This window comes from Clinocottus analis, unplaced genomic scaffold (assembly GCF_023055335.1).
Source record: "Clinocottus analis isolate CAN_PGR_092001 unplaced genomic scaffold, fCliAna1.0.p SCAF_23, whole genome shotgun sequence".
In the NCBI taxonomy this organism is placed as follows: domain Eukaryota; kingdom Metazoa; phylum Chordata; class Actinopteri; order Perciformes; family Cottidae; genus Clinocottus; species Clinocottus analis.
The window spans coordinates 8,477,541-8,707,500 of NW_027175965.1; the positions used below are offsets into that span (position 1 = coordinate 8,477,541).

General features: G+C 41.5%; 20 protein-coding genes across 26 annotated transcripts; 6 read left to right on the plus strand and 14 right to left on the minus strand.

The window, feature by feature from the left end:
* The first annotated feature begins 4,035 nt into the window (after positions 1-4,035).
* On the plus strand, positions 4,036-8,449 carry gamt (guanidinoacetate N-methyltransferase). Its single transcript, XM_068590014.1, has 6 exons — positions 4,036-4,375; positions 6,044-6,189; positions 6,315-6,378; positions 6,786-6,853; positions 7,001-7,111; positions 8,172-8,449. Exons 1-6 carry the CDS (start codon positions 4,198-4,200, stop codon positions 8,310-8,312), a joined length of 708 nt encoding a protein of 235 aa, XP_068446115.1. The 5' UTR covers positions 4,036-4,197; the 3' UTR covers positions 8,313-8,449.
* A 4,243-nt stretch (positions 8,450-12,692) lies between these two features.
* On the minus strand, positions 12,693-16,780 carry ndufs7 (NADH:ubiquinone oxidoreductase core subunit S7). Its single transcript, XM_068589817.1, has 8 exons — positions 16,735-16,780; positions 15,470-15,503; positions 15,195-15,266; positions 14,971-15,091; positions 14,205-14,384; positions 13,808-13,854; positions 13,343-13,431; positions 12,693-12,913 (listed from the first exon to the last, which is right to left on the minus strand). The coding sequence occupies exons 1-8, from the start codon at positions 16,748-16,750 to the stop codon at positions 12,816-12,818; spliced, it is 657 nt and encodes a 218-aa protein (XP_068445918.1). The 5' UTR covers positions 16,751-16,780; the 3' UTR covers positions 12,693-12,815.
* Positions 16,781-17,815: 1,035 nt separating this feature from the next.
* Positions 17,816-23,337, minus strand: LOC137793699 (transmembrane protein 79-like). The gene is made up of 5 exons (XM_068590003.1): positions 23,253-23,337; positions 21,135-21,417; positions 19,995-20,555; positions 19,206-19,419; positions 17,816-18,467 (listed from the first exon to the last, which is right to left on the minus strand). The coding sequence occupies exons 2-5, from the start codon at positions 21,406-21,408 to the stop codon at positions 18,227-18,229; spliced, it is 1,290 nt and encodes a 429-aa protein (XP_068446104.1). The 5' UTR covers positions 21,409-21,417; positions 23,253-23,337; the 3' UTR covers positions 17,816-18,226.
* A 1,293-nt stretch (positions 23,338-24,630) lies between these two features.
* Positions 24,631-31,518, minus strand: ctdspl3 (CTD (carboxy-terminal domain, RNA polymerase II, polypeptide A) small phosphatase like 3). The gene is made up of 11 exons (XM_068589869.1): positions 31,259-31,518; positions 29,624-29,747; positions 29,392-29,529; positions 28,853-28,961; positions 28,655-28,766; positions 27,499-27,585; positions 27,052-27,114; positions 26,647-26,726; positions 25,803-25,929; positions 25,555-25,650; positions 24,631-25,118 (listed from the first exon to the last, which is right to left on the minus strand). The coding sequence occupies exons 1-11, from the start codon at positions 31,358-31,360 to the stop codon at positions 25,053-25,055; spliced, it is 1,104 nt and encodes a 367-aa protein (XP_068445970.1). The 5' UTR covers positions 31,361-31,518; the 3' UTR covers positions 24,631-25,052.
* Positions 31,519-32,262: 744 nt separating this feature from the next.
* On the minus strand, positions 32,263-58,404 carry arid3a (AT-rich interactive domain 3A). The gene is made up of 8 exons (XM_068589990.1): positions 58,024-58,404; positions 57,623-57,905; positions 42,382-42,454; positions 40,903-41,086; positions 39,999-40,246; positions 39,363-39,647; positions 38,084-38,173; positions 32,263-37,947 (listed from the first exon to the last, which is right to left on the minus strand). Exons 1-8 carry the CDS (start codon positions 58,377-58,379, stop codon positions 37,787-37,789), a joined length of 1,680 nt encoding a protein of 559 aa, XP_068446091.1. The 5' UTR covers positions 58,380-58,404; the 3' UTR covers positions 32,263-37,786.
* A 15,642-nt stretch (positions 58,405-74,046) lies between these two features.
* On the minus strand, positions 74,047-80,396 carry r3hdm4 (R3H domain containing 4). Its single transcript, XM_068590004.1, has 8 exons — positions 80,219-80,396; positions 78,880-79,037; positions 78,548-78,669; positions 78,116-78,230; positions 77,938-78,023; positions 77,417-77,502; positions 76,750-76,805; positions 74,047-76,199 (listed from the first exon to the last, which is right to left on the minus strand). The coding sequence occupies exons 1-8, from the start codon at positions 80,254-80,256 to the stop codon at positions 76,096-76,098; spliced, it is 765 nt and encodes a 254-aa protein (XP_068446105.1). The 5' UTR covers positions 80,257-80,396; the 3' UTR covers positions 74,047-76,095.
* Positions 80,397-81,358: 962 nt separating this feature from the next.
* On the plus strand, positions 81,359-83,929 carry LOC137793731 (uncharacterized). Of its 2 annotated transcripts, none has more exons than XM_068590057.1 (3): positions 81,359-82,012; positions 83,024-83,205; positions 83,741-83,929. In XM_068590057.1, exons 1-3 carry the CDS (start codon positions 81,923-81,925, stop codon positions 83,868-83,870), a joined length of 402 nt encoding a protein of 133 aa, XP_068446158.1. In that variant the 5' UTR covers positions 81,359-81,922; the 3' UTR covers positions 83,871-83,929. The 2 variants fall into 2 exon arrangements, with proteins under 2 accessions (XP_068446158.1, XP_068446157.1); XM_068590056.1 differs by having other exon boundaries at positions 81,359-82,061; positions 83,741-83,904.
* On the minus strand, positions 83,796-109,922 carry abca7 (ATP-binding cassette, sub-family A (ABC1), member 7). Its single transcript, XM_068590058.1, has 50 exons — positions 109,834-109,922; positions 108,298-108,396; positions 108,005-108,098; positions 107,039-107,180; positions 105,867-105,991; positions 104,356-104,474; positions 103,991-104,188; positions 103,778-103,870; positions 103,171-103,408; positions 102,763-102,902; positions 102,512-102,628; positions 102,168-102,365; positions 101,732-101,937; positions 101,410-101,586; positions 100,999-101,221; positions 100,514-100,735; positions 100,110-100,314; positions 99,873-99,986; positions 99,122-99,293; positions 98,649-98,780; positions 98,245-98,384; positions 98,000-98,137; positions 97,333-97,574; positions 97,035-97,092; positions 96,718-96,920; positions 95,632-95,743; positions 95,490-95,513; positions 94,893-95,038; positions 94,676-94,800; positions 94,390-94,497; positions 93,484-93,676; positions 93,147-93,241; positions 92,530-92,562; positions 92,295-92,400; positions 92,139-92,213; positions 91,869-92,038; positions 91,576-91,753; positions 90,980-91,095; positions 90,534-90,678; positions 90,313-90,436; positions 89,892-90,021; positions 89,640-89,766; positions 89,314-89,376; positions 88,978-89,084; positions 88,109-88,250; positions 87,847-87,981; positions 87,449-87,552; positions 87,107-87,199; positions 86,211-86,460; positions 83,796-85,865 (listed from the first exon to the last, which is right to left on the minus strand). Exons 2-50 carry the CDS (start codon positions 108,361-108,363, stop codon positions 85,404-85,406), a joined length of 7,125 nt encoding a protein of 2,374 aa, XP_068446159.1. The 5' UTR covers positions 108,364-108,396; positions 109,834-109,922; the 3' UTR covers positions 83,796-85,403.
* Positions 109,923-110,369: 447 nt separating this feature from the next.
* si:ch73-40i7.5 (amyloid-beta A4 precursor protein-binding family A member 3) lies at positions 110,370-117,785 on the minus strand. Its single transcript, XM_068589706.1, has 11 exons — positions 117,520-117,785; positions 115,506-116,505; positions 115,087-115,114; positions 114,838-114,983; positions 114,642-114,728; positions 113,504-113,686; positions 112,556-112,735; positions 112,066-112,278; positions 111,489-111,608; positions 111,209-111,349; positions 110,370-111,085 (listed from the first exon to the last, which is right to left on the minus strand). Exons 2-11 carry the CDS (start codon positions 116,490-116,492, stop codon positions 111,014-111,016), a joined length of 2,157 nt encoding a protein of 718 aa, XP_068445807.1. The 5' UTR covers positions 116,493-116,505; positions 117,520-117,785; the 3' UTR covers positions 110,370-111,013.
* A 1,011-nt stretch (positions 117,786-118,796) lies between these two features.
* Positions 118,797-121,791, minus strand: pex11g (peroxisomal biogenesis factor 11 gamma). The gene is made up of 5 exons (XM_068589963.1): positions 121,643-121,791; positions 120,412-120,609; positions 119,903-120,081; positions 119,398-119,466; positions 118,797-119,262 (listed from the first exon to the last, which is right to left on the minus strand). The coding sequence occupies exons 1-5, from the start codon at positions 121,703-121,705 to the stop codon at positions 119,049-119,051; spliced, it is 723 nt and encodes a 240-aa protein (XP_068446064.1). The 5' UTR covers positions 121,706-121,791; the 3' UTR covers positions 118,797-119,048.
* Positions 121,792-122,723: 932 nt separating this feature from the next.
* Positions 122,724-139,692, minus strand: si:ch73-40i7.2 (FYN-binding protein 1). The gene is made up of 24 exons (XM_068590146.1): positions 139,611-139,692; positions 137,126-137,262; positions 136,339-136,437; positions 135,445-135,576; positions 135,250-135,336; positions 135,101-135,148; positions 134,865-134,972; positions 134,438-134,528; positions 132,903-133,528; positions 128,142-128,793; positions 127,714-127,828; positions 127,395-127,450; positions 127,190-127,227; positions 126,945-126,973; positions 126,178-126,310; positions 125,892-126,054; positions 125,017-125,167; positions 124,827-124,843; positions 124,585-124,648; positions 124,326-124,368; positions 123,926-124,088; positions 123,561-123,594; positions 123,184-123,221; positions 122,724-123,069 (listed from the first exon to the last, which is right to left on the minus strand). Exons 1-24 carry the CDS (start codon positions 139,690-139,692, stop codon positions 123,050-123,052), a joined length of 3,126 nt encoding a protein of 1,041 aa, XP_068446247.1. The 3' UTR covers positions 122,724-123,049.
* Positions 139,693-145,269: 5,577 nt separating this feature from the next.
* On the plus strand, positions 145,270-147,011 carry LOC137793791 (prostaglandin E2 receptor EP4 subtype-like). The gene is made up of 2 exons (XM_068590148.1): positions 145,270-146,067; positions 146,652-147,011. Exons 1-2 carry the CDS (start codon positions 145,270-145,272, stop codon positions 147,009-147,011), a joined length of 1,158 nt encoding a protein of 385 aa, XP_068446249.1.
* A 1,599-nt stretch (positions 147,012-148,610) lies between these two features.
* Positions 148,611-158,694, minus strand: slc35e1 (solute carrier family 35 member E1). The gene is made up of 6 exons (XM_068589761.1): positions 158,354-158,694; positions 156,432-156,502; positions 154,002-154,139; positions 153,411-153,536; positions 153,042-153,287; positions 148,611-152,700 (listed from the first exon to the last, which is right to left on the minus strand). Exons 1-6 carry the CDS (start codon positions 158,679-158,681, stop codon positions 152,479-152,481), a joined length of 1,131 nt encoding a protein of 376 aa, XP_068445862.1. The 5' UTR covers positions 158,682-158,694; the 3' UTR covers positions 148,611-152,478.
* Positions 158,695-159,514: 820 nt separating this feature from the next.
* LOC137793763 (mediator of RNA polymerase II transcription subunit 26-like) lies at positions 159,515-164,086 on the minus strand. 2 transcript variants are annotated; one of them, XM_068590119.1, is made up of 3 exons: positions 163,749-164,086; positions 162,413-162,487; positions 159,515-162,309 (listed from the first exon to the last, which is right to left on the minus strand). In XM_068590119.1, the coding sequence occupies exons 1-3, from the start codon at positions 163,818-163,820 to the stop codon at positions 160,732-160,734; spliced, it is 1,725 nt and encodes a 574-aa protein (XP_068446220.1). In that variant the 5' UTR covers positions 163,821-164,086; the 3' UTR covers positions 159,515-160,731. The 2 variants fall into 2 exon arrangements, with proteins under 2 accessions (XP_068446220.1, XP_068446219.1); XM_068590118.1 differs by having other exon boundaries at positions 162,413-162,490.
* Positions 164,087-164,853: 767 nt separating this feature from the next.
* Positions 164,854-166,641, minus strand: smim7 (small integral membrane protein 7). The gene is made up of 5 exons (XM_068589762.1): positions 166,531-166,641; positions 166,266-166,307; positions 166,109-166,161; positions 165,911-166,001; positions 164,854-165,482 (listed from the first exon to the last, which is right to left on the minus strand). Exons 1-5 carry the CDS (start codon positions 166,554-166,556, stop codon positions 165,467-165,469), a joined length of 228 nt encoding a protein of 75 aa, XP_068445863.1. The 5' UTR covers positions 166,557-166,641; the 3' UTR covers positions 164,854-165,466.
* Positions 166,642-167,437: 796 nt separating this feature from the next.
* tmem38a (transmembrane protein 38A) lies at positions 167,438-174,550 on the plus strand. The gene is made up of 6 exons (XM_068589598.1): positions 167,438-167,935; positions 171,555-171,711; positions 172,369-172,553; positions 172,771-172,858; positions 173,606-173,723; positions 173,842-174,550. Exons 1-6 carry the CDS (start codon positions 167,812-167,814, stop codon positions 174,046-174,048), a joined length of 879 nt encoding a protein of 292 aa, XP_068445699.1. The 5' UTR covers positions 167,438-167,811; the 3' UTR covers positions 174,049-174,550.
* A 2,068-nt stretch (positions 174,551-176,618) lies between these two features.
* comp (cartilage oligomeric matrix protein) lies at positions 176,619-185,716 on the plus strand. Its single transcript, XM_068589596.1, has 19 exons — positions 176,619-176,682; positions 177,771-177,844; positions 178,261-178,312; positions 178,582-178,730; positions 179,353-179,490; positions 180,130-180,207; positions 180,587-180,739; positions 181,112-181,216; positions 181,471-181,578; positions 181,814-181,973; positions 182,247-182,365; positions 182,472-182,524; positions 182,640-182,833; positions 182,910-183,088; positions 183,197-183,245; positions 183,777-183,973; positions 184,121-184,293; positions 184,992-185,131; positions 185,366-185,716. The coding sequence occupies exons 1-19, from the start codon at positions 176,619-176,621 to the stop codon at positions 185,416-185,418; spliced, it is 2,238 nt and encodes a 745-aa protein (XP_068445697.1). The 3' UTR covers positions 185,419-185,716.
* Positions 185,717-186,074: 358 nt separating this feature from the next.
* crtc1b (CREB regulated transcription coactivator 1b) lies at positions 186,075-202,454 on the minus strand. 5 transcript variants are annotated; one of them, XM_068589808.1, is made up of 14 exons: positions 202,316-202,454; positions 200,485-200,601; positions 199,862-199,989; positions 198,936-198,995; positions 198,685-198,779; positions 198,081-198,151; positions 197,928-197,971; positions 197,549-197,772; positions 196,799-196,950; positions 195,917-196,156; positions 195,141-195,227; positions 192,870-192,956; positions 192,600-192,774; positions 186,075-191,727 (listed from the first exon to the last, which is right to left on the minus strand). In XM_068589808.1, the coding sequence occupies exons 1-14, from the start codon at positions 202,439-202,441 to the stop codon at positions 191,516-191,518; spliced, it is 1,818 nt and encodes a 605-aa protein (XP_068445909.1). In that variant the 5' UTR covers positions 202,442-202,454; the 3' UTR covers positions 186,075-191,515. The 5 variants fall into 5 exon arrangements, with proteins under 5 accessions (XP_068445909.1, XP_068445907.1, XP_068445908.1 ...); XM_068589806.1 differs by having other exon boundaries at positions 192,561-192,774; XM_068589807.1 differs by having other exon boundaries at positions 198,081-198,166.
* An 863-nt stretch (positions 202,455-203,317) lies between these two features.
* Positions 203,318-209,314, minus strand: klhl26 (kelch-like family member 26). The gene is made up of 3 exons (XM_068590021.1): positions 209,044-209,314; positions 206,615-206,797; positions 203,318-206,132 (listed from the first exon to the last, which is right to left on the minus strand). Exons 1-3 carry the CDS (start codon positions 209,091-209,093, stop codon positions 204,551-204,553), a joined length of 1,815 nt encoding a protein of 604 aa, XP_068446122.1. The 5' UTR covers positions 209,094-209,314; the 3' UTR covers positions 203,318-204,550.
* A 1,559-nt stretch (positions 209,315-210,873) lies between these two features.
* On the plus strand, positions 210,874-218,697 carry il12rb1 (interleukin 12 receptor subunit beta 1). The gene is made up of 15 exons (XM_068590149.1): positions 210,874-210,949; positions 211,498-211,621; positions 212,624-212,775; positions 212,921-213,063; positions 213,157-213,193; positions 213,608-213,730; positions 213,993-214,069; positions 214,611-214,845; positions 214,930-215,076; positions 215,485-215,586; positions 216,151-216,306; positions 216,501-216,656; positions 216,739-216,811; positions 217,112-217,187; positions 218,283-218,697. Exons 1-15 carry the CDS (start codon positions 210,874-210,876, stop codon positions 218,595-218,597), a joined length of 1,992 nt encoding a protein of 663 aa, XP_068446250.1. The 3' UTR covers positions 218,598-218,697.
* The last annotated feature ends 11,263 nt before the right edge of the window (positions 218,698-229,960 follow it).

The window sequence follows — 229,960 nt, forward strand, 5'->3', positions numbered from 1 at the left end:
TCCTTAAATGCTGATAATGTGTTGAATGCATACATCAAATATAATCGAAGTTTTTTTCTATATACATTTACTAAAGTACTGCACTTAAATACAATGTGGAGTTACTTGTTACTTTTACTATTTTACATTTCCAGAGGATAATATTGCACTTTTCTATTCCACAACATCAAGTTAGTTTACAGATTGAGATAAAATCCAAGATCAGATGATATAATATAATACATTGTGCTGGAGATTCAACTCCACTGTACCTTTTGTAATACTTAATTATAAAGACTGGACCATCACATTCCCCAACACGCTGCCTACGCAAAGTCAGTCAAAAAGCTTGGAACATGCAATAATTGTCTAACTAATGAACAATAAAAATAGAAACAGGTATCCATTTTGGAGTATTCCCCAAGCGTGTGCACAACTCCCAGTTGGTACTGTAATGTCAGAATGAGATTCACCTTCTCAGTCAGTGTCTTGTTTCCCTTTATTTCGTTAATGACTTTTAGAGGACAAAATGAGGTCACGCTTCAGTGAGTCGAGATGTATAACAGCCTTTCTCCACCGGGACTGAGTCCATCGACACAGTTTTTTGTATTTATTGTATGTGGGGGGGAAACAGCTTGATGGTGTTTCTCAGAGGGGATCGGCTACTGTGTTCATCAAGAGTTAATTTGGAGCAGGAGGAGGAGGAGAGGACAATGTCATGACGGCCTCATGTCCTCTGTTTTATGGGCTTTACATTCTGGTTGTTTATTTATTTAATTAGTAAAGAGACACAGGGACAGAATCACAGAAAAACAGGACAAGACACATGGTACGACATTAACACAGCAGAGGATATCTGCATACAAAGCAAAAACAGTAAAATGCAGAGTCAGTGGTTCCAGGGTTGAATAGCTTTTAGTACATTTTTCAATTTGGCTTTTTAAGGCACTGATGGAGTTGCGGGTCTTTATGTCGTCCGGTAGCGAGCCAGTGAAACACGTCGCATGTACAGATACTAGGTTTTCTAATTAGTGGGTCATATTTTTTTTTAAATACAATCTCTTTCACAGTTAGATGATGTGTGACAGTTCAATCCGGATTCAAGGGCATTTAACATACAGGCAACTTTACAGCAGTACAGTGTGTACAGAAAGACCAGGTCAATCTGAAACCATCCACCTGAGACAACATAATGCCATGAAGCCAGCGTTATTGGAATTATACAATTACTCCATTACAAGTAAAAGTCCTTAATTCTGTTAAAAATGTATCCTCAGTACAAAAGTATTGTTCAGTTTTTACAGCAAATACATCTAATAGGAACTTAATGTTGTAGTTTGTCAATGCTAATCGTAAATAGTTTGTTGACTGAATTAGTAATACAGTAGTAGAGCATCATATCATGTTTTTATTTTACATTTTTAAATAAATGTAACTAGCACCTTTATCTGTCAAATATGTGTAGCGGAGTAAAAAATAGAATATTTCTCTCTGAAATGTTGTGAAGTAGAAGAATAAAGTAGTGTAGAAGAGAAATACTCTAGTAAAGTAAAAGTAGTACCTGAGTTACACAATCAACACAACATAAAGGTGCAGATTGGGATTGGCATCAATTAGTCCTCAAGATTTAATTCCATAGGCTTTGAAGATAAAACAGCACCCTCTTGCTGTAGTGAGCTGTAATCCCATGGATCCCAAATCCACAAATATCATATATAACATCATGAATATTGACTGATTTGACAGAGCAATACAAACTAAAATGACAACACATTCAGACGACAGAAGGTATTTTACTTCATCACAGATTTACTATAACTGTAACTTCTCTCAAAACTATTATTTCCTACATTTTCAGAGGACGGCCATAGTTATACGTTCTGAAAGATGTGATCCATACGGCTTGTGAATTGAAAAAATACAAGGATACTCTGAACTGGCTGATAGTCAAATGAGTTGGTTTTATCTAGTTGACCTGCAAATAGTTGTTTCTGCCCTTTGACTCTTGATAGCTGGAAGTCCCTTATAGTTTGAGCCTATTGGAGAAACGCTGAGGGCCGCAGGATGTTATATGTTCGAGGAAAACAGCAAGAGGCGCAGGAGACCTGTGGTGAAGCAGGTCACATGATACGGTGTAATTCTATGGAGCTAAATGTGAGGCAGTCTAACAACAATATGGTATTATAAACTGCATGTGGTTTGTGCTTTTCTGAAGAAAATCTTAGAAGCATAAAGTATATTATTAACCAGTAATATTGGGATACAAGAAGAGATTATGTAAGAAGTTACACTGGCCTTCCACAATGTTCAATTTCTCAATGAGTTCCTCAATGAATGATTAAATAATGGATCAATGAAGCAATGTAAACATCAGGAGTATTTTCATTTCAATCATAGTATGTTGTTTGAATGTCTTTTCAAGCTCTTTTAATAAAAAACTGTAGTTTTGTGTTGTTTTTGATTAATTGTATTTATTCATTCACAAATAAAATCTGTCTTTTGATCTTTTTTATTATTATTATTTGTCTTTACGTCATGTGGTTTTAAGAAAGGCTCTAAAGTACAGAAGGACACGACACCTTCAGGTTTCAGTTGCAGCCAGCAGTCCGAGGGCCATTACAACGGTGTGATGGGTTAGCAACATGCTAATGTTATGCATTGGCATAACTAACTGCTATTTCTTGAAAGTACTGTAACTGAAATTATCCAAAATGATATCAGTTAGGTCTCACTCATCTGCCAAAGTGAAACATTTCCTGGAGCTAAATCTCAGTAAAAGGTTTCTGATGGGCTTTTTGGGAGATCTGTGTCATGACAACATTTGAGAACTGCAAAAAAAAAAAAAAAAAGGTTTATTGTTTTCCGTGTCAGAGTGCTGCAGTTTGCTGCATGAATGTGAGCTTCTGTGGAAACAAGTACTATTCAAAGGCAGTGTGGATGAAGAGCCTCGTGTGAGAGCGGTAGGATGAAAACCAGCGATTTGATGAGGACCCTCACCGAGGAGCCGGCCCCTCTTAGCTTCTCCTAATGGGAGTGAAGGGGATGATGGGTAACCCGGGCAGAGGGGCTGTGAAGATGAGATGATCCTTTTTTTTAAATTTTTTTTTAAAGTCGTTCTGTCTCCTTGTGCAGTGAGTCACACAACACACTGTAAGAGGATACGTGACATTGAAAAGTTGAGTTCAATTATGGTTTGTTAGAAGTTGTCAGAGTTTGCAGGTCTATCATTTTTAAATGAAATGTTTGACACACTAAATACAAAATAAAATATGATCCTAGAATTACAGCGTCGCTGTATTCATCAGAGCATTATGAGAACCTGAAACCCCATTGTAGGACGATATATATTCTATATTTTCAATGGATCAATTAATTATTTTCGAAATAAATCAAGTAATTGTCTACACAAATGTGATTGAGATCCAGTGAACTATAGTTTCCTTCAGCTGTCCATGTACAGAGAGCATGAAAAAAGAGGTCTCACTCTGCTGATGTTCAGTCTATGCTAAACAAGAAAACCACTTAAGGAGTCAGAAGGCCAAATGAAGCGTGATTCAGTTCAGAACAAACCTGGTCTTTCTTTCAAGTTAATAAACAAATATTTTCTTTTTAAAAGGAGTAGTAGACTGTTGTCCAGAAAGTATTACAAATACAATGAACAGCTATGCATTTAACACTGAAGCTACAAACAGTGCAAGTGCAGGTTATAAACACCAGCACCAGTTTCATTCCGACAATAATATACTCATTCAGTACAGTGCAGTAATGTGCCGTTCAAAGTAGACATGTTAAAGTGCAAAAAATAAACAATTGAGGTTTTCGGTTGGGCTATGATTAAGTATATATAAACCATTTTTTGGCATGCGTACGGTATAAAACACTTGTGCAAATCCCCCTAGGGGATTTGGAAACTAACATGTTTGCGCTGCTTCTTGGTTTAACAGGTTCACTGCATGCGGAAGCAGCCAGTTGTTCACCACACAGTGAGTCATCTTCTCGACAGAGGATCTTGGACGCCAACACGGACCCTCCTCGACCTCACTCACACCGGGAATGTGCGCGAGCGTTTGACCCGTAGTGGAAATTACGCGGAGTCAGCACTTCTGAGCCCGATATAAACTGCCTCCTCGTGTCTTTTACTCTTTCGCGAGGAGACACAGTCACAACCCGTTCAGCAGAACCAAACAACCACCACTGCCTCCTCCTTATCAACACAAAATGAGCACCGCGGCGCAGCCCATATTCAGCAAGGGAGAGGACTGCAAGACCTCCTGGCACGACGCGAGCGCCGGCTACGATGAGACCGACACGCACTTGGAGATCATGGGAAAACCCGTGATGGAACGCTGGGAGACCCCGTACATGCATTCCCTGTCAACCGTTGCAGCCTCAAAAGGTAAAAAGTCATCATTTCAGGGAAGGGACTCCTTGTCCATCATCGGACACCGTACTTTTCTGATGAGGGGCTCCTACCACAAAATAGCAGTTTTGCTGAGACATTTAGTTAAACAACAAGTTATTTGTCGTTAAAATTATGTTCATTCGTTTCCTAAATATAAATGTGCATATCAATATCACACTATATCATTTTAAATGTCGCTGACAGGTGAATAATCTGTGTCCTCAATACACAGAAAACCAGTACACTATTCCCCAAAAGCTGTACTTGTTATGCATATTGCGTACTTGAGTAGACAATTTGCTCGAAAATGTTATCTGTCTATCTATTTATTTAGTTGTGCACTCTTCCTGTCCAATTCCCCTCCCTCCAAAGGAAACGTTAAATAATTTCCAAAAAGGTGAATGGCATTACAACTAATGTGAATCTCAGATTTTGACTATCCTCATATACTGACTTAATAAAAAAAAAGAAAGAAAATGTAATCCAAACGTTTTTAATGGAAAGGAAAATAACATGAAAGCATTCATGACTTTCGAAACTATGTTGATACCTAAAAGCAAAGGTGTGATAATGTTTCAGGCTAATTAAAAAATACAAATTTTGAGTATTTTGTGAAATGATCTGGAGGACACGTGAGTGTGAGCAGCGTGGTGCTCGGTGCTGTGTGAGTACTACAGCAGCTGTTCCTCTCCTCATGGGAACAGGCTAAGAAGCCCCTAGGGTGAAACAGCTCATCTGCTCTGAGCTGTGTACCAAAAAACATAGACTGATCCACACACACCCTGTCAGACATATGGGAAGGGACAAGCATGTGCACTAAAAGTGTCTGCACAACACTGTACAACTGTTCTGTATGCTGGTTAACCCAGCACATTCAATGTATTCACAATATAACTGGATTAATACCAAATTGCATATTTAAATTGATTATTTCAGCATTTACTGAGATTTCTTTTGATAAAAGTGACACGCAAACCACATTTGTGAGAGGACTAAATCATTTGAAGCAATAATCAGATTCTAACTTTCACTTAAAATATATTTTTAGTAGTTTTGTCTGACATAACATGCAACACATTGTATGTGATATTAAGGTCTCATTAAGATTAAAATGTATTTTCTGAGGAAAATCGGGCCGAGACCACAGCAGAAAAGTTTCAGAAATAAAAGAGTGACAACTAAAATGTTAACATTACTCTGAGTTGCTAATTAATGCCTGAGTAAATCATCATGAAGGGGGTCAAGCAACAACTAATAGCCTTTACCCCTCATCTATTTATATGCTTCTCTGAAAGAAAATGAAACCCTTTGACTTTTACGGTTGCACCACATGTTACAACCAACTGGCTTTCCCTCCACACCCAACAGAGGCAGAACACTACAACCGCAAACTACACAAATCTTTGGTCTTTAGTCTTGCTTGTCTACGAGACCAAAACTAATGCTGTCGCTATGTGACTGAGCCCCAACGAGACATTAACCCCTTCCTTAGTGTGGGAATTATTCTTTGATATGGGAAATGAATGTCACAGTGTTTCATTGACAATCACCAGTTGGTCACAAAAGTACGGAGATAAACAGTATCGCACCACCGAGCCATCCAAGGACATTTTTTCTCATTTTCTCCTTGCATTGTTTGGTCGTCGGGTTCTTGTCTGGTAGGCGGTCGTGTTCTGGAGATCGGCTTTGGCATGGCCATCGCCGCCACTAAGCTGGAGTCTTACCCCATCGAGGAGCACTGGATCATCGAGTGCAACGACGGTGTCTTTGCCAGACTGGAGAACTGGGCCAAGTCTCAGCCACATAAGGTCAGCAGAGCCAACTGCCAATATTATCTGTGTTGTTTGTTCAGAGCCGTTTGTGTTGTTTTTGCACGTCCATTTCAAAGTTACCAAAGTGAAGATGAGTGACGGTGGCGTTCATGTTGCTGCAGGTCGTCCCTCTGAAGGGCCTTTGGGAGAACGTGGTTCCCACCCTGCCGGACAACCACTTTGACGGTAAGAAATCAAACCACACATTCAGCTCACGGGTTTGCATTACATCTTACTATGTTGTGAAGAAAAGCAGCAGAGCATTGGTGCAAATCAAAGAAATCTGTTTATGAACCAACGGCCACAACACTTCATCAAACTCCGATGAGAGGAGTATCAGTTACGTCATCAGGATGCATAAAACATTACCGCCCCCTCGTTATGCCACTCAGTTTAAGTCATTGATTTGCTGAAAGTCAGTGTGAGGATGCATAATAAGTGTCCTCCACACTTCAGCCGCTGGTGTCTGAGATCACAGGCGAACACGTTTCACAAATTCAAAATATTAAGAAGCGGAAAAACAACACGCGTATAAAACTGAATGAGTTTCTTGTTGTATGCACTCTGCTCACACGGTGTCCTTCCACACTCAGGTATCCTTTATGACACGTACCCTCTGTCAGAGGAGACGTGGCACACTCATCAGTTTGACTTCATCAAGGTAAGCCGTTAAAGTGTATAAAAGATACTGAGTAACAGTACAATAGATGCCTTAATAAACCCAATTATTGACTTAAAGGTTAGGATATTGTGTTGTGCACACGTCTCGATGGGGCTAAAGGGCTGGTGGATTTGTGTGTCTCTGCAGGGTCACGCTCACAGGATGCTGAAGTCTGGCGGCGTCCTCACCTACTGCAACCTGACCTCCTGGGGCGAGCTGCTCAAGACCAAATACGACAACATCGAGAAGATGTTTGAGGTCGGTAACATTCATCACGCCCTCGGGGAAAATGAATTCAACTTCATTCAACTCATCTGAAACTGTACAACCTTTGCGTTACTGCATTGTGCTGTTTTCTTAGTTACAATCCATACTTTTTTTCTTTACGTTTACTTTTTCTATACTTCTTTTCTGTGGAAGTCGCTGCATGTTGGGCGTTAGCGTGGAGACAAAAAGTGGTGTCCTAATTCCAAACTGCATACTTATACAGCATGTACTTTGTACTAGTCCTTCTAGTGTTCAGTTTTTTGCATTTGGCATGAAATAAACTAATATATCACAATAGGAGCACTGTTGGAAGTCAATTAAACTGCACCTTTAGAAGGTTACTGCCAATTAAATGTATTTTACAAAGATTTAATACTTTAATACTAGAAAACTCCAACGTTTGGAATTCATTGAAATGTTACGGAGATGTGAGCAACTCATACATTGTCTTTGTGCAGTGCATTGTGGGAAAATAGTGTCCATTAACAGAAAATAAAAACGATTTCCACTACGAATGGATGAAACATAAAAACCTGCTTTAAAATAGCATGTGGCATAGAATTGGGACCAAGTTAAAGTCGTCAAAGTTATTTCAAACACTTTTTGTCGAGACTATGATCAGAAAAACTCTAAACATTGATCCTCTTACCCACAAAATGTCGTAAGTTTGATTCACTGGAGAGTTTTAGTCAGTCATGTTGGTTCATAAGACAGTGTTTTGGTATTTACTTCAGTATGAGATGGTTGAAGTTACTGAATACTGCAATAATGCACAGCTCTATCAGTACCGTATCATCCTGTGAATCATCAACGTGCCTGTGTCAACAGAGGCATAGTCCTTCGTGGTCTGGGACGTGTCTTTTCCACGGGACCGTTGAGAGTTTGATATTTATGCATGGTGCACAGCGCCGAGTGCACGTCTCCATCAGAGCAGATCTGAGTGAGGCCCGCGTTACAAGCTGCGATAATTTCAAGGTCAACAATAAACGGGATCAGACTCAAGCGCCTGATAAAGTCACAATCGCCAACTCCGTCTGTTAATGATTTCCAGGAGACCCAGGTGCCGCATCTGCTGCAAGCCGGCTTCAAGAAGGAGAAGATTAGCACCACCACCATGGACATTGCCCCGCCCGCCGAATGCAAATACTATTCCTTCAATAAGATGATCACTCCGACCATCGTCAAGGACTAAAGTCCAAAAATGTTGCTGCAACCTTTTCTCTTGGTTTTTTTTACAATAATGTGCCTTCTCACAAGACTCCCCTGACCGCCTCCCTCTGGTTATTTCACTGTTTGCCATATTTTAAATAAACACAACTCCGACTACCAGGTGCTTGTATTTGTTATACATTTATTGCATTCATGTGGTTTCAATTTCAAACTTTACAGACTAACTTCTTTTGATTTGAGTTCTAGTTTTTGTTTGTTTAGTTTTCGTTGTTCAGCTGCAGACTTTTCTGTATCAGTGCGTTGACACATTGTATTCTTCCCAGCAGTAAAGATGCGAGACAACGGCAAACAGAAACCACGTGAAACCACCGAAAATGCATTCACACTCCCACTGAGGCTGATGTCTTTCAGGCTTAAATCACCCAGTATCCTTCTTGTCACGTCTTTACCGATTTTAGACCAAAAAGCAAATAAATCACTAATGCTTAACTGCGTCGTTGACATAAATACCAGAACACAACAGACCAAGGCTTTGTTTTATTGTGATTTTTGTTGCAGATTCTGATTCTTTAGGTCCTAATCTTTCTTAAAAGGTGTCTTATTGACACTCTAGGAGGCATTTTTGGGAAATCTGGCTCATATCACGCTGGATGTTCATAGTTAAGATCAAAATATCTTTTAAAAGTGATTTTTTTTGCAGATATACATTTTTTTTTCCGAAGACTTTGCTGAAGAAATACATACAATAAACACAAGTATTGGAAAAGGAGGTCTGGAGACAAAATTGGTTCCACAGTTTTCAACGGGTTAAGTGAAAGTACGCTTAACAAAGTCTAAAAACACTCCATCACGTGTAAAAGTCTTGAAATATGTAACTTAATTGAAAGTATTTTTGACAAAATGTTCTTTAAGTAAAAAGTACTGAATGTGCAGAATAACTCCTTCATTTTAGAATATTATTCTCACGTAAGAGGCTTTTAGTATTTAGTTTGTCAAAATGCAGATTATTATACTATAAATACATGATATACTATTGGGGTCGATCGGTAGTACTGCATCATATCATGTAAGAATGAGTTTCATATAAATATGGTGGAATAAAAAGTACAATATTTCCCGCCAAGATGTTGTGGAGCGGAAGTATAAAGGAGTATAACATGGAAATACTCAACTAAGATACAAGTATGTAAAAATTGTAAGAACAGTTCACTTTTCCAAACCTAATGTGCAGTTTTTTACAACAAAAAAAAACAATAAACATAAACATTTAAGGAAAATTATATTTTAAATTACCTCCAAAGCTGAGATATTGAGCAGGTCAAAACATCTTCTTTTACTTGATTTACAACACACCTGTAGACTGAGAAAAAGACTATTACACAATAAACATAACACACTGTTGTCATGCGCATTTAATAATAAGAGTTGCATAGTGAAAAGCCTGAATGGAAACAATCTGTCAGCTAGTAAATAGTCCAGTAAAACAGACACAGAGTGCAACACACTGTATGTTTTACTTTATAGCTGCAGATAACGGTCCGTTTTATCTGAACACTGGGAATGAGCGAGCACCTGGTGAGGACACATGAATCATAAGATGGATGCATGATGCAACACCGGCTGCAGTCAGGTGGGAAACTACAGCAGCTGGCGGATCTCAGATCTGATTCATGAGCACATGACTGTTATATTTTAAGAAGTTATGTCAACAGTCTTACAGAGAAATATGAGCAGGCGGAAACCGGTCTCACAGCGAAGAGAGGACGCTGAAACCCAAAGGAGAAAAATATCAAAATATTCTCCGGGTTTCAATTTCTCAAATGTGAAAATGAACTGTTTTTCCTTCCCGATATTTGGTTGTGAACTGAATATGTTTTGTTTCTAAATTGTTGGTCAGATAAAAGAAGGAATGTGAGGATACTTTCAAAGAGATGGGAAACTAAACATTTTCATAATTTTCCTTTTATAGGCAACAAAAATGATTGATTGATATTGAAAACAGTTGTTAGTTGCATGCGTAGATATAACAATCCATAAAAGTAGGTTGAGACCCTATTTAGTAATCTGCAGGGATGTGAAAAACAAATGATCTTGTGATAGATTGTGATTTATGATCTCTTGTGATACTCAAGCGGCAATATCTTTAATGCAACTGTGTTTTTTGCTCCTTGACATGATTTATTTTTATAGAAATGTCATCAGCTATATTGGTGTTAGCAAATATGTCATCCGACAAGTGATTGTAGTAAAGAAATACCACAGATTTGTCTGAAGTCATTCAAAAGTTTGTTTTTTCAGAGTCCTGCTGAGCGCACACACATATTGGACCAACTTTCTTTTCAAATTAAAAGATTGAACAAAGCCCTTAATTGCATATCAGACTTTTATTTCCTGTAAAATGGCCTCACACGCGGCGCTGCACGGCGGTGCAGTGGAGGTTATGGGCTCGAGCCCCCGGCCCTCCTGTGTGTCAGCGTGGCTTCCCTCTGGGGTTTTCCCGCTTCCTCCCACAGTCCAAAGACATGCAGCTCAGGTTACGTGGAAACTCTAAATTGCCCGGAGGTGTGAATGTGAGCCTGAATGGTTTGTCTGTCTCTGTATGCGCCCTCAGATAAAATGGCGACCCGTCCAGGGTGAACCCTGCATGCCTTCACCCGGACCGGCTCCATGCGACCCTGATTGGTTGCGGTTTGGAGAGGGGAATGGGATGGGCCTCAAACATGTGACTGCTGCCTCGTGGATGTGTGTTAACCTTTTGGAAACCCCGCGTGAAAACCCTCCCGCGCCCATTTTAAGTCCCAGCATGCCCCATTCAGACAATCTTTTGGCATAAAATACGTAATTTTTCCATTTTTGAACCAAACGACACAGTTTTTTGACTGAAACTCCTTCGTAACAGAACAAGACTTTGTTTTATTAAGATTTTTGTTGCAGATTCTGATTCTGTAGGTCCTAATCTTTCCAAAAAGGTGTCTCATTAACCGCTCCAGGAGGTATTTTTTTCAGGAATCTGGCTCATATCATGCTGGATGTTCATAGTTACGATCAAAATATCTTTTAAAAGTGTTTTTTTTTTTTTTTTGCAGATATACATTTTTTCCCCAAGACTTTGCTGAATAAATACATACAATAAACACAAGTATTGGAATCAATTTGGGGTTCCTACAACGACTCAAACACAGGGAAAAACACTCAAACAGGGAAAAAAGAGGTCTGGAGCCAAAATGGAGCCAAAGCCAGAATCCCAGTAAGCAGCTGTCACATTATGGAGATGCAGTTTTAAACCACATGTCAATCAATCTTTAACCAGTACGATAATCGTAAACTACAAGAGGTCGACGAGGATGTTGTAGCGGCTGCTGGCAGCACAACCACGGTTCACACAGGGACGCCAGTGTGAACGTGTACATGTGATATATTTGAATAAACTTAACTTTATTGAAGACAGTTCAATAAATAAATGATAAGCATGATAAGGGTATTTAGTTATACATTGACATTAACACATTAGACTGAAGACTTGAACTGTGGCTTGACCAAAAGCATGCTGTGACTCACTATAAAAAGCCATATCTAATCATTTGAGGACCACTTTGCTGAAAATATCCGTCTGCATGTGATTAACTTCTGATATCAGTCGATTAACCAGCCGTCTGCTTTTTTCCTTCTCCAAACTATTGTAATTTTATTGGCCTTTAAAGCCCCTCTATCAGTCAACCTCTACTTTAATGTTGTTGCTGCTGCACAGCCACACAACGTCATCCAGAGCAACTTAAAACAAAAGGGTCAGAAGGAATTAAGCGTCTCGTTGAAGAACCCTTCAACAGCACCGAGGGCAGAACCTGCGAGTCTGTTGCTTCACACTGAAGATGCTTAAAAGCAACTCTGTGTTCGCCCTCTCTACATATACATAATTGGAGCAGATGGCTTCCAGTTCTAGCTGAAAACACTAAATACTGCAGCTCAAAGAAATCCACCTTTGACCTGGTGTTCTGGTGTTTCACTCTGTGGGTTTTGATCGTGTTTTAGCAGACGGCGACTTCAAGAACAGCAAACTTCATTAAAAATGTGTTTTTCTTTTAGCCGCTTAAGTGTTACCGCAGAACAGTGAAGGTCAGTTTGGGATCCCAGGAGCCACCTAGTGGCGTCCACACGGCTTGAGCGGAAAGAAGGACGCCAGATGTTAAAATCATTTATTTTCACGTGAGCCCAGTTTATTCCAAACAATATTTAAGACAATCAAGGATGTTTGCATCTCTCTTTTAGGGCCATGACAAATTATCAAAAATAAAATGTAGTTACTTGAATTAGAATTTAAACGGTGGGTTAAACGTCTTCAGACGAACGGAAGTGAGCGGCCGCTGCTGTGCTGGGTTGAAAATAAGCGGCAGTGCACTGTGGGTAAATTACAACGATGCTTTATTGATGTTAAATTCTGCAGCTTTACATGGAGGAGGAGCGGCGCTCCAAAAGAAACCTAAAATACAACATTTACAAACCAGATACAAGCGCACACATAACATAATCACTTCCGATACCAGATCCTCATCTTCTTCTCACGTTTGATTTTCTTCTGAAGCTGTAAAGTCCCGTAGAGCAGAGCCTCGGCAGTGGGGGGGCAACCTGAGGACAGGTGGGAAAATAAAATGAGAAACTTATTGTTTCAGGGATATTTCCACTGAACAGAGCCGTGATGGCACAGAGTTATCCCATCTGATAATGGCTTGATATAATTGGCTACTGATGACGCACATTGATCTGCATGTCAGCAAGACATTGAATAATGACAGTACTCGCCTATCGTTATGAATGTATTTACATACATACTGACAGAAGACAAGTACTGCCGGCACTGCAAATATTACCAGTATTTATTAATAATCCCAGTACAGCTATGACCAATAATCAAATGTAATAAAATGCTATTGCATTAGTATTAATCCAAAGATGCCACATACTTTTGGCAAAAAAAGTGTATGTTTGATATTTTTCAATGCTGTTTATAAGGAATTTGTAGATTTCATAATTTCGATATTTGGCGGTAAATATTACCTGGAACATAAATGTCCACCGGTATGATTCGGTCGCAGCCTCTGACGACAGCGTAGGAGTAGTGGTAGTAGCCTCCTCCGTTAGCACAGCTGGAAGAGAAGACACATGATTTATTTAAATCAGGCAGTCTAATTGAGATTAAGACATGAAATATGAAACATTTACAAAAACACAATCAGCGAAACAGAAACAATGAATTAAAAACAGCTTTATATATTAGGAGGGCACTGTTGTCAAGATGCTGATCGAAAAGGTCTCGAGTAGAGTAGGAATCAGAAAGTACGAAAGCAGAAACAAGAACAGTGGACAAAATCAGGTGTAAACCAAATCACAGCTGCGCTGAACATTCAGAGTTTATGTTAAATCCGATCAGCTGATACATAAAGGACTACAGATGACTGGCAGGTGTTGGTGCATTCAAAACAATAAGCTGAGGAAGAGGAGGGCGCAGTGCTGTTAGCTTACCTTCCCATGGAAATGACGTATCTGGGCTCGGGCATCTGATCGTACACCTGTTGGCAAGACGCAGCGGTTCCGTCACTCTTATATAATGTCTGACTAAGAACTAATCTGTTATCTCAGCTGGAGGAGAGCTTCATGCCAGTTTACCGATCCAGCGACAGGCTGGTCATAATCCAGCCGGCATTAAAATAGCTTTACTGTTCTCAGCACTAACATCCTGCAGACAGAACAGGCTGAGAGAGAAACTGACTGTGTATTTGAGCATGACAAAGAAACGCTATGTCTAATCATTGTTTTTTTTCTCCATTTCCTTGCATTAAACCAGCGACCGCGTTTGGGGTGTTATTGCGCAATAAGTTTAATTACACTTTATATGTAAGATGCTGCTGCTCTCCCTCACCTTTCGCAGAGCCGGAGCCATCTTATTGGTCAACGTTCCCGCCACAATCATGACATCGGATTGTCTGGGACTTGCTCTGAACACCACACCGAATCGGTCCATGTCGTAACGAGGCGCCGCCATGTGCATCATCTCCACGGCGCAACATGCCAGGCCGAAGGTCATCGGCCACAGAGAGCTCTGAGAGGGTAGCAGAGCAGCAAGGAGTCACCAAAACATTTACAGAGCAGCAACTCCATCCAGGTGCACGTGGTTCTGACCCAAAATCCTAACTTAAAAAGCACTGTTCAATTACTTCAAAACCATCGTGGGTTGCTCCATCACATAGTTGAGCTGCGTTAGTCAGTAACAACTCTCTGGCTTGTCAGCAACTCTTTTATTTGCCTTTCGCGTCAGACCTCTGACACATTACATTTACTTTAATTTAGCTGACGCTGTTATCCAAAGCGACTTACAACAAATGCATTCAACCATGAGATTATAAACTCAGAACAAGAATCAAGAAAGCACAATTTCTTCAAGTGAGCCAAACTATACAAAGTGCTATACAGGTAAGTATACAGGTAAGTACAGGTAAGTGCTCTACAGGTAAGTGCTATTTAAACGCCAACATACTGTTCATTAGTATTCAACTCAGACACTTCACGATCTCAGAAAGATGAAATTCAGATGACAAAAAGCTGTCAATTTTATACGAGTGACGAAGAGATCACAACACTTCTCACATGTGGGTGTTAACATCGCCGACAGCCTCTCATCTACTCACCCTGCGTGCCCAGTTAACCAAGTCGTCCAGCTTGGTGATGGCATACTCCCCCTTGCTGCTGGCTACAGCTGCCGGCTTGGCTGCTGCCACTGCTGTGCTCCTCGCTCTGACTGGAACCACACTGCGACAGAAGGATGGAGGGGATCTTCACCATGTGCAGAGTGTTTACCGAGGGTCTGCGCTTCATTTGCATATTTACACCAGAGTATATTCGATAAACTCACCTTGTGGTGGTATTCTCGCTTTTTGCACTGTTGTGCAGACTCCTCTGATAAACAGCAAACACTGAAGTAGGCCTGTGAAAAAAAACATTGAATGACTTAAGACGAAATGGATAAAGTTGATGTGTACATATCTTACTCATAGCATGCATTCCAACAAATTAAATACATGTGTTTGAATGGATATGAAAGACCAACTCCATCCTGTAAAAGGTATAACACGAAAGCAGCTGTCGGATCAGCGGGATGGATTTGATAAAGGATGAGAAGGTTCTTACCTTGAAAAGGAGCCAAACAGGGCCAGGCGTGGCGCTGGAAAAACAAAAGCATTTCACAAACTGAAGAAATTGTTTAATAACAGTGATACATTCTAACTAATTAAGATGCATTATAACAGCTGTGCATTCTGGTGTGACATAACTCGTTACATAGCTATGAAGCAGCAACAACAACAGTGGTACCACATAAAAATGTAACCTGTTAAGCCTGTACATAGATCAAGATTAAAGACTTTTTGCTTTACTGTTGCCTTTAATTAAACCAGATTTAAGGATATTCATCAATTTCTACATCTTACAAAACCAACCTATGTTTAGGCCGCTGCTCGAAAATTGCAAAACCAAACTAAACTGGGTGTATCTCTGCAACCACTAGGGCCATTTCAATAGTTTTGGTCTTATAATAAAACAGTATAATGTGAGATTTTACTCAGATGTGTAAATATCGGTCTATATGTTACTGGTTATGAGTAAATGAAGATTACATTCATACAGTTTTTATAGCAATACCTGCCCTAAACCCAAACTGCACTGCAACTTTCATTACATTGTTTGGTTCTTTCCTGTAAAGGTGTTTAAATCTTGTTTTCTTCTGCATTATGTTTTGATGCTTTTAATGGTTTTATGTGTGGCACACAAATAAACTTCCTTTGTCTTATATTTTAGCTACATGTTAAAAGTCAATTCATGTTGTACTGGAAGCTACATTAAAATAGTTTAACTATAGACTAATACTTGGTGCTGCTTGGTGTGTGTAATGCCGAATAGAAAAGTAGCGTCTCTCGCGGTATCCAGAAGCTCTTGAGTAATAATTCACAAACATATTGTTTGCAAATACAGGCGTGAACCCCAAAATGACCGCTTTTCAAGGCTAGTTTGGTAAGACGACCGAACACTTTGCGGATGACACGCACTGATTCTAAGGACATATTTAGTATGGCACACCCACTGATGACAACTTACAGAAATAACACACACCGTGGTCCGTTTCAAGAGGACATGTGTATTTAAATGTGACATATAAAGCTTTAGACAGTAGCTGGAGTGCCCGTCAGTGCTCAACGGGTCCGCCGCCATGCTAACGCAGACAGCGCAAGGTCAGTGCGCGGATTCACTAAAAGTGAAAAATCTGAACTCCGATACAGTCAAACCACTAGTGAATGCACATTTAAGGGCTTTGTCTGTCAAACACGGCAAGAAACAAAAGTCTGAAAACACTCTAATGTGGATTAAAAGTGTGTACGTTTAATCAAAACACCACTCACCTACTAACGCCGCCATCTTTGGGGTTCTGGTGACGTAAGTCTGCTTCCGTGCGTGCACGCGCTCGAGCCATTAGGGGCGCTGCTGTGACGTTTATCACCAGTTTATCACCAGTTCATCTAAAGTTAAACCACAGCAGATCGACTTGTTACAGGTCTTTCCTCAGAATTGAAGAGGTTGTTTAATCACGTGTGAGACATTGGTCTGTTCGTTTGTTTTCTAGTTTAGTCGGAAAAAAAAACAGAAATACTGGAAGAAATGTTCTATGTAATGAGTGTGTTTACCATTTCTACCGGTAGATGGCAGTGTAAGTGTATTCAAACCATACATTTAGTTAGTTATCTGTGTTTCTGATCTTGGTTATTGATACAGACTGTATTTAATGTTCATGTTTAATTTGTAACTTATTTATGACAGAACATAATGCTGCTGTCGTTTTTGAACCAGCATGTGTTGACCACAAGGCAATTTGACCAAAAAATAAAGAGACAGTTGGTTTATTCTTACCTGTGCTTCCCTTTTTACTATAACATCACGGTTACTGTCCTACTCAGTCAACGTCATTGTTTTACTTTATCTATTTTCTGCACTGTTACCTTTTTTTCTTTTTTTAAATAATACATGTTTAAAATGTTTTATACATGAAATTGAACAAAAAAAGAGTTTATTAGAGACACAACGTTTCGATGGCGGACTTTCACTGGCACCTAGCATTGGAGGATGATGAACGTCCACTGAATTGTCTTTAATTAAAGTCATTTGGAAAGTTCTTTGATCTCCCGTGATTAATGGTTAAAAGAAGTAAGTTCAGCCATCTTCAGCATCCTGTTTTAGCCTCATTCTGCGCCACAAACGCAGTGAGCAGCATCAGCAGTGAGGACTCCAGCAGGGTGGAGATGTAAAGCGACCAGAGAACATGGAGAGCATGTTAACACATAATGACAGTCTGACAACACACACTGCAGTTACTCCCAGAATAGCTGCTCAGTCAAACTGGTCAAAAGTCAGCAAAGGAACGGAAAACTAGCTGGAAAAGATCTTTTTAAAAATGACTTTTATTCTTCATCATGTACAAACGTTTTGGAAAAGTTAAAATAATCATAAAGTCTCACAACTGCAATTGCTTTGCTTGTGGTTTTTTAGGTCAAACCAAAATTAGCCAGATATAGAGCAGAGCTTTTTTTTTTTTTTTTTGTTCAAAACATTAAATATAGACGCTGCAATAGCTCAACGGACAAATGTTTTAAGACTACAGCATTGTTCAAAGGCGCCCTCCGCCACTAGCAGGGAAAGAGCGCTTGCATTTCAGATAATAAGCATGTATCCACATAAAAAAAAGTAATGTATAGGAGGAGAAAAAATACAAGTTAAGCTGTCACAGACTTGGAAGTTATAGTGGCAGCGTGTGTTGCTGTGCTGAACGGCAAACCACAGGAATGGCCTATTTTGGGAAAAGATCTCCTCCTCTGGAAGAAGAAAGCGCAGCTCGCCTCCTCACTGAGCGACCAGGATGTCTGGTTTGCCACTCGGGCTCTGTGATGTCTCCCCCGACCAGGAAGAGGGGGTGACCTGATTATAGAGGACGTCCTGAGAGACAAAAATGGGCTCTTTGAGATTCAGGGTGTACATGAGGAACAGATTGAGAGCCACCGTGGCGAGGAGCGGGAAGACGGTCAGGCCGGAGCCGAAGCCTCGCCAGGAGCTGCACGCGTTCAGGCTGATCCAGTAAACAAGCCTGTGGAGAATTTAACATGGAACAGGAAAGCAGATCAAATTTCACCGATAAGCACTCCCAACCGACGGTGTTTTATAGAGCAAGAAATGAAGTTAAACTCCCACAAGAGGGGAAAGAGGTATTCAGAAAGCTTTTTTAAAAGTACCAATACAAGGATATAGAATTAGTTGATTTTAAGTCAAACTAACATGCCGTTTTGAAATAATCATCTCAAAGATGAACTACTGATTCATCCCTGTGTGTGAAGGAGAGATACCGCTAATCCTTCCTTCCTGCTGCTGTCAGGCTGCACAACCAGCTGAGCTCCCAATAGACCATAAAAACACTTAGTAACACTTCAATCACTTGAATTACTTCAACTTGTGCAATATAAATACATGTGTATTCAGTTTGTATATATATATAATACTGCTATTGTAGATTCTTTACTGTTTTATTACTGTTTTACTGTAATTTAGTCCCAATGCGGGACTAATAAAGGATTATCTTATCTTATCTTAGATGATTAGATGATATGGTTTAGACATCCTTTTCAGTATTGATCCGCCAACTGTTCTCATCTTTGGTTAATGAACAAAATAAAGTAACTGACGTTCCCATCAGCCTCATCTCTGTTTACTGCGAATTAAAACATGTTAACATGCCAAAACTAAGAAGTGGTCAGTTGTGTCTTTATTGTAAAATTGATCTGTGTTTTGTGTCTCATGTCTGCGGGTCAAAGTCGTGAAGGACCCTCACCTTCCGAAGATGAACATGGCGACCAGTATCGGCACCAACTTCAGCTGGTCTTGAGGCAGCAAAGCGGCCAAGACGACGAGGTTGAGGACGTAGAGGAGCAACTGTTCCGAGGACGCCGCGACGAACCGCTGATGGACCGCCCGCCTCTTGGGAGACGAGTCCCGCAGACTGAAGGATGCTGTGCAGAACTGGCACGCCGCTCCCACGAGCATCGCTGCGAGGGATGAAAGAGCGACAAGTCAGTAAGCGTCTTGAATCGTGGCCGTCCACGCTGGCCTTCATCTGGTCTGACTGAATGCTTTGTCATTATAAAATCTTCAATTGAACACAGGAAAACCGCCGGCCGACAGAAGAGCCCGCGTGCAGATACTCCTCACTGTCATCAGCTTGACAAGTGGGTGAGAGGTAAATGATCTGGAAAGATCTTTTGCCACCTGCCATCTTGTTTCTGGTCGCCCGGGATGGAAAGTGATTAAAATATTCTGAAAAATTAGGCCACAGCCTGGGAAATGAGAGACGCGGCCAACCCCCTTATTGTAGTTTCCATTTATAAAGCTCTGTGCAGCAGGAGAAGGAAATTATGCTTCTCTCCAGAGGCCCGAGGAGACGTCTGCTGCACTGAGGTCGAAAGCACATGAAATTAAAGGGGAGACAAGAGACTTTGAAACATTCCGCGACGAGGCGGCCAGACAAAACCAAATCCTCTCTTAATCTTTATCTCTCTCCGTTTCGCGGGGCTCACACACGGCTCGCTTTTTCAATGTCGGCGTGCAGGTTTGTGCGGCGTACCGAGCAGGACGGGGACGCCCGCCACCACGCAGCAGCAGAGGGCGAACACCATGCGGCTGGCCGCGTCGGGGCAGTCGGGGGGTCTGATGGGGACGTAGAAATAGAGTGCATAGAGGATCCCGGCAGCGCACAGGAGGGAGGCCAGGACTGAGAAGAAAGCAGGAACTCGGCCGCTCTGACAGCATTTGCACCGGCAGCAGCATTGTCCCCGATCCGAGGCCTCCTCTGTGGCCTCGCGAGTCTCTCCCCGCCCCTCTGGGCTCCACACCGTCAGCTCCACGCTCTCCGGCGGGGGGCCAATCAGAGGTCGGCCCTCGTCCGCGCCGCAGTCCGGATTGGTGGACTCCGGGCTCCATCTCGGTGTGTCCGTGCCGTTGGGGAGGTCGGCCTGAGAGGCGGGAGTCGTCGGAAAGCTGATGCGGTTTTCCGTGGCGTCGTCCAAATCGAGCGCCGCGACGGTCGGACTGGAAGGAGTCGGATCCCGCTCCCCCTCCTCCGGCTGATCTACTCGCGGCTCCTCCGGGAGGTCGACGTCGGGCTGATGGCTGCAGGGAGCAGGGCCTGTTCCAACGAGAGCACATTTTAATATGCAACCCCAAAACCAGAGACGCTCAGCAAACTCACTCTCATCAATCATTCACTTACTGCAGTCAGGGTCTCTCACATCGTGGAGAGGTGGACAGATGGCTGTATTAACCTGTTAGGATGTCAAACGCTGTTGGGCCCCTCTGGATCTCACCCTACCACCCACTGTGGGGTTCCCTGTTACCTCCTCCTCCCTCTCCTCCATGTTCAGTTAATGGCGTACACAGAGACACAGAAACCACCCAGCATATATTCCATCCAGAAGAACTACAGGACATTTTACTCAGTAAAAGTCTTCAATCTCACCTACAATAATAATAAAACAAAGCTCTTTATATCCAGGGTAAAGAAGACAATAATCCTGTCTCATATTTATGTAACTGAATGCAACTTGGTGCACATGCTTATTAACTGCTGCTGCGCTGTAATCAGCCCGGACTCGGTCTCGACTCTTTCTGGATCCAGTCTGGACTCAAACTTCAGCCTTTGTTCCTTCGCTCCCCTCAAATCCTGCAGCTCCGTCGGACAGACAGTAAAACAACAGCAATAACTCACTCTTTGGCTGATTGGTCGCTGGTGGCGGTTCCAGCGAGCGCTGGGAGCCGCAGACGGAGTGGGAGGACGAGTGCAGCTCCTCCACCGAGGACTCGGGGCTGTCTGACACCGGCGCCAAGGAGATCTGAGTGTCCAGGTCCAGGAACGGGGAGAAGGAGAGCCTGGTCGGGTCGATGTCCTGGAGCTGGTTGATGATGTCGCTGATGGACTCCTTCATGCTGTCCAGCTCCTTCACATTCGGCTGGTTCGTGGCCTGAAGCCCCGAGGTGCTCATAGTCGCAGCCTGAGTGCAGCAGGAAGAGGTCCAGAACAAAAAAACAGTTTAAAAAAACAGTTCAAAACACCTCCAGTCTCCTCCTAGTGTCAGAGAAATAAGTCTTTAAAAAGCATCCACAAGTGGAGTTATTATTTACTTTCTTTCAAGCGTCTGGGGCAGAAAGACAACACGTCATCATAAACCCAGACGGAAGATTGAAAAGCATTGAAAAGCTGTCAAATCCAAATAAGTTTAGACGAGTTGAGAGTTATTTTTAGATATTGTCTTCTCTGCTTGTTACTCCCCTTTATTAGTCTGTTTTAAAAACCATTGAGTTTACTGGATGTTTAATGAGCAAAGGCAGCGTTCGCCCTGCAGAAGGCACGCACACATCCTGCACACCCAAACTGGACTCCATGTGGAGGAACGTCAGACTGGTCATGTGAGGAAAAGGGCTTCTTGGGGAATAAAGGAAATCAGTGTTGATGTGTCCGTGGTCGTACAATCATCATCAGCACAGACAGGAAGTCAGAGTTTATCTTCCTCTGCCGGCAGGTTGGAACTGTTATCATTTAAGATTTTAGTTTCCAGGAAACCTTTCCTCATCCAACAATATACACTGAATAATCATATGAAACAAGGCAAATTAACAGCTCCAAATAAGAACAGACACAGTCAGAAATACATATTTACATTCCTGTTTTTAAAAGATACTCCACACCGGACTGAAATATTAAATCATGCAGCCGGGACGTTGAGGTCAAGTCCTTATTCCTCCTGTAATATTACTTATATCATTTGATTACCAGTAATGTAAAGTATTTAAGTGCATTTACTTACAAGTTTTTGTTCAACTTTTTAGATAATACACATGTGATCAATGTATAAAATGTGATGCTTTGTTATCACAGTATGAAACAGCTTTAAAGCTTCAAACCAACAAACATAAACGTAAAATAACTCAACAACACAACACTGACAGTTGACACCCTGCATAATGAGTACTTTAACTTGTTATGCTAGTACATTTTGTTGGAATATAAATGTACATTTAGTACAACTTGAATGCAGGACTTGTACTTGCTTTGGAGTATTTTATATATGCTTTTACTAAAGTACATGCAAATACTTATTTTACCTCTAATTACTTTTAGGCTCCAATATAACAACAATACACTTCTAGTAAAGCCAGTTCTTCTTCTGCGTCTCATAACTCTGCCCTGCGCCATTTGGTCTGTCGTTATTGGAACTGCATGATGAATTTCAGAGCCTTTCATGAACATCTGCAGATTGAGTTTGGAGCATTTTCTTCTGGAGGTTTTTTTGGCGCTCTTTCAACTGTGGCGCAGAATCGGCACGCAAATCTGCGGCGGGGATGTTTCTCCAAACAAATGTGGACTTTGCCATGCAAAGCGCGCACTTTAGGATTGGTTTTGGGCTTTTAGGTCGGAGGGAATAAATCTAAGAGGAGCTTCTCGTGGATGTGGAAACGCGCGTAGGGGGCAATGTGCTCCTACTCCCTGCTGGAAAAGGACTTTTCTCCCGATGCTGATCAATCATTTATTTTTTGTACAATTCCTCTTCCATCAAGCAAAGTGTGGTCTCGTGTGGTTTAGTTCAGCGGCTGCAGGAAATACCCAATTTGGTGATAAATAACTCAAACGCGCCCCCGTGAACGTGCGCGTAAAGGACACACAAGTCTTTTCTCAAATAGCAGCGCTGAAACCTTATATTATGAGGCCATTCAGCGGCAATTACAGCAGTGAACGATCAGGTTTCAGACACAGATGTGCATTAATTTAAGGCAATGCAGGTCCAACGCTTTATTCAAGCAGAAACATGCCGTGTGTAAATGGACTTACTTTAGTCGGAGGTTACAGGGTAATTTGGTGAGTTTACTCTTCTCGCAGTAAAAAAAAAAACCCTCTCCGTCCTTCTCTGCCTTTCTTCCCTCCCCCTCCGTTTGCTTTTTGTCTTCCAGGATCCTGAACTTCTGAATCAGATTTCAGGACGGACAAAATACTAGGATTTTCCTCCGCCCACAAACCAGTTTTTTTTCTTTCCTGGGTACCATGTCCAGCACCATATGGAGCAAATAAAGCAGCGGAGGAAGAGGAGGAGGCTCTTCGTCTCAGTTTACCTCCACAGGCAGCTTTAACAATCACATTCATCACGACTTGAACTAAACAGTAAACATTTACACTCAAACTAAACCTCGTACTTGTGTAATATTCACACAGCGTGATAACGTGTACTACTTACTTACTGTAGTACTTTTATTTTATTAGAATGAACTACAAGACGTCCACAGAAAGATTTAACTACTGTGAAATATGTTATTATTTACATAGACATTTGTATTATTTATGAATGGCTGGTTACATAATACTATTATTTAGGTTATATAGTACATTCTATAATCAACAATTCCAAAAATAGTGCATTAAAAACAGACTATATATTTGCTTCATTTCTTTAATATTAGTGTAATTATTTGGTTCTAGTGATGGAGCTCATTAATATGGAAGACCATTTCTGACACTAAAAAAATAAGTCATAATTATGACAAAACAAACAAATGATGATTTTTTTCTGGCTGAAATGAGCTTCCATACTTTAATCAGCAACTCATCTATAATGATTGAATATAGCTTTTTATTGGAATTCTTGTATTGTATTTCTAAAACTTAGATTTATTGCTCCGATATGATTTTTTTTTCCCCTTGACGAACCTTTTTGTCTGAAGCCGATGTACCAGAGCTCCCAGTCTGCAGAGGACAGTTTAATACGTGAACTGGAAGCCTTCAACACATCTTTTCTGTTCGCTCTTCTGAACCGCGACACACTGGTGGCTCCTTCCTGCTGCACAGGAAGTGGTTTTATTTGTTCAGCAGGAACAGCCTTTAAAAAAATAAACAAACAAAACAAGTGCAGCACAGAAACACTACTTAAAACCCAAAGAACACGCCCAAAAGATCAAAAATGCCGGACTTTGATGAAACACCTTGTGGAGAATGTATTACATCATTTAAACAGTGACAGGATGACACAACAATGTGCTTTTTATTGTGCTGCAACACCGACTTATGAGATCCACAGCTGTGCACTTACCCATCTTCCTCCTCCTCTCCCTCACTCTGATGGAGCTTTCATGCTCACATGATGCGAAACATATATAGTATTAAACCAAATACAACTGAAACAGATCATATGCAAAAGAAAGACTATAGAACTGACAGAAGTGTTTTATTCTTCAGATTTATTTTCGGTGATTTCATTGCATACAAAAAAAGCATTTTTAAAATATACAGATAACAGCAGTTGAGCAATATAATCAATAAATTAATGAAAAATTGTGACTATAAACATCATATTTCAAGTTTGTCTCGTAAATATAAACAAAGCTACAGGCAGCAGTTTGCTGCCCGGTGGAATGAGTCCGGGAGAAACAGAGTTTTTGGTGATGAGCGACCAGCAGCTTGTTGGAAATACCGACGCGCCATCTTTTGAACTTAAGAGGGAGAAGAAAGGAGGGAGAGCAGGTCCGCCACAAAAGGTTAGCTAGCTCCTACTGGACTGGCCGAAGAATAAAGAAAGCAAACATGAGCAGTAGTTAAAGTGAGAGGAGGAGGAGGAGGAGGAGGAAGAGGAGGAGAGTCCTGTTAGTCCTCTGACAGCAGCCTGTGGAAGTGATCCTTCCTCTTCTTCAGCACCTCCCGAAAATCCTCCTGAAAAAGCAGAACAGGAGACGTTAGAACTGAACGAAGGAACCGGAGGAAAGACGGCCGAGAAGCCGCCGAACAGAACGCACCGAGGACCACCGCAGAGTAAAAGTGACATGCGAAAACCATTTGGTTCACACTTTGAAACTACAGTCCAACATTACAAGAAGGCACGTTGTCCACATATTAATGGTTCAATTATTCAAAATGTTTATGTTCCAATGTGGATGCAAAGTAGGATGTTTTCTAATTAGCATATCAGATGAGTCAATCCCTACATTTTTAGCTTGTAATAATTAAATAACTTTACTGAAATCCCAAAATGTCTAACCTTGGCGTCTCCAAATCTCATAAAATAAATGAATGGAATAAAGACAACAGAAATCTACAATCTAATACTTCCACGTAGTGATCTTAGAAGCTGATAAAGGGACAGACGTACCGCTGCAGACAGCTTCTCCATGTAGGGGACGAGCTTCTGGAGTTCTCGGTCCTCCGACGCTCCGGACCAGCTCTTTACGGGAATGGTGTTCATCAGCTGCAAGACACACAGAAGACTTAAATGAATACAAACGGCATTGTGATTCCCCTCAAGTGTGGTTGAACTGCAAGACGACACCATTGTCTGACAAAAGAAAACAAACTGAACATCAATGACGTCTTTGATGTTATTAAAAGCGCGGCGCTTACATGGTACGGGTACGTGTGGGGGGCGTTGTCCAGAATAACCGTCTTGGCGGGATCCCGCCCCAGAATGCCGAGATCTTTGATGTAGTGGCCGAGGACGCAGGCGCAGTCGTCCTGATACAGGCGATGTCTGAGAGACGCGACAACGTGTTAAACAGCGTTCACTCGTTTCCGAAGGAAATATTTCACGAGACAGGCAGCACAAATCCATCAGTGAGGGGAAGTTGCACACACGGACAGATATTTGAATGTTGAATTTGATCAATTTACTGTTCATTTACATTCATACAGATTTTGACCAATAAATTTCCATGACTTTAAACCATATTTTCACGAGCAAACATTGTGTAAAATGTGTGTGTAAACAGTAAAAAGTGATAAAATGTAGTATTTAAACTAACAATGAGGATTCAAAGCATACAGTAAACCTTAAATGACACAAATTTATGCGAGACAATAGTTTGATTAACAGAATAATCATTTATATAGATGCCTGTATGTATGCTGCTTATATTTTAAGCCTCTTTCTTTTAAAAGCAGATTCATTATTTCAAACTCAGCGTAAATGAACGTCATGAACACATGAATATAAAACATTTACAAGACTTTTCCTAAATCTTTTGGGATTTTATTTTTTTAAAAAGGACTTTTCCAGCCTGGAAATAGCCATTTTAAAACGTTTAATGCATACATCCTCGTCTATGTGACAGTGCGCTGCTCACAGACGGGTCAGCGGCGGGCCAACGCTCGCTGGCCGGGTCCGATAAACCTGAGGAGAGTGTGCGTCTCTGCGGTCGAGCAAAGAGTTTATGAAACACAAGTGGAAGCAGATCTTATGGAGACATACCGAAACAGCTTCCTCTGGGGGTCCAGGATGTTCAGTATCTTCTCAGCATATTCCTTCTTTGCACATGTGTAAACAAACAGCTGGAACAGAACAAAAACAGCAGCTGGAACCGATTGCACACAACTCTACAAAAAACACACACATTTAGTTTTTATGTAATAAGAATAAGGTTGATGTATATTGGATCAGGTGAAAATAAATTAAAGGGTAAATAGCGCACGGCAATGTGGCCTAAAAATTCACCTCACATCTGTTTTACGAGTGTCATCTATTCTATTTTTTAGATAAATAAATATGGAGGTGAGTCAACAAACAAACAAACTGCAGACAGAACTGGCCTGGAGCCAAATGCATCGTTAAAAGACTAGAAAATGTCACTTTATACCAGATAAACTCAAACTTTACCTCATAGATTTTTGCCATGGACTGCAGAAACTCTTTGACGTGTGGCCGCAGGATCATGTAGACCTGTTGAGGGGAGGAGAAAAGTTAACAGAATAGAGTAACATATTTATACATATTCAGTGTCTACTTAATTATCTAAAACGCTCAACTAGTTCACTGAATCTGGATTAAGAAAATAAAGATTTTCTTGCAATCCACTGCAGCACTGAAACATAAACAGCTGGATGTTAATGCTGAACCACATTTAAATCACTGGATGACATGAGACAACATGGTGGCGAGTGTGTTATTGTCTGTTCTGGTATTTCCTCATGCCTCCTGCCAGCCGTCACTGAAGAGGACTAACGCACTAAAGGAACTGGTCAATCATCCTTTCACTCTCTTTTTTCCACCCGAGATCGTCTGCTCAGTGTGCTTGAGATTCAGAAAGGTGCAGCGAGGGGTCACCTTGTACTGATGGTCCTGGAAAGCCGTGTGGAAAGTGTACTCCGCGTCCTCGATCACATTCAGAGAGCTGAACATCAGGGTCTCCTCCTGAAAGAAAGACGTGGATCAATGTGACTCAGTTTATTTCCGTATTAAAACACAAGACTAGACATGAACAACCAAACCAAGTGTGAAAACTTGGCAGCTGCATCTGGACCTAAATTATGAAACACCAGATTATTGTTAAACCCTGTTATTATTGGTCTTTATGTTGGTTGGGGCTGAGCTCCTCCCATTATATAGATAAAAATCATCTGGTGTGAAAACGCTATGAGACATCAGAGCCTGCGGTAAACTAGGAAAGCCATTATTTGGCTACATAATCACAATATATGTGATTGTTTTCTCGCCGGAAAAATTATCCAAAATGTACCAAAGTGACATAATAGCAGCTGCAGAAATCAGCACCGAAAGTCTGTGATAAAACCTCCTGACATTTGGACTGCACTCGGCCTGATGTGGACTTTCAAGTGGAGCAGCACTGCGACGGGGCCGTGTGACTGATGAGCGTTCACAAAACTCAAGTACAGACAAGAAGCTGCTGTTTCTGTTGGCTCCTTGCTGTTCCACATTCACATCCCTGCAGCTGTGTTCACGGTGTCTTAATACATGTCGGCTCTTTGTTCACATTCACACCAGCGTTTCAATAATTGCATCACGCCAATACAATCTACCAACCCAAAGACACCGTTCACAATAATCGTCCATACCGTCTGAAGTTTAGAAAAAAAAAAGATAATGTGTGGACTTTGAGTTGAGATTATTTTGTCAAAGTTCAAGTGTTGGCTCTTGATGTACAATCAGAGACATAAGTAGTCGCATAAGTGGTCCACATGCAGAGTTCAGCTAGGAACCGCTATCAAATGCAAATATATGTACATTTTAAATCAACTCGAGATATTGTATTGTGTCATGAAACCGTCTGACAATTGTTCAATTACTTTTGCCTCTGAAAAATAGGGGGATTTTATGAAAATGTTTTTAATTGCTTAACGGTTAATGTGATATTTTGTACCCAATAAATTAAAGCTAAAAGTTGCACTAAACTTTAAAATTACTTAATCGGACTCCTTGTGGCCATGTGTGAGAGCAGGATGCTCCAGAGGAATAAACTCACCAGGTCGACCACCAGCGTGGCCTCCGGGGTGCTCCTGGTCTTGGGGGGAATGTCGATGAGTTGGGTTTGTGAATGCTGCGACTGCGACGGTAAGTTCTTGACGAACGTGAAGCTGGAAAAGAAAAATAATGCTCTTAGAAAGAATTACCATCACATCAAGGTAAAGTGATATACGTCTGAAAGAGGTTTGATACTTACGGGTTGAAGATATCCTCCTCCTCTTCTCCAGCCAGTAGGTCAATTGAGCCAAAACCAAACACGCCTTGTTCTGGGCTCATCAACACGTTGTTTCCAGCACGCTTCACATCTGGACAATAAAACAACAACAATGTGTACAAACTGCAAGCAAGACAAGTCTGATCATCTCTGAGAAACCAGGAACACTTATTACTTCCAGCAAATGTTTGCCATATTTGATAAACTACACGTTGTCTAAAATTATAGGGAGTTCTGGAGTACCTTGTTCCTGTCTGTACTGTACTCTGTTGATGAACACCTTATTAATGATGTAAAAACTAAATATTATCAAAGGAATGACCTTTGATCATATTTTTTAAAGTGAATGGCCAACAAAGTATTCACGTGCTCTGGAGAAGACAAGAACATTTCTTTTCTGCCACAAATACAAATATTTGGTGTGACTTTTGGAGGTCTTGCCTTCATGTACATTCAGTCTGATTAAGGCACTACTGTCCCCATGTAGAACAAAGAATTGCAGTGACAATAGCTGTACTCACTCTCTTTGGTGGGTGTGAGGAAGCGCACGATGGGCGAGTAGATGTTTCTGGCTGTGTTGCGAGGAGACGCCGGGTCGATCTCTGACAGTATGCGCTCGTGACGCATGATGGACCTGATTGGTGTTTTGAATGTCACATCTAGACCATAAGAAGACAATCAGTTAGAAAAATAAATAAAGGAGAGCAGTGGAGAGTTTGAGAAATTTATATTTCAGGAAGAAAAAAAACATACCAGTTTCTCTGTCATCCACAGCGATGGCTCTCTTCCTTGCCCGGCCGCGGGGCAGTGGTCGCCTTGTCATGGTGGGAATTTCGTCATCTGAGTGGTGGGACTCATCATCCAAGGTCTCTTTATCCTACAAAGTAAAAAAGATATTTAGGTATTAGTGATGAAAACTAGAAGTATGATAATCAAGACACGTTGAGACCAAAATACCACCCACCACGTCAATAGTTTCCCTAACTAATGCCTAAAGATGTTTTATTGTTTCCTTATATTGGAAAAATTGGTTTGGGAAATGCATCCAACTTATCTGTGGAACTGAAGTGAAAAACATAGTCCTTAAATACCATATTATCAATAAAGAAGCGGGAACATTGTGCATTATACATGAGTATATGAAACCAACATGAATACTAAGTGACAGACACAAAAAGACAAAAGGAACAACACAGATCAGTTTCAGAGTCAAGACGGCTCCAGCTAAGAAAAGCTGCACAAAGTAACCCGAGTTGCCAACAATGCATTATGATGGCATATCAACAATGCACAGCAAACACAATAACCTGTATGCATTGTGTAGCACCAGAAACTGTGCCTCAGTTGTGTACTATATAAATGTGTATTTTTTTTATTTTTATGTGTGACTCATAACAAAATGAACCAAGACAGCAAGCATACGTAGCTGGAGTCCCCTCGTTGTAAACAGTCTGGATGCATGTGTCTGATGACCTACTTTTTTTACCCTTTCACGTGCAACTCGACTGTTTAATCCTTTGCTGCAGCATCAGTTCACTGTCAGACACCACGCCGTGCAGCTGCATCTGGACCTTATGTAACAGCATCAAGTATAGCTTGCACTCTCTGGTGATATCTACATTATATCACCGAACGAGGTATAGCCAAGGGTTGAATACGACTGCTTTACTTTTGTTTACTACATTTTGTAGACATTTACATTGTAAAGTGGAGCCAGATCCGAGATTGGGAGCATTTCGATGGCCTCTCAACGGCTCTCAAGTTAGCCAACAGTGCTAGCGGTGTTCACTTTAGCGGGAACAGGCTGTGCAGGACCAGCTGTGTGATGACGCGCTCATACAGCACGTGTGGCTATGTCTCCAAAGCACAGAGAAGTTTGGATAACATCACACACACAGAGAGGGAGAGTGACTTCCTTCAACGCTCAAGCGGTCTTTTCTCCATTATATCTTCACATAGCAGACGTAAACAGTTTGTCTGATGCTGCATTCACGTCCAGCATGTTAAACGCAGTTGTTTCAGTTTACATATTGATTAAACCGGAGACGGACAGCATTTTAACTGTGATTAGCCACGGCCCTTCTCACTGCAGTTAACCTAACGTAAAGCCAACGTGATGTAGCGTTTGCAGTTTCGAGAGTAAATACACAACTAGTTAGACCAAGAATGAGACAATATGGCAATACGAGTGAACATCAGTGAAGCAGGCAGGAGAACAGCCACCTATTGTCCAGATGATGCTAGCTCAAGTTAGCATCATAGTCGGACGTCCCTGTGTTGTTTCAACGCCCCGGAGCATCGGAACACTACGAGATTTAATTCATGTGTGAGTTATTATTACAAGTCCAACAAATGGTAAACTAATCACAACAGCGGGTGGTTCATTACCTTGGTTTCCTTAGGCGTCGCTTTGTCGCACAGTCGACGGTTGGTCCGCGGCGTCTCCACGCCAGATGCGGCGTTAACGGTTCTTTGAGACCTGAGTCTCATTTTTCTTCTTCAAGTTGGACCCGTGGGACCATCGACACTCCACTGCGATGAGGCCAATTCATCTAAATCTTGTGCTATGCTCCGTTTGTTTTGATCCACTCCGCCAGGCCCGCTTCATTCAGGTGGCCAGTTTATTTAGCTCCGCCCCCCTCACCCTGCGTCTTCTCGAATCTTTTAAACCTTCCAGGGTGCGATAGGTTCATCACCGCCGACACCATTGTTGGGCGGTGCTTCAGAAAGACCCAGCGTCAACGTGAGACGCCAGTCACGTTGCAGGTTATCATCATCGACACGGAAACTTTGTTTTCAAATGTACATTTACTTCAAAATCTCTTTTAATTCAATGTGAATAACTAGATTAATATGTCAGTAAACGCACCAGTGAAAATCTGGGATCAAATTGTATTTAAAAAAATCTTAAAAAACATTATATCCAGTATGTAGACTATTGCAATATAACCTATGGAAGCTCACTTAGTATCGGAAATGGGCTTTCATAATAAACAGATATTTGTACTGCACTATAGTGCGAAGTGTTATATATAAACCAATTGATATATATCTTATATCAACCAATGCTTCTTTTAACAGTGCTAGAAATAGTATTACGATCATTTTGCAATTTTGGTAGAGGTGTAAAGTACATTTACTCACATACTGTTGGCCTACTTAAGTTTACGTTTTAGGTACTTGTAGTATTTCCATTTTCAATTAATATAATGAACACATTTTAAATAAACACTGAGTTTAATCACTAAAAAGGATGAAACATATTTCATATAACCTATCTTACTGATACATAAAAAAAAACATCAGAACTCTGGTAACATTTAAGAAAGGTGATATTTTATTAATTTCAGATTCAAAATAAAAGTATTCACACAAACACATATTGAGTAAATAGACAATAATAGCTCTTCACCCTTCAAAAACAAAAACAAAACAAAAACAATTGTATTTCCTGCCGCCACTTCACTGTTACTGTGGTTACTGGTAGACATCCCATTTATTAAAAAATGTTATTATTTATAGAAAAATGAGGAATAAGCAAACGTAAAAAAAAAAGACTGAAAAGCCACGCATAGCACTAACAGTGGTACTAGATGCAGCACTTGTTGTAGTACTAAGTAGTAGCTGTTGAGCTGGAGGTTCCCTGTTGTTGATGCTCAAATAAACCTGTAACACAGAGAGAGAAACCGAGAGAGAGAGAGAAACCGAGAGAGAGAGAGAAAGAGAGAGAGAGAGAGAGAGAGAGAGACAGAGACAGAGAGAGAGAGAGAGAGAGAGAGAGAGAGAGAGAGAGAGAGAGAGAGAGAGAGAGACCACAGAGTCCAAAATAAACCTCTCCGTCTCTTACCAGGGTGATTAATATGTCCTTTTGAGAATATTTGTATTTGTTTCCAGTCGAGATAATGATATAAATACACCAACATACTTTCAATTCAAGACAAGCTCACATGATTGTAACTAATCTTAAGCCCTAATCAATACTGGTATGTTCATTTCAGACCCTGGAGCCAACTCTAACGCCCTCTTTGTGTGCCCACTAAACTGTAACTTCAACTGGTTTGAATACGTCAAACTGGAGGTAGAGGTAGATTTTCCTGAGAACTTGTAAGAGACAAGAGCCTTGTTTCAGTTCACATGCATCCGTAAAATAATCATCATCATTATCCAAAGTTAATGAATCTGTTCTTAATGTAATCTCTGTTTGCCGGGGTTGCTACAGCATTTTTTTTTTTTTAAAGCAAAGAATGGAGCTAAAAAAAACAATATGAACATTATATAATTCATAGCCCTAAACAGCCATATTTCAGAAATATTCTATTTAATTAATCTTTGTAATACAGGTTAATTCATACAACAATTGTCACAGCAGAAGGCATCTTGTTAATTCTCATTTTCTTTGTCCACAGTCCTTCTGATGGAGGGAAAGTCAGTGGTGAAGTTCAGTCAGAAGTCCCTAAACCCCACGTGCACTGTCACCCGTGAATGGTAAATAATGTCCATGTCAGCGACATGCTAACAGGGGTCGGAGTCAATTTTTTCCAAGAAAGACACTCTGGATCTAGTAAGGTTTCAAGTGGTTCTTTAGCAACGGCTCTGATGGGAGTGAAAGCAGCAATATTCAAGAGAAACATTTTAATGTTATAGCGTAGATCAAGCAGGCCAACCACGAGACACTCTGAGGGGTTTGTGCTGATTGGGACTCGGCCCCTGAAAATCACTACATTTACTTCCTTCCTTGTCAGGAAATCAAACTCCAAGACGAAACAAAATGCATTCAGAACGTGATGAAAATGAGAAATTGTTTTTTTTTTTCGATCTGTACAACAGCACGCACCAAACGAGCATACTTTAGAAATCAACCCCAAGATTTAAAAACTGCATTACCACACAACATTAATGTAACTTTGACAAGAAAAAAAAAAACACCAAGAGATAACTGCAGACACAAAGTCTTGAGCGTCGCCAATCTCGTAATAAAAACAAAGCGGCTACAGACACATGAAAAGCAGCTGGTAGCATTCAGAAAAAAAAAAACCTGTCTGAACCAAAAACCTGGAAACTCTTTTAAAAAACTCAGAACAGCCTCTGGTTTCATACGGAGTTAAGACTAATGCAGTTTTTCACAGCTACCATGGCTGCAACGTTTCCTGAAACATGGAGGAACCTGCCTGACCGCGGCGACAAAGAAACGAGCAAGGCAAGTTTTAATGTGTATTGTTTACTGTTTTTAATAAGTAAATGAATCCTGTCAGTGAATGCTTCTAACAGTTTAAGTCCAGTGGGGGGTTTTAATGTCCCATGATGATCTGAAGAGGAACAAGTCACACACTCTGGAAACACTAAAGGCAAATGAACACTGAAAGTTCATTTGTTTGCAGTAAATGCTCAGATTGAAGGGCACTGAATGTTTGCAGTCTTAGCTCAGACCTGTTTGCATCTCCGTTTAGGGAATCTGAACTGATTGTGCGTCATAACAAACACCTTCCACTAGGGGGAGCTCTTTGTGAAGACGTTGAAGCTTGAACTGACCCCTCAATGATCCCTGGTTCCCTCTTGCATAAACAAATGTGATATCTGATTGTCTGTGGTCATCACAATCTCTTTCATACTTAAAATCTTCATGAACCTGCATCGCCAACATTTTGATGACGTCTTCCCGCTTCAACAGTCCGTCGTAGTTGAAGCAAAGCGATCTGCTTCATCAGTTCTTGAGGTAGAAACAGGCTCAGTTGTGGTTAAAGGGACGTCGTTCAACCACAACGAGTGTTTGGAGGTATACTGTGTTGTCGTAACGTCTCCTAATTGTCGCTACCACGCAATTAAAAACCTTCCCTGAAGAGAGAGCAAGAGAGCTGCAGTACCTCCGCTGTTCAAATGCAAATATCTCACAAAGCCGGTCGATGGATGTATACGATAAACATGGATCCATTGTAGGGGGCAGGTGCTTGAATGTTGCCTCAGGGGCTAAAAGGTCACAGGGTCAACTCTAAAAAAGCAATGTTGATCCTTTAGATCAGTATTGATTTAATTTTGCTTCCTCAAGCAGCCCTCCCCCCAAACTAATGCTTTCAACCACAGCGTTTCTCTATTTGATTGTCAGCCATTACAAGCAACTGTGACATCTGCTACTCATGAAGACATAGTGAGCGAGGGAGAGGGAGAGCGAGAGGGCGAGACTTTCTGCATCTTGTGGAATCTAGGATAAAGATGACCTTAAAATGTAAAATTAACTTTCACCCTAGATCTTTTTGTCCTAGTTGTCGCTTCTAACCCGATACATTAGCGTCCCATACAAACATTGCTGTAAAGACAATTTTCAGAGCAGCATCAGGAGCAGAAGCTGAGTTTTTGACATCACACTATGATTTATAAAGCGTTCAAATGCATATGTTTGGAGGCGATGAAAATGAAGTCAGTGCCCGAACGATAATTCGGGCACTGACTTCATTTTCACTGAAGAAATACGCATCACCTTCCTCGGTAACAAATCGTCACTGAGAACCTGATCAATAACCAAACAGGGTTGTGAGTCTTGAAGTCAGACAACGTATGAAGATCATGTCTCGGCTTCATGTTCAGCCTTTCAAACTTTAAAAAAAATCAAACTAAAGCTCCACTATTCTTCCGCAAAAGGTAATAAAACAAGCGAGGCCGGACAGCCTGCTCACTATTTCTTTGAATGGAAGTGGTCGGCCGTCACGTTTAGAAAGAGTGCTTCTCAGAAGTGACCAGCGTTTGTGGAGCAGCTGTTGCTGATTTCCAACCGAGAGGCAAACACAGAGTCAAAGCCGCGACAAGCATCTGGTGATATTTGACTGGAACAGTAAAAAAACTGATTAGACTGAGGTACTGCTGGCTCTCTGGTCATCCCATGCTGTGTTAAGGCCTCAGAACAGAACCCATACACAAAGCCTGATTTATTTCCTAACGTCAGTAGGAATGAGGCCGCTTTGCGTTGGGGTGGGGTCGAGGGTCGGGGGGGCAGAGCAACAATCCTTAACAGTCCAGAGAGGTAACACAGGTTAACGTTCAAAAAGCTGAATGATTGATCTACCTCAAAATGCAGAAACACAACTACATGTTATTGATATGGTATCTCCACTGGGACTGACTTCACTTTTTTTTTAAAACATCTAACTCTAGCGAGTGTCCGTACAAGCACGAAGACACAGGCGAGCGCTCAGCCGCAGCTACGATTACATCTGAGATCACATTGTCAAAAGCCCAGATTAAGCAACATCTAAAACAGTCGAAAAAGATCACAAGACATTCTCTGTTGTGTCCCTGACGGCCGGCCTCGAGGTGACCCGGTCCTAGTCACAGCATAGGATAAGAAGCACTTGGATCAGAAGAAGCACTAAAATCATGCAAAAACAAAAAAATAAAAGCATCTGTAATCTATAGTACAAAAGAACCACGACAACAAAACGTTGAATGAACTGAAAAAGAACTGTCAAGTTTAGAAAGTGTCTCTTGACACCTGATAACCCATGTGAGAGTCAGGAAATCAAAGTTTTCCTGACTCTCTCCTGATGGCGGAAGGGATTGATCTACAAATACAGGCATGCATCTGACTCGAAGACAATCACTTCACGAGAAGGCCGACTTAGAAAGAAAAAAAAAGGAGGAAAATTGATCTTTCCGCGGAGAAGGATGTTAAAAAGCATTCGCTCTGTCAAAATATTCGACTGGTGAGCAGACGGACACCTGAGAACAATTGAAAACGTGTATTATTATTCACATACAATCTGAACCTCGAACAGCAACAGTCAGTGTGGACGCTGCCGAGGCTCAGAAAGAGGCAGCGAGGAGGGGAAAAAATCTCCTAAGAAAGGTTTCAGTTCATTTTCCCATCTGCACAACTGAGATTCCTCTTACAAAACGGCCATTTTTTTTAACATAAGCTCGACAAACAACCCGCAAGATTGGCACAGATATACATTGAACTGGCCTCATGTCAACACGCAGGTGAGGATTGTGCCAGCTGTCTCCGGAAGAAGAACCACAACAACCGCTCAACTCGCCGCTACGTAGCATTCAAGCTAACTCTATTGCCGAGACTCTGGCAGCGATAAATAATGAAATCACATGTATGAAAAAGTGAACCAATATTCTTGCAGATTGGGATCCAGTTGTGTTACATTTCACTGGGGAATCTGTGGCACTGATGTGATGTTTTATGTTGGTACACAACAGGAGCGCGGACCTGCACCGGGCCCCTCCAAAAGTAGATCCAAAATGGCTGCCATGTGAATAAGGGTTACACAGAATGAGGTCACAACGGTACATTGTTATATGCCCTGACGAAACAACATATACCTTTAAAGCTATTCTGATTAAAAATAGAGGAAATTCATATTTTCTTTTTTTTCTTTTTATAGAATTCTAAATATATATATTTTTCCTGCAGTGAGAGGATTATTAAAGATTTAAATGATAAAACACAGTAAAGAGAATAACAATAATAACAATGAAAAGGTAAAATAAAACAAAAAAAAATAAAAAATCTCTCCCCTGGAGGATAAAACATTGCTGTCAATCAGTAGCTGTGTTTGTGAGTGTAAACAGTGCATTGCCTTTCCTAGTAATTAACTTCTCTTTTGTTCTGTACATTTATGCATAAATAAATAATTCACAGGTTGTGCATACATATTTGTTTAGCATATACTGGCTCTCAGTTGAGATATTATTGTATTTTTTTTTTCCGAAATAATTTTGGCTATGAAGAACAAAAGAGGTGAGTTGGTGAGAGGAAACCTGAGATAGTGTAACTGAGTTTTAGTTTGTGTCATTCTGTACAGTGTATGGTTCTTCTCTTTTTGGCATAGATTATGTAGAAAATGAGGTTGATTTTTGGCTTTACTTAGCGTGGAAATAAACAACAAACAAAAAGAAAAGGGAAAGGCTGTTGGTTTGTTAAGACAACTGGTTGCTGGAGGTTGAGGTAGGTGTGTGCTGCTGCTGCTGCTGCTGCTGCTGATGCGGAGCGACACGACTGCTGACCGTCTTGTTGGAGACGGACGATCCGACGGCACCGGACAGAGCCGACCCTGCGGACGCCTGAGCGAAAAGAACGCCTGGACAGGAAAGAAACGAGATGCACGCAAATGAAGGTGAGAATACAAAGGAAACGATGGGGGCAATAAAACAGGATGTTTCCTCGTCGTGAAGTGAATCATCTCCTTGATCTACTGTATCTATTGTATGACTCACCGGTGTACACCACTCCGTTGAGCTCCACCGACATGCTGATGCTGCTCGTGCCGTTGGTGGTGAGGTTCAGGGCCGAGTCCTGCCGGTTGTCTATAAGGAAGACGCAGAGCTGTGTTAACAAAACTGTAGTTTTCTGTTTTGTAAAAAAAAACTACAAGATGTCTTTGTATCATCAATCCAGAGTTTACTTCTGTCTGATATTTCTATGAACGAAAGGAGCCATTTAAAAATACAAGATTCTCTCTCACAGCCGAAACGTTGCGTGTAAATTTGCAAAAAAAAAACGTTCATCATTTCTCCGAAGTCCTCCGTATATTCAGTACTGAGAAACAGTTGAATCAGATACACAGCAGCCAAGACACTCTTCTATAAGATCAAAGCGTCTGCTGGCAGAAGGGAATCTCCGCTCAGACACACACATGTAGTGTGTGTATGTATGCATGCTGTTTCTATACGCTAAACGGGTCAACATATAGGTTGCTTCCTCACTGTTGGGAGCTGTGGTTTGTGGTGAGAAGACAAGAATGTCTTGAGATACAAACTGTCAGCAAGAAGGAGTGTGTGTGAACTCCAGCTGGTGTAAATCCTGCTTTAAACATTTAAATGTAATATTCTCAGTGATGCCCACACAGCAGATGTGATGTGATAATATATGTATATGCATTTGGTTCAATTATTGCAGATTCTTATAATTCTGTCTTTGGAAGTAGATCGTAATTGGTGCGGATTGATTATTGTAATTATGAATACACGAGTATGGATTTAAAAATACCTCAAAGCAGCGCCCTGAAGACTCTTCTACTATCCATGCACATGTTGCCTTGAGGGCATGTCATTAATCACATGGGTTTTAAAATAGTATTATTTTGAGATTGATTTGCATATTGACGTCTGTGGAATCAAATAATCGAGTTTCTATCTGCTGCAAACTGTCGCTCTGATAGAAATACAGGGCCAAGATAACAGAAAATATATCACACTGTCAAACCAAAGAGGAAGTCTACATTCATTAACACATAAGTTATAGATAATGCCTTTTGAAATTACTGTTTAATTTCACATCTACCTGTCTAAGAAACCTCAATAAAGTTCGACCTCATGAGATTCGGCAGATGTAAAAATCTGGTTCACACTTCTATCTTGCGTTGATTAGATGGTGGAATAATATGCACAAGGGGTCACAGTCTTCTTCACCTGATGTGAAAAAAAAGCATGTTTCCTTGTCTAACTTGTTTTGTTTTAGCTGCATGAATCAGGAACTCCGCTGTGCGCTCAGTACCTTGGTTGTTGATGCGGATGTTCATGGGTATCTGCGCGGTCATAGCCAGCAGGTTGTGTTGCAGCGCTCTCTGCAGCAGTCGGTGGTGCTCCTCGGCCGGCAGCGCCATCTTCTTCTCCGGCGGCTCGCCGGCCTCCAGTTTGTCCCTCAGCTGCTCCAGAGCGGCCATCTGAGCCGTCATCGCCGCCTGAGCCGCCGCCGCCGCCTGCACGGAGGCCATGGAGTGACCCGCCAGCGCCCCCGAGGACAGACGAGCCACACTGACCCCCGGCTGGCCTCCGTCCTCTTTTGGCCCGGACGCCACAGAGAGGGACACGAGAGGGAGTTTAATTAAAATACAACCGTGTAATAGAGACAGAACATCCATTCCTTATAGGTGAAGATTTGAGTTTCCTCCTTAAAAATGACTTCTGCTTTTCAGATATACTGAAAGAGGAACTATCTCCAGTCATGTAAAGTATTGCTCTATTCATTTAAAAAAAAAAAAAAAAAATGGTACAGGCGAGTTGCAATAATTCCAAACTAAAAATTAGGACAAATCCAAAAACTAAATATTCAGATTCTCCATCCGAGTTTTCAAAGATTGACTCCAACAATGAATGCCATGGGAGGTGTAATCTAATCTGTGAGCCTCACCTTTCTTGATCCTGTGGATGGGGGTCAGCGAGGCCCCGTTGGTGCCCATCATCAGGCCCACGCTGGACGAGGGCAGCTTTGGCGAGGAGAGCATGGTGGGCGTCCCGTTGGGCGAGTAGGTGAAGAGGGAGCTGCCGAAGCTCTGTCGCCGGCCCTCCCGCCGATTACTGTCGATGGCCGCCTGGAGCTCGTTGGGGTTGCTCAGACTCCTCTTGTCACATTCGTACGGGTACAGGTACTTCATGTATCTGAAGGGATGACATTGAATTGATGTTTTCGAAGCTTTAAAACTATTTTGATTGCGCTGAACCACATTAGTCAATTTAAATGGGATGTGTTTGGCTGAATGCACCTGTTGCATTCTAATAAACTAAATACATGTGATGTCACAGATGTCATTATAATTGTCTCAGATTGGGCTTGAAGATGATTTTAAAGGAATGAACGATAGAAGAATCAACTAAATGATGACACAAGAGTCTTAAAAGTGTCTCGTCTCGAGGCTCTGCGGTGCAGCCAATGAACAGCGAGAAAGTACTGCATTTAGAGCCGACTGCAGGAAATGAGTTTAAACACATGGAGCTGATTGGTAAAACAAAATGGCCGCTGACATGTGACAGCCAGCTCTACCCCGAGTAAGATCACAGTAAACAAAACAACCCAATAAAAATGTCTGCTTGTGAGTTTTGTTTACAGTCCCGTGTGGCTCGTCTTACAGTGTGAATCCAAACACACACACACACACACACACACACACACACACACACACACACACACACACACACACACACACACACACGTAACCGAGTTACATTGCAGCTACAACTGGAGGTGTGATCCCATCGTCTGTGTGTGTGTGTGTGTGTGTGTGTGTGTGTGTGTGTGTGTGTGTGTGTGTACTGACTGTGTGCGTAGGGTGAAGGCTGCACTGGTGATTGAGGTAGGCAGGTTGAGTCCTTTGGTGATTTCCCGCCACAGTTTCTTGTTGATGACCTCCACCAGGCCGCCCTTCTCCGTCACCAGCCTGTAGAGCATGTACAGATCCAGGACCTGCTTGGCCATGATGGGAATACGGTTCACTGGGGTTCCTGTAATATCACACACACACACACACACACACACACACACACACACACACACACACACACACAGAAACGCATACACGGGAAAAGTCAGTATAAAACAAATAGAATTAAAAAACACTGAATATCTTTTGGGGTTTGACGCGTTTGAAAAGAGCTTTAACCTTTTTTTTTTTATTGAAACTTTCTGAAAAATGGAGCGAGGTGTACTGGAGATGAGTGTTTTAATTTATTTTGATAAATCTTTAGATTTTTATCATTTGATTTTCCGTTTAAAAAACATTACTCAACCTGACGAAGCTGTTTTTTTGTATTCAGATTAAAGATGAAACGTTAATAACAAACCAAGTATGAGAGAAAAATGTCTCGAGGAAAAGACCTAATCAATATTTCCAATACTATTCATCTTTGACAAATGTCCCTTTCCCATCAAGAACAATGAAAGCCTTTGTTATTCATTTCATCGAGACACATTTAAACAGAGACTGGAGCTAAACACAATCTTCAGGCGCATGTTTGTCATGAAATATGATCAATCCTAGATTTGCATACTAAGGAGCGACGCCTCAGTTACCGTTGCGACCTGCAGATGGCGCTCTCAGATTCTTAGAACGGCCTTTGTAGATCCGCCAAATGCTGTTGGCTCTGACATTGTAAACATTTCAGGATGTTTTTCTTCAGTTTTGAGCACATCTGATGTCTTAATGGCAACCGTTGCCAGCTGCTCTGATTATTTCATCCATAAATTAAACTTGTGAAATTAACAAGGCCGCTTGGTATTTATGAGAGAAGGAAGATCAAAATTACACGATACGTTTCTGAAACTCGACAATGAGTTGTCGAACTGAGACAGTTCTGATGTTTTGTGTGCAGATCCTACATGGTGATTGAGTCAGTGTGTGTGTGTGTGTGTGTGTGTGTGTGTACAGATGGAAAGGTACATCAAACTATTTCTAGGCATTGATACGCCGTGTCCCTTCTGGTTATAGCCTGGGAACGACGAGCGGCCGCATGCGACCATAAAGCAATCGTCTCCGAAAGAGGAATAAAGACCCCACCCATGCGAGTGAAAGATGAGCAGCGGGTGCTGTGTCCTATGTCAGGAGGAGGAGGGGGGGGGTGGAGGAGGAGGGGTGGAGGCGTCATCGCTCCAACTATTAAGAGTCAATGTACGACACTGACTGTAGATAAAGCCTGGAGGGAAACGACACTGAATGGATGTGTAGGTGTGCTTTAAGGAGTGAAGAGCACATGCACTGATGCAGTGTGTATTTAACACACAGACACACACAGTTACATACCTCTCTTTTGCATGAAGCTGAAGAGATCATCCAGAAACTCTTTTCTCTTCGGGTCCCTGTCCAGTTCATACAACTGTGGGGAGGAAGAGGAGGGAGACAGATGAAGCCACAAAGTATGTTTTTTCTAAAAAAAAAAAACGCGACAAAGCATTGATGTCTGACATGAGAACACCAAAGCAAAGCAACACATTGTCACACAATCAGTACGAAGAAGTCATTGCGCATCGAATAGCTCACGATCTCGCCCTCTTCTGAAGCACTTTCATCCTTAAAGAGCTGTCACGAGAAACCAAACAGTTTCCCTCCGATCATAAAAAGAGACGATAGAGACTTAAAGAAATGTTGTGGTCCCGTCGGGCTTGATGAGGACCTGATGTGGGTCCAGCTGCTGGCGGGGCCCCGGGGCTCTGGAAGCGTTCGGTGAAAGTTAGCAGTTAAAGTGGGGCGCCGGCTCAAAGGGGAGGGGGGGGGGAGTACAGTGAGGCCATTGAAGCCTGTGGTCGTTTTCCCCCGGACCAGTTTGCCAGTGCGATAGTGAAAAATCTCTGTCTTTCTATTTATGTGTCACACATGAAGTTCCTCTATTCTCGGTGGGAAAGCAGAGGAGCAGCTTCGGTACTGTGCTCGAGGCGTTATCTTCGTATCACACAGTATCTTTATGAGATCATTGAGTTTCGCAATCGGTTATTGATTGTGTTAAGTTGTGAAACACAGGCCGCACATTGTTACTACGCAGACACAACAGCTAGCAGGCAGCGTCACAACTAACCAGTGCAGAGCATTACATGTTACAACCTCACAGCACGAAACTGACACCAAGAACCATCACGATCTGAAGCTGAAGCAACAGAAAACTAATCAGCAACGGTTTCCATAATTGATGAAGGCCACATATTTTCTGGTCTCGGCTTCTCAACGTTGTGAAGGTTTGATGCAAAAATGATGTCTGTGTTTAAAAAAATGTCCACTTATGCTTTAGGAGAGAGGATGAGATGGACGGTCTTCACATTTCTGAAGCTTTATCGAGCCAACAAGAGTCCTGTGTGATTAAACTGAACTGAAAAACGATTTAAACGTGCAGCTCGGCAAACAAAAAAGACAATTTGACGATTTGCTCAAAACAGCAAGTCAGCTAATCATTTCCTCGATTAATCGATTAGTGTTTGAAAAAAAGTTTCTCAGAGAAGAAGGTGATCAAAAAAAGCTTGAAACAAATAAGGAGTTCACGCTGGAGGCTCTGGAAACACAAAACATTTGACATGTTTGCTTAAAAACACCCCCCCCCGCACAAAAAAAACAAATCAGTGAATTGATCGATCGGCTTATTGTTGCAGCTCTATTCAAAATTGTAGGAATTTCCTGTCACGTGCATTGGCTGATGGAAGAAAAAGCATGCTCATTTAAATGCATTTCAGACGCGCTAAATCTACTCTGCCACCACGTCGACAAGCGAGGGCGAGTTAAAAAAAACAAAAAAACAACCTGCAGTCAGTTACTAAAATATTTCTGCATTAGCTTTAAATCACCCGGCCAGAGGAAATGAGAAGGAAAGGCTCGTCAAGCTGAAGTCTGGTACGATTAGTGACAGTAGAGGCCTCTCACCACTAACAGACTGCCCCTCATTGTGGCATTCAGCCCTCATTAGTGACACCAAGTTGCCATGAGATCTTATAGTCTTGTGGGTGTAGGGTGGGGGTGAGGGTGGAGGGGGTGTAGGGAAGGCTTGAGGTGGGGGATGCCGCCTAATGCACAGGCCTGCTTGCAAAGAGAGGAGGGGGAGGAGGGGGGCTGTAATTACAGGATGCATGCATTTTGTGAAGTGCTGCACCATAAATCTTTGAAATGACTCCCTAAACTCCCATCCCCCCATGTTGCTTTATTTGCTCTCCACCCCCCTTCTCTCTCTCTCTCTCTCTGTCCTGATCACACAAACAAATATTTCCCTGGTGGCGTGGTGGGAGCACTGTCACATAAACACACACACACACACACACACGGGGGGATTAATGTTGTGTCCCCGTCGCTGCAGATGTGTAAAATGCCACGAACAAAAAAAAAGGTTTATGAACAAAAACAAGACGCAGTTCAACCATTTCTTTCTCCACGGACAGCAATTAGTGAGAGCAACGCTGCAACACATTAACTATCGGAGCCGGTAGGTTGACACGGTCTTCCTTCGGAGCAATTTTCGGGAAGTGTAGCGGCGGCGCAGCAGTGTTGACATGGCAGTGTGTTGATTAGCTCCACTGTTTCCCTGCCAACTGAAGGAGCTGTCACACTTCAGAGTCTACGGTGAAGTGTGAACTGTGTTAACGCGCTCACAGGGTCCCTCTCACTGATGCATATCCAGTTTCACGTCTCCTTCAGTATTTTGCCGTTCACATGGACACGGACACGGTATCCCGCTTCCTATCGACGAACATGTGACTAGAATCTAAAATCTCGCAGTCATTAGCTTCTGTTTCTGTCTTCTGCCGCGTTTCTAACATGTTTTACTTCGAAAAACTGGGATAATGAGCAGTATTGGGAATACTTCCTGATACATCTCACATCAGCATATGGGAGATTATTATTTTTCCAGGTTTCTGTCATGTGATTTAAGTCGATGCAGCCTCATATAATCAAATAACTGAAAGATCAACATGTTTAAACAAATTAGTAATTCAAATAGGAAAGTTCCTTTCCTTCCAAACGCCATTTTCTAATGACCTTACCTTCTCTAAGTTTACATACGACATACAAAGCTCTAAACAGGATTTGTCCGGCGGCTGCTAATGTACACAACACTCGTCACACACTGGATTCAGCTTAAAACATGTCAACCTGCGTCTCGCACAGCAGCTGGTAATGGACCAGATACATTATGGAGAGCAACAGCTGTTATGGGTCTGGGGGATGGAGGCCGCAAAGATGACATCATCACTATGAGACACCTGGTTGACTGAAAGCAGCCAATCAGGATCCCGTCCAACCGGCACCACCACTGCCACCCCTCATTATACGTTTCCTTTTTATTTTCTGTCTTTCTATCTCTCCTCAATGTCTTTTTCTCCTGGCAGCTTCCCTCTCATTCGGATTCAGCTCCATGTATATTATATAAATACCCAGCTGCTGCACACGCACACTTTATCATGATGATGTTGTGTACTTACAGTATGTGCAAAGGGCAGGGGCCCCTCCAGGATTAAAGCTATGCTATTAAAATAAACAAGAAAACGAGATAAACCACTAGAAACTGGGCTAACTGGTAAAGCTGGGAGTCAGTGAACGCCCCTTCACCGAATTCCCCGCAACAGAAAAAAAAGTAAAACTACAGAGCTGACTGGAAGACTTCTAATTTCCTGATTCAGGGTTTCCAGGACTTCACTTTTTCAAAACTCTTTCAAACAACGGAGCCACTCGATCACAGACGAGAGATATTTCGTTAGAATTGGCGTCAAAGACAGAGTTTTGTTCTGGTGACAAATGGTGACGGAGAGGAAAGTGAAGCGAATGCCGTCTGGTTGGCCGCCAGAGGAACGAGACGTCCGGCTTCACAAGCCGCACACACACGAACGCGTCCTCAGCGCTGGACGGTCGTTTGGTAATTTCCCAACTCGACGGCGCTTAAAGGTCAGGTGCAGCTCGTCTGGAGATGAATTATAAACAGGCCGGGAAGCAAAGTGGTTTTATACTGCAAAGAATCAGTAACCAAAAAGCAGCCTGTTGCCATCAAGCAACAGGGAGAAGGGGAGGGGAGGGGGGGGGGGGGGGGGACTCCTTCACCATTAATGCAAATGGAGTTAGCGAGCCAGGGGCACAAGTGTCACATAGCACATATAGAGGCTTTGCAACTGAAAACCAAAACTGAGAGGAGACCGGGGTATCGTCTGCACGCTCCTTTACACCTGCCAATCACCTTGAGGCTGACACACACACACACACACACACACACACACACACACACACACACGGTCAAAGTTTAAAAAGCAAAGGTTAGCGCAGTGATTCATTTTACGTTAGGTTTCAACAATCACCTTTCAGGTAAGATGACTTCACAATAGTTTATTCTTTTAAACGTTTGACTAAAATCACGTCGCATTGAATGTTTTCCTTCTACTTAAAGAAGCTGCTGACGCGAATACACAACGTGACGTTCAAATACACCCGGTGGCCACTTTATTAGGTCTACATTCACAAGCTAGAAAAATAATACTGTTCTCCATTAAAGACAAAGTTAAGAGGCGTTTATAATATTCTGACCCAAATTAATACAAATAGGAGCAAACCATAAAGCTGCCGACTACACTGTTTATTCTGGCTAATGCCATTATAGTATATAATAATATATGAGCTTGATATCTTTTTTATTCATTCCTTTAAGTCAATTGAATATGGTTGCCAGTGTGGAAGTCAGACATAACAATTCCTTCTTTATAATAGTCGTAGTTGTTAAACAGCTTTTTTTTATTAGCCACAGAACAAACACAAAGTCTTTGAATGAGTAAGACGACATATGGAACATATATGTTCGTACTAATCTCCTTCATGAGAAGGAACAACCTTTAAGGGTGCGGAGAGATAAGGTGTGGGTAATCCTTTGCATACTATTTGTATTATTTAATGGAGGTCTTTGTATTTCGCAGAGGAAATCAGGTTTACAGCGAGACCGTTAAATCCCCTTTCATCCAAAGCTGGAGGACCAGTTTCACAACTTTATATTAACCTTGAGTCGTTCCTCCTCATGAAAGAGATTAGCATGAACATATACGTTCCATATGTGGTCGTACCTGATTTTAAAGGTTAGCAATTGTCTCACGCACACACGGTTCCTTTGTGTTAAACATGTTGCGTCTTAAAAAGAGACAATGACGGAATGATAAGTGTGGTGGAGTCTCACGGAGCCAATTTGTAATCATAAAGAGAGGGGGAAGGGAATGTATGGCGAGCAGGGAGAGGGATTGAGGGTCTTTATTCAGCTCTTGAACACATGATCAGCCATATTCAAACACAGCATTGTTCCAGGCCAAAGCCCTTTTATGAGTGTCATTATTGCACCAGAGCAAACACAAGCAGCAGCATTGGCACGGCCTTCAAAGTCGTATCATATACGAACATCCCACAGTGTAATCCTCCACCTCTGTAAAAGTAAAGCGTACGGCGAGGAGGTGGATATGGTGGGTGGACACCAGAAGTCAAAGCTAAAATTCGGGTTTGTGTGTCATCAGCTTTTGGGTTCAGTAAAACAAAAAAAAGGCATTTTATTTGATTGCAATAACAGATTTACAGGTTTTGATGAGCATGATACACCTAACTGAAATCACAAATGACACAAACAGACTACTTTTTTAGAAAATAAATCAAAAAGCTGTGCGACGGGTCTGGATGTTCCTCTCCAGTGATCCCGACGCCCTTAACTTGAATGAGACTGGCTGGAAAACGAAATATACAACAACGATAACAACAACAAAAAGGGATTTATTGATTCTTTAATCTGTCTATTCTGCTCGACAGCTAAACAAAACAAAATCAGATCCTTGACGTGTTTTTCTTTCTCTTTTGTTCCTCGGGTTTCTGTTTTGCTGCCGTTTGAACAAAACTTTCCAGAGATCAAATGTTAATCAAACAATGTGAGCGGAGCGCTGTGACGCATGTGAAAAGAGTGTTTTATCTTTGCCTTATCACTGCTCATCACGACATAATGAGTGTTAATGCTTAAAACACACACAGAAAGCATCAGCAGCTCAGAGTCAAACTGTGTGTTTACACGGTCGCTCATCAGAGGAACCCGTTCACGAGGTAATCAATGAGAAATGAACGACTTTTAGCACTAAGGCGCCATCAGGTAGAGGGAGAAATCTACTGTAGAATATAAAGAAAGAAGGAGATCCATCCCTAAAGACAACGGACGTGAATGTCATGCAGCGACAAGACAGACACACACACACATTAAACAGTATCAAACGTATGTCTGCTGAACTGTTGAATTACAGCGGACATTAGCCACCGCTTCTTTTGTCAGTAAGCCAATTAAATTGCTTCCTTGTGCTTCTAATTTTCACTTGAAATGAACTTAATCCCGTCAGTCAGCCGAGCTGATGGCAAAGTGGCAGAAACTATGACGACTGTCTCCCCAAACTCCCCCTCCACGAGCACACAATCAACAGCAACAATAGAGCGGTGCGATTGCAGACACACACACACATCGGTGTTTTATTGATCGAGGCAGGATCAAACACATCATAATCCTAATTGACCAGATGACCTCGTAAAATGCACTCTATCGACTGAGGATGAGGAGCCAACAGCCTGCGGAGACAAACAACCACAATGTGACTTCTTCCTCTTATCTGCCGCGGTCACATTTCCCCCTGAAAATGAGAGAAAGCGCGATAAGCGAGCGAGAAAGACAGAGAGAAGGATGGAGGCAAAGCTGCTGAATAAATACAAATAAATAACGTGTCAACTGTGGAACAACACAAGATGAGCACGATCTGCCAGAATGACTCGATCCTGGTTTGTGGATGAAGATTCCCCATCTGGTTTCCACTCCCATTGGACGGAGAAGATTAACTTTTAAAACATGTGACACCACGACTTTCCTTTAACCAGAATACACTTCTGGGAAATTCAATGATGTGCCAGAAACTCAATGATCTCCGAGTGCGTGGTTTCCTTGTGGTGTGAAAAGTTGCGAGCGAGGCCTCCGCAGGGCTTCACCAAAGCGTTTGTACGCCTTGGCTTCTGTCCCATGTAATTGGCAGATATACAGTATCCCCTGTTGACGGGAGAAAGGGTGCAAACCAGTCGACGACGACAGGACATGCGACCAGAACGAGCGCTATCCCACGCTAACATGCCGCCCTCCATTCCTGCCCGCTGCCCCTCAGCTGCCTCGGCTTGTAGATTTGGATAAGAATCAGAAATAGCAGCCGGCTTTCCCAGGGCTCTCGAGAGTTTGATGTATGTAGCTGTGAGCAATCTGTTGTAACCGCAATGCTAATGAGTAGTGTGGCGATGATGGATGCCCAAACTGGGCAGGGCAGGGCTGAGCAGACCGAACGAGGGGAAGTGGGTGTAACAGCAATTTAAGATCATAAATCAGTGCGTTGAAAGAAAGCAAGCAAATAACTGATACCGCACTCGGCGTCTGTTTGGTGCTTGTGTTGTGTCCCTCTCGAATATCTTTAAATAAGATGTCTATCTCCAAACGAGCCCTGCCCTAAAAAAAAAAAAATGGAAGAAAATCTTGACCTAGATAATCATCTAATGTGCGTCGGCGTGAAAGCTGAAGGTATTTATTCAGCGCCAGAGCAGATGCAGCGATAACGTTTGTGTCTGAGAGCAGAAAGATGGAGACACAGATGTCTGAGGGTTCAGCGGGAGGTCTGTCGCAGCGCTTGTGTACAAACAGGAAGAAGACATGCAAGAGATACTGAAACTGGATGAAAGGAAGGCTAAAAAAAATGCTCTTCAGTATAGACACGTGGTCGGGGGCTTGCTCCGTCGATCAAAAAAAGGGGATGGATGAACAGGGCGAGGAGTTTGATGGTTGACGGAGGCCCTTAAAAAACATATCTGGCACCACCCAGCCCCACGCGGGGGCAGATATCTGCCCACGTGGCTCACCAGAAGCTGAGATAACACGGCCACGTGGCAAAGCCCGCCCAGATCAATAGGTGGATGGGCTGCAGTTTGACCTCGGGCTCGTCGCGTACACACACACCCTCACAGAGCTTTCTCCTGAACCTTCAGCTTCTCAATCTGTTCTTTTTGCCTTTCGTTGGTGCATGACTGCATTCCTTGCCACCAACTAACTGTCAATCACTGAAATAGCGTAAAAAAATCAGCAGGAAACGGGACTGTGTGTCATATGAAATGCATGCATGTGCGTCACCGTGCATGTTCAAGAGGAACAGCACTAACGAAATGGAGCATTATTAATTAAGAAATGGCCCAAACCCTTTGTGTTATCTTTAAATATCCAAGAGAAGAGTTTTAAAAAATCAAACTAGCAATTCACCTGAAAGTCGTCTCTGTCTTTCTCTTTTTTTTAAGTATACATTTTGACTCACAAGTTAAATGTGGCCAAAGTATTGTTAAAGAGTCAGCATGCACACACCAGGGCCCTGAAACTGCCATACATCTCAATAGTACACAGTCATTCTCATCGTGATGAAGTTTCGCCCGTGGCTTTCTGGCTACGACACGTCGCAAGTGGAAAAGGTCTGCTAGCGGTTCACGTTGGTGTGAAATGGAGGTAAAGAATCCCTTTTTGTGTCTGCGGCGTGAACGCAGCCGTGCCCACGCGACTAAAGAACGTCGGCTATTGTCAAACACAGACAAGACGGGACGGCTCGCGTTGTCACCGGGGGTCAAATCTGATTATCGAGGCAGAAAGAGAAAAGTGAGAACATGTGCCCCGCTCTGCATAACACAATTGATTGCGCAGACCTTGAGAACGTGCAGCAGAGTATCTCTCTGTGTGTGTTTGACCTACATCTTAATTGATTCTTTCAGGAATGAGACGCTTTCAGCACACGCTACCTTTTCAGAAGTATCTAAAAGGCAACGGGCCACATGCACTGCTTTTGTTCAAATGAATGCCTCCTGCGTGAAAAGATGTCACTGAGGAATTTTGATTGTTTGACAACTGCAACCTTTCAGTGCCGATCTATTTTCTGAGCTCATACATACATACAAGGCTACAGGACAGAGCTAATTATGCAGGAGCAAGAGTGGGAAAGAAAGAACTCACATAGTTCCTTTAGAAAGGAGACGCAGGTCAACACACACACACACACACAGACACACACACATGGCAAAGTTGATGAAGGTTGTGTGCTAGTCTCCCTGCCTCAGAATAATAATTTCTTCTTCTACATGATCACATTAAAGTAAGCAGGAAGCTAAAGGGAGAACTCACACGAGTAATCCAGGAGCGTGTTGACTCACAACATCTACACAACAGCCGAAGAAAAGGCGAGCGCGGAGGAGCGAGCCTCGGCCTATACGCAATCTTTGTTTACATTCTTGCTTCAAATCCCCCCCCCTCCTCCCTCTTCTCCTCCGTATTGAGCGCTTGCCAATTTGCTACGATCCCAGTGGCTGGACGGTTTTCTGACATCAGCGATGTTGCTGCACGATGGACACGATCGCAACGCTCTGCGGGGCTTTACAGTCAGAACGAGCGTGTGCTACACACACTGCTTGGCAGCAGTTCAGAGCCCAATGCTCCCTCGGTCACACCCACTCTTCCTCCCCCTCCTCCTCCTCCTCCTCCTGTGCTGTTGCTCCTCTGCTCAACAGGAAGACTTTCAGGAGTCTTCTCATGCTGCCTCGGCCTTTTGTTTCCAGCCCTTTGTTCTGGTGACGTGAACAGGGCCCATTAAGCGTGTTTTCTTTGTGTTAAACGCAGGATCAGTGCGCACGGAGACGGATCCAGGCCCAACATGATTAATGAAATGAAAACTCCCCTGTGATGATGAATTAAACCCCTGGAGATTCCAGTTCAGAGAACCGGTTCCACACAAACAAATAGTTTGTGGCTCTGGAGTTGAGATGTACTCTGACATACTGGATGACAATAAGTTAATGCACTGGAGAAAAAGGTTGTGGAACACGTTAGTGCACAGCTTTTTTTTCATTAATTGACAGCCAAAAGGACACATAACTGTCAAATAAACAGAAAACAATTCATCTCCTGTTGTGATTTTATTTTCAATATTTTTCTACTGTTCATTATTAATTTTGCTTTATTACCGTTCTACTGTTTATTTATATTACTTGATTTTTAATCTGTATTTACTTGTGAGCAGTGCTGCTGTAATCCTGTAATTTCCTGTTTGAGGGACTAATACAGGATTATCTTGTTTTATTTCATCTTCTTCATTTTGTCACCGCAGTAAGGGACGTAAGGAAAGTTCATATTCTAGAAGTCAAAGCAGCAGAAGATGTGTGTTTTGACTCTGCATTGAAGGCAATATACGGCTGTGAAAATGCACGAGTTCATATAAAAATGCAAACACAACATGGTTCATGGTTTATACACAACAATCAAAAGGCCCGAACCAAACGACAGAGGAATATAAACCTGACGAGCACTTATCAGACAGCTGTATCAGCAGAAACCTGACGGGCAATCCCAATAAGTGTCGCTCCCAATTGGCTCTCATTCAAGCTCCACTTCCTGTTGTCACTAACAGCCCCTTCCCCCTACGCCCATTGAGTGTGTGTGTGTGTGTGTGAGCAATTTAATGTTTAATGCCAACTCCCCTCCATTCGGCCTGATCATGGTGAGTGCCATGAATTTTTAAAGACATCCCTACTTTACTGTCCATCTGGGCTCCATCTGCCCAGCTGTTGGTGTTTAAAGCAGACGGAGACACAGAGAGGAGACTTCAAAGGCTTTGGACAAATTCTGGCCTGAGGACGATATTGTTTATAAAAAAAGGGGGTAGGAGAGTGGGGGAAGTTATATGAATGTATATCATAGCATTCACTGCGTTAAGATTGTAATTGCACATCCACACATCATTTGTGGGGACGCTCAGGAGCCAAAGAACAGAAAAAAATTTATTTAAAATAATGTATCAAGACTTTCCTCATTCCTTCATCTTTCACGTTTATACTGTTGGGAGGAATGGATTAGTTATCAATTAGTTATACACGTCGTGGCTCACTGGCTAATCTACCTCACGTATCTGACATATAGCGAAGACAATATATATTATAGCGCTGCTTAATAGTGCTGCGTTACAGTGTGTATGGAAAGAGTTTGGGTCTTTCTTTCTGCTGCTCCGATGCGATGGATGTCAATTTCTCTTTATAATTTGGGTAAACTGATCCTTCACTGAGTGTCCTGGTGGGTTGAAATAATTTGTTAAACATAAATATTAGATGTGTGTATTGTGAGACACGAGAGACGCTGGAAACTCTTGAGCAATCAATCGTATCCAGCCGTCCCTTCTGCTCAGTGTTTATTTTTCAGCTGAGCTAAAAAGGGCTCTGTCGTACCACAGATATCTTGTACATCAGTTTCTATTTATTGCATTCATTTTGTCTTTTCAAAATCAACCATAATCGTAGGTTTACATTGTTTTTAGGTTTACTTAAGCAACACTACTTAGTTAGGCTTATGAGATAAAAACAAATCTGTTGGTTCCACATGGGACATGAACAGAGGGTTCCTGGGTGAAAGTGAGTTTAACCTTTTGGAAACCGCACGCGAAAATACTCCCACGCCCATTTTAAGTCCCAGCATGCCCCATTCAGACAATCTTTCGGCTTAACATATGTAATTTTTCCTTTTTTGAACCAAACGACACAGTTTTTTTGACTGAAACTCCTTCCTAATAGGACAAGGCTTTGTTTTATTATGATTTTTGTCGCAGATTTTGATTATTTAGGTCCTAATCTTTGCAAAAAGGTGTCTTATTGACGCTCCAGGAGGCATTTTTGGGGAATCTGGCTCATACCATGCTGGATGTTCATAGTTACGATCAAAATATCTTTTAAAAGTCTTGTTTTTTTTAGCAGATATACATTTTTTTCCCAAGACTTTGCTAAACAAATACACACAATAAACACAAGTACTGTAATTATTGGGGTTCCTACAACGACTCAAACACAGGGAAAATGAGGTCTGGAGAGCCACATTGGTTCCACAGTTTCCAACGGGTTAAAGGTCGCAGCGGCATCACTGAAATAACTCTGCTGAGGTTGAAATGCCATTTCACCAGCAGCACAAACTAGTTTCAATTACAAAAATAATCCAGCGATGCCGGCATAATGTGATATCTGCATTAATCCGTGTCCTTTAATCAATTACTCTGCACGCTGCCGCAGCCAGATATGACACCGCTGGCTTGATTTAGTCTGACCTTTCAGCCGAGCGCGGAGAGAGAGGAAGGTGTAGCTGGCTGATCCACCAGGAATGCAGCTCGGGCCTCGGCTGATATATTTCAGCCACACACATACAGCTTGAGGCCAAACCTCACCTAAAAATGGGGTGAGGGTGCTTCCTCACACACGGCACCTTGGATCTAGATAGGTGTGCAAAAGAAGGCGTATTCAAGGATATTGAAACTATTTCTGACTGATTTTCTTGAATTAGATGCCTCTTACAATAGTTAAATGCCCGTTCCATTACAATTCAGTTGCTGTATTGTGTGTTTCTTTGGGAATGCACGTAGACAATACTGCGTGACGCGATGTCGGGATTTAAACACAAACGAAAAAAGGGCCGTTCTTCGTTTGGAAGAGCTCCAACTGCTGCCAACTGATAGAGGCACGCAGGGTCTGTGCTGAGGATCTGGGGTTCCCACTGGCCACATTATCACCCTCCCTCAGGCACATTCCAGCAGCCTCCACCCACCTGCCCAAAATAAACTGTACAGCCTTAACCCCTTCCTACCCACCCGGTGCAGTTTAGCCCCAGAACACATAAAGCTAAGGTACTTATGGAGGCCCGCAAAGCTGGAGATCAGGACTTTCTTCCATTATTCCTGGAGAAAAGTGAAAAAACAGTTCTATTACAATGCCTTTTTGTCATGTAGACGGCAAACAATAGACTGATTAAAAGGGCACACTTATTATAAAAGAGCCGGCTCATATGAAACTGCATGGAACGCTGCATTTAAGAAGCAACGACAACTATTTTCTGCTCTTTAAAATACTGAAAAACTAAGAAAATATGTGTCTTTGTGTGTGAATTTAAAAAGCAAAATACACAATGATGACTGAAATAGAAAAGCGCACCGAGGCCTCAAACACGAGGCTCTATCCTGGTGACGTGAAATCAGTCGGTAATCACAGAGTTTTCTGATCTCTGCCCCGACACGCAGCTGCTGGATGCTCAACATCAACGCGCAACAGCAATGAAGGCAACAATGAAGCAATGAAGGCAACACAACATGTTAAACAAGTCACAGGTCTACGAGCTCGTCTGGTATCGCCAAGAACTGAAGCGCACAATTATGATTGTTTGGAGTGATGAGAGATTTGGGGTGAAGTTTCCTTCGCTTTGATAGAGGCATCATATCGACATCTTTGGGGATGTTTTGAAGGCAGCTGCACATCTGCTTGCGTGCCGCCCCGAGTAAGTTATGACAGTTTGCTTTAGGCTTTAATGACTCATCACTGTTACATATATTACAATATAAATGTCAAGTTTACACTGAACATGCATTAAGAAACTCTGTAGATTTAGTCTTCTTTTCTGCGGCGAGAAGAAACCACCGATAGCGGTTTTAGATTTAAAAAAAAAGAAGAAGCAGATGAAAAATAGCACCCAGTAAATATAATTAAAGATGAAATCCCTGATATTGATTTGCACGGGGTTTGAATGATCGGGCAGACTGTGTTCGTCATAACAGATCCACCATTTGTGCTTTCCACATCACACTGGAGGCGCATTATAAATCACTAACGCTGCAATTATTACTAATCCCCGTAATCATCCGAGAGGCAAATGAGTCCTGTCTGGATAACCTGCATGACTAAAATGCTGCGCTCACCGCATCGTAAACTACAAGCAGCACTGAGGTTGAGACAAACAGGCCGTTGTCGCTTTGTTCCCTTTATATATGTCACAATACAGGTTTTAAATGACATTAAATGTCACCCCGTCTGCTTGGAGTTGCACATTGTGTGGGCGTGCCATCGTTTTTAAATCCACTTTGGATTGGGTAACGCTATCTTAACAGACAATATTCTGGCAGACTCGATTATGTAACCGTCAGCCGCTGGCTGACATGTCATGATAAAAATGTTCCCACCTGACGTATGAAAACCACCAACTGTTGAGAGCATCAACGCAAGTTATTCCCACATGGCTTTACAGGGGGAAGGGGTGGATTATTTAGAGAAGCAGAGTGGAGGTTTTACAGGAGTTATATTCCATATGCCGTGTAATTAAAAAAAAAACAGGTCTGAAATTACAGAATAAATGGTTAGGTTTAAAAATGAAGCACATGGTTGAGTTTAAGGACCCACAGAACAGCGTCACGCGTCCTTTAGATGTTCTGGAAAGTTTCCTATACAGCTTTATCCTGGATTTTTAACTCATGAAGTCCCAAAGCGACGCCCGCTGGACGTCTCGGTGGGTCATGTGACACGTCATGTGACTTTGTGTTCCCATAACAACATTTCCAAGATGTCCGCTCCAGGTTGAGACCGACATGAAGGAAGTAGCAACAATTAAAAAAAGCTTGTTTTTTTCGTTATTAAAAGGTGAGATTCACCCATTTAATAATTATATTGCTTACGTAACATGTTCTTTAACATATTGAACCTGCTGTGAGCACATTTATTAAACAAACTGATATAAACTAAACTGTTGTGACACACAAACGTCACAATCCGAAAAATAATCATGATCTGCTCAGTAAGTTTGACTGATTTAATGACATTTAGCTAATATACTGTTCAATTCAAAGTATATTAAAACAAATGTAAACAAAACATTTTTGTCGTAATAAGTAAATTATTAATATTTTTTTTTACCATTAATGCCCAAAGTGGCATATATGTAAATGTATATTTCAGGTATTTCACCCTATTTTGAGAACAATGTCAGAAATGTGGTCCATTTAATCACTTTAAATAGCATTTACATCTATTTTTCTACTGTAGCACGGATGGCAATATATTCCTTTTATAAATAAGATGACTATGAACTATGACATGGCAAATATGGCAGAAAATCTAAAAAAATAAAATATATATATATATATCATACACGTTTTTGATTTATGGTCCGTGGTGAACAGTGACTTGATTATGCTCCGTTCCTCCGTCCCCTTGTCTCTCGGTCTTTATTAAATCAGCAGCAGCACTCTATCTGAACTTGTTGACAGCCTTAAATCTCCTCATGTAAACAGCGCGTCTTATTCCACCGGGGCCTCCCTCATAATATCCAGCCCACGAGCGTGTTTACAGTAAACGGCGGCATGGTAAATCTGTTAAAATGCACCCTTCCCCCCATCCTCCCTCTCGCTGCTCTCAACTCCTCTGCCTCCGCTTGCACTCGTTTCACTCTCAGGCCACGACAGTGATCAGTGAACGTTGAGTCTGACCACACACTAAGCGGCTCCGCCAGGGGAAAAAATAATAGTTTAAGACCAGGAACCTTTCACAGATGCACCGAGCCAGACTGTCAGGTGGCAGAAGACAAACTTACTGAATCTCCAGTTGCATTTACGTGCAAATTAAAATAAATCAAAAGGGCAGGAGTAAAAACAAAATATGAAGACATCCATACTTGTCTGAACTGCTCTTCGTAGGTCCAGTCTCCGTGGTCCTGCCCGCCCAGGTGGCTGTGAGTGGCGTGCGGCGGCAGGGCGGCCGAGCGAGGCTCCTGGTCCACGCTGGGTCGGGCTTTCAGCAGCTGCGAGTGCGGGTGCAGCTGCCGATGGGGCAGCAGGAGGATGCCCTTCCCGGGGGCCACCGCGCCGTGGCCCGTCGGCAGATTGTCCTCCGCCAGGTCGTCGTCGAAATCTTCCTCCATTTCGCCTTCGAAGTCTTCCTCGTCCCATTTCTGTTTGCTGTGTGTGTGTGTGTGTTGAAAGCAGAACGATGTTCAAAACGAGAAAGAGAAGGGCAGCGATTGGCACTTGGTGACATGTTTCTCGGGCAAATTAGTCAAATAAACGGCGTACTCACATTTGCTCCTCCTCATCGGACCCCATCATGTCCTTGTAATGCTCCTCCCCGTCTTCGTTGTCCTCATCGTCCTCGCCTTCGTCCTCGCCGCCGCTGCTGCGATCGGACATGGGGCTGTCCGACACCCTCTGCAGACCGGCCGCCGCGGCGCGCATGGCCGCCAGCGCCGCCATCTGGGCCTGCTCCGCCTCGGGGACGGGGCTCCCCATCGGCTCGTCCCCTCCTCCTCCTCCTCCGCCCACGATGGTGCGGACCTGAGTGTGTTGGGCGGCGACTTGCTGCTGCAGCTGCTGCTCCATCAGCAGCTTGGCCCTCTGCTGCCTGTGCAGGTTCTCCATGACAGCCTGCAGCTTCATCTCCGGGGGGAAAGTGGCGCAAAATTCAGCCGCCTTCCTTCCCCTCCCCTCCCCTCTCCTCCCTCCCTCCCTCTCTCCCCCCTGCCGAAGAGCAGCACCAGTCCGGGGACGTCGAGGTCACTCCTTCTGCACAGGAAGAGCGATTTGTCCAGCCGAGTCTGTGGTGAAGCAGCTGGAGGTGTGGACGTGATGGTTTTGAAGGGGAAGGAGGTGGAAGAGGAGATCGGGCGGTCGGTCTGAGCGCTGAGAACGGTCGGCGCTCGTTCTGGAGACAGAGGACCTTCTTTTGTGTCAATGTTTTTTTCCTGCAGTAAACCAAAGCAAAGCCCACAGGAGAGCTGAGTCGCTCAGCGCTCAGCGAGGCACAAGGAGAGGAAGTGAAGGGAGGAGGACGAGAGTATGCTGACAGACGACGAAGACCTGGGGGAGAGAAAGAACAACAGAGCGTCAGACTGCTGCTTCCACCCGTCTGTCAGCTTCAGTTGAAGGACAACCGCTTTTTTCATCATCAAAAATGTCTTCTTTTTTTTTTACTTTCCATTCATTAGCCGATTCCTAAAGTGGACACCTGCTCTTGATAGATAGATAGATAGATAGATAGATAGATAGATAGATAGATAGATAGATAGATAGATAGATAGATAGATATGCAATATATTACAAATAACTGTGCTGTGTGAAACTATCAGTGTGAAAAAGTGAAAATATCATATATACTATATATAGTATATAGTATACTATCAGTGTGTAACTATCGCATTGGTTCTATTTTAACACATTAAATGAAGAGATATACAATGATACGGGATGATACGGCAGGAGGAACCTTTAGATTTATGACTATCAATATTAAACTTTATGACTGCAAAAGAGCAGTAAAGTACCACGATGACGACAGAGTCAACTTAAATCCTGATTTGAAAGCAAATAAAAAATCCAATTCTAAAATCAGTTTGCAACCTGTGTGAACACGGCGCCCCCGAGGTAGCGGTTGTGCAACATGTGCAGGATTACTCGCACAAAAACAACAAACCAGACAAGCCTTCACGTGGTTGGATCAAAGCCAAGATGAATTACAGGCAGCCAGTCAACGCCGTCTCATCCACGGTGTGTCCACATTGTGTTAAAACTCTGCTCAGGTGTGACTTGTGTGTTTCCCCCCTCATTAAAATGTTTTACTGAAGGTGTAGAGACGCAGCTCGGAGATTTTCTGCAACATCTGTGGGCAGTAATGACTCCTCGACACACCTGTTCCCAAAACGTGCTCGGGTATGCAAATCGGCGTCTGCTATACGCGATGGGCGTCGAGAGACTGGCCTCAACGATGGCGGTTGCCTTCAGTCAACTATCGAGTCGTGGGTGACGTGAAGTGAGAGTCACACTCTGCCCACAGAGCGTGGTGCACATGTTGAGGAGCCCGACGCTCAGATCAGTCAGGCAGAGATAAGATTGCGCAACACCAAGTCAACGACATGTGGGGAAATTCATGTTAAGTGCAGGTGCTGGACATGCTGGAGACCTGACACTCTTCTCATCGACGCTGACTCATAATAGGTGAACAGACAGAGCTCGGCGGCCACCGCCTGCCCTGATCTTGTACTTTCAAAAGCTTCTGGTTTTGCATTGCACTTCTGCACCCAGTGCACTCTGAATCAAAGTGTGAATGAGACAGTTGAGCTTGAATAACTAATTACTTTGGTTTTTATGTGGTTGGAAGACAAACCTTTGTCCCAATATTCAGAAAAATCGAAAAGGTTTATCGTCAGAAGACTCTACTTTCTGCTTGCATTTCCTCGATCAGATGTCTTTTATGTGTCATTAGTTTAGCAAAAACTTCCTCCAACCAGCTCTGGGACACCACGTACAACTACATACATCCAGCCATGCTCACCTGTGTATAGCACCACAGCAGTCCCCGCCCACATTGCACCTGATCATCTCACTGCAATGAGGATATAACCATGGAGGATGATGTTTCTTGTAAAGGCTACAGGGGGAAAGAGGCTTGTTTTCCTCCTGCATGCCGCTCATGCTGCTCACTGGATTTACACAGGAAATGACACGCGCATGTCACGGCTATGGGAGAGTAATTACCATGTTGGCATGTTCTGAACTCAAGAGGAGGATAAACATCACGTCAGGTCTCTTCAGAGGCTGATTAATGTCACTTAGCGCCGTTTCTATTAACAGGGAAAACAGACCGTTTTTCATATCTCATATTTACATAGTCATGAATACATGATGAGACGAGAGACAACGCCCACAAACATCCTGGTTATCAACGTGACACTGCGAGCTGACGCTTCAGTCGAGACGTTTTGTTTCTGAGTCAGACTGTGCGGCGACATGTGATCCACAGGTCTGACTCATTTGGGAGATCAACTAATCTTTACATAACAATCAGTAATCACCGATTGCGTAATGCATTGTGCGTCAGATATGATAATGCACCTTCTCTACCGCGGAAGAAAGCTATTATGTGAGGCATTCGCACTCGGTTGTTGCCTGCAGGCCTCAAAACAATGCATTCGGTTGCAGGAAACATCACACAAAAAAAAGCTGCGTAACCTCTTAAGTTGTGTAACAATGGTCACAGTTTGTGTACATGTGGTCAGGAAGGATCAGTCATGAATGCAGGCCGGCTGGATCACAACCAGCACACTGCTGACAGCCCTGCAGCTCATCTGGTAGAGGCCCGAGCCACACGATGTACTTCCACTACAGCAAAGAGTCTTATGTGGCGTTCAATCAAAATTGGGACGCTAAATCTTATTTCAACCATGAATAATAAAGCCCCGGCGCGCACAGGAAGAATATATTTCCGTCGCCCTCTACTAAACTGTTTCTGGATGTTGGAGAAATGTTGCACAAGGAAACAAGAGCTGTGAAACTGGCGTGAAGGAAGTGACAACTGACGGAGCAGATGCAGCGAAGCGGCCGACAGATACTCAATATTGATTCATTACATTCTGAGAGGCAACAACTGAACGGCCACAGTTGTCGGATGGAGAATAGCACGAGTGTGAACCGGATTAGACCTTCTTACCAGACTGGGACTGGTTCGACGGAGACAACTCGTCTCTGCTCTATTTACATCCGACATTGACACACGACGGAGGGCAAAACAATATCTATCATTTCATTTGCATTAAGGAACATTAACCTGCTTGTATATGCACAAGATATTATACAACTATCATGAATCAACACGTTCGTAGCAACATTTTAAACACTGCATGAATAATACTGCTTCTGCTACCGTCTATCTCTCGCAGTGCGTGTCATATAAATAAATATAAATATATCATTTCAAAGACAGAAGTGATTACAACAAAGCTTTTCATTTGACTTGCCAAATGTGCAGAAGGAAGCAGAAGTGGTCGCTCTGTTTCACGCCACTGTTCATCACAGACGTTTCCAACATGCTAAATGATGAAGATTGCACCATTGTGCATGTAATATCCCCCACAGCCCCCCTCCACCCGCACACTTCCCTAAATGATGGGGGTGGGGGGAGGTTTGATGCTTATAAAAGCTTTTACATATGACATTGATAGAGTCACTACAAAGAAAACAGAACTACTAGATAAACTGTAAAGAAGACTAGACTCATTTACACACAGAGTTAGGGGTGAAAAGATTTCAAAACATTGAAAAAACTCTATATTTAATATCCAAACTACAGTTCAGTGCAAACACAAAGCAGTCTTAGTGGTCCATTGAAGAAACTGCTTTAAATCGAAATCCCCAGTGTACTTTGGGTCATTTCTTTACCGTTTCAACCACTTTATTAACCAGCTATTCTTTGGGAATCTCGCTTTGTTCAAAACCAAAATTATGAGAAAGTTGCTGGTGTGCTAGAAGCAGACAGAAGGGCTTTTACAGCGTTACAGCAACCGGCTTGCTTCATGTTTTTTGCTCCATCACTGTGTGCAACATCAACCATATCGAAGTGGCTGTGGTGAAGGCAATTTAATAGCTGAGGAAATATTCAGTTGACTCATAGTGGGTTTCCTCCACACTATTGGCAGACCTTTATGAAGGCTTTTTCAAATCAATACGGCATCTTGTGTTTACCAAAAACCAAAGGACAAATGTAAATCACGCTGTGAAGGCCGACACATGGTGGTTTTTAAAGGTGGTTTTAGTCAATATGAAGACTGCTCTCCATGCAAAACAATAACACGGATAAAAGCGATGTTTGATTTAAATGGCCCTTGAGCTGAAAGCCGCCGCCCGCTGGTCTGTGTGCTGACATGTTGTCTCTCTCTCGCTCATAATTTCCTTCCCTTGTGCTTGACTTTACGTTCGACAAAAGTCTTGAACTGAGGGAATCAGACTGAAGCATCCACTCTGCTTGCACCTTCTGTCGTTGAGCAACACACTGAAACCCAACCAGCGTTCAGGACTTCTGCTCTGTTTTGCAATAAAAAAACATGTATAAACACTACAGAAAACAGCTGACTAAGACCATGAGGGCTCATTGGCTGAAAGGGAGACCCGGAGCCGACAGGAAAGAAACTTTAACGGTCGGCTGAAACGATGAGAGCTAATGGGTTAATCCTCTTTTTCCCTTAAACCCACATTAGAGAGGTAGAACATTGCAAGGTCTGAGCAAACAGGACAGAGTGATAAGAACGAGAGCTAAGGGTCTAATTCCAACGAGATAAAGAGACCCACAACGCCTCACATACATGCACATGCACACATATTTACATATAGGACCGGTGCTCGCGTAGACGCAGCCTGTCCAACGCTCTGGAGAAAGACCTTCAAAGCTGGCGAACGGCACAATGCTCAGTGCAGTGAATGTGCAGAAATGCACCGATGTGGCCCCATAAGTCACACATGGTGCGTTCATCATGTGTGAGACACACTAGTGCTCATGGAACAACAGACATTAGCACCAGATTTGTGTCCGTGCGGATGTATTTTGTGTTGACAACATTAGGAAAAGTATTTTTTTTATTTACTGAAAGAACAAACCATTCCGATTGAGCTCTGTGGTCACTTTGAGATGTGTTGAGGTGTTTGAATGAACATCTCTGTCCTGCTTGACTGGAAAATAAGAGCGAGACTCTGAAAGCGGTAACCCACATGTTGTTTTGTGTCCACCTCGGGTGCTGTAAGCCCTCCCTTTTCGCTGGCGTTTCCTGCTCTTCGCTCCCTAAAGATCCCATGTAAATCAGCCTGGGTGGTACTATTAATGTCTTCCTTGGAATGTCTGATGATGTACGTGTTGCAGCGCACTTTCTTTCACACATTTCCTTTCATGCTCATGCTACACCTGTTTTGAATAAAAAAAGACTCCGACCCGACTTGCAGTCTGCAGATCATGTCGAACACGACCGGCTTCAGGGGGACAGTGAATGTGTTGAGTCTGTTGGCAGATTTTATCATGATGTCATCGCTCAATACTTGCACCGTTTCGCAGTGTGCACTATACCTGAATATTATGCAAAGTAGAGAAACAGGCTTTTGTACTGATATCGTCAACACATACGCTCCTGGACAAAGACGATACTTCTCTGTTGACTTCTAAGCGTTGAGGTGCCAGAAAGTCTGATATTTCATTTTGTAAATGTTGACGCTGACACCTGCACATAGCCGTGTGACGCGTTACAGTTTACAGCACAACAATCTTTACAATTTACAAATAATGAGCTAAAACTATTAGTCCAAAATCAATTTGACACAATCTCATTTAGAGGGGTTTATCTTTAAAGATGTTCTTCCTTATTTTGTACTTAACTGAACCTCCATGTTGAGTGACGGTATTTTACAAGATATTGAAGCCCTCTGGGGGAAAAAGACATGACCACAGTCTTGCTAATAAATCTAAAAAAAAGTATGAGAATATATGTTAGAAAATAAATTAGTGGCATGTAATGCTAAGTTGTAAACTTGGCCAAAAGATTAGATTCACAAATAGTCTCGATCTCTCTGAGAGGTAAATAGAATTGATTAAAACACCTTTCCATGTCCTATATATTAAGACGTACTGCACTAGATTCTATTTAACTTATATGCACCACTATTTTATATCAACACATATCTTATTGTGCTAATTATTTTAAATGATGTTGCACTTTAATCAAAGTGCCATGTTGGAAGCATTAGCTCTGCACGTAAACACGGGTCAGCATTGGATATGACAGAAGTGGCTGCAGTGAAACAGTAGCCATTCATGATCCTTTCTGTATAAAAAGGGGGGGAAAAGCATAAAAACAAGAAGTTGGTCAGTGGTGCTGGTCTTGATTATGTGTCCCTCTCTCACATTCCTCGCAGTATTACCTCGCAGGGCAATAACACAGGCTCCATTGAGCCTCGCTGCACCAACAACAAGATCATTGAGGAAGTGTCGAACAGGCTCGTCACGCACTTTCCACTGACCTCTTCCAGCGAGCGAAGGCAACACAGCAAAGCCAAATCTGATTAGCCCCAGCTATGCCATGAATTAAATGGGCATATCGCAAAAAAATAATCCAGTGATCCGCTTCTCAGCGGTGAAATCTGTGGCTATCTATCAAGTGACCGGATTCAGCTGGGCGAGCCAGGGAGGCTCATTCACTAATAAGGCATGTATGATAAATACATATCAGTCAGGGTTCAAGTGGCTTCCACTTAGAAGTGAAGCAAATAAAAGACAAATGGCCGCCATGCTGGTAAGAAACCTTGGAGGGAAATTTGAATTGCATGCATGCATTTGTCTGGTGCTCTTCTGCGTAACACTTTACACAGAGTATTAGAAAAAAAGGCACATTTATTCAATCATCTACCTAGCAACATTAATGTTGGTATCTTTGGGGCTTTTCCATTGATGTATTCACTTGTGTGTCCCACAAAAGAACCAGAACACTTTCTTTTTTATTGAATATTGGCTCAAGACATCAAATGGAACAAAACATTTCTATGTGGGCTCAAAAACAAAATATCGGACGTGCAAATAGACAAGTGCTACTTATACGACAGGAAAACGCAAAGGGGAAATGTGCAAAACATTTGAGCGCTGCTGTGTGGAAGGACTTCCTCCAACAGTGGAAAAAGTCATCAGACTTATAGTTAAATGAAAAACAAAAGTCCCTGCTGAGTCAGCTGAAACGTCTGCTGGCGTTTATGTCCACTGCTGGATGTCGACCTCGCCGCGCTGTCGCTTCACAGGGATTGAATGACATCTCTGGCAAAGAAACACAACCTACTCTAAACATCGTCGCTACGAAAGAACAACAGTGATGTCAGTTTGTCTCGTGTCAGACCGTGTACAGTCTTGATAGACACAAGCTGGATGACAATAGAGTCGAGTGCAGGGCTCTTATTATCTATGTACATTTCATATTGTTCTTTTATTACTTCCTATTTTAGCGTTATCGGTTGTGCCAGAGGAAGGACCTGATGATAGTATAGAGTGAACTAATTCACCGCCTTAATGCCTCTGCAATTTACCTAAAAATGTCGTGAAATCTGTGTTTTGTGCTCTCTGGGAGCTGCAGAAACAAACCAGTTGAATTCCTCACGTGAGCAGACTGACGTTGCCATAAAAAGCTGCTCCACACACTGCTATTTTAACTCCAAACTGACCGTGTGGTGGTAGTTCCTCTGGAGGGGTGCAGGGTGGGGTCCCAAACTGGATTATCGTGTCGATTATATGGCGACTGTGCAGTCACGTCATTGCATTGTGATCTTTAACAATAAAGTCTTTTGTCTGCAGAGGGGCGATGCATGAGTGGAAATCTTAGATAAAGGCCTCTGTGCATTGTACATGGAGACATCCAGCACAGCAACTGTCAGGTCTGGAATTAAATGTGGATTATAATTTAATATGCCCTCGTTCTGCCTAATACAAACTCATGAAGGATGCATATAATTTGGCACGGATCTGATTAAATTAGCTTTTGATTGCTTGGGCGAGCTTCCAGTGAAAGCGAATGCTTCGGGGTTTTGATGGACATGCCGGCACGTCGCAGCTGTTTGCCGGTTTCCAGGCAGACAGGGACCAGGATAGATTGCGGTCGACCGCTAACTGAAAACACAAAGTGCACAACTTTACTCTTGGCTCGGTTCAGGAGCTGCAGGGCATCCCACAAAAGCTCCAAACCCCTCTCGTAGTCTGCTCCGACTGCGTCACCGCCGGCCCAGCTGGGATTCCCCTCATGGCTCCGGCCCAAAAGCAGTGGAGTAAATTTTCCTGCCTTTTTTTTTGGCAGGATAACAGAGTTAAACCCCCCGCCCCCCACGTGCCGGACCGGTCCTTCAGAAATGCAGCTTTTTGGCACAGGAGCAGCTGAAAGCCAGCCAAGCTGCTTCCCACTGCTTCAATGGAAGGTTACTGTGTGGTGTGGACTGAATTTCGGCTGATATTCACAGCTGGTGATTACTGAAACATTCAAGTGACACAATAGGCCTTAAGACAACGCCCAAGCTCTGAAAAGATAACACGCAAAAACAACCTTTCCATACCTGTGAAGGATTATAGTTTGATAATAAGACAACAAACAGGCGTCAGACCGGTCGGTCTCGTCTTCGCATGTTTGCTGGTCATTCATTTACAGCCGCTAACCAGTTTAGTGGCTAACTGCTAGCGCGAATGCTATGATGCTCGGAGGCTGCTTAAACACCCCCCGGGCTGAGATGAGGTGTGTGTGGATTTCTCCTTGGGAATATTCGCATCTTGTTGTGTACATTGATCAAACATCAACAGCAAACAGGACACGGGCTCTAAATGGGATGCTAATCGCTAATACACAGACTTTTCTGTAAACATGAGCTTCTTTCAACATGAGACTTGATGAGAGAAAAAGGCCACAAGGACCAAGAGAAGGAACTGTTCCAGTAACAATTTGTTTTAATGATCCATACATTTCGCTTCCAACTTCTACATTTCTGTCCCCAAATTTCAGGGTAATTACTTCTGATTTCTTCAATTAAGAAAGTTGGTAAAATGGGAAAAAGCAGCCAATCCTCACATTGGAAAAGTCAGCGAGTGTTGAGTCTTTTCGTTTGATAAATGATTGATGATCCATTATTAAATATATCTATATTTTAATTAGTTTTATGAGCTAACTGATTCAGCTTTGCATCGGTTTCTATGGATTTGCATAAATGAATAATTCATTTGTATTTAAGCAGATTATTGTTCAGTTACCTTCAGTGATGTGTCATGTGTACAGAAGCCTTTTCTTTCCATGACAAGGACATTTTTCTTGAGGTAAAACTGAGGATATTGCTCTAGTTGTAACTGTCTGGAGTTATCTAAAATGTTTGCAAGGTGACCAAGTCGTGGGCATTTCCATCCACTGAAACTAATAACTTTACAAACCTGCATTACATAATTACAGCTGGCTTTCAGCCTGGAAAGACACAATAATCAAGCTGTAACGTCATAGTTTAACAACTAAAGTTATACATAATAAGTAAAACCACAACATACTGACATATTGCCAGGTATCTGCCACTTCTTCAACTCCTCCCTTTGAAAGGAAATGACAGAGTCTCTACAGAAATACATCTGTCAGATCTTCAGATCAAGAGAAACAACACGGGTCTTCTTGTAAACCAGGTTTCATAACACGGGGTGTTATATATATTATGGACAGCCTGCATTATGCAAAAGCAAGGGGAGGCCTTCTAAGACCTGAACTTGATCGCCGGCCACACGTTTCTAATCCACAACGGGCCAATCACAATGTAAACACCGCCCGCCTCCGCCCGCTTGCTGCAGCAGTATTTCTCTGCGTTTGAAACACTGAGCTGCTGCAGTTGGACTGTGCCGGCCTCCAGGATGCCATATGCCAGATTGGACCAAACAGATTAGTGGGACAATTAATGGGCAAGCCTCTAAAGTGATTGGAGGGGTGCAGGGTGCGAAAAGCCTGGAAATCTATGTTGAGAATGACCATGCTTAATAATCACATTGGAAAGTAGCAGGTGCTGCAATGTGTCATCTCAAACGTTTGTTTTGGGGTTTTTTCAACCACAACTTTGAGGAGTCACAATTTTCCACTGAATAATGAAATCAAACCACAAAAGGAAGGTTTAGTAACATGAGAAATGATGTGCAGCAAAACCTGACCAGTGTTCAAGCATTATGATTGGTGTGAAAATCCTCATTTTCTCCATGAAAATCAAAAAGACAACTTTTCTTCAACTTGCTCCCGTTGACCAGATTTCTAGTGCAGCTTTTCCAAATATCATCTACTCATAAAGGTGACGTCACAGTTCACAGAAAATCTTCCAGAGCTCTGACTTTCATCATGCCATCAAGGACATTTCATTACATCGTCTCAGTTCCATATAGAATAAAACTGACGGGCCAATTTATTGTATTCTTGTAAGGACAGTTGATTTTAAACTACTGGTTTTTAAAACTACTTGATTCCTTCAAGTTGAAACATCACAACAAGGCTCTTAAAACCACATTTAGATCAGACCAGAACAATGAAACTATCCACTGAAACCAGACGTTCCAACTGCTTTCAGAACAGATATGTTTATGGTCATTCAGACAAAGTACTATGCGAAGCTTTAAAGTCAAGCCAGCTTCCTGTGCATGCGCTCCCCCACCCCCACGACTTGGTGAGAAACTATAACACCAATCACACAAAAACAGTCAGTTTTGGTTGTGGCTTAAAGCTTTGTGTGCAACCAGACTGAAATATAAAAAGGTAAGAAGTCTACTTGAACCCCAGCACGCTGCTGAAAGCAGCTCCTTGTGTCCAGATCACGACTCTGACACGCTGGACTTGTCTTGATCAGCCGCTATCGGATGCTGACAGACTCTTCTGTCCACTTCATCCACCTCTGTCGTGCACTTCCACGTAAACAATGTATGAAAAGGATTTCACCTCAGCTCTTGAACAGGCTGACATTTAGGTATACCTCTGCTTTTTGGAGAGAAAAAACACAGCCATGCCAAAACCAACATTACCACAACATTACGACATCATCACCACTCTGCAGAGGTGGAAGAAGTGCTCAGATGTATTATCCAATAACACCAGCAATACTCTGTTAGAAGTCAAAGTCATGCATTCAACATTTAGCTATGGGAGAAGAATCTAAATATATTGAAATAAAAAAGTAAAAGTACTCTTTATGTGGAACAGATGTTTCATAATAATACAAACATTCAATTGGATCACAGTTATCGATGCATTTATATAGAAGCATCACTTAAATGGTGACGGTGGGGGCAAATGTGATAAACTGTATATATCGCTGGGTTTCTTCATCTACAACGATAACTCATAACTCATATATTTATTGTAGTTTTGTCAAACTAACTCCTTAGAATCTGAAACCAGTCGTCCTGTGAGGACAGCTGTCAAATACATGAAGTCGAAAGTCGAATATTTCCACCAGAAATATAGAAGTAAAGTAGCTCACTTCTGTATTTATTGTATTTAATTGATTTGACTATGACTGTGAGGAGTAAAAGTCTAAAACAGCAGCCTCACATCCATTCATAAAGTTTAGTCTGAATCAGGTTATTGTTTCTGCTTTGACCCCCAAACTTTCTTAAAGGCCGGAGTGTAGCTGCTGTCACACACACACACACACACACTGGCGTTTATCCTCAACGTGGAGGGCGATGATGGGATGAACTGAAGGGAAAAGATGTTTCAGGAGGTTGGACAACAAAACAAAACCGGTGGGTTCAAACTCTACAGCACGTACCACAACCATGAGCATTTAAAACATTTTAAAACTATTTAATTAGTCATTGTGTGAACATATTTTCCAAAAGAAAATCCACTCGCAGTGGTTTCATCCGTTGGCCTCTAGATAGCGCACCGGGTAAAAAAAACAAACAACTGTCAATAATCAGCTTATATCCACTCAAGTAGCGAGACAAGTATGCTTTTACATGTGTGACAGTGTTTTGGTGACAGCATGACATCAGGTTTAACACTTTAGTTTGACAGTAACGTTAAATCCGATCAGCAACCTCCTGAAAATACGTATTTATTCTGACTGAATTGGAGAAAAGAAAACTCGAGTGTGAGAAACCAGAAAAACCTTGAAATAAAAACCCAAAACACCATCATGTTGTGTTACAAGAAAGAGCACACGCTCGCTGTGTGACGCACAGGCAGGTGGGTCCATCTTTAACAATCATAATATACACTATTGATCAGCAGATGTGATCATGTCACATCGATTAAAAAGAGCTGCGTCCTGTGTGTGACGAGAGAGAGAAGCAGCAGAAGGAAGGAAGGAAGGAAGGAAGGAAGCAACGCACACGACAAACGGTTCACACGGCTGCACAACAACGCACATGACAAAAAAGATAAAGAGAAATATAAACTTACCGCGTCGGCTTCCGTTCGGTTTTACGCTCGTTGGAACCGGATCAAAAACATTCCCGTTTTTACCGGATTCCCCGCCGCCCCGTCGGTTACGCACAGAGAGGAAAGCACCAGCAAGAGGAAGAGGAAAGGTGGCTCGTGTGTTTTCCAGCGACAAATAAAGTGTTTTCACGTGACTGCATGATACACACGCATTCGGCTTTTGCGCGTAATTGTGTTTTCAGAGTTTTGAGAGTCGGGGTGTGTGTGAGTCGTTCAGTCGGAGAGAGACAGAGAGAGAGAGAGAGAGAGAGAGAGAGAGAGAGAGAGAGAGAGAGAGAGAGAGGCGTGGAGAGGCTCTCCGGGCTGCGCAGTCTGATCATTGGTTGACAAACAATAATCAGATGCAAATTCCTAACCTCTGAATCAGTCGGGGCCAGCCCCCCCATCGACACCCCACACCCCCAGGGGCAGGGGCCGTGGCCAAATGCCAGAGTGCGAGTCAGGAGGCGGAGAGACGAGGTGGAGGCGCACCGCTCCAGGCGCAGCGACCCAACACCTGTTTGTCCGGATTGTCTGCAGAAATGTGGAAAATATGGTGTGTGTGTGTGTGTGTGTGTGTGTGTGTGTGTGTGTGTGTGTCCCCCAACAAATGTGTCACAATGTCATTAAGGCAGGAAGAATGAAAAGGAACAGTTTCACAATTTATCGGAACTGAAATGATTAGTTCATAAGATTTTTTTTTTTTTTAAAAGATATGCAACTATTTCGATATTCATCATCAGTGGGAAAATAATGCTGCTGATGTGTAATGTAGAGAATGTTAATCTGGATTTTGGCTATAGAGATTTGTTTCACTATTTTCCGACTTGTATTAATTAAGCAACAAAATGATCTACACATTTATTGATGAGGAAACTAGGCGATATTTATACTTGTCTATAATGTAAATTATTGTCGTGGAACTGGTGGTATAACTTGTGTATTGTGTTTACATTTTCTCTCAGTGTTGTTTTTTGGTGACGGTCCCTTGGCTGAGAGCCCCTGTTCAGCACAGCAGGGCGACTGGATGATTATTAAAATCAATATTGTTTGGTATGAAAACTGTAGAAGTCTTTGAATTGAAGCACAACTCAAGTTAATTGCATTAAATGAGCATTTAGTGTTTCAGGCCTTTTTTTTGTTTTTTTGTTTTACATAAATAGTGTTGAATTTTCATGAAGCTTCAAAACATATGAAGAACATGTATTCACATTAAAAACTGCTCGAGAACCTACAACCGGAAATACATGTTCAGAACTGTCATACAACATACACTATACAATTTAACTCTCCATGTTCCCTCTTAATCAAGTTAAGTAGGTGTCTCGTAGAACACATAAGTACTAAATATACATTTTATAGTCTAACATCAAAGTAAACGACGGGTCTATTCATAAACCATTTAAAAAAGAAAACCATTAACACAGTGAAATAAACTCACTGTTCACACATTGTTGTCTCTTCTCTCCTCATCAAAACAGCTGTTGACAGCTTCTTAAAGTCACTGGACACGTCATATTTCACAGGCTGGTTTTATTTTTGGTGTTGGTTGATCAAGATATCTGGTTGAAGCTGCTCGCTGGAATAAAGAGGCTGTGATGTTTAAAACAGAGAAACGATCCTCCCTCTGCCTCTTCACATGAAATGCGATCCAAGAGGGTCTGCGGTGACGTCACACTTATGAAAATATCAAATGAATCAAACACTGACTGATAGAAAATACGTTTTATGTGACCAAACAACGTGCAAAACATAAATGAGTAAATATGACATACTGTGTACTACCTGTTGTACAAGTACTAGTACCGTAAGTCTTCGTGTGACAGCTGTATTCTTACTACATGTAAATACTGTCTGACTTTGTTTGGGCTGTGTAGTTAAAGAAGTCATCCTTCTCTTATCTGACACAACACAATGCATTGGATTGTGTTCTTGAAATGATAATATCAAATAAATAAATATAATATATTTGAATGTTTTAGTTCATGAACCAAAATCGAGTCAAATCTCTCTGAATATTTTGAGCCCACAGCTTTAAAAACGTATTTCTAAATCAACACGTCACAATAACAGACTTAACGGAGCGACGTGACGTTTATCTCCAGGTTCATACTTGTATTTGAGTTTTCTACACAAACATGTTTACATGCTTTAATGTTCAAAATCTCTTTATTTGTCTCAGGCTGTCAGTCCGATAACTGCGCGGATCGTGTTGCTAGGCGACAGCTTGGGTCCATGTCTACTTCCGGTCAGCTGACTTAATTCACATTCACTTACAACTGGAAATAAACTGAGACACACTTTTTTTTTATATTTCCGTTTAAAACTATGAAATGGTCTATCTATATTTTGTACATGTGATGTCATAAATCCAGCACTGGCCCTTTAAGAGGCGCTGAGTGGGTTAATTGGTAATTAGCGGCATCAGTCAGCAATAAAAGCTGCACGGATGTTATTTCCATGCTGTTAGTTTCTCTTTGTTACAGCTGCTCCTCTTGACGTAACATAGTAGTTTTATGGCCACTGATGATTTTTTTTAAATCAAATTAAAAACTGTTAAGGCTAACATATATTTTTTTTAAACTATAAATGTGTGTGCAAATATCCAATACTGTGCATTCAGGGATAACATTATTATTTTTACTCCACTACAATCATTTGACAGCTTTTACCCACTTTACAAATTAAGATTTCTACATATACAGAATACATAAATACTTTATGTACTTTTTCATGATTATACTTTTACTTGGGTAACATTTTCAAAGCAGGACTTGTGGTATTAGTACATTTTCTGCAGTAAAGTATTCGAATACTTTACCACCATTGATAAGGTTACATATGTATTTGTACTAGTACGCCATCTAGTGGAAGTCCACTAATATATCGCTCTAAAATAAACCTTTCAGAAACTATATATTTTAATTAGTTTGAGAGAATCACGTTAATATTCACTCAACAGTCATTGTCAAAATAAAGCTCTCTGGTATAATTTCTTATTTTTAGCTTGAATTCCTAAACTATCTTGTGTTACAGTAAGATCCGTTTTTATATTTTGTATTGTGGTTATCACTAGAGTTAAAGATTAATAGTTGTAGATTAATGTATCGTTTATAGTTTAGAAGACAATAGATGCATAAAATACATGGATGACACCGAGTGATAAAAAGTAACGAGTACATTTACACAACATCATTACGATAACATTAATCTGGTAGCAATTTATATTGTAGAATAATAAAAAAACTCTAATATCACATTTTTACTTTTGATACTCCTGTACTTAAAAAATCCGACACAGCTTCTAGCATTTTGAAGTGTAAAGTACACACAAGAGAAGATTTATCTTAAACCCTTTAATAGATGCAGTGATCATTATAAATAGGTATAGTAGCACATACATGTAAGATATCTTGTGTCTAGTGTATAAAGCTTTTAGACTATTTGATGCTTCTTTAAATCCAAATGTTGGCACAGGTCGATCATTCAAGTTAAATATTTCATAAAGCACAACTACGTACATGTATTTAAAAAGCCCGTCTGGAAGAAAGTCTACATACAGTACACAGAAAATGACACCATGTGAGATAAACGACATTCAGAGTGAGAAGTTGCGAGCCTGAGAAATTGGATTTCCACATAAAACAAACACAAACTTTGGTTGTTGACAAAATGTAGCAACAGGTCAAGTTGTGTTACACCGTCGATAGAAAAAGAAAATCTGGGTGAAGGTTTTTTTTTTTGTTTTTGGTTCCCCAAATCCAGTCAAGTAGAAATACATGCACAGAAAATAAACATAGAAACTTGTATTCATAAGGCAGAAGTGCTGTTCCAGGTTGTACACGTTCAAATTGAGATGAAACAAACCTGATCGTTAAAACTTAGCAAGTTTTTACCATCAAAACTCATTATTATTCTACCAAAGCGACACATCTACTGCACATCCAGTATACCTTTAAAACATACATGTTAAAAAAAAAGACACTTTCAATGATGTTGTGTTGTGTGAACTGAGTGAGCACAGTGGTAAGAAATACATGGATCAATGTAAAAGTAGAGCAGTTTTAAAGACAGTTTACTTCCTCATCTTGTATTATTGACCATTACTGAAGCAACCTTCCCACCTCGGCTACACCTGTGCAGACCCTGGATCGGCTGCTGCCGCACAATCATATACTTCAGCTCCTCCAGTGGCTCCTGGATGGATACCGACGGTTCAGTTGGTTGAAATGTATCTTTCAGATGATGCCGATGTAAACGAGGTGGGAAGACAGAGAGAAACAAAAACCCTAGACATTTCAATTTAAAAGAGTTTTCTTCTCACACATATTACAGATATTACTTCCCGAGCACACCAGAAGCACTCGTTTCACACCCCTGAAGACAGAAATTTACTTCTTTATGAGAGGGTGAGATGTGCCTGTGCATATAATGTAGAGATTATTAATATTCATGCTTCACACCTCAACACTTACACAAATCCTACATGCTAGTCTTTCAGGCAGGAATGCATTTTCTGAAGCATTCTTCTGTCTTAGCACCTTAGCGAAATGTCATTCAGCATTAGCAACACAAAGCTGAGCACTAGTTTCAACTACATTTGACATTTTTCCTGGGATAATATTGTCTTTATCATTGTGACTTTGTGCTTTATTGAAATAAATATTAAATATGAGATCGCTATCTAGTTGGGTGGGGATGTTGCAGGAACAGACGTAACGATGTTTTCAGGAATAAATATTGAAGTCATATTTAATGTCTAAACTTAAGGATATGTGAAATCGTATCATATGCACCATAGAAAGGCACAGCGTGGATGAACTGCTTATTAACCGGTTTACACTCTTTACCTTAACTTGTAGCTCATAAATGAATTCCGACAGTGTTTTTGTATGAAAAGGTATTTGTACCGCATGCTCGATGAGGAATTCCACAAATCTGGTTGTGTTATTAATACATTCTCCATTATAGTACAATGTTAATGAGTGAACTCAAAACCTGTTGAAGGGAATTCCTGTAAAACCAAATGCAGGAAGGAAGCAGTATTAGAGCCACACGGCTCTACAATGCTATGTTAGCTAAATGCTATCTGCAGCATACTGACATGCTAACAGACAGCATGCTTACATGCTAATGTTTAACATGTAACATCTAGTCTGTGTCCCTGTTTACATACAGGGGGGGGTCAATGAACTCTGACGTGTTTATGGATAAAATGAATGGAAAATTTCCAACAGAAACCAAGGACCAACCAGAGAAAAAAAAGCAGTTTTCTGAGCTTGGCGGACATTACCTCGATGACACAGACATAATTATCTACATTTCTCAGAGCTCCCGCCTGCAGCAGAGCTGTGTGGAGGAAACCAGGAAACGTGAACGTTGGCCTTATTTCAGCTCATCTGCTCCAAGAAGACCGACAGCAGAAGAGTAGGAGGTAAAAACTCATCTTGTTTGTTCACCACTTCAGTCTGACGTGACCTGTTGCAGTCCGAGCCTGAAGGTCCAACAACAAACACACAGCTTTTTACCCTCGGGTGAGGAAAACGTTACGCTGGCGTTGTCCTTCCAGCTATGTGTGTGTGTGAACAGTATAATAACAGCAGAAAAAGAGCTTTTATTTCTATTAAATACATCCTGTTCAAAAGCTTTTAAACATCCACATACTGTTGATGTGGTTATTGTCTAAAAGCTTTTGATGCTCCATAGAACTTAACTGATGTTTCCGGCTCATGTTTTCCCCTTTAAAAAGGTGCCAAAACGAGAAAAAATAAATAAAATCAAAATAACCCACCACAGATATTCAATGGTAGCAAAATAATATATGGAGAAATAATTCACCAAATCTGTCACTGTAAGAAAAATATGTATTAACGTGAATGCTCTGCAATGTAGACTACACACACACACACACACACACACACACACAGAAGAAAAGATTTTACTTTGACAAAATGTTGTCTTGTGTTCAGATAACAACCGGTCATTTTTAATAGTGAAACATGCCGACTAGCATAATGAACACGTCTACATGTGTTTCCACTCACTTGCAGATACGAGGTCCATGTACTGGCAGACGGCGTGAAGCAGCAGTCTCTCGAAGCTGATTCACAAACACAGAAGACGTGACTTTCCACTCCTCAGTGCTCTCCATCAACACACAGAAACAATCAACCAGCATGGATCAATAAAGCCGGTCTTTGTGTGTGTGTCTAATGCCAATTATTTGCCACATCCTGTGTTGTATTTCCTGCTGCTGCAATGACTCCACACTCTGTGTGGATCATACAGGTTTTGTGTAATTTAACATAATCTAATTTTCTAGGTAAGGAAATATAATCAGGGTCAGCCGGAGCTTTTAGTCGGTATGTTTGTCAGGTGGCAGGGACATAGAAGTGTGTTTAACAAAAGGTTTACAACACTATGAGACATTTGTCACATAAATTTAGTCTACTAATAATTACTAATGACATAATTGAACTTCATAAATGAGCCCTGGATCGCCCACTTCTAGTTTATAACGTCTGGCAACAGCCCAAAATCAGATACAATAACATTTTATAACGACTACTGTGCAAGCAAGACAACATATTTAAGACTTCTGTCTATCTATGTGGATTTTAAGAGTTTTGAATAACTAAATGTTTGTCGGAAATGTAATTAAAAGCTGTTTAGGACTTTAAGACCTGAACATGGAGGAAACAAAAATTCTACCTGCTGGCGAGGTTGGTTGTGTAAACTGAGTGAGGTTGAGCGATGAAGAAGCTCAGCAGGTTTTCCTCAAGTATTTCCAGAGTTCCCTGTGAGGAGGCAATAAAAAAACAGTTGGGTGGAAGCCAAAAGGTTCGATCTCAACCACAAGCATGTGTACTTGAGCCAAATACTTTCTTCCTCGCGTCTTCCTTGCTGAGTCATGGTTAAACCTGTTTGTCATTTGTATGAATCTGGAACAGTGCGTCACTGTTTTCTAAAAAACTAAAAATATAGCCAATGACATGCAGGTCAACTAGGAGGAGGAAAAAAGAGACTTTTTGGGACGGTGACTTTGAGACGACGAGTCGAAGCCTCTGAGTTTAATACACAGCAGAGCAGAGAGTAAAGGAAAGTTATCATATCGCCATTTGGTCAGAGCTCTGATTAGACGTTGAGTCTATTTGATCAAACTTAACTTCAGCTCGACGCTGCCGTGGGGGGGCGTAGACTCCCACCGCGTTCGATGAAAAGACGACACTCACCATGGGGATTTGCTTGCGTCGAAGAGTCGCTCGCAGCCTGCGATCGATCCTCTGAAAGCAGTCCTGAGCAGTGAAGGCAGGATTTACTGTGAAGACGTGAGTGACGTTTAGACAAACTGGCTCACTTACACACTCAACAGCCAGCTTACAAACAAGCACACAGACACGGGACGCCCACCATTCCTCTCGTCCTTGAGGGGCCCGTTGGGTTTCTTCTTGGCCTCCTCCTGCTCCAGCAGAGACAGCAGCTTCTCCTGCTCCTCGCCGGAGCAATTCATGAAGTCATTCCATGGCTGAAAGAACAAGAGGACGAGGAGTCAATATACATAATGTAGAAACTAATACTCGTTTTAATGGGTGCTTCTAGATTTGATCGTAAATTTAAGACAATATCTTAGTCTCTGGCATTTTTAAGAAGTTGAAAAGGTAAAACCTCTTTGTTGACTGCGCTCTCGAGTAGATTTTTATTTTGCGAAAGCGACTTTTTCTCGTGCCAGAGCGACTTTGATTGAAAACAGGTACTGCAGGGATATAGCCTGCGCATGGTCTGATTTTATTTATATTTTAAACATCATTCAGTAAAGTTTAAGCCCTGCTGGAGTCCACGTACCTCGATGTAGTTTCCGTTGGTGCAGGCTTCGGTGAAGATGGATGGGATCGCTGGGTTACTGCACACTTCCAGATCATCTTTGGTGCACTCATCCCTCTCAAGAAGATTAGTGAGAAAGCGTGCTGAGAGAGATGGACAGTGTTGATATACGGAGAACATCATCATCGGAAGAAAATTGTCCTTTTGTTGTACTGAATTGCCATTTTGCGGCAATAACAATTTAATGAGATTGCTTTTTCCCCCACATTGTTGAACGCACACACAAGCTGGCACGGCATTGTTCAGCCCACAGTGGATGACAACTCATATATTATCTTATTATAACAGCTTACTGTTCTCCTGTCGCCGGAGGCTCTTCTTGCCTTTGGCTCGAGGAATGAGGTCAGAGTTGCGGATGGCTTGGTTGATAAAGAACTGCTTCTTTTTGGTGGGAGACACTCGCTTGGCTGGAGAGCTGGGCAGGGAGGAGCATTTACGCTCCTCTATCAGGCTGGAAAACAGAGGACAAGATGCCCATTGAGCCAATTAGGTCACACACAGTCTGAAGGGGAAGCTGCACAGATCTCATTCATTCCTTCTGTCTCATGTTGTAGGGTTTGGGATGCCCACTTTCTCAAGCTGCTGCAGATATTTTGTTCAACCTGCTGCAGTTGTGGGTTGCACATTTTGATCGACAGAGTGATAGTGATGGGCGCTGTGCACGAGAGCATGCTTTTCTCAGGACACAAGATGTGGGAATAGACTTTAGTGAGTCCAAATTTCCATCCTTTTTGGACTGTTAATGTTCTTGCTTTTCAGTCTGACAATGCCTATTTGAACTGGACATTTTCTTGCAGCATTGACAAGTGCATCGTCTCAGGTACGAGGTGGACATTGAGAATGTGTCTCTTTGTCTCTTCCTGCAGCAGCTTACTGTATTATTTCTGAACGCCATGCAATACACCACAACAAATTGTATGAGTCCGTTCATCAATGTAAAAGGAGAACATGCCAAACAGCAACAGTGGCTGTGAAACTACACGTCGGACTGTTCTCCTGCTTCTGTTGCAGCACTGCTGTACGTTTAAGTGGATGAGAGGAGGAAGCCACCCTGCAGGAGCTTCAGATGTAGGTCAGTGGGTGTTGTGCAGGAACACCCACTCAGTTTTCTGTCCTTAAGTGGCCATTTTTAACCAGCAGCAACAGCAACATAAGATGTAACCTCTTTCTGAGTGAGTGAGGTTTGTTCACAAGGGGATAAAGCACCATTTTCACATATAAACCCAGTGAACCAGGCTTAATATGCTGTGGCATTAATAGATATGTACACTATTTTTAGATATATTTCTTCTGTAAATTGCATTACATGTTAGCGCGGAAACCTCTAAGTGTTGTGTAAAGCGGTAGCAGCCGCTCTGCTAAGAACACTATGAACACTCACAACACGTCCAGTTAGCCCGTGAGCGTTAGCTTCCAGCTGTTAAAACAGGACGACAGAGATAGATTATTCAATTTGACGGTGGGTTAAAACCTGAATATTAACCTCAACCTAGTCTGTAAAGAGAGCCCGGCACGATTTGAAGTATAGATCTGCTCCAGACGCGATTAAAACTAGTTAACTTTGAAACTGGAGCTAACGCAAGCTAACGTCAAGTAGCCCGTTAGCGTCGCTCGGTCGCGACGTCCACTCACATATAATCCTGCTCTTCATTCTTTGTCAAAACGACCATGTTTTTCTTACAGCAAAAACAAACGAGGGGGAAGCCGAGCTCTGAATCTTAAAGGGGGAAGTGAGTCTGGACCGAGAGCTGAGGAGAAACGCTGTGTTTGGTATGAGGAAAGCAGCCGCTGCTCCTCCTCGTCTCTGACACCGAAGAAGAGCTGCGTCCTCCCACGAACAAAGAGGCGGAAGCGGAGGAGGAGGTCTCACTCTGTCTCGATGCAGAAGTACTCGGATCTATTACTGTATATATAAATACATAATATGAAATGACTCCATTACAACGGAGGTGTTAATGAAATATACGTTAAGTATTCAAAGTAAAAGTACTCTACTACATAGTATATGTCCACTATGACTGAACGTCAATGAATCACTTTTATTTACTTATATTTAACATATTTTTAGAACATTTGTATTTTTTTAAATAAATTAATCATCTAATTTTTTTTTTTATCTTAACACAGGGTTTATGTGTAATAAATTTTACTACAAGATAAGTCATTCAGCATGCAAAAAGCTGTACCACTGGTAAACTGTACTGATTGGGTGACTAACTATGACACCCAAAATCTGAAAGTTTTTATTTCTAGATTTAAAGTCATTTTGATTTTTGTTCCTATTTCTTGGCGGAAGGAAAACAATCTAGTGTAGTCACAAGCTTTAGTCATTTAATCAATTGTCATTGTCACAAATAAAGATTAGTGCATCTTTTAAATAAATAAAATACAAACTGCAGAGGAAGTTGATTTTTGTTTTGCAATTGAGATTATTATTATATATGCTAACTGTATTTGTGAATTGGTTGATAGCCTTCAAAAACACTACTAATCCTACTAATAACCATTTGTGTAAATTCAACACACATATACAAACGTGCATGACAGGCTTGTGTCCAAGTACTCTTTCTTTGCTTTTTAAAAAAAATACAGCCACTGTCACCTCCACCATCTTTATAATCTATAATTTTTGACTGCTTTCAGGTCAACCGTAATCTATCCTTTGATATAATCTGAAATAACAATGATTTTCCTCCCCCCATTCATTAAATGCTGCCCGGAGCTTGTGTGCATGTTACCATAACACCCAGTTTAATATGGTTGCCACATACACGTCTAATTGTTCTGAACTTTCTTTCCCTGCAGCTGGAGAGAAAAAGGAGCCGTTTAGTTTGTTAAAAAGAAATACGTCAAACATTTTTTTATCATAATCTTTTTTGTGAGATGTTTGGAAAATTTAAAAGAAGATTCTCAAAGGCGTTTATATATAAATTTTGGAATGAGGAAAGAGAAGACGACGAGGACAGTTGAACTAGAAAAACTTGATTCAGACACTTCGATGATTGTGGGTGAAGTGAAGAAATCATTTCCTAAGATGAGAACTGTAAAGTCCACGGAGAAGATTAGATTTGCCACTTTCACCTCAGCCAACGTTACTACATGCGAGACATCAGGTAATAAAATGAGGCTTTGTGTCAATCTGATGCCAGTTCTGGCTGCAGCCAAAGAGTCGGATGAGGAGGACGAGGAAGGGAAAGAAACCAGCCATGACAACACAGGCCCATCGGTTGCTAAAACAGTGGAACAAACACTCAATTCTCTCGTAGGATTAAATTCTGAACCAGGTCCTCGGTTTGTGCTGCCACCTATAACTCAATCTAAAGCGGCTCCTGAGCGATGTGGCTGCCAGAAGAGGAAACACACACTTCTTCCTCCCATCAGGACCACCTCTTCAAACTCTACTATAAAAGGCTGCGGAGACGACAGGTTAGCAGACAACATGCCCTGGAGAGACAATCCTCTGTTCTCTCAAAGTGTGAGTAAATCAGGAGGAATTTTTCCTATCTATCTATCTATCTATCTATCTATCTATCTATCTATCTATCTATCTATCTATCTATCTATCTATCTATCTATCTATCTATCTATCTATCTATCTATCTATCTATCTATCTATCTATCTATCTATCTATCTATCTATCTATCTATCTATCTATCTATCTATCTATCTTAAGGAAGTTAGAATTAATATTTCCTTCACTGGAAACCAGGAAATCATCATAAACTGATTTGGCTGCGATTGAGAGGAAACCATTGAGGAAGAACACATTAACCAAGAGTTAGAGTACAAATCATCAAGGCTTTGTGCAATGAGATTAGTTTTTAAAGTAAAAACTGCAGTAAAAACCAAGTTGGAATCAGTTCAGTGATTTAAAACAGAAGCTACATATATCAAAGTCTTTAACATGTTTTACTCTTTAAATACAAAAGGATCCAAAAATATTTTACGTGTCATTATTTGTAAATGACTACAGAGTTGATAAGTCCCTCAAGCTGAAACATTTCAACGGTAAATACCTGAAAAGGAAGCGTATCATGTCTGCTTGAGGCTCTTATCATGTTTCAGATGTCAGAAGCTCAACCAAAGACTTCTCACATGGTTTTATTTCAACATCAGTTTCAGGCCCAAAACATGTAGAATCATCCAGTATTTCACAAAAGCAATAAAAGATTGAAGAACTTTTTTTGTACTATTTTGGTAAATAAAGAAGTTCACCTCGAGCAGCTGTAACAGTAAAATGCTACTTACACATTGATTAATACACAGTGAACATTTATTCTGCAGTACTTAATACTACAGTAATAGTTTAAAGTACTTCTTCCACCACAAATATAAAAAACGCTGAAACAGAACATGAAAATGAAATAAAAGTTCCCTTTGCAAACTAAAGTGACTCACACTAAAACCAGTCCGGTCTCCTCTTGTTCTCCGAGCAGAGATCTCCTGAGTTTCGTCTCCCTGACATCTCCTTGTCCAGTCTGAACGCTCTGCTGCAGACGGTCACGCAGAAGCTGAGGAGGAAGAGGAGCGGTGGGGACGAAGGGTCGTGCAGACGCTTCCAGTCCAATCGTCTCCTCGAGGCTGTTAGTGGACAACGCTTGAGAGAGAAGAGTGACATGTATGTTTGGTCGGTTTGAGTCAAATAGTTCAGGATGTTGTTTTCTGTACCGGAGTTAAAGTACCAAAGGGGAATATAGAAAGTACACTATCAGGGTTACAGTATTTTAAAATTACATATCAGATATGATGGTTTTCAAACAAAGCCATACTGAAAGTGTCAAAATTGGGTTTGAGATGATGAAAATCTTAAAGATTATAGCATTGGATAATCTTTGTAGACTTCTTAGTTCAAGAGATGAAATGTATCTGAAAGAGCAACTGACTCGGTGACTCAAGATGGTTTGAATAAAGTTTCTACCAAGACGCTCCTTAAAGTTGTGAAAATGCACGAATAGACAAATCCAGAGTTATTTCCCTTCCTCTGGTCCAGTGAATGAGACGAGACAGATACTTCCATGGTTTCTACTTTTTTTGCAGGTGATTGTAAACGTGTAAATCTAGAAGTTCATCCATCTGAATGACGTCAGATAAAGGACTTCCATGCACAGAAAACCATCCAGTAAATTCAGTTTCTGACTCTTTTCTTTGAACAGTGACGCAGTAGCATCTTTGGGTGGATGCAGAGGAAACACACAGAGGATCGTCCCGTCACCTTCATCTGCACCAAAACCGATCCTCACCATGACGAAACAGAACCTCCTGACCTCCAACACGTCGCAGTGATTCATCGAAAACAATAAACTACACGGACAACATACTTCATGTTATGTTTCTTTAAATAATACGTATACAGACATATTTTATTTTCCTTCAAGACAAAACATTCACAACAGACATAAACCCGTTTTTCTTTTTCTATGATAGCATATCTTCAGTATACAATGTGAATCTTATAGTAGACGCACAGATAGATTTATGTTCAAGTAGAACTTTTCAAGCATAATACCTTAAAAGTACATTTAGAAGTACAGCCTTTCATTCCAAAATGACACAGCAGCCATTTTATTTATCTTAATGTATTAGTTCTGCATCATTTTAGCTTTTACAATACATTTCATCTTTTTAAATGTTATATATTATATAGTAACAGTTTGCATTTTGGAATGAATTCTTTCTGATTGTATACTCTCTTCCTATACTTTGTTTGTCTCATGCCTATTTTTATTATAACAATCTTTTGAGTATGTAACAGTGCATTGCAGTGCAGTAACAACCTGCTTTGAACATTCACTCAGCGGTGTCATTTTTCTGATAGAAAAAAAAAAAATACAGTTTCAAATGATAAAAAAAACAAACATCAATGACCAAAGGCAATGTTGTTGCGTTTGGTGTTTGCAGCAAACTAAATTAAACAGTTAATTAGTAGATCTATCATTGTTTCTTTGATTTAATTTGGAGGGCTGTGGTTTGGCATATTGTATAATAATTTGTAGTGACATTACGCAGCCGCAACTGTGTAGAGTCACCTGTGTGTCCAGACACTTTAAATATAATATTTCACATTGAGAAAATATTTCAATATCTTGAGATAAATAAATATGATCTGTGCAAGACGTTTGTCAGATTATTCTACATATGTAATAACATTTGGATGGGGACATTTTTACCCAATGCCACAAGATACATACAAAACATTTTCGATGGATGAAAGACAAACTGAATTCTTGATTTATAAAAGAATATCAATCATAAAGGTCGTCATTAAATGTAGCTAGAGGTATTTCACAATTCATTTACAGTAACAATTCTCTCCATATAAGAGAAACACTCCCTCAAATGCTTTCTGATACATCAAATCATCTGAAATATTACATGTTACACATGTACATCAGTGACTGGTTGAATGTTTGCAACATTTTCAGTTTTTTAAAGTGCTTTCTGCAAAACAAAGATGAGATTGTGAGAGGTCTAATGATTGAGCCCTGAGGAACGCCGCCCCTTGTTTTTACATTGAGCCTTGCATAATATTCTTTTACAACTAAAGTATCTTTGGATTGATGAGATTGATACAGAAAGAGAAGACACAGTGTAAGATTTATGAACCCAAATAAAGGGCGTAGAGCTGCAGATATGTTAACGGGTGAACAAGGCACCAAAGCCATTTTAGAAAGTACTCGCCTTTCTTTCTTCAGAGGAGGCCATGTTGCATATTGAGGTCGCCGCCAGCATTGTAAAAACACTCAAAAGGAACATACAGCGAGTAATAAAAAGCTTTTGACTGTACTGGGTCCTCTGCTCGGGATGCACCAGTCCACTTCATAGTGCACTGTCCTGTGTGTTGCTGTCGACTATAAAGAGCGCCGAAGGATTTTTACTGGAGCTCCCTGCTCTGCGTTTGGAGCCACTGGATTTACTGGAATCTTCCTGAACTCCGACGTTGCCGCTGTTGTCCGATCCACTGCTGCCACTCCGGCCTCTCCTGGTCATTGCCGTGCTGTTGCTTTTCTCTCCGTTAGCTTTGCCTTCTTTAGATTTGACCTTGCCAGCTTTTGGCTTTTTGGATTTGACCTCTTTTGGTTTGCTGTCACATGATTTGTCGCGTTGCTGTGGAGTTTTGCTTGGCCGAGGGGGTGTGATTGGCGGCTGTGGTTGGATGGTGGGAGTGTTGATGTTGGAGGGCAGTGTGGTGAGGTTGGTCTGCACTGTTGTGTTGTTGCTGATGACCACATCTGTGAGGACGTCATCATCTGTCTGCTCTTTGGCGAAGTTGACAAATACCTGCAAAAATGAATCTGCCTTAGTGTCACGTTAAATAAGTCTTCATTGAGTTAAATGAGCTTGGTTGAGTATCAAGCTAATGCCACTCAACTGTTGTTAGCGCCTATTAGCATGCACGCTAACTGAGTTGAGGCGAGATTTCCGTCCTATTCTCTGTAGGATAGGATTTTTTTTAAATCAAGGCACTGAATTAAGGAATGACATTTAGATGATTTATAGATCATTTAATGAAAATAATTAGTTAATTCAGGGACAAACTAACACCTAAAAAAAATTGCATTTTACGGGTTGTGGCGAGTGCTAATATAAGACCCTAATCCTGCAACTTGAAATCAAAATCCTCACCTGGTCCAGGGTGGTCTGTGAAACAGAGAAGTCAATGACGCCCAGCTCCTCGTAGTTGTTGGCCAGCACATCGAAGACACGAGCCAGGCAACAGGCGTGCGAGGGCAGCTGGTACTGCAGCACGCTCTGGTGGCGCTCCTTCAGCTCGATGCTGGGAAAAGAGCTCTTCATGTGAGTGGTGATGGGGCACGAGTCCAGGTTGGATTGACTGTCCGTCAGGCGGAGGATGATAGTGTAGCCGTCACCAAACCTGTAAGATGAAGAAACAAAAGTTAAGACTTTGTATGTGCTGTTACAGTTACGTTGCTGCTATCACCTTCACATTGTCTGACTAGTCTTAAGTGAGTCGCATGATGTGTGTTGTCCCTGATAATGTGCATGTATACTTTTGCAGCTTGTAACTGGGGCTAAAAAATCTACAAGCAAAATGTTCTTGTAATATACAGTATAATAAAAAAAAAAATGTAATTGTGAAATTTTTATTGCAAGTACTTTGCATTTGACGGTTGAGTGTAAGTCACGTGATGGTCCATTTCTATGCAAGTCCATTTCCGCCACAAAAAAATAAAATAAGTCATAATTATGACAGACAAAATACTAATTATGACAAAAAAGTATGGCAAAAATAAATCAAATTAAAGTATGACAAAAAATTATAATAAATTATGATTTTTTGTTTTTGTATTTTTTTTTCCTGTTGACTTATTTTTCTTCTTTTTGTCATGATTATGACTTATTTTGTTGTTGTAATAATTATGATTATTAATATTTTTTGGGGGAATTATGACCTTTTTTTGTGGCGCAAATGGGCTTTCATACATTTCAGTATTTGGTATATAAAAAAAATCCAATACAACAGAATAAAGTCTCCAATTTCATATTGCAGGTGTGCTTACCTGTTCTTCAGGTGTTGTACAGATCCGAGACACTGAAACCTGCCGTTCACCATGATGGCCATCCTCGTGCAGAGCGCCTCACATTCCTCCATACTGACCGTACAGACACACAATAAAACCATTAACACATATTAGACACATCATATATTTCACATCTTTGACATAAAATACAGAATTGACGGAGCAGTAGAAGATTATTGACGGGTTTTGTGTTTACTGAGCGCTCCCTTGAAGGAACAGGAAGTTATGGCTCATCCTGCTAATGTGTCTTCAGCCATTACAACCATACATCTCCATTTAATGACTGTATGACAGGATGAATAAGTGTACATCTCCTCTTACCTGTGGGAGGTGAGAACCACAGCTCTTCCTTCCTTGGTGACGCTGAGGATGCAGTTCCACAGAAACCTTTTGGCTTTGGGGTCCATGCCAGTGGTGGGTTCGTCCTAACAAGAGTTGAATGAATCAAAGCATCATGGAAACAACAGGAAGTCAAAACACAAATACAGTTTAGCAAAGATTTAAAAACAGATATTACTGTAGTGGCACCAACAATTAAGTTACTGAACCACATCATCTTCAAAAGCATGTATGTGATGTCAGGGTTGCAATATGTCACATTATAATATGTTTTTTAAATATTTAATGTATATTCATTTATGTTTCATTGTTTTCAAAGGTGATATTAGGTTCATGCTCTGTGTTGATCTCAATGGTTGGTGAACAAGTTTGTTTCTCACCAGGAATATAACAGGAGGAGCCCCGATGAGGGAGATGGCCGTGGAGAGTTTTCTTTTGTTGCCTCCGCTGTAGCCTCCAGCCTCCCGCTCGGCGTACTGGGTCAGCCCCAGCTTCTTCACGCCCCACTGCGCCACCTGCATGACATCATAGGAGGTGCATCCCTTTAACCCAGCACAGCTCAACATAGCTTTCACACCACGCCCATTCTGTCACAGTGTCTCACAATTTTTGGTTTGCAGGTGAACCGCTCCTCCGTGTTACCTTTGTGACTGACTCCTCCGGCACTCCCCGCAGGCGGGCATACAGCTCCAGGTGTTCGCGACCCGTCAGCAGGTCGCTGATGGCGTCAAACTGTGGACAGTAACCCATCAGCTGGTGGACTCGCTCCATCTCTGTCAGCACACTGAGAACCACAGAAACACTTTCACAGTACTACCAATACTAATACTATGGCGAGCACAGATTTTCCTGCCATAACTTTTGTGATTACTACTAGTATTACTCCTGCTACTTTAGTTATTGTAAGCGTACTACTACTATTGCTCACCATACTTCTACTTCTGATGTTACTTTGTTTCTTTGTACAAGTACTTAAGGACTAATACAACAATAAATGGTTCTACTACTCCTACTCCTCCTCCTAGTACTACTACTACAATTACTGCTGTGTCTTCTACTGTAGCAACTACTACTGCTAATATTAAACTACAGCTAATATTATTGATATTTTACTAATCAGTACTACTGCTCCTTACATTACTTTACAAGCAATAATAACAACTACAAGTACTTCTACTAGTGCTGCTAATAGTACCCCTATAACTGTCCCTCTTTCTACTAATGTCCTACTGCAACTACAACAGTTATGATATCAACTTAAGCTCTTGTAGCTTATTATAAAATGAAGGTAAGTCAAAGACAATAAACTGCCAAATAACAGTAAGTTTAAACACAGTAAGTATTTTGCTGAGTGAAATGTTAAATGTGCTCATTTATTCAGTAAATGCACGGCGTTTCCATATTTCCATTCCGTTTCATACGGGTTAACTCAGCTTCACATACATATTTTTGTCCTCTTATATCCAGGGCACATTCACTTAGTAGGACAAGGCTTTTGTAAAAGTTTGTACCTGTGCTGATTAATGAAAGCCTCTCCGCAGGTGACGTCTGTGTCTCCGGTCAGCATGCGAAAGGTGGAGGTCTTCCCTGCTCCGTTCACCCCCAGCAGGCCGAAACACTGAAGGAAACAAACACAACATCGAGTCACAAACATATCTACACAACATATCTACACGAGCAGCAGCTGTCGTGAGCAGCTGGGAGCATTGAGTCGATGTGAACTACTATCTAGGGTACTATCTGAGTATCTACAGCAGATATACATGTCTGACAAACAGTGCAGACAATGTGTGCATTTTCATTGTACTATTATGTAATTAGAGCTTCTTTTGGTGTATATCCCTCACCTCTCCACGAGGAATCCCAAGGCAGAGACGATCCACTGCCGGCTTCCTGCCTGATTTATAGACCTACAAAACAAAGAGTCATTTCTTTTACCATCAACCAGAAAATTCACTACGATTCTGTCTCAGCAAGAGGTTTGCCAGTGTGGGATGACATTTCTTTTGCATGATAGCAGACTGAAATTCTAACAAAAATACACCAATGCAGCTCTTCCAAACATGACTTATGGGTTATGCTCGATGTCAACTGAGTGCTGTGGTTCAGCCACAGGAGCGCTAACAACATAAACAGTTCATGATGTACTTTTTAGGCTGAATGGTGGTTGTACCTTGCTCAGGTCTATCATGGAGAGGATGTCTGATTGGGCTTTGCCACTTTTGACCCTCTCTCTCTCCCTGCTGACGTCTTCGTCCTCTGGACCGAGTGGCGGCATCTCAGGTTCGGCCCACCACGACCTGAACGCGGCGGTACAAGATCACCGTGAATCACCATTTTGTTACAGATGCTGCGGATCGTGTTCCAAACATAAGATCGGTCTGCATTTTATCAAAAATATGGAAGGGTTGTTTTTTAAACTCACTCGAGGCGAATGAAGAACTTGTACTGCAGCAGTATGGTGAAGATGAAGAAGATGATACCTTCAGCCGCCATCGCAAACAGGTTCTTCCCCACAGTGTCCCACTCAAGAGGGTTCAGGGTTTGCTTCGTGCCTGGAGGAGGAGAGAACCACAGGCAAAGACAATCTTCACATATAATTATCTTTATAGATCGTACATCCTGTGTATTTGTACAATAAGCAGTTCAAGTTAAAAGTATGCAGACAACAATTCCCCACAGGATGACAACACAAGTCTTTCTTGTATACATAAAAAAGGGTCTAACAAAACAACAATTTACTAAATATTCAAACTACAGCGCACAATCACCACTACAACGAGCAAAAGGCATCAAAAGCAGAGAAGTCTGAAGTGTTTTGGATTAAAATTTTTAAAAAAATGTACCCAGTCTCTGGAAAGCATCTGCCATGGCCTGGTTTTTGGCCATGTCGATGAGTCCTCGTCCCAGGCAGAAATGCGGGAAGATGAGAAACACTTTCTTCAGGATCCTGTTCACCTCGTTCAGATGCTGGGAATAAAAATATATTACATAAAGTGCATTAAATCTTCTTCTTTTCTTTTCTTGTTGTTGTCACGTTGTCCGTGCAGACGGTTGCGCTTTGTACCTCGTCAACAAACAGCTCCAGGACGAAGGTGGCAATGCTGCCGTTGATTCCAATGAAGAGGTTGATGGAGGTGAGGACGACGTAGGCCGTGCTCGGGACGGAGAACAAAAAGGACGCTGGGTACATCAGAGGAGTGATGGACCACCTGAAAAGGATGATGAGGTTATTCAATACAGAGCCATTACTTTTGTCACAGATTACGATCCAACAAGGAAAACAGAGAAATTGTTTACAGAGAGACCATTGTTTATCATAACAGTGAATGAAGTCATATGGAAACAATTCAAACCTGTATTTTTTGGCATGGCGGTTTACTTAATTCCATATTAGAAATCATCCTGTGACTAAGGATACAATTTAAAGATCACCGCTCTAAACGTTTGTAGTTACGTATGGCATCAAAATAAAGGTACAAATAATAGTGTATCAGTGTAGTCTGAACGCACCCGTAGAGCAGGAGAAGCAGGACGAGAGCAGGCAGGTTGGACTCTGAGACGTACGACTGCTGCTGGAAGCAGATGAAGATCAGCACCACCATGGAGGCCGGGACCGTGTAGTTCAACTGACCAGATGACAAGATGACATTTTAGAAAAGTCTTTGTTAATATTATTATCCTGTGAGAATCATCTCAGATGAATTAGGTTGCTGCATTTTTTCATGCAATGCTTTTGTGGATACAAACACAGCCATAGCTTCTGTACAAGGTTGATAAGGTACAAAGAAGAATTTAAAGTAGATTATCTCATGTAAGTATATCCAGATTTGTATTAGTTGAATTTTAAGAGTAAAACGATATTACCTGAATACAATGTAGGGGTAAAATATTTTGTTCTGTTGAAGAAGTTACAACATCACTGATACAATTCATCTATTCCAGTGAGTGTTGACCTCTGCAATGATGCATGCAGTATTATCACTTTTTATAGGCTAAAAAAATGTTGTAATGTAATTGCAGAGTGAGATTGTTGTCACTTTGTGAAAACCTTTAAGGGTTAACTTGTGGCTGATGAGGAACATGTCTCCCCTCTCCTGAGCACTGACCATGTCCCAGGTGAAGTTGGCCAGCCAGTAAAGGATCGGTTTCACCCCGCTAACAAACTGAAGGTGCTTGGCTTTGCTGACTCGCTCCTCAATCAGAAAAAGGACGAAGCTGGCCGGCACGAAGGACATGGCAAAGATCACGCAGATGGAAACCAGAACATCTACGGACGTGGTCATCCTGACGGAGAAATCGGGGAACAGTCAGGCACAGAAAAACACACAACAACATACACGATGCACACATTCCCACGAACCAAATGCACCAACATAAAACTCCACAGCAGTGAACTAACATGGCTATTTCTGTGAGTTGTTCCTTGGTGAGGTTGAGCGGGTGGTTGTAGGCTGTGATGCCGTGTCTCTTCCTCTCCGGACCCGGTGGCAGACTTGCTCTCAGCAGGCCGTTGTTCATCACGTTGACAAACGACACCATGGCATGCCACCCTTTGTTATTGTACCACACCTGGGTGCATCGACAAGATACACTCTTTTAAGTATTTCTTTCTTGGAAGACAGTCCAAAGAAAATGAGGAGAAAAGACAGATGAACAAACACATATTTACTTTGACGTTGTTTTGGCTGTTCAGTCCTCCGAGAAAATCCGGCAGTCTGTTTAGCAGATGATCCAGCGAACTGTTCTGTGATGAATCAAAAGAACATCAGAGAACATTCAGGAAAACAGCAGCATCAGTCCAACATACTTGAAACCTTGTTTATACCTGTTGAACTTGATGACGAGTCCGAATCGCCATGATTGAGTCTTGGACCTGGTGGACTTGAGATAAAGTCTGAGTGGCGCTGCCCCCGAGAGAGAAACCTCCATATCTGTTCGTAAAACAGTTTGTTTTCTGTCAGTCCTCCAGAGGAATTATGATAAAGAACGTCTACAAGCTATTGCTTATAAGAAATGCAGATATTGTGCCTGCAAAATTAAGTTTTAAACCAGCAGCTCACCTGAACTCATTCACCCACTTCTTGGTTTTTAGGCTGTTCAAGACACAAAGGGAAAGACGTGAATGTCTGAAGGATATTATTTAAAGGGAATAAAACCAATGAAATCAGTGTTCTAACTACTTCACTCTTTTCATATTTGAAGCAGTAATGTGGATCCATTTTTAAATCTTAATCATCAGACTAGTTTGGGAGCCAATATGTGTATCACATGACGCTCTGAATGCTCTTCATATTGCATGTTGTTTCCTCAAAATAAATCACTATACTTCAGTATAAACCAATAAGGTTGAGAGTCATATGGTATGAAGGCAACAAATAAAGATAAAACCAAAAACAGATAGATTTTTTGTTATTTAGGGTAGAACAAATAAATCTAATTGACCAAATAGATAGATAAATAAAGATATATATATATACTTTATTAATCCCAGATGGTAAAAATAAAGTATATATCTCTAGAGTTTTTTAAAGCTACATTTCTAAACACCATGAGAAAGGAAGGCAATGGAGATGTATTTTAGACCCTTAAATAAATCATTAGTAATATTCATCAAAACAAAAGTAACAAAATAAATGGAAAACCAAATAGTAATGTGTTATTATGTTTAATGAAGTACCTTTTCTTAAGAATCTGAGAGTATGTTTTCACCAGGTAATCAGAGATGTTATAACTCGTCAGATTTTGGAGGATGTCTCCAGTCAGCCTCTTAATCTAAAAGACAACAAACACACGAGAAAGAGACACACACGACAGTATATTTCACCACATGATACAAAACACGAGCAAACATTTAATGAAAATGTTACGTGTGACAATATCTTCTGTGTTTTGGCTTTAGATTTCCAATTAACTTCAATATGAATGTGTCCTTGTATACAAGCCTTTAATTGGCTTTAAATAAAAAGAGATCAGAGTCTAATGAGTCATTAGTGCATTAATCTGATGGGTCTGACCTGCGGAGGCGGCATTCCACCGGCGCCCTGCGGGCAGTCTGGGAGCATCCGCCGTACGTCCTCTGTGCTACACTGACATTCAGGAGACGGCGTGTCTCCGCTCCAGTTGCCTTTGCTGAACATTTGCCAGGTGGACAAAGAGACCTGAGGCCGCATGAAGGGGCCGGCCCGCTCGCCTTCACACCGAGGACTCCTGCCGGCATAACGGGGGGATGAATGTGGAGGTTTGTGGTTTAGAAAATAAAATAAATAATAAATCAAACGACCACGTAAAACTAGATTTCCCATAAAACTGTTTACAGATATAAAGCATGCAACTGATTTCTATATTTCTATTGAGTGCAAGTAGAGGTGTATGGAAGCCAAGAGGCTTTTTTTGTTGTCATAATTCTGCCTTTTTTTTCATAATAATGATTTTGTTTTGTTTTGTCATAATTATGACTTTTTTATTTTGACTTTTATGACTTTTTTTTGTTGTTGTCATAAACGTATGGAAGCCCATTTCCGCCACCAAAAAAAAGAAATTTGAACCAGAAAATAAAAAAATAAAATAATGAGGGCAAAAAAATGAATCGACTTTTTTTTTTGGTTGCCTTTTTTCCGTTGACTTAAAAAAGGCAACAAAGAAAAAGAAAAGTTGATTCATCTTATTTTTTTTGTCGTAATCTTTTTTCTTGTGTGGTGGAAATGGGGTTTCATACTTTTTCTTCCAGGTGCATAACTTTTACTTTAAACCTAGACAGTAGTCTTAATGTAAGGAAGGAATTACATGTTTTTTAATCTCTAATGTCTATTTTATCTCACATTTGTAGAAAACTGATTTATTTTGCCGTCCATCACATGTTGTCACCGATTCATTAAGTTTCTTCTGATGCTGCTGAGACAAATGATTGTATGTTGTCTTACGTTCTGTTGTCTTCCTCCTCTTTCTCCATGCACTTGGTACCAAAACCCGGCTGGTCCAGCAGAGCATCCAGCAGGTTCTCTATGGCCGGGTTCCCAGGTGCATCGTTGCTGTAAATAATAAACCAGCGGAAGGGACGGAAAATAAAAATAACAAGGCATCAACTCAACAGCATGTTTATTCACAGGAGTAGACCAAAACAATTGACCAATTCACGGCTGAAGAAACCGATACAAAACAGTTCCTGCGCTGACTCAGGTAACTGTGGATGTTCGGGCGGAGGCCTACCTGAAGAACGTGTACTGTTCTCCGTACATCCAGGGCTGCAGCTGCATGGCGGGATATTTCCCAAACGGAGGCACGACGAGGCTGAAGAGCAGAGCGACCAGCACGAACACCGCGGGCAGGACAATCTGAAGCACAAAGCAACCTTCAGCTGAACGACTCACGGAGAGATCGTCTCATTCTAATTAACGAGTTAAAGCCATTAACACCAACAAAACACCTGAGCGAAGAAGCCCCTGCGGCTCCGTCGAGCATAAAGCCAGCGTTTGATGAAGAGAGCCCTCAGCTGCTGCCACGTCAGCCACCAGCCGGTCAGAGGGATCCCACCTCGGCCATCTCCAGTCAGCAGGTCTGTCTCCTGAGGTTCTGCAAGTAGGAAACGCACAGAGTGAGACTCAGTAATGTCTTTATATAGCACTTTATACAGACAGACAAGTCTTGTAGTAATAAGGAAACAAAATTAACACAAAATGACCATACAAAGGGCCAATAAATGACTAGTTTCTATACGTATTTGTGAGCATGCCAATATATTGGGCTGATAAATACATAGACTTCTGTCAGTGCTGTCGACCTGTACTACGGTGGAGAAAACTAGAGTAGAAACATGACAAACAACAAATTTTGAATATACATTCAGTGCAGAAATGTTGGTGTGCATATCAACGTTCATGAACCCAAAATCTCTTTTAATTGTTGGCTCATAGTTTAAAAGGTACAGCGAGGAAACATGTAGTGTATTTAATCTGGTGGGAAACTGAAAACACAGCTTTTTCTATACATCTCTATATTTCAGTACAGAAGGATCTAAAGGTACCTTGCTTTAGGAACTTTTTCCCTCCTGGCAGCATTATGGCAACAAACAATCACAGTTGGAGATGAAACAGCAGACTGACTGTACATGGAAACACTGTGTGGTATGTACACATATCTATATGTCTGTAAGGGTCTGTGCATACCGGTCTCTGGTTCCTCAACATGTTCAGCTGCTGGCTGCTGCCTGAGGGGAGATCCGGCCTGCAGCTCCGGTTCAGCATCCACGCCTGTTTCCTCCGCCACACGCAAAAAGATCTAAAAGCGAACGACCACGATATTAAACTCCTCAACAAGATGTTCTTCCAGCGGGTGGATCATTTTATTTGTGACTCAATGGACACGTTCTCTCTACCCGAGATGACTCTCACTCAAAGCAGCTTCATTCATTTTAAATTGCTTAAGCTGCAACGAGGTTTTCAAAAGATTTTCACTTTTTTGATGAACTGCTTTGAAAAAGTGATCTTTGGGCCCTTTTAGCGGAAGCTGCAGACAGCAGGTGGCAGTAAAAAAAAGCGTCAAGCAGACTTACAAAGGTCAGCGTAGCAGAGGGTGAGTACCTAGGACTGAGAGATGGACTCCACTATCAGAGCTAATCTGATGCCAACGTTAAACCCATTAAGACCACGGCTGCTCCACAAATATCCGTCCTTTAAGGTAAAGCATGGTTAAGCTCTGGCACACACACGCACACATACACACACACATAACATTAGCGTGTCAAAGCAATGCAGGCTGATTGTTGTGTGTACTTTTTTACTATAGCGTTTTTATGATTGTTGATGTGTAATATGTCAATGTAGGTTTTCTGTGCTCGGTTTACTGATAATCAAGCTGGTCACTATCACTACAGTTGATAACTAAGACAACATTTGAAGTGTTTCTTGGAGTAATTGCTGCAGAAATGTGGACCTCCATGCATAGTGAGGGCAGAAGAAGCCTTGAGCCTTTTCCTTCAGTTTTTGAACCCAGCACAACTTCCCTGTCCTCCAGTCTTCTGTTTTCAATCTCTCTCATCAGCTATTAGCAAATGATGCAAGTGACAGGAACAAGTACACAATAATAGAAACTCTCTAAACAAAGCTACCAATATTAGCACCTTTATTGGCACTCACTGAGTCGTTTACTGTACGTCGGTAGCTTAATAAAAGAAAGAGCGTTTTCTGAAGGTTTCTGGCAAGTGGATCAAGTAGCTTATTTATCTATCCATCAAAACAAAGTCAATGTCTCACCTCTTCCAGTGTGCTGTCTGACAGACCGTAGCTGCTGATGCCCAGCTCGGTCAGCCTCTGATCCAGCTCGGACAGGAAGATGGCCAGGCTGCTGTCCTTGGCTGCCGTCTGCGGCAAGTTGACCACGGCCTCGCGCCCCGACTCCTCCACCAGCCTCGCACCCGGGATGTGCTGCTGGGCCAGGGAGAGCAATGCCGCAAGGTCTGCAGTGAAGACAGTGATAAGAAAAGGGAACATGCAGTCAGTAGTAAGACCTTAGTGCTGCATTTAACTAACACTAGTTGACTGCAGAGGTCGTGAGGCAGTGAAACACTCACATGAGCTACTTCCCTCACTTCCCAGGCCGGTGTCTTCACTCATGGATGACTCACTGTCCTGAAACACAAAGATTTGTTTTTTCATCTTTGTTTCCCTCCTGCTTTGTTGTTATTATCCCATTTAAGTTAGTGAACTTCTTTTTTCTCCACGATATAGATCGACACTAAACTATTATTTTTCCATAATTTTAACGATGGATATCTTGAAGACTCATGTAATAACAAAAATGTAAAGCTTGCATATGTTAATTTTTCAGGATAATTAAAAACACAGAAAGAAAGAAGAAAAAAAACAGACCTTGAGAGCAGGCAGCTTATTGGTGCTGGTGCTGGTGCTGGTGCAGATACTGGTGCTGCTGGGAGTGCTGGTGTCCAGTCCCTCCCTCTTCACCATAGTGAGGTAGTAGCCAGATCCAAGGCGGGATTTCAGGAAGAGCGGTGAGCCGCAGCAACACAACTTTCCCTGGGAAATGATGGCGATCCGGTCACCAAGCAGCTCTGCCTCATCCATGTAGTGAGTGGACAGGATGATGGTCCGGTCTGATGGAGAGAAACGTAACTTATGGACTATTTCTTTCTCTTGTCATCTGTATATTTTACAGGTGTTTCATGTTGGTCTTAGATTTTTGCTTGCAATTGCTTTCAGGTTCATGTGGAGTTATATTTTGCCAGTTTCTATATCAAAGCCAAAAGAAAAGTACACTGAGGTTTTACAGCAAGGTTACGATAGAAAATCTGGATCAGGCAAAGCATACTCTATTTATTCAGCACTTTATAAAGCCCACTCTTGGGTGATTATGAAGACTTTCAATTCAAGTAAAAACAAATAAAGCTATCAGGTTGTCGCTCCAAACCGTGGTGTTGGTTTGACGGTTCAGGCTGACATTGCTTTCTGGCCTTTTTGGCTTGAGGTGAAACCCCCCAAAATCAGTAAAACAATGAGCTTCACAGATGCCATCCTTCACCTTTGCGATATTTGAGCAGTAGATCCCAGATTCCTCTGCGCGAGTATGGATCAACCCCAGCCGTGGGTTCATCCAGAACAACCACCTTAGAGCCTCCGACAAACGCTATCGCCACAGACAACTTCCTCTGCATGCCACCTGACGGAGAAACAAAGGGAGGGGGAAGACACAGTTGACATCCTTCTCTACAAAACATGTATACACAAGTCTTGTTTTGATACAGAAATCAAAACGAGTAAGTTTACCAGAGAGGTTTTTGGTCTGTTCGTGTCGTTTATGCAGAAGGCCGACATCTTCCAGCAGAGTGTCCAGCTCGGCTTTCACCTCCTCTTCAGACAAACCCTTCAGACAGCCGTAAAACCACACATGCTCCTCCACCGTCAGTCTGAGAGAGACACAGAGACAAGGTAACGTTTTTAGAACAATCATCTATTTTATATTAATGCGACTAATTTTCATATATTTTATTTTTTACTAATAATAAAATGCATTTTATAGACTCTCAAAAGAAGCTGGTTGTATGAAATCTAACAGGTGGAATTTCTGTAATCCATTGAAACTAACCATAGTAATTCAAAAACAATGTGTGTAATTGTTACTAGTTTTCACCGACAGAACATTGAAGATGTCGGAAAGACGTCGGCCTTACATGTCAAACAGGACGTTGTGTTGTGGACAAACTCCCAACGTCCTGCGGATGATGTCCATGTCGTGACGGATGTCCAGCCCCTTGATGTACACAGTGCCCGAGGTCGGTGGAAACAGGCCAGTCAGGACAGATCTAACAAACATCAGACACAGAATAAATATTTGTTGAAGCACACCTTCCCCTTTAAATGAGATAAAAATCTCTTATCTTTTTACAGACTTTTCCTGTGGGCATATGTGTGCTGCTGCTGGTGTAGTAACTAAATCTTCTCACTGTTCTTTATCATTTTCAAGCCCCAAAACAATGCAATAAGTTAGGTGACAAAAGGCAAACATCAAAACATCACATCCGCTGAAATTGTACACGACCAAAGTGATTCATTTTGTGTCAAAATGTTGTAACCCAGACAAACAATGATAGAACGCGTCAGTGCTGATTGTGATCGACTTTCAGTCCTCGGTCCTGTTCCTTACATGGTGGTGGTTTTGCCGGCTCCGTTGTGGCCGAGGAAAGAAGTGATCTGCCCCTCGTAGAACTTCAGATTGAGGTGATTCACGGCTAGTTTGGCTCCCTTCTTGTATATTTTCACCAGGTTTCTGATGCTCACACCCAGGATCAAGTCAGTGGGTTCTGGTTCAATGTTCTCTGATGACAAGAAAACAATTGTATGTATTTAGAGGGGACAATGTACTGTTCAATATATATATATATATATAAATGTGGGGGCGATACAATGGCTAATTACCTCGTGCTAATTCTGCTCTCACAGTGATTTATAATTGATAAGAATGTGAGCAGAAATCCTCAGCCAAAGGGTCAGGATATGTTTTTACTAGCCGAGAACGTAACTCCTCTTACTTTACTACAGGAGTCAAGTCTAAAATAAAAGAGATTAATGGAGAACACAGGCCAGACGCAGCGACACATGACAACAGAAACACCGTAAAGTCTGGACTGATGATCATGCTCAGCTTCAGACTCCTTGTACTCTTAACCTCTATACTTAATGGGCTTATTGTCTCAGCACATTAACTTGACTTTTGGTGTATTGGATTAAACACAACACAAAACAAAACAAGCAGCAGAGACTTTTGACCAGAGGAGACGACTGCAGACAGCTGTCAAAATGACGACAATAAACAAGGAACTTATTAGTAGTATCACTTCTATTTACAAACTGTTAAACCATATATTTTATAACATATTTATAATTTTTTTTTGTACCTTCATCCTGTTCTGTGGGTGCAGGGGGGATCGGCATGCCGGCCTCAAGGGGAACTCCGCCCCAGTAGTTGATCTGGAAGATGAAGTACCAGGGCCGGGGGACCCCATATTCACCTGGTGAAACACAGACACACACACACACACACACACACATAGTTGCAGCTTTCCCATCTTAAATGATCTTTTCTCTAAATGAATTGATATTCTTTTGTGCAGATATAGTTCCAATCCACGTACCAGGAAACACTGCCTCGATGTACCAGGCCGCGGTGGCGTAGATGAAGGCGTCCAGGTAAAGCATGACGATGGAGGTGGTGAAGCTGTACGAGTCTCCTTCCACGGGACTGGAGTGGAGGTTGTACCACTGGATGCCCACGCCTTGCTCTTCGTACTGAGAGAAATACTCACAGCCGAAGCCAAACGCCACAGGAGACAGGAAACTCTGGGGGAAGAGGAACAAACTATTTTCAATCTTAAAGGACACTTGAAATGCTTTGGATACTTTTGGGTGTTGAAGCTCAGTTTCGTTTAATAAACTAGATACAATGTCATGACATAATGTTCCAATTCTATCTGTTCATTAAGTTAATTTTCATACAACTACTGAACTCTCTGATTAGACCAATTATTATTTGACTCACAGCGAAGACTTTGTGGGTGGTATTGAGGCGGTCTCTCCAAGCCACACACAGTACGTACGGCAGGTAAAGGCCAAAGTAGATCAGCCCTCCACATGCTGCAGCCAGGTTGGCTTTCGAGAAGAATGTACTGATGAGAAAACACTGCATGATGGTGGCGGTGGCGAACGCCGTCAGGAAGAAAAACACAACAGCCGGGTCGCTGTATGGCAGGATGTCCCCGCACTGGAAATAAGACAAACTAGATTTATGGCCTCGCTCTTGTATGCCACCATCAATCCATCATGGTGCAGTGCTCATATCTATCTAACATGTCATCACTTTATCGACACAACACGATGGCCATGGAAACACGTTTCAGATAAAGCAAAGCTTTTACGTTGAACAACACAATATGCAATAAAACTATTGAACATTTTAGTACTCTCAACTTTACTATCAGAACATTTTATATAGAATATAACGTGTTGAGTGAGTGGTCGTCTTGCCTTCAGCATTGCGATAAGGAGCCCCGCAGAGACCAGGAAAGGAACGATGCTGCTGATAAACCAGCTGAGCCACAGCGTTCCCGTTCCCAGACCCATAATCCTCATGGTTTCCTTCAGCCTCGCCTCCTTCTCATACACCACGCCTTTGATGATCATCGCCACCGAGTAGATCCAGGCCAGTGTCATGAAGAGTGGCAGAGAGCGGTTCAGCACTCGGAGGAAACTGTTATAATGGGAACCAACATTTTTTATTTATATGCTGAAGCAAAGTAATGATGTAGTTGTAGTCCAAAAGCAGATTGTAGTTAAATGTTATTCAAAGTCTGGGACCATTTTTAACAGTTGAAATTACATGTTCTGACATGTAAACCACTCTCTTGAAATATTAGTTTCCAACAGAATGAGGCTCACACGTCATCCACATAGCAGGGGTAAGGCATCTGCTGGATGTAGATGCCGGTTGTTTGTTGAACGCCGGTCAGCACGCGGCTCACGGCTCTTTCCACCAGGTCCTGAACGTACACAAAGCCACCCCAAATGTAGCGCATATCATTAAATGGGTCTGCTGCTGGACCAGGATCCCAAAATCTGATGAAAAAAAACACCAAAAAGATATTTGTATTTATTGAAATAGTGCTGAGAAGGCACAACAACTTGAAACCAGTTTACTTGCATTTTCACTGAAAAGGTTCTGCATTAGTAACGTTAAAGGACGACACAAAATTCTCAGTACCTGTCCTTGATTTTGTTGGTCCGGGTCACATCATCAATGTCCATTCGGATTTTGTAGGTGACGTGGGGCGGCAGGTCAGTGGACGAGGAGTTGGGCAGCAGGAAAACCAAACCCGCCCAAAACTCCCGGTCCTCCAGGAGCTCCAGAGCCCTGTCAATCATCTGACCCTCGGTCTCCAACCCCTCCATCTTGTTCAGAGAGAAACACTGCAGAGAATAATAGGAAACACAAAAGATATGAATGATGAACAAAATTGAAGAGAAGCTGAAGTTATTACTTAAACCTTGCACTATTTACAGGATTAACTATAAATTACTATTTTCCCAATCCATTGCATTTGTTAAGAATAGAAATGAGCACAAAAGTGCTGGCCCTATCGGAAAAAATAAACAAAAACATGCATGAAGAGAAAACAACGACGCCAAAGGACGAGAACCTCAGTGACTTGTGCGAGCGTGGTGATGGTGTGGCTGAGATCGTTGTAGATGTCCAGCCAGGTTGGCGGCGCGTTGGGCTTCCTTTGGGCATCTGGTGAAGGCGTGGACAGAAAACGTGCAATTCGTGAAGCCGTCCAGGACGTGTTCTCCAGGCGCAGGTTGACCAGTACTGCGACCTCTGGCCGTCTCAGCAAATTCTGGAACACATACACACACACAGAGTTGACCAATTCATGACTTTTGGGGACATTGACTTCTGTTCATTACTTGAAGACCACACAGAGAACAATATATATTCAGCATCATCCCACACTCGTCCTTCCCCAAGAGAGATGAATCAGACCTGCAGCAGCTGAATCTGCACGCTGCTCTCCATGTAATTCTTGATTTGCGGTCCCACCTCCATCCAGGCCGCATTCAGCTCCTGGAGGATCTGCATGTCCTCAAAAGTCTTGTTCATCTTCAGCAGACAAAGTAGTAGTTAGTTTGTACAATCGTTCTTAAAAGTTGGTTATTAATGCCGACGATAACTCGTCCCTAGTGGAGTCAGTTAGGTGGCAATCATTGGATGGACACTCTGAGGTTTGACTCTACCTCTTTCATGACTTGTTGTACTGCAGGAGTGTCTGGTGTGTAGAGCAGTTTTCCAATAAACAAAGGTTTTATTCCTCTCCACACAATGCGAGACAGAGGGTTGGACTCAAGACCGTGGATCAAACGTTTACAGAAAGGAGCTGCATGGAGAAAAGCACAAACAATTCAAACATTAGACAAAAACAACCGTTTTTTGGTATCGCTATGGATCTTAACGATCACAAATGGATCAGACAATGAGAAACCTGGTTTTCTATTTATTTATGATGAATTGCAATTTGCAAATTAATTGAAAACAGCACTTGCTGGGGTAAAAAGCAAGCACTTAAATGAAACTTTTGCGGTGGAAACCATTCACTTAACGTTAAAATATCAGAACATGTTTCCAATCACATCAGAGCCTCTTACTGGTGTCGTTGTCACGGTCCGGGTTTGTGTCTTCAGTCCCATTTTTTCCTAAGAAGGACTTGATGTCATTGTCTTCATACCAGTTCAGTGACGGGATGCGCTCACCGCCAACCTCAGGGTGACCACACATGATCCTCGAAAAAGCACGAAAACTCTCTCTGGGCAAAGCTGAGCGATTTTCCGGAGACAGAAGACGAAGCGCTGCGCTCATGTCCGCAAAGCTGGACAGAGAGGAGAACTGACGGGAGACAGAGAAGGAAGGAAATAAAGAAGAGAAGGGAGGAAGGGAGAAAGTAGATATACAAAATATATGATTATAAAGAGTTTTGTAATTTCTGGGCGAACATTTGGTACATTTTAATCAGTCAGAAAATGAGAGAAACATTATATAAAAACAGATAAATATTCAAAAATAATGTCGCCTCATCAATTAAAGAGTCACACTATGACTTGAAAATAAAAATCAATTTAATGACAGTCTGATTTGCTTACAGTGAGTAATTCATAATGAAATAAATGTAAAGCACCTCTCAAAATGTTTGTCCAATCAAGAGACTGTCAAACGAAATAAAGACACAGACGGACATGAAAAACCGTGTGTTCTTACGTCATCGACGAGGACGGCCAGCTCTTGGGAAACGGAGGTGACGGCCTGACTGATGACCCTGAGGTCACCGGCGTTCGCCATCAGACGTTCTCTCTGACGGGAAGGACCGACAGACGGGTTTACTGACGGTACTTATAGTCCAAGACCACATTCGGATCCATTTTTGCACTGGTGAGCAAAGTATTTTTTGCAAAAGGTGCAGCCGATTCTTACCGTGAAGAACTTGGTAAAGTCGAGCTGAGAAAGAAAAATGCGTTCAGCCTCCCGCAGGACGTCAGCTGGCAGGTTGCACAGCTCAGTCTGCAGATCATCCATGGCGGCTTCTCCTTGGTCCACCTTCAAAAACTGTCCTAACATGCTGGCGTTACACACCAAGTCCTTGAGCTGCAGCTGAGCGCCAGCCACAGCAACCTGGATGGATGAAATTGATGCCCCACATTTACATTTAATAGAGTTAGGCTCAAACTAATGTTTAACTAAATATGTTAGAAAAGCAGAGGTATAGCGATAACCTTTTTTTCTGTATTTGAAACTTCTACGTCTGTTTGTTACTGAAGGATATTCAGCAGATAACTCACCTGAAAATTGAGACGAGCCTTCAGCAGCTGGTCCACAGTCACAGACGACAGGTTGCCATTGGTCAGGAGGAAGCTGGAGAACGTCTCATTGGCTCTCAGGTATTCTTCTACCGGGAGATCTACGGCAGAAACCCAAACATTAGGTGCGTCCCAGTGCTACAAATAAAAGTCCACATCCAAAATAACCATTTATACTGTGAATAGATAGTTTCAAATAAAACTGTTTGCCGGTTAGATTGTGCTCTGTTGGATTATGCTGTTTGTTGCTCTGCAGTTTTTGAATGGCTTCTAATGATTCTTACTTATTCTAATAATTCCATATTTAACATCACTGCCTGAAACCTAGAATACAATGTTTGCCTGTGGTTGGCTGATTTTAGTCTGTTTTATCAGGCAGGTACCAAACCAAAAATGTTCCATAAATATAATATTTATAAGAAATTCCTAAAAATAAATTCCACTCAGCTCAAGATAAATATTCTATCGTCGCGTTGGAGTTGGAAAGTCACACTTCATTGTGAGGTTTAATGTTATTATTTAAGTTATTTCTGTCCCCTGAACAATGTTACCCTGGGAAACGTTTACAATCATTTTGAGGTTGAACAACGTGTGTGTTTATAGTATTAGTGAGTAAGGATTGTGGGAGTCTGCAGGTGTGTAGGAGGCGGGAGGGGAGATTTTTTTTTTTTTGCTGACAAACCTCACTGAAGAACCTGCTTTCATTTCATTCATCAATTGTGTGTCTGGGGGTAGTCATGTAACTGAATCCGTCCGCATCAGAGAGGGAAAACGGCCGGTCTGTGCTGCTGCACAACAGCAGTAAATGGACACATTCATCAGGTAACTCGATACCTGTTTGAAGCCGTTCACACAGATCAGCTACTGGCTGCTACTGTAAGCTCTGGGAAGATCTGGGAACAGAACTGCCTCCGAAATGAATTCAATGCCTCTGTTGTATTGATACCTTGCAGGGACTTGAGCCTGCTATCAATTCAACGTATTTATTTGTTAGTTAGATTTTGTTTAATAAAGAAAGGTGTTTTTTAAGTCATTCAACAACTAGCATATGCATAGCAAGCTTTTTCATTAGTTTGGACATTTGACTTGAAGAGCTCATTTGGTTGTAGTCACTGACTCAAACATTGTGGTGACCTTGTCTTCCTGGACTTCACCACACACCGACCTTGTTTAACCTTTAAACCACAATGCAACTTCACTGACAAAAGCCAAGGCTCTATTCAGTTTCTCCATACACATAATTAATTCACAAGTCATGGAGAACAACCTTGAAGATATAACTTGACATTATAGACTTGCGTCCACTTTGTGTGTGTTCTACATGCCAACATTTATTAACTTAGTCATTATTGTAAATCAAATTACATATATTTCACTTTATGGCAAGTAGGGTTTAAAATGAGACCGTGGACAATCAATGTGTTGAAATTTCACAATGTCAAGAAATCCCTTCAGGTCAGTGCTACAGGAGATTCAAACTAGCTGTGGTGTACTTGGCCAGGCTCCAGGTCTCTCTCCCAGCCTCCGGACACTCTCCATCAGGTCCTGAAAGCCAGAGAATCTCCGGTTTCCACTGTAGGACAAAACAGTCTGCGCGTCCACGAAGAGACGAGACAGTCTGGGGGGATTGGAGAATTGTAAATGTGGTTGTTTCTATGCTTGAAAGACATTGTTCTCAGATCAGAGATGTAGGAGTTCCACAGAAGCAAATAAAAGCACCAAAGTGAAAAAAAAGCAATGTATGGTCAGGTCCTGCAGCTTTGCAAGGTAGCTCTGTGTGAGTAGCAACTTGTAAAGCTGTCAAAAGCGCTACACGAATGTAGCTACTTAGCAGTTACATCAACAAAGGAAAGAAATTAATAGTTTCAACAAAAAGTTGAATTGGGTTAGTGAAAGTAGAATCAATGAATAGTCTGACACATAAAAAGTCGTTTTTATGAGGATTATCCAAAGATATAAAATGCTAATAGTGATCCATTAAGGTGCTGGAAGACAGTTTTAGTTTCCGGTGTCCAGTCTTTGTGCAAAGCTACTTCAAATATAGCGTACAGAGCATGGGAGTGATATCGGTCTTCTGATCTGCTTTAGGAGCATGAATACCAGTATGCAGGTTTATTCACATGTCCAACTATTCATTTGAGGTGTGCTAATGCAAGGTCATGCAAAGTACTCAAACTGTTGGTGATAAGCTAGAACCAACCCTGGAGCCAAAATCTGTTCCAGTTACATGCAGATTCTGAATATGAATGTACTGTATCTGTTTGTAGGGATTAAGCTAGAACATGCTAGAAGAAAGTATGTTCTTTTCAGCCAGTGACTGAAAAAGTATAATCTCGCTCAAAGACTGTCTTGCTTTGTCTCATCTGTAATAAGTAAGCAATAATTCAGAAACACTGAAGTGGGTCTTAAACCGTGGCTGCAGTAAACTGTACATAGCAACATTGCAATCTGGTCAACAGTTGTCTTGCTCTAACAAATTGAATTTAAAGTCAATAACAACTTGAGGATGTTTTTCTAAATAAACGACATGTTTAATCCTACCATACACTTTGACTGACGGCAGTTTCTTTGTTTATTTTTTGGGCTATTTTATTCCTCAAAATGATCCTCTGGTAAACTCCAGCACTCCAGACAGCTATCCATCTTTTACATCCAGTTTACCTACATGGAGTTGTCAAAGTTGCCTACTTGGCCCGGCGTCTCCCCTGGTGTCGGGCTGTGGAAGCACGGGTTGTTGATGTTGCAGATAATTCCCTGGATCCAGGGCAAGGTGCCTGCTGATGGCAAGGCTTTGTTTGGAAAGTGACCTACAAGCGAAGAAAAAGAACAAGAAAGACAAACAGTTCAGTACCAGGAGATTAGCCCGAAACAATGAAAATACTGTGGCAGTGACCTGAAACCCAATCTCAGGCAGCCGACTGAAAAAGAATCCTAACACAACGAAAACTGCTGTTGTGTGAACTAATATTGTGTTTTTTTTGTACAACTGATAGCACATTATAACGTTATTATCTTCAGTCTCGTGTGAGCTTCCTTAACTCTAAAGAAGACAAATAACAGGAAACAAGAAGCATTTTCTAATGTCTTCTTTATGTAAATGTCTAAGAAAGAAGAAATGAACAAAAACACATGCACAGGTGGCAAATTGTTGCTGCTCACAAGCAAAATGTGCTGTATGTTGCATAATAAAGTGCACAACTGTTCTCAATGCTTAGTGTCCGCTCATTTACTTGATAAACAATATTAGTATTTAGTACAAATATTAAGTTAAACATTTTGTGAATATTGTATCCCTTGTATCAACAATGAATAATGGAAGTTAGTCATCTGCGAGGTTTGTTTTGTGTTTTTTTGGTTTATTTAAAGTTGGAAAGTTGACATTAAGGCATTAACCGACTGGCCTGTATCGTGTCATGTAGCGTGGTGTTGTGTTTAATTATGTTACCTTGTCATGTTATGCTAATTGGAGACTTCTCAAAGAAGGTCAAGAACACGGCAGGTTGGGAAAACAATTGCTCCGACAAGACTCACTCTCAGTGAGTTAATCCTCCTAAACTGATTGGCATGAAGCCATTTTCTGAACTGTGAGTGAGTGTGTGACTGAAAAGACCCTTTAAATGAGATCACTCACATTGGCTCTGTTTGTAGGGAGGGTGTGAATGGCGAACCGAGATGAGGATGACGAAGAGGAAGAGTGGCCATAGGAGCTCGATGATCAGCTGGATCTGCATGAGAGGAAAACATAGAAAGTGTTATAAACAATCAATTACCTTTATAGACTTCAGTTAGAGAGCATCAGGACTATCTCCAAACCCTGATAGAAACAGATAGACAGTTTTGATTTTTTTAAATGAAACTTCAGACATTTCATATCATATTCAACAAAAAATTAAATGACGTTCTGTTAAATGAAAATGTGGCCACCTTGTTCCTCCTGCGGTATGTGATGTTCTTCCAAAGCAGAAGGGAAAGCTGTCGGAAAAATCCCATCTCCCTGAACGGCTACCTGGCCATGATGCAAAGCTGGAAAACACAAATTGTGTTAAGAAAAAGTCAGCAGGGCGTCCTAGTTTTCAAGTTGTTGTCACATGCGGCTGCTGTGTCCCCACTTCAACTACAGCTGAGGGCATTTATCGCACATATCAAATATAGGCAAATTACTGTAAAATACCGGTACACAGATACAGATATATACACGTCCAAATAAATGTAAATAATAGACTAGATATAAAATAACCCAATTTGACTTTTGTGTAAATTTCTTGAGTTAGTGTTTTTTTTTTCTTCTCTCTTCCCAAATCGTGTTTGTATTTATTCACAGACCAAAATACAAATCTCTGGAGGTTGTTAAATGCTATTATTTGAGGCACTATTTATTTTTGTTTTTAAGTGTTAATAAAATACTTATTGGCTTTTGCGGCTGTTCTTTAAAATGTGGTAATTTGACATCTGATGTCTATGATGAATAAGCTCATTATAAGTGAGGACTGTCGTGAGAAACTGTCGCTGACCTTTGCCCTGCAGGACTCAACTGTGTCTGAGGACAGTTGGGTTTATACTTCAGCACGAAACAACTTTAAACTTGTATGTGTCATGATTTAGACACCTATGTGGCGAAGAAAGGTAAGGTGCTCTGTATGTGATGGATCCATCAGGTTGTTGTTATATTTGTTGTGAGTGAAGGTTGTCTTGTGTGCCTGCTGTGATCTGCTCAAGATGGACAATCCCCTACTTGATCTCAAAAGCCTCCTGATCCTAACAGCTTACCTGTTTCACTCAGAGACTTTTAACATTTACTTTTTTTCTGTTAACGCCTCGAGAGTACGGCCTCGTCCTCCTGTTTGTGCTGTAGTTAGTAAATAATCTCAACCTCTGGATAATGATTTATGGCAGGTAGAAAGATGGAGCCAGGCTAATTTCTTTTGCATCTATAGACAGTGTGTCACCTTAAAGTCAATTTTTCAGGTATAGTATCCACTGTAGTGATATATATAGGGTGTGAATGGCAATAATTACATATATATATATATATATATATATATATATATATATATATATATATATATATATATATATATACATCAGTACATATAGTAAGCTGATGTGAAGTGAACTTTACATCTTGCATGACACAATATGGGTTGAAATGAACTTAACTAACGTTACCATCACTAGAACTGGTTACTTTTACCAACTATCATTAGGCATTTAACCTTTATTATACCACAATGACTAGTTTAGTTCCCTGTTTTGCTCACCCATGACTAGTAGCTGAAGCACACAATTTACCCGACGTTAGTTAATAGTGGGAGTTAAGCTAAAAGAGGAAAACACTTAGCTAACGTTACATTCGGATACAGCTTACTAGCATGCCACATAGTGATGGTTGATGACCTTTTCGAAAACAAAACACAGACCTAGTGTGCTCTCGAGACTCGTTTAACTATCGCTTTTAATTACCTTTTTGTAAAATGGGTGATAGAAGAATCTTCTTTCAGTGTTGCGGAAACACCAACGGCCGGTAGCTCGTCATTGACTCTTCATTTCCCCACTGTTTTCGCAGCGGCAGCCTTGAGCTGAAGAAAGTCCCGCCCACACGCGCTCGTTGATTGGCCAAAGTATAATCTAGAGGCGGGACCAAGAGAAGCCGGTAAAGAATCTGATTGGCTTGTGTTTATGTTTTGGTAACTGAAGACAGCTGATTGGTCAGGCATTGACAGCGCTGTGTTATGTATACGCTCACAGAAAATGTGTTTTATAATATTACTCACGTAAATAAAATACATTACTTTATTAGCACAAGCAGCATTGTATACTTGTAAAAGAGCAGTAGAGATATGAATTATTGGCATTGTATTTGCAATTGTTACAAAGAACTGTGCTATTATCAATTTTAATATACTGTATTTTTCAATTACATATTGCGAAGACAACATATTCAAAAAAAAGAAAACTCTTTAGCGAGGACTGAATCTCAATAAATAACCTCAAGAAGATATCATACATATATTTTTAATGAACATCCAAAACAGATAATTCTTTAAAGTATATGCGTCTCTCTATGATATAAGGCAGTTACCTTCTCTTGTGCATGATATCTGCTTCATATCAGGCACATTCAGGGAAGCATTGTATAAATGAGCCAGAGCGCTCTAATGTGTGGGAAAGACACTTGAAATACACGTGTGGAGATACATCATAATGAAAAATACAGACTCTTTGTCCTTATTCAATAACAATTCTCCTGCGAACACATTTAGCTGAGGCACACTGGCAACACACTAGGCTGGAAGACCAAAAACTCGAGAGTACAGCATACTCAACACCATGTAAAAAGTTAGTGAAGTCAAAATATATTCTGCTTATGAATTATTGCATCTCAGCTACTGCCTGCACTATTATATATATCAGATAAATATGAACAGAAAGCTACCATCTATCTCTGTCGCTTTAAAATATGCTTTACAATATAACAATGCACTTTACATCTTAAAAATACAAGACCAGTTTGTTGTATTCAGTGGTGTGACAACAGCATAGGATATGCTGTATGATAAATTGCATAATATTTTCTTAGTTTGGCAAAAGTTCATGTCGCTTGCACTCTGCAGTATTCTGTCCTTAATGCAGCAGGAAGTGCTCATAAAAACACCGGCTGCTCTTGTCCTGTTAGGAGGCGATACGTTGAGGCTGGCATGGTCTTCAAGTGAATCTGGAAAGAAAACAAATGTTTAACTGTGACAATATGTCATAATAATAAGTAAACTATGGAAAGTGGACTACTTCGTGGAATTACATATTTTGAATGCAAACATTTCACCCCCCCTCCTCTCACCTCTCCGACGGCGTTGGTCAGGATCTGGATGATCTTGTCGTGTGGTGTGGCGACGACACTCTGCGCGTTGATTTCGATGATGCGGTGCCCAACGCGAATGCCTCCTCTCTCTGCTATGCCGCCCCGCATCAGACTGCAGATCTGCAACCGGGAAGAGAGGGGAAGTTGTTTTTTTTACTTTTCAAAACAAGGACAAAATGCACCACAAAAAAAAGCGTTTAAAGAACTAATTGTGGGGATGAAAATAAGTGTTACACAGAGGATATGAATATTGACTTACAATGCCGTCCTCCACACTGAAGCCCAGCTGAAACTTGGGATCTGGCCTCCTGATAATTGCCATGGTGACTGGCGGGCAGTGGACGATGCTGAGCTTCACATACTTTTGGCTTTTTAAGTCCTGAGATAGAAACAAAATGTGAATTAGATAACTACTGTAACAGCAGCATTGAACCGATGAGAGGTCACCGGACAGAGGATGTCGTATGTGCACGACAAATTGTCAATTATTTTCTTGGTGAACTTCTTTATTCATGATTAGTTTTCAATTAGTTCAGTTTTGATCTAAAGGCCTGCAAACACTTCTAAATTCTCTTCTTTTTCAAACCTTAATAGGACGACAAATCTTTAAAAAATCTGGCTATACACAACCGCATGATTTATACCTTCTTTATGCGGATGTATGCACTAGAAAGCACTAGTGCCATCTAGTGCATAAAAAAAGGCAAAATCACTCAAATGTACAGTGTTTAAATATGGAAATCTGTTATTCCAGCATAACAACAACAATATAACAACAACAATAATAATAATTAGTGTTGTTGAAATAATGTGTTCCTCCCTGTGTGGCTTCTTACCCGGATGATGTTCTGGCATGTGGTGATGGGCAGACCCACCAGGCTGGTGCTATTTACAGACATGATGCGGTCCCCGATGCTGAGCTCGCCGCACCGCTCAGCGGGGCCTCCATGAAGGAGGTTCGCCACCACCACTGTGGGCAGGATGGAGCCCCAGCCGGACTCCACCACCGCCAGGCCCAAGATCTCCCCCGGAGCCTTGGTGATGGCCACCTGAGCCACAGAAACACACAGGAATGGAAATGTTCGCATTTGCTTCACCAGTTATTTCCCCACAACCACCTACATTTGAAAGTTGACGGGGTCACAATGAAGATAGGTTAAATATCAATGTTAATGATATCGATTTTTTATTGCACCACCTTATACGACTCTTCTTACATGTGCACTAGAAAACCCTTAATGATATTAAATTACATCATAATGACGTCTATTAATGGCCACCTTCAGATGTATTTCTAAGACGCGTAGTCACAATCACTCTGCTTACATCTCTGATGTTCTGAGAGTCAGAAAAGTGGGCCAGGTCTCCGTTGTAGAGCTCCTGACTTTCCAGATAGTCACTGTACTCGCCGGGCCTCAGATCGCTGGCCTTGATGCCGCTGGCCTGAAGAAACTGCTGGTACGCCACTCCGAACGCCTGACCGATAGCTTGTGCTATGACCTGGGCCTGGATGGAGAGATGGAGGAGAGAGACAACTGACTCAGGCTGCAATTTGTTAAATAACTATTCTTCCTTCATTTTCATATGAGCATTTACAAGCCAATTAGTTGCATAACATTAAACAGCACACATAAAAACACACGTTACACCCAAAACAGACAAACAGAGCATCAAGTCTCCAATAGTTCCCATGTCTCCTTTAATAGACGGCCTTTACGGTTTAATTAGTTATTTGTTACATTTACTGGCCCATCCATTGAGAATTGTACTGAAAATATTTTTTTTTTAATATAAAAGAGTTAAGTTGGGAAAACTAGCAGTAGACGCAGCAGTGGCCTCATGGCCTCCAGTATCCCACAGCTAATTAGTTTCTAAAAAGAAACCCTTCCTCCCCCTATTCAGTCTTGCCAACAGTGGGAAACTGGGACGGCAGCCAGACCATTTTTACATTCAGGACTCGCTGGCTGTCTGATGGAAGGAAACCAGGTCAAGCCGAAGCTGGAACTGTTGTCCAGCCAAAAACAGCTCATTTGATCTGAGACACAACACTAAAAGGGGCTAAAGATACCTTGATAATGTCTTGACTCGCTGGCCAGTTAGTGAGTTCTGCAGCTAAAGACTCAAAACTACAGATTAATAGAAACAATGAAGTTGTAGAAACAATAATGACCATAATCACAGAGCAGGGAAAACTTCAAAACATCACAATAAACATCTTTTAACAGCAGTTTAATTTCCTGTTCTATTAAATTGCCCTTCAATAAAGTAACTCACGTCGTCAGAGGAGAAAACGTGGCAGACCATTAGGCACTTCTTCTGAGGCCCGGAGGCGGAGGAGGAGTTGGAGGCGAGGCCACCATCCTGCCCTTTACGTTTCCTTCGTGCCATCAGGACCACAATTTTACCAATGTCTGCAATGTATGAGATCATCTGCAGAGCGTGATCCATCATGGCTTCCTGAGTGGAAACGAGACATGAGGGTGTCATAAATATTATATACCGAGAGAAGAGAGGAAGGTTTGGTTTTCAATTCAACTTGCAGAGACTTAAAACTTGCTTGAGATACAAAGAACACATTATATGCATTTGTTTGTTGTTTGGTCAGTTACATTTGTATTGTCTGGGACTCTACTTGCAAGCAGAGACTGCTTCCACAAAGCACTGCATTGATGAAAAAATGTAATTCACAAGTCAAATATGAACTTTGCAAATATAATTGTGTGACTTGAGGGATTTCTTGTATGTTAAATGTTGCTGTTAAGCAGACGTTATATCTAAATCTATTACATCTGTGAAGTTGAAGTGTTCTTTAATGCAAGAACATTCATGCAACCAGCCATGCTGAGAGAGAGCTGACAGAAAATGACCCACTTTGACTCTCCTGACAATTTAACTACATAGCGAAAGAAAATAGACTTTACTATAACTGCAAAGCGCTCATGTTAAATCCCCATAAGATTATATATTCAGGATCCTGCTGCCAGAGATCAGCCTGAAGGAGAGACTTTGAAAGTGCCTTATAAAAGAAAAGGTTTTTCATTAAATCGTGAATATAATTACATTTCCGGCATTTTATTCACGCTCGTGATGGAAAAATAAACAAAGAATCAACAAAAATGACAAATTTAGACATCGATGCAGTGCAAGGTTTGACATATTTTACGTCAATAGCTTTTTGATAACTTCTCCAATAACTTTGTTGATTAACTACCTAACTGGATGAAACCAGATACACAGGTACTGGGCACTAAAATGTGTTTTTTGAGCTATAAACTAAATCATATGACTGTAATATGATGACACACGTCAATGGAGTTAATATTTCTTTCCAAATGAATTAAAAAAACGGTTCAGAACAGGGCGTTTACCGTTTTGAATCAGCCAATTCATCCTCTGCGGTAGGAAAACATACCTGAGTGTCAGCGGTGAGAACTTTGATTCGTTGGGTTGAGATGAACAGATCCACATCCGTCATTGGCTGGGACTCTCCCTCTGGAGCCTGAAACACACAAAGTCACACTGAGAAGAAAACAAAACAGCTAATGCCTCAATAGAGGATAACACCACATAGTAACAACCACTGCAGTGCATCTCCTGTGAGCGTTCACCTTGATGCGGTCCACAGCCTCCTGAGCCTGCGTCATCCGGGCGTTTGTAGACGGGTTCTTCTCTGATTTGATCTGAGTTGAGCCCAAGTACTTGGACCCAAATATCACTCCATCCAACAGGTCTTCAGGGTCACACGGACCGGGCACTAAAGAGTAACACACAATAACATAGTCAATGACTTTGTGAAATTTGACACAGAAAAGAAGAAATCCATCTTTCTAAGAGACAACGGTGCCGAAGGGACTCACCGTCTTTATATGAGGGATGATCAGCACTCTGCAAAGACAGCGGAAAGATAAATGAATGAACTGTCCAGACTGAAATGAACCAGATACAAAAATAAAATATAAACTGTTCAAGAGGAATGTATAGGTAATTTTCTAAATTAATAATAAGTTATTTAGCAAATTAAATGTTATGACGGGTTGAACTTCAACTTCTCTATTGATAAACAAATGCAATTAATCTACTTTGTTTAAGCTGATACATATTTTCACACAAATGTATAATATACACATCACAGTGAGTAGTTTGAAACTTTTATAAATTGCATGAGCAACAAGGTCTTCTGTAGAAACTGAGTCAATAAATCAATCTTGACATAACTACACGGGGGTTTACAATTCATCCCCTTTTCAGCTGATGATAGAATCAGTAGCTCCATCACCTGCTCGCTCTCCGCAGCGGCCTCGTCTTCCTCTGGAGGCTCCTCGCCCAGCTTCATCCAAACTGGCTCGGGGTACTCGTCCTCGGGCAGGGAGGTGACAGAGTCCTCCCGGTGCCGCTGCTGTTGACCGTTCCCATAACGCCCCCAGAACCTATGAGCATCCTCCTGGCTGTAGGAAACCGACACCACGGCATCCATGTCTCCTCTGAGGGGCGGACAGACGGGACTCTGTGGAGCGCTGATCTCTGTGTACTGCAGCAGCCCCAGGAGGTCTCTCTGGTGGCTTTCAGAGAACAGCAGCCCGGTGGTTTCAGTGCTGTCCTGTGTTGGCAGGGAGGGAGCACACGCCTCCAGCTCAGCCCAGCCGGCGTACTGGTGCTGGGCGAGGTGAGGTGGCGTCCGCCGGCTTCGATGAGGCTCCTCCCCCATCAGTTGGAGATGGCCGAGCAAGGTGTGGATGCGGCTGTGATCTTCATCACCTGATCTCCTGGTGACAACCTCCACTTCTTCGCTGACAATATTCTCCACATCGCTTACCTCATCCCCAACAACCTCCAAGTCCTCAACCCTCACCTTTTCCTCAACTGCTTCATCCGCTTCCTCCCATTTCACCTCAACATTCTGGACTGAGATATTTTCCAGAAGCTCCTGCTGGTTCATGTGGTTGCGTGGAGCCGCGGTGTCAATCATGCCCAAAGGTAGTAACACTGCCTCACCTGGACTTGCCTCGTCCAGATTGTCAACAGAAGGAGGGAAGCTGGTGTCATCCAGGTCATCTGCTGAGCCCGCCTCACTGGAGGAGTCTGACCTCCAGTCTAAAGGAGGAGGCTCGATCAGATTGTAGCCGTCAACGTCCTCCACCTCTGAACCTTGCGGCGCTGCCACAATATGTTGTCTGCTAATCTCAAACCCTGAGGTGTCATTAACAGGAGCAGTTGCAGAACACAAGAAGTCCGACTGATCAGCGGGGCAGACGTCTGAGTCCATTTTGAAAGAAAGCCTGTCAGTGAGAGAAGTTTGATTTAATTGGCGTACAGGAAGGAGGTTTTTCCAACCACATGAATAAAACTGTCATAAGACATGAACAACAAATAATCGGTGTAAATAAAAGCTGCAGCACAAACCCAACTGGCAGGTTAACAAAAGACTCACACATCTTTAATACAAGGAGAACTAGATACCATCAGTGAAAGCTAGCTGAAGTACAACCAAACAACACCGTGAACATCAAGATAAAGAAAACCATCTAAAGCTCAAAGTACAAGGGCAGCATGTACAATATAGGTAGTCTATATGAACCCATCCAACCTATTCACTGAAATAGGCCCCCAGACAACACTTCACATTCCTTCACCTATGAAAGTTGTTTTAAATAGAAGTAATTCAGTTGCTATTACTGCACCATCAAATTGCACGTAGCTGCTGGCTAAACCGAAGCTAATCTGCATTTAATTTAAATATCTGCACTTTTAATTCTCTTGAATACTTATTTTTACAAATCGGGGAGTTTTTCTGGTAAATTCGGCCAATAGATGATAGCACAGTATTTCTCTGCGTTCACAAACACACGTCGTGTATTTTCACAGGAAAAGAAAAATGCATACAAATTATGTTTTAGCAGATTAGCGGATTGCTGGTACTGACTGTGTATGTTTAAAGACATTAATCAGAAAGGGTCGTAATTTGCGTTATGTTAACGTAACGTGCTTTAGAAATGAAAGTAAAACCTTTTGTCGACAAAATGTTAATTGCAACTGAAACCATGGGAGAATAAAAAAGGACAAAGTAATAAGAGCTAATTCAACTCACATAAAGTCAGACTCGCGAGTCACAACACCATTCACTGCTTTACGTTACACATTCAAGGTAGCCGATAAAGCAGCTTCTCGCCCACTAGTTAACATTAAAGTGAGCTAATTATAACTCGCAGCACACAAAGAGGAGCTCGTTGATAAACTATATAACTTCTGAGTTGACGAACAGTGGTTAGTGAAGCGAAAGGAGCAGCGCTCACCCTTCTTCGGTCTTCTCCGGTTTCTTTGTACTGTCCACACGGAGACTCCTGGTGCCACGACAGATGAGGCGAGGGGGTTTGGGTTGTCAGTCTTTTGAAAAACTTTGGCTTTGTTTTATTCGTCATGCTAAAAACAAAAACAGCAGCAAGCTCACATAATCACTTGTATCTCACGTGAGAGTAAAACCACGACACAAACACAGTTTTCCTGTCATTGATGTGGCAGATGTCGAGTCGACAGTTTTTATGTATTCACTGGCTCTGTTGCTGTGGTGCGTTCAATTGCTGTTGGAGTTTCCCGTTTCTCATCAGTTGATCGGTTCTTTTTCTACAGTCTTTGTAAACCTATACACATGACCACAAACTTTTATTTACAGCACTTTTTAAAATCCTGACTGACAAATAAACCTCGTATTGGATGAAAAATAGAAACGTTCAACATTTCTTATTAGAATTTAATCATTCGATATATAAATGAATTTAGCTGCCTTACTACAGCTGTGGCCGTTTCTCAATCTCGATCCGTCCGTCAGCACTTGAAGGCAACAGATGCACACGTCATGTTGAAGCTTTCAGACCTGCTCAATCAAACATCGATTAAAAGTCCGACAGTCAATTCAATTTATTAGTTTCCATGATCCAAAGTTACTGAACACATCATTTAATGTACATTTCAAGCAGCTTTCGTCGAATTTGACTAGTAACACATATAGTTTCCATATAAAGATTCAACAGTGTTTTCTTAGGTCAGCTGAGCTCAACACCTGAGGGAAACTTACTGAAACCAGTTTCTGTAGTGTAGCTTGGAGACATTACATTCTTTAAGCTGGTCTTTTAACGTGTTGTGATAGAAATGTAATTTTTACTTGAATGAAAATCACATTTTATCACATTTGTATTAACTGTACATGAAAAAAATGAAAGATTAAAAATAAGGCAGCAATACAAAGTTGATTCACAAAGTCATATAGGATCTGTATACTATTTTCTGAAACATCTCTATTGTATTTAAATGCAGTGTAGATACTTTTATCTGTATATAATGGCAATATAAATTCAAAATATATTTAAATTTTGTGTGATTGTAATACAGCAGCAGTTGGTTGAGAAATAAGAGCTAAGAAAGTATTGCCTCCAACTGCTGAGTAATATATATATATATATATATATATATATATATATATATATATATATATATATATATATATATATATATATATATATATATATATACACACATACATATATACATACACACACACACACACACACACACACACACACACACACACACACACACACACACACACACACACACACACACACACACACATTTCATTTGAATGGAATTGAAGGCTTTCAGTCGCATTCGATTAAGCAATTGGATGATTGGCTACAAGTCTACTTTGATTATTCACTTATCATCCAGTTATAGGTCCAGATGATTATGTTAATATATCTCTACAGACAGTCTGACTGGAGTCTTATCACATTAAAGCACCTGATCTATTCCTCACGAGAGGTAAAGACTATGGACCGTCTGTCTCGTCACTGTCTCCGGCGTTCATCTGGATCAAACCAATCAGTGACGAGATGGTGCCCATCAGCCCCACCAGCCAGTTGGGGAATCGTCCAGCCCACAGGAAGCCGGGCGGCATCCAATGAACGGCATTACTGAGGTCGGCCATGCTGCTGAGGATGGAGAGTACCTCCCTTTGCATCTGTCTGTGGAGCTGAGAGCGGCTGCAGAAGAAAAAAAACAGGTTCATCGGGACATTTTTCTATTACAGAGAAAATTGTCTGACACTGTGAGACTTCCTCTCTGCATTTACTGCAAAAAAGAGTGCACGTCTTGGTAGAAAACTGTAGATACAACACCTGTTGCCACCTCCATCGCTCTCATATCTCTTCAGCTTCTTCTTCAGGAGCAGCAACACTCGGAGTGATCTAAAGAGCAAAAGATTCAACTCAGACTGAAAAGCAAGTGACAAAGTACTGCTCAATCTTACAAACTATTCTGTTACAAATATAGGGAAGAAATAAGTTAAATCTCAGCCATGAATATTTAGTGCTCTAGTAGTAAATATTCACAGCAGGATGGTGTTTGTGGGATCGACTAAAAATAAACTTTAGTGCCCATTTTCATCACTCAGAAGATGCATGTCAGTGCAACTGTAAGTCTGTGTGGAGGTCTGTGATGCAGAGGAATAAGGTACATTGGTATTTTTCTACACAGGAAACACTTGATAAAACCAGCGTTGCATATCCTTATTACATCCTCATAATTATGTATGAATAGGGACATTTGACATTTCAGTGCTGCATTATCGTCAGTGTTTCCAGTCAGATTTCATTGGATGTTTGTGAACAGGTGGACTCAGACCTGAGTATTCCCAGCAGCAGCGAGGTTCCCCACAGCACCGTGCTGAGCAGCCACCACTTGTCAGACTTCACTTTGATGAGCTCAGCATCAGCGGCCCACGCAATGTGCTCACAGGGGTAGTACAGCTGGTCGGCCACGTTGGTCAGCAGCGATACCAAGCGCACGCCCGCGTCCTCCTCCTTTGAAAGATACAGTGACATATTTGCATTCATGCGGCAAATTTACTCTGTCGCTTTTCGTTTCCAGAGATCAGAATTATTTTCACTGAGAATGATTTGTTTAAAAACTGGATAGTCAAAATATTCCCTTCATAAATTAATATCTGATATTTTAAACAAAGATTGAAGAGCTAAAGAGGTGTTCCAATAGGCAGAATATGGACAGATTTATGATCATGAAATAAACCATTTAGAGAGCAACAGGAGTGAATCCATCCCTCCCTTTCTGATTGAATGAATTAGGAAGAACAGAGCAGAGTGTTGTTGTTGTTGTTGTTGTGTGTGGCTGACCCCGCCTCCAAGTCCGTAGCTGTGGGAGTAAGCCAGCATGGCCAGATCATCGAACAGCCTCAGCACCGTCCTGCAGTGGCTGAGCTGAGCAGAAAACAGCAGCAGACGTTTCCCGAGCCGGTGAGATGAAACATCGGTTTCTACCTTCCGGGAAAGAACTCCTCCGACCAGCTGGGAGCCATAACACACCGTCCGGATCTGAGGAGACAAGCGGAGGAGGGAAAGCAGCGGGTAGGATTCAACGACTTTCAAGAAGACTTTACTTTTGTCTCTCATACTATAACATATTATAGTTCAAGTGTAGTTGTTTATGAATACTAACAAATGCCAAGTGCCATTAATTTATCTCATTATACATTAGTCTGTTGTTTACTAGACTTGCTGCTGATATTAATCTGACTCTTTAAGTGCTTTTTAATTGCTAGTTTATATTTCTATTTTCATTCTAATTTCCATGTTGTATACATCCTATTAATACTTTTTTACTTCCTCTATCTGTAATTATGTTTGTCCTTGTGCTGCTGTGAATACAGAATTTTCCCATTGGGATAATATTAATATCACAGAAAAAAGAATAATACACAAATTAAAAATTACTGAAAAAAGCATATTTCTGTGCTCTCGGACAACTTGTCTTCAGGGTTCATAAAGGTGTAACTAATACCCAGTGATGGATTGTAATTAATTCACTCAAGTACTGTATTCAAGTACAGTTTTGGGGTACTTGTACTTTACTTGAGTATTTTTCATTTTATGCTACTTTGTTCTTCTACTCAGCCACATTTTGGAAGCAATTATTGTACTTTTTACTTCCCTACATGTATGTGAAATTAACATTACAACATATAAATCACCCAATAGACTAATATCACATATAAGATACCAAGCAGTAAAGTTAGCTGCAGCTTTTCCAGCTACAACATTAATCATTGTAATCAATAATAATATATATTATTCAGAAATGGGCTTTTGGTGCCAATACTTTTGCACTTTTCTTTAGCACACATTTTTAATGCAGGACTTTGACTTGTAACAGTATTTTCACACAGTGGAGTTACTACTTTTACTCTCTCAGTCTGTTCGCGTGTCAAACCTTAGTGGAGGTAAACCTGGGTGGAGGCTTCCCTATCAGCTGGAAAATATGGACAATAAAATCAAAGCTAGTATAAACTAATAAACTATCCCATATTAACACCTGGCCATTTAAATATTAAACTATACGAGTACTTACAACTTTATCTCTTCCTCTGTATGACTCCAGCAGGCGGACCAGAGACTCCACAGACGGCTGCATGTCCGTCTGCTCCTCAAACACTCACGACGTCAAACAAAACAATAAACACTGATGTTACATCTCCTCTGGCATCTTCATCTCTTACCAGCTGGACTTTGAGACCGGAAGTACACCAACCAGACTGAAGTAGTCGATCAACGAGTCAATCGAACTTCTTCGTCGTCTTTTTTTTTTCTTTTTCTTCATGCGATGGCGCATTGCTGGCGCCTCAGTTTGACCAAAAAGGAGGATAAATCCTCTTATGATATTCTAGATTATGAAACATTAACAACGTGCAGTAACCTTTGTATTTTACTTTCAATATTAAGCACAAGTAAAAATCGTTTTCTTCTTGTTGTGACCACATATACGGTTTTGAATTTAGCAATACTGTAATTAAAAGCCTGATTTAGCAATCAAATATTCTTAAGAAAATATCAAAAATATAATTACTTAAATATGCAAAATGTCTTATTTTAGAATGATAACGTTACATCATTGGATTATAATTAGGGATGTTTTAATGTGTTCATCACTTTAATGTTGGAGCAGGTAAAGTCAGAGCTCATTTTAATTACTTTATATACCGCTGGGTAGCTTAATCTATGATACTATATAATACTTTATTTGTTGATTTATATTATGTGCTAACAGTCTAAATATGCGACTAAATAATGGAAGTTATAAAATGAATGTAGTGGATTAAAAAGGAAAGTTTAAACGTACAGTTGCCCCTCAAAATGTAGTGGAGTATAAAGTCTAAATAGCATAACATAGTAAGTATGTTAAGCATAGCTCAAAAAGTAAAAGTAGGTCATTTACTTCAATTAATTCCCATTCAGCTCCATTATTTTCATGTGTAATGTTAAAAATCTGTAGAGTCTACACATTGTGAACATTTCACATTACAACCAGGGGTTAAGTGTTTTTTCTTCTTCCAAAATGACAGAACAAAATAAAATAAAAAAGGACACTGTTACCTGTAACATTTATTTTAAATTATCTCAGAGTTCGAGCAATACACAAAGCTACAGTTATAGTGTGTTCATTTTCTATACAAGCAGTTTGACAAACAGTGTGATGGGGAAAAGTTTGGTAATCTCAGCGAAGAGTTTAAATGTGTGAGTCTCTCTCTCCTCACTCTAGTTTCTGTTTTTATCCCATAGTTTCATATAGTTGTATTTTAGCTGGTTTGTTTGTGAGCCAGACGTTTCGGTTCAGCTCATTTGCAATGGGAAACCTGCCGGCTTTGAGTCCAGTTTGAATGAATCAAGTATAGGTGTGCATCCAGGTGGATGATTATATTGTTGTTTATAGCTTTCAGTTTCAGTTGTGTATCTCTTTCTTCTTTTTTACGTTGTGTGATTAGTCATTGTCGTAGACGTCTGAAAGAAAACAGAAAAAGAAAAAAGTGAATAATTTAGATTTTATTATGAAATGACTGTAACGCTGTTTACGTGGCAGTCATTCCAGAACATGAAGATCAACAGATAACTCACCGTCCGGATAGTCAACATCATCGTAAATGTCTCCTTCCCTGCAAAGAAAGACTGATGTTAAACTGGTGGATACAAATTATTTCTATTGACGTTTTATGGAAATAAAACTTGTTAACTGACTTGAGTCGAAATTGAGTTTACAACTTTGTTTACTACAATCGTGGATGATAACAAAATGCATTTATATCAATTGCAGATTAAATGGAAAGACTTCTACTACTACTACTACTACTACTACTACTACTACTACTACTACTACTACTACGACTACTACTACTACTACTACTACTACGTCATTAGTTACTCATATAAAGACTAAGTTAAAGTTATGTTAATGGCAGCATAGCTGCATAATAAACTGATGAAGACTCACTTACATTGTAAGAAGAAGAGATCTGGACACATAACCATCTGTGAGAGGTGAGAACAATATAATTGTTTAAAACAGTCGGATTGAACTAAAACACAGTTGTTACTAAGTTGGTGATCCATGCGTTTCTCCAGCAGGTCAAAGTTTGCATTTGCATATTTTTGCTGTTTTATTTATATCTTTGTTTTAGTTTTTGACTCCAGCACTCTCACCTGCTTCTGTATGATATGGTGCTCGATAAGCACATTTGAGTTTGAATATAAAGTCGTCATTGACAAACTAATGTATCATCTGCTGCATCGTAAATTCACCGTACAGTCAAAGAGAAAGCCTGTCTCCTAAAAAAAAGAAGGATGTGAAGTATTTACATACATTTTCCAAACTGGTTGCAACACAGAGCTTTCTTGCTGTTGGTGAGCTGGATGATGTCCACAACTTCTCCTGGAGTCACGTGCAGATCCTTCCCTCCTGGCTTCTTTATGACACTATTGGGATCCACCATCATGGTGTGCAGCACCCTGAGGGGCCCCTCATACTGCCAAACACCAGTTACAGGGACACATAAGTATTCGTCTTAACGGGGAATTTTTTAACATATTAATGTTATGCAAAATGTGGAAATATACATATATATGTATATACTTTCTATATTAATGGACATATCATTCAGGAGCAATTAATAACCTGTTTCATTTCATTGGTATGCTGATGACATGCTGTTTTATCTACCAATAAAAGCACATTGTTTGTGTGGAATTGTGAAAGTTTTTACCTTAAATTTCTTTTTTAACTCCTTCTCCACTTTGGGATCTATGCTGTAAAAAGATGATCAACAGTTAATCAGGAAGTTCATGAATACATTCATCAACAACACATTTTCTCATTTCCTCCCGCAGATTATTACATAAATAAGACGTAGACATGTTCTTGGTTTCTTTCGGTTTTGAACAATACCTCAAGCAGTTCAGATCCAAATAAATAAAGCTTTACATTCCTCAGATGCTGCACTGAGCTGTCAACTGAACAGATACCTGATGTCCGGCGGTGGTGGGGGGAAATCCTCAGGTATTGGTTCAACGTCATCATAGTCATCATCTGAGAGCAGATATAAAGTGCATTAAAACTAAAAAATGTTTTTTTCTTATTTCATGGAAAGTTGGTCTTTATACATATTGTTTCTGTTGAGCAATGACAAGTGAAATAAACACTTTGGGATTCACCCATGGCATTAATCTTTATCAGTAGTGTTTATGTGTGGTGTGTTGTCACTTACCATCATCTTGAAGCATGCTGCGGATTAGAGGAAACATACAACGTTAGCTGGAACAGACGTGGGTGAAACTGAGAAAACATTGCCGCCAAACAATTACCGGTAGGTGGATTACGCACTGCTCGGGAAACAATTTCTTTAGATTTATCTCAAAATATCACAATTGAAATAGGATGAAGGTGATCTGCTGCACCTGTCGCTGCTTTGGGACTTCACGTTTAACATCAGCGGGGGGTCGGGTGGTGGTGGAGGCAACTGTGACGTGGCTATTTTTCTGGACTGAAGCAATTTGCGCTTCACTTCTTCATAGTCAATATCCACACATGTGTTACTGATGAATCCATCTGCAACGCAACATCAGAAGAATGTCATTCGTCTTCATGACATCGATTCAGTGTTTCAGTCATCAGTCAACCTTCTACAGCAAAAACGTGATAATCAATATCATCGCTGGGCGCCTCGAGGAAAAAAAGACTGAACGTAATGTTCGTGTTTCATATATCGACACTCTGTTTTGATCCACTAGAACCATGATGCATCACTGTTGGCTAAATATTCAGATAAAATGGCAGAATAGTTATTTTTTCTTTAACAACACATTGGGATCAACATGTGTTGTCTATGGAAGCCCATTTTCGCTCCAAAAAACCCCGCAAAAATGTCATAAGCATGACAAAAAAACAAAAGTCATAATTATGACTTCCCTTTTGTCATAATTATGGCTTTTTCTTTTTTTTTGGTCATAATTATGACTTTATTGTTGTTGTCATAATTATGATGAAAAAAAAGGAAAAGTCAAAATTGTGACTTTTCCTTTTTTTGTGCGGAAATGGGCTTCCATAGTTATCAGTGTCCCATCAATCAGTGTGGAAGTATATATATATATATATATATATATATATATATATATATATATATATATATATATATATATATATATATATATATATATATATATATATACAGACAAAGTAAAGAAAAGAAAGTACTACAAGGCCAAGGCATATCCACAAAACAATCTACTATAAAATCGTGAAATGCCAAATTGTCACACTCAAGTGAACTCACAGTTTCCGTTCAAAGAGCGAGCCAACCATTTGCCTCCCGGGTTGTTCTTAACTCGGAGGATCTCCACGCTCTCTCCTTGTCGTACGCTGAGGTCCAGTTTTCCTCCTCCATGCCAGTCATGCCGGACTCTGGCGGTATGAAGCACCTCCACCTCCCCTTGCAGCTGCAGGTGGACACAGAAAAGGCTGCGCTTGGCCCACAGGTGGTGCATTTTCATCACATTGTAAAAGTTTGATCTACTGAAGTTGGACTGGAGTGTTTCCTGCAGGACACATGTCGTAAGTACCTGAAAGTTCTTCTTCAATTCGTTTTCTTTTTTCAGACGTTCCGTCAGATTTTTTCTCTCCTGCGCCTGTTGACTCTTTGCTTCTTCTTTGCTTTGCTTCTCAGCATTTAACCGGTGTACATCCACCTGATCCCTGCAAAGGATCAATGCAAATGAGTAATAACTGAGAGACTGACACACAGGCCAAATAATGCATTCACATTTAGATTTTCCTAGATTTCTCTCATAGTAATCCCATTAGTTTAAGTCTCTGGAAACAAAACAAAACCAAATAAACATGTTTTAGGCCTAAGCACTTTTTAACAACTGCACTATCTCACAAACTTCACTTCATCTGTTTGTAAAAAAAAAAGTTTCCTTGAACAGGAAATACGTTGAATCACAGAAAACAACGCAATACGATAAAAATAAATATCTGGCACACTTGTGGCAGATCTGATGCGGCTTCCCAAACATCCTGCACTACATCAAAATGCAATTTCTTTGTGACTTTAAATCTTCATGCGTAAATATGCATGTTATTTAGGATGATTTGAAGTCTCTAATACAAAAAAACCCTACTTGCGAAAGAAAGCCTTTTTAGATAACGGTGGTTGCAGTATCGTGGTTGTTGCAAAAGTTGCTGCTTCGCTAAGTGCAAAAATAACAGAAGCCGTTAAAAGAAACACTGTCTTGCTTCATGTCAGCAGCTGCAGCCAACTTCTACTTTTAGCCAGTGGAGCGATGGGTTAATGGGTTAATGGTAAAGGTAGAAAGTTTATACTTACTCATCAATAAACTCATACACGTCATCGTCCTGCAACAGACAAAGCTTTATTTGCACCTCTAAAGTAGTTAGAATAAAGGGACCCTCCATTGAAAGAACATCAGTGTCTACAACGCTGACAATAAATGTCGTTATGGTCATTTCAACGATATACAGAAATATTGCAGCAATGCAAGTGTGAACTGGAATTTTCTATTAAACTTTACACAATAAGTAAAAAGTTCTGTTTCAGTTTTTTGTGCTTACCTCGTCTATGCAGTGTGAACTGTTGTCGCTCCAGGACTCTGTGAAGTCACACAATATAAAGACATTAAAGGCACGTCTTCCATTTGAAAGTGGCACATTTTCTTAATACAAGTTGTTATCAGTAAAACCCCATTTACTTAATTCCTGAAGAAGATGAAACAAAAAACAATGAGCTGTGCCCCAATAAACAAGATATAACTGTTACCGGTCTTCTCAACGGTTGCAATGTCATCATAGAAGTCCTGGTTCTCTTCAATGTCCCTGCAATAAAGGATCTTAATCAACACACATGTTTCTTAGACCTTCTGCACATCTGCACGCTGCAAAAGTTAAAAACAATGTGCTCTAAATTAGACTCTCTGATATGACAACTTTGGGATTTTATTGTGTCATTCTTAGAGATTTTATCACGTCTTACTGTGTACTTAAATATGGCGGGAAATGACATTAAATTAAATGATAAAGATCATGTTTTGTCTGCATGTACAGCCCTGCAGCATCGCGTGAACAAGTTAAACACTCACATGGAGGCAATTTGGTGCTGCAGCCCTCTGGGTTTGTTGGCTCGTTGTGGCGGTTTTGGAGGACTGACGACTGCCGGTGAAGACGTCTGTCTGGCTTTTGAGGCCGGGGAACCCGCTTGGAGAAAAGAAAAACACGGCTAAATAATTCAAATTTTCTCTCAAGAACTTGTTTTGCTTGGTTGGAACCAAAATAATATGACTCAGTGTTTATTTAAAGGCATTCAGAAGGGTAACATGGCTGCCAACGCGTTTCAGAGCGGGGCGACAGAAGCGGCATCATATGTGCAATAATATCAAAAAGTGTGTGCTTCAATATTCATGTTCTTAGATATAGAAAAAATAAAAGCACACCGGTGCACACCGGAAATGTCACATCGTCCATAATAATTATAACTCTGTGAGCGAACAAGCCCCGAGGGGAGACTCACCGTCACTCTTTCTGGGAGCGGGAAGGGCCGGTCCTCGGTGGGCCCTCAGGAAGGGCTCCAGTGTGACGTTGAGAGGCCGTTTGGGCTTCAAGGGCACGGGCCCTTCAGGGGGCAGGGGCCTCCTCAGCGGAGTCACTTCCCCTGCGCTCCTCTGGCGGGGCGGCTGGCGGAGCGGTAGACGCGTGGAGGCGTGAGCCGGCGCCGGGTACTGAGCTGGAGACGGAGCCGGTTTGGTGCCGGGAGGCATCTGGTGCCTCAGCATCATGTTCTGCAGCATCACCCCCTTTCGCTTGACCTGACCGGGGTCCGCTGGCTGCACGGACGCTCTGGGTCCAGGATTGGGGTGAGGCGGTCGAGGGAGGGAAGCGGGTCTGGAGGGGATGGAGGCCGCCATCGGTTCTGCTCTCGAGGACCTGACGAGGCCTGGACTGGTTGTCGGCGGCGGCGGCGGAGCAGGAGGAGGAGGAAGAGGAGGAAGAAGCATAGGACTCAGGCTCTGGTGAGCTTGGCCGTTCTCTGTCGGGGGCAGTATCAGTCTGCCGAATCCGGGTCTTGGAGATTTTGGGGAGCCGCTGTCTCGGCTGCCGGTGTCCGAGGCGCCGGCCTTGCTGGTGAACCGGGCCCTCAGCGCCTTCACGTCAACGCTCTCCTCCTGACGACAACACAGATGCACAAAGTCAACTGCAGCTGCTCCGTTTTCTGAAGCAGGAAGTTAGCAGCACGGGCATGCTCCTCACACGCTCACAGGCAAACACACACATGTATACACACACACACACACACACACACACACACACACACACACACACACACACACACACACACTTTGCAAACACAAGTAAGAACACACCGCACAACAACACAGTTTCCTGGTTGTTTCGGTCTCCGACTCTTTAGAAGACAACACAGTCTGAACAGAAAGATATTGACAGCTCAAGAAGCAACAATAACTACTGTGATCAATATGAACTATCACTATACGTACACAACTATATTTATGTTTCTTTTATTGAAACTTTTCATCCAATAGACGTGAGCCAAAGTAACCAATAGGTGTTTTTCTTTGCATGTGGGGGTCTGAAGGTTTTCTCTTTTGCATCCTTTGTATTTTGTATAATTACATGCAAAAATGAAGGCTCATAAAAACAGTCACATGACTTTGATGTAAGCATCTTTATAGGAGGGAATTGCATATCTATCCTGCCAGGTTAGATATGTATTTATTACTGCAATGATTTTACGTTTTTCCTTTTGTTTATGTTTGACCATTCACGGATATATTTCTTTATATTATATGATAGAATATGTTCTGTGCACCTGTGAAGCACCTGATTACTTTTGAAAGGCAGTAAGTAAGTTTAGAAGTAAACTTTATTGTCATACTATCTTCGTGACATTGTCTTTGTCTTTGGTTCATGAACTCTCTGCATTCTGCATCTACTGTCAGACGCTTTTCTCTCATCAGATGTCATTTCCTGTTTGGTTCCTCGTGCTCACAACGAACTAAGTTGAACTCTGTGTAAGTTTGTGAGGATTTTTTACACTCAGTGACAACTTTAGTTCACTTGTAAAATCGAATGCACTCCAAAAAGACTTTGAATTCAATCTTTACGAAGATAATAATTCTCTGATCGTACCTTCAGTGAAATATTAATGTAACTTTGTGCTTATTATTGAGGTCGTGAACAGTTTGCAGTGCTGTTGCACTGTCGAGAGAAAAACTCACCACAGAAAAGTCTTAGTCATCTTTTAAGAAGTGAAGTTCTCATTTTTAGGCATAATTTGCGGTTTGAATGTTGTCATTCTCACCAACATAAATGACCTGATATAAAAGGAGCGCATTTGAACAAAGTGCTCGGAGACGAGAATAACATCATTAGTCGAGATTAACTTTGGTCGGCAGAGTCAGAAATTAGTTCAACCCGTTGAAAACCAGACCTCCTTGTTTGAGTTGAAAGAACCCCAAATTCATTCCAAGACTTATGTTTATTGTGTGTATTTGTTCAGCAAAGTCTTGGGAAAAAATGTATATCTGCAAAAGAAATCACTTTTAAAAGATATTTTGATGGTAACTATGAACATCCAGCATGATATGAGCCAGATTCCCATTAAAAATGCCTTCTAGGGCGTCAACAAGACACCTTTTTAGAAAGATTATGACCTAAAGAATCAGAATATGCAACAAAAATCACAATAAAACAAAGTCTTGTTCTGTTAGGAAGGAGTTTCAGTCAAAAAACAACTGTTGTTTGCTTTAAAAATGGAAAAATTACGTAATTTATGCCAAAAGATTGTCTGAATGGGGCATGCTGGGACTTAAAATGGACACGGGAGGATTTTCGCGCCCGGTTTCCAAAAGGTTAAATAGAGCAACGGCTCTCTGACTCAAAGATTCAATCAACAAAGAGGGAAAAGTTATGGAATTGAGAAGAAACTCTGTGATGAATTAATATCTCATTCTGTTGTGTTGACAGTGAAGGAATTACACCATCTATTGTCTGAACACCTGAAGCTGCAACACAGAGAGTGCAAAGAGGAGCAGGAAGCGCTCACGACCACACACACACACACACACACCTCAGCATTCTGCTTCCAGAGAAACACCCGACACGCTGCAGAAGCTCTGCTCGCTGGCAGACGTCTCTTTTGACACGAGCAGCAAAGGAAACGGACCAAAAGTTGTGTCTCTATACGCCACAAACACCACACACACACACACACACACACACACACGCACACACACACACACACACACACACACACACACACACACACACACGGACAGGTTCACTTTCAGTCAGCAAGCGTCTGCAAAAGTGCAGTGCATGTGTGTGTGTTATTTGTGTGTGTGTGACACATTTTCACAGATGTTTTTGAAATGATGGCGACACAGATTGAAGACATGCAGGTGTGCTGCACAAAAAACCTAATTTGTCACTTTCTGGAAGAGAAAAGTCACATAAGATACGACTTAAAGTTACACCTCATATGGTAGTTTTGAATATTTAAATACCCATTAACTCTTTTGATGTCTTCTGCTGATCTCCATGTTAGGATGTGTCTAATGATCAGCTTGTTAGTCATAAAGCATTTTGAAAAGTGGTACAGAGATAGAAGTTTGATTAAATATGTTCAGGTAATACTAAGTAATACTCAAAATGATTTACAATAAGTAGTCTGGTATCAGTGGAGTTGATCTTCAGTCTTTCACCTTGATTTGGAGAAACACCTGCAGCATCGGGTCCTTTACGACGTAAAGACAGGGACCTTTTCTGTATTTCAAAAGTCTTTTGTTTCTTTTATTTAACCTTTATTTAACCACGTTGGTCCCGTTGAGATACAGTGAGCTCTTTTCCAAAGGAAGCCCGGCCAAGACAGCAGCGTAGAAACGTTTTTAACGGTCACAACACACACAGAAATCCCACAACAGGTAAAATACATTAGAGCAAAAGGCAACAAGGCTAAAGCTCCGGATTCCCACCAACACAAGAACTAATGCGGTGTGAAGCCGCTCCAATTTCTCTCTTAAAACGCGATGAACCTGTGTAGTTCAGGAATAAGATAAGTAAAGCAGCGCTGAGCTCAGAGTGAATCATTAACCACGGATGTCAGTGTGTAATAAAGCTTTCTTTCATCAGCAGCAGCAGGAACATGTATTTCTTTCTAAATCCAACTTCCCCTGAAAATGATGTAATTACTGTTGAAAACAACGGCAGCCGGTCAATGACAGCAGGAATTTGCAGGAGCAGGTTAAAAGTTTTAAAGGTGATTTAATGAGTATTTAGTGATGTGACCCCAGTGGAACAACACAAGGTGTTGAAGGTGTTTCTACAGTCGTCAGGTTGATGGAGGAGGAAATTACCAGTGGGAAAGATGCTGTGGAGGAGTTTGTGTTACACAAACAGCACCATTACTTTCTAAATAACATAGTAAAAAACAATGTCTTACCATATTTTGTCCTCAGTGATGGTTTATTGATGGATAAAGAGCTCCATGTCCAGCAGTGATTCAGTCTGCTGCTGCGGTGTCTCTAAACTTACTGCAAATGAGGAAATGCAGCTCAGTGTTGTTGGCAACGAGGCGCCACAGCACCGACCGGAGAGAAACATCACCACGCGTCACACAAATGTGTTTCAATTCTTCTTAAAAGGTCCGTTTTTTCATCCCACAGCGTAGGGAAGTCTACATGTATGTGAGGTGCTGCTATTTGCTTTTATTTGTCTTTCTGATCGTTTCCCTCTTATACTTTAAAAACATAAAACAGGTTTAGAGAAAGAAGTTACACAGAATGACATCATTTGTGTTGGTTTCCTTGTCAGTACTATATTTTATTCTGAAATTATTCTACATTACGAGACAACGTTTGGTCATTTTCTTTTGAAAGACACATTTTAATTTGACGAGAAACCAATTAAAGAAGAGTACCAGATAAACATTTACAAGCTGGTGATATGAAACATGATCAGTACTAATGGCTTTGTGATTGTAATTATCAACAAACAATTATTTGTGTGAGATTTTATTGCATTTTCCAATTTAAACAGACACGAAACATTAAACTGTAACTTTGCCTGACATGTTTGATTGTTTTAATCTGACAGTTTTCTGAAATAGTAACAGAAAGATGTGATTTTACGTTGTTTGCATGCTTTCACATCACAAAAGGAAATTAGGGTCCAAAGTGAAGGATTCTGACAGCCGTGGTCCAGCTGCTCCAGCGGGGGGAGGGAAGGAGTTAAAGGGGGCGGGGGTCCCGCCTACAGCTGTGGGTGAAGCAGGTGTGCCTCCTCCTCTTCCTCCTCCCGTCATCACCTGGCCGCCTGCAGGGGGCGCTGCGAGGCCTGCAGGGGGCGCTGCGAGGCCTACAGGGGGCGCTGCGAGGCCTGCAGGGGGCAAGAGGCCTGCAGGGGGCAAAAGGCCTGCAGGGGGCGCTGCGAGGCCTGCAGGGGGCGCTGTGAGGCCTGCAGGGAGCAAGAGGCCTGCAGGGGGCAAGAGGCCTGCAAGGGGCGCTGCGAGGCCTGCAGGGGGCGCTGCGAGACCTGCAGAGGGCGCTGCGAGGCCTGCAGGGGGCGCTGCGAGGCCTGCAGGGGGTGCTGTGAGGCCTGCAGGGGGCGCTGTGAGGCCTGCAGGGGGCCCTTTGAGGCCTGCAGGGGGCGCTGCGAGGCCTGCAGGGGGCGCTGCGAGGTCGGCCTGTGCCCACGCTGGAGTACCGCTCTGAATTGCGGGCCAGGGCGCTGCAGCTGGACCGGCCCACTGATTACCCAGAAACCCCTGCTGGGCCCAGGGCACGGCGGTGGGAGAGTACGGGGGAGAGGAGAACGGAGCGCCGCCTGCTGGCTGGAACATGGAGAGGATCTGAGAGGCCGAGAGCATCGGCTGCGGAGACTCTGAGACAAGAAGAGGGATTAAGAAATGAAATATTGTCTTGACCTTTTGAAACGTGATGTGCAGAGATGAATTACACGTGTCTTTGTGTGTGTGTGATGACACGCACACACACATTGAGTCCCCATTGAGATCTGGAGGAAGGAAGTGTGCAGTGTTTGTCTGATGGTCCTGTAGTTTTATGGCAGAACAGCCTGATGTTTATGATGATATCTATTTGCATGATGTGATATCAAACTGATCAACTCTTGGTCTCTGGATGAACTCCTGTGATGTGACGACAAGGAGGATGTTACAGTCTGTTGTGTGTTTGTGTACGTTCACTCCTGTTAAATTAAAACTACTCACTAGTTCTGCAACAATTAGTCGACTAATCAATCAGTCAATCAAGAAAAAAAATTAATAATAATTGTAGTTTTTCAGTCCAAAAAATGGCAAAAAAAAATTCTGTTTCAGCTTGTGAAATATGTAAATTTCCAGCTTTTCTCTGTATGACATCTTGTTAAAGTAAATATCTGGGTTTTTGACTGACAAAAAAAAAACATTTAAGCATTTGAGATGGAACTGAGATGGACATTTGTTACCATTTTCATATACTTTAGAATTGAAACGATTAATCGATTTATTTTGAAAATAATTGGCAGATTAATCAATAATTCAAGCAAATGTTTCCAAATGTTTGTTATCTCTAAAATGTAAGCCCTTTGACCAATGGAGGAAACTTAGAGGAGACAAAATGAGAAGGAAATGGATTATTTTTCCCTGAATGAGACGTTCCTTGTCGCTCCTTCACTCCGACTCTCTGCTGCCCCCAACTGGCTGTACACACTCACAAAATGACACTCGTCATATAAATGAAGCTTCGCTTGTTCCCTTTAATTCTGGAAGGAAACCTCATGTTGGAAACGTACCTGGCTCAGGAGAGCAGGAGCTCTGTTTGGGCGTCAGCGGCTCCTCCATCGGGATGGAGAAGACCTCCATCAGCTCGTTTCTGAAAGAGGCCTGTGGACACGCAGGCTGGGTTTGATGACAGTAGAATACAACTAAATGTGCTCGTTTATTCGCGGACCCTCACTGTAAGAGCGACATGATAACTGCCTATGCATAAACATATACAGTATACTAAGAATAAAATATAAATCAGACTAAAATAGAGACGCTGCTTCAACTCCTCACGAGCTTCCTTTACTGCCACAAACCTCCGAGCTATTTGATATTTAGAGTTGAAAACATTACAATGTCTGAAATGTCAATTGTTTAATGTTTCTGTTCTGACGTCGATGGTTTGGTTGTTAAATTTAAGAGTGTCGAGAAGCCCTCTTGGCTCTGGTGCGTCACGGTGGAGTCAGAAAATGAGTCAGATTGTGTTTTTATTGAGCGTACCTGCTCTGATGCTCCTGGAGGATAATGTGTGTGTGTGCTGAAGACCTCCTCATCAGCTGGTCCCTAAAAACAAAAAAAGCTTCACTTCCACATGTGAGAATGATGAGAATAACAAAAGAGGGGTTAAGTGATGAACCTCCATAAGAGATTGAGGAGTTGTTCAACATTTAGGAATCAATTCCTTCATTTACCTCAGCTGGAGCGGCTGAGCTGTCACTTAGTGGCAGTAAGGAATCAGTCTGGAAAAAGACACGTAAACACAATTGAACGCAGTGTTGACAACAACAACAAAACACTGCACACAAAGAAACTCTGCCACTCATAAGGGGTTTTCTCTGACTTGTGTCGGGGCGTCTGCGGGCTCTTGAGGCGTCTCCTCGTCCACAAACTGACAAATCTCCTCGATGTCGACTCGGACCGGTTCTGCCTGATGGACACACAAAAAAAACACCTCAAACACACACTGCAGGGGGGCACACAACAACTACAGCACAGAAATAGCATGGAGCGTGTGTGTGTGTGTGTGTGTGGGCACCAGGTTGGCTGTCTTGATGTAGAACAGGCTGTAGCTGTCTTGGTGTTGGTGAACGTAGGCCAGAGCTCTGGGGTCGGACGCGTCCATCGTCAACGAGCTGATTCCTCTCCTGTCGTGGTCGTGAAGTACAACCTGACGAACAGGTTTTAGTTGTATCACAACACATCGCACCACTGCACCAACAATCAGTTATAAAAGAGCTAACGGGGGGGAAATAAACTGCATTTACTGTGAGGAAAGAAAAGAGGAATTAAGATGATTAATAAGCAGAGAATGACACCAGATTTACGTTGTTTTGTTTCTGATTTCAGACTGTTTCTGTTTCTCTTGCTGCACTTTTCTTTCTGGATCTTGGTTCAACAACATTGATCTAAACATGACACTAAAGGGGAGAAAATGAAATTGTTCAGCGCAGGCAAAAGTTTGCGATGTTTGTTATTAACACCAGAAACAGAAATTGGAACAAAAATAATGGAAAAGTGGAACAAAAACTCCCACATGAGCAACACTTATTCCTGATGTCACTGAGCACTTCTCAAAGGTTTCACAGATTATTATTGGAAGGAAAAAATGCCAAACTTTATGCTTTCTTTTGACTAAGGTGGCATCTTTTATATGATATCTTTAGACTCATTACTAGAGAGCAAAGTATTGAAAAACAACTGTATGGCTCTGATCCATGTCAGACGTACCAGCTTTCAGCTTTACCAGCTGGAGGAAATCTAATATTGAATTGGAAAAATATGGAAGGATGTAAATGTCATTCAGCACTAGTGAAGGATAAAAGCATTTTGTTTGTTTTCAGCTGGAAAACCACAATAGTTGTTGTGGTTTGGCACAAGATGAAGCATCACTCTGATCACTAAATGAGGACAGACGTGCAGAGGAACTCACTCCGGTCCTTTCATCCACCATTTTCAGTCCGCTGGAGGAAACTTTCAGCCAGACTCTCTGCTTGTGTTTGCCTTGCCTCCTCGCCGCCGCCTCACAGCCCTGACGAAGAGGAGGACGAAGACGATCACACACAGTTTGAAACTGGAGCAAAGTCAGAAGAGCGATGAGGTGAGAGTGACAGGTCAGAGCAGACACGTTCAAAAGGGAAATACATGTTCACACCAATATTAAAGCAACTATTGTTGATTTTTTTCTTCTTCGAACTTCCTGTTTGCCCTCTCAGAATATTGATTGTTTAATTAGACGTGATGAAGAGGAGCCGTGATGAAGAGGAGAGGAGCCGTGATGAAGAGGAGAGGAGACGTGATGAAGAGGAGACGTGATGAAGAGGAGACGTGACGAAGAGGAGGCGTGATGATGAGTAGACGTGATGAAGAGGAGAAGAGGCGTGATGAAGAGGAGGCGTGATGAAGAGGAGACGTAATAAAGAGGAGACATCATGAAGAGGAGACGTGATGAAGAGGAGAAGAGGCGTGATGAAAAGAAGGCGTGATGAAGAGGAGACGTGATGAAGAGGAGATGTGATAAAGAGGAGACATCATGAAGAGGAGACGTGATGAAGAGGAGACGTGATGATGAGTAGACGTGACGAAGAGGAGAAAAGGCGTGATGAAAAGAAGGCATGATGAAGAGGAGACATCATGAAGAGGAGACGTGATGAAGAGGAGAAGAGGCGTGATGAAGAGGAGCCGTGATGAAGAGGAGGCAGAGGGTGAGTGTGTGATACCTTCAGCTTCATCATGGCGTCCCAGCACATCTTCTGGCCCCGCCCACTCGGCACCGGGTCCACGCCGATCAGCTTGGCTTTGTAGCGGATCCCGTCTCCGTGGAAACGGGAAGCGGCGTCACCGGATGCTCTGGGCGCTGCCGGGAAACAGGAAGAGGAGAGATGGAGGAAGTGTGTCTGTGTGTGTGTCTGTGTGTGTGTGTGTGTGTGTGTGTGTGTGTGTGTGTGTGTGTGTGTGTGTGTGTATGTGCGTGTGTGGCACAAGTGTGTGTGTGTGGCACAAGTATGTGTGTGTGTGTGTGTGGCACAAGTGTGTGTGTGTGTGTGTGGCACAAGTGTGTGTGTGTGTGTGTGTGTGTGTGTGTGTGGCACAAGTATGTATGTTTGTGTGTGGCACAAGTGTGTGTGTATGTTTGTAAATGGATAATCAGCACACGTGTGTGTGTTTGTGTTTGTGTGTGTGTGTGTGTGTGTGTGTGTGTGTGTGTGTGTGTGTGTGTGTGTGTTATTAGGTTCTTAATATGCGTGGAGGTAAATTGCTGAGCGAGCGCTTGATGCTCCGTCAATGTTTCAACTTTTTCCCTGGAAGGAAAACAGTATTTTATTGATGATGGAAACGTTGTTGTGTTGTGTAACAAAGGTCGACTCTTCACTGCGTGAAGCGTTTACAGGGTTTCAGTCAGTTCAGTTCAGCCATCAGCACATTTCACTGTCCAATAAAAAGTCAGTCAGCTGGAGATTAAAGGAACAGAACGAAAAGTTCCTTTAAAGAAAGTGAACTCATGTCGCTGCAACACAAACACGTTGTGTAACGTCTACTTGTCACTGCCGTGTTGGGTCATTAACATAATAATATATTCTGATTCTGATCAGTATCGGGGCCGATTTTCAGATTTGGTGACAATTATCCATCTTTTATTATCAAATCTAAATGAACATGTATTTTTGATAGCTTGATTTTAACATTTATTTTAAGACTTAAAACAATTACACATTGTACACTTTAAATAAACACAACATACTTACCGATGTAACAACTAAACTCAAAAGTTAAAGTATTGAACGGTTACAGCGTCTGATTTCAGAAGCTTTATGAGGTTTTATGATCCTTCATCATCAGGTGTGACTCCTGCAGGTTCACTGCTGCTTTTATAGGCACAAAGTGATCAAAGTGATCTTATTCTCATAAAACCTTCACTGTGGCTAAACGTTAACATGAATAAGAAGCGTGTGAAGCAGATTGAGTAACATTCACATTTCTGAGGCTTACAGAGACGACAGGAAGCTGCTTTCCAGACAAACCACCAAATGTTTGCAAATTAAAATACCTGAAAGATAGATGAACATGAATCTGCTTCCACGTGACGTTGGAACCTGTTAAAGTTTTTCCAGGAAGACGCCGCTGTAGAAACTCAAAAATGACATCAACTGTGTGTTTCTCAAACAGCTGGAACAGCTGGAAACCCTCCAGTGGTGCAAGACGGAGGAACGAGGAAACTAATGCAACAATACAAGAGTGAATCCTGTTAATAAAGTCACTCGACGTTAGACGGTGATCATTTATATTAAATGTGTACTTCCATAAGGTCGGGGGGCTAGCTAGCATACTGTAGCTACTACCGCTAAGATATCTATGCATTGGCTGTTTGAGGCAAATAAACACAGATTGCACAAACAATTCAGTGATCAGACTCATGCTCTTGACTCCGGGGGTGAACATTGAGAAGTTTTCAGGAGAGAAAGTTATCTTTCATGTCATTTTAGTCATGTTTCATGTTGTCTTTAGCTTATCAGTGAAGACAGCGGAAACAGCTGATCAGTCATGTGAGTCAATGTTCTCTGTGTCACAATTCATTTGTTAAGGGTGCTTCTGTCATCCATTTTCAAAACCACCTCTCTTAAATATATCGTTTTGTTATTTCCATACAACTTCTTCAATGCCATTCTTGGAAATGCGCATGAAAATACATGAAATAAAACACGGCTACTGTTAGTCTCTCGTATGGGGCAAGCTCCTAAAACACTGAATTCTACATTCTGCGTTTCTTACTTTTGGATTTGGCAGCAACTCTTAATACAAAACATATAAATCAAGTTAATTTCCAGTCAGCAGGACACTTTAAGTCTTGTTAACATGTTTTATATTCTTGTTGTGAGAACCAGCTTACTTCTGGAGAGAGTTAATGAGAGCAAATAGCAGTTGTTTTGTGTATTTGTTGTACACTTTTGAATACATTATAAATCTCATCATCTATTTTTTTTTTAAGTAGCCACACACAGATACAATTCATTTTGATTATTTTCTAACTACCAGAGTTGAATGAATCAAAGTACACAAAGAAAAGGTAAAAAAAAAAACTGCATTCAATGTTGTTGTTTTTTTTTACATCACTGGGTAAAGCTTCTCTCAAATGACTCAAAACTTTGATCATTATTGTCGCTTGAGCAGCAATCCTAACGAGCAACAGTAGCCGAGCTCTTGTACCTCTTGCGCTGGAGGAGAGCCACGTCCGGACAGAAGTTTGGCCCGGCGCTTGACAACTCGCAGCCGTTTGCTCCGTCTCCATCATGACGAGGTCTGGATGGAAATTCAAGGCCGGGGATGCGCCGAGGACAACGTGACCGTCGGTCCGGCAGCTTGAGAAAGAGACGGCGGCGCTGGATGTCGAGAAAATGAAAAGAATGTCAGACATTTAAAACATTACAAGTCTGTCTGATCCAACTCACCTGCTGGGAGTCTGTCCCCGCTCTGACCCGTCGGCTTGGCTCGACTCTCAGAGGAAAACTTCTCAGAGTCAAAGGTCAGGATTGCAGATTCACTGGTAATACATTAACATCCGCTGGGAGTCCCGAAGACATGGGAACGCTTGTTCCAGGCTGTGAAGGATCCAATATGGAGGATCGCCAGCACGGTGCTGCTGCTGTCCGTCTCTGGGGAGGAGGGAGCTTGGTGTGGTATTTTCTTCAAATAACAGTGTAATTTATTGAGCGCCGAGAGCCCTTTGAGGCCTTAGTGAGGTCTGTTCAAGTAGTCATATGAACCCCAAATACATTATAATACTTGTGTTGTTTTATTTTATTTTTTTCAGAATGTATTTGTGAAAAAAATGTATGTTTTAAAAAAGGGAATCTGCACAATGTAAGAAAGAAATCACAATAAAACAAAGCCTTGGCATGTTTCCAAGGATTTTAGTAAAAAAAAACTGTGTTACAGCGGGTCCAACAGACCCACAACACCTGCTGAGTAACACAAAAATGAACATCATACGAGGGTTAAGTAGGATTATTCATTTTGTGTGCTGTCTGTTACGAAATGTGGGTCAAAACGGAGATAATAGTCCACTAGACACCTCCAGAGTCACAGAGGACTCACAGGACAGATGTCACTGCTGAGAGGTTCTCCTCCCGATGAATAAACTGAACGTCACATAAAATCTCCTCGAAAGCGCCGGCGACTGTTCGCTCTCTGAGGAACGTCTGCGAGTCATTTTGAGTCCCTTTGTTGAGCCAGTAGATGAATCACAGTCTGTCTTTGTATATTCACACATTTAGAACCTCTGTTAAACAAACAGGGGAGTTAGTTTTTTTAATAAACTCATTATTATTTTCACTTTTTCCAAAAGTAAAAATTTGCATTAGATATTTCTTTATGTCTTTATATCTATATATGTCTTTGATCTTGATATGTTGTTGTATAAAATATATACAATACACTCTACAAGTGGAATATTCATCATAAGGACCTCTTTTATGTCATATCCAAATCTCTGTGGTATTGCGTCCTATGACGTTTAAACAATTTTAATACTTTTTGGCCTCTGAAACCAGCCTGGACTCTTTTGCTGACACACTTTTCCAGCTTGCAACCCATTCGTTGACACGGTACAACAATAAAACACAACTATATGCACAATGTAAGCTTGTGTATCCGACTCCAGGGCATTTTTTGTTTAGATTTTTCCTCAGTCGGGTCACCGTCTGTCTTTCTCATCAGGCCTTCCACTTGAGAGTGATCGAAATACAAGCAATGCACTTCCTTACATAAATATTTATGCCCTACATCACTAATGACATGATATTTAGGTTCGCAAAGAAGCTTCTCTGGATGAAGAAACATTTTCTCAGGAAGAAAAAACTAATTTGTTGAAAGCCCTCGAAACAGGAAGCGTCTCATGTCAGATTAGACACGGCTTTCCCCAAAATCTCCTCTAAATGAAATGGATTGTTTTAAAGTCACACTGATATGCAAACTTAACTATTGAGGTCAGTCGGTAGAGACTTTAAAACAACCAGAGTCGGTCAGCGGTCACATAGATTACTGGCATCGCAGCGCTGAGGGGGTTTCAAGTTGACTTCTTTTTGTTCAAAAGAACAACAATTACAGCTGTATTTCCCAACAGTGACAGTGGAGACATCTGAAGATCTGCCTCAGGCGTCCTGAGCTGCATGCGACACAGGATTTATTCATTTGTGTGTGTTGGTCGCTTTGTCATCAAGAGGCCTGATTTTGCAGCCAGTTTTCTCTGTTGCTCCTTAAAGCCACTATAAGCTTGATGAAAACATTGTCCAGGAAGAAGGTACATCCTTTTTAACCTGAAATCAAAATAGAAAAAGTCTCATATCGTCACTGCCAGGAATGTAATTCATGTCTAAAACATACCCACCATGTGCAAGGCCTTCGTTGTAGTATAAAAATGCTAAAAATACACAAATTCACAAGAAAAGACAAGACATACGACGATTCTCAGTCAAAAAACCACAAACCCTTCCTCCCCCCCAAAAATGAGCTGAATCCCAAAACAGATTGTTGAAACTCTGCCGAGTGCACCACAATAATGTCCACAAGTCCAGACTCCAGTTGTGACTTTGGAGAGTTTTGTCTTGTAAACTTGTCGGCGTCATGTTGATAATCTCGTTCCAGCCATTTTCTTGCACATGCAGGGATTCAGGTGGTCGTTTGCAGCGCTGGCAGCACATCGGCCTCCACACTAAACACTAATGCGTCTCAAAAACAAGATGCCCAGAGTTACGATCAAACACCCGTCCAATAAATTCAACGTCGTGCATAGCTGGCTTTATTTCTTAACTACAATTTACACTTTAACTTTAACTTAAGGATGAAGACTTGGTGAATGGATTCAGTCAAACGGGAGGAATCTATGTTGCTGGATTCATTCTGAAAGAGAGTATCTGGAGAGTTATGCACAAAACCTTTGGCTGCATGGCTTTGATTGGACGCTGGATTAACTTTGGCGTATATAATACTGAGGTGATGTCATATAATGTGTCAGTATAACTTAACATATGGACTGCTGTCGCGTCCTGTCACTGAACTACTGAACTCCTGGTTACACTTTACACACACAGGAGAGGTGTTTATTTAAATTCATGGACAGTTTACATTCACACGACTGTAGCAAACTTAAACAGAGCAAAGAGGACGCTGTGTCTTCAAGGCCTCATTAAATTAAAAATAATCTGTCGAAGACTGAATAAAAGTTGGTCATTCAGGAGAATAATCTGCACGTCACGTGACAGCTGATCTGGTTTAAATGGTAAAGTGTGTAATAATTGTCCAGCTCTGGGTTTCTTTGCTTCATTGCACTTAAAGTTTCATCAGCATTGTGACAATAACAGAAAAGATATTTTTGCTTTGCCTCGTTACTTCTTTGGCTTTCAACGCCTGCGGACGAGGGAGAGAAGAAGAAACCCGAAGCGGTGCAGAGGGTCGGACCGCGACTCGAAGCGGATCAACAGAATGAGATTACGATTGGAGAGAGTTTATCTTCCGGAAATCACACTTCATCACAGTGAGATCTGAGATGTGGACAACAGAATCCCACCAGCTCAATGTTTTTAGAGTCAGGGGACGCGTCTCTGGAGGTGGACTTCCAGGAAGCATATGGGAAAGACGGTGCTTGAATGTCTTTACTTGGAACTACGTCAGTGCTCTTCCTGTAAAGGAATGTGACTTACAGGGTGAATCATTTCAGTGAGACAAAGTTTGTCTGGAACCCATTTTGGGGATTTAGCCACCGAATGCATCCTTATCTCATCCATGCAGAATACCATCACGTTGTCTGAAGCGGGTGAAGGTAAAGGAGCAGGTGTCTACTCACGCTTTTGGTGGAGGAAGATGACAGTAAAAAAAAAGGCAGAGGAACATCAAAGGTCAAAGGTTTGATGCTGAGGTTTTGACAAATTATTTTAAAAAAAAAGTCTCTGAACTCACGAGTGGCTTCTTGAATTTCAAAAACAGCTCCAAGAAAAACAGTCCAGCGCTTCAGCGCTTTGATATCTTCTGTTGGATGAATGAGTCCCCTGAGAGACTGGCAAAGGTCAACTTTCTTCTAGTTTCACACAATATACACATTTTTATTCCAGTCCTTGATTATTTTCAAAGGTCACAGATTCACTGACCGTTTATGTGAACTAATTCAACAATTACGCCACATTTCTGTCATGATTTTGTCTGCTTCCTGTTTTATTTTGTAGTCTCATGTCCTCTGTGTCTCTGCACTTCCTGCCGTGGTGATTGTGTGGGATTGTGTGTCTGCTACACTAAAAACTATGTCCACTCGTAAAGCCCCCTCCTGCTGCAGAGACCACAGTCATTTAAAATGCATTTGCAATTACATGATTTACTTTTACGACATTCAAGAAAACTATAAACTGTGCGCAGATGGCTGGTACATCCCATGATTTACCGTAAACTGCGATGGCGTTCCAGTCAGCGTTGGAGTTTCCAAGCCTTGGCATCACTTAAGTGCTTTGTTGTTTCTGTAATCTGCAACAGAGATGAGCAGCGGTGGTTTACCTTTCAGAGAGGTGTTGTGTTCTGTCTTTTAAGGTCAGCCGCAGACAGAAACGCTCGCTGCAGCGCCTCACTGTAAACACAAGTCAGGCTGTAATGAATGTGATGGCTGCAAAGTCGGAGCAGGCTGAGTGTGTTGGCGTCCTACGTGTGTTCTCAATGTCCATCGGCCTTCTGTTGTTCCCTCACAACCATTTACAGTCATCAACAAACGTCTTGCAGCCTTGTGGCAAAGAGGACTGAAGGTGAATAACTATGTGAACTACTGTGAGTTTAAACTTGAAGGCTTTGACAGAATTCACACCATTGAACAAACAAGATGGAAACCACGTTGAGCATTAAAGACAGAACAAGATTTACAACATAATGAAAGCACGCAGGAAGCCCATTAGTCCACTTTAAATATGTTTGAGTTCCTTCTCCTTCAATGTTCAAAGCATTGGAACAATCATGTACATGTAACAGTATAAAATATGTTTGATCTGATGCTTTTATCCAAAGAAACGTGCATTCAACCATGAGAGTACAAACTCAGAACAACAAGAATCAAGAAAGTACAATTTCCTCCAGAAAGCCAAACTACAAAAGTGCTATCCGTCACTTCCATTGAAGAGCTAATCTTTTAAAAAAATTTTTTTTTACCACAATACATAATCCCGTTCACGAGCTACTCATATTAAGAAATGTGGAATATTATTATATCTCAAATCCGGAGCAGCTCGAAGTTACTGATTATTTATCAATTTGTAATTTGGGTGAACTGGCCCTTTAAAAAGAAAACAGTGGCGAAAAAAAACACGTTATTTGATTTGATGATCTCTTAATATCTCTCTCCCTTTCTCTCTCTCTCTCATACAAGTCAATCAAAGTGTTTCAGCATCAAATGACTCATGAACTGAGGAGCCTCTTCCTCTGTCCTTCCTCTTTCTTTACTCATCATCCAGTCACGTTGACCTCCTGACAGGCTGCTGCTGCTGCTGCAACAACTATTACGCAGCGCTGTGGTGACGCCCACATCGACATTGGAGACATTACGCGTACCAGCTCCAAAGGGGAAAACAAGAAGTATCTTTGTTATCATTTGTCCATCGATTATCTTCAAAGCGTCCCGGCTGGATTATGGGTGTTTCAGTAAACTATAGAGACAGCCCACCTCTCCGCAGAGACATCTGGTCAGCTGCTTCTGTTCCTGTGAAGCAGAGGGGATGAGACGACCAGAGAAAATGCCCCCGCTGACTACTTATCATCTGCCACAGCTGGCTACAGGAGATATGTCCTCTCAAATCCACGAAAGATCATATTAACCAACACGAGCGGCGTGCATTTCGCGATGGAGAGCCAGAACTTTACGCGCGGACCTGTTTCCACAAATGAGACTCAAGCGAACGGAACCACGATAACGTTCGCTTTACCGATTTTCATGTTTGCAGGAGGAGCGATTGGTAATTTAATTGCCATCATCGTCCTCTCGGTATCCCGACAGGAGAGGAAATCTTCCGCTTTCTACACGCTGGTGTGCGGTCTGGCGGTCACGGACCTGCTGGGCACCTGCCTGGCCAGCCCGCTCACCATCGCCAACTACCTGGACTCTGACGTGCTGAAGGTCACACGCGTCTGCGAGTTTCACTCCTTTTTGTTGCTGTTTTTCGGTCTGACGGGCCTGAGCATCATCTGCGCCATGGCAGCAGAGCGCTACATGGCCATCTGCTGCCCGTACACCTACGAGCGGTGGCGGGTGAACCGACGCTTCGCGCAGAAGTTCCTTTTCTTCATTTACATCAGTCACATCTTCTTCTGCTGCCTCCCGGTGATGGGCATGTCCGTGAGCAAGGTGCAGGAGTCCGGCACGTGGTGCTTCATCGACTGGGGCGGGCACGAGCCCGTGGCCGCTTCTTACTCCATCATGTACGGCGTCGTCAGCCTGCTGCTCATCCTCGGCACCATCGCGCTGAACCTGGCGGTGTGCGGCGCGCTGCTGCTGATGCGCCAGAGGACCGCGCAGCGGCCCGTCACCAGAGCCAGCGTCCGGCAGAGGTGGAGGGCTCTGTCCTCGGCTGCAGAGACGCAGATGATCGCAGTGCTGGTCATGACCTCCGTGGTGGTTCTGGCCTGTTCGGCTCCGCTGGTGGTGAGTCAGCGCCGTGTTCTTATCCAGATTGCTGATGTTACTGAAATACTTGGAGAAGCTTTACATGTTCATCCCAGAGAGCAAAAAAGGGGCATATTCACAGTTTAGCTAGTATATTGTGAGGTTGCCAGTATGATGAATTCATTATTGATAGAATAAGTATTCAGATGCTTTGCTGAGCAATTTCCTCACAGTAAAAATACTAAAATAAGAGTAAAACTTATGCATGCAGGACTTGCGGAAGTACAGTTTAATCTCATATGTCAAATGACAAGATAAATGAAGAGGAAAAGTAGTATAAAAACACATTATATGTCAAAACTCAAGTTCAGTAAAAGTAACAATTTTGCCCTTTCAGAAACTCATCAAAATAAAAGAATTTGAGATGAAAAAAAAATGTAAATATTTTAACTGTAAAAGCCAAACAGTTCGGTAAAGTTAAAATAGTTTTTGCTCACTTTTCATGAGAGATGAATCAATAATAATCTGGATTTGAGTTGGGAAACCAGCCGAGTCATGAAAAAGATCTCATATTCCAGTATTCAGTACGTGTACTTGCGCGTAACGTGTTCTTCTCCCTGTAGGTCCGCGTGTTTGCGAAGCTCATGCTGAAACATCACTCCGAAGCGGACCTGGCTGCCATTCGGATCGCCTCTGTGAACCCCATCCTCGACCCCTGGATCTACATCCTCCTCCGGAGGTCCTTGTTCCGCCGCTTGCTCCGTTTATCCAGGCGAGGCGGCAGCAGCACGCGCAGCGGTTCGTCTCGCGCAACGCAGAGGAACCCGTTTCACCCCGAACTCACGCGGGAGAGCCACGTGTTCGCGCATCTGATGCGCAACGCTAACATCATGACGAAGCTGCCGGCCACCGTCAAATTCACCCCGCGTGACGCGCAGAGGCCTCTGCCAGACGCCAGCAGAGCGAAGACGAGGCCGACGTGAGTGTTTGGTGCTCTCTCTCTCTCTCTCAGGCCGATGAGGACTTTGACTCCGAGTCCGAGCCGTCAGAAAGACTGCCACGTCTCGGTGGACTTCAGGGTTACGTGAATCTTATTTATTAAATAAACATAGACTGCTGATCCGGATCTCTAAACATCTACTGCAGTGACGCAGGATACAATAAACTATGGGACTTGGACAATAAGACAAGGTCAAGCCTTTGTTTTTGTGCCTTTTACTGTCTTCCAGCTTCGCCTCATAGGATCAGGGCTCTGGCTTCAATCTTTTCATCCATCATCAGTGTGAGCTAAAGAGATGAAATACAGGTTTAATTGACCAGAGGCTCTATTCATATAATAGTACATTGATATCATAAGGTTTTACATGTGTTCATGTTTGTAGCCTATTAAAAAAGATCCTTCCTTGAGAGTTGGTGTCTTTTGTCTCGACTGTTTTAGTCTTGAATGGATCTCATGTTGTCAGCAGCTTCCAGTCTTTTAGATAAAACTCTGTTCCTGTTGACAGAATGTTTTAGTAGTAATAATACATGTTATATGTATTGCACTTTAAAAGGTACTCCAGGCATTTTACATGCTAAAGACAAACAATAGAGGATGCAATAAAACTACAAAGATGACAACTAGTATCACAGGTTGAAATGAATGGGTTTTTAAAGTGACATTTTGAAAGCAGTGAGTGATGGAGAATGTCTGGGGTGCTGGAGGAGAGAGCTCCAGAGGGAGGGTCGGCCATGGAGAAGGCCCTTGTCACCCCAAGTCAGATGCTTGGACAGAGTAGGGGGGGTAGGGAGGTTGGCATCGGCAGATCTGAGGTTGTGGAGGGCTTTGTAGGTGAGGAGGATGTTATTTGCTGTATGATGTGGTCGCTGGCATGTAAGCAGTCGGTCCCACACGCAACCGGCCATCGACTGAATTGTATTTCTTCAGTATCATACTTTGCTGAATATTACAACATGTAATGCCCGTCATGGACCGTGGCTGTCTGGAGCCGGTCCTGTCCAGCCCCCACAACCTCCTGCCATGGATCCTGTGTCTGGAGCAGGTCCCGCCTCTGCCACCTTGGCCCTGCTGGTGCCCGTCCTCTCTGCCTCTTTATCTGGATCGTGGTCCATGTCTACTGCTCATTATATGAATAGTTTCTGTCACATTCATGTTACGTGGCTCATTCTGGTCACATGACATCTATTGCTTCTGTTGCTCCCCAGGAAGGAAGCTGCAATAGATGCTGCATTAAATGATGTATGACCACTAGGGGGCAGGAGAACTAAAAAACAAGTAGTCTGGTAATAAGAATTTCCTTCTGCAGCTCCTGGTGAAAACATCTAGACTTGAGCTTTCAAGACTCATGTATGTACACAAAGCTCTTTTTTTTTTATTAATTAAGGTATACTTTCCAGGTGAAAACATGTCATGACCAGTTAATATTAATATTCAGACCTTTTAACTTGAGATAAACGATTTAAAACTGGAATACACAGCTTTGGTTCCTAGTTCTAATTCTAGTGTGGCTAAAAATACAATTAAAACTTTTTTTAGCGTCCAAAAGTACAAAAAAAGAATGAAACATATTCACTTTGTTCAGGATTCCATAATGCGTTTATTCCCCCCCTCCCCAACATTTAGAAATATCATTTACTAAAATAAGCAGACAAGACTGTGCATAGCGGCACTTCTGTACAACATTTTTGTACCTTGACACCATAAATAAAAATCTATGAACATCGGTTAAGTCAGACGTCTGCCTCGAGATCAACTGCAGACAAACAAAAATAATTTTACAAGTTTTACAAAGTAACCTCCCCCTTTTCTCCATTCATTGACATTTACATCCCAGTTAAAAGCTTTACAGGAGACAAAACAACAAAATCAACAGTTTCCTCCCGGCGAGCTCACTGAACCGAAACAAACAGCCAGTTTGTTGAAACCAGAAGGAAATTCATAAACTGTGTGTCCGACATGTTGAATAATAAACATCTGGCTCACCAGCAAACAACCCTGTGCTGCATCAGCAACCATTTCTTTTGACTTTTGCACACTGCTTTTGGCAACATGAGGAAGAAAACACATGAAGAAAAATCCAAAAGAGCACAAAAAACATTTGATGCTGCAGCAGCAGACGGTGAGATCAACAAAACACGGTTCTCTGCAGGTTGTACGTTACATTCTTGAATGATAGGATCATGTTGTCCTCGTGTTTGGATGTTTGTCGATGTCACGCTGCATTAAAATGAAAATCACTTTTCTCAGCTGTTGATAAAGTTCAGCATGTAAGTGTTATCCTCCGATATTCACGTAAAGTGTAGATTTAAACCACGACAAGTCCTCCAGCTGATTTATTGAATCTGATATGCAGATGAAATCTCTTTCATGTGAACCACAAAAGGCTATTTGTACGGAAACAATTTAGATTGTTTTTAAAAGCTTTTATGATTAAAAAGGGAGCTCCTCTGACATCTACAAAAAAAAGTTTGCAGACAGTTTCTTAAGTTATCAATGAACCACCTGTTGAAGACACAATTTCAAGATCAAAGTTGTTTGGAAAAAAGGTCCGTAAATGTACACGATTAAGCATTAAAGTCATGATTTCTTACTGTATAATACTATATCAGCATTTTCAGACATCTGATTCTTCACATACATCATATTTTAAGTCAATGCTGTTGAAGTAAAAACAAAATATCCGAGTAGATAAATTATTTTCATCCTTGCTGACACCGGAGGGATTTGGATTTGACTATTTTGTGCCGTTTGTGGTGAGAGTTTCTGTAATAATTCTGCTTTTGTGTTTCCATTTCAAACACAAAGTGCAGCCTCAAAGTGTGCAAGACACACACATCTTTACCAGCCGTTTTATGAACATTGCACTTTGAATAAAAAGGTAATAATTCTTCCAGGGCTGTTGAAACTTGATCTTGAGTGATTTCATTCCTTGCTGAAGGAAGCGAGAGCAGCTACACTACTCTACAAACAATGTCAGCTACAAACTATCTCAGCACTTAAATTAGTTTTATGGATAAATAAAACAAATTATTGTTAATGCTAGTCTGTCTCTGTGAAGGCCGGAGCGCACCGGCCCCACAGAGCTCGCTTTGCTCCAGACTAAATAATGTCACAATGTTTTCAATTCGTCAGAGAAAAACAAATAAAAAGACATATATTAATAACCGCATCTACATGAGACTACAGCTGAAAAAAACAAGTTCACAGGCTACTGGCCCTTTTTCAAAAATTAAATGAACAAGCGTTGTGCTCACAAAATAAATGAGCATAAAATAATACGTTGATTTCCAATGCCGAGATCTCTGAATCAACAAAATAAAAAAATAACCGTGTATTGCTGCGTCAGAGATCCTTCAATAAGAGCAAGCGACTGAGTCTGAATTAAATAGTTCTTCAAGCAGGAAAAAAGTGCTTTTCAATAACAAAATGGTTATTCGTTAACAGTTTTGCAAACAGTAATCAATAGTGATAATCCACCTTTTTTAAAAAAAAAATTACAGTTGAATCTTTAATTGGAAAACCAAACCTGTGAGTTCATGCATGTTTCCTTTTGAGTCTGTCCAGTTCCAAAAATGCTTTTAAAGTAAAAACAGGTTGACTTTAAAGTCACTTGAAAAAAACCGGCAATCTGCAGAACATATTGTTGTTTCATGACATGCAAACTGGAACCAGATCTAGTTTTAACAAATGAAAATAATGAAAAAAGAAAGCAGGCAGAAGACGCAGCTTTGGTTCATGCTGAAAGTAACCCGACAGGAGAGAAAACCTCACTCTGCCCGAGAAGCTTTGCAAATCAATAAATACCAGTGATCAATGAAAAGAATTGTTCTTCGTCTCTGAACTGACAGCAAAATAATGATTTTTAACATCTCTATTACATTTGTACACGGTTAGACTCCAAAAGGAAGATGAAACGTGAGCATTTATGCTCTGAAAGGATGCTTTGTTTGGGTCAAATCTAATTGTAGCTTTTACATTTAAGCTCAATGCTAACGGTGAGCTAAATAAGTCATGTCGGGGGAAAAGGACAGCGTGGCCACTGAGAGGTCATTGACAGTTCTGGGAGACAGAACTGGTCTCACTCTGAAAGTTCATCTCAGTTGAAAGATATGGAGGTGTGTGTGTGTGTGTGTGTGTTGAAAAAAGTGGCAGTTAAAAACACTTGCTGACAACTGGGACTTAATATTAACTGATCTGCTTGTGCAACAAGTTTGAGCATCAGTTTCTTTTTAAATTTTCACATTTGGGCATTTTTGTTCATCAGGCACTTGTAACTTTCTGAGGGACGTTGGCAAGTGATGCTACTGTTGCCATGCCAACATGCTCACAAAGACAGTGCTAACATGCTTATATTCGTCATGTACATTTACCACGTTCGTATAGCATGCTAGTATGCTAACATTAACCGTAAACACAAAGTACAGCTGAGGGTGATGGGGGAATTGCCCTGGTGTTGCAGGAATTTAGTTATGAATACAAGTTTTGGGACACATTATGACCTGGTGGTGGCGCTAGAACAACGATAGAGGGTCAAAAACGTGGTTACAGTTCATCCTGAAGGGGGGAAATAACTAAACTGAAGCTCAAGACAATCCATCCAAAAGATTAAACTGTATTTCACATAAAACCACAAATATCAAACTCCTGGTGGCAGCAGATGAAAAGTGATTTACTGTCTGCAGACCGTGAACAGCTGGTGGTGAAAAACACCTACTTAATTTATTATTATGTCATCAGACCAAATCTACAAAATCTTCAAGTGAGCCTAAAGTCCCATCTGCATCTAATGTTTGAAGAGTGCAACGTGTTTTATTCACAAAGACAACGATGCAAACAGACTGCGTCTCCTCGCATCATCACAGGTGCCTAATGTAGAAAAATGACTCACCTAAACACTAAAGCCTTCCACTGAGATTTGTTTGTTACACAATGTAACACGACCGTTGTTTCGGTGCAAGTAAGCGTTCACATTAAACAATACAATTGACACCCTTTTCCTCTGAAAGTGAACAAAATAACCCCCAAAAACACCAAATTATGTCTGGCTTTGAAAACAAAATCATTTCCAGACAGTAAGGTGCAAATCATTCATGGACTACTATTTTTGCATGTCCACCTTGCCGTGTGTGGATAACACGGCTGAATCTGTCCCCATTACGTCTGAAAAACAAGTGATTTAAGTTTTGTTTCCTCTCAGACCGTTGCATACAGCCTGGACCAAAACTAATAAATAAACAATGACACACAGCGAAGCCGTCAGAAAGTGAAGTTTAGGAGCGTGGGAGAGGTCACGTCACTGGCCGTCGCGTTCTTCCCATCCAGAACAATCAGCACTTGCCTTCAGTCTGGTGTTTGGAGCCGGGGCCGCGTCCCGCCACCGAGTTTGGAGCGGCGACACACAGTAATGTCTCTGACAGCCGACCCCCGCGTCGAGGACCCGGGTCCTCCTTTCACACCACGTACTGGTGGTTGCTGTTCGTCGTGTAGGCCTGCCGGCTGTACTGGAAGTGGTCGGTCAGCTCGTTGTTCCAGCTGTGCTGCTGCGCCGAGCCGTGGGAGAAAGGCACTGACCCGTTGGCCTGGAGCTTCCCCAGCGCCGGGTTGTCGAAGGACACCAGGTCCTGATTGGAGCTCGGCAGCATCTTCTTCACCTTGTTGTCGTCATACTTGGCCTGTTAGCGGCGGAGGAGGAGGAAGAGGAGGGGAAAAATGGATATTGAATGACTGGATGTCTTTGGAGTTGGGTTCTCTGGTCCTTAATAGTTTGGGTGGGTTAAAAGTTTCTCCAAGAGGTGAAACATTTAAGTTGGATGGAGAGTGAAAGACGAGGCAGAGCACCGAGCAGAAAGAAGTGTAAAGAGCATATAAACTACTGAATTTAACTGTACACTGCGGAGTAACTTCCTCCATACGTTTCTATATCCTCTACCGATATTAGTTGCATTAGTTGCACTTGTCCCCTCTTTCCTAGCTCCTCCTCCAACTCTCTTTCCTTCATGCAAGATCGACTCACCTTGTTGTAGAGGAAGACCCCGACGATGGCCGTCATCATGCCCATGACGTTGGTGAGGGTGACCGGGTTGCGCAGCATCAGCAGCGAGATGCTGATGACCATGATCCTCTTGGTGGCGTTGGCGACGGCGTAGCTGAGCGGGCTGACGATGTTCAGAACGCTGAACGCGATGACGTTCTGAGCGAAGTTGCAGAAGCCGCTGATGAGCAGGAGGACGAAGGTACCGGACCATTCGGAGACTTCTGACTGGAAGGGAAAGCAGCGTGGTCAGGCTACGTTCAAGGGTCATTAAAACAAGCCAGAGCCTGCAGGACTTCCACCACCAACAGGTGGCGTAAACGTCATGAAAAAGACGGCGCTGCTACTCACCAGATCTCCATTCACAAGAAAAACTGAGAGATCCACCAGAATCCAGGTGGGCAGCATGAAGATGACGGCGTTGAAGCCTAGGATGTTGAGCAGCCTTAAGTGGTGGATCTTTATGTCACGCAACACCTTTAGAGAGGAAGGAGCAGTTAACACACATGTAGCAGAAAAATAAAGTCCTGCCTCTTTAAAAATAGAAACAATCCTTCACGGTAAAAAATAAGTCGCTTTTGGGAAAGATTAGGACCTAAAGAATCAGAATCTGCAACAAAAATCATAATAAAACAAAGACTTGGTCTGTTAGGGAGAAGTTTCAGTCAAAAAAAAAACCTGTCAATCAGTTCAAAAATGGAATAATTACGTATTTAAATAATCAAAAGGACACTTTTGTGATTCTAGTTTGAGGTCACTTGGGAAATCTAGTTGCTCCTCCTATTTTGTTTTTCACAGAGACATTTCTCATTTAAAAACAGCACTTTTAAAAACACACACACACAACTTCTCAAACCGGGTGTCAGTTTCAGGCGTTTCACAGCAAACCACCGAGTAATAACATTTTTTCAATTACCCGAACCCAGCCCGAGAACGAGTTACCTTCTTGGAGAAGATGTTCTGCAGAGAGAAGCAGAGCGTTGCAGCCAGAGCGCTGATGAGCCCAGAAACATCAAAGGACAGCTCAGTCACTGTGGCCAGCAGCACTCCTCCAATGATGGGGATGAGCGACACGTAAACCTACAAACGGACCACAGATGGATGAGTCATTAAAAACAAGAAGAAAAAACACTTAATTTTATATCAAAGCATAATTTGCTAGATCAGGGATTGTTTCTCAATCAAGCTAATTGTTAGACGCACCCCGACGAAAAATGAGTGAGAACATGAGCCACCTGTTTCCTGGTTTGTTTAATAACATCTCAACACTGATGATACAATTAAAATTATACATTACTTTAACATCAACAAATCATTTTCACAGCCGCTATGGCAGGTTTATAAAGTAATGGTGCGTTTTCTGCATATGCATTTCCAAAATACCCCTCAGCCTTAAATTCAAAGCACAGCCTCATTTTAACCTTCTGAGACCACACACACACACACACACACTACAGCTAGACGTATTTGCATTTTGAAAACGTTCAACATGAGAAATGAGGCATGCCGTTATTATGAAACCCACTTATGCATCCACTCGCTCGCCCACTCGCCTCCCCTCAAACCAACCACACAGGAACACTGAGAAAATACTGCAATGACGATTGCCATCAAAAGACTCAACTGCCCTTACTTTTAGTGTCCAAGTAACGGCATGCAACAACAAAAACACCATAAAATTCAGACACACAAACAACAACGAGTATCTGTGTAGTAAAAGTCGTAAAAGGAAATAAAACATAACTGGTTGAGAACTTGTCTTATCTCTCTCGTCACCAAACCTGTAGGCTGTACCCTTAAGCCATCTCTCTCCTTTGTTTGTTCATAAAACATTTAACAGAATATGTAGAGAAAAGGTATGTAACAAACAGATAACACTAATGTAAACAAGTGTTCTGTAAGACGTTAAAGTGTTAAACACAACACTATTTTCTCTAATGCAAACATATATTATGCTGAACACTTTAAGTGCTTTGAACTTAAGCACACTATTGGAAGGTGAAAATAAAGAGCGGCCTCATCTATATTGGCAGAGGCCTAGATTTCTGTCCCACTTCACGTCTCCCAACTTATTTCTGAAGTTCACCCTGAAGGCATTTTGCACTCGGAGACGACACAAATGTTTAGTTCAACTCTATTTTTCAACAATCTAGAGGTTCACTTCATGATGTAAGCTTGTGCAATCACATGCGATCCAGTACAACAGGTCTACTTTCACGATGCTTCTTCTTCTTCACGCTGTTACGTGGCCACTGAGCATATTCTGAATACTTCATGTTTGAGCCTCCGTCATTTAGGAAAGCTGAGATAACCGAGATAGATTGTGCTCAACAAAGTAGTTGTTAGTCTGAAGGTGCTTCCGTGCTGCAGAGCGGCCTGCAGCTCCTCAAACAAGATCTCTTCCCACACAGAGACGTCATCGACACCTATGCTCCTGGTCTGTCTGAATACTGAAAGGTAAATATGACAAGTTGATGCAAGACTCACAAGGCCTCTTTATTCACATTCAGCAAACCTAAACTATAACATCTTGCACCATCAGGATGGAAAAAAAGCAACAAAAAAGTTGTTTTTTGATCAGTAAAAAATGATATGATAGTCATATTTTAATTTGGGAAATTAGAACTGTGATTATAAGACATCCGCTTGCACTGGACAGACTCCTGGATATACTTCATTATATTGAGTAAATCCCTCCCATGTTTTTGTCACTCCTGTTACACAATTTAACAAAATGCTTTTCGCAGGGAGGCAACATGAAAGAAACAACTAATTAGTAGTAATAAAAGACATAATGAATCATAACAAAATATATATAACCAATATACATTAATAAAAAACAATAAAGAGATCGCAATAACATGAAAAACATTTTGAAAAATAGCCCTAATAAATAGCCCAAAACCTAAAATAAATCATTTAACTTTGCACTAGCAATAAAACAAATCTAAATCAAAACCAGTGTATGCACCTTACTGGTAATTTGTCTTAAAAATGACAACTTTGATTTAGAAAATCTTGTTCTCTTTTGACTGCACTGGAAATGTTTGACCGCCTGAAGCCTTTCCACCAGCTGCACATCGCATGCCGAGGAAAGACAACACAAACCCACAAAAAGTCTGCTATGGTATGAAAAGCCGTGAGTGAATTTGGGGCTTTAACAGGTGAACATAACTTGTGGAAATAAAAAGTTATGACTGCCAACATCCCTGAAAGATCACCTGATCCACTTCAGGGACAAAAGGCCCCTCAGACGGCCGTAATATGAGCGACGAGTGTGCCACATCACCACTGCTCAGTCTTAAAACAGCCTCAGATTGCAGCCTGAAACAGAGCGCGCCTTGTGTCTTGTTTGCATTATAACCTACTCACCTTTGTGGTTTGCTTCTCCTTCATGATTATTCTTGATAACAGCACCACCCATATTGGCATTGTAGCCTTGACTGTGTGAGAAAGAAAAAGATAGAAGAGGGACAATGTCAGCGTGGAATTATAACAAACCAAGACAATGTAAATAACATGACACATGTATTGCCTTTCAACAGCAACAGCAGGTGGAGAGCGATAAGGTTTGGAGAATGAAATGCTCCGACGTCAGAGACCCGGCGTAGCTTTAGCTTTTTTCCGGTGTGTGTAAATTACTTAAGATTGGAGACACCCTGATCATTAAAAAAAAAAAAAGGTACTAAAAAGGGTCAACAACACATACTTTAAGACCTTAAAACCTCAAAACTAGGACCCTGTTTAAAACTGCCACCCACAAGTGAAGTAACTTTAAAAAGTTTAGAGACAGATGTATTGACTTTGAACACATACTTTTAAATTAAGAGGCTTTCGTATTAGCATATGTTCTTTACACAGCAAGAGGGGCCAGCGTTCAAAACCCGGTCTGGCAGGTCCTTCTGTGTGGAGTTTGCATGTTCTCCCCGTGTCAGCGTGGGTTCCCTCCGGGTTCTCCGGCTTCCTCCCACAGTCCAAACTGGACATGCAGCTTAGGTTAATTGGACTCTAAATTGCCCGTAGGTGTGAATGGGAGCGTGGATGGGAGCTGTCTCTATGTCTGCCCTGCGATGGACTGGCGACTTGTCCAAGGTGTGTACCCAGCCTTCGCTCATTGACAGCTGGGATCGGCGGTGCGGATAATGGAGGGGAATGTTCTTTAGTTTAGAGGTGGTAAGAACAGACCAGGTAAAACCAGCTCAGTCTTAATGGAAACTATGATCCGAGATGACGGACTCAGGTGGTGTCAAGATAACCAGGGTGTAGATGGGGTGTAATTTCAAGTGCACTTTTAACTCTCAGTTACCAGTATATGCAGGTGGCCCAAATAACCTCAGTCTGGTACAACAGCCATTTCAAGGTGAGTGGTTAAAACAATTCATGAAGACTGTTTCACATGTTTCAGTTTAGAGCCAGATGCCACGTTATTAGGGATAGCTGTCTAATAATAGCCATGCAATTACTCCTAGTGTCATGAAGGCTGTTCAGTTATTCTCTAAATGTGTTATAGAGATGTGTTGAATCAACCACACAGTAATAGAGACTCCAAGTTGTGGTTGTTGACCTTTAACGTTTCATACTGAGACGTGTTTCTTCTTTTAAGTATCCTCTCACGGATACAGAAATATGGTGGACAAAAGTTGAGCCACAAAAAAAGACCTTAAAGTCTAATGAACATCTTTCACAACAGTTTCAACCGCAACTTAATATGATAACCGCCATTAAAGAATGATTTAGTTGAGGACAGTGGAGTCAGTCTGAATTAGTTTGAGCTAGTTATGTGTGACGTTAAGTGGCAACTGAGTGTAACTTACATAAGACAGACAGCTAGCCTTACTGAATTCCTCAGCAAGTAACCCAATAGGGTTTCACATGATCTATACGAGGACACAATCCATGACATGAGGAGCTGTGATCTGATTTTCATCCAGTAGCCAGAGATCTAAGTTAAAGCCCGCAGTACAGCAGGTCCGGTAATGGACCCTCCCCCCTGACGTTGTGCATCAGCCATCATTAAGTTGGCTAGCGGGCTAGCAGAATGTGCTTATTAAATGGAGCCTAAAGAGGACCTGTTTGTAGTTAGAAGACCAACTGTGAATTCATTTATCTCACGAAAGCCCGCCTGTTCGCGATATCCACACCGCCACAACAAAGCTAGGCCCGCCAGCTCGGTACACGCTGCTGTGCATCGTTAGCATCGTGAGCTAGCGTCAGCTGACGGGCACCGACACATCACCAAGTTACCGGGTGGCCTCACGTTCGGACCCACGTGAAGTCAGGCGGGCTGTACTCACCGGTGTGCGCGTAGGAAACAGGTACTTTCCATATGCTGAAGTGTGCCGACACAGACGCAAAGTATTTCCCAAAAGCTAAAGGCAGGATGTACCACTGGTAGTACTTGCTCGGCAGTTCTGTTTTGGGGACTCCCCACGCGCGCAACAGCGGCGGGAGGAAGACCACGATGGAAATAATATGGAACAGCGAGACCGTGACCGGGTACGGGAATCCATTGAGGATTATTTTGTTGACGATGTTGCCCCCCGAGCTGACCGTGTACCAGCCCACACACAGGAAAACTATCCGGAACCCTTCCCTGACAGGGGGCCGGTCCGCCGCAGCCATCTTCCAGCGCGGAGTGACGAGTCACCGGCGAAGTGCGTGTGTGGCTCATTGGGGGGGAGGAAGGCTCGACGCACCGCTTCCGGGGAGACGTTTCAGAATAAAAGCATCTTCAATGACACGCGTTTATTAAAATCAACAGTTGTGAGCTGCATTCAAAATGGTAGATTTAAAGGGGAGGGAGGTGGGATTTTTATAATCTAACATTGAAATATTAATAATTACATGAATAAAACTAATGTATTCAAAACAAGACCACAAAAACCACTTTAATCACCTTAACTGTGCAATATAAATACATTTGTAATCTGTCTGTATACTATATAAAATATTGTTATTGTGCATTCTTTACTGTTTTTATTTGTATTTTTTTTTCATTTTTTATTTGGATTACTTGAACTTGTTTTTGTTTTACTATATCTCGTGTGCACTTTACCCGTTTGCTGCAGTAATCCTGCAAATTTCCAGACCGACATCAATTCATTGCCATAAATAACTGTAAGTCATGCACCTCCCCAGTGGCCCACAGTGTGCCACAAGGTTCCATGCTTGGACCCCTCCTCTTCATGATTTACATCATTCTCCTTAGAGAAATCAGCCATTGTCATGGTTTTGATTTACACTGTTACGCTGATGACAACTTAAAGAGTGCATCAAGAATTGTTAAATGTTCTTACATACCTACATAGGAATGTTTTCAAAGTTGTCAAAAATAGGTAAAAAAATCTTAATTAATCTGAGAGTAATGTGCACACAGATTCTGCACCGTGGAAAATAATTCATCAGTTAGATTAATGCAAATAATTGCAAAGAAAAAAGTGCAAAGACAATCACAATTCTTTCAGGTTTTTTTTATTAACACATAAACATGTCCACTTAAAAGGACTAAGTAGCAAATATGTTTTCTTCTGCATTCGATGGAACACAAAAGGCTAATTTCTGTACATTCACTAAGGCGCTCTGCTCCGTCTTTAGGGAAAACGTAGGTTTCCATAAGGCAAACAATTTCTACAGGAATGATATTAAGTACTTTATCCAGCATGTCAATTTATATCTCAGTTCTTCCTGACAGTACAAAGATGCAAGCTAGTAGCAATAATTGCCCTGCCATTTCAATTAATATTTTACATCCTAAATACACAGTAAAGGGAAAAGGCAAGTATAAAATAAAGTTCACATTATCAGAATGTGTCTTTTTGGAGTTTCCTGTGTGATGTAGGTTGGCGCATCGCAGGAAAAGTTTGGACTGTCTGTCACTGCTGCATCACCGAACAAAATCTCAATTAAACAAAAATGTTTGTGTAGCCCGAACATGTATATAAATCTTAAAATGAATACGTAAATAGCAATAAATATCATACATGACAGCCACATTTCTTTATCAGCAACGTGCATTTTTCAACCACCATACCAGCTTTTCTGTCTCTCCCCCCAACTGCAGTCACATCTGGCAGTTCCATGTCATTATTGAACAGCATTCAAACCCAACACAAAAACAATAGTAAAATGTTTTAAAGCTGGTTTGTCAGTTATGTTTCTGCTAAAAGTGGCTGCAAGAGACAGTTTTGCATTGGGTACAGATCTGTTCTAAAGATGTAAAGATAAACATTTTTCACAGCAGTAGATAGTTGTTAGTACCAATGGTAATGATGATAGCTACTTGTAGAATTTATTTCAGCTTTAACAGCTAAATAGCCTTCAAGATGCTTGAGCAAGTGTAACAAAAAACTCAAAATCGGCAGACGTATCCGCTGGTCTTCTTGTCTAATTATGTAGCTTACTACTCTGTTGAAAGGTGACTATGTTGTTTTTTTGTACTTTAACTAAAAATGTAACTTAAATATAAAATAAATAATACTGCACTGTGGATTAAATGTATGTGGCTGCAGAAAATCAAGTGAAGTCACATTCCACATGGCATGTGTACTTGTAACACACACACACACACACACACACACACACACACACAGAGTGCCTTCACACACACAGAGAGTTCCTCTGCTATACGATAAAGGCAGCTTTCAACTTTCAATTTAGAAACTCTACCTCAGTTTCAATCCAGACAGACATACGGCAGTATGTTCAACCTGCTCTCATCTCCATGCAGGTCTAAAGAGATGCACTCAGTCCAGTCAAACCACGCACCCTTTGTGTCAAAGCAACCGTTAACCCCGGACCAGTGTTGCTGGTGTAATCGGTCCAGGTCTTCATTGACGACCTCTCTGCTAACCCCCGGTAAATCCCTGGCTGGGAGTTCTGGTGCCAACACATGCGTTTTTTTTACATCTGTACTTCGGTGTTCCTCTTTTTTCAAGAACTCCGTCATGAAAAAGTGTCCACTGGGGTTGTGTGCGCCTGACGATGTCAGGACGTTGCTTTGCTGGCTAAGGTATGACTGGATGATTTCGCTCCTCGACAGCTCTTTCCAGTCCGTCTGCTGGAAGGGACTGGGAGAGACCAGTGGATTCTGCTTCGGCTGTTCTGAACACTGTGACTCAGGTCTGTGGCCTAGTTTGACCCCCTCCTCCTGCCAAGACTCTTTTTGACAGGAGGATTTTATCTGTCCTGTTACAGGGTCAAATGTCAGTCTCCTGTCTTTTAACCTGACAGGTTTAGTGCCATCCTCTACGGTCTGTCCATCTAAATTCATCACATGGTCCTTGGATCTATATTTCTGTCTTTTCCTTTTCTCTGTATTGTTAACTGGGCTATCATCTTCCAAACTGAGCACGTCGCTGCAGGAGGACGCATAAGACTTGTGAAGAGACGTACTGGGAGGCCTGCTTTGAGAATCTAAATCTGAACCGACTGTGTGCAAACCCTGAACACAATCAGTGAAAGGCTGAGTGGAAGGCTCCAGGCCAGGGGTGTCCACAGACCCAGGCCTTACAGTGGGGCTAGATAGACCCTGTGTGGCAGTATACAACACAGGTTTGACACCAGATTCCTGCTTTGGAGTTTGAGGACTGTGCAAGGAACAGCGTGGGCTTCTGGGTCGATACTGCCCCCCAGAGAAAGCTTTCTCCTGTCTGGCTTGTTGCTGCAAAACTGACGCTTTTAGCAAAGAAGATGTGCTCGGAGGCTTGACGTATCCTGGGGCACTTGGATGAGGTTTTACAGCGTTGACTGGGATTCTATTTAGCCTTTCATTGTCCAATGGCTCGGAAATCTCCCTTTCCAAAGACTGATGTGCATGAGTATCTGTAAAAATGTCAGCGCTACCACCAATTCCATTGGTTGGCAGCTGTTTGGAGTTTTGTAATTTATCATTAAGAGTCGATTTGGATATCTTGGCTGGTAAGGGCTGTCCATCCTTCTGGTCCGCCTTACGTTTCCTGTTGCTTGGTTTCTCCACCCTCGGGGAGGAACAGTTGTTGAAGTCATTTCTGTTCTTCAACTCTGGACCCGTTTTACCTGATGGTGTGGTGGTGGCAGCTGTGGTGGAGATGCAAGGGTGAGCACCACCATTGGAAGACCATGATGCGCCGCTGTGTCCTTTGGACAACGCTTCACCCTTTCCTGGCTCAATTAGCTTCTGCCAGTTTCGCAGGAGCTTCTTAGCCCTTTTTGCAAGGTCCTCATTCTTAGTTTTCTTCCGGACATCGTTGATGAGCTTGCCAAGACGAGTTTCCTTTTAAGGAGATAAGATTGGTCATAGTTGCAGTTAATTCCTGTCTGTTGTTAAAAAGCATGTCATTTTGTAGTCACATACTGTAGCTCTGAATGTAACCCACCTCCAGTTCCTCTTTGGTGATAGGAGTTTTCTCCAAAAAGGAGATCACCTCCATAACTACCACCATGTTGCATATCTGCTGAAAAAATGCATACGTTTATATATTACAATACTGCAAGATCAAATTATTGTCATCATTACAACAGCGCCCACGTACATTTATTTCTATATAGATGTTGCAATGTGTGATTCATAACCTCACAGGCCTAATTAGCATAAATTCTCCAGAGAGCGAGAGAAATAAAGGCCGTTAAGGACGTAATTTGAATGGACTTTCAGGTGTGCACCTGTATGTTAAGAGTACTTCTACTGGTTTCAGGCTCAATATGACAAACTGAGATTTTTATGCAAATATATAATTTTATCCCACACGAAGAGTAAGATAGAACAAAAAAAGTGCATTACTGTGGTTGCAACTCTTTACACTATCTCCAATAGTGATGGACCACTGCAGGAGTGCTGCTAAAGGCAATACTGGATTTGATTTTAGGATTTCTGCATCAATGATATATGAAGTACCCGTGTCGGGCATTTATTTAATGGATTAGCCAAAAAACACATTCATGTGAGACATCATAATAGAGGACGTCATATCCACTCCCTTAACGCCATCTATGTGATCATAATTATGCAGAGGATATCTAAAAGCAAATACATCAGCTCATTAAGTTATATGCTTAAACACACAGCAGTGCAGTATACATTATACTGCAAACAAATCCATGCTTAAACGTCTCCAAGTTAGCAAATACTACCTTCATCTTCAGTTAATCAAGTTTCTAAAATGTTCTTAGTATATTACAGCATCTTTTCAATGTCTGGCAATTACCAGAGGTATAATAAAAACAGCAAAACGTAAACGTCATTGTGTTGAATGTTTCCTGGAAGAGGTGCAGTCTGGCTCGTAACATGGAATTTGACAGAAAAGTGCTGAAACATCATAATGATCTCATCAATTGATTGACAGGTAAGAGTAAGAACACTTGATCCCACTGAAGTCCGGATTAGTCAACGTCTCTGTCACTAAAAGGACACTTAAATTACCTCTAGATTAACCGTTACACTTCATACCTGGAAGCTCAGTTTTAGCAAGTATTCAGTCTTCAAGTGCACAAAGATAAGTTGTCATGGCTACATCAACGTTAGCCAGCAGAAGTCAGATAGCTAGGTGCCGGAATGCATTGGTTACTTTAGCTAACTAGTGATGTTAGCCGGCTAATCAAGCAGGAACATACCAACACTGCCTGCCCACACTTTGTCAACCCAGGGTCGGCCTGGCCTTGTTGTCTGCCTTTCTGCGCCCACTTTGCCCTACGGGAAGTAGCGGGTATACTCACATTGCTTTGGCCGTCGATGGCCTGTAGCAGCCGGTCTCTCATCACCTGCGGAGTGACTGTAGCTGCTGTCATCGCCTGGCGGTGTCGCGGGTCAGGACGGACTCAGACAGCAGAATCCCCCGAAGAGGCGGCGGTGGCGAACCGGCCGACACTCACAGGCCCGACGGAAGACCTTCTCCGGGTGTGAGCACCATGGTTTATGATGCTTTTTTTTTTGGTTTTCATTCGCTGCCGTCACGATTTAATAATTCGGACGACGAGCAGCGAGAAAACCTCTCCGGGTATCGGCTACCCCCCCTCGGCTGGTAGCCTGCTCCGCTCCGGTCTTCTCATCGGGCTTTTTGTGAAGAGCTCGCGCGGAGCATGATGGGAGAATTTTACGTAACCAATTGTTCACATCCGATCCGTTCGTTGAAGGATCTCATGTGGGAGATGCATACATGCACAGAAAGATGCCGCGTTAAACAATGGTGTGGTCTACACACGACAAAGGTTCTTTGTATGTAGTTTTTAATTAATTTCTAAGTTTCATACCGTAACAGTTGTGCGTTAGAGGTTCTAAAACGATATTTTTTAGGTATGGATAATCAAAAATAGTATAAACAACCTTTCCTTGAAATATAATATATTGTATTTATATCTAAGATAATGATACATGTGATTTTTATTAAGGAAACATGTATGTTCTATAAATGAATATTACTTTTTAAGTATTTCACTCACCCTATTTAAAAAATAGGCAAACCCAATTTCTTATTATAAATAATATTATATTTATATTGCGTATGTATTTCCCTTTTTTTATTGTCACTTGGTGGCGCTGTTGCCTCGTTTGGATTTTAAGAAAACGGTATAGTGTTTATGTCCGACACTGCGAGACTAGAGTGGTTGCAACACTCAAACAGTGAGAAATATCGAGAGAAGTGGTTCCCACCTAGTCCGAGTTCACACACAGAACTTAACATTCATTCAATTGATTTCCATCCATCCATTTCAACAGTCAATGATTTCAAACCCAGGACCTTTTATGCTATGAAGAGACAATAACCATATTGCTTTTATTTGTTACATTTAATTGTCATCGAAATTCTAGTAGCAGTTTTATAAAATGTGACAGCAAAGTAGGTAAATTGTTTCTATACCAACTGCCCCAAATTGTATAATTTAATAGATGCACAGTACATACTGTATACAATTGGTATGTTGTGTATATATTAACTATTATTGGGAAGGAAGTAGCAGACCATCAATTTAAGACAAACAACTGTTAATGTGTAATGAGGTCAGAATTGGATCATGTATCCCTTGTGACAAAAGACCAGCACAACCATACAAGTCAATTAACAGACATTGGATAAGAAAACTGTATTTGTGTAGTTAAGAATAAGGATCCATTTACACATACTTACAGTATGTGCCTCAGAATAAGGGACATGGCTTCTTTTCTTTTTAATCTACATTAATATATTCTATCTCAACCTACTATACACTATAGCAAGTATAGCTGGTGATGTTGATGTTTTATAAAGAAGCACAGGGGTGCATGACCATACATATCCAGCACATGTAAAACCAAATAAATACAACGATAGCAGATTTACAATTTGGGGTTGTAAAAGAAGTGAAGTTTAACAGCAAACTTATATTAAGAAAAAGTTTAAAGAATCCATCTTGGAAAATCAGCATTCTGATGGAAGTCCAGTCGCCCCAAATGATGATCAAGACCCAAACAATCTGTCATGAGTGAAGACAATCAGCCAGTTAGAGAAGCAACAACTTCATCAATTACTAGGATTCTTTAAAAAAAATATTCTGGGACATGCAAGAAATCAATAATTGAAGCAGAATTGAACGAGAAGGAAGGATGAATAAAGAAAAGTAGGCTTGATAGCATAAATATTCAAAACAATAACTAGTGGAAATCAAATACTGCACACTGGTAGTTTCTTACTCTGACTTGAAACATTTAATAAAATAATAATAATAATAATACATTGGTTATTTTGGTCCTTATATGATATTTGTTGAGTGTAAGAATTCTATCAGCAAAAGTAAAATTTTGGGATCAAAACTGTCAAAATCCCATCAGCACAATAATGTCTGTATTTAAAAGACATTGCAGCCTGTTCACTGGCATGACCAGCAACAAGTAGTTTACTCACATGACCATGCAGAACATCATGAAGATGTTCCAGAGAGCGATGAAGATCCGAAAATATCGCAGGCTGAGCAGAAAATCTCTGATGTTGTCACCTAAGAAAAATGTTGAAGGCTGAGCTTTGAGAACTTAATTTACCTGCACATACCTGTTTGTGATAACCCTCCACACATATCTCTCCAACACAAACATATACACACACCTGTTGTCGGTGATCTGGACTCATCTCCAAATCCTTGAGACTCCTTCCTTTTGCTGCAAAACATCCACAGTTAAACTTCCACTGGTTGCTTTGTTCGTTTAGCTTTGCAGCTCTGAAGTGAGGTGTTAGACTGTGTGACCGTAACGTTGATACTCACAGCTTGAAGTTCAGCACAGCCCCTGCATTCACCAGTAAGGTCCTGGAGAGAACAGAGAGACACTGTTGACAGGTAACGTTCAGTGTTACCTGAGCTAATGCCAGCTGGTGAGCTAGCATTAGCTCAGCGCTAGCTTGTTATTTAGCTAGCTTGATACACCGCCATCGAACCAGTAACTCATTGCAAAATAACACACATAGTGACAACATGTATACTAAATAGAAAAGTATCTGTAGAAAAACAAGTAAAAAACCGGACAAATTACCCGAATATCAACAGATCTCCGATCATTTTGATCACAACACATCACAGAGACGCCTCACTTCCGTGTTCGTCACGCAATCAGGAACGTGACCAATAGCGTCTCAGAGCTTTGTGTGGGGGGGTTAATGCCCGGATGAGGGCTGTCAAGTTGCCGGGTGACACGTGGTTTCAGTTATAGCAACAATAGATGGTAAAATTCTTAGTTAGAAGCATGGTTGAGGGAAACAAGATTAATGTAAGACGACATTTATTCAACATTGTCAGGCTATAAAACCTCTTATAAGCGTTTGAATAGTTTGAAAAACAAAAGCATTATTTTGGGGATTTTACCACTAAGCAGAAGTAAAAAAAAACAAAAACAAACAAACATGTAATTTACCTATTCCAAGAAGCAATTTGTCCAAGAGAGACGCAGTTTTCTTTTTTTTTCTTAACCATAGACTATTTGGCAAACGCACCTTGCTGAACACATTTGAATACATGTCACTTCAGAAAAAGGACGTTAAGTTGAAGGATCATTCAGAGGAATGACAATTACATTCTCATCCATCTAATACAACAAGAACGTTTAAGGGGAAATTGGAAGCTGGAAAGTTTTCAATGTTATGACTTGGCCGCCCCCTTTTGGTTGCAGAGGTAATTGCTCTTATTATTGTTTATAGCGATTAAAAGCAAACATAGAAGAACAAAATACAATATTTAAAAAAAATACATACATTTCGGTTTTGTTTATTCAAGCATTTAATCACAGCACGTGTGCATCTTCTGGTAGAATGTGAACATCCGGTGATATCACTAAATGGTTGCTGCAGCCTCGGTGCAGGATCTGATCCGGATTGTTATTATAAGAGCGGATGAACGAGTCTTTGTCCGCACTACAGCATCGGACGCCTGTTTCTGCCTTTTGTTGCGTTTAGAGTCTACAATCAAACCTCTATTGGCGTTATGACTCAGGGAAATAATGTGTCGACGATGAACACCAAAGGAGACCTTTTTTCTTCTTCTTTATTCTAGCAGCTGACGTCGATCTCCTGTAGTCTAATAAGCGGAGCAGCTGGCACGGACCGCGCATGATAATGATGATGATGATGGTGAGAGTGTGGAGATGAGTGGTATTAATAGGAGGGCTTGAGTGTCACAGGCTCTCCGCTGTCGAGGGGGTTTGGTGGTCCAGGTTTGGGGGGGCTTTACGATCCAGACTGCGCAGTTGGAATAATATTTTGAAGAAAAAACAACAAACTAAAACATTAAAAAAGGCCTCACTGGTTATCAGACAAGCAACATGGAAGTCCTGGCAGCGCTGAATTTGGGCGATTTTGCCCAAATTTTCTCCAAAATGGGAATGTTTCCCGTGTTTGATCTCGCTTACTACATCGTGTCCATCCTCTACCTCAAGTATGAGCCAGGTGAGTGTGTTTTACACTTTTCTGTTTGGTTGTTGTTGTTGCTGTTTTTAACATTAAAGGGTTTATTTATTATTAGATAGATATGACTATGTATAAGCTATTTCGATTGTATCCTATGCACCAATCAGACCTGTGCCTGAACACCAATTTATTTACAGCAAAACAAAAGTTAATATATAGAATACTACACTTAATAACATGGGAGTTTAATACTTAAACTATGATACGTTATTTCTGATATTTGTGTTATAACCATACAATGCTGTAATATCCCTATAGGGACTTTCTGTTGCTGTTATCTCCATAATACCCTGTCCATATAAAGCATGACCTGTTACATAAAACTCCAGTAGGAGCACTTACACAGCTCTGCTGGCTTGGTGTGTGTGCATGTCTGTTGCTGCAGCAGCCTGACCTCATTCACACTGAGGAAATCACGGGAGTGGATTAAACCACTCCGTTTTGGGTAAAGTCTGATATTTTTCTAAGATTTAACTTATTGGAGCACCAGAGCCTGAGGAGGATGAAACCTGAGAGAAAGGCCTGTGCATACCAGAGACTTAGGCAATAAATAGAAGATCCCGAAATAGACAGTGTCAGTGGGCCATGAAGCCCCTCATGCTGCACACGTTCAGGCTGCAGTATGCACGTTAAACATGAAGTAAGATGTTGAGCGAGCAGCCCTGCATGACCTTACTGTTTCTTGGAGTGTGTATCGTTTAAATATACTACTTTTCCTCACTGTTAAGAAAAGACTGGTTCGGGTTATGAGGGTGATTTAAACCGAGTCGAATATGAATAAATGTTGTCTTTGAAAGGAAAAAAATCCATTAACTTAATCTGGTTTACAGTGTCACTGTAATGAGGGAACTCCTGACTGTATGTAGGCCTGCTGCGTCTCTGGAGAAGCTGCATGAAGTCTGATAAAATGCCTCGAGTGATGCATTTTGCATAGATATTGTTTGAATCTGAAGACTACAAGTTTGATAATGAAACATCACACACCTGAAAACCAGACCAAACTGTTGGTGGTTGAGTTGCATTTTGGGTAATGTAGGCGCTATGGTTTTGATAAAGGAGCAAAATGCATATACAAAAAGATCCTTTTTTAAAACTGAGGCCAACGAGGTTCAAGCAGTGCAATCCTAAATCAGTGGAGTACTTAACAGTCACAACTGCATTAACGTAATATTACTGTGTCAAAAACAGATGTGAAACTGTGCTGCCTCTCATATCGCTCACAGCAGTAGTTAAACGGGACTGGCAACTTTACAATCAACACATTTGTTGCATTGTGTATTAAATTAAAAGAAAAATAAATGAAACACAATGTGTGCTGGTTTTAAATTCGAACAATCGGCATTTGTGTGTTTTAGAGTTTGAATACATTTCCTCAGAGTTCATGCAAATTGTTCCTCGTTGCTCCTGAAGCTCCATGACTGTAACCTTTATCTCTTTCTACAGTCAAATATCTCACGTTGCAACATTTGCAAGATCTTTTTATGTTCAACGTTCCCTGCACGTGTCTGAGCGTCACAGTTCATGTTAGAGGAGCACATGAATGACTTTGTGTGTGTGTGTGTGTGTGTGTGTGTGTGTGTGCTCGTGGTGGTCATGGTGTTGGTGGGTAGGGGGGTCAAAGGTTAAGACAGGCCTGACAGTTGCAAGACAGGAGAAGCGGTTGAGCAGAATATATTTTTGGTTCAGCATTTCTCAGGATCAGATTGCTTTCAAACTGAGCGCCGGTTTCAGCACAACACCCTCACACACCTGCTGTTGGAGATTTGTGCGGCGAAGCAGCCGCTCTACACATCTCCTTCCACGAAACGTCTCCACCGGTGCCACACTGTAAAGTCTTTACCGAATGGTAACATATAGTTCCTAAATCATATCTGTCAACATCATATGTGTGTCGTTTGTCTTTAGTGTTCAGATTTCATAAATTAGAAGGGACAATTTGCATTTTGTCTTTTAAATGAATTATTATTACATCAGGACACTTCAGCAGTGATGCAAATAAAGTGATTTATTCAATACTGTCACATAAGTATTTCCATTTTATGACAAATATGTTATACCGTATACAGTATCCCACTAGATGGAAGATTCTTTTTTTTTTGACAGCCATTGGTTTTAAAATCTGTGCAGCATTGGACTCATCTGATGATTATAATGAGGAAACGACAAAGCAGGCAAAGCTTAAACACAACATCCACTCATGAGGATGACACACGGGAGGAAGGAAGATGAATGTCACAAAGATCCCACTCACAAAAATTTGGATTGATGCACACACACACACACACACACACACACACACACACACAGAGAGAGAAAGAGAGAGAGAGAATTCATGGAGACTGAGCCGCCGGGACAGTGATGAGTTTAAATTTTGCATTTAAAGGCCTCGACTGTCAGTCCGTGTAATGTCATGGGAGGAAAAGGTGAAAGGTGACAGGCAGCTGCTTTTGAGTGAAGTTGTGTCAAAGAAGAATCTGTGATTGTGTTAATAACTGATTAAGTGAGAGAAACAAGCTTCATGTAATACACATTTTACAGATTTAAGCCGTTGAAGGCCACTCAAGGGTTTCTTTATAAACGAGGGCGTAGACCCCTCTGACCAGTATTAATGTTATACAATAAATGTATGTATGGATACTTAGCATGTAATTTAATAATCTTAATAATCATATATAAACACAGTTTAATACATTATAAAGTCTGTTCTGCTCAAGTCTGTGTAAGTTAAAGACTCAGTAATCTGTTAAGTTGGTAAACTGTCGTCGCATAAATGACTAGAAATCCTGTGTCAATATTGGGTTATGATAAAAAGGTGGAATATCAGGGTGCGGACTGCGCTGCTCGACCGGGCGTGGACAAAGATACAGCTCACAAACACACAAGGGATCCACTGATAACGACTTTTGAAAGTCATCACCAACAGTTTTGCTCTGAAGGAAGTAACAGAAAGTTTTAAACGTGTGATGCTTTAAAACAGACTGACGTGAACAAACAACCACAGAACACTGTTTGGGTCGGAGCCTCTAAAACAGGATTAAAGTCATCAGAATTTAGCAGATTTTAACAATGAAGAGGCTGTAATATTTTTTTTAAGGTGATTAATCACTATTTCTTTTCTAATTGATAAGTTTACATTTTATAAAAACAAACTTTAGATTTACAAATTAAAAACGTTTTAATACAAATCAAGGAAAAAGTCATAGGTCTCATTCTAGAATTAATTTATGGTCTTTTGTCTTAATTTTCTTGTGTTATAAACAATTTTTTATTCTTTTTTAATAGTTTTTCTACTTCCAGTGAATCATTTGATCGCCTTACTGTTTTATAAGCAAATACATTGGTTATGATTAAAGTTTGTCAATGATTCCAGTGATGCACAAATGTGCAATGAAACTTGGATTTCTCTGTATTTCATGGTCATTTAAGAAGTCTAATGAATGCCAAAAACATCTTATACTTGTTATGAAACTCAGAGTGTATAAAACTCCACCACTTTGCCCAACGCCACTGACTCACGCCCTCACTGAAACTCCCTCTCGCCCGCTCGCCGTGGTATTGTAATGTTGGCGTCGCTGACAGCTCCTCCTCTGTGTTTCAGGCTCGGTGGAGGTTTCTCGCAGGAGTCCAGTGGCCTCGTGGCTCTGTGCCATGCTCTACTGCTTCGCTAGTTACATACTGGCAGACGTCATGCTTGGAAGCAGCCCCCTCGACTATTTCCAATACAACAGCCACATCCTGTTGGCTTCAGCTGTCTGGTGAGAGTCAACGCTCCCTCATGGGACCAGCAAATCATGTTTCATATTCATGATTTTCATCAATCTTACAGATAGATAGATAGAAAACAATAGTAATCCCCAACAGACAAGGTTCACAGTGCACAACGGACAAAAAACACGTCACAAGAACAAACACCAGAAAATGCCGTATGAAACAAGACAACAAGACACAAGATGATGAATATAAATCTAAAAAACACAACTAAAGGTGTTTATTAAAAAATCTAAACTTCTGAGTCGCTCAGTCGAACACTTTGGCGTCCTGAATCGCTCACTGAAGGAACTTCTGAGTCCTTTAAAAACACAGCAAAGTGGACGGCTTTCAGAGGAAACAATCGTTTTTGACTTGGCCCTTGATCTCTTTTCTAGAGTGACCTCTAGAAAGTTCAAGCGAAGGCCGATAAGTCTGCATGTGTGATAAAATGATCCGCTACCAGACACAGTTTGGACTTCATTCCCATCATCCATCTTTACCTACTTTTAAGAAAACTCTTTAAAGGAACCAGTTCCTCACATATCATACAAAATAACGACCTCTCATAGCGCACACCTAAACACTGATGAAAACATATTTATGAGCATTACATTACATTTCAAACCTCCCCTCACTTTAATATCTTGTATTATCTTTCTCAGGTACCTCATCTTTTACTGCCCACTGAACCTCTTCTACAAATGCGTCGCCTTCCTGCCCGTTAAGCTGGTGTTGGTCGCCTTGAAGGAAGTCGTCCGCACTCGTAAGATCGCCGCCGGCGTTCACCACGCCCACCACGCCTACCACCACGGCTTCTTCATCATGGTCATCGTTGGATACGTGAAAGGTCAGCGTCTCGAGTTAGAATTAGGTTTATGCTGTATAACAGGCAGGTGGTAACGCGTATATTAATATATATATATATATATATATATATATATATATAGTATGCAGTGTTACAGTTTCAGTTTAGCAATACGGTCCAAACCAAATGAGATCAGTCAAATAAAACACAGACTTTTTTTCAATTCCCCCCCCCCCACTGTCTATTTTTGTCTTCACAGGGTCTGGTGTGGCTCTCATTTCCAACTTTGAGCAGCTGCTGCGCGGCGTGTGGAGGCCCGACAGCAACGAGATCCTCAACATGTCGTTGTAAGTCTGAGTCTCCTGCCGCTGAAACACTTCTTCTCTGGCTCCTCGGGCATTTAAGGGTGTTTCCAAAGAGACATCAGAGGCTAAACTAGGACAAACGAGTTATAGTGACGTCACAAAACACCATCAGCTGATATGAGAAACACAGCAGGTTTGTGGAAATCGATCATTGTTTGACTCTGGTGCCCCCTAGTGGTGAGGGCAGGCAAGTTGAGGGTCTATAATGAACCTTATAGATAAAATAAGATAAGATAATCCTTTATTAGGCCCTCAGTGGGGAAATTACAGGATTACAGCAGCACTGCTCACAAGTAAATACGATTAAAACAATCAAGTAATATAAAAAACAGTAGAACGGTAATAAAACTAAATTAAAAAATAGCAGTAAAAAGAATTTTAAATATACAGATGGAATAAAAATATACCGATGGCATAAAACATTTGTATAAAAGTTCTTAAACACACTTAAACGTAATGGATATTGCACCAGGAGATGAATTAAAGTTGCTAAGAGAGCTCTTATCCCCGAAAATAAAAAAGCCTGGATTCATGTTTTTTATTTTATTGGAAGGGTTTAATAAGCAGATGTGAACCATAATGAGAAATATCCAAGTATCAATCGACACATTCAGCTCAACAATTAAACATGCAATTTAAATGTGAATGCAAATAGAATCACAATTATGTCATAAATAACTATGAAGAAGTTCACTTTACTCCACATATATTCTGTTTTACTTCTCTCAGCCCGACCAAAGCCAGTCTGTACGGAGCGATCCTCTTCACCCTGCAGGAGGCTCACTGGCTGCCAGTGTCCAAGAGCACCCTCATCCTCGTCTTCACCCTCTTCATGGCCACGAGCAAGGTACGATCCGCCTCGCGTGTCAGAATCTGTTTTAATTAGAAGACGAAATTTAGAAAAGACAAAAAATGAAACTGAAAATCAGGCTCATCTCCTCTGACTGACGCCGTCTGTCCTCCAGGTGGTGATGACCGCCCGACACTCTCACGGCTCCCCCTTCGCCCTCATCGAGTCCTGGGTTTCCCATCTGCTGTTCGGTTCCCCTCTGGGTGGATCCGAGGACGAGCACCACCACGCGCCCGCCGCCGCCGCTCCTTCTTCACCTCTCAAAACCAAGGAGGAGCTGAGCGAAGGCGTCCGCAAGAGGAAGGCCAAGAAAGCCGAGTAGGACGCCGAGCGGGAACGCCGCATCGTGGCCGCCGCGCGATGGGACCCATTCCTTTCTACGGAAAGGGGCAGTTTGACGTCCAACCAAATGAGACCCTTTTCTATTAGAGCAAAATGGTGCTTTCTGCATTTTACACAGAACGAGGACTCTGCAAATATCCCAGCAAATGTGTCAACACTTCATCCGAACCCTGGACATTTAAAAAAACATATTTATTTGATGTATTTGTGAACATCTGCATCTGTGCTCAGCACCGTGTGGTGATCTCTGCAGCTGTGTGGTCGTTTCAGGACGACCTCTGTTCAACACATCAGTCGCCGTGTGTCCGGATGTTTGTGACTTTCAGCAATTTCACCGTATTTCAGTTCGGAGAGAAATAGAAAATACAAATTAATCAGAAATTCAAACGTGAGTAAAGCGTCATGTGAAGGAACATTGCTGCTTTTCACATTCAGACGATGGCAACTTCCTGTCTTTAAATAAAATGAAGAGAAACATTGTGTCTCAGTGTTTCTTGACTTCTTGGCATGTTGACGACTTGGAAAAGTTTGAAATATGCCCCAAAAAAAACTTGCGTATGTTTCATTAATACAGCATATAGTGGAGTCTTGTCTACCTGAGCTTCCCTGTGTGAGTGTTGTCGTCCAAACTTCTCTGTGTCAGTTCAGTAGGAACCGGCTGCATGTGCTCACTGTGCACCTACGGTGTATGAAGCTGAAAATATTTGACTTAATTCAGACTAAAACGTGAGAAGGAAAGTGAGACGCTCTTGTTCTGAGCTGGAAAGCCTCCATCAGCTGGTGACTCATGGGTTAAACAACTCTCCCTCTGGAGCTCTCTGAAAGTATTTTGGCGCTATGTACTTATTGTATCGCTGTTTAAGACCAGCACTGACTGGTCCACAAACCAGTTGGGAGGATGTTTGTTTTTCTCTTTTATGTGACTGATGCTGTTGGGAGGTGACAGGAAAGGTCTTAAGTCGACTTAAGGTCACGACCAGAGAAACCTGGACGCTCCTCCCCCGTTGCATTGACAAACTCAGGCAATAAAGCATCAGTAATGAAGTTTGCAGGAGGTTGTTACACTCGACCTACGACCTCAACATTCCTCACAGTAGCAGAGAACATCGGGGAGGTGAATGATTTGAGTTCATTTTCTGGTTACGTCCGTTTGTCTGGAGCTCACAAAAACCATCAGCTTCAGTCCAAAGGTTTTAAGGATGACGTGGAACTCTATTGATGAGAAAACTGGATCATTTCTGTAGAAGATGCAGATGAGAGACTGAAATAGCTTCAATTGTACTGCTCACAATTTAAAAGCATTGAGCGATGTGTTCTTCCAACTGAGTGTGCATTTCACATTCAGATGATGCAGTTTGGATGTCGTCCATGTAGCAGCAACACAGCACAACTCAAACTTCATTTTAAGTTGGAAAAGATATCATAAAGTTTCCAAAGATATAACATTTGCCAAACAGATTTTTTTCCCCATGAACATGTTTAAAGACGAGAAGAAAGATCTCGTGAATGTGTAATTTCTTCCTTTTTGGAGTAAAACATGAGCTCCAAATATGAGCTGATGTGTTTGTTTTTCCAGAGTGAGACATCCCTGCAGCCAGGAGAGAGAGAGAGAGAGAGAGAGAGAGAGAGAGAGAGAGAGAGAGAGAGAGAGAGAGAGAGAGAGAGAGAGAGAGAGAGAGAGAGAGAAGGTGGTGAGAGATTATGAAAGTGATCTGGGACAAATACTCCCAAAAACCTTCCCTGCAAGGAATGTAACCGACATCTGCTGGTGCCATTACACACACACACACACACACACACACACACACACACACACACACACACACACACACACAAACAATCAAACTCCAATTCTCATCACTTTAACCGCTGAAAACTATGGAACCAATTTTGTCTCCAGACCTCTTTTCTCTGTGTTTGAGTCATCGTAGGAACCCCAAATGAATTCAATGATTGTGTTTATTGTATGTATTTCTTCAGCAAAGTCTTGGGGAAAAATGTATATCTGCAAAAAAATCACTTTTAAAAGATATTTTGATAGTAACTATGAGCCAGATTCCCCAAAAATGCCTCCTGGAGCGTCAATAAGACACCTTTTTGGAAAGATTAGGACCTAAAGAATCAGAATCTGCAACAAAAATCACAATAAAACAAAGTCTTGGCCTGTTAGGAAGGAGCTTCAGTCAAAGAAACCTTTTCGTTCGGTTAAAAAATTTAAAAAAGGATGTAGTTTATGCCAAAAGATTGTCTGAATGGGGCATGCTGGGACTTAAAATGGGAGCGGGAGGATTTTTGCACACAGTTTCCAAAAGGTAAACTCCTCCCAATAGTGGTTTGCCCAGAAGTTTTAGGGGAAAGGATGGGGATGTCAGTCAGGCAGGGGAGGTGCAGTGTGCATGTGTGCGTGTGCGAGTGTGTGTGTGTGTGTGTGTGTGTGTGTGTAGGGGGGCTTATAAAAAAGACTGCTGGATCCAGGTTTGCAGGAGGAGCGCTCGGTCTGAAGGCAGAAGAGAGAGCTGTACCTGCAGCAGCATCTGTGGACTCTAAACCATGCTGTGGCTCCTGCTGCTCAACGCGCTCTGCATGGGACGACACACTGCAGCGGGACAACGAGGTGACACCTTTTGAAATATTATGTCGTCATTATTTATGGAAAAACAATAAAGTAAAACTTAATAGATCTTCATGGGGAAATTAGAGTTTTGGGAAATAAGCACGGATGAATTTAAGTTGCCACTGACGTTTTGAATCCAATATAGTGAAATGGGAAAAGCAAAAAGTCTTAACATCAGATGAGAACTTAAAGATGTTTGAGACATCCTTGAATTAGAATTTATTTAGGATGTTTTTCTTCTCACAGTGGAAGTACATATTTTACCTTTCTGATCACATATATAAAACTGCACAAGAGAACAAAAAAACAATTACTGACAGCTTTCCGTCGTAGAAAAAGTATTTTATACGTTTACTACGAGCAGCGAGAGTGATTTATCTGCAGCATCTTGTCTCTCTGCTGTGGAATCCATTCAGTAAACACAGCGGCCGCTAATGGGAATAACACGTTTCCTGAGCTCGACACTCGGGAGGCCTCTGCCCTCGTACGGCTCCTCCGGGGGGGAAGCGGCGACGGCGTCTTTTGAAGTCAATTAGCACAACGAGGCGGCATGTTGCTGCAGGATGTGAACTCACCTGAGCATCACAGCCTGTTTGCAGATAAGATTCAGGACTCTGTCTTCTTCCAGGGAAGCTTGAGAAATCTTCTGTCATTCCATATCTGGAAAATCAATTTTCGCAGCTGCAATCAAAACCTCTCTGACTCCAGTGAATGTGTGGGAGGAAGAGGAGGAGGAGGAGGGGGGGCATCAGGCATCAGAATATCCAACAGGCAGCGTGCCATGTGGTACAGGAGGACATGTGTGTTGTTCCCCGGTGAGCTTCTGGTCCCTGATGTTCTGCCAACAAGGAAGACTGATGAGGAGACAACGTGAAAAACCAGCTTTCCATCAGTTCATTGTGAGATTACTTCATCACATCAATCAGAGAAGCAAACACAACTGAAGTGTGACCTTCAAAATGTGGTCAAACTGCCTGAGAGTCTGCGGTTTAGTCTTTTATGTACGTGAGGACCCGCTCAGCTTGTTGTGATGCATTCGGTTGTGTATCTTGAAATAGTTGTACTGATTTTGTTCTTCTTCTTTTTAGACGGAGAAATCATCAGTCAGATTAAAATGACCAACATGGCCCTGGCTGAGATTAAAGAGCTTCTCAAACAACAAGTAAAACTGTTTTAACATTTCCAGAGCGAGAGTGAATTTAATAATTGTTGATGATCTACATTTTGATGAGCTGCGACAACACTTTACGACATTACATCTGACAATTTATATTGTCTTGTGTACTTCAAATGACCACGAAAAACCGTTCAGTCCATTCTAGATCTGATTTTAATCCATTTCTGTGGTTTTCAGATTAAAGATGAGACAAATAAAAGGTGAAAGTTAAAACCTTTTTCAGATCGAATCCAATGCGTTTAAATATGGAGATAAAACTGGATTTTATTCTAACTCCTTTATATTTACACTAATGTACCAGATGCCTCTCCGTATATATTTCTAAGTATAATAAAAGCTGAACATTTGATTAGATTCAGGTTTAAAGTATCATGCAAACATGTCTTTGGTTGTTTTTCCAGATAAAAGAGGTAGTATTTCTGAAGAACACAGTGATGGAGTGTGAAGCCTGTGGTGAGTAGAAACTCTTATCAATACTTTGCCGACACGATTATGGACACCGATTTTATATTTCAAGAGTTAATATTTCCCAACAACTGGATTTGTAGCTTTGGTTGCTTTTTCTGCACCTTTCAACACAGTTTAAACAATGGCTGAGACATATTTTCAGACATGTAGAATAATAATAATGACTCATTTGTGTTGGAGTTTCATATCATCACAGACCCAATAAACTGCAGCATCCAGAGGAACAAATGGGATATATTATTCTCTCTCCTCAGGGATGGGAGGGACGCAGCCTCGGCCCTCCTGCGTGCCCAACCCCTGCCACCCGGGGGTGAAGTGTAAGGAGACACCTCAGGGTGTGAAGTGCGGGCCCTGTCCCGACGGCATGGAGGGCAACGGCACCCACTGCACCGATGTGGACGAGGTACGCAGCAAAAAACATCACACGATAGGTCACATCGTACGTCACGATGACGGTAAAGTGAAGGCGTCTTTATTCATTGAGAAGAGTTTTCTACTACTTTCACTTCTCTGGTGTCTCAAACTCATTCAACACGAGACAGGCAGTTTGAAATCCAACACAAAAGGCGTTAAGATGTGATACAAAACAATATGATTGTATGATATAGCGCATGAAGATGTATTTTGACTCACTGCCATATGATATGACCTAATCCATTACAAATACGTTACGGTTCTAAATGGTTAAAATGGATTAAATATGATTCATACATACAGATTATATGATGCAGTGCGTTATAAAACGATACATCGAGAAACAATAGTTAGACTTAACTAAGTAAAACCACTTAAAAAATACCTCAACAACACTTTGGGACACACAAAAAGACCTTAGTTTGGGTTTATTCAGTCCTCATAACACATTTTGAGGCTTTAACTGTTGAATAATGTTTTACATAATCTGTCTAGATGAAGGAAAACCACTTCTGTTTGTCTTTAATATCAAAACACATTGGATTTGTTGGGTTAAACCAAACCATCTGAACCAGATTTGCATTTTCTTTCTGTGTCTTTGTCGTCGGCAGTGCACCGTGATGCCGTGTCACATGGGCGTGCGCTGCATTAACACGTCCCCGGGCTTCCGCTGTGGCTCCTGTCCAGCCGGGTACACCGGCCCTCAGGTCCAGGGCGTCGGCCGCGCCTTCGCCGCCGCCAACAAACAGGTCAGCAGCGAACACACAAAACACACCCACAACCTCTGAACTCCTCTCACGACGCAACACCTCCAACAGCAGAGGAAACAAAAGGAAGAAATGCTCAGAAGAAGAATATAAGACATTTAAAATGACAATAACTTTATATATAAATAAAATCAGCTGTCACAGGAGTTGTTTTTCTTTCTACTATTTATCATTTTTGTATTTTTTGTTGATTGTGGTAAAGCCAAAGACAATTTTCCCTTCGTGGACCATAAAGTTTCTAGCTAGCTAACTAGCATATTGAACTATTATCCGAGATCATTGATTGTCCATATAAAGATTCAGCCTCAAACTATGTAATTAATATGTTAAACTGAGCTGTAAATGGTCCCAAAGTACTGATAAATTAATCCAAATAGTTCTGAGGGAGATGAAACATTCCCCTTTGTACCTAATCATGTTTGTCTTTGCTTCTCACGAGCTCCTTTCTAAAGTAATCTCTCTCTCTCGGTGTATATTCAGTATATACCAGGAGGCTCTGGTCTGTTCAGCATCACTTCAATCCTCCACACGGCCTGTCTCCATTCTGCTGCACCTCGTTCTTCACGTCTTGTCACAGTGAAGTTATCTGACGTTCTTTTCGTCTGTTTATGTCCCATCAAGGTGTGCAAAGACATAAACGAGTGCGAAGGCCTCAACAATGGAGGCTGTGACGACAACTCTCTCTGTATGAACACCCCTGTGAGTATAAACACTTTAATAAAACACACAGCTGGTCTGAGGAATGCCCTGCAGCGTGACATGCACAGGATTCCACTGCGCCCAAAGATAAACAACCTATGAGAGCTGAGGACGAACAGCTGTCAAGTTCACGGCCCCCCGGGTCTGAAACCGATGCATGGACGTAGCCTTTAGCGTTAGCAACTCAGATAACGCCAATGTAAACACGCCTGCGTCACTGTGAGGCGGTCAGAGCAACAGATGATGCATGAAGAGGACGATGGTCCACAGAGGGCGATGGGAAGGTCAAACCAAGCTCTTCTCCTGAGGTTCTGTTACGACAACGCTGACGTAGAAACGTGGACTTTGGGATGGGTCTGAGACCTGTGTGCGTCCGCAGGGCTCCTTCAGGTGCGGCCCCTGCAAGACGGGCTACGTCGGGGACCAGCGGCGGGGCTGCAAGCCGGAGAGAGCCTGCGGGGACGGCCAGCTGAACCCCTGCCACGCCAGCGCCGAGTGCATTGTCCATCGAGAGGGCAGAATCGAGTGTCAGGTGAATAAATCAAACTTTTTCACATCTCTCTGAGCAAAACGTTCCACACAGAAGCAGCCAAGTAGAAGAGAGGGATTTCTTCTCTGTTAGCTTTATCATAATAAATCAGATTATATTCATCACACTCTGTCTCTGACCCCCCCAAAGCTTGTGTCAAATCTAGAAAATTATCTAATTGACCGCCACAAGTTCTTCTAAACTTTAGAGTCCAGAAGCGCTGAACATTTCTAACCCAACTATTTAAATGGTATTCCTATTGCGCCAGATATTGTGCAATCAAAAGTCTGCTCGAGCACTTACAGGTCCATTGGTGCTGGACGCAGGGCCAATGAAAACAGTTTGTGCAGTACATAAAACATCGTCCGTCCGCAGTGCGGCGTCGGATGGGCCGGCAACGGCTTCCTGTGCGGGGCGGACGTCGACATCGACGGTTTACCAGATGAGAGGCTGGCCTGTCCCGAGAGGAACTGTAACAAGGTGAGCCGCGAAGAATAAATATGCATAGGTCTTATGTAGATATATAGATATAATATACAGAATAAACAGCGTGGTGTGATGTCTGTTGAGGAATTTGTACTGATGTACACTGCATAAACTGCATTTTTGCACTTTCTTTATTGTTTAATTCTCCTTAATGTAATACGCTCTGCTGTTCTGTAACTCTGCATGTCAAACACTGTCGGATCTGATTGTAGTCTACTTTAATAAAGTGTTTTTTCTTTTTTTATCAGGATAATTGTCTCACTGTTCCCAACTCTGGTCAAGAAGATGCCGACGGCGATGGAATTGGAGACGCCTGTGATGAGGATGCAGACGGGGACGGGATCCTCAACATGCAGGTAATGCAGAAGAGACAGGGATAGGATTAAAATAATTATATTTGATCTTAGCATACTTGAGTATACTTTAATTGAGTGCTTATAGTGCTTATTTTGTACTAAGTATATTTAAATTGAATTTAACTACAACTTGAAGTATATTAAGTATATTTTTGTGCTAAATTGGAACAATTTAAAGTATATTCAGTACATTTGAAGTATATTCCTGTGTGCTAATAGTTCATCTTTGCTTCAGGATAACTGTGTGTTGGTGTCCAACGTGGACCAGAGGAACATCGACGAGGACGACTTTGGTGACGCCTGCGACAACTGCCGCGCCGTCAAAAACAACGACCAGAAAGACACCGACGTGGACAAGTTCGGTGATGAATGCGATGAAGACATTGATGCGGACGGTCAGCATTCTACATATTTTTACACACTCACATCAATGTGGATTTGTTTTCGTATATTAGACGTTTTGAGTCACGGACGATACATTTAAAGCTGCAAATGTATTGTACTGATATTTGTTAATACTAATATAAGAGAGGCCTGGCATGTGGAGTTCTTTGATGCAATTAAATGAAGGATACATGGACAATATGAACAAACAGAGCCTTAACAAAGTGGGCAGGGGGGTAACATGAAGTCACTTGAGCATTAACCGGTTCCCACGTTGATCTAAGGAATCCCAAATCATCTGGATAACTGCAAACGGGTTCCCAACGCCGACCAGAAAGATCGAGATGGAGACAAAGTGGGAGACGCCTGCGACAGCTGTCCTTATGTTCCAAACCCCGACCAGGTCACTAATCTCACCTTTATGTACAGACTGAGGGAGGAAGTCCAACGTGTGCGATTATTCCTTTGTTTCGTTTTACACTAACAATAATTAATGTAATATTTCTCAGACGGACAAGGACAACGACTTGATCGGCGACCCCTGTGACACCAACAAGGACAGGTACTGTGTGTCTTCACCCATCGCATGTATTCATTCTGGAGTATCAGTGTGTAACTAGTGTGTAACACCAACGTCTGCACGTGACCAGTAAAAACACAAAGTCTCTCCCCTCCAGCGATGGCGACGGCCACCAAGACTCCCGGGACAACTGTCCGGCCGTCATCAACAGCTCCCAGCTGGACACCGACAAGGACGGCCAGGGAGACGAGTGCGACGACGACGACGACGGCGACGGCATCCCGGACCTGCTGCCGCCTGGTCCCGATAACTGCCGTCTGATCCCCAACCCTCTGCAGGAGGACTCTAACGGTGGGTAACAACCAACAGACTAACATCTAGGGAATAGCAAATTAACTAGACAAAGTCTTCATCTTCTTCTTCTCAGGCGACGGCGTGGGAAACATATGCGAGAAGGATTTCGACAACGACACCATCATCGACACCATCGACGTTTGTCCAGAAAACGCCGAAGTCACCCTCACCGACTTCAGGGAGTACCAGACCGTGGTTTTAGATCCGGAGGGAGACGCACAGATCGACCCCAACTGGGTGGTGCTGAACCAGGTCCAGTGTTTCTTCACGTTTTGTTTCCGTATACAGTTTGCGTCTCAGAATCCAACACAAATTAATCTGATTACATGTCTTTTAAAATCTACTCTTCTGTGTGTGTAGGGACAAGAGATTGTCCAGACCATGAACAGTGACCCGGGCTTGGCTGTTGGTAAGAGCATTCATTATGTTGAAAGGAATAGTTCGACATTTAAAGGGAATTGTATGGAAGCCCATTTTCGTCGCAAAAAATTACAACCAAAAAAATACAAAAATTAATCGAGTTTTTTTTTCGTTTACTTTTTTTGTGTCCACAAAAAATGAAATAGTCAACAAAAAAAAATAATTTAGAATTATGAAAAAAATTTAAAAAATCGATTAAATAAAAAATAATATATATATATATATATATATATATATTTTTTTTTTTTTTTCGGGAACTTTTTTTTGTTGTCTTTTTTTTGTGTCCACAAAAAATAAAGTCAACGAAAAAAAAAAATCTACAAAAAAATGGATTAAATAAAAAAAATTAATCAAGGTTTTTTTTTCGTGGATTTAAAAAAAAAAAATTGCAGACTTTTTTTGTGTCCACAAAAAGAGAACTTGCATCACAGCTCCTCTTTTAATTATATTAGAAACTTCTCCACCAACTGCAGGCCGATGAGTGTGTTCCTGAACGTGTTGCATTCAATGTCTCCACCAGGATACACGGCTTTCAGCGGTGTAGATTTTGAAGGGACCTTTCACGTAAACACGGTGACGGACGACGACTACGCAGGATTCATCTTCGGGTACCAAGACAGCTCCAGTTTCTACGTGGTGATGTGGAAGCAGGTGGAACAGATCTACTGGCAGGCCAACCCGTTCAGAGCCGTGGCAGAACCGGGCATCCAGCTGAAGGTATTTGACCGAAATATATATATATATGTGAGGAGTTCATGAAGTTGATTTGCTCCAGAATCCAAAGTGTTCCTCGTAGACGCTCACGAGAGTCGACCTGAGGACATATGAGATCAGGCTTCCTGTCGCTTGTGCTTTTTGAAAAAGGCCGTGAAGTCGAACACGGGTCCGGGTGAGAACCTGAGGAACGCGCTGTGGCACACGGGCGACACCAGCGACCAGGTCAAACTCCTGTGGAAAGACGCTCGCAACGTCGGCTGGAAGGACAAGACGTCGTACCGCTGGTTCCTGCAACACCGACCCGCCGACGGCTACATCAGGTACCGACCGACTTAAAGCAGAGGTTCTCAAACTTTTTCTGTCTCCACTTTGGAGGAAGCAAAATGTTCGGGCCCCACCGCCCCAACAACATGGGAACAAAATGGTGCAACTTGTTGAGACTCCTCCATCCGCGTTTTTTTGATTAATAGATTAGAGAAAATGTAAATCCCTTTCAAGTAAACCAGATTGCTCCATCTGACAAAAACTAATAACATGTGCAATCACTTTGTTAAATCAATGCAAATAAAGTTATATATGTGCAAAAAATAACTCATATTTGGCAAAAAGATGAGCAAGGAAGCCGGTTGGATCCGTTTTCTCCCCATAGTTTCATGTTGAAGTATCCTTGAGCAAGGCACTGAAGCCCCAGAGCTTCACAGCAGCACAAAGCTGCTTCATCACTAAGGATGGTGACATGCAGAGAATAATTCCACCACTGTGGGATTAATAAAGGATTTTTATTTTTTAAATCTGCATCTCCAGTAATACCTCCACGCCCCACTAGAGGGTCGCGCCCCACAGTTTGAGAGCCACTGACTTTGTGCATTCACTTTTATGTCCTTATTAGCCGAGCTTATCTCATCGACGGTGGAAGAAACTGCGACCAAAAGAAAAGAGAACAACGTCCAAGCTTCTTCTTTGTCTCGGTTTGTTGCCGTGTGATGTTGTTACCTTCTTGCTCTCCGATGCTGTGCAGAGTGCGCTTCTCCGAGGGTCCCAAGATGGTGGCGGACACGGGCGTCATCATAGACACCACCATGAGAGGAGGTCGACTGGGAGTCTTCTGCTTTTCCCAGGAGAACATCATCTGGGCCAACCTGCGTTACCGCTGCAACGGTGAGAGAGCTTTCTGAAATCAGGAGATTTAAATGAGCATTAATATGCGTAATGATAACTTTCAGTTGAATTTGTTAGTGAAAATAGCCAAAAAAGCGATACAAAATAGAGATATGAAATGCAGCCATGAATGTCTAGAGTTATGTTCCTGCTCCATGTTGAAGTATTTTGTCCTCCGGCGGCTCGAACTGTGAACAAAACAGAGATTTCAGCTGGTGTGGTTTCTCTCTTCAGACACTCTTCCTGAGGACTTTGACACCTACAGAGCCCAGCAGGTCCGGTTCTGATGACAACCTACGAGCCCAGGGGGATTCTGGGAAATGCTTTCCAAAGCACAGCTGGGATCAGAAATAAAATCATCCTGTTGCAAACATTTATAAAAAATAAAATAAGAAGCTCAAAGAGGAGCGGTGACATAATAATGTTGTTTGAATTATAAAACTGTCACCAAAACAATTATGTCATAAATAATTTTGAGACAAAAGGTTGTCCGCTGTATATTCAAATTTCAATGTATACTTTTTGAAAGAATAACTATTGCAAAGTTTTAACTCTGACTAATAAATTAATGTGGATTTTTGGAAATTATGTGCATCATTTTTGATGAATTTATCATTGTACTACACAGCTGCATATTTAAAAATACAGATTCTAGTCTTTATTATAATAGAATACAAGCTATAATAGTATATTATTAGCTATAACATAATCTGATACAATCAAGTGTGAAGAAATAATTTCAAAATGTGTCAATCGTTTTTGATCATACAAATACATAAAAAATAAGTTTAGCATGAAAAGCATCTTAAGTAAATATAAATGTAACTTATTATTGATGAAGCATTATTATATAAAAGCTTCTCTGCAACAAAAAAAAAGGTCAAACGTTTGATTTTAAGTAACAGACGTGACTTTTTTGAAACTCGACAGCTTTTAGTGGAAATCAAACATTCTGAACATTTCACAAGCATGCATATATCCAAAATATCTTTTCAATTTTACATTTGGAAATACAGATTACAAAATAGAAATGATATTAAAGACGATATACAACAGGAACAGCATGCACGTCCACAGCCGACACGCTGCCGTGTTGTTTTTCTGCATATTCTGCAAATCAAGACTAAGTGCAGAGAAGAATCTTCCACATTCAATTTAATTGACATTTTTCTTTCATCTTATAAACAAATGGTCACATAAGGAGAATCACATGGCAACAAATAAATAACTACAGATCTTTTACTACAACTTACAGGACAACAGTGATATTATGCTATTCTCACTATAAGCTATAAGTGCAACTTAAAACGGTGTTTTTTCCAGAGACGGTTGTAGAGTCATGTTTGAAAAGCCCGCGTTATTAAAGGGACGTTGTCTTCAGAACCTAAAAGACTCGGGGAACAAGCAGTAAGGACCGAGCAGCGAGACTTTCCTTGCACCCTGGGACCGAGGACACACCTTTAAACACAGGAACATGGCAGCGTCGCTCATCTGCTTCTTCAGGTTGCAACACGGTGTGAACATGAAGACCAGGAGCTGGGCTCACACGTGGTGCGAGTCCACAGCGTCTCGAGCTCAAACAAAGCAGAGGAGTCCGAACTAAATGGTTTAGAAAATACACTTTGAGCCGATTTGTTCATCTCATCGCTTTGGAAAATGGACTTCCAGCTTCCGTTAGTTAACGTGAAAGGTTTGGCTTTTTGGATTTAGTGTTTAGCCTCAGATGTTTGTGAAATTAGCTCCAAAAGTCTCAAAATGCAAAATAGTGTTTGAAGGAAATGTTTTCCAAGAAAGGATCAGGTAAAGACATAAATCTGCAGCACAGAATGTACCTTTTTAAACACTTTTGCTATTTTAATTAATGAATTTAACAGTAATTAAAGGTTTATTAGCCACATGACTTGAGCTAACTACTTGTTCAGCCGTTAGATAACCGAGTCAGCAAAGCTGTGACAGTTGAAAAAAAGGCATTTAATACCTTCATCAAACTATTTCTTCATTTCAACTTTAAGAACACACTTTCAAAAGTGAAATGCGTCACAAAACTCTCGTCCAGTGACGCAGGATTCATGCTTCACGTCATGTAAATCACATTTCATCTGCACTTAGCCGTTGCGGCTAATTTCACAAAGTGAGGCTCTGTAGCGGCAGAACGTGTGGGATTAAAGTCCCGATGCAGGCGGGTTCACTTGAGCATCATCGAGGTTGCAACTATCTCGATAATCTTGCTCAAATTTGCTAATTTTTTTTTTCACGTGAGGGAAAATATGACCAACACAGATACATTCGGAGCGCCATTCCTTTACAACACGAGAACGCAAGCTGCACTGGAGTAAGCCCTTTCTAGTTTTGCATCCCCTAAGATCTTCAAAGATAAAAAAAAAAACACACACAAGAAAACCAAGACAAGCCAAAAATATAGTTTACAAAGTAAAATAAATCATCTTTTTGACATGAAAATATCTCCAGAGTATACATCTGGAGGGAAACAGTCAGCATTCACATCGGGCAGAACAGTCCCTGCTCAAAAGCCAGGTCACAAATAAAGTGCGAAGCAACTAGTGGACGAACATTGCACAAACAAAACAGAAAGAAAAATAACAGTTTTACACTTTACGCAGTCCAGAACCTGACATGATAGGCAACAACAACATAAAACAATGAGATCTGATGTCTTCAAATGCACTCGGCATCGCCGGATCAAACTCCTGCACATCACATGGGATAACAATCAGCTCCACGTGTCTATCATGTCATGCAGTCGACTGCGTAATGCAGAAGCTTCAGAAGTCCCCAAGTATGCAAACAATCAGTGCACATGCCAATCTGCATCCAGTTCCTCAAGAAAGCCACACAAAAAAAAAAAAAAAGTGTGCTGACGGACAGGAAGGGGCTGGATCGACGATACGAGAGTTTGCGGTTTTACACTTTGTATGCGGTGAGATGCTACAGCAGAGCGAGAGAGAGAGAGAGAGGGATGGTTCTTCAGAGAGGAAGAAGAGCAGAGAGGAGGAGGAGGAGGAGTCTGGTCCGACTGCGACGGGACCACAAACGTCATTTGCAGGCTTGAACTAGGACAGTACCACAGAAATTACATTCTCTTATCATTCATGAAGTAGCATTACACACAGAGAGTCACTTAGCAGGAGGAACCCAGACATGCATCCCTTTAGACGACGCGATAGTGTTACGTTACACAAACCAAACCTGCGGAGAGCGAGAGGCCTCCGTTGAGAGGTTTTGACTGTCGGTTGAGTCATGCATGTTGTTTCAGCTGGAGCGTATGTACAAGGTCAGTGTGGATGACTGGTGGTCAGCGGGAGGGCAGGAAGTGGCGGGAAACGCCTCAAAAGTCACTGGCATTGCTAGAGATGCAGTGACGTTTGGGCTCAAACACACATTTTGTTTTTTAGGAATAACACCTTTGGAAATCTGTAGAGAACGAGTTCCACACATTTGTTTCAGAGACTTAAAGGAAAAATCCAACACATGAAACTAGATACAGGGAACGTTGTTGTGCATTTATGGGGCTTTTTTTGTGGTTTATTTGTCTTCCTCCTCTGGATGACAGGCCCATAAACAACCGTCCGGATGTTTCCAACGTTTCATTCATCTGAAGCGGCAAAAAGTGATTCACGGTTCAGTTCCTTTAGGATCAAAAGAATAAAGGATTTCTTTCGACAGCTGCAAATTTTGACACGGTGCCATAATTGTTGAGGTGGACAGGAAGTAGAGGTTCACAAAAAAAAAGTTCCAAGTAGAGCTGGATTTATGTTTCATAGAACCAAACGTATAGTTCACGGCACGATTTTACTCGTTGATTGTCGTAGCAATGCTCAATCTACTCAAACTCATCCAGCTCACGCTTCCTTTTCGTTTCCACAACTCAGACTTTAAATCACAAACGTATCCACGGACTGAAAAGGAGAGAATAACTTGAGCAGAACCTTCATCATCAGTAAAGAGCCACCAAAGTCACGACAAGAATAAGAAATTATACAAAATAAGAAAAGACTCTCGGGGCTTCGTGAGGTTTTAAATGACTCAAAGCACTTCACTAATACTGATCTTTCTTAAAAAGAAAGTGGCCCAAACTGAACGCTAACAGCTCTTTTTTTGTTTTTGTCTCCGTAGCTCCGTCACATTTCAGAAGAATAAATCCAGCTCAACTCCAGGAACGTGTTTAAAAAACAAGAAAACATCATCAGGTGGTGGATTTTTCTTTTAAGGTTGTTTTTTTTGTGTGTGTGCGTCTCGTTTGCATAGGAATCACAAATCTGTTGAAGGCGAACAGAACCTTTGACGGAGGATTACAGCGGACATGAAGGACCTCAAAACAAATAGTTCAACTGTAGAGGCGTACAGAAAAAGCAAAGGCGATTCCTTTTGGGGAGAGAGGAGGGGATGTGGAGGGAGGGGAGGGGTTAATGATGAGCACATCTGTACATGAACAATACAATAAATACCAAACGTGATCCCACAATGAGACGCAGCTCTCGCAGGGAAACTCTGACAAAAGGCAGATTCAAAATTTGACACATTTTTTGGCAAAAGGAGATCGCGTCATGGACGTAGTCGGGAGATAATGTCAATATGTACAAGTCTCAGATGGAATTGGTGTAAACATTTCTCGGTAAACGATTTTAAGACTACCGTCTCCTCCATCGTTTATGCGACGCTGAATTTGAGTCGAGGTCACTGAATAAAACACACCCTCTTATTCGTAATCTCTGAAATAGTTTGCATCATGTGAAATCAATTCGGAGGCTGTTTGATTTTCAACACTCGGCTTTTTAAATCCCGATACTTCGCACTCTTGTTGTTGTTGACCTCTGTGACAAAAGGTCACTCGCGTTTTTGTTAGAGCTTCCCTGTCAAGGAGCAAAAAGCCTCCCCATAATTGCACTCCTTCCAAAACGCTTCAAACCCATCCGTCCATGTTTTTTTTTGTTTTTGTTTTTTTTGCCCCACTTTTAAAAAACATCAACAATTTTGGCTATAAACTGTACCGATACAAAATACAGTACATTGATTTGTCAAACCTTACACAACATAACCACAAATATCACTGACCAAAACTTTAGTTCCTCTCAAATACAAGAAAATGTTACAATAAGTTACGAAAATACGTTGTCACATTAGACACTGAAGTAGAACAGTAGAATACTCATGTAAGGCAAAATCAGGTGATTTCACAGTGACGACTTAAAAAGATTTAAGATTTTAGTGTTTAAAAACAGACGGCTTCCTTCACTGAAAAGAAGTTCAGTCTGGAAACATATATTTATATTTATATATACTATATACTGTATATTGGCTTTTCACTGGCAGAAAATTAATTTGGACTTGTTTTTTCTAACTTTCTAGTTAAATAGAAATACCTGATGATTTTCTCAGAAAAAGTGGATTCCAGTGGCGTGACGCCGACCCTTTTCTGGAGCACGCAGCATTTTCTGGCGCTGTGCTAAAAACTATGATATTTCGATTTTGACCGCTGGGCTGCAGCGCGGCGACGTCTAACATCAGAGAATGGCACATCGAACACCAAAGAGCAACTGTGGGGAGGTTTTGCACTCCTTCATTAACCAAGTAGCTTAACAAACACATATATAAATATGTTAGTAATTCATAAATAGACACAAATTACATCAGTGCAATTCAACACTATGCCTACAGAGAGCATTTTGGCATCAAATTTAAAAACATGAAATGGAATATAAAATCTGTAACTCAATAAATAAATAGAACATGTAAACACAACGCATCCAAAACATACAGTACGTGATGAAAATAACATTTGGTTGTCAAAAAATAAAGCTTTGGAGTGTGAGATAGAAAGCCGTTACGGCACGATGGGACAAACCGATTCACTTGATTGCAGCGTGAAAAGCAAACCGGCCGACGTGTGTTTTTCTTTTTCCGTTTGTTATTTTAACACAGCCGGTAAAAACACAGGTACGGTTCAGCCCAATGTCCTAGCAGCTTCCTGCTACGAGCACACATCAACGTAAACAAATGTTAAAAGTGGATATGAGAAGAAAAATAATTGTCAAATGTGCGGGTTTTTCTTTTTTTTGGAATATATGTGGCGTGTAATGTGTACTGTAAACGCAGCAGGCTAGCGAAAGCGCCGAGCGACGGATCTCATTCAAAACGACAGCGAGGCCATTCCCCGGCAAGCCACTGGATGTCTTTTTCCCTGTTGTCTTTTCAAAAAAAAGGGCTTGGCGGAGTCGAGGGCGAGGTCAGCTGGACGGCCATGCAACGAGGGAGAGGGTTCATCCGGCCCGGAAGTGTTGCCTCCATCCACAAGTTTAGTGCGGTTGTTTTTTTTCTTCTTCCCCTTTTCTCTTCTTGTTTCCCGGCCGCGGTCGGCTTCTCGCGTTACAGCCTGTCCATCCTGAACGTGTCCTCGGTGGCGGGGTCGGCCAGAACCATGTCGGGGTCGTTGAGCATGTGCAGCCCGTCCAGGGTGAGCGGGTCGATCTTGAGCTCGTCCAGAGGGAACTGAGAGTCCGCGTCGAAGCTGACGTCGCCGACGCCCGCCAGAGAGTTGCTGAGCTCTTTGGAGAGGCTCGGAGGAGACTCTCCTGTGACTGAGAGACGAGACACCACAGACACAAAGAGAGAAAGAAGCTGCTGATGTCTGAGGAACGACAAGGCAGGTTTAGAGAACAGCACCTGAACATTTTTACACTTCAAATTACATTTAACGGTAACTAATATGACATACGGATTAGGTTTAATTTTAATTATTTTAATCAATCATTTGTTGCATTTACTTTTTTTCCCAACCAAATCATTGTTTCAAGATAATAATTGAATTTTGTAAATAAACACTGCACAGTTATTCGTATTATATTGTGTATTTGTGTATATATGTTGCATATTTTTGCATTTTCATTGAATTTCCTTAATACACACTGCAGTTATCTATTTTATATATATATATATATATATATATATATATATATATATATATATATATATATATATATATATATATATATATATATATATATATTTATTTTTTATTTTTATTTTTTTAAATTTAATTTTAAATTTTTTTAAATTACTTTTATTTTGTATATCTCTTCGTCCATGTTCTTTTATGTGTTTATTTGGTGTCTGTAAAGTGTTGGGCCAACTATGACAACAAATGTAATTAATAAAGTACATATCTATCTATGTCAATAATGATGATAATACTCTGTTGTCCTCATTAATGTTTTGTCTTGGTATGTGTTGGGTATTTTTTATAAAACTACAGCAACACTTTGTATAATTTGGCTTTAAGTCACTGGACATGAAACCAACAATAGAACAAGACGTGCTCGATAGAAGAAGAGGACAAAATAGTTCAGCCGGGAACATTTCTAGAAGCCCAACTGCTGCACCCGAAACATCCAGAATCCGGAGAGAAACCCACATCTGTGTGTAGACGAGTCCCGTGTGCGTTTGTTGCTACCTGTCAGGATGATGTTGGGGATGTTGCCGTGGCTGCTGTAGCCCAGTTGCTGCGAGTCCTGCAGGCTGCTCCCGGTGAGGCCCATCATGGCCGCCTGGGTGTAGTTGAGGGTGGAACACTGGTTGTAGAGGATGTTGGTACTGATGGGGTTCTCGATCATGTTGAACTGCTCCAGCTAAAAAAATACACACAACAAAAAAAAAAAAGCTCAGAATTGAAATAATCACGGACGATCCGAGGGAAAACATTTGTGTGGTCTTCTTGTGTCACCTGGTGAGAAAGAGCATTGGTCTGCCTCAATGCCATCTGCTGATCATAGAAGGAGTCGCCAAATATACTGCCCACCACGGGAATGTGCTGCAGGAAGAGAGGCACGCATGGACGTCAGAACAAATGTTGAGGGAGCAGCGACAATTAAAACAACACAATGAGCCAGAAGGAGAATTATCCAAGACCTTGAGCGGACATATTAGCAATGGAACAACGGAAAACACAAGCGAAACACACAACTGTCAGACTGAGCAGTGACCGAAGCAAATGCTTATTCATGACCAGGGCCGTAGCGGTTTGAACTTGAAAAGCGATGCTCTTCATAACACCAAATAATTGTTCAATAACCAAAACTAAAATCAAAAATACTGAGACATGAAATGGGAATATGAGTGTGTGGTCGTACACGACAGATCCGCGACAGCCCTGTTCACTGTGACACCGACGCAAGTCAACTTCTTAAAAAGGGAAGTTCTGCTAATTGTCATACCGAGCGTTATTCTGATATTTTTGTCCTTTGTGACTTGCCGTCGTGGTTTCACTTAACTCTCCACCTCTGCTGTTGACGTCCAAACCGCTTCAGTTCAACACAATTCATCTCAAAAACACGTTTCAGTGCAAAGTGTTTGAGATAAATTGTCTTTTTTGGATAATCGTAGCAGCTAAAAACTGCTTCAGTGATTCCTAAATCTCAACAACAGGGACGGGAAGTCAAATGGAATTTTTTTTATTCGTCACAATTGACAAAAAGTATGAGAACGTTGCCCTGGTTGACAAATATTGGAATTTTCCTTGAAAATATTCTTGCAATGAGAAAAACACCAACACTGTGATTGACATTGTTAGCGGTGGAGTGGTAGTCTCAACCCTTTGCTAACATTAGCATGCAGCAAATGTGTCGAAAGCCAAGGATTCAGATGGGCTGATACTCAACCAAATATACTTATAGCCTTTTGGGATTCTCCCTCTCAACTTTGAGCAGCTGGTTCTCACTTTAAAAATGTGTTGACCTCTCCAAGAGTTTAAGATTAGATTTGCATCCGACACGACGCACAGTGCTATGAATAGCCTCGCGCTTTCCCACTGATCTGCAAGTGTATGAAGGTAGATTTGTGTGTTTCTTACCCGAGCAAATTTCTAGTTTATAAGTAAATTACCTCTAAATCTTTGCTCTCAATTCGAAAAATTGCTCAAAAAAAAGAAAAGAAAACGCTTTAAAAAAAAAAATTACTTTTAAAAAAAAAATACGCACTCAAAAAAAAAGATTTGCTCTCAAAAAAAAAGCTCTTAAAACCAAAATTTGCTCTCAAAACTAAAAAAGCTCTCAAAAAAAAAAATCTTGCTTTTTTTTTTAGAGCAAATTTTAGTTTTGAGAGCTTTATTATTTTTTTAGAGCTTTTTTTTGGAGAGCAAATTTCTTTTTTGAGAGCGTTTTTTTCTTATTTTTTTAAGCATTTTTTTTAATTGAGAGCAAAGATTTGGAGATAATTTACTTACAAACTAGAAATCTGCTCGGGTAAAAAAAAGACACAAATCAACCTTCATACAAGTGTCAGTAACCGCTCAAGATATGCAGCGAGGCACCAACAGAAGACAAGAAGAAGAAGACCGGTCGCTGGTGAACATGGAGAGCAACAAAGCTGGATTCAAAACACTTAAAAAGCTGCTTTGCAAATGTCTCATGAGGAAGGAAATGCATCAAAACTCATACAAGCTGTCCTTGCCTTCCTACCGAATGTTTGACTGAAGTCGAGATTAAGCTCCAAAGACTTTCCCCCCAGCGGAAAGAGTTATACGTTTGGTTTATGTGTATGTGAATAGCAGATGTACACCGAGTTGAGCTACATGCTTCAAAACTTGCAGCTCAGGAGTTCTTGAGTCAGTAAAGACAAAACGGGTAATAATGATAACGAAGTCTCACAGTAACAAAGTAATATGGCCGTATATTGGCAGTAGTAGGACCAATCAGGACACTGCAGCTCATCCACAGGAAAAAAAGTATCAAAGTCTTGTGTGGTGCAAACTAAAAACACGTCCAGCAACCAGTCAGGGCCTCCATCAACAGACTGTCACCATGTTGTCATGCACACAGTGAAACGTGACGTTGGTGATGCAGGAATGAGTTATGCAGCCGTTGACACCATGAGTAAGTTAACTGCTGATACAGAGGATGAAAAAGCAGCCTAAGCTCATCTACAATTAGCTTTTCTTTCCCCCCACAGGTGCAAAGCCCTCCCCAAACAGCAGCTAGCTCGGTGGGTGGGCCCTTACTTGAGGCGAGCCGCCGGGGGAGAAGCCTTGATTGGAGACTGGGGAGGTTGGAGACTGAGTGGCTGGTGAGCCAGTCTGATTGCGGTACTGTTGGAGGGAAGAGGGTTAGCTATAGCGCGAGGCTTCACGCCCCGGCACACACAAATCTCAAAAAAAGGACGAGGTGTGAGAAGGCGTCGGCTTTTGGGTTCTGCTCATTATGTTGCGTGTGCAGAGGTAAAACAACACCAATCGCCACCAGATGAAAAAAAATGTGGGACAACTCTGTGGCTCGGCCAGTTTGTCCACACATCTGGAAAACGTGGTCATAGAAAAGCAACATCTGGTCCGACTGTCGAAATGTAAATTTACAGCGGTTGTTGCCGAGCTAACAAAAGGTTTGTGTGTTTCTGTATTAGTTTATAACAGCCAAACGTCTCGCTTCAGTACACACATTTCACCAACTACACCTGAAAATGAACCCGCACAAATGCTGACAAAAAAATAAATTTAAAATGCTAAATAGTGAGAAGAATTAGTCTGTTTTAAAAGTTAAAAAAAGGAATAATAGTAATAAAATGCTCTGCTTTGAACGTAACTGAGGTGAAAATATATATATAGAGAGTTAAAATCAGCATCCAAGTACAGTAGCATAACATGTGAGGATATATACTGGGATGTACTCTGTGTAGCTGAACCCTCCGAACATCACAGTGCAAAAGGATCAGAAGCTTGAGAACGAGCTAAATGGTCCCGTGGTCGTCTCCGCTTTGTGGCGGGACTTCCTGGTTTCTTACCGAGCCGATGCTGATGCTGGCGGTGGTGGTCTGGCTCTGGCTGTCCGGGGAGGGGCTGCTGGCGGTGGTGCCAGGTGAGGCCAACGGTGGCAAGGTGATGAGCTGGATGCCCAGCGGCAGGCCCTGCTGCTGCTTCTGGAGGTCACTGAGGAGCTGGATCTGGGCCTGAGCCGTGAGCTGGTTGAACAGGGGGTACTGGGACAGCTGCTGCTCCAGGGTCAACGACTCCGCGAGCACGGCCTGAAGGAGGACGAACATGGACCCCGTTTATGCTCTAGTCCCATTAAAATATGAGATGTGTTGAGTTAACTAGAAGTATATATTAAACATATATACTAAAGTACATATTAGCCCTTCAGCGCCCAGAGTGATGAGCAGCTTTAGCATGTAGCTAGACTGTTCCTATAATGTAAAAAAAACACATTTCATCAACCAGAGTTAATAGTGTGGAGAAATAGGCATTTGTTGATATTTATACACATTTTTACTTATTGTGCAATACTTTTAGACACATGTTTACTTACTGATCAATACTTATATACACATTTACTTATTGTGCAATACTTTCATACACACTTATTTTATTTTTTATTCAATCTGTATATTTAGTATTCTTCTTACTGTTTAATTTTAAATTTAGTTTTATTACTATTCTACTGTTTATGTATATTCCTTTATCTTAATTTACTGCGAGCTAGGCTGCTGCTATCCTGTAATTTCCCCACTGAGGGACTAATAAAGGATTAGCTTATCTTTATCCGGCTGTATGGGGATAGCAGCCAAACCAGTTCCAGTATTGGGAACAGACACCCAGACCATAATACAGTTGAGCGCGACAACAAACTGCAAAGATTTAGGCCACAACTTGAAGTCACGGCTTACATGCGTGATGTTGATGGGTGAGGAGAGGGTGGGGGAAAGCTGCTGCGGGGACTGTTGGAGATGGAGGTCAGAGGTGAGGGTGAGCGGCACCACGGGAGGCTGCCGGCGCTGAGCGGTTACAGTCATGGTGGGCTGAGAGGACGTGGGGATCCCTGCAGAGGAAATGACAACATTGAGTAGACATGAAAGGTTTCTTTGTATGCATGTAAATGAGCAACAATGAGTATTTAACGGAAAAAACTGATAGCGCTTAAAGGAAAGAACTTCAACAAATATGGATTTCTTAACATTTACATTCAAAAAGTTAAAAACAGCTTTGGCCGTGTCCATAGAGTTGCTAACGTGAGCTAACATAAAAGCTGCTTCTGGGCAAAACAAACACAAAAATGGATGAATGGACATTGTTTTCCATCAACCAACTGCAGCTGAAATCAAAAACAAATTGTGTTTGACAAATACATCCCATTAATGAGACGAATGAGTCAATATCCACACGTTTTATGACTCTTACATGGCGAGAGGGGTTTTTCCACATAATATAATGCTGTTGCTGTCGAGTCAAATAAAAACAAGACCAAACTTTCATCGATCAATGTCTTAATCGTTCACCTCGAGCTGCAATATCTTTCCCTCCACTTGTTGGCGTTTTGATCTAAACAAGTCAATCAAGTTTAGTGGACATTACACAAGTTTTCCCTAAAAGTCTGCAACCTGACATTTCTGTGATCTAAAGTTTCACTGATTGGTTACCGTGGCTGGCGGCGCTGATGCCCAGGTGGGTGAGGTTGGTGGTCAGGCTGCCCGTGCTGTTGGCCGAGCTGAGGGAGGGGAAGGCCACGGTGTCCTCGGGGTCCAGCGGGGTGGACAGCGGGGGAGGGAACTGGATGTTGGTCAGATCGGGCAGCGAACCGCCAGTGTTGTGTGCGGCTGGGAGCAAGGACGGGTTCAACTCCTGGTCTGGTGACGGGAAAATACTAAAAAAAAAAAGACACAAGTTCTGTCAAACCAGGCGAAAAGCTATTCTTGCAGGCCTCCACCCTGATCAGCGGCCTTTTGAGTTTTTACTGGGATGTTTTATTATAACTCTAGTGATGCGTCTTTGTAAAGGACAAAACAAGGAACCACTCACTTGATTCCTGGGACATCGCATGTGTTGGGCTGTGACGAATCATCCTAAAAGAGAAAACGTGACAACGAGCCGTGAATCTGAGGTGATGTATATCGGCATTGTGAGAAAAAAAAGTGTACATCTCGTCAGCCGTTCCCTTTTTGGCGTCGGTACCTTCTCGTCGTCCCACAACTGTTCCTGCAAATCCTCGTCTGCGTTTGACTCCGAGGTCTCCGTCCCGGGCGCTGTTAGCAGCAGTGCTAATTAGTGACACAGCGAGACACAGTTGCTTTGCTATCACAAGACGCATAACAAAACAATTTCAGTGCAAGAAATGAGTCATCAGCATCCGAGCAAGTCGAGCAGGACGTAGTGCGGTACACTAGACGCCCGGGTGTCTAAAAATAGCAGATGACCAAACAGACAGACTGAGTAGATGACAGCCAATCTTGGCTCCATTATAGGGGAGCCTCACACATAAAAAAACACATAATCCATGGGCAATCAGAGCGCTATTGATCCTCCTCTCTAGAGCATCGTGGGTCAGCTCAGTTCAGAGATGTTGCTTCTCCACAGCTGGCTGAGTACTGTTGCTGAAGCCATTCTTTGTCAGGCATAAGTGTCCATTTCCTCCATAAATATTTCATTCAGAGCCAAGATTTACTTATGTGTGATATCAACCCTTTTATATCACTTTAAGGTCTGCACCCCTGCATGAGTACACTGCACATTAATTAATAAAAAGCGTCTTTGTCTTTGTAACGGGGCTTTCCATCACCTCGTTTAGGCTGCAGCTCTTGTGATCCCCCTGCAAACACCTCCTGGGGCTTTGGATTCATGGCGCTCTGGTGTAAGGCGGAGTCTGAGTTTGTCCTGTGTGCGTTAGAAAGATGAGATGTCAGCAAAAAAAAAAATCACTGCCAAATCCCCACCGCCGGCAGAGAGCCACATATACAGAATCACATTCATAAGGAACCACCTTCATTCGCCATCACACAGCTAAATATGAGTTGGTGGCGTTTGGCTTACCTTCTCCAGCTCGTGTCTGGCGGCGGGGAGAGGTACACGGAGCTGTAGGGACAGCTGTCGATGTGAATTTAGTTAAGACAAAGTCGGTTGATGAAAAATGGATCTCTGCCAAGCCGTACTTTCATGTCTGTTGGCTGATTTGACCCAATAAACCGGATACATAATAAATGAATACACACACACACACACTTGAAAGCAAACTACTACAAAGGCTTCAGTCGGTGTCTTGTTATCAACATGGTTCTATGAATAGCCCTGTCAACCGCAGTGTGACAATACACCATTACTCATGGTATCGTTCAATATCAGGCTCTGAAGAACGATTTGCCTCACCCTTTGTTCAAAATCTTCTTACGACAACATCTTGGGGTTTTTGTTATGCCCCAACTATGAATATATAACTAAGAATCCGCTGTATGTGAATAAGAAAAATCTACACTTCTTACATGATTAGTTTCAGTTTAAGTTGGTTTTAGAGTCACAAGTTCTAATCACAGACTTTGTTTTTGACAAGAAAGCTTTGGCTGTTTGTTAGTTATTGAATGTTAGCCAAAGCATACAAGTCCTGTCAGCCCACATTGTGTAGCTTTGTGTAGCTAATGTCAACAAACAGCCACAGCTGGAGGAGCGACTCATATATTTTAGATCTCAAAGTATGAATCAAGCTCAAGTACTATAAAAAAAAAATAACCTGGGATTTCATTGTATTTTTGGATTCCCGGTAAATTCCGGAAAACGCCAGAGGAAGTAGTACTAGATCACATGACAACAGTGTTGACACTGTTCAAACCTACTGAACATGCGATGCCTCTCAGCATGCAGACTTCAGAACAACGTTCAAGCAGGATATGAAACCTAAAAGCAATAATGCATTAAATCAAAAACATCCCCAACACCCAATGCTTTAAAAAAAATCGAAAAAGGATATCTGGCGTCCGTGTTTGTCGACGGACAGCGGCCGGCGGTGCGGAGAGGTGATGCGGTTCCGGTCGCGGTAAACGCGCTCCACCAGCCCGTGATGCCTGGTGGTCCGACTGGTGTCCAGCACAGAGTTCTAGAGTGAACAAAGCCGGAGAATGAGGAGAGCGAAGCGGCTCGCTGACACAACACAACTACGTCTGTAGGATCATATCTTTAGGATAATGTCTTGGGGATTTCAATGGTGCATGTGTGTTTATTTCAAAATGAGTCAAGCCATGGGTCCCCCATACTGATGCTCGAGTTGGCAAATGTATTTAAAGATGGAAAGCCATGACAAGCAATGACATACTTTGGAATTTAGGAACCAAATTACACTGCAGGGTTTTAACTGGTATACCTTGTTTTACACACTTCTGGTGTCTTGTCGCTGCTGAACTGTGATAAAACTTAAACTGCCGTCATAGCTGAGGCTGAGCCTGCAGACGTCTCTGTTTTGAGCCAATCTTTCACCGATTCTACGAATAACTGCAACCTCTGTGTGTCCAATATTCATCACCAACAGCTAAGAAAGGTACACTGATCCAGAACAAACCATTGATTTACCAGCCGAGAGAGGCTAAGGGCTCACCTGAAAAGGCAGGTCAATGTTGCCATTTCCAATCTGATTGACATTGGGCAGTGAGCCTCCATAGTACTGTCCACGATTCTGCCCTAGTTGCAAATACTGGGTCTTCTGTAACTGCAACTGTGCAAAGTAAAATTGCATGAAAGCATGAGTGAATGATTGATCCGACGCACAAATAAAGTGATGGTTAAAAATGAATGATACCTGCAGTTCACACTAGTGAAATGAAAGATTAATGAGTCCATTCATTGACAGATGAAACATGATGAGACAGGCCGATCGGCTGTTTTCTCAACAATCAAAAGAGGCAGAAAATCCTTCATAGCAAAGACAGAATTTATATTTAAATAGAAAAAATCAAAACATCACATCAGCTGATGTGAACGACACCTGACTGACAGTTGGTGCAATTACAGATGTTCCATGTGAGACACACCTGGTGAGTACATCAGCCACATGTCTAAGTATTAGTACAGTGTGATGGAAGTGTGATTGATAATGATCTGAACAAATGCAATGGATTGACGTTGAGATGGCAACAGAAAGAAATCTAGCAGAGACCACAAAACTGACGAGTTAATTTAGCTTTTTCCCCTTGAAGTTAATGATCGTACAGCTCAGGTTTACACCGATGCATCATGGGATAAGTGGACATATTTCCAGCAATCTGGCCAAAGCATTTCCTGGAATCAAGAGCTTTCTTCTTCTATGGTTACTAGAAACAATTTGTTGATTCATTGATTAGTTATTTCCCAGAGCATTAGTGGGCAAAATGTGTTTCATAATTAATCTTTTTAGTCTTTTTTTATAATAAGAAATCCAAACAAACATTCTGCTTTACTCGGTTTAGTACATCAACCTCAAACGGATGTTTTCCCCTTTCTTCTGGTACTTTATACAGTAAACTAAGGCTCCAATTATATCATTTTCATTATCAATCAGTTGTTGTTTTGTCTCTCGTCTCACTGCTGATAAGGTGACTTCACATTGCTGGTTTTCTTTAACCAACTGTCACGAATCTAAAGATATCTACTTTGTTATTATTAAAACCAGTAAATCAGCACATTGGAGAAGCAAAACATTCGACATACAATGATTAATTGTGAAAATCCATCATTTTGCATGGACCATCAATGGACTAAATAATAAAGGGTTGCAACCTTACTAGTTCAGGCAACTGTTTACTAATGATGGGCCAAAGCTGCAGAAGTGGACTTACGTTAAAGCACATTAACTCAATTACATATAGAGATGAAGCTAGTCAAGAAATATATTTAAAAAATAGGAGACATAAGAGCTGTGTATTCTCCACGAGTCTGACATTTTCGGGGAGAAAATAAATAATAATAGCTAGTTAATGTGCTAGTATATAACGGTGATGATAATTATTTTAAATAAATATATAAATAACCGGGAGGAAAACATCACAGACAGGCTGGTCACGCGCACGTATTGCTCCTTTTGAGCTTTCCCAGCGTGTCGACAGTGAAATAAACTGCAGCATGTCAGAAGATGCGTTCGCTCACCAAATGACAGCAGTGACTGGTCAAACCTGCACAGGTGCACATTATGCAGCTAGCTGGGCTCGTGAACGACGCTCGCGCGCGCAACCCCCGGCGTGTCACATCTGGAGAAACGCTCGCGCGAGTCAAACAGCCGGAGAGGAGACATAATTTCGGGTGGCGCCGACCAGATGTGGCCGAGGACATTGATATTAACTTTCTCTCTCTCTCGGGCTCCATCGCATCCCGACGTCCAGATTGATCTCCGCAGCGCGCGACGAGCCAAACGGGGACGCGACCCGACGTCAACAGCCGGCGCGTGCAGGTCTTACCCGCGCAGCTCTGGTGATGTTCAAGTCCTTCATCACTTCTTCAAACGCGGCGGTTTCCTCCGCCTGTTTCTGATTATGCAAAGCGATTTTTTCGCTAAATTTGCGAGGATTGTTAGAGGACGCCATCTTTCCCCTCTTCTTCTCAATGGAATGTTACGTTACGCACCGCGCTCGGGCCTCGCGGTGTCGTCATCGCGCACGCTCAGCGGCGTGTTGATGCTTTTGCATCTTTTGCATCAGCTGATGACGGGAAGCTCGGGTTTGGGGCAGCAGGGTGGGTTTAGGATTATTTAGTGGCCAAGATGCGCGATGTAGGCGCGTGCAGGACGAATTCTCACTGTGCACATTCATGTTGATTTACACCATATATACTTTCATTTTGCACTCTGTTTAAACTTAATGTCCCTAAATACACACACACACACACATATATATATATAGTATTTTATTTATTTTTTATTTGTATTTAGTATATTGGGCTGTCATCCTTGTTATATTTTATTTTGTGTGTTTAGTTTATTCCATTTGGTGTCTGTATAGTGTTTGGCGCTACTATGACAACAAATTTCCCCCATAAAGTACATATCTTTCTATTTAACTCTTAATATTTTTTTAAGTTCTTGTTATACTCCCCAAAATCAATTGTAATTTAAGCTTAGCACATCTAGCTTCTAGCATATTTTGTACATTATATCACTGCTAAGGGAATATATTCTGGTTAGGAGCGGTTGATTGGACCAAACAAAACATTTTAAGACAAACTAGCTTTTGCTTGTGCAGTCTCTAAATTGCCTTGAAGAAAAATATAAAATTGGGTAAAACTGCTAAGTAGTTTTTCTTTTCAGTGTATGTGGGAGTCTGTTGATAGAAGCAACCTGTTGTAAAGAAAGTCATACTTCAGTTGACCCGATGTAGAAACACATCATCCTGCAGTAACACAGAAAGAACAGAGAAAGCTCCTGAAGGGTACGTTTAAAACATGATACATCTTTAATAAAGGATTCACAACCTTCCCCTTTGACAACAGCATGTTCCTTTATATTGCACTTCAACAGTAGCATGTGCTTTGAACAGGTACAGGGAACACCAGACAAACACACACTAAGGCAACGGGAGAAACAGGTTTTAAAATGGAACACAATCCTTTTGGATGATCACATTTAACGGGAAAAATAAGAACTTGCTTCTTCCTTTTCCACACATTAAGTGTTACGGTGACTTAAAAAGTGCAGCAATGTGGTCAAAACAAAAACACGAGTCAGAATTCAAGATGGTAAATTGATCATTGCCCAGCTTTTCTGGGAGACACTATGTTTTGAGAACAATTTAGACATTAAATCTGCATTAATGCATATCGTTTGTGTCCTCTCATTGTGTTAGTCAGGAGACAAAAGCAGGTGGTACACAAGATTTAACACTTGTTAAACATCAAGAACAGCAGACACTGACATTATGATGCATGTAGGTGCCTGAAGGCGTCCACACTGACAGAACAATTAGTGTGTCAGGAAACACAAGGATATAAAACTATAATAATACAAAAAAACATTAACACACATGGAATATGCAATTCCAAGCTAAACACAAACACTTCTGGTGTTCATTTGTGCAATATTAACTGTGCATTGTGAGGAGAAATAAGAGATTTTCTGTTATCCTGGTTTAAATAACATTCTAACAAACAAAAATATAACATAAAAAGCAGACAAATAAAACATTCACAACTGTACAATCAAAATGTCTAACATCATAAAAGGTGACGTCTGTTAATTAATAGTTTTCATTCATAAATTAGACAATATGTCCGGTCTGTAACTTCAGCCCTTAAAAAGGTAAAAACACTTTTACAGACCGGATGGGGATTATTTTTTCCATCAAAAGTGTAAAAAAAAATTGAAGGTAATGCTATTCCGGAAGATAAGGTATCTGGAGATAATATCACCGATCAATAAATGATTGAATTCAAACAGGAAATTACTCTCAACACTTCTTTCAAACTGTCATTCAAAAGCTTGTATCGGCATCATAAAAGTGTCTCGACACGTTCTCCATGAATGACAACATCGTGGCAAGTATAGAAAATAAAACGCTTAGTAGCCTTTCAGGTCATTCCCTCAAATTAACACACACACACACACACACACACACACACACACACACACTCACTCACACGTTGTGTCGACAAAGGCCGGTAGAAAGCGAGAATTCAAATCTTCACAGTCGCGGGTCACATGGTCAGCGTTGTGTGGTGTTCTGTGGAATAATAATTGGCGTGCAAGCGATGCCGGCGAAGGATTCTGGGAAGTGCAAATCCCTCTCCCACTCGTCCGTCTCGGTGTTGTACACCTGCACGATGCTCGTGACGTTGTTCAGGTGCCAGTTGTAGCCGCCGACGATGTAGATCTTCCCGTCCAGCGAGCAGCAGCCGGCCTCGGACTGCCCGACCCTCATGGGGCTGACGGTGGTCCACTGGTCGCTCTCCGGGACGTAGTACTCGGCCGCGAGCACGTCGAAGCAGCGGTCCACGTGGTCCATGCGACCGCCCAGAGCGTACATCCGGTCTTTGGCGCCGATCATGGCGTGCAGCACCCTGGGTTCATTCATCGGGGCTCTGAAGTCCCACTGGTCGGACGCCGGGTCGTAGCAGTGGAGCGTTTTCTTGTCGTCCAAAGAAACGCCGTAACCTCCGGAGATGTACAGCTTCCCTCCGCAGGGAGTCCCCGCATGACCCCAAATCCTGCGTTTCAAGGGTTCCACGTTGGTCCACTCGTTCTTCTTCGGGCAGTAACGCTCGACGGACGACAGGCTGCCGGATCGATTGCGCCCTCCGGTGGCGTACAGCTGTCCGCGCAGCACGTTGAGCTGGAACTGGATGCGCGCCTCCTGCAGGGGCTGGATGCGCAGCCACTGGCTCAGGTGCGGGTCGTAGCGGAAGCAGCTGTAGACCGCGCCCTCGCCGCTGCGGTACTGCAGGTGCTGGCCGCCGATGACGTACACAAAGTTGTCGAGCGTGGCGACGCAAGCGTGGCTGCAGCCCATCTCCATCTCCGTCAGCTCTTTGAACTGCCGGGACGCCGAGTCGGGGAGGTGGTACACCTTGGCGCTGACGGTGCGGTCGTTGTCCGTGTAGGGCGTCCCGCCGAAGGTGATGAGCGACAAGACGTCAGAGCGTATGACCGTCCGCGGCGACTGCATCTCGTGCTGCCGGAAGGGAAGGATCTGGTAATTGAAGGCCTCGAGGAGATACTGCCGGCACAGCACGTCTTCCACCATGATGTCCACCGTCTGAACGCTGTCCACCAGCTCGGAGGAGCGCATGAGCGGGAAGCGCACGTGGCAGAGGACGCCGCTGGCCCGAGCGCGGCGAGACTCGTCGTGCCGGAGCCACCGCACGGCGGCGTGGAAGAGGTCGATTTCGCTGCAGTTCTTCAGCTTGTTGCTGTGCAGGAAGAAGACGAGGCGCTCCACGGGGATGTGCAGGAAGTCCTCCTCCTCCGCGATCTGGAGGAAGTGGCGGAAGGTGAAGGCGTCCACCGACTCTTTGAGGGACGACAGGCTGAAGGTGGTGGCCATCTGGCCGATGTGCAGGCAGGTCTCCACGCTCATCGCCGACTTGAGGAACTCCTCGCAGAGCTCCACGACCGGGACCATCTGGAGGAACACGGCCGCCCCGAGGACATCCTGGATGCAGTCCAGGTCTAAAGTGACCTCTGCACTGTAGGCAAAGTCGATGATGTGTTTCAGGCCACGGGCAGACAGACCCTTCAGCTCTATGGTATCTTGATTTGACTCCCTCATGCCTCCGGTAAACATGGCTCTGTAACACAAGAACAAGTCGGGGAACTACATGATGAGTCCATTACAATTTTGTATGACTTCAGAAGTCGGAGCACTTTTGACGTGAAAAAGCATTCTTATTTCTGGATTATTGTTTCGTGTAGGTGTCCATGGCAGATTAACTTAAAACTATCTAATGAGAAAAGTGTGCAAAAAACGTTTACAGTAATCTCTCGATTTAAAAAAATGTCCTCTCTTTTCATTTCTGTCATTGTAAGGCATGTTTCTCTGTAAACACAAGTGCAAGTGAGTGGATCATTTGGCATTTTGTTGTGAGTGTCACATTTCTCCCTCCTTTACTTTCCTCCTCTAACAAAATTGCTGTTAATATCGTTGATCTGTGAGCTGCAGCGTCCTTCAGCAGTGCACTCAGCGCCGACGGCTTCGGATAAGAGCGTCGGGCTAAGTGCTTCCACTACAACATGTAAATGGCCGGCGTGAAGTCTCGTGATTCAGACCGACCTGAAGTAATCGCTGCAGGCGGCGAGCACGGCTTTGTGGACCTGGAAGCGCTCCTCGTTGATGGCCAGCACGACGTCGAGCAGATGGCCCTGAGCCCGCAAGACCGACAAGCCCTGCAGGAGCGTGGCACTGTGGCTGGAGGTGGAGAATGTACAGCGCAGGGTGCTATTCTTGTTAGCCATACTGGAAAGAGAAAATTGTCCTCGTCACAAAGGGACCCTTCAGAAGAAAACCCTCTCATCTTATCCATGGCTTGAATTCTGACCTGAACGAGGAGACTTTCTTAATGTATAGATTAAGTAATATCGTGCCCAAAAAGGCTGTATATCTCAAGAACATATGTGATCTGAACGTGGGTATCGTGTCAACAAAAGGCACAGAATCACAGAGAAATACTGTGATTGAAATTTGATCCAGTCAGTCACGGGGTAATGCAATATGTGGCGTACAATGTTTTTGCATTAGTGAGAGCAATGCTGCTCACAGGACAGAGACAACATTGCCATCAATGAAATTGTCGTTGCTCTGTGGTAATGGGACTATTTCTTGCTGCACAACAAAAACTGAAATTAATCTGGCAGTAAAATGCTTAACATGAACAAAATATCAGCGTGCAGAATGAACATGTGGTTGTTGATAGAAAGTCCTATTGCATTGTGTAGCGGTGACAGAAAACGTGACAAGATTTAAAACCTAATTTAGACTAAAAGGTAGAAACTCAACCTGAGAGATTAAGCTTCTTCACAAGACTTTAGGCAGATTTTTATTTTTTTTTGTTCAATGACAAAAAGTGTCATCCAATCACATAGAAGGCAGATTAGAGACGACCAAACGCTTGCAAGTGCAAGGGGATGACCTCATTGCTCGAGTCCAACAAATTCATTTTCAGATCACAATTTAATGCCGAGCAGAAACGAGGTCATGAAATTTGAAATTGGATTAAAGCGGTGACGACTTTGGGCCTGTGCGGACACGGATCAGACTAATTCCAACACTCGTAGTGTTTTTTTTCTAGTGTACATGCTGATCTTGACGGTCGTCCACGTCACAATGCGTTTACTTCTCTTCACACACGTATTTCACTTTGTTGCAACTTCAAAAAGGAAGCATTTGATTTGCTAAATCTTAAAAAGTGACTTTAAGTCTGCTTCGGCTATTTGGAGAGAGTAAAAATAAACTTTCAGTCCGAAAATACTTCCGGCTGGTGTTTGAAGTAGCGTTCACTATCTGGACTGAACTTTACTAACAGAAACAGGCAGGATGGAGCTTGAATCTGGTCGGGCCTTTTTTAACAGCTGATCCCAGATATGTCATTTAAGTGGCAAGAAAAATGTTTGCAGTGTTTTAGAAAAAGTTGTTTTATTCCATACGGTATCAGCCCAAATATGTTTTTCTGAATCATTATATTTGGTATATTGTATAACATTTGAAAAAAAGATCTCTCTCTCTCTCTCATACTGTTCCTTGTGCTGTTCTATTAGGAGTGTTGCATTATGGGCAATGTTTGTCACCTTAACGTTGCTCGTGAGTATCTTCTTTTACGATGCGTTTTGTGAAATGAAAATTAAAAAGGAGTTTTCTGATGGCTCGTACTTTAAAAAGAGCCTTCCACACATCCGTGTGCAGTCGGAAATAATTCTCACAGCGTCATCTTATATTCTGGCCGATGCAAAAGTGCACACAAGTTTATTTTTCAACATTAAAGCCTAAATGATGGTTATGGTCACAGGAGACATTTTAACTTGACAAATAGGAAAAGTTACATAGCCGTCACTAATGTAATCATTTACACATGTGGTTTTCCTCTTGTGGAATGGCCTGTAATTAGATTGTTAAACACTTAAAACATTAACATCATCAGCCTTTAAAAGCCCAGTGTCGGTCTGGCTCATCAAGGTGGTTTATCTGGTTTTATTAAACGTGACCTTTAAATTATTTTATTACTTGAACTTTTCTGGTCACAATTTACAACTGTGTTTTGCAAAGTGTTTCTTGTCAGGTCCACTATTATTACATTGTGGTTTGTATGTTCATTGTTGAAGATAAAGGTAAATTAATGATAATTATAACAAACTAGGGGGCCGTTATTGCAGCCACATTTACATAAAGTATTGAAAATATTTACTTAGACATTAAAATATAACAAATACAGTCAACACATGAGTTTAAGTTCACCTGCTACAAAACACCAGGCGACTTTCTGGATGGATAATTGTCACGTCCAGACTTTGTGTGCACTGTTTGTCATCATGGACTTAAAGAGCAGGCGGTGCGGAGGCCCGGGACAAGTCCTCGGTGTTTCCCAGAGTCCAGCCGCTTTGCCGGGTCGTTCCAGCGGGCTCAAACAAGGGCTTCAGCCCCGCAGCTGTGCGGGGCTCCGCACAAGGAAACACCGAGGGACGCGTGCACAGGCGACCCGCTTCACTCACCTGCTCTGCGGGTGTTTCGAAGCAAAGTCCCCGGCGTCCGACTCCGCCATCTTCTAGCACACAGCAACGCGCATGGAGCATTTTTCAACGATGTTACCAGAAGGTCAACTGCACGATTGTCCTGTTCATGTTTTATTTATTTGTATTTTTAAGTTGAAGTGTCAAGCTGGGACCGAGGACAGCCGTCTGTCTCGGGTCCTGTGGTGAACCGTGGTAAATACGGCGATGACCTCTCCTGCCGGCAGTTTGCGGCACGTCCCTCCTTCTGCAGCAACACACGCTGGCCACTGGGTGGCGCCTCTGTGACGCGTACTGTACATAGAGGGGGCGCAGTGGAGGGCCATGCTGACAGCGTCGTCTCCAAACCTGTTGGGAGAGCTTGTCCTGCAATAAAGTACGATATACTTGCAGTATTCAGCCTTTAAACATCAGTATGGTAAGGGTATTTTACATTTTACTCAACTATAATACTGCTTAAAGGGACATTCACAGAACAGCTGGGTTTTGAGGTGGAAGTGACATTTAGATCCTTTAAAGATTCTTCAAGTAAAATAGCAGTGAGTAAAACAAAACCAAATAAGTACAACTCTTTCATTTTCAGAATCAAATGTTGAAATACCACATTGTAAATTAAAAAGTAAAGCATACGGTGGCCCTGAGACCTCAATGCTCTGCAAAGCAAGAAAACACATATAAATAGACAAAACATAGCTACAAATGTTTTGGCCTGCATAAATAAGTGAAGGCCAAACAAATACAGTCCGCAAAGCATTTGACCTGTGTTGTGTATTAGACAAAGAATAACATTTGTTCAGGGAAGTTATGGATGAAATTATTGTTTTTTCTACGCATCATCTGCACTAAATATGTTACTCTTGTACAGAAGTCACTTCTCAAGATGAAAGTGCAAGTGATTTGGTATGAAACTGTATTTTGTAAAATGGGAAATGGGGAAAAGAATGAGGATGTAAGATGAGTTGTATGAGAATCATCGTCTCCAAGACCACAACATGAGAAAACTTAGTTAATGATAGTTGAACACAATTGGTTAACAGATTTAAAACATTCACATGCAAGGTTACACAAAACCTGAGATTAAAGTGGAAAACCTCCTCCATTCACTTCTCAGTCTAAAATCTGTTTTATGTGAAACAACTATCAAAAGTATCTGCAGCAGCTTCAACGAGCTGTTCTGTGAATATGTCCCTTTGAGCGATATTATAGTCGAGTAAAATGTAAAATATCCTTACCATACTGATGTTTAAAGGCTTGGGGTCCACTGTAAATACTGTAAGTATATCATATTTATTCATCTCCTGCTCCAAACATGAGACTTTAACCCATGGGGTGTAAGTAATCGACCCAAAACACAATGTTTTACTCAACCAAACCAATACTTTAGTTTTCTTACGCTCAATGCAGTGTGTTTAAAGTGTGGTCAAAGCACAGAAATGTTTTGTTTTTTTTAGAGATTCAACATATTTTTGGTTTGCAGAAAGGTACAATGCCAAAAAAAAGATGTCTGTCTAGTTTCCAGAGTCTCTTTTAGTTTGTCTTTGACAAGGAGGTGAAAAGAAAAAAATCTACGAAATTACTTCAAAGAGTTGTAACTTTCACAATGGCTGTTGTGTCTGCGTGACACAGACAGTCAAACACAAACCTCCCCCACCCCTGACACCTGTTTTTTTGTTGCTGCAGTTCATATAAACTGTGAGACATGAAACTCCTCTGACATTTCTGAGAAACACAACCGAGTTACCTGAAGGCAGGTTGAATATTTGGACTCTCACGCGCTGAAGAACGAGCCTCCGAGACTTTCCACTCTGCCTCATGGAAACTTTGAAATGCTGGAGGTCCTTACGTGAATACATTGGTGTGTTCGTGTTCCTTATAATGGTCGGCAAAGGTAAATAAACACCCTCTGTGATTCTTCCTTTAAATACTGAATGGTAACTTTTACTGTTAACCTCGATCTGATAGCATCGCAACACTTTGCAGAATCACACATATGAAAGTGAGCCGCCAAATAGTGAGCTTATCTGCATCATGTGGTTTGCATTTGCATCCGCTCTGCGCTGCTCTGTGCAGCCTTCAGGCAGTTTTCCAAATCATTTTATTGGTTAAACTGTTAAGGTTAAAGACATTTTGTCATCATTATCATCACATTTCAGTTTTCGCCAACTTTTCGTCGTCCACAACGGGACCAAACAGCAAACCTCTAACAATGAAATATGCTTTATTGGCATGTGTGTAACAACAAAAGACAATGCAGGTCTGACAAAAACAATGTTGCCCAAATTGAAAGTAATAATGGGATAACATTTTTAAGATGCAGCCTTTAGTTCTGCTTTTGGGTTTGTTGCTGAAAAGGTTATTCGTTCATTTCAAGACTATAAGATACATGTAAAAGATCTATGCTGTATAAAAGATCATTTTACACGTGTCCCTCCTCAGGGTCGGCATGCGAGGCTCCTTCCAGCCCCGAGTGCTTCAGAAGAACCGCCGTTGACTCTGTGTACATCTGTGAATGGAGCATGGATACTACTGAGAGCAATGTGATGTATTACGTTTACTTTAAGTGAGTATTGTTCTGTGTTTGAGCTGCAATATTAGATATAGTTCAAACCTGACAGCCAGGAGACGGATAGCTTATCTCAGAAAAAAAAAAAGTTTGAAAACCACTTCATTGATGGAGAATGAAAAAAACAACAACCTCCTAAACCTACATGTACAACAGATATTTTTGTAGAATTTATTTAAGCGACGATCTCTGGTATTCTTAATGTATTTAAAGCTGGAAATGGAGGAAACAGCTGGCTTGTCTCTATCAGAAGGTAACAAAACCCACAACGAAATACATATTAAACTACAGAGGTGCACTCAGTAGAGAGCAGATCTCCTGCTTCAAAATAATTCATCCAAAATCGTCATTTTCCAATGAAGAGGTGTGGGATATGCTGGTATTGTTTGAGTTTGTGTGCCTTCTTTTGACACAACTGATGCAGTGTGATGAGGATGCAGCATAGCGTCATTCATTTGACATGAATCGGAAAATGCACGGCTGCATGTAAACGGGAATATTAATTAAATAATCATTGTCATTAGCCATGTAAACAGCTTATTACCTACATTATCTTTTTTCGTAATAAGGTTGAAAAAAAAGGGGACTAATATTTGGTGCATGTAAAGAAAGTCAATGGTACTAAGTACTTTAAGAAAGTGGGAGTCAGCACAATCACAAGTGGTATTATGATGCAGTTTTCTGCTGCAGACTGTGTGAGATTAGCCGTGGACAGACACAGAGGCGTCACACACACTTGCACACACACCCAATTGCATGAATCTACTGGCAGAGATGAATCTCGTAATAACACATAAGATATCATATATTAATGTGTGCCCTTTAGAGAGATGCTGGTAGGGGGATTGTGTAACCTTTGGACAAAGTCAGGCTGTTTTTAACACTCTTAAAGCAATTAAAGGGAATCAAATGGACACAATTGTTAATATAAACCTTCAGTCTAATGCTGAGGACGTGTTCCTGCCATCCTCAAAGTTATCTCTACATGTTTACTTGCAGTAAAACAAAGTTCAAGAGCTTTGAGAAGACGCGTTACCTCAATGAGGAACAGATCAGGATCGCACGCAGTGCCGTTCACATTTGGGTGGAAGCTCGAGTGGGAAACTCCAGCTGCACGTCGCCCAAGAGGTCCGTGGTCCTCGGTGACACAGGTACTGGATCCACCTCTCATTTACACACACACACACACACACACACACACACACACACACACACACACACACACACACACACACACACACACATGTGGGAGAACTATATATAAAGTGTGAAAATGATCTGTCTTCTCTTCATCAGTTAAGTATGAAGCGCCACACAATATTTCCATGTCCTGGTTTAAAAACAACCTCAGCTTAAGCTGGACAGCATCAGAGGAGCATCCGGCTGCAGTCGAGATCCGAGTCAGACGCAACTGGAACCTCAGAGAACCGTGGAGAAACGTGAGGCCGGCTTTCTCAGCAAATCTAATGCATCTGAAGTGGGGTTTTTTTCCTAAATGAATTAACATATTTAATCTTTTATCTGCATTGAAGTTACAGAGAACAACAGACACCAGCACCCCGTCTAAGTGTGAGTAGTCTCTTGTGCTCTTTTTGATGAAAAGTGTATTCAACCTTGTTTCATGGGGTTCTTGTGCATCTCCAGCTGAGGTGCACTGGAGCATCATACCAGTGGTGTTAGCCCTCTGATTCATTTACTGGTCAAGTCTTTTCATGGAAGTTCTGCAAATTCTGGGACCCAACAACACACAGACGTATCTGTAAACAGACCATGAAGTTCATTGCGCAATAATTAAGTTCACTGATGTGTTTTTGATTAAATAACTTTAGACAAAGGAGCACAAAGGAATAACATAACAGACTTTGGGAAATAATTGTTAATCGGTTTGATTAATTGTTGGCTTTGGTCTCTTTTCATGACATATGTTGACAATTTGAAAAACACGTCTGAAATATCTCCCTTTTTTTCTTTTTATCCCGACAGACTACGTCATTGTTGATAATCTGTTGAACGACTCAGATTACCAGCTTCAAATCAGACATCGGTCCACTCAGGTCCTCAACCCGCTGTGGAGCGACTGGTCTCCACTTGTGACGGTTCCTGCAGGTGAAGTCATAGATTTTACATTGGTGAGCACTTTTGGCTTCACAAATCAACTGAGATGTTTGGTATGATGCACATCTGGAACTCCAAACTATGATGATATATATATACATAAATGAGTCACAACCACTAGCATCCTGTCTTTCCTACTTTTAAGAGTTCTTAACATGTGAACAGATGCAGCTTTAAGATTTATTCCACTCTAAAACAGTTAGGTTTTACCAAACTAAACAGCCTGCTCCCTAATGTCTTGTTCTTACTGCAGAGCTGGAACAAAAGCCTGACGTCACCATGAGGACGTGGCTTTTAAATGGCACCCGAAATGTGACGCTGACGTGGAAGGTAAGACGGGAAAACAGTCAAAATTATTACTTTTCACGTGTATTCTGTCTTCATCCCATATTGTTCATCAATGTGGTCCCAAAGAGGACAGTTGTAACGTGTTGAATTGAATCAAATTGAATTTTTATGACAGTCTCTGTTATGTCTAACTGCACAATGTTCAGAGTTAGACCTTTGATACAGCAGAGAAAACATACATGAAACATTTAAGATTTAACTGCAAATTGAATATCTTTAAGTAATGCCTGTTCATCGCCCAGTGTGAATGTTTGTACTTTAATTCAAACCATTTCATGAGCAACGTTTAACTGTCATGAAACCAGGATGCACAAAACACTTTAACACTGACCTTCAACCTCTCCAGTTCAAGGGAAATCAAACCTGGTTCATCAACCTCTCTTTTTGCTCTCACCCTTCTGGACCAACAGTGTGTGTTATATGTCATATTATATGTTATATTATGTGCTTCCTCCTTGGACTTGTTGCCTCCTGGCTGGGCTGAAGCTCTCAGTCTGCTGTGTTTGTCTCTTCTGCTGTTCAGCCGCCGCCACATGCAGCTGCAGTCTCAGGAGTGATTTACAGCCTGAGAGACACTCAGTCTTCTCATGGATGTCCTTGCAAGGAAAAAAGACATCTCATCAACCCGAGGAAACACACTGCTACTATTTATGTCTCCTTGTCTGCCGTCAACATCTCTTTAATCGCCAGAAACACAGCAGGGTTTTCTCCACCAGCAATCCTTCAAGTACCGGCCGAACCTTATGCAGATTTAAAAAGTAAGCCAAAGTGTGTGTTTGTGTGTCAACTATCATGTATATTTGTCCTGCAGTCCACCTTATAGACTGTTCATGCCCTGGTAGTTTGTGACAAGACGTTACCGGATGAAAAATTCAAGAAGAAAACTTGCCTTGAGTGGTACGAGCTTCAAGATGGAGAGTCAAGGCCAGAAAATGTGATCACCTTAACGGCAAAGAAGTCGAAAAAGGAAAAGAACCGGATAAGAAAGAGTAGGTTTGATCTAAAGTGCTTTTAATCACAGAGCTTTGTCAAAATGCCGCTACATCTATTTCAGTATTTATTTATTTATTCATGTATTTATTCATGCATTTAATTATTTATTCATACTTAAGTCATTTTCTGTCCTCTATAGCCGGCAATGGAGAATAAGATATGTTTAAGCATGAAAATGTTGTTGAATCCTTCACATAGTGGATTCAACAGATTCATACACAACAAAGCTAATCATTGGCTAAATTTTGCACCAAATTGTATTAATGGTTTACCGACGGGTAGAAAAACATCACTTTTACTATTATTTAATTTGTTATACCACCATGGAGAAGATAATGTTGTGAGACATTTAGATACACAATATGTTCTGTGCAAGACAAACTATGAATCTGTTTCTGTTCCAGAGATAAAGGACTACGTTCGCTACCTTTACTTTGAACACAGATGTGATGGAGGTTGGAAACCACAGACAGTTAAAATGTGCCTCTTTTATCAAAAAGAGGGCGGTAAGTGTCTTTATGGCAATACGTAAAGATGCACAGGGGCGACAATCATCAAAACTTTGCAGCTAACTGGAAGTCAAGTGAAACAACACAACACATTGACAATCAGTCGCTCCGTCCCTTCGGTCCAGGCAGGAATATCTCAACAACGATCCAATAAGTTGCCATTAAATATATTGTAGAAACATTCATGGTCCCCAGAGGACTTTTTCTTCATGACTTTGGTGTTGATGGGACTTTTCCTCTAGCTTTTTTTGTGTGAAATGTCTGGGCGACTGTGGCAGGGTCGTCCTTCAATCAGAGGATCGGCGGTTCGACCCCGCTCGCCCATGTCGATGTGTCCTTGAGCAAGACACTTAACCCTAAAACTGCTCCTGTAGCTGCGCCTACGGTGCATGAATGGTTGATGATACTGATGTGGCACCTCGCATGGCGGCTCCTCCCATCAGGGTGTGAACGGGTGAATGATGTCATCTAGTGTTAAAGCGCTTTGAGTGATCGGAAGACTAGAAAAAGCGCAAGTACGGGTCCATTTACCATAATGTGCTTGTTTCTTTCTCTCTTCAGCTCCACTCAGAGAACCTCAGGACCTCATCGGCCTCAGTGAAAAACAAACTTCTGTTGACTTGTCTTGGAAAGAGATTCCTTTTGAGGACCAGCGAGGTTTCCTCACACACTACATCCTCTGCAGTGTGAAAGTCAGCTCACAGTATGAGCCGAAAGGTTTTTTTTTTATTCTACTCATCTGTAGCTTTCAGTAAAAGACAAGAGTTTTATTGAGCTGAATGTATGATGTATGTATGATTATCAATGATATTGCAATTGCACAATACTTCCTCAACTTTTCAATGGGAGACAATTAAACCTTATACTCAGCACATGTATGTTTGTTTTTCTCCCACGTCTCGTCTCATCAGAGTGCTGTAACATATCGGCCTTTGTGACTAAACACCAGCTGGAAAACTTGACACCGGGTACGAAATACAACATCAGCCTTGTTGGAGTGACGCGTGCGGGAGAAGGACCTGAAGCCTTAGTAGCGATCAACACGCTCCCCGAGAACCCCGTGAATGGTACCGCACATCAGCGTCGTGGTCGGTTTATACGAGACAATGCTGAAGCTTGTGGATGTTAACACATCTTTCCTTTTTTTAGTACTCTGGTGGAGTCTGGGATTTATGTTCCTGTTCCTTTTCCTCACCACAATGTGCACCTGCATCTCAAAGAGGTAAAGCTGACCTTCACTGTGACACAGTTTGAGATTAAAGTAGTGATAAACCACACAGATTATGCATTCGGACTGAAAGCTGAATCGCTAACAGTGTGGGGAATTCACCATGTTGGGCTATATTTTAAATGTGTGTAAAACTGTTTTTGTGATCACTGCATGTGTCAAGTTATTTTGATGATTTAAGTTGAAGCATTTTATGTGCTGCTTATATTTAACAGCCACTTAGTTTTACTGAATAAACGCCATGCACAGCTTTCAGGAGTTTATTTAGTTTGAGTTATTTGTGTCTACCCATAGAATCCTAAACAAGATCTTCCATCCGGTGCCGACTCCTGTTATTCCAGACTGCATCCCTTACCAGCCAGAGACTCAGGTAAGAAACTGATGACCACAAAGGGATTTCCAGCAGTTAAACATGTGAATGTTTTGCTCTATATGAAACCCTGATAGCTGATCTTCAGTGATTCATGCACTGTAAAAAGTTTTCTGTAGAGTTACAGGTGCCGGTGGGGAAGTTTTGAGTTTTAACCTTTTAAATGACGACTTACACGCTTCTCCCACTTATTTTCATTGAGTAGAACTTTACTCTCCAGCGGGGGGGATGTTGTCTTTGACTTCAATGTCAGCGTGTCGGTTAAAAGGGACTGTTTTTTACTTTGTCTCTTGACAGAAATCATGCCCTGGTGACTCGTGGTAGTGCACATATCTTGTTGTGAACAGTTTAATGTTCATACATGTATTTTGTGGCACTTTGAGCACGACAAGTCGAGCGCCATATAGTCCCATTATCAGAGATCTTTACAGCCAATTTCTGCAAAACTCGGCAACACAGAGAAAAAAAATCTAGATAGATAACAGTTTGTAGGAATAATACAAATCTTTTGTGCCAAAAAAACATCCTGAACTTGCCAAAGAGAGAGAAGTATTTCATCAACACCTGCATTTAGCAAACAAACAGAGTTTATAAAGACTGTGCGCGATCATTTCTTACAAATCTATTACATCATCAATCTGGTGGCTCAAAGTTATAAAATGCCAAAGTCCTGAAGAGAGGAACCAGTGGACCCAAACACAGCAGACAAGAGGCAACAGAAGCAGTTTTAATTCAGGGATCAGAGCCGTAAAGACACAACTGAAGCCCAGGTGAGGCGTTCAGGCTAAGAGGAACTAACGAGTGTTGGGAGCGTGGCGACCTTTTGTTTTCTAAGGAAGTCGATTAAATGAAGGAAAGTCACAAATCTGTTGAAAGATGAAGTGAGAGAACCACAAACATTTAATTTGACCAGAAGGCAGATCCCTGTGGTTATAATGCCAGAAACAGTTTAGTGCACTGGAGCCCATGTTGTAGTTATTGTCCCTCTGTTTTGGTTTTATTTTGAGCATTTTCATGCAAACAAAATGCTATAGTACAATGCTGTGTGTGTATGTAGTTGAATCTAGTGTTTTAAACCTATACGACCCACAACAGGCGTTTCTGGAGGGAAAGGAGCAGGTGGACGAGCTGACGCTGCATCAGCATCCAGAGCACAAGTCTGTCCCTGAGGACGCCGAGGAGACCACCGTCCTCAGAGGAGACTGGGACGAAGGCACCGACGAGGACGAGGACGACAGAGCGGATTCAAGGATGTCGGAGGGAAGCAGTGATGAGTGTCCCAGCTCCACAGAGGAGGCACTGAGGAGCTCCAGAGGAGGAGAAATGACTGATCTGGAAGTGGACAACGAGATCGCCTCGCTGATCTACAGGAACGGTCTGGTGTTCGATATGAAGACGGACTCTCCTTGAGGGATTTGAATGAGGGTTTCACTGCCTCACAGAACAATATATATAGACTGGACGCATGATTGTCTTGTTAAAAAATGTTTTTTTTTTCTATCATGGACGAAAGGAGGCTTGCAGAATAATTTACCAAAGAGGAAAATATTTGTCTAATGTTCACATATCTTTTTTTCTAATTGATGTCAACTCCTGGTTTGGATTTTTCATGATTTATTTTCTTCTTATTTAGGTGTTAGACAAAATTATGAACAACTGTTAGATGGATTGTCATGAAATTTCCTTCAGACATGTACGATCCCTCGAGGAGGAACCTTAAGGAGTTTAATTGTTTCCTTTTCACCACCAGAAGACCAAAGTTTGACTTATAACCTGGAGAATATTTTTAAATCTAAAAATAAATTAGCACAAAATGTCACGTCATGTTCATCAAACACCTTAAAAACCAAAATGACCATCAGTGCAGCTGCAGTTTGTGGTCTGTGCTTGCAGATGTTTACATAAATGTATCATGCAATAACTGAAATGATGTAAGGATTCAATATATAATGCAAGGAATGGATTTTAAATCCAGAACATACCCTGAAGATTTCTTTAATAGCAACCAAGAATTGTCTTTTCTTTTTCCAATAAACATCACAGCTTCACGGAGCTACTAGAATCACTTTAGACTCCTATTAGTTGCTACATCTCCCTTTTTTATATTACAACATGCAATGTGCAAATATCACATTTCCTGTTGAAAATCTATTGCATTGTTGGTCAGTGTAAAAATGAAACCTGCAAATAAAAAGAAACGAGGTGTGTGATGTCAGCACAACTGTGAGCGTCTAAAATGTGACAGGAAGTGGTGGTCACAAAAAAAAACCAATGACCTTAAAAAAAGGTGTCTCATACAAAGTGAAACACTAGATTACTCATCACCAAAGAGACTTCTGTGGTGGTTCAATCTACACTTTGTTCAAACTAGAACATGTCATGTTGATTTGCAAGAAATGGCGACAAAGTGAGAGCATTTCCCACAATGCTGCATGTCAATTTTTCTGAAGGAAAAAATAATCTTAGCCCTGCTTCCTGTACAGTTTGATTGTGGCCAGCTTGGGGAGAACGCCCCTCTGTTGTCGAGCTATAACAGTCAAAGTGTTATCCCTCACCACACCAAGATTATACTCATTGGTCCTGACCACAAACAGCATGATCACAATAATGTGATGTGTAAAAAAACATGATGAATAACCAAACTGTGAGCACAGGGACCCCCCAGGGCTGTGTACTGGGTCCCCTGCTGTACAGCCTCTTCTCACATGACTGTGTGTCATTGGAATGATCGCCGGCGGGGTTCAGACGGCGTGCAGACGAGCGGTGGAGGAACTTGTGGCCAGGTGTCGAGATAATAATCTCTCCTTTGAACGCAGACGAGACCAAGGAGATGATTATCCACCCGAGGAGGAAGAGGGTGCAGCACACAAACCACTTTGCATAGCGGTGGGACAGAGGTGGGAAGGGTGAAAACCGTCAAATATCTTGGAACACAGATCAGCGAGGACCTCACCTGGTCTCATAACACACTGCAGCAGCGACTGTATTTCCTTAGAAGGCTGAGGACATTTGGCATGCCACCCAAAGTTCTCAGCTACTTCTACAGATGCAGAGCGTCCTCACGAGCTCAACCACAGTGTGGTATGGAAAACACACACACACACACACACACACACACACACACACACACACACACACACACACACACACACACACACACACACACACGTCATTGAACTGTGAACAGCTGCTGTGACTTCATGTCATGACCATACTTGGACATTGTAGCCATGTTGTAGCAATGCTTAGTGTATAAAGATACAATGAGCAATACTATTATTAATATTATTATTATTATCATTGTAGCGCCGCCGTTGTCTATTCAACCACGAGGCACTACTTGGCTGCTCGCTTGGTGTTTGTTCCTGATGCTTTTAATTAAAGATAATGTCCAGTGGTAAAGTCCATTATGTTTATTCTTACAAAACAGCCGTAGCAGTCTGCTTTGCGCCCCCTAGTGGTGGGAGGTCCAACATAAACAAAACACGCAAAATGGCTCTTGCAATCATATCATTATTATCATATATTGTCATATTTATCTGAGAACTACTATTATCGTATATCATATTTATCATATAATATATTTATCATAGCAATACTATTGTCATATTGTTGTGCAATACTGTGGTATCTTTTGTATTTTGTGCCTTATATAAATATATATATATATATATATATATATATATATATATATATATATATATATATATATATACATATATATATTACTTTAAGTTTATTGTAATTCAGTGTAAGGAGGACCGAGCAAAATAAGCTTTTCATTGTATAGAATAACTCTGTTATCTGTGCATGTGACAGTAAACACATCTTGAATAAGATACCACAGTGTGTGTATATTATTATATATTAAGTCAGGTCAAGATATTATTTGCAAGACATTTGGACTTTGAGTTTGCAGAAATTATTTTTATCAATTTGTATTGATGTACCTCTCGTTAACCGTTTAATCACTGTGGGAGGTTTAACATTGAGGTTTTATGTGTCTGTATATATTGTATAAAACAACAATAACATCAAGCAAGTCATAAAAGCCAATGAACTCACCCTTCCCCTTATTTATCTGGTTTTCCACATGAATATACTAATCTATATTAAATCAATGGTTTACTTTGTTACATGTGGTGACACGAGTTGCCCAACAGATGGCAGAATAGATTCTTTAGTAGATCATTTGTTTTATTTGACGTATCTGAGTCAGAATTATCATAGTTTTGGACTCATAATCAATGAGAAAACTCTCATTTTAGATTGTAAAAAAACTCCTTCATCCGTATATGTATATATTATACTTATAGTAACTGCATACTTCTTAACATTGTATTCACACATTGCCACTAATTTAAATTTCCTTCTGCACTACGACGCGTTGCCACCAGAGGGCAGTGTCAGCCACTGCTTTGGCTTTTGAGTAAATAGCGTCACAAACCTTTGTGATGAGCAGTAACTGTCTCTTCTTCAGTTATACAGATGTAAAAAGTATATTCAGAAAAAAAAAGTTTCAGTTTTTGAGTTGCTGGCTTGAAACTGACACGACGATGTGCACCGGCCTGCAGGGTCTGCAGCAGGTGATGGACATCGCAGGACAACATTTGTGCCGAGCATCAGCGTTATCGGTGTTAACATAATATTAATACGATACCACACAACTTTACAATTAATAAAATGACCAAAACATATAACCCCTTGCCACTGAAAGTCTATTTTGACCAGTTGGTAATCCAGCCCAAAGTCTGTGATTACAAAAAAAGTCTTTGAATTGACATTATTGTGGCTCGACAAAATATTATATTGTCGGAAACTGATAAATTTTCTGGGGGATTTCCCTCTTCTATATGCCGGAGAAGAGAGAAGCATTTTCTCTAACCGAGCTGTTAGAGAAAATGCTTGTCCACTCATTTAGTTAGTTCTTTTTTTTCCTTTCGTGGGATTTTTATTGAGTTTTATCATGAAATGAAACTGCCTTGTGTTGCTGTATTGGCTGAATCATTCCAAAATGTAAAGTGATGTAAATGTAAAGACCTCACTAAGTAAAGTGAGGTCGATGAACCCGTGCAAGCTATCATGAGCTGATGGCAACATGGCTAACAGCCTTTTTGGAGTGAAATCAAAAGTCCTAATAGTACAGACTGTGCTCGGTAAGACATGAAGCATCGTGGCCTTTAAGCAACCTTTTAACTCAACCTGTGAGATTATGTCTGATTATGAGCAGCTTTAAAACTGACAATGAAACCCGGGTAACCTTGCAGATAAATAAGGCACAAGAGGGCATCAGTATTGTGAGACATTTTATTCAGGACACCAACAATTAAACAAGCAGCTGAACATTTATTTTTACAACAAAAACACACTGTGAAGCATGCACAGTTTATTTTTATTATTATTAATTTAAAATGTATGTTTCTGTTATTTACATGAGACTCAATGATCTAGCATTGATGAAAGAGGGTTTATTTCTATATGTTGACATTCACTTCTGCATTTCAAGAAGATCCACAGTTGAGTAGTTTGAAGTAACACTTGCTGTAAGGAGAACTTGGTACATTCAAAATGCCTTTTCGCGATTTTACCAACAAGGTTTTCATATTTTAAACAAAACACACGTCACCTTTCACCAGGTTGGCCGGTTATTTCATTTCCTGAATAACAAACCAACATCCGGGATGAAATCTCCACCAGCTCGCCTGTCAGTTGAGAACAGACGAGCTGGTTGAGATTAACACATTCACCCAAACATCATTAAGCACCTGTGAAAAGAGAAAGTCAGAGATCATGCAGAGGAAAATGTCAGTGAGATAGTGTCAGATAGCTATCGTGTGTGTAACATCAGTGTGACAGTTTCAAACTGCACATACAGTAAATGGGAAATGACTTCTCTGAACATACAGTACTGTTGAGCTGAGAGCTTGAAGCTCCAAATACAAATACCCCATTTTCCAAGGCTGTTTCCTTTCACATATGGTTGCTAATTCTGTTCATTTTATCAGTGGAAACATTGAGTCCATGCTTTGATGATAAACAAATGACTCAACCTGAAACCGAAAGGAAGCTCCTGAACACCTCAAGGTTGAAGATAATAATAAACTGGTAGATGTCTCTTTAGCAAAGTTTAGCTTTTTCCTTTTAATGAAGAGCAGAAACGCTAAATGGTTAAATTTTCCTTAAATGTCATTGAGCTTTAAAGACTTAAAGTCTCTAATAATCATAAATACATATTATAATATTAGGTCAGTCTTCCATCCACACCTTCAGAAATGTAGTTATACATTTGGAGACAATGTTTTCTTCTGGTAATTTAGCTTTTGTTGAGCCTTAGAGGATAAGCACGGCCTTCTTTTATGTTGTTGTTTTTTAAATTAAATGACATGAAAAGATCAATACCATCAGTGTGTTAGTCCATCTCTCAATACTTTCTAACTTCTCCACCAGACTGTGTCCATCAGCTGGTACCGTAGTCTTTACAAAACGCTATGAAACAGGAATGAATAGTACATTTTTCTGGGACTACTTTAGGTGGCGCATTAATACACATTTGTTGCACCAGTGAGTATTTTCAACAGCAGAATTGTTTTGTGGGACTTAAAATAAACTACAAAGTGTGGAAGTCCATTTCTGATGCAAAAAAGTCATAATTTTGACAACAATCCAAAAAAAAAGTCATAATTATGACCAAAAAAACCCCCCAAAGTCATAATTATGACCCCAAAAAAAGACCAAAAAAGTCATAATTATGATTTCTTTTTTTACGAAGTATGGAAGCCCATTTCCGCCACAAAAAAAGCCATGATTATAACCAAAAGAAAGTCATAATGATATACTTGTACTTTTTTTGTTGTTTTGTTTTGTTATTATATATATATATATATATATATATATATATATATATATATATATATATAATTATATATATATATATATAATTATATATATATATATATATAATTATATATATATATATATATATATATATATATATATATATATATATATATATATATATATATATATATATATATATATATCGTCACAATTATGATTTCTTTATTTTGTGTGTGTCAAAAACGGGCTTTCATACAAATGCCCCACGCACCAAACTAAGAGGAACATGTCCCCCGGTGCGACGGTGAGGCTGGCTGGTGTTTCTTTCCATAGTTTGAGGACAACAATGGAGGTCTCTGGCAAGAGGAAGACACATCACACTGCTGGCTTGTGGTTTGCCGCAGCAATGTCGACATTTCAATCTCACGACCACCACAGTCAAAGTGCCACATACAGACCCACAACCAAAGCACAACACACAACAGTGCCTCCTTAGCTTGTGAATTATTGTGAGCAGGTTACATGCTGTGAGGATTCATCATTGTGTTATTAAAAAAAAGCATTCATCACACCCACGAGGAATATATTTTTAGATTTACATACAAGTCATCTCGCATACCAAGCGGTTGTTTTACGTTCAGCTGCACGTCACACGTGTCTCTTTTCTGGGAGATAGCTGACAGCAGCGTACTCCGTGTCATTTGGATTGATCTCCAAAACCGCCGAACATCTTTTGGGAAAGTTCAGGATGCTGTAGACCAGCGGGGGGGCGGGCACAGTGTTCGATGCCTCAACTGTTTCCTGCCAAGTCAATCAAAGTTAAGGTGAATCATCTGAGCAGATGTTTTTAATATTTACTTTGAAGTTTACATCTTTGAAGATGAGGAAAAAAGATGACTGTGTTCTTACTTGTACTGTGGGAATAGAGCTGCGTTGTTGTTGTTGATGTTGATGTGGCGGTTGTTTGTCTGTATGAGAAGCAAAATGGGTCAAATGTTTAGTCTGTCAGGCAAAAAATAATCACTGCAAGATTGTAATGTACCGCTTCATCATTCTGAAAATTATAAGTTAATTAAATGCTACCGTCTCATTAGTATGGAAGCCCATATCCGCCACAAAACAAAAAAATTAGGACCAAAAAAAAGAAAAAAAAAGAATTAGGACCTATATATATATATATATATATATATATATATATATATATATATATATATATATATATATATATATATATATATAATTAGGACCTATATATATATATATATATATATATATATATATATATATATATACATATATATATATATATATATATATATATATATATATATAATGTATTTCTTATTATATATTTATTTTTTGTGGCGGAAATGGGCTTCCTCCTTGCTCCTGGAGTCTTGGTGCCATCATGCATGTTTAAGGACGTTTTCTAAGCTATCATATCTGGCAACACAGATGTTTATTAAACAAACAAGCTGCAAAGTGTTAATTAGTGTAGATTTTTAAACTTTGGACAGAGCCAGACTCACATTTATACAACTAAAAGAATAACGGCCATAGTGCTGCAAATGCCGAGCGATTTATTAGCGATTTATTCTTGTATTCAAAGTTAATTTAATAATGTCTGACTTCATATTGTTTATTCTTTTATTCATATCGCTCGTACACATCTGCACATCCGGAACCAACTTTACATCTGCTCACAAAGCAAGATGCAGAAGAGTAAAGTTCATCTCCTCCATCCATCAGTTTGCTGAGTTGTCATATTTGAAGACTCGTTTGCTTATCTGAGACACCATCACCACAACGTGCATGTGTATGTGTACACATACGGGAATTCATGGTGTGGTTTGTGGGGCGGCGGAGGCCGTCAAAAAAGTTCAGAGAAACAACGTTCCTACTCAAAGTAGGCCAAAGGGGTTTTGTCTCGGAAGTGAAAACGCTCTAATAGTGAACAAATAATGCAAGTGATTTGTTTTCCACCCACCCCTCTGTGATAGTAGACATGTTCACGTTTGTGTGGAAGAAAAACTTACTTTCAAAAACTGTGAATCATCAGTTATCCAAAGGATGTGAAACTGCAACCTGGTATGCATTTTTTAGCAACTAACCACACAATTGCAATTTCTTTCCACAGATTAACATTTTTTCTTCTTACCCTGCTTGAAAAATATTATTAGAAATATTAATTCCATAGTTCTAAATAGATAATTTAATGCTGGACCTTTGGAGTTCAAGAGATAAGATAAGATAAAATAAGATATGTTAATCCTTTATTAGTCCCTTAGTGGGTGAATTACAGGATTACAGGATTACAGCAGCACTGCTCACAAGTAAATAAGATTAAAAAGTCAAGTAATATAAATAAACAATAGAACGGTAATACTACAAAATAGAAAATTAGCAGTAAAAAGAATATTTAAATATACAGATGGAATAAAAATATACAGATGAAATAAAAAATGTGTATAAAAATACTTAAAAAGTACTTAAAACATACTTAAACGTAGTTTAAAGTAGTGGATATTGCACCAGGAGATGAATTAAAGTGTTCCTAGTGCTCAAGTGATAAAGTGTTCAATGACAACGCGCATGCACTATTGGATTAAAGTATGTATCAGCTCATCTTAGATTTGAATAATTCAGCAGACACCTCTTTGCAGACTGAGGACGACCTACATTTAGCGACATGAAAGGGTCCAAAGGTCGGTGTGTGAATCCCTCTTGACAACCAACGCAGCACCCCGAATTATCTCTTACGACAAATAAAACAAATACAGAGAAGAAGAGCGTCCCTGTCTTTACCTTTGCTTCTCACGAGACACCAGATCAACAAGGTAAGCGCAGCAGCCAGCAGGACGACAGGTGAAACCACGAGGACGGTGACGACGTGAGTGGAAAAGACTCTGGGGCTTCCACTGACTGTGATGTTAGTCGCCGTTGGAGGAACTGTAGGATTTGAAAGGAAATTATGAAAGTATTGGTTTATATTGCTGCGGGAAATGAGTTCCTCTCAACATCATGTCTATGAAAATGGTTGTTTAATAATATCTTTGTTCAAAGGAGCAACTGTAGTTGCAAATTAAAACTGTGTTGTGACACAATGTTCCCTGGACAATAAACATTATTGTTTTATTAAATACAATAACAGTCTTTAACCAGCATGAACACACTGTGAGCCAACGTTAAGTTGTAAAAAAAATAAGAATTATTATGGTCAACCATTTTCAACCCATGCAAAGATCTGAATTCATGAAATATGTGTGAACAGGATCAGTTCATTGATTCATGGATTTGTTGTCAATAAGAAAAAATATTTCTCACTTCAACTCCTCATTTTAACGGCAATGCAACATAATAAAATGTACTGAAGGAGCTAATCTCTCTGTTTACATGGGAATGTGTTTTAATAAGCTGAATAAATCAGCTACATTTAGTCAACAGCATTTACTTATATGTAGAAATTGATCGATCGTGATAAAAACTATGTGATACCAAAAGGTCCTTTCATGATGCCCACTTCATAGAATAATATTGACGTCTATTCACGTCATTTCCTGGTCTCACCTGTGCCGGTTCTGTTCGCCTCTCGGACGACGAGCTGCACCTTGTTGTTACTGTCGATGGCGAGTCCCGAGTCCATCAGACTGGCCCAGTAAATTCCACTGTGATGCCGTTTGAGATTTGTAATGTGGCAAATCACAGAGTTATTTTCGGGGCGGATGTCAAAATCGCCTTCTCTTCCCTTTTGGTCGTCGACGATCTTTGTCTGGTTTCTCGTGTAAACCCCGAACATCTTAGTGACGTTGACGTTGAACGTGAATTGAAAGGTGACGTTGGTGCCGAGGACGCCGCTGACCTCCGCTGGGACGGGTTCTGCATGGAGGAGAAACGAAGGATGCGTACGAGTAAGAGATCGCATTGACTGTTCTGCCCCGTGAAAGTCTGTGACCTCGCCCAGGAGAGGTTGACATGCTAACTTAACCTTTTGGAAACAGCACGCAAAAATCCTCCCGCGCCCATTTTAAGTCCCAGCGTGCCCCATTCAGAGAATCTTTTATCTTAAAATACGTCATTTTTTGACCGAATGACACAGTTTTTTGACTGAAACTCCTTCCTAACAGGCCAAGACTTTGTTTTATTGTGATTTTTTTTGCAGATTCAGATTCTTTAGGTCCTAATCTTTCCGTAAAGGTGTCTTATTGACGCTCCAGGAGGCTTTTTGGGAGAATCAAGCTCATATCATGCTGGATGTTCATTGTTATGATCAAAAAATCTTTAAAAAGTGTTGTTGTTTTTTTGCAGATGTACATTTATTTCCCAAGACTTTGCGGAACAAATACATAAAATAAACACAAGTATTGGAATTAATTTGTGGTTCCTGCGACGACTCAAACACAGGGAAAAAGAAGTCTGGAGACAAAATTGGTTCCACAGTTTTCAACGGGTTAAATCATAACGGAGATTAAAAGCCAAATTGAGATGCTGCTACGTTAGCTTAGCAGTGTTTGTAACTGCAATCTCAGCTCTTGGCATTAGTAGAATTGTATTAAAGTAATACATGCAAACAAGTCAATATGGTATTAACAGTAGGCGGAGCCTGGATATATTTATTTATATTTATATTTATTCACTTTAGGACTGACTGTATATCATGGACATGTAAGTACGTTCACAAAGAAAAGTCTTGACAGAATAAAATACAAAAATAAAGGCCATGCTAACCCTTTTTTTCAAATCTGAAATATAAACATACAATACTTTTATGAGGCTACACGTGAATGTACTTGACATTTAATGAACACGTTGTAATAGACATCCTCAAAAAACATGTTTTATCAAAACAGGAAATATAACTGAAACAGACAAAAAGACGTTACAGAAAGCAGTCAAATGTTAAAAAGCCACAAGAATGTAAAACATCAACGACTAAAAGAAAACAGCTTACCGTTGAAAACCATGTGAACCGTTACGATCAAAACTAACCCGAGAGGCTTTGAGACCGTGTCGTGACCCATCATAGAAGACTCGTTCTGAATCTGTGAGGTTACTGACTTAGTTGAGCTGCCTTGGGTTATTAAATCCTTTGGTAGCAGTGGGTGTGCCTGAAAGGAGCAAACTGCAGACAGGAACTTACAAACACTATTTATCTACCGATGGCATCAGAAGCACCTCCTGCAACGGAAGTCTTCAAAGAGGTTCATGGACATGTGGTGCAGACGGTGAGCAGCTCTGCTGAGGAGGCCGCCGCTCACATCACGTGTGGAAATCCAGGAAGAGTTCAGCTCTTCCTGAATGACTTTCCTTTTTTATGACATTTGTCACTCAGAAAACTGTTTAAAAATCAAGTTTCAAACTCAAAACCGACTGAAACCTTTAAAAAAAACTTTGTTGGTGGCACCAAGAAACGATATACCTGTTTGTCAAATAAAAAATGAAACTACGGTGTTTAAATCCTTTCTAACATTTTTACAAAAACAATAAGCAGCTTGAAAACGTTTTATAACACCTACAGTTATATGATATGTATAGTAATATCTGCAACGCACATGAATACACACACACACACACACACACACACACACACACACACACACACAGCAACACTTTAACCACAGCAGAGGAAGTTGGGGTCTTTGAAGTCCCAATTTGATGACTTTAAGACAGAATGTTATGCATCTCGGGGGGTATCGCTGGTGGCATGTTTGGGTTTCAGTGGTTGACCCCATGACCTAAACCAGTGGGTTACAACCTATACCAGTACCCTCTAACTAGTGCAAAGCATTTTTGGTTGAAAGAAAAGATGTAATACAGCACTGTGCCATCAGTGTCTGAGTGTATAAATAATACATACAATTACAGTCTATTAACTTAAACTCATATTCATTTAATATTTATTAAACAACCGCTGTATGAGTGCAATGCAAAGCAGAAAC

Coding starts and splice junctions, on each gene's coding strand:
- il12rb1 (XM_068590149.1), top strand. CDS start 210,874: ATGGAAACTTTGAAATGCTGGAGGTCCTTACGTGAATACATTGGTGTG. Junction 215,077..215,484: donor AAAGAACCGGATAAGAAAGA/GTAGGTTTGATC, acceptor TTTCTGTTCCAG/AGATAAAGGACTACGTTCGC. Junction 216,307..216,500: donor CTCACAGTATGAGCCGAAAG/GTTTTTTTTTTA, acceptor TCGTCTCATCAG/AGTGCTGTAACATATCGGCC.
- ndufs7 (XM_068589817.1), bottom strand. Junction 13,432..13,807: donor TACGTCATTTCCATGGGAAG/GTAAGCTAACAG, acceptor CTTCTCTTCCAG/CTGTGCTAACGGAGGAGGCT. Junction 12,914..13,342: donor GGTGGACATTTATGTTCCAG/GTAATATTTACC, acceptor ACCTGTCCTCAG/GTTGCCCCCCCACTGCCGAG.
- abca7 (XM_068590058.1), bottom strand. CDS start 108,363: ATGGGATTTTTCCGACAGCTTTCCCTTCTGCTTTGGAAGAACATCACA. Junction 99,987..100,109: donor CATCGAGGCAGTGTTTCCTG/GTACGTGGATTG, acceptor GTGTTTCACCAG/GTGAATATGGGGTCCCCCGG. Junction 93,242..93,483: donor GTGGAATGCCGCCTCCGCAG/GTCAGACCCATC, acceptor GTTGTCTTTTAG/ATTAAGAGGCTGACTGGAGA.
- si:ch73-40i7.2 (XM_068590146.1), bottom strand. CDS start 139,692: ATGGAGACGGAGCAAACGGCTGCGAGTTGTCAAGCGCCGGGCCAAACT. Junction 126,974..127,189: donor GTTCACACTGCATAGACGAG/GTAAGCACAAAA, acceptor TGTCTGTTGCAG/GACGATGACGTGTATGAGTT. Junction 126,311..126,944: donor GTGTATGAGTTTATTGATGA/GTAAGTATAAAC, acceptor GATCCTTTGCAG/GGATCAGGTGGATGTACACC.
- crtc1b (XM_068589805.1), bottom strand. CDS start 202,441: ATGGCGTCCTCTAACAATCCTCGCAAATTTAGCGAAAAAATCGCTTTG. Junction 198,996..199,861: donor GACAAACACGGACGCCAGAT/ATCCTTTTTCGA, acceptor CTAAATTCACAT/CGACAGCTGTCCCTACAGCT. Junction 196,157..196,798: donor CACCCATCAACATCACGCAT/GTAAGCCGTGAC, acceptor GTCCTCCTTCAG/GCCGTGCTCGCGGAGTCGTT.
- LOC137793763 (XM_068590118.1), bottom strand. CDS start 163,820: ATGACAGCAGCTACAGTCACTCCGCAGGTGATGAGAGACCGGCTGCTA. Junction 162,491..163,748: donor CCATCGACGGCCAAAGCAAT/GTGAGTATACCC, acceptor GCATTTTTTCAG/CAGATATGCAACATGGTGGT. Junction 162,310..162,412: donor TCACCAAAGAGGAACTGGAG/GTGGGTTACATT, acceptor TCTCCTTAAAAG/GAAACTCGTCTTGGCAAGCT.
- LOC137793791 (XM_068590148.1), top strand. CDS start 145,270: ATGGAGAGCCAGAACTTTACGCGCGGACCTGTTTCCACAAATGAGACT. Junction 146,068..146,651: donor CCTGTTCGGCTCCGCTGGTG/GTGAGTCAGCGC, acceptor TTCTCCCTGTAG/GTCCGCGTGTTTGCGAAGCT.
- smim7 (XM_068589762.1), bottom strand. CDS start 166,556: ATGATCGGAGATCTGTTGATATTCGG. Junction 166,162..166,265: donor GCTGTGCTGAACTTCAAGCT/GTGAGTATCAAC, acceptor GATGTTTTGCAG/CAAAAGGAAGGAGTCTCAAG. Junction 166,002..166,108: donor GTCCAGATCACCGACAACAG/GTGTGTGTATAT, acceptor CATTTTTCTTAG/GTGACAACATCAGAGATTTT.
- slc35e1 (XM_068589761.1), bottom strand. CDS start 158,681: ATGGCTGCGGCGGACCGGCCCCCTGTCAGGGAAGGGTTCCGGATAGTT. Junction 153,537..154,001: donor AGAACATCTTCTCCAAGAAG/GTAACTCGTTCT, acceptor TCCTCTCTAAAG/GTGTTGCGTGACATAAAGAT. Junction 153,288..153,410: donor TTCTTGTGAATGGAGATCTG/GTGAGTAGCAGC, acceptor TTTCCCTTCCAG/TCAGAAGTCTCCGAATGGTC.
- ctdspl3 (XM_068589869.1), bottom strand. CDS start 31,360: ATGAGACTCAGGTCTCAAAGAACCGTTAACGCCGCATCTGGCGTGGAG. Junction 29,748..31,258: donor CGACGCCTAAGGAAACCAAG/GTAATGAACCAC, acceptor TTTACTTTGTAG/GATAAAGAGACCTTGGATGA. Junction 25,930..26,646: donor CCCCAGAGGAAGCTGTTTCG/GTATGTCTCCAT, acceptor CGCGTCTCTCAG/ACATCGCCTGTATCAGGACG.
- pex11g (XM_068589963.1), bottom strand. CDS start 121,705: ATGCAGCCGTCTGTGGAGTCTCTGGTCCGCCTGCTGGAGTCATACAGA. Junction 120,610..121,642: donor ACAGAGGAAGAGATAAAGTT/GTAAGTACTCGT, acceptor TTGTCTCCTCAG/ATCCGGACGGTGTGTTATGG. Junction 119,467..119,902: donor CTGCTGCTGGGAATACTCAG/GTCTGAGTCCAC, acceptor TTTGCTCTTTAG/ATCACTCCGAGTGTTGCTGC.
- comp (XM_068589596.1), top strand. CDS start 176,619: ATGCTGTGGCTCCTGCTGCTCAACGCGCTCTGCATGGGACGACACACT. Junction 183,246..183,776: donor TGACCCGGGCTTGGCTGTTG/GTAAGAGCATTC, acceptor TGTCTCCACCAG/GATACACGGCTTTCAGCGGT. Junction 183,974..184,120: donor AACCGGGCATCCAGCTGAAG/GTATTTGACCGA, acceptor TTTTTGAAAAAG/GCCGTGAAGTCGAACACGGG.
- tmem38a (XM_068589598.1), top strand. CDS start 167,812: ATGGAAGTCCTGGCAGCGCTGAATTTGGGCGATTTTGCCCAAATTTTC. Junction 167,936..171,554: donor CTACCTCAAGTATGAGCCAG/GTGAGTGTGTTT, acceptor TCTGTGTTTCAG/GCTCGGTGGAGGTTTCTCGC. Junction 173,724..173,841: donor TCTTCATGGCCACGAGCAAG/GTACGATCCGCC, acceptor TCTGTCCTCCAG/GTGGTGATGACCGCCCGACA.
- si:ch73-40i7.5 (XM_068589706.1), bottom strand. CDS start 116,492: ATGGACTCAGACGTCTGCCCCGCTGATCAGTCGGACTTCTTGTGTTCT. Junction 115,115..115,505: donor CCGCTGCGGAGAGCGAGCAG/GTGATGGAGCTA, acceptor CTGTCTTTGCAG/AGTGCTGATCATCCCTCATA. Junction 112,279..112,555: donor ACTCTCAGAACATCAGAGAT/GTAAGCAGAGTG, acceptor TCTGTGGCTCAG/GTGGCCATCACCAAGGCTCC.
- gamt (XM_068590014.1), top strand. CDS start 4,198: ATGAGCACCGCGGCGCAGCCCATATTCAGCAAGGGAGAGGACTGCAAG. Junction 6,190..6,314: donor CCAAGTCTCAGCCACATAAG/GTCAGCAGAGCC, acceptor ATGTTGCTGCAG/GTCGTCCCTCTGAAGGGCCT. Junction 7,112..8,171: donor ACATCGAGAAGATGTTTGAG/GTCGGTAACATT, acceptor AATGATTTCCAG/GAGACCCAGGTGCCGCATCT.
- klhl26 (XM_068590021.1), bottom strand. CDS start 209,093: ATGGCGGAGTCGGACGCCGGGGACTTTGCTTCGAAACACCCGCAGAGC. Junction 206,798..209,043: donor TCGAAACACCCGCAGAGCAG/GTGAGTGAAGCG, acceptor TTCTCTTTCCAG/TATGGCTAACAAGAATAGCA. Junction 206,133..206,614: donor GCCTGCAGCGATTACTTCAG/GTCGGTCTGAAT, acceptor CTTGTGTTACAG/AGCCATGTTTACCGGAGGCA.
- LOC137793699 (XM_068590003.1), bottom strand. CDS start 21,408: ATGAGCACCTCGGGGCTTCAGGCCACGAACCAGCCGAATGTGAAGGAG. Junction 19,420..19,994: donor GGGCGTCCCCGTCCTGCTCG/GTACGCCGCACA, acceptor CATCCCTCGCAG/CGATGCTCGTGGGAGCGGCG. Junction 18,468..19,205: donor GCCATGTTCATCTTCGGAAG/GTGAGGGTCCTT, acceptor AATTCTCCACAG/GCTTGTTTACTGGATCAGCC.
- r3hdm4 (XM_068590004.1), bottom strand. CDS start 80,256: ATGGTCGTTTTGACAAAGAATGAAGAGCAGGATTATAT. Junction 79,038..80,218: donor AATGAAGAGCAGGATTATAT/GTGAGTGGACGT, acceptor TCTGTTTTCCAG/CCTGATAGAGGAGCGTAAAT. Junction 78,024..78,115: donor CCTCAAGGACGAGAGGAATG/GTGGGCGTCCCG, acceptor ACGTCTTCACAG/TAAATCCTGCCTTCACTGCT.
- LOC137793731 (XM_068590056.1), top strand. CDS start 81,525: ATGAGGAAAGAGAAGACGACGAGGACAGTTGAACTAGAAAAACTTGAT. Junction 82,062..83,023: donor ATCCTCTGTTCTCTCAAAGT/GTGAGTAAATCA, acceptor TTCTCCGAGCAG/AGATCTCCTGAGTTTCGTCT. Junction 83,206..83,740: donor TTGAGAGAGAAGAGTGACAT/GTATGTTTGGTC, acceptor TTCTTTGAACAG/TGACGCAGTAGCATCTTTGG.
- arid3a (XM_068589990.1), bottom strand. CDS start 58,379: ATGAAGCTGCAGGCTGTCATGGAGAACCTGCACAGGCAGCAGAGGGCC. Junction 40,247..40,902: donor GCCTTCACCCTACGCACACA/GTCAGTACACAC, acceptor TCATCCCTTCAG/ATACATGAAGTACCTGTACC. Junction 39,648..39,998: donor CATCCACAGGATCAAGAAAG/GTGAGGCTCACA, acceptor CCGGGCCAAAAG/AGGACGGAGGCCAGCCGGGG.